The 288,358-nt window shown below is 39.2% G+C and overlaps 10 protein-coding genes, 1 non-coding gene and 1 pseudogene across 30 annotated transcripts; 4 read left to right on the forward strand and 8 right to left on the reverse strand.

Annotated features, from left to right (window-relative positions):
- Positions 1–299: 299 nt before the first annotated feature.
- Positions 300–27,813, reverse strand: MARVELD2 (MARVEL domain containing 2). 3 transcript variants are annotated; one of them, XM_086699549.1, is made up of 7 exons: positions 27,669–27,813; positions 20,742–21,905; positions 17,882–17,917; positions 8,293–8,441; positions 7,697–7,868; positions 2,920–2,970; positions 300–2,107 (listed from the first exon to the last, which is right to left on the reverse strand). In XM_086699549.1, the coding sequence occupies exons 2-7, from the start codon at positions 21,888–21,890 to the stop codon at positions 1,985–1,987; spliced, it is 1,680 nt and encodes a 559-aa protein (XP_086555675.1). In that variant the 5' UTR covers positions 21,891–21,905; positions 27,669–27,813; the 3' UTR covers positions 300–1,984. The 3 variants fall into 3 exon arrangements, with proteins under 3 accessions (XP_086555675.1, XP_025780444.1, XP_086555683.1); XM_025924659.2 differs by lacking the exon at positions 27,669–27,813 and adding an exon at positions 27,483–27,655; XM_086699557.1 differs by lacking the exon at positions 27,669–27,813 and adding an exon at positions 22,355–22,484.
- A 222-nt stretch (positions 27,814–28,035) lies between these two features.
- On the reverse strand, positions 28,036–68,094 carry RAD17 (RAD17 checkpoint clamp loader component). Of its 5 annotated transcripts, none has more exons than XM_086699502.1 (18): positions 67,948–68,078; positions 67,584–67,632; positions 66,599–66,702; positions 63,158–63,412; positions 62,544–62,627; positions 57,971–58,127; positions 56,909–57,045; positions 56,002–56,054; positions 55,796–55,921; positions 55,634–55,703; positions 45,388–45,499; positions 41,300–41,482; positions 39,323–39,408; positions 39,057–39,203; positions 37,410–37,559; positions 35,255–35,375; positions 30,898–30,955; positions 28,036–28,809 (listed from the first exon to the last, which is right to left on the reverse strand). In XM_086699502.1, the coding sequence occupies exons 3-18, from the start codon at positions 66,638–66,640 to the stop codon at positions 28,545–28,547; spliced, it is 2,046 nt and encodes a 681-aa protein (XP_086555628.1). In that variant the 5' UTR covers positions 66,641–66,702; positions 67,584–67,632; positions 67,948–68,078; the 3' UTR covers positions 28,036–28,544. The 5 variants fall into 5 exon arrangements, with proteins under 5 accessions (XP_086555628.1, XP_086555636.1, XP_086555618.1 ...); XM_086699510.1 differs by having other exon boundaries at positions 67,486–67,632; XM_086699492.1 differs by lacking the exon at positions 67,584–67,632 and having other exon boundaries at positions 67,948–68,094.
- Positions 68,095–68,245: 151 nt separating this feature from the next.
- Positions 68,246–85,108, forward strand: AK6 (adenylate kinase 6). Of its 3 annotated transcripts, XM_086699702.1 has the most exons (6): positions 68,246–68,395; positions 70,353–70,445; positions 80,551–80,609; positions 80,710–80,855; positions 83,894–83,945; positions 84,651–84,784. In XM_086699702.1, the coding sequence occupies exons 1-5, from the start codon at positions 68,269–68,271 to the stop codon at positions 83,925–83,927; spliced, it is 459 nt and encodes a 152-aa protein (XP_086555828.1). In that variant the 5' UTR covers positions 68,246–68,268; the 3' UTR covers positions 83,928–83,945; positions 84,651–84,784. The 3 variants fall into 3 exon arrangements, with proteins under 3 accessions (XP_086555828.1, XP_086555811.1, XP_025780406.1); XM_086699685.1 differs by lacking the exon at positions 83,894–83,945 and having other exon boundaries at positions 84,651–85,108; XM_025924621.2 differs by lacking the exon at positions 83,894–83,945 and having other exon boundaries at positions 68,287–68,432; positions 84,651–85,108.
- TAF9 (TATA-box binding protein associated factor 9) lies at positions 70,353–72,214 on the forward strand. Its single transcript, XM_025924619.2, has 2 exons — positions 70,353–70,445; positions 71,260–72,214. Exon 2 carries the CDS (start codon positions 71,277–71,279, stop codon positions 72,072–72,074), a length of 798 nt encoding a protein of 265 aa, XP_025780404.1. The 5' UTR covers positions 70,353–70,445; positions 71,260–71,276; the 3' UTR covers positions 72,075–72,214.
- CDK7 (cyclin dependent kinase 7) lies at positions 77,662–166,241 on the reverse strand. Of its 9 annotated transcripts, none has more exons than XM_086699593.1 (12): positions 165,806–166,227; positions 165,411–165,470; positions 157,497–157,557; positions 156,526–156,593; positions 155,498–155,566; positions 152,497–152,607; positions 151,124–151,242; positions 148,626–148,725; positions 138,524–138,610; positions 134,245–134,394; positions 130,966–131,113; positions 77,662–77,747 (listed from the first exon to the last, which is right to left on the reverse strand). In XM_086699593.1, exons 1-12 carry the CDS (start codon positions 165,869–165,871, stop codon positions 77,677–77,679), a joined length of 1,110 nt encoding a protein of 369 aa, XP_086555719.1. In that variant the 5' UTR covers positions 165,872–166,227; the 3' UTR covers positions 77,662–77,676. The 9 variants fall into 9 exon arrangements, with proteins under 9 accessions (XP_086555719.1, XP_086555727.1, XP_086555776.1 ...); XM_086699601.1 differs by having other exon boundaries at positions 157,497–157,530; positions 165,806–166,222; XM_086699638.1 differs by lacking the exon at positions 77,662–77,747 and adding an exon at positions 104,143–106,235 and having other exon boundaries at positions 165,806–166,224.
- Positions 91,458–91,564, forward strand: LOC112861803 (U6 spliceosomal RNA). Its single transcript, XR_003223697.2, has one exon. It is a non-coding gene; the product is annotated as a U6 spliceosomal RNA (small nuclear RNA).
- CCDC125 (coiled-coil domain containing 125) lies at positions 96,058–127,612 on the forward strand. 3 transcript variants are annotated; one of them, XM_086699565.1, is made up of 13 exons: positions 96,058–96,462; positions 102,178–102,344; positions 103,699–104,048; positions 106,602–106,660; positions 108,118–108,204; positions 108,988–109,065; positions 109,768–109,853; positions 116,879–116,961; positions 118,540–118,655; positions 119,398–119,505; positions 120,674–120,848; positions 125,130–125,266; positions 126,126–127,612. In XM_086699565.1, the coding sequence occupies exons 3-13, from the start codon at positions 103,739–103,741 to the stop codon at positions 126,432–126,434; spliced, it is 1,548 nt and encodes a 515-aa protein (XP_086555691.1). In that variant the 5' UTR covers positions 96,058–96,462; positions 102,178–102,344; positions 103,699–103,738; the 3' UTR covers positions 126,435–127,612. The 3 variants fall into 3 exon arrangements, with proteins under 3 accessions (XP_086555691.1, XP_086555701.1, XP_086555708.1); XM_086699575.1 differs by lacking the exon at positions 102,178–102,344; XM_086699582.1 differs by lacking the exons at positions 96,058–96,462; positions 102,178–102,344; positions 103,699–104,048 and adding an exon at positions 105,589–105,718.
- On the reverse strand, positions 134,403–137,433 carry LOC147584345 (ATP synthase F(0) complex subunit g, mitochondrial pseudogene; annotated as a pseudogene).
- Positions 166,242–169,634: 3,393 nt separating the features above from the next.
- On the reverse strand, positions 169,635–182,101 carry KGD4 (alpha-ketoglutarate dehydrogenase subunit 4). The gene is made up of 4 exons (XM_025924824.2): positions 181,949–182,101; positions 173,414–173,477; positions 171,362–171,549; positions 169,635–170,848 (listed from the first exon to the last, which is right to left on the reverse strand). Exons 1-4 carry the CDS (start codon positions 181,988–181,990, stop codon positions 170,831–170,833), a joined length of 312 nt encoding a protein of 103 aa, XP_025780609.1. The 5' UTR covers positions 181,991–182,101; the 3' UTR covers positions 169,635–170,830.
- Positions 182,102–187,853: 5,752 nt separating this feature from the next.
- On the reverse strand, positions 187,854–214,536 carry CENPH (centromere protein H). Of its 2 annotated transcripts, none has more exons than XM_025924676.2 (9): positions 214,304–214,536; positions 203,375–203,430; positions 198,257–198,305; positions 197,568–197,642; positions 195,678–195,734; positions 193,139–193,202; positions 192,742–192,793; positions 190,783–190,946; positions 187,854–189,018 (listed from the first exon to the last, which is right to left on the reverse strand). In XM_025924676.2, the coding sequence occupies exons 1-9, from the start codon at positions 214,429–214,431 to the stop codon at positions 188,923–188,925; spliced, it is 741 nt and encodes a 246-aa protein (XP_025780461.1). In that variant the 5' UTR covers positions 214,432–214,536; the 3' UTR covers positions 187,854–188,922. The 2 variants fall into 2 exon arrangements, with proteins under 2 accessions (XP_025780461.1, XP_086555872.1); XM_086699746.1 differs by lacking the exon at positions 214,304–214,536 and adding an exon at positions 208,023–208,225.
- Positions 214,537–221,507: 6,971 nt separating this feature from the next.
- Positions 221,508–229,770, reverse strand: CCNB1 (cyclin B1). Its single transcript, XM_025924394.2, has 9 exons — positions 229,597–229,770; positions 228,811–228,981; positions 228,561–228,713; positions 225,590–225,772; positions 223,973–224,131; positions 223,518–223,754; positions 222,878–223,018; positions 222,149–222,259; positions 221,508–221,747 (listed from the first exon to the last, which is right to left on the reverse strand). Exons 1-9 carry the CDS (start codon positions 229,615–229,617, stop codon positions 221,640–221,642), a joined length of 1,284 nt encoding a protein of 427 aa, XP_025780179.1. The 5' UTR covers positions 229,618–229,770; the 3' UTR covers positions 221,508–221,639.
- Positions 229,771–243,615: 13,845 nt separating this feature from the next.
- Positions 243,616–279,114, reverse strand: SLC30A5 (solute carrier family 30 member 5). Its single transcript, XM_025924316.2, has 16 exons — positions 278,745–279,114; positions 269,175–269,297; positions 267,940–268,006; positions 265,968–266,053; positions 262,189–262,276; positions 258,447–258,534; positions 257,190–257,266; positions 256,781–256,951; positions 255,266–255,554; positions 254,881–255,089; positions 254,184–254,341; positions 252,761–252,890; positions 249,926–250,127; positions 249,038–249,264; positions 245,293–245,421; positions 243,616–244,456 (listed from the first exon to the last, which is right to left on the reverse strand). The coding sequence occupies exons 1-16, from the start codon at positions 278,825–278,827 to the stop codon at positions 244,286–244,288; spliced, it is 2,298 nt and encodes a 765-aa protein (XP_025780101.1). The 5' UTR covers positions 278,828–279,114; the 3' UTR covers positions 243,616–244,285.
- Between the last annotated feature and the right edge of the window lie 9,244 nt (positions 279,115–288,358).

Consider the following 288,358-nt stretch of genomic DNA (forward strand, 5'->3'; position numbering starts at 1 on the left):
AATGGAAAACATTTTCAAGAACATGCCCAGTCAACACAGGAATGCTAGAAAAGCAAACAATAAAGCGCATGCATGGGGCACCTGGGTGGCTCAATCAGTTAAGTGTCCGACTTTGGCTCAGGTCATGATCTCAAAGTTTTTGAGTTTGAGCCCCGTGTTGGGATCTCTTGCTATCGGTACAGAACCCGCTTTGGATCCTGTGTCCCCCTCTCTCTCTGCCCCTCTCCTGTTTGTGCTCTCTTTCTCACTCAAAAATAAATAAACATTTAAAAATAAGTAAATAAATGGTACACACAAAAAACAAGTAATTGAAATTTTAATATGCCCAGGTATTGACATAAAAAATTTAAAAAGTCAGTGTTACAGCATTGGTTTTTCAAAGGTTAACATTTATAATTAGAGTTAAATTAAATTTCACAAAGTTAAATCTAACACTTCATTTCAATACGAATCTAGCTCTTTATAATCTATCAAAATGGTATTATTTCATGTTAGTTTTCCTCTTCTTAAAGCACTGGTATGCATCTTAAGTGAAATGTTAACATGGAGCCCCAATATGTAAAACAGAAGGTGAAGCTGTTGCAGTTGAGGGGACTTTATAGGGGCCTCACTCTTCCCTAGGTGTCACCTGCTAAGTTGCTTAGGGCCTAAAGCATAGTCCGAGAGCCATGGAATTAAAATATTAACAATAAATGATAAGATTTCAATGATAAAGAAAAACTAGGAAGTCCATTTAGTATGCAACACTTTTTAAGCCTCTTGCTTTTCCACATGCTTTTCTTTGGTTTCATCACTTTAGTAAATTCTTTGAACATCACTTGTTTGAATGGCAGCTACGTTAAGCAGAAATTGTACTTCTGCACCTAGGAAACTATCTCCAAGATAGATGCTGTGGAATAGGATCCAATAATAACAGTGATTTTTTAAAAACATTTTTTTAGGTAGTCCACTGTTCATACTGATAAAACATTTTTCATGAATAAAGCCCCAAAGCCAAGATAATGCTTAGGACGACGAAACATCACAGTAAGTCTAAAGGAGGTCCCAAGTAAAAGTAAGATCATGGGGCCTTAGAGGGACACCTAAACAGGTCAGAAAACGCAACAATGGTCACACAATCCTCACACTGAATGTATACAGGAATGGCTGGGCTGTGGGGATGTGGACATATGTCCCCAGTGACACTGATGAACGAGAGGAAAGATGTGGTGGACCCCAATGGACACAGATCCACAAGGAAGCATCCACTTAAGGCTACGTGTGGTTAAGAGTTATTAACAGCAAAGAAAGAAATTCATGAGACACGTGGGACTTGTGGTTAGCTGGCTGAACTTGCCCATTAAAAACCTTTCCTCGCTAGTTTGTTCGTGTCACAATCACTGCTACAGATTTCATACACTCTAAGGTAATGCGTATAATGTGCCAGGGTCTATTCTAAGTGCTTTACAAATATTAACTTATCTAATCCTCATAACAACCCTACAAGGGAGGCACTATTATTAGCTCCATTTTTACAGACGAGAAAATAGGCACAGAGAGATTAAGCAACTTGCCCAAGCTCATAAGACTTAAAAATGTGGATCTCAGATTCAAATCCCTTTCAAGAGAAGAAATCACACTTGGGCTGGAAGAGAAATGTGTCCTAGAGAAATCCCAGGCGTGGCCTGAGTGAAAAAGGAAAATGCGGCACCAGAATTGATACTCTATGTGTCCATCACACTGCAAGGGTATGATCTCTAAGCTACTTTTAACAAGATAAATATAAAATGTACACAGATGAACATACCACTTCTTACCCTTGGTAAATCCGAATCTGTTTTGAAATGTGTCAAGTGGAATCATACTATCATAACATGGCTGACTGGCTACACCAATTAAAAGCCGATGCCGGAAGCACATGCTTTTCTCTATCGTAGACTAGCATGAAAAAGACAGTAAATAAATAGTAAGTTTAATATTAAAAAAAAGTGGTTTCAAACAAGGGTTAAGAATAACCTTGTACATTCCAATTCATTACTTTATCATATTCTTGAATTCTTTGCTTTATGTGAGAAAGTTTATTCTTTAGATAATCACAGCGCTCTTTTTTTTCCAGAAATGTAGGATCCTGAAAAAGAAACACAGCCATTATTTTAGCCTCCAGTTTCCTCAGTGAAGAACACAGAAACAGACATTATCATCCAGAAAATGACCCTTCATGGGAGAGTTTCTGCAACAGATTTCAAAATCTTCCTGATAAGAAGAGCATGTCTCTACATTTTTAAAATAGATTTTACTTTTTACAATAGTGTTAGTTGCACAGCAAAATTGAGTGGGAAATACAGAGAGCTGAGACAACTTTAACTTTGGTAGTTTAAATTATATCAAGGAGCAAATAATAAGTGCAGAAAAAGATTAATAAAAGCTCTATCCAGGCTCTACTTCTCTGTGCAATTAAGTTAAGGATGGAGTGACAAACATAAAATAACTTAATCTTTTTGAAGGAAACGTCAGTGAAAAGTTCTATATCGGGTGTTCATTTCCCTAGGTTGCTAAACCAGGATGTAACAGAAGACAAAGAGAAGAAAAGGTATTCAGGAGCTACTCATGTTCTCTAGTAAGTAACATCTTAACAAATACTAAAAAAGAGGAGCGCCTGGGTAGCTCAGTTGGTTGAGCGTCTGACTCTTGATTTTGGTTCAGGTCATGTTCCCAGGCTCGTGGGATCAACCCCAGGGTCAGACTCTGCACTGACAGCACAGAGCATGCTTGGGATCCTCTCTCCTTCTCTCTCTCTCTCAAAATAAACAAACAGTAAAAAAAAAAAAAAAAAAGAAATATTAAAAAAGAACTACTTTAGCTGAGAGAATCTAAGGTCTGTCAGCTCACCACGGCACCTGGATAAGAAAATACTTTGAAGAAGAAAATGGTTTTACTCACATTCTTTTTTTTCTTAAACTCTTCATGGATTCTTGAAATTCTTTCATGTTCCTAAAAATAATATATTGTATACTTGAATTAAAACACCAGGATTTACTCAAATCATATCTCAAGAATGTCTCAGAAGTACACTGGGAATTAGAACAAAAAATAATTTTTATCTAAGACTATAATGAAAATATTCACACACTAAAATTCAATTCAATGGATACAGATTAGAGGGCTTACCACTCATCACACACTGGGATCTAGGGGTGAAGAGAGACAAAGGCCCCCGCCTGTGTGAAACCAGAACTGAGTCTCAGGGCCACTGCTTGCCAGGTGTCTGACCCTGAGCAAGCTACTTATCCTGAGGCTCACTTTCCTTACTGGGAACATGGAAATAATAACCACAAGGACCTCATAAGGTTGTGAGAAGCTGTACTTATTTGAAATGATACTTATAAAGTGCTTGGTATGTAATAACTACATTATACACCGGGACTAAGAGGTTGAGACTATTCAATTTTCAAAAATAACTAATAGAAGGTTCCTTCTAACTTTAAGTTTTATAGTAAATATGAAGTTACTCAATGGATTGAACCAAAGGGAACAGATTACTAGAACAATGCCCTCATTTATCTGTGTAAACCAGTGCTTTAGAGTTGTCAAACACTGTAAACCTAATACATAAAAGAGAAAATATAATAATTTATAGTTCTAAAAGCCTCCCGAGAACATTTTTTCATCACCCACCCATATCCTTTTTGCAATACATTTTGATTCTTCAGTGTCTTTTGTATGAGTTTCAATTGTGTTTTCATCCTTTGCCAGCATCGAGATGACCTTGGTAATTCAACTGTCACCTGTATGAATGGGTCCTGGCCTGGAAGTAAACTAGCTGCCTGGGGCCAGCGGTGCTGTGCTGGAGACACAGCACAGATAAGAGCTGCAAAACCTCTCCTAGAGTCTGTCACAGAAACTGAATTTCAGACAGTGAGGACAGAGAGATTATTTTGAGCATTATTTCTATTTTGTGGGCTTAGAAAAGTTATGTGATTAATTTTTCAAGGGCACACAACCAGGTTTGTGAGAGAACGTGTGCCTGCAAATGGGCCCCCTGTGCTTGGAAACACCCCTCCCTGGGGACCTCGTGGGAAATGAACGGGCCTGGCAGGCCCCCACCCATGGCAAAGCTCAGCCTGTGGCCGAGAAGATGTTAAATTTTGTGATACAACTAATATTTCTATTTTATTATTATTTGTAAAATTTTTTAATGTTTATTTATTTTATTTTTTTTTTTTAATTTTTTTTTTTTCAACGTTTATTTATTTTTGGGACAGAGAGAGACAGAGCATGAACGGGGGAGGAGCAGAGAGAGAGGGAGACACAGAATCGGAAACAGGCTCCAGGCTCCGAGCCATCAGCCCAGAGCCTGATGCGGGGCTCGAACTCACGGACCGCGAGATCGTGACCTGGCTGAAGTCGGACGCTTAACCGACTGCGCCACCCAGGCGCCCCAATGTTTATTTATTTTTGAGAGAGAGAGAGAGAGAGAGAGAGAGAGAGACAGAGTGAGAGTGGAGGAGGGGCAGGGAGAGAGGGAAACAGAATCCGAAGCAGGCTCCATGCTCTGAGCTGTCAGCACAGAGCCCCACACAGGGCTTGAACTCACGAAATGCAAGATCATGACCTGAGCTGAAGTTGAACGCTCAACCGACTGAGCCACCCCAGTGCCCCTAATATTTCTACTTTAGACAAGAACTAGAGGAGACACTGAGACTATGGCCTTTTCATCTGGTTAGTTACTTGCCATGCTGTGTACAAACCAGAGGAAATGACTATTGTTGATACTGTACAGAAATGTCATGGGAAGGCCGAGTCTCAGCCCCTACCAGAATTAGGACTTTATACCCCTCAGTTGCAGACCCACATGCCTGAGCCCTTGCCCATCACACAAAGCCCATACACTGGAGTCCACTGGGTCTAGATTCAAAGACTCCACTGCACAACTGGATTGCTCAGCATCTTATCTGTCAACCAGCTTGCTCTTCCCAGCCTGAGCCAATCCAGTTTCCTGGGGCCTGCTCATTCCTTCCTGCACTCCTTTAAGGGCCTATAAATTTGGGCGTCCTTCTTGGACCTATGGACCTTGCTTGTTTTTCAAGTGGTACTAACTGACCCTTGACCTACAGTATTTGCCGGATTTCTCCTGCTTCCTGGTGCCAGAATGTCACAGATAACACCATTCCATTGCTCCAGGATTGGGAAAATGTTACTACTCTGGTTATTTTGGCTTAGAGAGCTCGTAATTACAAATGATTTAAATGTACACTTAAAAGTTTATTGTTGGGGCGCCTGAGTGGCTCAGTCGGTTGAGTGTCTGACTTCGGCTCAGGTCTTGATCTGACGTCTCTTCAGTTTGAGCCCCATATAGGGCTCTGCGCTAACAGCCTGGAGCATGCTTTGGATTCTAGGTCTTCCTCTCTCTCTGCTGCTCCCCTGCTGGCGCTCTATGTCTCTCTTTCTCTCTCTCAAAAATAAAAACATTAAAAAATAAATTTTTAAAAAAGTTTGTGGTCGGGGTGCCTGGGTGGCTTGGTTGGTTAAACGCCCGACTTTGGCTCAGGTCATGATCTCACGGTCTGTGAGTTCGAGCCCCGCGTCGGGCTCTGTGCTGACAGCTCAGAGCCTGGAGCCTGTTTCAGATTCTGTGTCTCCCTTTCTCTCTGCCCCTCCTCTGTTCATGCCCTGTCTCTCTCTGTCTCAAAAATAAATAAACGTTAAAAAAAATTAAAAAAAAAAAAAAGTTTGTGGTCAAAACAAAGATGCTCAGTCAATATGGATTTCAGGGGCACTATATATACATATATATATGAGTTACATACATACATTGAGTTGTTTGACATTTGTTAAAAACGCTGTGTGAGTTTTAAAAATTTGAATTACAAGGATCCCTGGGTGGTAAAGCCGACTATCTGACTCTTGATTTTGGCTCAGGTCATCATTTCACAGTTTGTGGAGCCTGCTTAAGATTGTTTCTCTTTCTCTTTCCTACTGCCCCTCTCCCTTGCTCATGCTCTCTCTCTCTTTTTGAAATAAAAAAAATTAAAATTAAAAATTTGAATTATATGAATAATAGATTAACACATTGTCTTTTATTTTTTTTTCAACGTTTATTTATTTTTGGGATAGAGAGAGACAGAGCATGAACGGGGGAGGGGCAGAGAGAGAGGGAGACACAGAATTGGAAACAGGCTCCAGGCTCTGAGCCATCAGCCCAGAGCCTGACGCAGGGCTCGAACTCACGGACCGCGAGATCGTGACCTGGCTGAAGTCGGACGCTTAACCGACTGCGCCACCCAGGCGCCCCAACACATTGTCTTTTAAAAGGATAGAATATTACACACAAAAGTTCATAGCATTATTCATAACAGCCAAAAACTAGAAACAACCAAAGCGTCCATCAGCTGATAAATGGATAAATGAAATGCGGTATATAGATACAATGGAATAAATACCATAAAAAGGAATGAAATCCCGAATATTCCTACAATATAAATGAACCTTAAAAACATTATGAAAAGAAGCCAGACACAAAAGGCCACATATTAAATCATCCCATTTATATGAAGAGTTTGAAATAAATCCATACAGACAAAAAGTACATTAACAATGATCAGTGATTGGAGAGGGGAGGGAATGGGGAGTGTGTGCTGATGAGTATGGCGTTTCTCTGGAGTGATGAAAACGTTCTGGAATTAGGGGGTGGTAATGGTTATACAACTTTGTGAATGAACTAAAATTCACTGAATTGTTCATTTTAAAAGGGTGAATTTTCTTTTTTTCTTTTTTTTTTTTTTTTCAACGTTTATTTATTTTTGGGACAGAGAGAGACAGAGCATGAACAGGCGAGGGGCAGAGAGAGAGGGAGACACAGAATCAGAAACAGGCTCCAGGCTCTGAGCCATCAGCCCAGAGCCTGACGCGGGGCTCGAACTCACGGACCGTGAGATCGTGACCTGGTTGAAGTCGGACACTTAACCGACTGCGCCACCCAGGCGCCCCTAAAAGGGTGAATTTTCTATGTGAATTTTGCCTCAATAAAAAATGTGCATCTGAGAAAAAAAAGTGCCACTGATTATCAGGGCATCCTGACTTCAGAAATATTAACATGCAAACCGCCCCCCCACAAACTCCAGAGCATTACAGAAAATGCTTGAGTCCCTGGTGACTGGCGTCTCCTCCCTGGTTCCCTCTGTCACAATCATGGTTATCAGTCTGATGGGATGAGCTAACAGCTCAGATCAACTCTCTGTCCTTACCATTGTGTTCTTTGGACCTGGGGTGGTAACCGCTTGGCTGTTACTTATCCCCGGAGAACGCACGACCCCTGGTAGCTCCCCTACACCCACCCCTGTGTGAATAAATCTTTTTCAAATTAGTTGGAGTGTGCCATCCGTCTCCTTTGGGACCCTGACGGATTCAGTACGGACCTGAGGAACAATGACATTTTACTTACATAAAAAAATAAAATGACTGTTTTATAACGGTGTATAATTATTTAGTAATTGAGGGCAAAAGACACAAAATTATATAATGTGAATTGTAATCCTGACTAGTCCCTTCGAAGATCTCAAATGACTTTCCCAGACACAGACAGCAAATGTACCCAGTTATTATGGCTTCCCCACATCGACCTGAAGAAAGCTCAGATTTTTCGCTTCCTCTCTCACTGCTCCTCCTAGATTTTACGCTTCCTCTTTCAGTGCTCCTCCCAGGCACTGTGGGTACTGACCTGTTGGTTTTCCGAACAACGTGGCAATCTGCTCATCACTGCATCCAGCTCATCAAACTTCCTCAAGACGGCTTGGACTTCTGCAGAAAGCTCTTTGTACTCTGAAAACTGGTCTTGGAACACAGCTTTATAGCGTTCTCGTTCATCATCTGTCTGAATCACAGGGTATTTTCTGCGGGAAAAAATTGGCCAGTGATGTAACTTTTTCACTGAAACGGACTGAATGGGAAATCAGCTTAGCTCTTTCCTCACTGACCATACCGTAACTTCAATTCAATGTACTACCTCTCAGGGAACAAACAGCTGAGAGAGAGGGAGAGAGGGAGAGAGGGAGAGAGGGAGAGAGGGAGAGACAGACTCCGAAGCAGGCTCCAGGCTCTGAGCTGTCAGCACAGAGCCTGACACGGGGCTCGAACTCACAAACCGTGAGATCATGACCTGAGCCGAAGTCAGACGCTTGGCTGACTGAGCCACCCAGGTGCCCCTGGATACAAATGATCTTAAGCAGAGAGCATTAGCTTGGAGACAAACAGGAAAATGAAACGCCCAAATGGAATCTCTCCATTTCTACCTCGAAGAAGGACTTAGACACTCACGCCACATAGTCGGGCATCACGATAGGTTTAGGAATGTGGCCTGGGGGAATGTGCCCACTTAGTAGCTCAGGCTTCATTTTTGTTGGTCTCAATTCTTTGAAATTAGCTTCTTGGTCTCTCTGTCTGTCAACACCAGTGGCCATTTCACACTGCAGTTAGGGAGGAAAAGAGGATTTATTTGTAAACAGATGCGGAAGAAGAAGAACAAAACCACGACTTTATTTCTTAGAAGAAAATGGTGGGGAGAAGGAGTACGAAGTAGAAGCAGAAATTAATACTTCGCTTTAGAATTACAGGTTTTATAGTCACAAAGTTGTTCTGAATGCTTTTGTAATGGCTAAAGGGAACCACACTGCAATACAGGAGTACATAACAGTACAAAACAATCGTGTGGATGTCAAATGTGGAGGATGAAATGTTAAATGTAGGGTCTTAACTAGTTTATTTAGGATTTATACCTCAATTAGCTATAAAAGAATACAAAATGTAGTTCAAAATAAGAAGTTCATGGGCGCCAGGTGGCTCAGTCAGTTAAGCATCTGACCCTTGATTTCAGCTCAGGTCATGATCTCACGGTTCATGAGATTGATCCCGCATTGGGCTCTGCACTGACAGAGTCTGCTTGAGATTCTCTCCCTCCCCCTCTCTCTGCCCCTCCTTGGCTCACATGCACTCTCTCTCTCTCTCAAAATAAATAAGTAAACTTGAAAAAAAAAAATTCAGAGATGAAAATGGAACAAGGCTACTTAAACAGCAAGAGAAAAAATGACAGGGGAACTTGAGATGAATGAACTACCAGTAGCCACTGAGTAGGTCAGAAAGGGAAACAAGTTACATTGTCTTCATTACCTGAAATGGAAAACAAGCAAACGCAAGGGAAAGGCAGTGAAGGTCTTTCAGTTGTCCAAGAGTTCTGAACCTGTGATTCCCTGGTTTAAGTCATTCTGGTTTCTAGACTGGAGAGTTCATAGAGGCCTTTTTAGTAAAAGAATGGTACATTTCAAAAGAGGGGAAACAGCACAAAATGAAGTGGCCCAGAGAGGAAGTATCAGGACAGGCTTTCAAGCACTAAAATACCGACATATGGGAAGCAGGGATGCAAAGGCCCAGGGGAACCCATTCTAGAATGAGCAGGCTAACATGGGTATGTAGCTTTGGGGAGAGACTGTTCAGGAACCCCACTGGGCAGTGCCCAGAATACCAACCATGCTGGGGAGGGCTGTGGATGCCAGGAGAGGGGTTTCTATTTTACACAGAAAGAAGCAAGGTTCAGAGAAGTTAGGTATATTTTCTAGAGCCTCACAGCTGGGAAGTGGAAAAGCCACAATTAAAACCCAGAATTTTGGGGTCACCTGGGTGGCTCAGTCGGTTAAGCATCTGACTCTTGATTTCGGTTCAGGTCACGATCTCCTGGTAATGAGATGGAGCCCAGTGTTGGGCTCTGCACTGAGAGTGGAACTTGCTTAAGATTTTCTCTGTCTGGGGGCACCTGAGTGGCTCAGTTGGTTAAGTGTCTGACTTCGGCTCAAGCCATGATCTCATAGCTCCTGGGTTTGAGCCCCACATTATGCTCAGAGACTGGAGACTGCTTCGGATTCTCTGTTCCTTCCTCTCTGCCCCTCTACCATTCATGCCCCCTGTCTCGCTCTCAAAAATAAACATTAAAAAAAAATTATTTTTAAAGATTCTGTCTCTCTCCGCCCCTCTCCCCTGCTTAGGCTCTCCCTGCCCGCCCCCAAAAACAACAACAACAAAAAAACCCAGAACTTTTTGGGGTTTTAAGGAATAACACAAGGAAGGTTTACGTAAATGCATACTGTTCAAGCCTCAATTCTGACAGCATGCTAGAAACGGTTGATTTCTCATTAGAGCAGTAAGCCCCCCTCCATTGACCCCTCTTTGGGACTTCAGCAGACACTTGCTGAATTAAACTTGCTGAACTAAACTGAGAGCAGCTTGGGCGGGGGGCAACTTGGCTGAAAACAAACTGCAACGCAGGATTTTAAAACTTTGCTCTTTACCTTACCAGGCAGCTTTAAAATCCTTTTGTTTCCTGATTTCCCTATCTCTGAGGCTGCCTCTGAGGTTTGGTTTAAGATTAGCTCACACATTAGATGGTGAGGCTGCTAAACCAGCATTGGGGGAGGGTTGGAGAGGAGAAGCTGGGCCCAAGGCACCCAGGGTGACAGCTGGAAGGGGAACCAGATCATCTTGGTGCAGAAGGCATGCCTGGCCACTGGGCCCCAAACAGCAAGAATTCAAGTGCAGAGCAGGAAACCCCAAGGAAAGGAGATTAAACAAGAGTATTTCAGGGAACAGCTCCTGAGGTTAGTATTTATTCTCCTTTGTTCTCCACTGCTTGGGATGCCATTTCTTCATCCTACTGAATTCTTAATGTGTTTGATCTTGATAGTGAATCATGGTATTAAATTAGGGGCACCTTTTTTGGCTTAAATAAATGGATCTCTATTTCATGGCATCCCTTTTTAGCTTTTACGTATTTAACAACCCATTTCCCACACAGCTCATTGAAGGAGCTATGGAGCATGGTGACTCTCTAGAGCTTAGCGGCAGCCGCAGTTACCAAACTCGGGTTTCCAGGTCAAAATCATAATTTCTGCCCAGGCAGTCACAGTCGGCAGGAGAGTCCATAGGAGGGCGGTTGTTGTTTGTTTGTGTCTAGGTCAAGTTTTTCAAGCAGGAACTATTCATTTTCCTTACTTGCCTATACCTAGTTGTAAGATTCACTTTTTAATTTGAAAAGGGAGCTTTAAGGGGCGCCTGGGTGGCTCAGTTGGCTAAGCATCTGACTTCGGCCCAGGTTATGATCGCATGGTCAGTGAGTTTGAGCTGAGCTTCGGGCTCTGTGCTGACAGCTCACAGCCTGGAGCCTGCTTTGGATTCTGTACCTCCCTCTCTCTCTGCCCCTTTCCCGCTCATGTTCTGTCTCTCTCTCAAAGATAAATACATAAACATGAAAAAAAAAAAAACTTAAAAAAATAAATAAAAAGGGAGTTTTAAAGAAGTCAGAGTAGTTTCACAGTAGTTTCCGTGCTGTCATCTGCTTTAAATTTTTTTGTTTTTATGCTCTTAACTTGTTTTTGGGTGAATGTCACTGACCCTAAGTTTCAGAAAACCTTATTGAGAAAAAAAAAATCTGAAAGCACACATAAGACAAAGAATCAAAACCTCATCAGGCTTTTAATTTTTTAAATGTTTATTTATTTTTGAGACAGAGAGACAGAGCATGAACGGGGGAGGGGCAGAGAGAGAGGGAGACACAGAATCCGAAACAGGCTCCAGGCTCTGAGCTGTCAGCACAGAGCCCGACGCGGGGCTCGAACTCACAGACTGTGAGATTGTGACCTGAGCTGAAGTCGGATGCTTAACCGACTGAGCCACCCAGGCGCCCCTCATTAGGCTTTTATCGGATGGATGTGTTGGGCTCCACAGCCCTGGAACACATCACTCTCAAACCGTATCCGTGACTACAAACACATGGCCCGAGATTTCAGATGACCTTTCTTTGCTTCTAGCAAAAATGAATGTCGTCAGCAAATATCAAAAAAGCTTTATCATGAGGCAAGAGAAAGTAATTAAGCAACGGGGTAAGTAATGCTATGGTTATAATTACTAAGCTTTTCAAATTAAAAAATGTATTGGGCAGGGGGGGAAAGATGGGTGAAGAGGAGAGGGAGGTGCAGGCTTCCAGTTATGGAACGAGTAAGTCACGGGGATGAAAGGCACAGCATAAGGAATAGAGTCAATGACACTGGAATAGTGTTGTATGGTGAGAGATGGCAGTTACACTTGTGAGCAGAGCATAACGTAGAGAGATGCTGAATCGCTATGTTGTATGCCTGAAAGTAATTAACAGTGTGTGTCGACTTCAATAAAAAAATGCTTTAAATAAAAACGGGCTGAATATGCTACCAAGTTAGAAATAGTGTACATTTGTCCAAATGCTGAGTCTCTCTCCCTCTGAGCATAGAATACAATGGTGCAGAGGCCCCAGTCCCAAACGCACACCATCACCTTCAATGCTCAGATTAGATTCTCACTTTTCTGGCTTGGAAAAAAACCTGTTCTGCACTTAGGGAGTTATTAGAATTTTTTTCTGCCTCTGTTTGATCTTACTTTATGTCTGTATATTTCTTTTTAAAAATGATCTTATTTAATTTTCAAAAAGTGTATTTATTAAAATACAAAATAAAAAGTTACAGTCTAGGAAATAGCTCCAAACAAGGGACAGGAAACAAGGGACAGCTCAGAGAGGGTGCATAATTTCCTCAGAATCATGGAGTTACTAGTAATAAAACTCAGATTTGCCTGATTCCAAAGTTTATTTTGTTCATCATACTACTGCCTCTCCTGTGGTAGGCTGCCAATTCTTACTAAGAACTGGGAAGGAAGCTGGTGGAAATCAAACCCAGTGAGAAGCTGGAGATCCAACCTTTTCTAAAAGGTTTCTAGCAGGTAAGTCCAATAGAGATTCCTCAATTAAGTCAATGAGATTCCCTCTCACAGAAGTTTGCCTCTAGAACACACCTAATTGTAGATCCATAATGATTCATTTCCCAGGAAAAGAGCCCCATGAAAGGACATCTTTTGCATTCAGCAACCATATCTTGAAAGAGTATAAATTAACTGGATTGGTATGATTTTTCTTTTTCTTTTTTTTTTAATTTATTTTGAGAGAGAGAGAGAGAGAGAGAGCATGTATGAGAGGGGAAGTGGGGAGAGAGAGAGGGAGAGAGAGAGAATCCCAAGCAGGCTCCGTGCTGTCAGCACAGAGTGTGACATGGGGCTCAAACCCATGAACCACGAACTGTGAAATCATGACCTGAGCTGAAATCAAGAGTCTGATGCTTAACTGACTGAGCCACCCAGGCGCCTCTGGATTGGTATGATTTTCAAAGGAGTTCTAGGAATGGGGGTTCCAACTCCACTAAGGTTATTTCTGACTATTCCAGGACCCCTCGGGAGCTGGGACCCTGCAACACACCCTGGACGTGATGCGTACCAGCCTTCTAAGGCAGCCTGGAAGAGGTACTTTGGAACTTGCTTGCAGATTTCCCTAACCCTGTCCTACCTGTGGAATCTGCTTTAGCCACATTCTCACCAAACCAGGATGCTGACCACCCTAGCATCTGGGGCAACTCTCCCCCAATTCAGCCAAACCTTTCAGGTGGACTCTACTCTGCACTTAACTCCACTGGTAAATCCCTTGACCTCAAAGGGACTGACGAGGAAGCCCATAAATTCCACCATGGCAAACAATGACCACCATTGCCACATCGCTGTCACACTACAGCCCCATTAAACAGCCCTGTCCAGCTTGTTGCTTAACAATCAACATCTGCAAAGTGCACACCACCTTCAACCCCCACAAAGCAAACAGATTAAGTCCCTGAGGATGATCTGAAACATACTTTTTTTAAGTTTATTTATTTATTTTGAGAGGGGTGCAGAGAGCGGGAAAGAGAGAATCCCAAGCGGGCTCTGCACTGTCAGCGTGAAGCCCGAAGCAGGGCTTGAACTCACAAACCACAAGATCATGACCTGAGCCGAAACCAAGAGTCTGACCCTCAAAACAACTGAGCCACCCAGGCGCCACCCCCATGAAATATACTTCTTAATGCTAGCACTCTAACTTGCTAACTCTGGTATCACGTTACACTATCACCTGTTAACAAGTTAAGTTTGTAGACCCCTTTTCGTTATAAATAGCCTTTGTAATCCTGATTCATCTTCTAAACCAAAGTCCTTTTAAACTTGATTATTCTCCGTGCGGTGAGCACTATGTTAGGACTCTCATTGGGCTGAGAGGCAGCAATGATGGTCATTCCTGGCCAGGGTGGGATTCAAGAGTTTCGGAGTCAGTCCCTCTGAGGGAGTAGAACTTCCCAAAGGGTTAAGGTGGTACTAGAAACCTGGAATGAGAGTACCGGCAACGGTCTGCCCAAGACGCTCTGATGAGGACTCTCCACGGGGAAGACTGCTCTCTTCATTTGGTCAAACTTATTTACGTCTCAGTACTAACACTGGAAGGCAGCCCATAGGTAAGTTAGGGAAGCTGCACCTAAATCTCAAAGGGCCAGTGTTATTTTTTATTTTTTTTAAATTTTTTTTTTTTTTCAACATTTATTTATTTTTGGGACAGAGAGAGACAGAGCATGAACGGGGGAGGGGCAGAGAGAGAGGGAGACACAGAATCGGAAATAGGCTCCAGGCTCTGAGCCATCAGCCCAGAGCCCGACGCGGGGCTCGAACTCACGGACTGCGAGATCGTGACCTGGCTGAAGTTGGACGCTCAACCGACTGCGCCACCCAGGCGCCCCAAAGGGCCAGTGTTATTAATTAAATCAACATCAGCTTTACATTGCTCATCTCAATTTTATGTATGTATGTATGCAGGCTCCATGCCTAGCGCAAAGCCCAGAGCTCAAACTCACAACCCTGAAGTCAAGACCTGAGTCAATATCAAGAGTTGGACATTTAACCAACTGAGCCACCCAGGCACCCCTGATCTGAAGTATTCGTTAGTTTAATTCGTTAAAAGCTTTTAAAATTTTGAAGGGGGACCTGGGTGGTTCAGTGTCCAACTCTTGATTTCAGCTCAGGTCATGATCTCACTATTTGTGGGATCTCCACGGAGAGCACAAAGCATGCCTGGCATTCTCCTTCTCTCTGCCCCTCCCTACTTGCCCTTGTGTATGCATGTGTTCTTTTTCTCTCAGAATAAACATTAAAAATAGATAGATAGATAGATTAGATAGATAGATAAATAAATAAATCCCTTACTTCACTGTGAATAAAACATTTTCATCCAGTATTTGTGTTATAATATAGAGAATAAAGTTAAAAAGAACCTATAGGGGTGGCTGGGTGGCTCTGTTGGTTAAACGTCCAACTCTTGATATAGACTCAGGTCATGATCTCATGGTTGTGGGATCAAGCCCTATATTCGGCTCCATGTTGAGCACGGAGCCTGCTTGGGATTCTCTCTCCCTCTCCCCGTGACCCTCCCCTGCTCATGCTCTCTCTCTCTTAAAATAAATAAATAAATAAACTTTAAAAGCAAAAAAGATCCTGGGCACCTGAGTGGCTCAGTCAGTTACTTAACTGACTCAGTTTTGGCTCAGGTCATGATCTCACAATTTTGTGAGCTGGAGCCCCACATCGGGCTCTGTGCTGACAGTGGAGGACCTGCTTGTGATTTGCTTTCTCTCCCTCTGTCTCTACCCCTGCCCCGCTCACACTGTATCTGTCTCTCTCAAAATGAATAAACTTCAAAAAAACCCCAAAAAACCTATAAAAGGTATTTTTAAAATGCATTCACTTAAAGGACTTGTATAAATTAGCAACTTAGTAAAAAAGTGGACAGGATACAGTTTAACAGGGAAGGGAAAGCAAACATAATGCATTAAAAATGCTCAATCTCACTCCTTATAAGAGAAATGTAAATTACAACTATATTAGATATCATTTTTCACCTATCAGGTAGACAAATGTCAACAAATTTCCTAACACAGTGTGTTGGTCAAGGTGTGAGGTAGCCCGTGGTGCTGCTGGGAGTACAAATTGGCAAAACTTCTATCGGGCAACCTGGTAGTCAAAATAAACACGTGCATTTCTTCTAATCCAGAAATTTCCTTCTCAGAATTTATCTGTCAGGTGCACTTATGCATATCTGGAAGGAAGTATGTACAAGCATATACTTGTATGTATAAAGTTATTCACTGCAGCACTGTTTTTATTTTTATTTAATTTTTTTTTTTAATTTTTTTTTTTAACGTTTATTTATTTTTGAGACAGAGAGAGACAGAGCATGAACAGGGGAGGGGCAGAGAGAGAGGGAGACACAGAACCTGAAACAGGCTCCAGGCTCTGAGCTGTCAGCACAGAGCCCGACGCGGGGCTCGAACTCACGGATTGTGAGATCATGACCTGAGCCGAAGTCGGATGCTCAACCGACCAAGCCACCCAGGCGCCCCTGCAGCACTGTTTTTAATAGAGAAAGATTGGAAACAACTTAAATGGTCATTAAAAAAATTTTTTTAATGTTTATTTATTTTTGACAGAGAGAGCAAGCAAGCAAACAAGCGGGCGAGGGGTATAGAGAGAGGGAGACAGAGAATCCAAAGCAGGCTCCAGGATCCGAGCTGTCAGCACAGAGCCCAACATGGGGCTTGAACCCAGGAACTGTGAGATCACGACCTGACCTGAAGTTGGACGCTTAACCGACTGAACCACCCAGGCGTTCCATAAATGGTCATTTATGGTTAGGTAAATTATGTAACATCCATATAATGCAATACTATATATATAGCTATAAAAAGAGAATGCAGAACTTCTTTATGTATTAATAAGGAAACATCTCAAGAAACATATTGTTAAGTGAAAAAAAAGGGACGTATGTAACTGTGTATGGGATGGCAGTGTGAAAGGGGGAGTTAAGCAAATATATATATATTTTACATATGCGTATATATGTAATGTGTATGTATAATATAAACAGATATCTGAAAGGAAACACAAGGCACTGATAAAACTGGTTCCTTCCAAGTGGGAGAGGTGGGAAGCTGAGACAGAGGAGTGAGAGAAGACTTTGTATTAAAGACCCCTTTGAATTTTTTTTGTTTGTTTTTGAGAGAGAGAGAGAGAGAGAGAGAGAGAGAGAGAGAGGGAGGGAAGGAGGGGTTGCAGAGAGAGGTGGGTACAGAGGATCTGAAGCAGGCTCCACACTGACAGAAGAGAGCCTGATGTGGGACTCTCACTCATGAACCATGAGATCCTGATCTAAGCCGAAGTCTGAGGCTCAACCAACCTAGCCACCCAGGCGCCCTTGAGAGCTTTTTGAATTTTGAACCAAGTAAATATACTCCCTTTTCAGAGAAACAAACAAACCCAAAGTCTGGACTCTCAACCTCTTGCTTAGAAATAATACCTAATATTTTTAAAAAAGGACTTTTCAATGAGGTAAAATTATGATAATATATTAGTTTTTTACATATGTGTATATAAGCATAATAACAGCATCTCATTTAATTCTCTCAGCAAACATGTGATGTAGAAATTATTATTATTATTCCAATTTTACAGACGAAATTAAGGCATGCAAAGTTAAATACCTTGCCTATTGTCACACTATTAGCAAATTCCGGAATAGGAATTTTCTTCCTGACACAACAAAATTTAGCATCTGAAAACAAGATGAGAAGGTCAGAAAAGAATGTCAAAGAACTTTAAAGAGACTAAAAAAAGTTTGAGAGAATCTCCTTTACTTAAAAAAATTAAGTTTTAAACATATAAGGAGAATCAACTGTTCACGGGTTCAACTAACAAAATGAAAGGACACTATCAAAACTATAAAAGCCATAATTTTGCCCAGTAAACACCATGTGCATGTCTAATTTGATCCTCTCATTATGAGAAAAAAGTTGAAAGTTAAACTCCATGTTCAGTTAGGAACTCAATGTAATAGATACACTTTCACAGACAGATGATCTACTCTGCAGGTAAACAGATAAGAGAGAAGTATTTAACAAATCTAGACATAAAATAATAATGTGAACTTTATTCTTACCATTTTCCTTTTTGATGGCAATGATGGCTCACTTATCTGGAACAAAAAAGAGTTAAAATGACTTTTCAAAGGTGTGTGAGGCTACTGTGTTAATATTTTCATCCATTTGCATTTATAGCCCAATCTCAACTTCACAGAGGTCAGTTCTCTGCTTGACAGATGCTCCTCCCCCTCACCTGGGTGACTTTCCATTGGCTGGAGAAGAGCCAGAGGAGGGATAACGATAACCTCTAGTCAGTCAGGAACAGACAGCAGGGTTGGAGTACAGACATGATACAGACTATCAGGTAAAGTGCTTTGAATTACCTAGAGATTTTATTTATTCTTGGCTCCCAATACCTTGTGCAATTAAAGAGCTGGAAACAGAGACCGTTATAAAATTAACAGAAAAAACCCATAGGCCAGAATAGCTTCTAACTATTAAGAAGTCACAGCAACACCCAAACTGGGACCACCTCCTATAGCAGGGGTAATTCAAGTCTCATCAACCATTGGAAAAAGTCTGATGGGAACAAGTTTTGAGAAAGGAAAAATAAATGAATATATCATGTCGATAATTATAATCCTATTCATGAAGAATTTTGAAACAACATTAAGAACTCTGTTGTTATTAAACTTACATAAAATTATGAGGAAATGTGGGTGTTTCACTATCTGGATTTCATACTGATTGAATCTGAAATTCTCTATTTTGTATACACAGATGTAAAATTAAGAAATATGCTTAATGTGCTAAGATAAATCTTTAGAAATAACTTGAATCTAGGGGCACCTGGGTGGCTCAGTCGGTTGGGCGTCCGGCTTCAGCTCAGGTCATGATCTCACGGTTTGTGGGTTCGGGCCCCGCATCATCTCTCTGCTGACAGCTCTGAGCCTGGAGCCTACTTCGGATTCTGTGTCTCCCTTTCTCTCTGCCCCTCCCCTACTCACACTCTGTCTCTCTCTCTCTCAAAAATAAATAATAAATATTAAAAAAAAAAAAAAAAAAAAAGAAACAACCTGACTCTATGTGGAGTTCCAGTAAGATTAATATATTGTGATGAGAGAGTATGGATCACATTGCACCATGTTGAGGTTCATCGTGCAAACACAAGGTACTTGTTATAAAATTAGTCCAGTTTTATGTGTAAGATTCATGCAAAAGAGTAAACACAAAGTACACAGATCAGTGAGTAAATAAATAGGTTACTGAGTACTTTTTTTTTTTTAATGTTTATTTATTTTTGAGACAGAGAGAGACAGAGCATGAAATGGGGACGGGTCAGGTCAGAGAGAGAGGGAGACACAGAATCTGAAGCAGGCTCCAGGCTCCAAGCTGTCAGCACAGAGCCTGATGCGGGGCTCGAACTCACAGACTGTGAGATCATGACCTGAGCCGAAGTAGGATGCTTAACTAACTGAGCCACCCAGATGCTCCTGTTCAAAAAATTTTAAATATGGCTTCTATATAATCTTATCCCTCAGGCATTGTTATTATATTATTATTATTATTATTATTATTTTTTTTTAAAATTTTTTTTTCAACGTTTATTTATTTTTGGGATAGAGAGAGACAGAGCATGAACGGGGGAGGGGCAGAGAGAGAGGGAGACACAGAATCGGAAGCAGGCTCCAGGCTCCGGGCCATCAGCCCAGAGCCCGACGCGGGGCTCGAACTCACGGACCGCGAGATCGTGACCTGGCTGAAGTCAGACGCTTAACCGACTGCGCCACCCAGGCGCCCCTATATTATTATTATTAATTCTCCTCCTTCTTATATTTAATTAGTTAAATCCTACAAATAAAAACAAGTGCCAGATTCCCATTCTAATTTTGGGAACACTCTTTTCCCCAAAGTAAGAATGAAACATCAAAATGCCCAGGCAAGTGTTCAGAGTATGTTCATGACCATTCAGCCTCTTGATACTTGAAAAAAATCAAATATGGTTCACTGTATTCTTTTTTTTTTTTTTAATGTTTATTTTTGAGACAGAGAGAGACAGAGCATGAACAGGGGAGGGTCAGAGAGAGAGGGAGACACAGAATCGGAAGCAGGCTCCAGGCTCTGAGCTGTCAGCACAGAGCCCTACGTGGGGCTCAAACTCACGGACCGTGAGATCATGACCTGAGCCGACGTCGGACACTTAACCGACTGAGCCACCCAGGTGCCCCCGGTTCACTGTATTCTTACTTCACTTTATTTAAGTCACCGGAAGAAAGTGTCACTCATCATAACATGTAAATAAGCACTTTCTCCTTATAATTGAAAAGTTATTTTTTTTTAGTTAAGCTTTACCATATTAAAGAATCAACACTGTTCTTAAACTTATTTTAACGGGGAGACATTTATTGTACTGAATATGGTCTTATTCTTAGTTGTAAGAATCAGTAGCTGTGTTTTCCCCTTAAGCATCACAGACATAATGTAATCGACAAACTATATACTGTATTTACACATCTGGTACCTACCTGCAATGTTCTAGAACAGTGACAGAGTGGGTGATCCCACCCAAAGCAGGTCAGTCAATGAGGTAGGATTCTTGAACTTCAGATCATTAAAACAAAAAGGTTGGGGGGGGGGCACCTGGGTGGCTCGGTCAGTTAAATGCCTGACTCCTCATTTCAGCTCAGGTCATGATCCCATGGTTCATGAGATCAAGCCCTGTGTCAGGTTTTGCACTGACAGCAGGGAGACTGCTTGGGATTCTCTCTCTCACCCTCTGCCCCTACCCCACTCACATGCTCTCTCTCTCAAAATAAACAACATAAACTTAAAAAAGCCTTTTATAAAATTTTTGTTTTAAGAACTATGTATATTTAACAAGGGGATAAATAACAGGAAAAAAATTAAAAATGAATGAAGGATTATGAAGTTCCTTACCTCCTGCTGTTCCATGTATTCCCTATGTCTCCGAGCTGCCTCATGCCTCCATAACTTTAGGCAAACCAAAGCACTAACAAGATAAACAATCATGGTGACAAACAGGAAGATCATCGCTGCTATCTGTCCTCCTTCTACCCGGCAGAACAATGCATTCATCGGTGTATTGAATAATGGATAGTAGCAGAGTCCCCCTCGGTTGGTATCATTCACATAGACTATGGCTGCAGCCATATACAAAATAAACAAGGCAACGTTAATTCCAAATTCGGTCAGAGGCCACCAGTTAGAATCCAAAAGAATGGTCCGATAATACATGGACATGCCAAGAACCAGAATAATAACGGTGGCGATCCAAGCTAATCCAGCAACCACGAGTACAAAAGGGGTTTTGGGGCCACTGTAGTAATAGCCCCCGTACGTACTGCCCAGGCCACCGAGGCCTCCCATGCCATAGGGCTGTGAATATCCGAACAAGTTATACCACTCGCTGTCCTTGTAAATGTAAGCCGTGACACAGGCAAAGACACCAGCTCCCAAGAGCAGCTCCACCACACCCAGAATTCGCAGCAGGCCTGCCCACGACTTCATGTAGGAATACCTCAGGTTATACTCCTCCACCTTCTCACTGTACGTTCGGGCTGTCTGTGTGTGGCGGCCTAGTGAACCGTACGGGTCGTGGGGAAACATTGCCTCAGCCTCTTTTGGGGAACTGAAGGTTCCTTCTGACCCTCCGTAAGGATCTTTGTCGGAGTTGGGGGGTGAACGGTGGTTTGGTCTTGCTGGAGAGGACGGAGGTGAACACTCCACTCCATCGGAGATGTATCTGATGTCAGACACCGGCTTATCCCATCCCAGGTCCTTTTTCTTCCCTCTGAAGAAGTTCTTCCAGGACTCAGGGACAAAGCGCCTTACGGGTTTGAGATCTGGCGCTATGGCCGGTTCCTCTGTGTCACTTGAGTAGAAGTCTGGGCCGAATGGTGGCTGTAATGGGAGAGGGGGTGGTGGCAAGGGATCAGCGCTCACGGCCAGCTCACTGTCATGAAGAGTCTGGAGGGTTCCTATGGTGCCATCTTCATAGGGTGAGTCCCTTGGGACCTCATCATAGTGCCTGTCCCGAATCTTGCATCTTCCATCACTGGACGACATTTGTGATTTTTATACCTGTGGCCAAGATAAAAGTTATCACTTATGCCTAGTTATTTATTCTTTCAACGATGCTGATTTTATCCACTTAATGGCAGATGATCATATTTAGGAAACCAATATGATCATGTCCAACGATCATGATATGTAAAAATGATACCATAAACAGGTATATTTTAAACATATGTAACATACTAGCCAGGGATATCATCATCGTTCTACATGATTTTAAGGGGAATCAAAATTTAAAATCTTAGGTCTGAATTAAAACATTTATAAGTCTAACTTACCTTACGAGCCCTATGAACAACGGACTGTAAACACCATAACGGACACCAAATTTTAACAATACAGGATACTGACACATCCCAAATAGAATCCTTTCTTCAAACATCTAAATCAAAATATTTAATTGTTTGGGCATACCAAAGTTTGACAGGTCAGCAAATTCTCTTCATTTTCATTACCTCAAATCTGCTTTGGAAAGGCCTGGGAGAAGCAGTCTGATAAACACAGGGAGTGAAGAGCACCTTTCTTTCTTAAATCAGGGAAGTCAGTGTAGGGGCCTTGCTTCTTCCACTCTAAAATATTAACACTTCATATTAGATTTTGAAATTTTTTTTTTAATGTTTATTTACTTTTGAGACAATGCGAGAGACAGAGTGCAAGCAGAGAGGGGTAGACAGAGGGAGAAACAGAATCTGAAGCGGGCTCCAGGCTCCGAGCTGCCAACCCAGAGCCGGATGTGGGGCTCGAACTTACAAACCGTGAGATCATGACCTGAGCCGAAGTCGGACACTTAACCGACTGACCCACTCAGGCACCCCTTAGATTTTGAAATTTGAAAACTCAGAGGAAAAAAAAAGCCACCAAAGCTTAAGATTCCCCAAAAGTACAACACAGAACAGCCATGTATATCATGTATGTCACTCTTTCCAGTGCAGCCACCTCAAGGTGATCTGCTGTTGCCATAATGACACTCAGAAAGTATCTCAGAGGGGGTTTGAGCCACCTAAAAAATAAGGCACAGAAAAAGCACTTTCACTAAACCTGTTTGATTTCTTTCACACAATCAATGACCTGGACACGTATAAAAAAAGGAGGACACTTTCTGCTAATGTAACTACTAGGTTTAAGGCACAATGAATTTCTCCCTCATATTGCTCATGAAGCAAGTATTTACTAAAGCAAGTATCTCCCTCATAAAGCAAGTATTTGCTAAAGACTCACCGGCCATATAGCATTGTACTTGGTACCATGAAGGTCTCAAATTTTAAATGAAGAATCCTGCCTTTACGGGGTTGAACCATTTAGAAATTCCTAAGGCTTTTTTTCCCCCTAGTGTTTATTTTTAAGAGAGAGAGAGAGAGAGAGAGAGAGAGAGAGAGACAGAGCGTGAGCAGAGAGAGAGAGGGAGACACAGAATCTGAAGCAGGTTCCAGGCTGCTCACAGATCCCAACGTGGGGTCTGAATTCATGAACCGCAACATCATCACCTGAGCCAAAGTCAGATGCTTAACCAACTGAGCCACCCAGGTGCCCCAGCTTCTTTTTTTTTTTTTTTAAAGTTTCTTTATTTATTTTGAGAGAGAGAGAGAGAAGCAATGAGCAGGGGAGTGACAGAGAGAGAGAGGGAGAGAGAGAGAATTTCAGCAGGCTCCACACTGTCAGCTTGGGAGCCTGATGTGGGGCTTGATTTCACAAACCATGAGATAGTGACCTGAGCCGAAATCAAGAGTCAGACGTTTAACTAACTGAGCCACCCAGGCACCCCCTAAGGCTTTGTTTTGTTTTGTTTTGTTTTTTTAAGTTTATTTTTTAAATTTATTTTGAGAGAGAGAGAGAGAAAGCGATAGCCAGGAAGGGACTGAGAGAGAGAGGGAGAGAGAATCCCAAGCAGGCTCTTCGCTGACTCAGGGATTGAACCCACAAATCGTGAGATCATGACCTGAGCTGAAACCAAGAGCAGGACACTTAACTGAGTGAGCCACCCAGGGTTCCACTAAGGCTTTGTTTTATTTTATTTTGTAAAATGGAGACCTATCATTCAACAAATATTTGCCAAACATCTACCATGTACCAGGCACACTGAAAGTGTATCAGTGAACAAAACCAACTGAAATCCCTGCCTTCATGGAAATTAAATCTCAATGAAGGGATAAAAGATGATAGATAAAGGAAGTGAAAGACATCTGATCAGACGCTAAGGAACTAAGAATGGTGAGAAGGTACTTTGTGGGCAGGATATTATAATTCTAAATAGAATGACACTGGAAGTCTCCATAGAGAATATGACATCTGAATACACAAATGAAGGATGTGAAGGAGGAAGCCAGACAGGTTATCAGGGGAAGAGGTCCAGGCTGCAGGAGGTCCAGCTGCTGCAAAAGCCTTGAGGTGGGAGTGCTCAGCAAGTTCAAGAACTATTAAGTCATGGAGGACAATGGGGCAGCAAGTAGTAACAGAGAGGAGAGGGTAAGTAGTAGAATTAAGTCCATTTGAATCACTAGGGTCTTGAAAACCATTGGAAAGAATTCTGGCTATTATTGGAAGTGAGATGAAAAGCCAATGGAGCATTTTGAGTAGAGAAGCGACAGGATCTGACTTATTTTATTTTTTTTTAATTTTTATTTTTGAGAGAGAAAGAGACACAGAGTGTGAGCAGGCGAGGGGCAGAGAGAGAGGGAGACACAGAATCTGAAGCAGGCTCCAGGCTCCAAGCTGTCAGCACAGAGCCCGACGCGGGGCTCGAACTCACAGACTGTGAGATCATGACCTGAGCCGAAGTCGGGCGCTCAACTCACTGAGCCACCCAGGTGCCCCAGGATCTGACTTGTTTTAATAGGATCACTCTGGGGGCGCCTGGGTGGCGCAGTCGGTTAAGCGTCCGACTTCAGCCAGGTCACGATCTCACGGTCCGGGAGCTCGAGCCCCGCGTCAGGCTCTGGGCTGATGGCTCAGAGCCTGGAGCCTGTTTCCGATTCTGTGTCTCCCTCTCTCTCTGCCCCTCCCCCGTTCATGCTCTGTCTCTCTCTGTCCCCAAAATAAATAAACGTTGAAAAAAAAAAAAATAGGATCACTCTGGATGCTATGTCAAGGGTACGCTCCAGGAGACAAGGGAGAAAACAGGGAGAATGGCTAAGAGGCAACAGATTTAGTCCAAAGGACCACGGTGATAACAATGGAGATAAAAAGAAGTCAGATTTTTAAATACAGGGAATTAATTTTTTTCCTAAAGAAACATTCAAACATAATAAAAAGTGGAAAGAATAGCATTATGAACCCTTATGTACCCATCAACCAGCTTCAATAATTATCAATTTATGACCAATCTTCTTTCCTCTATACCTCCTACTTTATTCCTTCTGCCAATAGATTGCTTTGAAGCAAATCTCAGACACGAGATCATTTCATACGCAACATTTCTCCACCCCTCCAGTTTAACGCTGGGTATAAGCAGTCTGAAGAGTCTGAAGATACCCATTAGAAATCCAGGTAGAGAGGGGCGCCTGGGTGACTCAGTCGGTTAAGCTTCTGACTTCAGCTCAGGTCATGATCTCAGGGTTTGTGGGTTCCAGTCCCTCTGTGCTATCAGCACAGAGCCTGCTTCAGATCCTCTGTCTTCCTCACTCTCTGCCTCTCCCCCTGCCCCTCTCTCTCTCTCAAAAATAAATAAAAACATTAAAAAAATGTAAAAAAAAAAAAAATCCAGGCAGATACATCCAGTAGGCAGTACACACACAGAAAGGTAAGTAATACCATAGATTAGATACAATCATCCAAGGAATAGGTGAAAATGGAGAGTTCTAAATTTCTGGGTCTTTTAGTGAGGCACTCCAATTAAACAAAATTTTTTTTAGGGGTGCCTGGGTGGCTCAGTCAGTTGAGCGTCCGATTTCAGCTCAGGTCATGATCTCACAGTTTGTAGTTCAAGCCCTGTGCTGACAGCTCGGAGCCTGGAGCCTGTTTCGACTCTTTGTCTCCTTCTCTCTCTGCCCCTCCCCCTCTCATGCAAGATCTCTGAAAAATGAATACAACCCTTAAAAAAAATTAAAAAAAAATTTTTTTTAATGTTTGTTTATTTTTGAGAGTGAGAGAGAGGGAGAGTGGGAGAGAGAGAGAGACAGGGCATGAGCAGGGGAGGGGCAGAGAGAGAGAGAAAGAGGCAGAAACAGAATCTGAAGCAGGCTCCAGGCTCTGAGCTGTCAGCACAGAACCTGAGGTGAAGCTTAACCCACCAACAGTGAGATTATGACCTGAGCGCAAGTCTGATGGTTAACCAACTGAGCCACCCAGACATCCCTGGGGTACTCCAATTTTAGAGAATTAACTCTGAAAGTCCCAGCATGGTGCCCAAAGTGGCAGCTCTATAAATGACATCAATTAAGGATTATTTTTTTCTCTGTCATTTAGTTCATCTGTGTCTAAAAACATAGAATAAAATTTTTTTTTCTTAACCTTGTTTACATTTTTAAATAGTTTTTAAAGTTTTATTTATGGCGAGAGAGAGAGAGAGAGAGCGAGCGCGCAAGCAGGGGAAGGGCAGAAAGAAACAATCTTAAGCAGGCTCCACAGTGAGCGTGGAGGCCTATACGGGGCTGGATCCCACCCTACAACCTGATCATGACCTGAGCGGAAATCAAGAGTCAGACGCTCAACCCACCAAGCCATCCATGGGCCCCTGATACATACCCATGTAAAGGATATCCTTGCTTAATTTAACACACAGGTTAAAAAAAAAGGGTGCTTCATTGTAATGGGTTTACCTTATCTTCATCAATGCAAAGTGGCTCATTTGAATTAGACTATCTTATTCACGTTTAAATAAAATACAAAAACAATAAATTTGAAGAATCATGCAATTAACATAACACGTGATTTTAGAAGGGAATGGTCAGCGGTATTTTATCACGTTAGTTATCTGGCTACCCCTCCTGTATGGTTCAGGGTGTCACTGAGAGCCCACTTGGATTCAGCATGCTGAGGCACAGTGGGTCTTTGTTTTGGTCAAGCCCCTGGACCCTGACTCCATTCTGTTGGAACTCACAGCTCTGAACGCCACGTCGGTGGGAGGAGAAATGGTTTCCCCCAGGAAAGTGACACGGCAACCGAACTCGGTAGCCTCTCCAAAAACAGAATCATCGCTTTAGCCAGCTTTAAAGTTTTGCTGGGCCCAAGAGATGTTTCTGCTCTTCCTAGGGGTTGGGAAAGCTCCCTGAGGGTTTTAACCCACGCGTGAGTGCAATGTGACACCCAGCATCTTCGCTGGGGTCTCCCTCGAGCCTGCCGTTTCGCGTCCGGTCCCAGAATCCCGTTCAGTCTTCGGCTCTGCCCACCCCAGGGAACTACCCCAGGGAGCGCTCCTGCTTCGCGTCCCAGGGAAAACCAATTCTCAGTCTTCCGAGATGCCGCCCCAAAGCGGCCGGAACTAACTTGGTGCCCCGGTCAGGATAGGAGGATCCCCGCGCCAGGGAAGGGCGGCGCCTTCGCGGCCGGCGGGGCGCGTCTCGCGGCGCACCTGTGTCCCTTGGATGAAAGCGCGCTAGTTGAGGGGCCCTCCCGACGCGCTGGCCCCGCTCTCCCCGTGGCCCTTACCTCTCTCCGCGCCGCCGTCTGGTCTCGGCCGAAGGTTTTGGCGGGGCTGAACGGTGAGCGCAGCAGGACCAGGAGCGCGCTGAGACCCCACGGCCTCGCCCTCCCGACCCGCTCACCTGCGGGGGCCGCCGGGCCCTCCCCGTCCACGGCCGGATCACGTAGGCCCCACCCCTCGCGCCCCCTCACCTGCGCGGCCGCCGGGAAGAGCGCGCTCGCCGCCCGCGGCGCCGAAACCAGGCTCAGCTCCCGGGGCGGAGCCGAGCCACTTTTGCCCCGCCCGGCTTTGTCGGGACCGGACTCTGGCTAGGAGCCGGGGAGGGTCGGGGACCGCCCCCGCACCTCAGAGCTGCTGTTACAAACCCGCGCCGCGCATGCGCATACATGGCTTGGAAAGGTAGTGAAGGTGAGATTCACCGACCTCCAGAGTTCTCTTTGCAAGGTTCTCTTACTTTTCTGAAAAGTGTTAACAATGGATAAAGGAGATTCATGTATTATGCCCAATGATACCTTGCCGACAATACATGTTAGGAAATACTAAAAGAGGAAACGAAAAGAAATTCAACATTTTAATTTTGATATAAATTACTTTCCATAAAGTATCTAAAATAGTCCAGTGTACAGCATATAAAAATGGTATTTGAGAAGTTAGAGACCATAGAGAAACTGTGGATAAGGCACAAAGTTTATTTACACTCATCATTGCATACTAAACTTTTATAATTTGTATTTACAGCCCCATCAAGTTTTAATATTCAGAATCATTCCTTCACATTGTTTGATATTTGGCATAATGTTCAAACACACTTCATACACACTGACCTACTCCCAGCACCACTCACAAGACTCAATAAATACTAGAGAAAACAAAATTAAGGTATTATTTGAAGCTTGATCTTCTGTTTACTTCAAAATGACAGAGGAGTCAGTTTCTTGTGCTGAAATACTACGAGGGTGAAGAACTGAACTGTCATTCACTTGAAAAGTATATTATCTCTGTTCAGGTACCACTGAATAAAAGGAAAATGAATCTGCCAAGTAGCAATATGATTGGCAGGCTGGTTTCTATGTCCCATCGCTCTCATAGTCTTCTATGATCATCTCTTCATCTTCCAGGTCTCCCTGCGCTGAAAAGGACTGAGGCTGGCTGGCAGGCAGTTCACTCCCACTATTCTGACTCAAAGGAAGACAGCATGTTTCAGTTTCAGTGGTTTGAGTGGGTTCACCCAGAGCTTCCTCTGCAGGCTGCCTTCCAGGAAGCGGGGCTTCATCTCCACTGTCAGGGTCTATCATTCCATGCTCCCTGTCCGTCAGGGCTTCCATTTTCAACCTGCCAGATTCATAATGCAGGCATCAATAATAACCAAATAAGGGGATGCCTTTAAATTACACCATGTGTGTGATGATTATGAAGCCATCTCTAGTTTTTCATCTACTTTCACTGTGCTCACTGTTTAGCCAGGCCCTTTATATTATTTAATGATATAAACAAAAATACAAAGGTAAATGACAAAATGTGAATAAATCATTACAACTTATAATACAAAAACTTGTAAAGAGTTCTTACAAATTAAAAAGAAAATACAGAATAGAAAAATGGGTATAAAACACGGACGACTTACATAAAAAAAGTACAAATGGTAAGTAAACAAATTGTTCAACCTAATCAATAATTTTAAAAAATGCAATTAAAATAATGAACTAGTACTATAATCTTTAAGATAGGCCAAGACTGACTATCTATCTATCTATCTATCTATCTATCTATCTATCTATCTATCTACCTACCTACCTACCTACCTACCTATCTTTTATTTATTTAAATAATCTTTACATCTAACATGGGGCTCAAACACACAATCTCATGATTAAGAGTTGCATGCTCTTCCAACTGAGCCAGCCAGGTGCCCCAAGTAAGTAATAAAAACCCAGAAGTGTCAAGAGTTAGGAGAAAAGAATATGCTTATACACTGTAAGGGGACATAAAATTAGCAAAATATTCTTAGGAGCAATCTGGCAATATAGAGCAAAGGCTTCAAAAAAGTGTATGACCATTGATCCAGCAACTTCATTTCTAGGAATACATCCTATGTAAATAACATTTGATGCCATTTCACATCCTTTAGGATGTCTGTTATAAAAAAATAGAAAAAAAAAAAAAAAAAGACTTGGCAAAGATATGTGGAAACTGAAACTCCTGAGCATTGCTAGTGGAAATGTAAAATGGTGTAACTACTGTGGAAAATGGTAAGGAAGCTCCTTAAAAGATCAAAAACAGAATTACTACATGACCTAGGAACAGCAATGATTTAAGCTACAAGAAAAGCTGTGATAAAGTTGGAAATTAGCTAAATGTACAAAAATAAGGTGTAGGTTGGATTACAGGAAACTAGAAAACTATTAAATATTAATATTAAATGTCAAGCTAAATATTCATATTTAATATTGTCAACATGAATCAATGATAAGGTTAAATATGGTCATAATGAATGAAAGATAAAGTACTAGTCACTGTAGTAAGTAGCACTGACAAATCCTGTCTCCCAAGATAGATCAAGTAGTTGAACCAAAAAGAGCAGTTAAAAAGCCCTTTTAAACCTTTAAAAAAATGCCTAAGTACAGAGGTGCCTGGATGGCTCAGTTGGTTGGGCATCTGACTCTTGATTTTGGCTCAGGTCATGATCCCAGGGTCGTGGGACTGAGCCCTGCATCAGGCTCTGAAGTTGAGAGTGGGGCCTGCTTAGGATTCTCTCTCTCTGCCCTCTTCCCCATCTGTGCTCTCTCTTTCTAAAGTAAGATAAAAAGTAAAATAAAACATTAATAAATAATTAAATGCCTGAATACATAATTTGATCTTACAGATAAGCTAAGAAGAAATGAAATATAGGTGTTGTGTTAATCACTGATATCAGCCCAGCAGTCATTTGCAATAAAATGAATAGCACAGATACAGATTTACCTCTCTACATCTAGGTTTTATTTGTCTGAATCTTTTAAAATAAGGAAGTTTAAAAAAGACAGTACTTTTGTGGTAGTTCCTAGTTCCTGCAGGCTTTAAACATCGGCTAATGAGCACTGGAGTGGCTCGGTCAGTTGCCCAACTTCGGCTCAGGTCATGATCTCGTTTGTGAATTCAAGCTCTGCATCAGGCTTGCTGCTGTCAGTGTAGAACCCACTTCGGATCCTCTGTCTCTCCCCGCCCCAACTCTCTCTCTCAAAAATAAATATTTTTAAAAAATATTAGGAAAAAAAATAAACTAAGAACATCTTGGGAGGAAAGGTTAAAAGAGGTTTCCAAATACGTAAGATTTGTTAACTGGAAGATTACAGATAAATTTTTATTGGTTGTATACTGAATAAGTAGATAACATTCAGTGGACATTTCAGTAACAGTTCTTTGAAAATTAAAACAGCTTACCTTCCAAAGTGTCGCTTCAGAGGAAGCTTTCCAATATCTTGGATAAAAGAAATTTGAGCTGAAACAGAGATTTTAAAAAAGCTTTAAACAGACATTTCTCTGAAGGAGATATGTAAATGGCCAACAAGCAATGGATACTTAGGGCACCTGGGTGGCTCAGTTGATTGAATGTCTAACTTTTGATTTCCATTCAGGTTATGATCTCAGGATTATGAGATAGAACCCTGCATTGGGCTCCATGCCAGGCTTGGAGCCTGCTTAAGATTCTCTTCCTCTCCCTCTACCCCTCCCCCTTGCGTGAAAGGAAGGGAGGGAGGGAGGGAGGGAGGGAGGAAGGAAGGAAGGAAGGAAGGAAGGAAGGAAGGAAGGAAGGAAGGAAGGAAAGAGAAAGCTCAAAATCACGAATCTTTTGGAAAATTCAAATCAAAACCATGGGATCCATTTCATATCTTTTAGGATGTCTGTTATAAAAAAATTAAAAAAAAAAAGGTTTGGTAAAGATGTATGGAAACTGAAACTCTTGGGCATTGTTGGTGGAAATGTAAAATGGTATAAATGCTGTGGAAAATGGGAAGGCAGCTCCTTAAAATTAAAAACAGAATTACTACATGATCTAGCAATTCCGCTTCTGGGTATACACCCAAAAGAACTGACAGCAGAGTCTTAAAGAGTAATTTGTATACCCATGTTAACAGCAGCATTGTTCACAATAGCTAAAAGGTGGAAGCAACTTAAGTGTCCATCAACAGATGAATGGATAAACAGAATGTGGTATATACAATGTGATATTCTTCAGCCTTAAAAAGGAAATGCTGATACATGCTATAATAAAAACTTTGATGACATGCTAGGTAAAACAAGTCAGTAACAAAAGGACAAATACTGCATGAGTCCACTTATGTGAGGTACCTAGAGTAGTCAAATTCAGACACAGGGGCGCCTGGGTGGCTCAGTGCGTTAAGCATCTGACTTTGGCTCAGGTCATGATCTCATGGTTCATGAAATCAAGCCCTGCATCGGGCTCTGTGCCAACAGCTCAGAGCCTGGAGCCTACTTCAGATTCTGTGTGTCCCTTTCTCTCTGCCTCTCCCCTGCTCATGCTCTGTCTCTCTCTCTCTCAAAAATAAATAAACATTAAAAAATTAAAAATAAAATTCAGAGAGAAAAGGTAGGTGGTGGACAGGGAGTAGGAGGTAGTTAGCATTTAATGTGTGTAGTTTCAATTCTGCAAAATGACAAAGTTCTAGAGATTGGTTGTACAAGGTGAATAAGCTTAACACTAGTAAACTATATACTTAAAAATGGTTTAAGATGATAAATTTTATGCTGTGAAGAAACATTTTTTTCAGGAATATCTAACAGCAAGAGTGTGGCATTTGAACCAGGACCCACCCCTTCACTTCCTCAGCTTTAGAGAGACTTCACTCCAGGTCAGGTACAGCTAAGAACTCATAGGACTTCCTCCCTCCTGTGGCCAGCCTAGAATTCGGGACTCCCTTTCTCCAACCCTTGGCATGGAAGCTCTATCCTAGTAGCACAGCAGGCCGAGAATACTGCCTCCTCCTCTAACTGCCACTGGTCCTCACCCAAGCTCATTCATAGGGCCAGGAGGGACCACACTAGGAGGGGCTCGGCCAAGATGATCAGAGACTACCCCCACTTGAGCGCTCACCCAGAACAGTGACTCACTACAGGGGTTCAATAGATTTGAACTGGCAAAACAATCAACTTGAACAGAGACTGATAAAGATTGCACAATCAGAGAAAATGGAGTGAAAACAAATGACCAAGGTTGGCAGAAGAAAGTGGGATATCTTTAAGCACACCAACAAACACTAATGGAGGAGCAGAATAAAAGACAGAGATAGGAGCAGAAAAAATATAAAGAAATAACTTCTAAAATGACACAGTAAATGGGGAAAAAGATGATAAAAACAAAAATCCAAAAAAAATTTCTTTTAACGTAGGCTCCATGTCCATCTTGGGGCTTGAACTCATGACCCCAAAATCAAGAGTTGCATACTCTACCACCTGAGCAGCCAAGAACCCCCAGAACGTCTTATTTCTGAATGAATTTTATACACACTTCAATGTTTGTAAATGCAACACTATGAGGGCTCATAAATATTTATTTATTTATTAATGTTTATTTATTTTTGAGAGAGCATGCGCACGCGAGCAGGGGAGGGGCAGAGAGAGAGGGAGAGATTCTGAAGCAGGCTCCAGGCTCAGCTGTCAGCACAGAGCCTGACATGGGGCTTGAACTCATGAACCGCAAGATCATGACCTGAGCCAAAGTTGGACATTCAACTGACTGAGCCACCCAGGCGCCCCAATATTTACCTTTTTAAAGATACACTCCAGAACAGAATCAGGATTTTTTAAAAAACAGCTTTTTCATATGGAAAAATGAATTGTGATCCTATAATCTGAATTTTTAACTAGTGGATAAATGATTTTCCAGATAATTTCAATGTAAGCTGTCTAAACCAGTATGAGTTACTGAATTGGGAAAAGTTAAAATAAACTCTGTAGTGTTAGGCTGAAAATGAATGTACTGGCGTGAACTCATGGTACACACATACATGCACAGAAAAACGTCAGGAAGAACTTACACACACACACACACACACACACACACACACACACACACACACACAAATACACACACAATCTCCTAGCTTTGTTCCATTGAAAAAGAATAGACACAATGATACTCCAATACCAATAATCATACCTAGTGCCAGATTCTAAATTTTTTTAAGTAGGCTCTACGCCCAGCATGGGATTCAACTCAAAACCCCTAGATCAAGAGTCACACGCTCTACCTACTGAGCCAGCCAGGTGCTCCCAGATCCTAAATTCTAAATACCATTTCCACTAAGAGGAACCAGGGCTCCTTGGAATTCCTGATTCTAGTACTAGGGCAGAGAAAGTATAAAATGATCCTGGATTTCTGACATTTACAAAAAGAACATCACAGAGACCTCTCTCTTGCTCTGCTCTTTGCCATGTGAGAATACGAGAAGATGACCATCTATAAGCTAGGGAGGAGGCCTTCACCATCTGCCTGTATCTTGATTTTGGACTTCCCAGTCTGAGGAGCTGACTGAATACTAATTTATAACATATGGAGTGCTATCCATGGTAAGTGATATATGCCAAAAAAGCATATGCCTAATATTTGCTATGCACAGAAAAACGTCAGGAAGAACTTACACCAATCTTTCAAAAGAAATTACCTGTGGTTATTAGTTTTTCTTTTTATTAACTTCTATTATTATTTGAATTCTTTCTTCCTTTCCAAATCTGAAACATGTTAATTTTGGATCAAAAAATAATGGAAAAAAAATTTAGTCTCACTAGATTGTAGCAATGAGTTGACTTTAAAAAGATAAGGTTAGGGGCGCCTGGGTGGCGCAGTCGGTTAAGCGTCCGACTTCAGCCAGGTCACGATCTCACGGTCCGTGAGTTCGAGCCCCGCGTCGGGCTCTGGGCTGATGGCTCAGAGCCTGGAGCCTGTTTCTGATTCTGTGTCTCCCTCTCTCTCTGCCCCTCCCCCGTTCATGCTCTGTCTCTCTCTGTCCCAAAAAAATAAATAAACGTTAAAAAAAAAAAAAAAAAAAAAAAGATAAGGTTATAAAACACTACTTTTGGGGGCGCCTGGGTGGCTCAGTTGGTTGAGTGTCCAACTTGATGTCGGCTCAGGTTATGATACCAGGGTCATGGGATCAAGTCCCATGTGGGGCTCCATACTGAGCATGGAGCCTGCTTAAGATTATCTCTCTTTAGGGGCGCCTGGGTGGCGCAGTCAGTTAAGCGTCCGACTTCAGCCAGGTCACGATCTCGCGGTCCGTGAGTTCGAGCCCCGCGTCAGGCTCTGGGCTGATGGCTCGGAGCCTGGAGCCTGTTTCCGATTCTGTGTCTCCCTCTCTCTCTGCCCCTCCCCCGTTCATGCTCTGTCTCTCTCTGTCCCAAAAATAAATAAATTAAAAAAAAAGATTATCTCTCTTTCGGGGCATGTGAGTGGCTCAGCCGGCTAGGCATCCAACTTTGGCTCAGGTCATGATCTCACGGTTCATGAGTTCGAGCCCCACGTCAGGCTCTGTGCTGACAGCTCAGAGGCTGGAGCCTGCTTCGGATTCTGTGTCTCCCTCTGTCTGCCCCTCCCCTGCTTACATTCTGTCTCTCGCATTGTCTCAAAAGTAAATAAACATTAAAAAAAAAAAAATTTAATATGTCTCTCTTTCTCCCCCTTTGCCCCACTCGCGCTTGCTCGCTTTCTCTCTCTCTCTCTCTCTCAAATTAACAAAACAAAACATTACTTCTTGGATTAAACAAAAACCCATGTTATTACCTGGATTTCTCATTGGAATGGTTAGCAAAGCAAGGTATGGCAACAGCTGAGTTTGGAGGCATAAAGCTGGTAAGCAGAAGTCAGAAAAAAGAGCTTTTGCTGCCAGGCAGTTTTCCCGAAACTGTATAGAAGTGGGGGGGGAACATGAAATGAAAAATAAAATTAAAAAAAATGGAGATGTATTCCTAGACAAATGAAGTTTACTGTATCACAAAGTGTGTTTATACATACCAGAAACATACTTTTAAGAGTTTACCTAATTAGGTTTTTATAATTGTTCTAGCCTTATCTAATTAAGCATTTTACCTATAGAACTATTTCATATTTGACATAACAGCAACAAGAATTTTTTAAAAAACTTAAGGTAGAAGGAAAATAAACCTTAAAAATCAAAGGAATTCTGTTTATGAGCATACATCACAAATTATGTGAGGATACTGTTCTCAATTAAAGAATTAATATTCTTTAGTTAACATGGTACAATGCTAGGCTGATAAGGAGACAAGTACAATCTGCCTTCAAAGAGCTTATGGTTTTACAAACAATTCATATGTAACTATACGGCAAAATTAATATAAGTGCTATAAATAGCAAAGCAAGTCAATAAGGGATACAAATTCATTACAAGTCATGAAATTCCCCAAGAAATCTTTGGAAAAAATGTCTTAGGTAATGAATTACAAGCTCCTATTTAGCCATATGATTTAAGAACTGGAAGATATGTGGGGCACCTGGGTGGCTCAGTCAGTTAAGCATCTGACTTCGGCTCAGGGCATGATCTCATGGTTCGTGGGTTCGAGCCGCGCATCGGGCTCTGTGCTGACAACTCAGAGCCTGGAGCCTGTTTCAGATTCTGTGTCTCCCTCTCTCTCTGCCCCTCCCCGACTCTCACTCAGTCTCCCTCTGTCTCAAAAATAAATAAACATTAAAAAAAATTTTTTTTTAAAAAGAACTGGAAGGGGCGCCTGGGTGGCGCAGTCGGTTAAGCGTCCGACTTCAGCCAGGTCACGATCTCGCGGTCCGTGAGTTCGAGCCCCGCGTCAGGCTCTGAGCTGATGGCTCGGAGCCTGGAGCCTGTTTCTGATTCTGTGTCTCCCTCTCTCTCTGCCCCTCCCCCGTTCATGCTCTGTCTCTCTCTGTCCCAAAAATAAATAAAAAAAACGTTGAAAAAAAAAAATTAAAAAAAAAAAAATAAATAAATAAAAAGAACTGGAAGATATCTTAGAGATGATGCAGTTCCGCGTCACAAATTCAGATGCTCTAGGAGACAGGCAGGTACATAAATCAGTGCAGTGAAGCATCTGGGGAAGGTACCCATCACTCCCATCTTCAAAGGGGAGATGCTATTTGGCTCGGCCAGATTCTTGCCATGTAAAAATATAGGCCAGTGCTGCCTTACTTTGCATTTATTTCAGGAGAGTCCAGACATTCTGAGCCAGAAATCCATATCTGAGTTTTAATTATTATACTCATTTTTAAAGACTGGAAATTCATGAAAAAAAAATCTCTGTGTGTAGTATTCAACTTGTGGGACCACCTATTTTTAACTTCTAATTCAATCCAATGCATTTAAAGCTGTGGAAATGAAGTATACATTAGGTAAAATAATCTGTCCAGATGGTTAGAAGCAATCCCAGGATTGCTTTCCTTTCTTTCTTTTCGTTTCTCTTTTTCTTCCTTCCTTCCTTCCTTCCTTCCTTCCTTCCTTCCTTCCTTCCTTCCTTCCTTCCTTCCTTCCTTCCTTTCATCTCTAGACTCAATGTGGGGCTTGAACTCACAATTCTGAGATGAAGAGTCTCATGCTCTTCAAAACGAGTCAGCCAGATGCCCCTATTTTCAATTAAAATTAAAAAATAATTATAATGATACTTTGAATTCACTACTAGTCAACTAATAAATAAAGTATAAGTTTTCAAAATTTGAGTGCTTTTTTTCCTTAAAAGTAATGACTGGGTATTCAAGAAGAGTGTCCTTTTTATGTCTTAATGTAATTTGAAGAAAATTGTGGGAATTAACAACTATTTTTTACTACTACTAAGACACTTTTTCAAAACTAAAAAAAAAAGTAACAGCTTCATTGGGATATAATTCACATGCCATAAAGTTTACCTACTAAAAGTACACAATTCTTTTTTTTTTTTTTTTTTTTTTTTACCTTTTTACTTATGAAAAACCACTGAGGCTTGTGCAAGGGTCGAAAACCTGATACTCCTCCTTGGCAATGAGCAAATCCTCGTGCTGTATTGGAATGCATCACACCCCTCGTAGCTATGGATGTAGTATATTGCCTGAGTAAGGAGCGTATCTAAAAAAAGGAGAGAAAATGTAAAATAATGAAAATGAGAGATTTATAAAGTAGTGCTATTCATCTTGCTGATGCCAAAAAAAACCACCAACCATATTTATTTAGTGTTCACTTTTTCCAACATTACCACAACCCTGAAAATAATAAGCTACAAAATTACCTAAATCAAATTCAACTGAGACATAACAATCAACCACTATGTGTGAACTATGGATCTTGGATATGGGTGTTGAAAATAACTTAAAATACATTTTGAGACAACGGGGGAAATCGAAATAATGACAATATGTTACTGAATTAATGTTAGTTTTCTTTTTTTTAATTTTTTTAAATATTTATTTATTTGGGGGAGACAGAGCATGAGCAGAGGTGGGGAGAGGGAGAGGGACATACAGAATCTGAAGCAGGCTCCAGACTCTGAACTGCTTGTGAGCACAGAGCCTGATGCGGGGCTCAAATTCACGAACTGTAAGAAGATGACCTGAGCTGAAGTCAGATGCTCAACCAACTGAGCCACCCAGGGACCCCAATGTTAGTTTTCTTAAGTGTGATAAATGCCATTATGGTTATAATAGGGCAAGGTCCTTACACATGGATCAGTATTAAGTGACATGATGTTTGCAATTACTTTCCAAATATTGGGCCAAAACAAGTGTATAAACACATAGAGATTAAGCAAATGTAGCAAAATGTGAAAAATTGGTGAACAAAAGCTAAGGGTATATAGGCATTCATCATACTATTCTTCCATTAGTCTATAGGTTAGAAAGTTTTAAAATAAAAAATATAAGAAAAATTAAGCAAACACAACTGCTGAATAATGAAACTCTAAATACAGAAACCATATCATACATGTTTTTCACTGTATCTTTTCCAATTTTAATTATTAATACTATTTCAAATTTATAACAGAAATATTAACATATTAAAACAATGTTGTCCAAAAGAACTTTCTGTAACAAAAACATTTTGTATCTAGCTGTTTAACACAGTGGTACTAGCCACATGCAGCTATGGAATGCTGGAAATGTGGCCAGTGTGACTGAGGAACTGAATTTTAAATTAAGTTAAATTTAACCTAATGTAAATAGCCATATGTGGCTAGTGGCTATTACATTGATCAGAGCTGTGTTAAAATGTCAAGAAAAAATATAAATTTTATAGTGAATAATTTGAAAGTTATGAAAAAAATTGTTTAAAAAAGTAAAAGAAAGTATAAAAAACACACTTCTTCCCTATCTACTTTTCAATGGTTGTCAAAATTTCTGAATATATTAGTTTTATAATCAGAAAATAACTTCAGAAAAAATTAGTGTTATATTATCACCAAAAAAATCAGATTAACCGGTGTCATTAGAAACACTGAGTTGGATTAAATAATTTTATCATTGTTATTAAGAAGTTACATAAGATGTCCAATAATGAGGAATAAAAGCAAGCTTTCTCCATTTGGAGGAAACATTCATAAACAAAAATGGTTAAGTCAAATGGTCTTACATTCCAGTCACCGCTGAGGATATCTGCAAAACTCAGAAATTCACTGGCTCTCATAACATCATCTACTTCCACGAAGAAATCTAAGTAGTTTTGGTGAAGATATAAATTAAATAATTCTCCTGGCATATGTGACATTTCTACTACTTCCTATAAAAAGAAGCATACACATATTATTTTGGTGAAAATTCTGTGGTTAAACGGACATTTCCATAAATGTAACTAATATATATCCTGGAAAAAGTAGTATATGTTATGAAAGACTTTACCTCAGGTTGAACAAGTAAGGTATCCCTTTCATACTCTGATAAATGTGAAGGCAACCGAGGGGAATCTAATTCTGTTAAAGATGCTCCTATAAAAAAAAAATTCTGGAATTATTAAAAATAACATCACCTTAAAGTTATATAGAACCACTCATTTGAAGATTTTTTTCCAATACTTTAGGCACATGATACCAAACATACTAAATAAGATATTAAAAATAAAAACAAAGCAACTGGAGACCTATGTAAGTTGCCTCACTACTACAGCGCCTTGCTACTATATGTATATAGTTGGTAGCCTCACTATCACTATTCTTAAGAACTCAAATTAGAATTCTGACGCCTGGATTATGGCTTTTCTAGTATTAAAATATTCCAGTTCTCAAAGCACTCTGCATTTCACCTTTTCAGTTCTGAGTTGCTTTCTTTTGATCCTCATTCTCAATATAAAGATCTTTACTGTTTTATTTACGATGTAGGATGAGGTTGCTTTCTGCACAAGAGAACACAGACCCTGTTCCCTGATGCAGAAAGCTGCAAATGAATGTTAAGAAGGAAAAGAAAGTGTAGAAGGGAAAGTATCAGTGGGAATAGCCACTGAGGTTCAGAGGTAAGAGGATCCAAGGACAGAGGGTGTCTTCATTTCCACCTAAGCGATGCCAGGTTCATCTTCAGGTGCATGAAATTTTCCATTTAGAAATCTCAAATTTTCAACCACCTGGAAAGAAGAAAGTGAGAGGTAATAGCCTAAAACAAGAAGGATGCCTGGAGTGAGGAGAGAATGAAGCAGAAATACAGAAAGACAACAGAAGAGAAAGAGGCAAGGAGGTAAGAAGATGGAAAACAGGTATAAGAGGCACTCAGTGTTATACAAAGATAAAAACAGTGGTTTAAAACAACTGGGCTTTTGGCAACCAGAAAAAAATCTCAGATAATAACAGGCATGATAAACACAAAGCTTAAATGAATGTCTGTTCACATACTACTTGTGACCCACTGAAGCAGTTAATTTACACGAGATTTGAACATCTGAGAGAAAATTGAAGCCATTGTACACAAAGGACTTTTTTCAATAGTCCATTATGATTATTTACTTTGTGGTATAACATATAAAACTATTATAAACTATGGCAGGGGCACCTGGGTGTCTCAGTCAGTTGAGGGTCCGACTTTGGCTCAGGTCATGATCTCATGGTTCATGAGTTCGAGCCCCGCGACGGGCTCTGGGCTGAAAGGTCAGAGCCTGGAGCCTGCTTCAGATTCTGTGTCTCCCTCTCTCTGCCCCGCCCCTGCTTGTACTCTATCTCTCTCTCAAAAATAAACATTAAAAAAAATTTATAAACTATGGCAACAGTTTCCCTCAAAATTTTGTATGAATTACTTTAATCTACATAAAAGCAGGTCAGATCCCACCCCCCCAGCCCCCAATCCTAATTCTCTTCCTTCAGGATCAGCTAAGAAGTGATATTTTCTACATAAGAAATAGAAGTTTGGGATTTTATTGAAAAGAGAGGCAATTTGGGAGCTGGGTGATGGGTGATGCAGATGGAGGGTCGGAGGGGAACCAGGCATCAAATACAGAAAAGGGCGATGGAACATCTCTGGTTGTGGAGAGAGCAGCTAGTGAAGAGAAATGTAAGGAGATCCAAAGAAGCCTGACGCTACCTGACAACTTGTCTAGGGTTCTGGTGTTGGGCTACCAACATGTGCCACTAAAATTCTAGAGGAACTGATACATAGTTTACCTTCAGCAAACTATAATTTTAAAGATTTACAGACAGTAGTTTTTACATTTAATCCCATCCACAGTCCAAAAATACTGTACCTAAATACATTTACCTACTGTGTCTTAGGCCTTGCCAAACAGTGTCAGACCTGGCCCTAACTGCCAAATACATGACATTTTCAAAAACTGGTATTTTATTTCTGTTGTAGGACGAATACCTAACAGATTTTTAATAAAATGTAAGATTTTCTTACTTTTACAATATAGTATTTTCCCCAAAGCTCTGAAGAGAAAGAGTGAAACATCTTTGCCACCAATAGCTTGGACCTCCTGGTTTTCAAAAACCCTATCTGTTTTTTTTCTTCGTTTTGATTTTGACAGCGCAGCATCTGATTTTAATGAAGATGTTCCTTTTTTCCTTGGCCAAAAACTGTTTTCTCCTAAATAATATACACCCAAGAAACAACATTGGAAATAAAATTAAAATATGAAAAACAAAACTGAGAACATTTTAGGTACAGTTACACTAAATATTCTAATTAAAATATACTTTTCTAATACACAATAATGTAAAATCTGTGAACTAAGTAACAGTCCTCTTTGGGTTACTCAACTATTAAAATGAAATAAAATGTCATCTAAAAGTATCTCATGACAAAAATTTCAAATTTTCACACATTGAAATGACACTAATACAGGCCTATCATCTTGATTTCTCACAGTACTGCCTGTGCAAGGTCCTATTCTTGGTTCATGATATGTACTAACCAATTTAATCCTCAAAACACTTGAGATTAGGAGAGAACTACTATTATACGCATTGAAGATAGGACATATAGGGGCGCCTGGGTGGCTCAGTCGGTTAAGCCTCCGACCTCAGCTCAGGTCATGATCTTGTGGTCCATGAGTTCTAGCCCCACGTCGGGCTCTGTGATGACAGCTCGGAGCTTGGAGCCTGCTTCGGATTCTGTGTCTCCCTCTCTCTGTCCCTCCCCTGCTCGTGCTCTGTCTTGCTCGGTCTCTCAAAAATAAATAAATGTTAAAAAAGAAAAAAAAAAGATAGGACATATAAAGAGTTTAAGTTACTAGCTTGAGGTCATCATCTGGTAAGTGATTTGAAACCAGGCAGTATGGTTCTGCAGTGGATGCTTAACATTGATTTGGGCAGTCTTCAATTTACGAATATGCCTGTGTTGAAATTTCATTGGTAAATCTGTTCAAAACTCAGAATGCATCACTTAAGAAACGTAGCCTGATAGACACTTCTCTAAAGAAGACATCCGGATGGCCAACAGGCACATGAAAAGATGTTCAGCGTCGCTCCTCATCAGGGAAATACAAATCAAAACCACACTCAGATATCACCTCACGCCAGTCAGAGTGGCCAAAATGAACAAATCAGGAGACTATAGATGCTGGAGAGGATGTGGAGAAACGGGAACCCTCTTGCACTGTTGGTGGGAATGCAAATTGGTGCAGCTGCTCTGGAAAGCAGTGTGGAGGTTCCTCAGAAAATTAAAAATAGACCTACCCTATGACCCAGCAGTAGCACTGCTAGGAATTTACCCAAGGGATACAGGAGTGCTGATGCAGAGGGGCACTTGTACCCCAATGTTCATAGCAGCACTCTCAACAATAGCCAAATTATGGAAAGAGCCTAAATGTCCATCAACTGATGAATGGATAAAGAAATTGTGGTTTATATACACAATGGAATACTACGTGGCAATGAGAAAAAATGAAATATGGCCTTTTGTAGCAATGTGGATGGAACTGGAGAGTGTGATGCTAAGTGAAATAAGCCATACAGAGAAAGACAGATACCATATGGTTTCACTCTTATGTGGATCCTGAGAAACTTAACAGAAACCCATGGGGGAGGGGAAGGGAAAAAAAAAAAAAAAAAGAGGTTAGAGGGGGAGATAGCCAAAGCATAAGAGACTGTTAAAAACTGAGAACAAACTGAGGGTTGATGGGGGGTGGGAGGGAGGGGAGGGTGGGTGATGGGTATTGAGGAGGGCACCTTTTGGGATGAGCACTGGGTGTTGTATGGAAACCAATTTGACAATAAATTTCATATATTAAAAAAATAAAATAAAATCTACTAAAAAAAAAAAAAAAGAAAGAAAGAAACGTAGCCTGAGGGGTGTGTAGGTGGCTCAGTTAGTTAAGCATCCAACTCTTGATATCAGCTCAAGTCAAGATTTCACAGTGGTGAGATTGAGCCTTGCATCAGCTCAGAGCCTGTCAGCACAGAGCCTGCTTGGATTCCCTCTCTCCCTCTCTCTCTGCCGCACCCCACAACCAGTGCACTCACTCTCAAAACAAATAAGTAAACTTAAAAAAGAAAAAAGTAGCCTGGAAGAGCAGAAAACACATAGGATCTAGAATTGATTTATTATTGTCTATCTCATTAGGCTGGTCAAAAATTAAATGTAAAAATATATGATTGCTCATACAGTTCCTGACCCATTCAAAAAATATTATTTTCTTCCCTTTAAAATTTCTGAGCTCAGAATAATAATGGTATAAATGGTAGTCAGGATCTCAAACTGGCCTACCTCAACCTTCCCAACCTGTAATTCCTAAGTGAACCTAAGTGAACCTAAGCACCATTTACATTTCTACAGGAATAAGCAGAATTCTACTTTCAGTTGTATTAGGCTGCCTATTTACTTTTCTCTATTGTTATTTTGAAAAACAAAGATGTAGGGGTGCCTGGGTGGCTCAGTTGTTTGAGTCGGTTGAGTGACATTGGCTCAGGTCATGATCTCAGTTTCTGAGTTCGAGCCCTGCATTAGGCTTGCCGCTGTCAGCAAAGAGCCTGCTTCAGATCTTCTGTTCCTCTCTCTCTCTGTCCCTCCCTTGCTCCAGCTCACACTCTCAAAAATAAATAAAACATTGAAAAAAGAAATTAAAAAGAAAAGAAAAACTGAGATGTAAACTAATGAACAGGCTACACTTGTAGGTAGATACTAGGATTTCAGGTGGATTGAGAGCTCCAAAGATGCCTTTTAAATTTTCAAGGTCAATTCCTCAATGTGGTGACTTATTAAATGTCTTCTGATGAAAGACCATGCACAATAAATCATGTACTATCTCTCTTTTTTTTTCTTTAGACTGAGCCGGGGAGGGGCAAAGAGAGAGAGAGGGAGAGAGAATCCAAAGCAGGCTCCGCACAGCCTGACAAAGGGCTCAAACTCACGAACCAAACCGTGAGATCGTGACCTAAGCAAAACTCAAGAGTCAGATGCTGAACTGAATGAGCCAACCAGGTGCCCCATGTGCTATCTCTTTTAATGTAGCATGACTATGCAACCTTTTTAAAATGAAGTAAATCAACTTATTAAATGTATCTTACATAAATTAAAAATCAAAAGTAAGGGCGTCTGGGTGGCTTGGTCAGTTAGGCGTCCAACTTTGGCTCAGGTCATGATTTCATGGTTTGTGGGTTCGAGCCCCACATAGGGCTCTGTGCTGACAGCTCAGAGCCTGAAGCCTAGTCCAGATTCTGTGTCTCCCTCTCTCAGCCCTCTCCTGCTTATGCGCACGCTCTTTCTCTCCTAAAAATAAACATTAAAAAAAAGTTTTAAGTAATTTAAAAATCAAAAGTAATTACTTTTGTGATCAGCACAATATTATTAAATTCATTAACAGATGACCATTTATTGATCCCTTAATATGTATCAAGCACTGGAATAAACACTCCACAAGTGCGACCTCACTTATTCTTCACACAACTCTGTAAGAGAGGTTCTCATATAAAAGGTAAGAATATGCAAGCACAAAATGATTGTCATTTGCAAGACTAAGTCACTGGTAAATGGCAGAACAAGGAAGTCTCATCCAAATTAACTTTAAAGGGGCGCCTGGGTGGCTCAGTCGGTTGAGCGTCCAACTTCAGCTCAGGTCATGATTTTGCAGTTTGTGAGTTCAAGCCCTGTGTCGGGCTCTGTGCTGACAGCTCAGAGCCTAGAGCCTGCTTTGGATTCTATGTCTCCCTCTCTCTCTGCCCCTCCCTGGCTCACACTGTCTTTCACTCTCAAAAATAAATATTAAAATTAAAGCAAAACAAAAAAAACAATTAAAAAGTAAAGTAGTAAACCACATAAATAAATCAGGTTTTGTCTCAGGTATATGGATACATACAATGACATATTCACAGGGGTGTGTTTATTGTATGCACATGTACATACATGATTTTATGAAACAATCTCAAAAAAAATAGATGGAGATAGATATGTATCAGTTATTAAAATATATTTAGTTTGATTTCATCTCATGAACAATTGAGAGTAAGTCACCTAATATAATACTGTAAGAATTTATCTTTCATAGTTACCTTTTGAAGAAGAAAACTGGAGGCTGTTTATTGCACTTCTGATATCACCAGAACATCCTTGGCAGAGCAACTCTAGGGAAGTTTTGTCAGGGACAGTAATATTTCTTCCATTCTAAAATGAAAAAATTACAGTTTAAAAAACTCTTTTCTAAAACAACCCCCCCCCCTGCCCTGCCGCCCATTCTCTAAACTAAATGAAAATAAATTAGAATCTTTCAAAGCTGGAGGCTAAAAAGCTTCCTTGTTAACCACCAGTCTGCTCAGGAAGGTCAATGACTTATCATAGATTAAGGTAAATTTTCAAGAGTATAAAATAATTTTACTTGTTTATTTGGGCTAGATTGTATTTTGAGATTCTCCCCAACTATATGTACATACATATATACAAATATCACTCCCTTGTCAGGCCAAGTATAAGACCAGAAAAATTTCTCTTTCCTTCTCACCTTAAGAAACCCTAATGGTTTACTGATAACAAGACTTAAGTCGAATTCATGTGACAGCTCATATATCACCCATTTCAGATTTTGTAAAAACTGATTAAAACACAAAAAATAGTACTTTCCTATTGTCTTTGAATATATTTTTATTAATCAAAGCTGTTTCAGAAGTCTTTATGAAAAATTTACTGTTCTAGGTTAGTCTCCCCATATCCTAAACTTTGTCACAATTGTTAATATTCTAGTGAGTATTTTTCCAGACTACTTTCTGTGTAAAAATATCTCTAAGTACATAGAGAACCTAAAAGTATGTATAGACATAGTTAACTTTTTAAAGTTTTTGTTTTTTTGACAGAGAGCGAGCAACGAGCTCATGCAGGGGAGGGGCAATGAGAGAGAGGGAGAGGGAGAATCCCAAGTAGGCTCCATGCAGTATGGCACCCAATGCGGGGCTCAATCCCATGAACCATGAGATCATGACCTGAGCCAAAATCAAAAGTTGTACGCTTTGTATGACTGAGCCACGCAGGTACCCCAACATAGTTAACTTTTAAATACAAGTAGGGTCATATTACATGTATTATTATTATTATTATTATTATCATTATCTTTGAGAGAGAGAGTGCCCAAGTGCAGGAGGGGGGCAGAAGGAGAGTGAGAATCTTAAGCAGGTTCCACGCCTGACAAAGGGCTCGATCCCACAACCCTGTGATCATGACCTGAGCCAAAATCACGAGTCAGATACTGAAATGACTGAATCACCCAGGTGCCCCTACATGTATTATTCTATAACATGACTTTTTACTTAATACCATTCTCTGCGATCTATAATAGCACCTTTAACTGTATTTCACTTTAAAAAAACATTATGAGTATATTATAATTTACCAGTTTCCCCAATGAAGGGACATTACATTGTTTCCCATTTTTCACCACAAATTTATCTTTGTCAGCAGCACAAATATTTCTGTAAAAGGAGAGTGCCTTTGGGGCACCTAGGTGGCTCAGTCGGTTAAGCATCGGACTTCAGCTTAGGTCATGATCTTGCACTCCGCGTCAGGCTCTGTGCTGACAGCTCAGAGCCTAGAGCCTGTTTCAGATTCTGTGTCAGTCCCTCTCTCTCTGATCCTCCCCCCGTTCATGCTCTGTCTTCTCTGTCTCAAAAATAAATACACGTTAAAAAAAAAAAAAAAAAAAGGACAGTGCCTTCCTTCGAAAGTCTAACAATTACCAATTTTATTTTTTCTACCAATGGTATACGAGAATGCCTATTTTCTCCTTCTTTGGCAATCCTTTTTGTTGATTTCTTAAATGTTTTGCAAACTGATACATGAAAAATGGTATCTGGTTTATTTTTATTTTTTTAATTTTTTTTTAACATTTATTTATTTTTGAGACAGAGAGAGACAGAGCATGAAGGGGGGGGGGGGGGGCAGAGAGAGAGGGAGACACAGAATCTGAAACAGGCTCCAGGCTCTGAGCTGTCAGCACAGAGCCCGACGCGGGGCTAGAACTCACAGACCTCGAGATCATGACCTGAGCCAAAGTCGGACGCTCAACCGACCGAGCCACCCAGGCGCCCTGGTATCTGGTTTAAATACGAATTTCTTTGGGGCACCTGGGTGGCTCGGTCGGTTAAGCATCCGACTCTTGATTTTGATTTTTAAAATTTTTTAAATGTTTTATTTTTTGAGAGAAAGCATAAGCGGGGGAGGGTCAGAAAGAGAGGGGAACAGAGGATCCAAAGTGGGCTCTATACTGATAGGCTAACAGCAGTGAGCCCAACGTGGGGCTCGAACCCACAAACCATGAGGTCATGACCTGACCTGAAGTCAGACACTCAGCTGACTGAGCCACCTAGGTGCTCCTTGATTTTGATTTTGGCTCAAGTCATGATCTCACAACTGTGGAATCAAATCCTGTGTCAGGCTCTGCGCAGAGTGTGGGGTCTGCTTGGGATTGTCTCTCTTCCTCTCTCTCTCTGCTCCTCCCACACTCATGCTTTCTCTCTCGAAACAAATTAATAAACATTAAAAAATATATTTAAATATTAATTTCTTTGATTACTAGTAGGGCTAAACACCTCTCATGTTTATTAGCTATTTGTAGTACTCTTGAGTATTGGCCTCTGTTCTTAACCTTTTTTTGGAGGCATTTATATATATATATAAATATATATATATATATATAATTTTATATATTCATACAATATATGTTGTATTACATGTATATATGTTACATATATAATACATACTATATTCAGGTGTTAATGCTTTATCTGTTACATAAATTGCAAATATTTTCTTCCATTCCCAGGCTTGTATTTTAACTTAGGTTATCATGCCTTCTGTCATCTCCTAAGTGCTTTTTTTTTTTTTTAATGTTTATTTTTGAGAGAGACAGAGCATGAGCAGGGGAGGCACAGAGAGAGAGACGGAGACACAGAATCTGAAGCAGGCTCCAGGCTCTGAGCTGTCAGAACAGAGCCCGACACGGGGCTCGAACTCACGGACCATGAGATCATGACCTGAGCCGAAGTCTGATGCTTAATCAACTGAGCCACTCTGGAGCCCCTCTCCTAAGCTTTTTGAAGTAAATCCAGTGTTTTTAGGACTTCTGTTTCTTGCTTAGGAATACTTTACTCCAAACCAAAGTCAGTATTTTTTCTTTTTCTTTTATTTTAGAGAGAGAGATGCAGGGGAGAGAGGCATGCACATGCAAGGGAGGGACAGAGGGAGAGAGAGAGGGAGAGAGGGAGAGAGGAAGAGAGAGAGAGGGAGAGAGGGAAAGAGGGAGAGAGAGGAGGAGAGGAGGAGAGGAGGAGAGGAGGAGAGAGGAAGGGAGAGGGAGGGGGAGGGAGAATCTGAAGTAGGCTCCACACTCAATCCAGAGCCCCATGTGGGGGGCTCCATCCCACAACTTTGGGATCATGACCTGAGCCAAAATCAAGAGTCAGGCACTCAACCAACTGAGCCACCCAGGCACCCCAGAACTTCAGTCTACCTAAAAATTATTTTTGTGCATAGTATAAAGATGCAACCTTATGTCTTTCTATATGGATATCCAATTGTGCAAATACTACTTAATTTTAATAGTCTCCTCTTTCTCCAGTAACGTAAAATACTACTTTCTTATACAGAAAATTGCCATTTACACATACTGATCTATTTCTGTGTTTCTTCTCATTTTATTCTTTTTTGTCTATTACTGTGCCAATATTATGCAGGTGTGATACGTATAATTTTATATTATGCTCCAATACCTACAGACCAAGTCTCTCTTCATTATTCCTTTATAAAATTTTCTTGCTCATGCCTGTGAATTTCTCTTCCAGATTAACTTCATTTTTATTGTGAATACGTTTATTTTATTTAAAATTATTTTAAGAGTATTTTTTTGAAAAATTCTAGTATGGATTAGTTGCCAAAAAGGAAATATAATTTAAAATCATGATCCTTGGTAGTTGAAGGAAATACCATGGATGTTAATTACTCTGCATATACAACTGTGGTTGAAATGTGTGATCACAATTTACATACTTAATAATACAGAAAAGACTAAAGACCCTTTTTCTTATAAAAACAGAGAAACATGTATTTAAACTCAAAAAAAACCAAACAAAAAACCTAAGATATTCAACATTCTTTCTTATAACTAGGGGCACCTGGGTGGCTCAGTCGGTTGAGCATCTGACTCTTGATTTCAGCTCAGGTCATGATCCCAGAGTTCTGGGATCAAGCCCTGCGTCAGGCTCGGCACTGGTCATGGAACCTGCTTGGGATTTGGGATTCTTTCTTTCTTTCCCTCTGGGTCTCTCCCCTGCTCGAGCTCTCTAAAATAAAAATAAAACATTATTTAATAAAAAAGATGTCAACACTCTTTCTTAATTTAATTAACTGAGGTGCAGAATTCCAGAGATTAAACTCTTAATCTTCCTATAACATCATTATCATCTTTGGAGACCCCAGACAGCATCCTAACAATTGATTTTATAAAAGTTTGAAGGATTTGAAGTGTGCTGGTTATTGCTCCTGTGATGTAACGTATCAACAATAAACTCAATGTATACTAGTTTTAGGTGCACCTGGTTGACTCAGTCAGTAGAGCATGAGACTCTTGATCTCGGGCTTGTAAGTTCGAGCCCCACAATGGGTGTAGAGACAACTTAAAAAATCTTGAGGCACCTAGGTGGCTCAGTCGGTCAAGCGTCCAACTCTTGACTTTGTCTCAGGTCATAATGTCACAGATTTGTGAGATTGTACCCTGAGCAGGGAGCCTGCTTGGGAGTATCTCTCTTCCTCTCTGCCTCTCCCCCACTCACTTGTGCTCACTCACTGTCTCAAAAATAAATGAGTAAACTTAAAAAAATAAAAACTGAATTAAAAAATCTTAAATACAATTAAATTTTTAAAAAAAATTTTATTTATATTTAAGAGGTAGAGACAGAACACGAGTGGGAGAAGGGCAGAGAGAGAAGGAAACACAGAATCTGAATAAGGCTCCAGGCTCTGAGCTGTTAGCACAGAACCTGATGTGGGGCTCAAATTCATGAGCTATGAGATCATGACATGAGCCAAAGTCAGACACTTAACCAACTGAGCCACCCAGGTGCCCCAAGTATACTAGTTCTAACATTCTTGCAGGTCAACTATTTAAAGTACAACATGTTAACTACACAACAAAAAAGTCATGTTATCTTTTTTTTTAAATTTTTTAACGTTTCTTCATTTTTGACAGACAGAGCATGAGCGGGGAAGGGGCAGAGAGAGGGAGACACAGAATCTGAAACGGGCTCCAGGCTCTGAGCTGTCAGCACAGAGCCTGACATGGGGCTCGAACTCACAAACTGCAAGATCCTGACCTGAGTCAAAGTCAGACACTAACCGACTGAGCCACCCAGGCGCCCCATCTCTCTCTTTTTTAAAAAGTTTATTTATTTTTGAGAGAGAGAATGAGTAAACGGGGGAGGAGTGGAGACAGAAGGAGAGACACGATCCCAAGCAGGCTCCACACTGTCAGCACAGAGCTCCATGCGAGGGCCAAATTCACAAACTGTGAGATCACGACCTGAGCCCAAACCAAGAGCTGGACGCTTAACCAACTGAGCCACCTAGGCACCCCCATGGTATATTTTTTACTATTCCAACACAACTTATTAAAGTGAATGCCATTTGCAATTTAATGATTTGGTCTTTTTTTTTTTTTTTTTAATGTTTATTTTTGAGAGAGAGAAAGTCAGAGTGCAAGCAGGGGAGGGGGAGAGAGAGAGAAAGAGAGAGAGAGGGAGAGACAGAATCCAAAAGCAGGCTCCAGGCTCTGAGGTGTCAGCACAGAGCCCGATGCGGGGCTCGAACTCACAAACCGTGAGATCATGATCTGAGCCAAAGTAGGATGCTTAACCAACTGAACTACCTACGTACCCCTGATGATTTAGTCTTAAAAAATTTTTTGAGTTAATGCGGTAAGGTGCTATATGTTGACTATTTTTATTAGTTCTTGATGTTTAGTAACTAAAGTATTTAAAAATAATAATTTGTAGTTATGCTCCTAGTAGAGAATGTAGATTTATTTTCAAAAAGACATAAAAAAACCACAAGTAATCCTACCATCCAGAACTAACCACACTCAGCATTTTTATGTCATTTTTTCTAGTATGTATGGGTGTAAGCATAACATGCATTCTGCTGTTATTGAAAATTATTTTGTTTTAGCACAGTGAACTGGAGTGAGAACAAAACTTCAAACCTATCTGATACTTAATAGTTGTGAGATATTATGCAAGTCATTTCCCCCCAAAAACTGTCTCTTCATCCATAAAATGGGGATTATGTACCAATTTTGTACAGTTGTGATGAGGTTTAATAAGATCAAGTATATAACAATACTTTGCTTAGTGCCTGATGCATATTAAGAGCTGAAGATGTAATTTTTTTTTTCATTTTTTTAAGATGTTTTATTTTATTTTTAAGACAGAGAGACAGCGCATGAGTGGTTAGGGGCAGAAAGAGAGGGAGACACAGAATCTGAAGCAGGCTCCAGGCTCTGAGCTGTCAGCACAGAGCCCGATGTGGGGCTCGAACTCATGGAGTGTGAGATCATGACCTGAGCCAAAGTTGGACGCTTAACCAACTGAGCCACCCAGGTGCCCCTAAATATATAATTTCTATTGTTAGCATTATAACTTTGTACCTTATTACTGTTATTATTATTTTAATGTTTACTTTTGAGAGAAACAGAGTATGAGCAGGGGAGGGGCAGAGAGAGAGAGACACACACAGAATCCAAAAGAGGCTACAGGCTGTGAGCTGTCAGCACAAACCCTGATGTGGGGCTCGAATCCATGAACCGTAAGATCATGACCTGAGCCAAAGTCAGACACTTAACTGACTGAGCCACCCAGGTGCCCCCTGCACCTTATTATTTTTAACTTGACATTAAGTTAAAATGCATTAATTTGTATTTTCCCATATCACTAAATATTCTCAAAACACTAATTAATGACATGACACCTCATCATAATAACTGCTCCCTCTATTATTGGAGTCTGCCTATAATTTTTCACTATTAATAGTTTTTACTTATTCAGTTAAGTGCTTTTCATACATACATTTTTTTGTTTGTTCCTCATAGCAACCTCTCTCTTGAAGATTTCCCTCAGTTTCTATGATCCAAGTGGTGCAAAAGAATTTATTATGTTTCATTTAAGATCTAATTGATTTGTAGTAGTAGGCTCCCTAGAACCATGCTGCTGGGAGAAGTTCCATCAATTTATTTTAACATAATGTTGATGTCAAAGATAGAAAAAAATGATGCATTAAAAATGACAACATGGGAATGCAAGCTGGTGCAGCCACTCTGGAAAACAGCATGGAGGTTTCTCAAAAAACTAAAAATAGAACTACCCTAAGACCCAGCAATTGCACTAGTAGGCATTTATCCAAGAGATACAGGTGTACTGTTTCGAAGGGACACATGCACCCCCATGTTTGTAGCAGCACTATCCACAATAGCCAAAGTATGGAAAGAGCCCAAATGTCCATCGACGGATAAATGGATAAAGAAGATGTGAAATATATACACAATGGAGTATTACTTGGCAATCAAAAAGAATGAAATCTTGCCATTTGCAACTATGTGGATGGAACTTAGGGTATTATGCTAAGCGAAATTAGTCAGAGAAAGACAAATATCATATGACTTCACTCATATGAGGACTTTTAGAGACAAAACAGATGAACATAAGGGAAGGGAAACAAAAATAATATAAAAACAGGGAGGGGGACAAAACTGAAGAGACTCATAAATATGGAGAACAAACTGAGGGTTACTGGAGGGGTTGTGGGAGGGGGGATGGGCTAAATGGGTAAGGGGCATTAAGGAATCTACTCCTGAAATCATTGTGGCACTATATGCTAACTACTTTGGATGTAAATTTAAAACAAAATAATAAATTAAAAAAATAAACATCACTTCCTTGACCAAAAAAAGAAAGAAAAGAAAAATTCCATAGACAAATAACTCAGAGTAATTTATGTCACAGATCAGGGGCTAAGCAAAGGTGAATTCCTCTTGCCTTACAGATGTACAAACCAGTTTAAGAAGCTTTTCTTATATGGAACCAATGATTTATTTGATTTTTTGTTCCCAAACTCATCAGAAAGTTAGTTTATTTTACAGAAAAAAAAGTCTACACCAATTTTTTTCTGGAGGTTTTTCTTTTTCCATTTATATTTATTTGCACACCAACAAAGCTCATTCTGCCAAATCAACAGTTTCAAATATTTTAGATTGTCCTTTTGGTCAATAACACTGGTTTTGGTTTAAAAGCCATAAAAACCACAGGGAAGAAATATAAATCTGTTTAAAATAGTTTGTATAGATACAAGCATGGTAATAAAGTTTGGGAATAGTTAATACATACTATTTTTATAATGGCAGTGATAGTAATGTTAACATTAAATAATACCTTAAAGTCTACTAATCATACCACTAAATTAACAGGTATTATATTATTAACATTTTACATTTTCTTCTTAATATAATAGCTCAAAAGAGCTGAATGTTCTGTACCCAAGGATTTCATAATATTTTAATCACTGGATTGTGCCAGAAATAGAGATTTTAAGACCACACAGAACTACAAATGTCAACTTCAAAGGTCAAAACATCAACTGATGATTAATTCATCAATAAGGTCAAAGGACAAATTTGAACTTTAGTTTTACACACTAGACCAATTGTTTGGCTGATGAAACTAATTTGACTGATTCGGTACCTTAAAGGAAAAAACAGGGGTGCCTGGGTGGCTCAGTCGGTTAAGTGTCCGACTTCGGCTCAGGTCATGATCTTGCAGTCCGTGAGTTCAAGCCCCGCGTCGGGCTCGGTGCTGACAACTCAGAGCCTGGAGCCTGTTTCAGATTCTGTGTCACCCTCTCTCTCTGACCCTCCCCCATTCATGCTCTGTCTCTCTCTGTCTCAAAAATAAATAAACGTTAAAAAAAAATTTTTTTTTTAAAAAGGAAAAAACAATTTACCATTTAAATAATAACTACCATGGTACTGGCTCCTATGAAACCCCATCTGTTTTTATTTGATAAGGTATACAAATAATATAAAACTATAATTACAGTTAAAACATCATTATGTGTCATTGAAAAACATTAAATCACAGAAATTCCTTGGTTCTGAAACTCTCACTTTTAACGAATTGAATAATTCAAGTTAACATTGCAATTGTATACACAATAAAAAAAATGTTGTTCGAGCCCCGCGTCGGGCTCTGGGCTGATGGCTCGGAGCCTGGAGCCTGTTTCCGATTCTGTGTCTCCCTCTCTCTCTGCCCCTCCCCCGTTCATGCTCTGTCTCTCTCTGTCCCAAATAAATAAATAAACGTTGAAAAAAAAAATTAAAAAAAAAAAAATGTAACTGTGACTCCACAAATAAAAACAGAATTGTAATTTAAAAAAAAAAATGACAACAGCCATTTCACCACAGCGTTAATATATCTAATACTACTGAACTGTACACTTAAAAATGGTTAAGACGGTATAGTTAATAACACCGTATTAAATATTTTAAAGGTATTAAGAGAGTAGATCTGAAATGTTCTCACCACAAAAAAGAAGTGGTAATGACACGACTTGGTGGTATTGTGTAATGCCACAGTGGTAAGCATTTTGCAATATGTTAAGTGTATCAAATCAGTGTGTTGTATACCTTAAACTTATGAATGTTATATGTCAAGTATATTCCATAATATCAGAAAATAAACGGTTAAGATGGTAAATTTTATGTTCTTACCACAATAAAAATGTTAGATTAAAAAAAAAAACCGACAACAGGACAAATGTAGAGTTGGACTGTTGATGACTAAGTATCTAAATGCCAGGAAACAGTCTCTTGATAATCGACACAATTTAGAATTCTAAGCTAAGGAAAGAACTATTTACTTCAATATGAAAGAGAAAGTGAGGTTTAATAGTAGAAAAAGGTTAAAGATTCTTTTTTTTAAGTAGGCTCCATAGGCTCCACGCCCACTGTGGAGCCCAACAAAGGGCTTGAACTCATGACCTTGAGACCAAGACCAGAGCCAACATCAAGAGTCAAACGCTTAACTGAATGAACCACCCAGGCACCCCCGGATTTCTAAAACTATTTCCTGCCTTTCCTAAAATGACAGGCCTTACAAATGTAATAAAATATTTTAATTCTAAAAACTGAAATAATATGTGTCTCTAACTCTGCAAGTTTCACTTTCTATAAATAAAATGTAAGATTCAGATTAATCAGTTCTTAAAGAGATTTACCTTATTAGCTTCCATGGTCACTATTCGATTAAGAAATTTCATCATAATTGTTGGTGCCACAGGGTTAAAACTGTCAAAAGTTTTATAAAGAAAGATAAGGGTTAGATGATTACCTAAAAATATAACTTGTGAATGTGAGCATAACAAGAATTTCATTCTTACCTAATGTTTGATATAGCACACTCTTCCTGAATTTCTTTGGGAAACAGTAACCTTTGATTATTATCTCCACCGAGACTGTCAGAGATTATAAATATTAGAGGACACCGACCAGTATGCACATATTTCCTAAAAGAAAGTATAGCAATGTTGAAATTTAAGCTATTTCCATTTAATTCAAAGTTTGAGAAAACTTCACTGAAACTCACCTGAGAATTTCATGTAAAGTATGAGAATCTCGATAAAACTGGTTAGGTAAATCCTATTGAAAAATGATAAATACCAGTTTAGTTTTATTCTTGTGTAAATTAATTTTCAGATTTATATTTACCAAATTAGGAAAAAATGTCACCTATTCAACGTACTGTAACTAGAACTTTTATAGAAATTAAGGAAAACATGAAAAACCTGATGTCCTATCCAGTAAAATGCATCAATGGGAAACCCGAGTTTCAGTTCAAATTCCTTAAGGTCACTACTAGTTACAGTATTTTCACTAAGACACCACTTTCTAAAATCCTTCCTTTTTTTTTAAGTTTATTTATTTTGCAAGAAAGAAAGTGAGAATGGGAGGGGTAGGGAGAGGGAGGGAGGGAGGGGAAGAGAGGGAGGGAGAGGGAAGGAGAGGGAGGGAGAGGGAGGGAGGGAGAGGGAGGGAGAGGGAGAGGGAGAGGGAGAGGGAGAGAGGGAGAGGGAGAGAGAGGGAGAGAGAGAGAGAGAGAGAGAGAGAGAGAGAGAGAGAGAGAGAATGAATCCCAAGCAGGCTTTTCACTGTCGGCGCAGACCGGATACCGAGCTCGAACTTACGAACTGCTAGATCATGACCTGAGCCGAAATCAAAGAGTCAGATGCTCAAATGACTGAGCCACCCAGGCACCCTTCAAATTATTTCTTTTGCTTTTTCCACACTTACATCATTAAAATTCTAAAGTTCATCAACTGATAGCTACTCTATTCAAGTTTACTGGAAAAGACCTGAGGTTTCTGCTATCACAGAGCCTTTACATTATATTTTACCACGATTAATACTATGCAGAGAGTTAACGCCACTATCAGTAAGATATATCTTGTAATTATTTACTCAATAGTTAGTAGGATCTCAAAATTTGTCCGTACTTCAACCAGAATTATCCTCTTATCAGTTCTCAGATCATCTCCAAGCATCTGTAGTTTGTTATATTTTGTTGCTCTTAGCAGAAACTCTTTAAAAACTGTTATCTGAGATTGATAGGGAAATGCTTGGAAGCTTGATTCTGAAAGAAAACACATTCAACATTTTTACTCTCAACAAATTATGCACACATCAGCATCACACGTATGTACTTAATATACATATATATGTTACTGAATACATTCACATATACCTGAAGGAGCTCACAAAATTGTAGATTTTTTTCTAATTAGGCAAAACTGTTCAAATTCAAAATAAGATATACATTTCAAAAGACAAGACTCATCATGGACCACAGTGAATTTTCTATACCAATGAATGTAATATGGAATTAAATAACTTCAGAATACAGCTGTCAGTATAATAGTCACCCAACTGGTAAAAACATTTATGTCTTTGCTGTAAAATGAAGACACTCCAAATGAGTGTGCTATGAATCAACTGATCAGACTTAATCCTCAAACAATCCCATTCTCCTCTACTGGAGGCAACTTTCCCCTCTTCTCTTGAAATTACTACTCTCTAAAACTGGGAAGTATCAAAGAAAATGCTCTCATATGGTTTCATTTGATTGCTATTCTTATTTTATGAAGTTATTAATAGTGGTCACATGTCAATCTAGCATACGAGTGACAACACATAATTTCTTCTAAAAACATATACCCAAAAATCTTGGGAATCTCAAGAATATAGATGGGGAGTTTCTTTCTTTTTTTTTTTTTAAATTTTTTTTAATGTTTATTTATTTATTTTGAGAGAAAGAGACAGAGCATGAGCAGGGGAGAAGCAGAGAGAGAGACACAGAATCCGAAACAGGCTCCAGGCTCTGAGCTGTCAGCACAGAGCCCGACGTGGGGCTCGAACTTACAAACTGTCAGATCATGACCTGTGCCGAAGTCGGACACTTAACCGACTGAGCCACCCAGGCACCCCAGATGGGGAGTTTCAAACCTCCTTTAAACATAGACTTTTCCCACTATTTCCACTACCTTCACAGCAAATCTTACCAGAATTAAAGATCTCCTTGAAATCATCTTTTTGGAAGTCTGGTAAAATTGGATTGATCCACTCTTGTACTTGAATACCATGCTCCTTTGATAGTATTTTTAGAGTTGTTGTTTTCCCACATCCAGGAGGACCTGTTATTAATAAAACAGATCCACCCTAAAACCAAATACAAACATTAATAAAAAATCAAAATCACCTGGAATGCTAGAGTTATTTTGTTTGTATTTTCTTTCTAAATATTAATTACTTCTATAAATATTTACTAAATTCCTGGTATAAAGTGACTAAATTTTACAATGATGCTATCTGGATTATACCAACTGTATAAAATAAATCATAAGTATTTTATGACTATAAAATAAGATAGTCTTTTTCCTAAAATTTAAGTATAGCTTCTGATAATTCTTCCATTCTTGCATTATGTCCCTACTAAGGTCTACTTAGCAGCTAAATTAAAACAACTAAATGTCAATTAGATGGAGCATGTAATGGCTGAAACAAATATTTTTAGAGGTTACCTGAATTCAAAAACCCAATCTTAATACAAACCTCTCTTTCAATTATACACTTTAGTATTAAATAAGTATAATATTCTTATGGGAAGATCTTCGTTTGGATATCAAATTTTTTAAGAAATGTGTATTGAGAAACATCTTTTCCAGAATTAGAACTCTAAAGACAGACTAGAGGTTGTAGGTCACAGTAATATCTCCTCATATTATCAATCTGATAAAAAAGTTAAATCTAAAAAAATATCAGGGGAAGATTTCCTAATCCCCTGGTGGACTGTAATCCTTACTCAACTGTTTACCTTTACTAACTAGTATAAAAAGGGCTCTTGTACTTGGCCCCAGAAGAGAACCAGTCCCATTTTTTATTTTATTTTTTAATTTTTTAATTTTTTTTAACATTTATTTATTTTTGAGACAGAGAGAGACAGAGCATGAACGGGGGAGGGGCAGAGAGAGGGGGAGACACAGAATCGGAAGCAGGCTCCAGGCTCTGAGCCATCAGCACAGAGCCCGACGTGGGGCTCGAACTCACGGACCGTGAGATCATGACCTGAGCTGAAGTCAGACGCTTAACCGACTGAGCCACCCAGGCGCCCCCAGTCCCATTTTTTAAAACAAATAAGTGCATTAATTATAGTGCTATCTATTGGCCATGATTTTAATGATTGAAAAATATGGGGCACCTAGGTGGCTCAGTCGGTTAAGCATCTGACTTCAGCTCAGGTCATGATCTCGTGGTTTTTGAGTTCAAGCCCTGCGTCAGGCTCTGTGCTGACAGCTCAGAGCCTGGAGTCTGCTTTGGATTCTTTGTCTTCCCCTCTCTCTGCCCCTCCCGTGCTGGAGCTCTATCTTTCTCTGTCTCTCAATAATGAATAAGCATTAAAAAAAAAAAAATGTAAATATATATATATATATATATATATATGTTAAATATGGTGTCTTTAAACCAAAACAAATACAAAACAAGGTTATATATTGATGACTTGATGTAAATATGGCCAGAGGAAGATTCTGCAGGAACCTAACTACTTATTTCTCTCAGGAACTATGGTTCAGTATTTGCTAACTGTTTCTAGTAACTTTACAGGACATGCCTAATGTAAGTAATGAGAACTGACTACCATCAAGCAGATTACTTTTTTTTTTTCAACGTTTATTTATTTTTGGGACAGAGAGACAGAGCATGAACGGGGGAGGGGCAGAGAGAAAGGGAGACACAGAATCGGAAACAGGCTCCAGGTTCTGAGCCATCAGCCCAGAGCCTAACGCGGGGCTCGAACTCACGGACCGCGAGATCGTGACCTGGCTGAAGTCGGACGCTCAACCGACTGCACCACCCAGGCGCCCCAAGCAGATTACTTTTAAAAAAAGAAGAGGAAGATCAACATGGGCACCCATGTATTTTTCTTATGTAATAAAGTTAAGTGTCTTGTTTTTTGACACAGTGAGCACAGCCACATAGCAAAAGCTTTGCTTCCAGTAAGAGAAGTGGGAGGTAGGTAGAACACTAAAGCATAAAGACTTGTGTGTTAATGTTCCCATCGCCTAAAATAGAGCTTTTTCTTATTTTATTGAAGTATAAATGACATAATCTATTAGTTTCAAGTGTACACATAATGATTTGATATTTTTATACACTATAAAATGACTAGAAGTCTACTTATCATTTCACCATACAAAGTTATTAATTATTGACTATATCCCCTATATACATTTTCATCACATTGTAATAGTTTTACCATATTTTGAAGGAAAGATGCTGCCCTGAAAAATTAAATTCAGCACATATTTGAAGTACTTACAATAAATTTAAGAAAAAATAATTTTAGCTTGCCCACAGAAAAATCTAGAAGTCACCAAATTTTTTCTTGAATAAAAATGTCTTGTAATTACTGACACCATTGGACTTTTGTATAATAAAGAGTGTATGATTGGTAACACTCTAACTTCTTAGAGGGAAGAAGCTTTTAAAATTGTAGAGGAAATATTTTCCAAAATACCAACATATGCACACACATACCTAAGTTCATTAGAGTATTAACAGTAACACAAGTAGGTTTAGCACATGATAATGTTTACATTATCAAAGTATTGGTAAGTGAGACAACATAGTGAACACTAAAAAGATATAAATATTAGCCCAGCTAAGAAAATGCCTGGATGTAAGAAGTGTGTCAGGGAAACTGCCCAAGAATCTGTACTCACAAAAGAGAGAGGGGAGATTTTTTGAGCCAGCAGAGGAATACCAATGCTGACACTGCAAATCCACCTTAAATACATTATCTCAACACTAAACCAAATGGTTAGATCCACAGACCAGACAGAAAAAACCTCAATTCAAAAGAGAAAGACCTGTTACCACTGGAGGCAACTAAAACACAAACCCCTTCATCTCAAAGTTGAAAATTAAAGGCAATCCATTAAAATCTATCCTGTGTTTCCAATTGGAATTGTATTTAAATGTAGTTACATAGCCCCAATTAACGTTGGCAAACTTCTGTATAGAAAACTGCCAGCTAACAATTATAGAAAAGTAGAATTTAAAAATCACCATTTTGCAATCTTAACAAAGTAAACTGATTCAGGCAGAGACTGCAAATGGATGCTAAAGCATTTTGGTGAAAGGCTGCTGGGGAACTGGACATATAACATTGTCAAATTTTCTCCCCATAGATTATATGGCAGTTGCAAGGGAAACTTTTCTCACAACGAAGATTTTTTACTATCATTTCCTTAATTTAGTGATCAAACTTAACATCAAAGACAGTAGGAAAACCAAACATATTTTCTCATATGGTACAACATAAAACATACACCATACAACACAGAATATTCTTACAAAAATGTTCAACTTGAGTCTAATCAAGCCCTTAATTCAAACTTCCAGATTACAGGAAATGCAGGATAGAAGAACAAGTTAGACATCATGAAGAGGAAACAATCTGACAAATTTAGAATGTGCGAGTTCTGCGTATCACCAGGCCTGGTCTCTTCACAGTGTCTTAGAGAAAAAGAGAGAGTGAAGTGTACTGTTCTAGATTTTAAAAGACCTAAGAGGTGTTAACAATCCAATGCAATGGGTGTTCCCTGATTAGATCCTCGTTGTAACAAATCAGCTGTAAATGACATTTTGGAGACAAATGGATAAATGTGCATATGAAATGAGCATTAGATAACATTAGGGAATTATAACTAATTTTGTTAGAGTAATGGTACATATAGTTAATTAAGAAAATGTTTATTTAAAAAAAAGAGGCATACTGATGTTTCTAAAAATCTGACTGAAATGTCACTTATCTATAATTTACTTTAAAATACTTGAGAGTGAAAATGACGGGTACTTTATGGCCTTATGAGTAGTCATTTATTATTCTACTTTCCTTTATATTTGAAAAAATCTCAAAAAAAGTAAGTTTAAAAAAAGAGAGAAAGAGGCACCTGGGTGGCTCAGTCGGTTGGCTCATGATCTCACGGTTTGTGAGTTCGAGCCCCACACCGGACTCTGTGCTGACAACTCAGAGCCTGGAGTCTGCTTCGGATTCTGTGTCTCCCTCTCTCTCTAACCCCTCCCCTCTTCACACTCTGTCTCTCTCATGAAATAAACAAACATTTAAAAAAAAAAAAAAAAGGAGAGAGAGAAAGAATATTCTAGCTTGGAAGCCAAGAGTAATTACAGAATTAGGAAGTGAAACAAAAAAATTAGCCTTAAAATGAATGACTGTTTCAGGCTATATTTAGTACAAAAACTAGTAAGTAATTTGCCTCTTGCTTCAGCATGAGATGATCAGATATGCTAAATATGCTAGCACCCTAACCGGTTTATTATGCTTTATGATGACTTACGAGGACATAAGTGGGAGAAAGAGGTATAAGTAAAGGAGAAAACTCAAAGTCTGAGTCTTTTAGTAAAACGTGAAGCAGTAAACCAAAGACTTTTAATGTATGTGATCTGTACTTAATGAACAATGTCATCCTCAAAGTTTAACTTCTTACAACCAACCATAAATTGGAGAAACATGTGATGTTAATATATTTTAAAACACATTTCTTATCAAATTACCTGTTTTGGTTGCCTTTCTAAGACTTTAGCTTTTAACCAGGTTTCAACTTCTTCAATTTTCTTTTTATGCACAGCAAGTTCATGCTAAAAATTTCAAGTTTAAAATAAACAATTTTAACCCAAGGATTTTTGGTACATTAGTACACATTAATCTAAATTAAGCATTTTTAATGAAAAAACTAGCAAACAAGTAACACATGAGGTAACTAAAAGCCTTTGTTATTACACTTAATTTTTTATATTGTTATGGAAAAATTCCGTTCTTACGCTGATAGCTTTTTATGAAAATTTGGAGCAGGTCTGGAATTTTATAATTTTGTTTAAATCCTCAAATACATTTTGTGAAGGGAATAAACAGAGGGAGGTGTTATACTTAAGAAAAAATAAACAGATCAATTCTATGTTGGTTTAAATTAAATCTAAGACAAATAAGCAATGGTTCAACTTCGGAAGAACTTGAGAAATGCTAAACCACGGAACATAAAAAAAACCTAGGAACTATTGTTTTTTTCTAATTCATTCATTCAGATTTTTATGAGTAATCATCTGAAAATGCACATTCCTCTCCTTCCTGAAATTAAATTACGTACACTTGTTTGTATCCTACTTAGTACCTGAGTTTCTGGTTTGTATTTATCCACCCATGGTTCGTTTTCAGATAAACAGTCTTTTGAATTTTCTGGAACATAAATCTGTTCTGAAGACAGTGGCTTTTCTCTTTTTCTAGCTGGAAATCTGCTACTTTCTAATCTGGAAGGCACATTTTTTCTTCTGTGACTTGCGTTATTCACATGTAACGATGTGGCAGTAATAGAGATGCCTGTATTCTCTGAAAAATCATCAAACGATGGGTCTACCCAATCTGTTACCTGAAAAAAAGAAATGTAAATATTATATTTTCTGCTTCTATTCCCTATGTAAGTAAGCTACAAAAAATATATTCATATACTTGCAATATCTCAAACAAAAATCTCACAACTTAATCTGGCTTTATATCTATTAGTTATTTTTTTACTTCATGCTAGGTACAAATGTATACTTGTCCACTTAACCAGGATAATGATGAATGCCATCTAAAGGAATATAGAATACAAACGTAATTCTTTTTACTAATTACAATATTCCCAGTATAGAATAGACTGATTATTCTTAAACTTATTGGTAGACTAAAACAAGAATATTAAAATTAAGTACCAAAAAAGAAGCAAAACTAAATAAGGAAATAGAATGTTAAAATCTATATATTTTAACCATAAGAAGAGTGATACTTCTGCCTTGACCAGATTAATACATTCACAAACTAAGAACCACTGCATACTGATCCAAATAATCCTTATCAGCTTTAACTTTTATGAAGGTACAGTCTAAGAATCCTGATGCTATGAATAATTTGTTCCTTTTTTAAGTTTATTTATTGTCAAAGAGAAAGAAAGCACCAGTGGGGGAGGTTCAGAGAGAGAGAGAGGTAAGAGAGAGAACCCCAAGCAGACGTAGCATTGCCGGCACAAAGCCCAATGTGGGGCTCCAACTCATGAGCCGTGAGATCAGGACCTGCGATGAAGGCGTATGCTCAACTGAATGAGCCACACAGGCACCCCGCTATGAATAATTTCTTTTTTTTTTTAATTTTTTTTTTTCAACGTTTATTTATTTTTGGGACAGAAAGAGACAGAGCATGAACGGGGGAGGGGCAGAGAGAGAGGGAGACACAGAATCGGAAACAGGCTCCAGGCTCTGAGCCATCAGCCTGACGCGGGGCTCGAACTCACGGACCGCGAGATCGTGACCTGGCTGAAGTCGGACACTTAACCGACTGCGCCACCCAGGCGCCCCAGAATAATTTCTAATTATGACTTGATTATATTTCTCTTTAGCCTGTAAAGCAAATACTATTTTCAATAAAGGGAGGCAGGCTTTCCAAGGAGGATGATCTGTTTCTTAGATTTGTCTAGGAAAACAGAATTGGGATAATACAACAGGAACATCAGTGAGTTCTATTTCATGTGCTTCTGGTCTCTAGAAACTGTTGGTCTCTCTACAGTTCCCTTTATCATTAACTTTTCTTTAGAATCCTTTGTAAGGATACACAGAGAAAAATGACGAATTAAGCAATTTAAACCTAAAAATATTTAGGGGTGTCTGGGTGGTTCAGTTGGTTAAGCATCCAACTCTTGATTTCGGCTCAGGTCATCATCTCACACTCGTGAGATCGAGCCCCACGAAGGGCTCTATGCTGACAACGCAGAGCCTGCTTCAGATCCTGTGTCCCTCTCTCTCCACCCTTCCCTGGCTTGTGTGCTCTTGCGCTCTCTCAAACATAAGCAAACATTAAAAAAAAAAACAAAACCTAAAAGTATTTGGGAGTATTAAAAAGTTCTTTTTAGTAACTAAAATTTAAAAAAAAAATTTTTTTTTTTTTAACGTTTATTTATTTTTGAGACAGAGAGAGACAGAGCATGAACGGGGGAGGGTCAGAGAGAGGGAGACACAGAATCAGAAACAGGCTCCAGGCTCTGAGCTGTCAGCACAGAGCCTGACGCGGGGCTCAAACTCATGGACTGCGAGATCATGACCTGAGCCGAAGTCAGCTGCTTAACCGACTGAGCCACCCAGGCACCCCAGTAACTAAAATTTTTAAGATGAATTTTCTTAACATTCCTACAGTGTAAATCTAGAAAAACCTAGCTTAGTACTGGCTTTTGAAATTCCGTGGCTGGCTAACAAGGGGAAACCTAGGGTACATTTTCATTGAATACTCAGCCATAGTTGTGTACCACATATTAGACAATGCTAAGGGAATGCAAGTTGAGATTTAGAAGTATTTTAGGAATGAAAGTCACACTTCACTCCCACTTTAAGGACAAAAAGTTAGGAATATTATCACCAGTGGGTAAAGGAATGAAGACCTGTGGGAAAAAAATTCAGTCATAGCCACCTAATTCATTTCCTCTTCTCCAAGACTGTTAGTGGCACTACAATTTTGGCTCTTTTCTTGTATTTTAAGAGTATGTAAAAATATCATTTGCTATAGTATACCTTTTGATAGCAAATCTGATCTCGCAATTCTTTTTTTTTTTTTTTTTTTAATGTTTATGTATTTTTGAGATCAGGGGAGAGGCAGAGAGAGAGGGAGACAAAGGATCCAAAATGGGCTCTGTGCTCACAGCAGACAGCCCAAATGCAGACTCGAACTCACAAACCACATGATATCACGATGTGAGCTGAAGTCAGGTGCTTAACTGACTGGGCCACCCAGGCGCCGTAATTCTATTTTCTTATATGTATATTTATTTTTGAGAGAGAGAGACAGAGACAGAGAGAGAAAGAACGACTGTGCGAGAGCACAGGAGGAAGGGAGGGGCAGAGAGAGGGGCAGAAAGAGAATCCCAAGCAGGCTCTACACTGCCACTGAGAACCTCACTCAAGGACCTGAACTCACAAATCATGAAATTATGACCTGAGCCGAAATCAAAATCAGAGCCTTAAAAAACTGAGCCACCCAGGCACCCCGATCTCATAGTTCTGATCTGCAGGTTACTTATACAATTTACAGTTTTATTTCTTATATAAATGTGGACTCCCATCTACTGGAAAAAAAAAAAAAAAAGACTGAGAAAGAGCAAAGTTTAGTCACTTATTTAAGATCAAAGAAAAATAAGACCCACCACTAGAAAATAGGTATCCTGCAAATGAGTATGATACAACCTGACCCCCATCCTACTCTGCCCACTAGCCTTAGCGAGAACTAAGGTTTCTAAGAGGCACCGCTTGTTGTTACACTTTAACACCAACTAAGACTCATATATTTCTTTTTCTTCTACTGACCTTTCATTTAAGAGTTTTCAGGCTTTTCTTTGCAACTGAGATTATATAATCACTTTTTTAAAATTGTGGTTTTAGTCACTTCACAACTTACTATCACAATTTTTAGATCATTAATTACATCACATACTGGGCATTGTTACTTTGATGGCAATAATAAGTCATTAAGAACATACACAAAATTTACCATTCTTTTTGGACAATTATTACATGGCCATTTTAGTGTGTCATACCTTTGTGGAAGATACCTTTGGTCTAAGAAAAGGTTTTGACATTATAAACTTTAATAGTTCCCATCCGTAGTATACAACCTGTAGTACATTAAAGTATACTTCACCTAGAGAAAAAAAAGAAAAAAATTTCAAAATAGGAAAAACTGTAAAATAGAGGTATGGTGACATATACCATTGTAATCAACAGTATAAGAGACGTTCAAAAACTAGTGAAAGACAACATAGCAAATATATATAACGAAGTCAAAATGCTACAACAAAGTGTACTTTCAATTACTACAACAATGTCAAATAAACTACTTGTGTTAAGCGTTGTCTTTCACATGTACTCAATAATATATTAGAGAAAACAGAAAAAAACACATACTTCACATTTTGTCAGTAAAAAAAAAAAATCAGACAATTCTATTTGTGTTCTTATGCTGAAAATTAAAATTTCCTTCATTTGAAATTACCACTGCAGGGTTTTTTTCCCCACAAAATTAAAAAAAAAAACAACTGACCATATAACAAATTCATACTTCCACTTATTTTGGAAAAAGAGTTTAAATCTAACTGTATAATAACTGTAACTGTTTTCCTTAATTGAACATACTAGGAAATTTGCGGGTAACACTGTATTTTCTGACTTTAATAATTCTTTAATGTTTATATAAACTAGTGAATTCACCAATTTTAAATTAGCTAGAAGCAAAGTTTAAGGTCTGCAAACTTATAAATTGGAAAGTGTATTGGGCTTTATGGTTTGGATGTACACAGTTTATATGTGTAAACGATACACGATAAAACAAACTGTACACCCCCCCTCCCCCAACACACACAAATTGTTCATAATTAGAGAGGTTTTTGCTTTGGAGTTTCAGAGATACATAGGTGGAAAAAAACACCTGTTGGATAAATATAGCTGGCAGGTCGAAATAAAAGATGCAGACTGTTTTTACGATCAGGACTCTGGTCGCTCTTTGGAAACAAGACTGACAATTACCTCCTTTAAAAAAGAAAAGTAACTGTCCCAGATGATGGATGCCAGTTTCCTGAAATGAGACGTCAGAAGTAGAAAAGACCTTCAAGAATATTTCTGGCCTACTCACCCTCCCACCCCCCGCCACACACACTGCGGGGAGATACTAAGACCAGACATTCGTCAAACGTCAAAGCTACTAATCAGCCGAGATGCGTTCGCTTGCCCCGACCCCAGGCCAGAGTTCTGCACCCCCACCCTCTCATCTCCAAATGGGATGGGCAGGTCGGGAGGAGGAGCGAAGAGAGCTCGGGGAGGCGTTAAGGCAGAGATGGGTTCGAGTCTCTAGAACATACATATACTACAGCCGCAGCCGCGGCGGCCTTACTTTCCGGGAGCTGCATCCCCCTCGTGGGCGGAGAGGAGCGGAGGAGCCCAAGCTCTCCACCAGCGGAAGGGCAACCACCTGGCCCTACCCGGGCTCAGCGCCGAGCCTCTCAGAGGTCCCGCCTCCCGGGGACCTTTTAGACCCGTCGGCGCTTCCGCGACACAGGCAGAAGGGCGGCCGCCAACGGCGCCTGTGACTTAGGCATCTACCGCATTGCCTGACCCGAAACGCGGACCTGACCTGTGCCCCAGCCTGGGACACTGCACTGAAAACGTGCTATAGAAGGCCAGGTAACCAATGTTCAGTGACTAGGCGGTAGAGATGGGCCGCGAGCGCCGCGCAGGGCCTCGAGAACCCCGAGGCCGCTGGCGCTTGCCGCAGCTCGCCCCTTTCAGCTCCTCCCTGTCGTGCGTAGAGTGCGTGAGCCAAGGCGCCCAGAGCCAGCGCGGTGAGGACCATGTTGCTTCCGAACATCCTGCTGACCGGTTAGGGGCGCGGCGGGGAGGCGCTGGGCTGCGGGCAGGCTACGGACCTGAGTGCTGTGGGGCGTCGGGCGCCAGAAAGGGTGCCGTGCCGTTCGGTGTTTCGAGGCTAGTGGAGGGCGGTGCGGCGTGGCTGTGGTCCCGGCCTCTAGACCTGGTCCTCCGACCGTTGCGGGAGGCGGGGTGGGGGCGGGGAACGTTATTCTTTTGGCCTGAGGTCACTCGGTGAGGTAGGGAGAGAGAGAGAGACCTGTCCTGGTCCCTTTTCTGGCAAGAAATCTGATTCTGCCGAATCTTTGGGAATCTGGTTTTTGTTTGTAAAATGGCTGTTGATTTTTTTCTTTGGTAGGGTTGTGTTTAGAGTTTTAAGCGAGATAATGTAAGGCAGTCATTTTGTATTTAGTGCTGGATGCCTCGTCCTTAGGCCTTTCTTGGCCATGTTTCATTTTCCTTGGTGTCTGATAATCACTTTTGGGTAAAAGGGTTCGGATATTTGTGACATAGTTTGGTTAACTTGCTGTGTACGTTGAGTTAGCGTCAGAAGCTCTTTTCTGTTTGTTTGTTTTTTCTTCCTTTCAAAAAGAAAAGGCACCTACTGAGCATCCCTGATCGTTTCTCTTGTTTAGATGCACTAAAGTTCCTGGGATGATAGATTCCTCCCTTCTCGGTCTTTGTACCCGTGTGCAGGGCGTTTGTTATACGGGAGGCCTACTGAACTTTCGCATTATGATTTTAAAGACTATTAGCTGTTTAAATGTTTATTAAATTGTAGTTAATAGCATCTTGGGGCATTCATGCAAAAGTCAAATGGGTGTAGATGGTGTTGGAACACAAAAATTGAGACGCTCTTCCTGGCAACAAAGCAGTAGAAGTTTATTATTTAACAAAACATAATCTTGTTGACAGCGCCCATGTCTTGTCAGTTTTTGAAAGCTACAGATAGTAATCTGTTTACCTATTATGATTCCTTAGGGGACGACACTACAACTTCTGAACTGTTGGGGTCAGCCAGGGTCCTGTTATTTTAGTATCCAGCCGTACTGTCAAAAACCTAAAGGTGAACATTTTATGGAAAACACAGTAGTCCAGGAAAAAACAAACACACACAGGATAGTCCAGGGTTCAAACTTGGTGTATTACACTGGACTTGTAAAAGTTCTTGTCCTGTAAACGGAGGCATGATTTGTCTCTGTTATCTTTAATTATTATAATGACCAAGTTTTATAACTTCACTGGCTCTAACCTGTTCGGAGCTGAAAATTACACATTTGATTATTTTGAAATAAAATAGATGTAAAAAAAGGAAAAGTGAAGAACAATGCCTAGTACTGCTATTTATCTGAAAGGCAATGAACGTATGGTGTGTTTATTATATAAAGATGCGTGTAATACATATGTAATATATATATATACATATGCACATATGTGTATATATATGGGTTGCCATATATATAAATACACATGTGTATACACAAACACATATGCGTTAGGATTTCTTGAGAAAGATAAAAGAAACTGCTTTTCAGTGTTTACCTCTAAGGAAGAGGTAGTGGAGCCAGTAGTGGAAATGAGATTTGTCCCTCATACTGGTTAAATTTTTTCCATGAATAATTTCTTTTTTAAAAATGAAAGCAAATAAATGATGGTAATTTGAGATCACTAGTGTTATTATTGGAGTATCTGTTATGGTGGCAGGCAGTCTGTGAATTGGTATCAGAATCACCCAAGCCTTACTTGGCAAGATTCTGCTATCCAGCAGGCTTTGAGTAACTTTGATTAGGTCATAGTGTATAGTAATTCACAGAGGATTGCTAATTAGGAAATTTTTCATTTCAGTTGTTAAGCACTTTAAGAAGGGTAGATAGGTGGCTGAAGTCTAACAAGTATTTTATGAACAGTATTCTTCTGTGGCTTGTCTTACAGGTACACCAGGGGTTGGAAAAACCACCCTAGGCAAAGAACTTGCATCAAGATCAGGACTGAAATACATTAATGTGGGTGATTTAGCTCGAGAAGGTAAGGGATACTTTGGTGCTAGTTTTTGTTTTTTTGGTTTTTTGGTTTTTTTAAAGAGAGTAGATAATGGAGTTACTACTATATTTGTGAGAGGTACAAAAAGCAGAGACAGTGCTTTTAAGGAATTGATGCTCTGTTGAGGACCCATAGAAAGAGAAAATAAGTGTATAATACTGTGTTCTGGTTGTTTTGACTGTTACATCCCATCCTCCCCTGCCCTCTTGGCCAATAGTTTTGTGTTGTTGTGTTTTGGGTTTTTTTTTTTTTTTTTTTTTTTTTTTTTTTTTGAGTGGTAATAATTGGGAATGTTTCCATGAAGAGATGGGATTTGGGGAGAATGTTTTTGAGATGGACAAACACATAAAAGTGTGGGTACTAAGCATATCTGTGGAGATAGTATATTGCTCTCACTGGAAGGACACATTATTGAACTCAGTCAGTAGGACATGACTGTTCTTTTTTTCCTTAGATTCATTTGATAGTTGCATGCCTGCACATAAGTGAACATTATTCTGAAGTGATAAATGTTTTTATTTATTTTACTGTTTCCCCCCAGCCTTTTATCACTCCCTTTTTTGTGTCTTCATTTTTGTATATCCTGTAATGATTTGGATAGGGTGGAAACTCCATAAATTTAAGTAAAGGGGACTTTTAAGTGTGCCTCATTAAAATTAAAAAGATTTAATATTTAAAATTTTTAAATATTTTCACAATTTTAACAGTATTTAAAATTTAGAAAGTTCCTGACAGTTGCTACTAAAGTAACTATTTCAGGTTTGATCTAATGTACATATTTTTTTCAAATGATCTAAAGTCTGATCAACGGATATCATGGATTCTGGCAAGATGGCTTCTCCCAAGAGCATGCCGAAAGATGCACAGATGATGGCACAAATCCTGAAGGATATGGGGATTACAGAATATGAGCCAAGAGTTATAAATCAGATGTTGGAGTTTGCCTTCCGATATGTGACCACAATTCTAGATGATGCAAAAATTTATTCAAGCCATGCTAAGAAAGCTACTGTTGATGCAGATGATGTGCGATTGGCAATCCAGTGTCGTGCTGATCAGTCTTTTACCTCTCCTCCCCCAAGAGATTTTTTATTAGATATTGCAAGGCAAAGAAATCAAACTCCTTTGCCCTTAATCAAGCCATATTCAGGCCCCAGGTTGCCACCTGATAGATATTGCTTGACTGCTCCAAACTATAGACTTAAGTCTTTACAAAAAAAGGCATCTACTTCTGCGGGAAGAATAACAGTTCCGCGGTTAAGTGTTGGTTCAGTTACTAGCAGACCAAGTACTCCCACGCTTGGCACGCCAACCCCACAAACCATGTCTGTGTCAACTAAAGTAGGGACTCCAATGTCCCTCACAGGGCAAAGGTTTACAGTACAGATGCCCACTTCACAGTCCCCAACTGTAAAAGCATCAATTCCTGCAACATCTGCAGTTCAGAATGTTCTAATTAATCCATCATTAATTGGGTCCAAGAACATTCTTATAACCACTAACATGGTGTCATCACAAAATACTGCCAATGAATCAGCAAATGCATTGAAAAGAAAACGAGAAGATGATGATGATGATGATGACGATGATGATGATGACTATGATAATTTGTAATCTAGCTTTGATGCTTGTAACATGTGTACTTGGTCTTGAATCCATTGTACTGAGATTAAACATGCATGCTGGGTGTTTTCATGTTGTGTTGTAGAACATGTAAATTGTATTTAATGAGTAAATATAGTTACCCTCTCTGAGTTGTTGGATTTTCTTTAATAGGATTAGTAATGGTTTTTCATCAGCCTTCAAGTATAAAAAATAAAGTTGTTCATCACTTTGTTGGTACTTTGGCAATTATGTTTTTAGAAGCAGTTTTCTTTGTGTCACCAACAGGAATAACCCTTAAAACAACTTGAAGTTGTTGTGGCCTATTCATTACCACTAGAGTGTTACTTCTGGTGTGTTCAGATGTTTAGACCACAGTATGATCCCTAGTGTATAAGTCACTCTCGTAGAACTATGTCTCTTTTGGAGAGACCACTTCATCTGTTTTGATGAATAATCTGTCAATTATTAACTTCTTCCTAGGTCCCATTTTTTTTTATCTCTTTGGTTGTATTTAAGGACCTTTGATGGGTCTCCCATTATCGTTCCACTTTAAAATTGCAAAAAAATTTTTTCCAGTAGGGCACCTGAGTGGCTCAGTCCTTAAGCATCTGACTTCGGCTCAGCTCATGATCTCATGGTTGGTGAGCTTGAGCCCCATGTCGCATGAGCCCTGCTTCAGGTGAGCCCCACGTTCTCCTTCTCTCTCTCTCTCCCCCTTCCTGCCCCCCCCCCCCCCCCCCCGCTCCTGCTGCTCCTGGGATTCTCTGCCCCTTGCTCACTTGCCTTCCCCGCAATATCTTTTTTTCCCCAGTATCCTTTTTTGCAGGTCAGTTTTGTACATCTTAGCTTTGTCATATTCTTGATGCTATAAGTATCATGCTCATATTTTTTTTCAGTGTTTTGAGAGAGTGCGTGCGTACACACTCAACTAAGGGAGAGGCAGAGAGAGAGAGGGAGAGAGAATCCCAAAGAGGCTCCACACTCAACCTGGAGCCTGATGTGGGGCTCCATCCCATGACCATGAGATCATGACCTGAGCCTAAACCAAGAATCAGATGCTTAACTGCTGAGCCATCCAGATGTCACTCATGGTGATATTTTAATCCAGGTCTGGTATTTATAGTTCATAAAATTTAGATATTTATTTGCTGTTGTACAAGGCTAGTCAGTCTCCCCATTTTATACCTATATAAAATCTGGTTTTCTTCCTTTGCCTGTTGAATTTGACAAGTGATTTCACAGTCCCATACAGTTGTCAGTTTCAGTCTTCCAGTTTCTCTTACCCACTGACTTTAACATTTCTAAATGTAATGAAGTTGCTATATAATTTATCACGAATAGTATGAGAGGAATAATAACACTAGACAATTGGTTCCTGGTGTACTTGTACTCAACACTTTTAGCCAGTGTATGTACAGCTAATGGAGTATATAGTCCCAAATGTCCTCTGTATTTTATTGATGAGATTGTTTCATAAGATAGAATCTAAGCCTTGGGTTCCCCCACTTCTCCCATAACGCCGGATAAAGGATTTCTGGTCTCTCTTAACATGGTGTTAGATAAAGTACTCTATAGGGTTTTTCATAATGTACCAGATTGTTCTTTTCTACAGATGCTATTTGAATATATCTGAAAATCTTAACTAGAAAATATACTGAGACCCCTACCTGTTCATTTTTCTCAAATAGTGATATATTTTAAGAGAAACCATGTAATCATCTGTAAAGGAGTGGTTCCCAACTAGGTGTGATTTTTGCCTTTCAGGGGACTTTTGGCAATTTCTGAATACTTTCAGTAGTCAGGACTGGAGTGGAAGCCAGGGATTCTGTTGAACATCCCACAATTCACAGAATAACCCTCCGTTCCCATAAAGGAATTATCAAGCTCAAAACGTCAGTATTTGAGATTGAGAACCCTGCTATAAAGCAATAAGACCAAAAACAACCCACTTGTTTTAAATAAATCTGTCTAAATAGAATTTATTGCCATTCTAGTAACCTGTTGAGTTGCTATATCATTTGTAAGAGACTTATGCCATGTGGAACCAAGGTAGGAAAAATTAGGTAAGGAATTAAGCTTAATAAAATGGGGAGTCCTAAATATGGTATGGCTAAGAATGCTTTTTTACCCTGTTACTCCAGTCTCAGATTCTTACTTTCCCTTATGCAATCACTTAATTACTTAACAGCGTCCTTAATTTTCCTGCCACAAGTTTATCAGTCTTCAGCCTCTGGTCATAAACCCCAGGATCCCCATATGTCTAGACAAAGTGATATAATTCTATTAATGTTGGGTCCATTTGGAACATTGTTATGCATAGCTGAGCCCTCAGTACTTAAAATCTTGATCTCTTTCTAATCCAGGAGTTGACAAACTGCTGTTTTTTATAGAAACCACATTAGCTGAAGACTAGCGCACGAAGCATGAAGTGTTTGCTATCTGGCCTTTTACAGAAAACGCTTGCTATCCCCGCTCTAACCTCTTTATCCCATTTTTTTTCCTCCACTGGAAGCTACCCCTGGAAGGCTCTGAAGCTAACCTCCCTGGTGGCCCCTCCAACACTGCTCTCTCCCAGTCTGCATGTGATCCTCCTACATACACATCTTCCCCCATAATTTCACTGCAGCTGTATTGTAGTTTTGCCCCTCCCTTTAGTAATCTCATTCACTCTGGACTAGTTACTCCCTTTTATTTATTTATTTATTTATTTATTTATTTATTTATTTATTTATTTATTTATTTATTTTTTCAACGTTTATTTATTTTCGGGACAGACAGAGACAGAGCATGAACGGGGGAGGGGCAGAGAGAGAGGGAGACACAGAATCGGAAACAGGCTCCAGGCTCTGAGCCATCAGCCCAGAGCCTGACGCGGGGCTCGAACTCACGGACCGCGAGATCGTGACCTGGCTGAAGTCGGACGCTTAACCGACTGCGCCACCCAGGCGCCCCTAGTTACTCCCTTTTAAAAGAGCCCAGTTTCGGGGCACCTGGATGGCTCAGTCGGTTAAGTGTCCAACTTCGACTCCAGTCATGATCTCACAGTCCGTGAGTTTGAGCCCCGTGTCGGGCTCTGCTGACAGCTCAGAGCCTGGAGCCTGCTTCGGATTCTGTGTCTCCTCTTCTCTCTCTGCCCTTCCCATGCTCATGCTCTGTCTCTGTCTCTCAATAATAAACATTAAAAAAAATTTTTTTTCAAGATTCCAGTTTCTAGATACCTACTAAAGGTAATCACCTTCTTGACAGTTGCCAGACCTTTTCACAAACTAAAACATTTAAGAAGCACATGCTCTGAAATCCTGACTACTTGCTTATGCTTGATTCTTGTTCCCCTCGCATAGAAACACAAACATGCTAACACAGATCCACTTGCCCCATAAATCTTGGTGGTTTGCCTGAAAAATCCCTATGGTATCCCTATCCTATTTTCAAGCTCATTTCTCCTAAATCTCCTACTCTTTAGTATCTTTTCCTCTTCTATGCCATTATTATGTCCTTTATAAAGAAGAGGGAGAGGGAATAAACAAGACTTGAACTTTTTCTGATAAAGTCCATCATCTGTAATGTATGGATTATGAACTGGTTTGAGTTTACCTTTAGCCTTACCTGCAGCCACTCCCCTAGGTTCCCTTCATTCTGCGCACAGTGCGCTTGTTCCTCACTGGGAATTGACCTCCAGGTCTTTACAAGTGCTGTTCCCTTTACCTGGAGATGCCCTTATCTGCCTTTTTTTTTTTTTTTTTTATCTTCCTTTTATTTTTTTTCAACGTTTTTTTTTTTTTTTTTTTTTTATTTATGGGACAGACAGAGACAGAGCATGAACGGGGGAGGGGCAGAGAGAGAGGGAGACACAGAATCGGAAACAGGCTCCAGGCTCCGAGCCATCAGCCCAGAGCCCGACGCGGGGCTCGAACTCACGGACCGCGAGATCGTGACCTGGCTGAAGTCGGACGCTTAACCGACTGCGCCACCCAGGCGCCCCCTTTATCTTCCTTTTAAACAACTCTTTAAAAGACCCAACTCAAGGGGGGCGCCAGGGTGACTCAGTTGAGTGGCTGACTCTTGATTTCTTCTCAGGTCATGATCCCAGGGTTGTGGGATGGAGTCCTGCGCCAGGCTGTGCACTAAGCGTGGATCGTGCTTGAGATTCTTAAAAAAAGAGAGAAAGACCCAACTCAAATGTCACATCTTTGGTGCTCACTAACCTCTAAGTAGGATTTATTGTGCTTTTCTCTACATAAAAGGTCAGGTATCAAAGCACTATATCTTTCTAAACCAATTAGCTTCTTGTACTAATTGCATTACAGTTATAAGCTTCTTGTTGGATTGAGGTAAATGTAAATTTTTCAAAGTAAGAAATCGGGGTTGGGGAGGGGGTGCCTGGCTGGCTGAGTCTGTAGAGCATGGGACTCAAGATCACAGGGTTGTGAGTTCAACCCCTACACTGGGCATGGAGCTTACTTAAAAAAAAAAAAAAAAGGACAAAGTAAGAAATCTGAAAATGTTTTAAATATTGGCAATAGCAACGAAATAGTTAGCATCCAACATCATTAAAGAACAGCTTTCATGTGAGTATAAACTCTAGGAGGGCAGTTAAAATGTAATGATTTTATTGCTTGACTAACAACAGGTAGGAATATCTTTTGAGGTAAGAACTTAAGCCATTTAACTTTGGCCCCACAATTTGTTTTCTGCAACTAACTTTAAATCATAAAACTTTGTTGAGAAAATTGAATTTTCTAAGCTTTTGGTAGGTTAATCAATTCAAGCCTTTTTATCGTTTCTAGATTAGGATCCTGTACTTAGCTCTAAATTTGACTTCCAACTGAAACTTTGTAAAGTGGCATACATAAAAAAATAATAAAGTAGCATACGTTTTTCCGTTTTTTTCAGAAATTTGAAATGAACTTTTTTTAAATGTTTTTTTAAACTTTTTTTTTTTTTAACATTTATTTATTGTTGAGAGACAGAGACAGAGCATGAGCAGGGGAGGGGCTAGAGAGAGAGAGAGAGACAAAGGAAGCAGGCTCCAGACTCTCAGCTGTCAGCACAGAGCATGACACGGGGCCCGAACCCACGAATCGTGAGATCATAACTGGAGCCAAAGTCGGATACTCAACTGACTGAGCCACCCAGGCACCCTTTAATGTTTATTTTTAAGAGCTAGAGGGCACAAGTAGGGGAGAAGCAGAGAGCGGGGACAGAGGATGCCAAGTGGGCTCTGCACCGACAGCAGAGAGCCTGACGCGGTACTCGAACTCCCGAACTCAGAGACCATGATCTGATCCAAAGTTGGACGCTCAACCGACTGAGTCACCAGGGACCCCATGAAATTTGAAATGAACTTTAAAGGGTTTTTGTTTTGTTTTGTTTTTTTGAGAGCAAGCACAAGCCGGGGAGGGGCAGAGAGAGAGGGAAAGAGAGAATCCCAAATAGGCTTTGCTCTGCCCGTGCAGAGTCCAATGCAGGACTTGATCTCACAAACCATGAGATCATGACCTGAGGTGAAATCAAGAGCTGTACACTTACCTGACTGAGCCACCCAGCCGCCCCTAAAATGAACTTTAGAATCCATTTCTCCATTCCCTATGGTACAGGTTATAATTATCACTCAGCTAAAATTCTGCAGTAGCCTTGATCTGGTATCCCTGTTTCTGGATTTGCTTCCTTCTAACTTATTCTCTATGGAGAAACCAAAATAATTTTTAAAAATTTGTAATTGATCCTGTCATTTCAGGCTTAAAATGTTTTAATGATTTTACTTTGCCTTAGGTTACATCTAACTCTGCAACCCTTTTTGATCTGGCCTCAATTTACCTGACCCTTTATCACCTATTTTATACATAGTCTAAGAAACTTTCCCTCCCTTGAGTCTTGCCCTCTTAATTCTCTCTGCCTTTGAATATTGTTTTTCTCTGTTGAAAATAGTCATCCCTCCCTTTTTTCCCTAGGTACCTGCTTCAAGTCTCCACTTAAAAGTCACTTTCTCCAGGAAGCCTTCCCTAATGTTCCACTTTTAAAGTATTATCCTATTATAATTTCCAGGTTACTTTGTCCTCTCTAATTTTATTGTAAACTCTTTAAGGGAAAGACTACGTTTGCCTTCTTGGTCATTGTGCTCATTATTAAATCCTTATTATCCCTACAGGCACTTGTACATGGTAGGTATTTGATAGGTGTTTTTTGAAATGAATGTTTTAAAGGTTGGATTACACTATTCAACTACATTAACATGATTTAAGAAATCCTGCATTTCAGCATTGCGGTATAAAGACTTTAATTCTGACTCAATATTGCAGTGGTTGTCTCTATTTTAGATAGCATATTTTTTAACGATTTCACTAGTCTTGAGAGTTAAGGATTTAAAATATGAAGGAACCTCAGTATTTATCTACTGCAGATTCCTACATAGTATGGCATCAACAGTAGGTATTAGATTTTGTGGCATTGTAAAAATAATACACCAAAAAAGTACTCCAAATCCTAATTTATTTCCATCTTTTGTATTTCTGATCTTTGGCCCTATTACAACTTTGAATTCTGCTTTTTATGTTTTACCCTTTGTGTCATAAGCATTTATCATGTGTGACCTAGTCCATACTACATAATACTACCTAATATTTATTTTCTTAACTTTAATTACATAATATTTCATCAAACTAGTAAACCAAGATTTAAGTTTTTCCTATTGTTGAATATTTTATCACTTAAAATTTTTTCTGGCTAGAAATTAAATGGTAGAGGAAATCTATGAATGGGTATGACATTTTTATTTTTAAAATTATTTTTTAAATGTCTTCTTTATTTTTAAGAGAGTGTGAGTGGGGAGGTACAGAGGGAGGGGGAGACAGAGGATCTGAAGCCGGCTCCATGATGACAGCATAGAGCAGGATGCACTGCTCAAACCCATGAACTGATGATCAGATCATGACCTGAGCCGAAGTTGGACACTCAACTGAGTCACCCAGACACCCCTAAAATTATTTTTGAAATACATTTCCAATTTATTATATACATATATGATTAATGCAACAGGCATAAAAAGGGTAATTTTAATTTATCTCTTTAATAGCTGGGAAAGTCCAACATTTTTTCATCGTATGTTTATTAATTATTTTCATTGTGTGTGAATTCTTTTTGGTTAAGGTACGTATTTTTAATCTTGATTTTGAAGGTCACTATGTAATCTACATTTCAGGCCTTTGTCCTACTACAAAAATTTCTCCCAGTAGTTGTTTTTATTGCTACATTATTTTTCACTGAACAGAGATTTAGCATTTTATGTGTTTTAAAATGAACAAACTCAAATGAATCATTCCTTTACAGATTAAATTTTCCACTAATTGTCTTTGAATTAAACAATTGGCTCTTTAATCCAATTTATAGTATACAGGATTTAGATTATTTGTAAATCATTATCCAATTTTCCCAATACCAAGACAGTTTAATTTTTTTAGCTACAGTATCTGGTAATTGCGCAGTAATCCAGGGAAGCAGATGACACAGGGAGGTGCTTGAGAGGTGCTCACATGGCCAGAATGAGTCCATACACTGTCCTGGCAGGACAAAAAGTTGCAACTGTCTCTGTGCCTCCCATTGACCCTCAGAACTACCCTTTTATTACTTCAGAACTCATGCTCATTTTAAACTAATTTCAACCTGGGCCAAAATATTGGAGGGAAAGATGTGGGAGGACTATAGCATGCTCTTACAGATGGCTCAAAGGATGGTCTAAGCCTTATTACATATTTCTTAGAGATTTAGGTGAGCATAGGATTATGTCTCACCTTCTAAAGCAAGACTTCCTTTGAAAGCCAGCTTTGATTTGTTGGAAAATTCTTACATGAGATTTAAATCTGCCTTCTTTATAACTGCCCATCATTCTTGTTTTGCCTCCTGAAATGTTTATTCGACCCATGGGTTTTGAGGATCCTGGAAATCTAGAAGTAAAAATACTGTTCAGGAGCACTTGGGTCAAACTGACTCTCCTTTCCTAGACCCCACGAAGATGGGACCTGTGTGACTGAGGGCTCATTTTTAGAATTGAGAAATTGTTGTTGCTTCTACTAACTTCCATCTCCTTAGCCTAAAATATTTGATAATCTATTGTTAATGTGTGCGAGTGTCTGTATCCCTGTGTCCCCTCTTCCCACCAAATAGCTTAACAAAAATAATGCAGTCCTTTTCTATTAGTCCCACAAATTCTGAAATCATTCATTTTTTTTAGTTGGTTTCAATTTTGATAGCTAAAATTGTATCAGATATATTGCTATCCAAGTTTCCCTCTAGGTAAAATTCTGATTTAATCAGCATTGCTCTTTACATTTGGTGTCTGTGTGACATCTGCTGTGTGTTAGTGCCCTCTCTAGTCTCTCAAAGAGTAATAGATGGTATATTTCCTTTCCTAAAGTCTAAAATTAATTGAAAGTTACTGACAGTTACTTATAAAATACTAGTTTAATAAGCCAGTGTAAATCTCTTTTAGGGCAGTTATATGATGGCTATGATGAAGAGTATGATTGCCCCATTTTAGATGAAGATAGAGTAAGTACAAGTTTTTTATAAAGTATACTCCTAAAAATTTAATAGGAAAGTTGACCTCATTTTTTTTAAAAGGAGCATTCTTTTTGTCCCTTTCTTACAGGTAGTTGATGAATTAGAAAACCAAATGAGTGAAGGTGGAGTTATTGTTGATTACCATGGTTGTGATTTCTTCCCTGAACGCTGGTTTCACATAGTTTTTGTGCTGCGAGCAGATAACAGTGTATTGTACAAAAGACTTGAAACAAGGTAAGAAAGGAAAAACACTGAATTCTTAAAGTATGATATAACCCTTTATTCAGATTCCTGAAATTAGCCAGTACAACCATGATAAAGGATTCCTTTCGAATATGTGACTATTGGTCTCTCATTATAAACCAAGTCTGTATGGTACCAATGCTCTGAATCTAAGAGAAAAAGATGCATTTGTACAACACAGGTAATAGTTTATAACTGAGTAAATGAATACTGCAACTGACAGTTTCATTAAATAAAATATACTGTCACAGCAACTCTATTTAGTCATGATGTTTCCTTAATGTAAAACCTTCCTGGGAAAACAACCAAGCCAATAACATACTCTGACTCCTGAATGTACATTACCCACTCAAAGTATCCGCACAACATGAATGGGAAAGTTTATGAAAAACTGACAAGATAAATCAACATTTCCAACCTTTAAAATATATTTTGAGTTGGTCCCTCCAAGAGAGCATCAGACTTAATCCAGAATAAACAAAAAAGAGGAATTTTTATGGGAAACATTTTTCCACTGTCTTTTGAGTCAAGCTGTAGGAAAATGGAGGTTCTATAGGATCTATGGGGCAATCTCAGAAGGAACGCTTCAAAAGTTTCCCTGAGTTCAGGTTTAGAATTCGTAGTTCTCAATGACAGTAGTCAGCTCTGACTAACCATCACTGCATAGGATACTTGTAAAATCCTTACACCAAGGAGTACAGTAGCAAATATATGGGGAAAGTTGGAGCTAGACCTAAAACCGTAATCGTCTTTTTTAGGCAGAGAAAAGACATTAACAGTGTTTTAACAGAGAAGTAATGGAGACCATATGGTACACATTCCTTTCTGCAAACCAAACAATTTAAATTTTTTATTAAAAATTATTGTTTTGGGGCACCTGGCTGGCTCAGTTGGTAGACCATGCAACTCTTGATTTCAGGGTTTTAAGTTCAAGCCCCATATTGGGTGTTGAGATTACTTAAAATCTGTAAAAGAAGAAATTTACTGTTTTGGAGCACCTGGCCGGCTCAGTCAGTGGAGCATTCTGCGCTCGATCTTGGGGTTGTAAGTTCAAGCCCCACCTTTGGTATAGAGATTACTTAAAAATAAAATCTTAAAAAAAAAGATTTCTGTTTTATATAAATAGCCAAACACTAAGATATGAAAAAATTTGAGAGAGCTTGTCTTGTTTTTAGCCATTGAAAAAGTTACAAAGTAATCAATCACCTTAAAAAAAATAACAGCTTTACTGAGCTAAATTCACATACATACAATTCACCCATTAGAGGTATACACATTTGTTTTTAGTATATTCACAGAACTATGCATCCGTTACTACAGCCAATTTTAGAAAATGTTCATTGTCTCCCTCCTCCCCAAAAACCTGTGCCCATTAGCAGTCACTCCCCATATTTCCTCTCAGTCCCCTGGCCCTAGGCAACCAGTAATTGACCTTCTGTCTCTTTGGATTTGTCTATTCTGGACATTTTATGTAAAAGAAATCTTACAGTACATGATCTTCTGTGTCTGGCTTCTTTTATTTAACATAATGTTTTCAGAGTTCATCTATGTTGCAGCATGTATCAATACTTCGTTTTTATCTACTTACCAGAATATAGACATTTGGGTCTTTTCCATTTTTTGGCTGTTGTAAATAATACTGCTGTGAATATTTGTGCCTGTGATTTTATGTGGACATTGTGTTCAATTATCTTGGATATGAAGTTTAAGAATGGGATTGCTGGGTAATAAAATAAACTCCATGTTTAACCTTTTGAGGAACCGTTAGACTGTTAGCCAAAGTGGCTGTACCAATTTGCCTTCCTAAGAGCAGTGTTTGAAGGCTCTAGTATTTCCACATCCTCGTGGACACTTGTTATGTCTTTCCCATTGTAGCCATCCCATTGGGTATGAAGTAGTATCTCATTGTGGTTTTGATTTGCATTTCCTTGATCGCTAATGATATTGAGCATCTTTTCATGTACTTATTGCCCATTTGTCTGTCTTCTTGGGAGAAATAGCTCTTCAGATCCTTTGCCCAGTTTTTTATTGGGTTATGCTTCCTTCTTAATTAAGTTATGAGTTCTTTGTGTATTTTAGATGCAAATCCCTTATCAGATATATGATTTGCAAAAATTTTCTCTCATTCTGTTGGTTATGTTTTCATACAGTTAATCATCCTTCAGTAGTTCGATTTACTTTTTTATTTTAATGTTTATTTTTGAGAGAGAGACAGACAGAGTGTGAGTGGGGGAGGGACAGAGAGAGAGGGAGACACAAAACTTGAAGCAGGCTTCAGGCTCCATGCTGTCAGCACAGGACCAGATGCAGGGCTCAAACCTACGAACCGGGAGATCATGACCCGACCCGAGCTGAAGTCAGATGCTTAACTGACTGAGCCATCTAGGCACCCCATAAGTAATTCAATTTACTCTTGATTGTTACAAGGTTGAACTAATATGAATTTTTAAAAATCTTTTTCATTAGCTAATTAATTAGTTGGCTAATTTACATATCTGCCTAAAGATAATGTAAGTTAATTGTTTTTACATCTTTGGAATTGGTAAAGCACAGATACATCTATCTGTATGATCAAGTACCCAATTAGTATATAGTGTTCCTATCATAAGTATTTAATTTTTTAAATATTTTTTATTTTTTGTAAAGTTTATTTATTTTGAGAGAGACAGGGCAAGTGTGAGCTGGGAAAGGGCAGAAAGAAAGGGAGACAGAATCCCAAGCAGGCTCTGCACTGTTGGCACACAGCCAAACGTGGGGCTTGATCTCATGAATTGTGAGACCATGATCTGAGCTGAAACGATGAGTCAGACACTTAACTGACTGAGCCACCCATGCACCCCTAAGATTTTATTTTTTAACTAATCTCTACACCCAACACTGGGCTGGAACTTACAACCCCAAGATCAAGAGTTGCATGCTCCACCCACTGGAGCCAGCCAGGGGCCCCCCATAAGTATTTCATTTTTATACACTACCTCGTTGTTTTATCTGTCTATATCTTAATTCCTCTAATTTCTTTTGAAATCTAGGACCAAAGCTCTACACTTCTTATTTATCTCATAGCTCAATATCTGGCTTGAGGTAGGTAGATATGTTTGCTAAAGGAATGGATGACAAATTTTGGGGGCCGAAATTAAGACAAACCTAAACATTGGATATTAGTTTTAACTTCTTGTCAAAAAAGCCTCTCAGGGCACCTGGGTGGCTCAGTTGGTTAAGCATAGGACTTGGGCTCAGGTCATGAGCTTACAGTTCATGGGATCAAGCCCTGCATTTGGGCTCTTTGCTGACAGTGCAGAGCCTGTTTAGGATTTTCTCTCTCTCCCTCTCTCTCTGCCTCTCCCCTGCTCATGATCTCTCTCTCTGTCTCTCAATAAACCATATATATTTAAAAAAGTCTCATATTGGGGCACCTGGGTGGCTCAGTCGACTTTGGCTCAGGTCATGATCTCATGGTTCATGGGTTCGAGCCCCATGTCAGGCTCTCTGCTGACAGCTCAGAGCCTGGAGTCTGCTTCAGATTCTTTGTCTCCCTCTCTCTCTTCCCCTCCCCTGCTCACTCTCTGTCTCTTGCTCAAAAATAAATAAACATCAAAAAAATAAATAACTAAAAAAAAGTCTCATATTTACAGGTGCCAGTCTATTTTATTTAAATAAATAGACTACAAGAAGTATTTTTGCATGATATTTCATGTATTTAAAAGTGTCCGGTTTCTCTTGTGTTCCTAAAACTCCAGTTAATGCCATTCATTTTGCTGTTTTTTTTATCTTCTCATTGCCTTCCAGGGGTTATAATGAGAAGAAACTAAAAGATAATATTCAGTGTGAAATTTTTCAAGTTCTTTATGAAGAAGCATTAGCATCCTACAAGGAAGAAATAGTACATCAGCTGCCCAGCAATAAACCAGAAGATCTAGAGGATAACATCAATCAGATATTGAAGTGGATTGAGCAGTGGATTAAGGATCATAGCTCCTAATTTACAAGACTACTAGCCACTTTACAACCACTCTTGTTATATCTCTGCCATATTGAATAAATTGTCCAATTGTCGGTAAAGCTTTTTTATTAAAATTGAGCTGCAAGACTAGTAGATGGATGGCCTAAAGGTTTATGTGTGGGCTTTCTTTCTCCATGAGAAAGCAAAAGTCTCAAGTATAGTATATATATAATATCATTAAGGATAGTAAAAACTGTTCATTTTAAATGCTTCAACAGGTAACGAATAAATAAAACTGACCACATGGGTGGCTATCTTTTTTTTTTTTTTTTCAACGTTTATTTATTTTTGGGACAGAGAGAGACAGAGCATGAACGGGGGAGGGGCAGAGAGAGAGGGAGACACAGAATCGGAAGCAGGCTCCAGGCTCTGAGCCATCAGCCCAGAGCCTGACGCGGGGCTCGAACTCACGGACTGTGAGATCGTGACCTGAGCCGAAGTCGGACGCTCAACCGACTAAGCCACCCAGGCGCCCCGGGTGGCTATCTTTTAAGTTCATTGCAGAATAAAGTAAAAGTGATCCCTTAAAGTAAAAGTTAAGACTGAAGATAAAACATCAGTTTTTCATTTTTATTTCTTTGCTTAAAAAACAAACACACAGGGGCTCCTGGGCGGCTCAGTCAGTTGAACTTCTGACTCTTGATTTCAGCTCAGGTCATGATCACAGGGTCATGGGATTGAGCCCCGTGTAGGGCTCCATGCTGAGTGTGCAGTCTGCTGAAGATTCTCTCCCTCTCTCTCTCTCTCTCTCTCTCTCTTTCTCTGCCCCTCTCCCCCGCTCACCCCTCCCCCATCTCAAATAAACACACACACACACACACACACACAAAGAAATGGTAATACTTATACTCTACAAAAACTGGAAAGGTACAAAAGGGTATCCTGGAAAGGTAGGTTTCCCTTCCAGGCCACCCCTTATTCTTCAGCCACCCCAGATCCCCTCCCTTTAAGAAGTAATGTTTCTGGTTTCCTAAGTCTCTTTTGGAGAGATTTTATGCCTGCAAAGTATGTATGTTTGTGTACTTTATTTGCTTTAAGCATGTGGTAGCATATTATATACACTCTTCTGTATCTTCTTATTTTCATTTAATATATTTTGGAGAGTATATCATCTCATACAGACCTCCCTATTCTTTCAAATTAAGATAAAATTTTACTTTATGTGTTTTTTAAAATTTTTATTTATTTACTTGTTTGTTTATTTATTAAGAGAGAGAGCGTGGGGGCCCTGGGTGGCTCAGTCGGTTAAGTGTCCGACTTTGGCTCAGGTCATGGTCTCGTGGTTTGTGAGTTCAAGTCCCGCGTTGGGTTCTGTGCTCACAGCTCAGAGCCTAGAGCCTGCTTTGGATTCTGTGTCTCCCACTCTCTGCCCCTGCCCCCCTAAAGAAATAAATAAATAAACCTTTAAAACAAAAAAAAAATAAGAGAGCACAGGGGAGGGGCAGAGAGGGAGAGGAAGAATCTCAAGCAGGATCTACACCCAGTGCAGAGCCCAGCATGGGGTGGGGCTCCATCTCATGCCAATGAGATCATGACCTGAGCCGAAATCAAGGGTTGGACGCTTAACTGAGCCACCCAGGTGCCCCCCAATTTGTCATTTTAAAGTGCATAAGTGGGTGCGTGGGTGGCTCAGTTAAGTGTCTAACTCTAGGTTTCAGCTCAGGTCACAATCTCACATTTTGTGGGTTCAAACCCCACATTGGGCTCCATGCTAAATGGCACAGAGCCTATTTGGGATTCTTCCTCTTCCTCTCTCTCTGCCCCTCCCCTGCTCACTTGCACTCTCTCTCAAAAAATAAACTTAAAAAAAAAAGTGCACAACTAGCTGGCTTTTATTATACTCACAAGATTATGTAATCATCATACTTCAACCATCACTATCTAATTCCATATGTAACGTTTTTATTACCCCACCCAGAAAAAGTCCAGTACTGTTAGCAGTCACTTTCCATTTTTCCCTTCTAGTCCCTTGGAATCACTAGTTTACTTTGTCTGTATGGTTTTGCATATTCTGGGCATTTCATATAAATGAATCATACAATATGTAGCCTTTTATGTCTGGCTTCTTTGACTTAGCGTATTGTTTCCAAGGTCATCCATATTGCAGCCTCTACCAGTAGGTACCTCATTCCTTTTTATCAAGTAATATTCACTGTATGTACCACCTCTTGTTTATCCATTCCATCATTTGCACAATTGGGTTGTATCCTTTCTGGGTCTTATGAATTATGTTATGAACATTTGTATACAGGTTTTTGTGTAGATGTAGGTTTTCAATTCTTGGGTATAGAGGGAAATTTCTGGGTCCTTTTGCAACTGAGTTTAACTTTTTGCGAAAATACCAAACTGTTTTGCAAAATGGTTGCATTACTTTACATTCCCCTCCCCCTGTCTACGTAGTAGGGATCTAATTTCTCCACATCCATGCCAGTACCTGCTAGATGAACACTTGTTCATCTAATAGCCATCCTGTGCATGTATAGTAATATTTCGTATTAGTCTTGATTTACATTTCCCTGATGACTACTGATGTACCTAGTAGTCATTCATACATCTTTGGATCCCTAATTTTTTTTAAGTTTTATTTAAGTAATCTTTACATCCAATGTGGGCTTGAGCTCACGATCCTGAGATTAAGTCACATGCTCTTCCAACTGAGCCAGCCAGGCACCCCTGGATCCCTAATCTTTTTAAAGTTTGCACATAAGTCCATATAGGAGTGCTATGATTGGTTTAATCTGTCCCCTACTGATAGACTTTTAGGTTGTTTCCAGCTTTTTACTATTAAAATGTTGCCAAGAATGGTAAGAAAGAAGGGTACCTGAGAGGCTCAGTTGGTTAAGCCTCTGACTCTTGATCTCAGCTCAGGTCATGATCTCATGGTTCATCGGATCAAGCCCCATGTCAGGCTCTGCACTGACAGCAAGGAGCCTTCTTGGGATTCTCTTTCTCTCCCTCTCTGCCCTTCTCCTGCTCACACGTTCTCTCTCAAAATAAATAAACTTTAAAAAAAAAGGGTAAGAAAGAATAACATGTATATTACATGTATATATTACATGTATCTTACATGCCAAGCACTCTTAAATACATTTCAAAAGTGAACTCTATTAATCCACATGATACCATCTGAGGTAGGTATTATTATTTCCATTACAGGTGATGGAAACAGGGCACAGAATGAAGTGACACAGTCAAGATCACAGCTAGGAAGTATCAGAGTCAGGAGTCTATCTTAGCAGGCTCTTACCCATTAAGTTATACTGCTTAATGTACATGGAACTTGGCACATGAGTAAGTTTATCTGTGCAGTAAATTCCTGAGTAAATTGTAAGCAAAGATAACATTTAGTAGATTCATTTTAATAATCATATATTGCCTATTATATACATGCAAGACTCCAACCAAATAACTGGTGGGGAAAGCCTCAAGTTCTTGACCTTCAGATGATCATAACCTAGTATACAAGGAAGATATACATACAAATGGACCCTTTAGACAAATCAGGTAGACTGTGGCAAATGCCCTACTGGAGATTCTAACATAGAGAATAAAAGAGATAACTGTTTCCTACTATGAATATCAGAAAAGGATAAATGCTATAGGATGCAGGGCTTTGAAGATGAGTCTAGAGGTAGAGAAGAGAATTACTCAGACTAAGATAATAGCACATAGGTGCTATCCAGTCAAATCACATATAAAATGAGGATAATTACATCATAGGGCTATTGTAAGGATTAAATAAACAGTGTTTGGCACATACTGTTATTATTTTTAGTAATATTAATGGCTGTTTTGAGAAGACAATGTTCTTTTCATTACTAGAATTCACTAAATTATCAAGTGGTTGCTAATTATCTTAACAGTAAAACTGACTCAAAGATTTTCCTTCAACAGAAGGGAGATTATTATCTAAAAGGGAATCTAATACAGAGCTATACACCTTTTGGGAATTTTAATTAAATATTAATTAAATATGAATATAATTAAATAAATATACTCATTTCAGCTCTAGGTTTTTATTTGAAACTAGTGATAGTACTTTAACATGTTGTTACAATTATTTGAAGGTTGTAGAAATAACCCCATTTACTGTTTGTCTTTGGTTTTATTCAACCTACTTGTTTGGTTTTTAACTTAAGTAGATTGGTTTAAAATAGACCTAAGGAGGGGCGCCTGGGTGGCTCAGTTGGTTAAATGTCCGACTTCAGCTCAGGTCATGATCTCACGGTTCATGAGTTCAAGCCCCATGTCAGGCTCTGTGCTGACAGCTCAGAGCCTGGAGCCTGCTTCAGATTCTATGTCTCCCTCTCTCTGCCCCTCCCCTGCTCATGCTCTGTCTCAAAAATAAATAAAACATTAAAAAATATATAATAAAACAAACCTAAGGAGATAAAAAGTGTTCTAAATTTTAAATCATTTTATGTTTCTGTAAATAAGACTTCTTAATAAGATATATTTTGTTCCTCGTGAGTACCTTAACAAGCTTTGAAGTATGTATAACCGCTGATTGTTTTCCTTATGCCCACTCTTGTTGGTATATTTTTTATTTTTGTGGGCGTTTAAAAGGGGTTTAGCCTCACTTCATCTGTATTTCTTTTGAATGTTCTACCACCAATCTCTACCAACATTTAAATTTGTTAGTTTCTAACAAAAAGTCATAGGGGTCAGGGGTCCCTGGGTGGCTCAGTCAGTTAAGTGTCTGACTTTAGCTGAGGTCATGATCTCGGGGTTCATGAATTTGAGCCCTACATCAGCTCTCTGCTGTCAGCACGGAGCCTGTTTCTGATCCTCTGTCTCCCTCTTTCTCTGCCACTTCCCTGCTTGCTCTTTATCTCTCTCAAAAATAAACATTTTTTAAAAAATCTTAAGAAAAAAAAGTCATAGGGGTAAAAACTGCTAAGAAGCATTTATCCTTTCCTATGGAGGGGGGAGAGTCCAAGGTAAAAAAAGAATCACGGTTCTTAGTAGCTTTTTTTTCAAATGTTTATTTATTTTGAGAGAAAGAGAGAGACAGAGGACAAGCAGGGGAGGGGCAGTGAGAGAGAGAGACAGAGAATCCCAAGCAGACTCCACGCTGTCAGCTGAGAGCCCAACGCAAGGCTCAAACTCATAAACTGTGAGAGCATGATCTGCACCAAAATCAAGAGTCGGATGCTTAACTGACTCTGTCACCCAGGCATCCCAGTTCTTAGTAGTGAAAAACAACATCCTGAAAATCATTTATATATACCTATTTATATGTATAAATCGGCTTTTATTTAAAATTTAGTTCCTTAACACTTTTGATGACATAAATCCCTTTGACAGTCTGATATAAGCTACGAACCCACTTCCTCTAAGTAATACAGATATACATATTAATGTAAAATACTGTTTATGTTTTTCAAAGACTCAAAGACTCTTGAAATCCATTCAGAGGTCTGTTGTCTAAGGAATTTATTATTATGGAAGGGAGGATTCAAAAAAATATAATTTGTTACACGAGGCTAGCGAATAAAAAGCCAAGTGATCATTTGCTCATCCTGGGGATCCATTCAGAGGTTTGTTGTCTAAGGAATTTATTATTATGGAAGGGAGGATTCAAAAAAATATAATTTGTGGGGCGCCTGGGTGGCGCAGTCAGTTAAGCGTCCGACTTCAGCCAGGTCACGATCTCGCGGTCCGGGAGTTCGAGCCCCGCGTCAGGCTCTGGGCTGATGGCTCAGAGCCTGGAGCCTGTTTCCGATTCTGTGTCTCCCTCTCTCTCTGCCCCTCCCCCGTTCATGCTCTGTCTCTCTCTGTCCCAAAAATAAATAAAAAACGTTGAAAAAAAATTTAAAAAATATATATAATTTGTTACACGAGGCTAGCGAATAAAAAGCCAAGTGATCATTTGCTCATCCTGGGGATCCTCACCAGTGCATTAAGCAGAAAATAAATAAAAGACATACAGAGCTGTAAGGAAAAAAATAAGGTATTCTCAGGTAACATGATAATCTATGTAGAAATTCCAAAGAGAATCCATACAAAAATTACTTGAACTAATAAGTGACGTTAACAAAGTCACAGGATATAAGACCAGTACACAAAAACTACTGCATTTCCATATAGCAGTGACAAACAATTGGAAATTAAGATTAGAACAATACCATTTACAATAGTACCAAAAACATGACCTACTTAGGTTAAATCTAACAAAATATTTGCAAGATCTGCATACTGAAAATTCAAATGAAAGAAATCAAAGATCCAAAAAAGATGTATAAACCATGTTCATGAAATCGAAGATTCAATATTATTAACATGACAATTTTCCCCAAATTGATCTATTAATCCAGCCCCAATCAAAATACCAGCATACTCTTCTAAAGTAAAAGTTGCTGGGCGCCTGGGTGGCTCAGTCGGCTAAGCATCCGACTTCAGCTCAGGTCACAATCTCACAGTCCGTGGGTTCGAGCCCCGCATCGGGCTCTGTGCTGACCGCTCAGAGCCTAGAGCCTGTTTCAGATTCTGTGTCTCCCTCTCTCTCTGACCCTCCCCCGTTCATGCTCTATCTCTCTCTGTCTCAAAAATAAATAAACATTAAAAAAAAAATTTAAAGTAAAAGTTGCTGAGTGCCCATTTTGGCAGCACATACACTAAAATTGGAACAATACAGTGAACTTTAGCATGGCCTCTGCACAAAGATGCCATGCAAATTTGTGAAGCATTCCATAATAAAAAGAAAAATTGCTGGAAACACATATGGAAACATGTAGGAGCTAGAGTAACCAAACAATGCTGAAACAAGAGAACAAAGTTAAAAACAACCCTGGTGTACGTGATTTCAGGATTTGCTATAAAGACTAAAGCAAGACAATGTGGCATACTACAATGATGGACACATAGATCTGATCTTGTAACAGAAAAGAGAGTCCAGAAAGAAATCCATGCCTATACAGGCGATTTTGGATGGAGGTGCAAAAGGAAAATCAATGGGGTAACTAACTTTTTGACAAATAATAGGTATACATATCAAAAAAGTGAACCTCGGGGCACCTGGCTAGCTCGGTTGGTAGAGCAGAAGACTCTTGATTTGGGGTTGCGAGTTCTAGTCCCCACATTGGAAGCAGAGATTACTTAAAAATAAAATTAAAAAAAAAGTGAACTTCAAACTTAACCACATACCGTATTAATTCAAAATGTCTCAGAGACCTATGTGTAAAACCTAAAATATATAAAACTTCTAGATGAAAACATACTAAGAAATTTTAGTGCTCTTTGATTAGGCAAAGATTTATCTGATAGAACACAAAAAACACAAACCGAAGAAAAAAGAATCAATAAATTTGACTTCAAAATTTAAAACTCTTCTTCTCAAAAGACACCTAATACTGGGGGGGCCTGACTAGCTCAGTCAGGAGAGCATGCAACTGGATCTCAGGGTCATGAGTTCTAGCCCCAGGTTGGCCATGGAGCCTGCTTAAAAAAAAAGACTTAAGAACAGCAGCAGCCACAGATTAGGAGAAATGTAAACACACATATGAAACAGATTTGTATATAAAATATACATGATACTCTTGGGGCACCTGGGTGGCTCAGTCGGTTAACTATCTGACTTGTTTTAGCTCCATTCATGATCTCACGGTTTGGTTTTTGAGATTGAGATTGAGCCCCGTGGTGGGCTCTGGGCTGACAGCACTTGCTTGGGATTCTCTCTCATTCTCTCTGTCTGCCGCTCCCCCACTTGTGCACATGTGTTTTTTCTCTCTCTCTCTCAAAATAAATAAACTTGAAAAGAATGAAATGTACTCAAATTGGTAGATAGAAGTTTTTTTTAAAGACATTCACCGTACATTTATTATGCAATAGTTTAGCAGCACTGCACATAAAGGGTGATGAAAGCCAACTTTAAACTCATGCATTTTTTCAGGGGCGCCTGGGTGGCTCAGTGGGTTGAGCGTCCAACTTCGGCTCAGGTCATGATCTCACACTCCGTGAGTTTGAGCCCCGCATCAGGCTCTGTGCTGACAGCTCGGAGCCTGGAGCTGGTTTCAGATTCTGTGTCTCCCTCTCTTTCCCTGCCTCTCCCCTGCTCATGCTCTGTCTCTCTCTGTCTCAAAAATAAATAAAAATATTAAAAAATAAATAAATAAACTCATGCATTTTTTAAATAAAATTTTAATATGCATGCATTCAAATCTATGCTTTCTGGAGAAGTCTGATAAAGAAAACAGAGTTAAAATATTTTTAGTGGGAAAGTTCTGAGATATTTTTAAGGTTAAAGAAGTCTATTTTAAATCGGTCAAAGTTTTAAGTGAAGAAAAACTATTTTTGGTTTGCAAAGCTATTGAATATGCTAGAATAGTAGGCAAATTGACTTTAAAATTATAAATATATTAATCTCTACTGGCACAAGAACAGACACTCAGATCAATGGAACAGAACAGAGAACCCAGAAATGGACCCACAAACATATGGCCAACTAATCTTTGACAAAGCAGGAAAGAATATTCAGTGGAATAAAGACAGTCTCTTCAGCAAGTGGTACTGGGAAAACTGGACAGCGACATGCAGAAGAATGAACCTGGACCACTTTCTTACACCATACACAAAAATAAAATGGATGAAAGACCTTAATGTAAGACAGGAAGCCATCAAAATCCTCGAGCAGAAAGCAGGCAAAAACCTCTCTGATATTGGCTGCAGCAACTTCTTACTCAATATGTCTCTGGAGGCAAGGGAAACAAAAGCAAACATGAACCACTGGGACCTCCTCAAAATAAAAAGCTTCTGCACAGCGAAGGAAACAATCAGCAAAACTAAACAGCAACCGACAGAATGGGAGAAGATATTTGCAAATGACATACCACATAAAAGGTTAGTATCCAAAATCTATAAAGAACTTCTCAAACTCAACGCCCAAAAAACAAATCATGCAGTGAAGAAACGGGCAAAAGACATGAATAGACACTTCTCCAAAGAGGACATCCAGATGGCCAACCAACACATGAAAAAATGCTCAATATCATTCATCATCAGGGAAATACAAATCAACACCACAATGAGATACAACCTCACCTGTCAGAATGGCCAACATTAACAACTTAGGCAACAACAGATGTTGGCAATGATGCAGAGAAAAGATCTCTTTTGCACTGCTGATGGGAATGCAAACTGATGCAGCCACTCTGGAAAATAGTATGGAGGGTCCTCAAAAAATTAAAAACAGAACTACCCTACGACCCAGCAATTACACTACTAGGTATCTATCCAAGGGATACAGGTATGCTGTTTCAAAGGGGCACATGCACCCCAATGTTTATAGCAGTTCTATCAACAATAGCCAAAGTATGGAAAGAGCTCAAATGTCCATCAATGGATGGATAAAAAGATGCGGTGTATATATACATCACCCACATATATATATACATATATATATATATGCATATACACACACACACACACACACACACACACACACACACACACACACACTGGAGTATTACTCAGCAATCAAAAAGAATGATATCTTACCATTTGCAACTACATGGATGGAACTAGAGTGTATTATGCTAAGCAAAATTAGAGAAAGATAAATATCATATGAATTCACTCTTATGAGGACTTTAAGATACAAAACAGATGACAATAAGGGAAGGGAAATAAAAATAATATAAAAACAGGGAGGGGGACAAAACATAACAGACTCTTAAATATGGAGAACAAACAGGGTTGTTGGAGGGGTTGTGGGAGGGGGGATCGGCTAAATGGGTAAGGGACATTAAGGAATCTACTCCTGAAATCAATGTTGTACTATATGCTAACTTGGATGTAAATTAAAAAGATAAATAAAAATTAAAAGTAAAATAAATACATTAAATCTCTTAAGATAATCTTAAATCTCTGAGCATCTAATATCCACAGAGCACTGATCTTGTTCTATAACTGATCTTGTTCTAAGTCTGGTTTTCCATATAAGTAGGGTATGTTTACTTGGGGGAAGTGGGTGGTTAAGGGAAGTATGGGCTGAATCTGGAGAAGAGGAAGAATAAAAGAAGTCTACTAAGGCAAAGAGGGGTTCACTTGTTTGTTTCTAATCCAGAATAATCTTTAAATCTAGCCAAAGTTATTTCAACTATGTTGATATTAGGAAATACTATAAAAATCATTTCACCTAGGCACTGAAACTATTTGATGGGGTTTCAAGTGATGGCGGGGTTTGGAGGTGACAGCCAAGAAAGAATTCTTGAAGATGTTTTTGGTGCAAAAAATGTGATTTTATTAAATCACGGGGACAGTACCAGTGGGCAGAAAGAGCTGCACTGGGGTTTTGAGGAGTGACTGATTATATACCTTCAGGTTGGGATGGGGTTAGGGACAGTGTTTTGGAAGCAAGGTTTCCAGGACCTTGAGGGGCTAGCTGTTGTTAGAAAAACATTTATTACTGTTAAGTAAAACCTCAGACATGAGACCCTTCAAATATGTATAAGGAGCCATATGCTTGGAGTATAATTGCCAACATATACTTGGGGGGGGGGGGAAGGGGGTAAAGATAAAAGAGGTTTGCAAAGGAATTTCTATGTGTTTAAGAAGACTTACAGGATCCTAGGGACAGGGGGCAGGATAATGTTAAGCAAGATTCCCTTTTATCCCCAGCAAAGTACCATCATTGAGGCAGCTGAGCTCCTAAAAGGAGGTCACTCTGCCCACTTCAAGGACTTGTCAGTGGGCCGTAAGCAATACGGGAATTTTTCATTTGCCTTTGTTTCCCACATCACCATGGCAAGCACTTGAAACCCCTTTCCTCTTGATGAGGGTGATATTAAGGCTCCACGAAACCGAGTCTATAGGTTTCTGGAGATTAGACTATGGATAAGATTGTGTTTTCCTTGCAGTTTACCAAGTTATATGTAAAATGAAGGAGGCTCCTGTCCTGCATAACTGTGATCTCTATCAGTCAGTCAACCATTTGCTTTCCTTTCCTTTGGTCTTGGGTAGCCATGGGCATCTGAGGAGTATCACACATATCCCACCTTGGAGGGTGTGTGAGGGTATGTGTGTGCGCGCTGTTATAGCCCTCGGCTTGCCACACGCTCCCTCATCACTACGGACTCTGAACGTTCTGGAGGGTGGGGGATGGCCCCCCTCTAGAAATCCACGGAATCAGTTCCCAGTGGCAGCTCTTTCCGCCCCCCTCTTGTTCCTTCCCACAGCCACGCCTCTGCCCCAGAAGTTCCTCTCGCCCTTAAATCCTTCCTCGCTTCTTAGTACTGAAAGCCTACTTTTGCGGTCCACCTGCGCCGCTGAACTGATTCAGCTCGGATCCCTCTGTCCCTTACCCCCTACACACTTCATGCTTGCACCATCTCATTTTCACCTTTACTGAGCGCCCGCGGTCTTGTGTCTCTCGGTCTCCGCGCTAACATTTCTAATTCGGTGGCTCGTAGGGGGCAAACCCCGGGCTCTGCAGCCGGACAGAGCCAACATCTCCCGCGCCAACCGACCAGCTCACGCAGGCAGCTGACCAGACCAGCGGGGCCGGCTCCGGGCGGCCTCGCCCCTCCTTCCGGTCCGGCGGCGCGCGTGGTCACGTGGCTGGAGGGCGGCGACGCGCGCGGCGGGGAGGCTCGGCGCCAGGTGAGCGCGCCAGGTGGGGTGCGAGGGCGGTGGGGGTCCTGGGCGCCCGGCGGGATTCCCTGGTTCCGTCCCCTGGTCCGGTCCCCGCGACGGGCATTGCGGGGGCGCGTGGTCAGGCAGGGCTGGTGGGAACGGCGGGTGGGGAGGACCCGGGACCCGGGCTGCGCAGATTCGTGCAAACCCGGCAGGTTTTGTATAAGTTGGCCCACTGGCTGCTTTTTTTCCCCTAAACGCTAGTTTAATGGTCTCGTCTCGTTAAAAAAAAAAAAAAAAAAAAAAAAAGTAATAGGTTTGAAAGAATCTGTTTCTGCCTTTTCCCTCTCCTCCTTTATTATTTTTTCCTATTAGTATTGAGCCTTAAAAATACGTGTCCTGCACCAGAAAAAGGACATCAGTAGAAATGACTGCGGAAATCCCAATAAAGTCTGTGGTTTAGTTAATTCCATGTGTCAATATTAACTTATTAATTTTGGTGAATGTTAACATTAGAGGAGTGTGAGCAAAGGGTATACAGGAGCTCTGCACTCTCTTTGCAACTTACTGTAAATCTAAAATTATTTTCATAAAAAGTTTAAAAACATAATGCTGCAGTGTTGTGTAGCAGGCCATTGTTCACCAGGGAGGGCTCAAGTTAGTTCCTCTTTGCCAAGCCTGACAGGAATTGGGTGTCTGTTTGACCATTGTGTTTGCTAGGGCAAGTGTCAGGCTAGTGGGTGTGGATGCTTCTAGTCCAAGATTTCTGGGCAGGAGTCTGTTTCTTCATTTCGGTCTGTCACCGTTCTTTGGACAGGTCAGTGAGTTAAGGATACATCGAGCTACTGTAGGGGCGTGTGCAATACACATGTCAGGAAAAAGGACTATTAAAAAGGTACAGGGATGCCTGCCTGGGTCTTCTGTGAGAGCGGTCATGAGTTCAAGCCCCGTGTTGTGTGTGTAGTTACTTAAATAAATAAAAACTTAATTAAAAGCTACAACACAGAGCTAGGAAAGCTCGGAGATCACGTCTGGCTCAGGGGTGTCAGGAAGGCTGCTGGGGGGAGTGGCTGTCATGAGCTGTGGGGGACTACAGAGGAGTCAGCGTTCCTGGCGTGGAGATGAGCACCAGCAGACTTGAAGGTGACTGATTGCCCTGAGGAGGCCTGGGCACAGGTGCAGTCCTTTTTTTTTAATGTTTACTTGTTTTTGAGAGAGACAGAGACAGAGTGCAAGCTGGGAAGGGGCAGAGAGAGAAGGAGACACAGAATCTGAAGCAGGCTCCAGGTTCTAAGCTGTCAACACAGAGCCCAATGTGGGGCCCAAACCCACAAACAGAGAGATCATGACCCAAGCTGAAGTCGGACGCTTGACTAACTGAGCCACCCAGGCACCCCGGTGCAGTCCTTCTTAATGGAAGCACAGAACATGTCCAGGAAGCAGTGACAGCTGACATGTGAAGTAAAAATGAGTCTCGTAGATAACAGGGTGACACTTTATGGAATGGGAGCCATGGAATGTTTTAGGGCAAGAGGGGGGCATCTCTGGATCTGTGCTTGGAGCAGCAGTGTATAGGATGGCTTGGGGACTATTGGTTTCACCTGGAAGAGTTAATAAGAAATCCAGCCAGGGCTGTGAAGTTAATATCCAAAGGATATGGTTTCAGGAGATTTTGTGCGCCTAGACATCTTGGCATCTGAAGGGATCAAGGAAAAGAGAAATCCCAAAGTTTTGGACCTGGGTGTTTTGGAGCATGGTTGAAACGTTTGCAGAAATAGAGGACTCAGGATGAGATAGATCTAGGGTGGGAGTGGGAGGGCAGTGAGTTTGTTTTTGAACAGCTGTGTTTTGTTGGTTTTTTTTAATTTTTTTTTAACGTTTATTTATTTTTGAGACAGAGAGAGACAGACCATGAATGGGGGAGGGTCAGAGAGAGAGGGAGACACAGAATCTGAAACAGGCTCCAGGCTCAGAGCTGTCAGCACAGAGCCCGACACGGGGCTCGAACTCACGGAATGTGAGATCATGACCTGAGCTGAAGTCAGACGCTTAATCGACTGAGCCACCCAGGCACCCCTGAACAGCTGTGTTTGAATTGCTGGCAGGATATCCAGCTGGAAATGTGTGTGTTTAATACTGGAAGCCAAACATACAGAGCAGGACAGAAAGAGGAAAAGGAGCCTGAGCAGGCAGACATGGGGTGGTTCCTCATTCCTGTAGGGTTTGAGGGGCTAAGGTCAACCAGGGGCCTGGGCGTGGCAGATCAGTAGTGCCACAGCTTCTGCACAGGTGGAGGAGACCCAGGAGCAAGACTAGATCTTGGATTTAGCAATTAGGAAGTCAGTGGTCCCTTTTCAGAGAGTTGTTTTAGTGCAGAAGTAGGAAGATTGCTCACTGTCTGTAATTGGTTCATCCTGTGGCCTTTCCCAAGCGACCAGAACACTGGGCCAGGAGCCAGAGATATGGCTTCTAGTTCTGGCTCTTCCACTACCTGTGTAATTTTGGGCCAGTCATGCATAGCTTTTACTAGCATAGAAAAATAAAACCAGAAGGACCCTTTTATTCCTAGCAACACTTAATAGTCCAAAGAACTAGTGTCCCATGGGGCACACACTGGGAAAAGATGATCCAGAACCATAATTTTAGAGTCCTAAAGAACCAAAACATCTTGTCCAATCCTCCCACTTAACAATGGGACTAATACTCCCAAACTCTAAGTCAATAAACATTGACTTGAAATATATCATATCAATGGTTCCCAAAATAACCCTATAAAGTAGTAATGCTTAAACTCATTTTGGAGATTGGAAAACACGCTCTGAGAAGTTAAATGACTTGCCCGAGATCACAGAGCAGCACGTGGTGGAGTGAAATTTGAACTCAGACCTCCTGAGTCAGAGCCTTCTCTGTCACACATCCTGCTGGGCCTCCCTGGTTGTCAACATTGAATATATTTAAAACTGGCTGAGTGGAACATTAGTAACTTCTAACATTTTCCCTTTCTTAGAAGAAATGTGTTCTGAAAGTCGTTTGGTTTATTAATGTTAAGTATATAAAAAAGGGGAGAGTATACAGCCACCAGTTCCCAAAGTTACATTTTTTAAAACAGTAAGAGTATTGGATCATGGGAAAGCTCATTATGTTAACTGTGAATAGCAGAAAGGCTAGAAAGATCAGACCATGATACCTGAATTTATGTGGCACATTAAAAAATATTCTTAGCCACACAGCCCAGCCACCAGAGCCTGCTGCTACCCAAGGCCCAGGTGATGCCTGCAACACATGCTGCCGGGCAGGGACAGCCATGGGGGCTGTGACCCCAGGCAAGTAGATGAGACAGGCCTGCACTGGAGAATGAGCTGGAGTGAGTGCCATGCTCTCATCCACGGCTGCTCCAACAGACAACCTGTAGAATCTTCCAGGCCAGGCCCCACTCAGCAGGCTGGGCCCCTATGTAGGCCAGGATCTGGGCTCCAGAGGATTGGGGGCTCTCCTATCCCAAGAGCCCACCCTGTCCCACCTCCTAGGAGCCCAGGGTCCCAGGACCGAGCCCCACCTGGGCTTTGTGGACAAGAATTCTGGTCACCCCACCCCTCCCTACTCCCAAAGCATGCTAACCCAGCACTGGATTGGGAGCTGGGCAGGGCTGGGGCATTTGGGTTTGGGGTTGGGGCTGGCCCCAAGACCACCATCCCCAGGAATGCTAAGACGCAGGCTCCAGGACGGACCATTGATGTACAATAAAGCTCAGATGACCTTTCCAAAAAATTACATACATATTCTTAGCTAATCCTGTGATTGCTTACTCTTTCCTCTTACTACTTTTTTCCTTTGTGTTGACCAATTCCATTTTCTCCACTGCTGGCTGCCTAGCCCTGAGCATACCCTCCTTAACAAAGGTGTGAGAGTGCATTTATAAGCAGGAGTTTGCATTAGAGGTAAAACATAGCTCCTTAGGGATTATTTCCTGTCTATCTTGATGAATAAAAATAGAAAAACTTACTTATTTAGGAAATAAACTTGTAAAGGAACAAAGATGATTTTATAAAAATTTGGGGGAAGAAAGATTTTTACTTTTAGTACTGTTTGATGTCATAAATGGTAGAAACGTGGTTTATTCTGATGTAACGCTCATTCAGATTCTTCCAGTAACAGAAAGCAGTAGCTAAGAGTATCACAGTGTCTCTGACATTAGGAGTCAGGATTCAGAATCTGGTTCAACCTCTCGTTAGCTAATCGTCTATATTTAATAACACTATTGTCTTGAAAGGTGAAGATTAAATGGAATAATCTAAGAAAAACATTAAAATAGTGCCTAGCACACAGAAAAGAAGCAACAAGTGCTATTATTATATCATTGAAAAAGAAATTCTTGCTGATTTAGAGCATCCAGTTTAATAATTTGCTTATCTAGGAGGATACAATTGATCAACACAGTTCTCATCTTGTCCCCTAATGCAGTTAAAGGTCCCTTATTTTTTGTGTTTAAACACAAAAAAAAAACCAAGTCAAAACCAAGACTTTTCTACCACCTCCCAAAAGTTCCTTCCTGCACTCTGCAGTCAGCCTTCCACCCTAGGCAACCACTGATCCGTTGTCCGTTATACATTAGTTTCGCCAGGATTTCACAGAGGATGGGCTTCCTGTGTTAGCATAATGTCTCTCAGACTCATCCACGTTGTTACATGTATTAGAAATTCATTATTGCTGAATATATTCTGTTGTATGGACTTAACAATTTGTTTTTCTGTTGTACATCTGGGTTGTTTCCAGTTTGGAGCCCATTTGAGTAATGCTGTGAACAGTCATCCATACATCTTTGTGTGAACATATGTTTTCATTTCCCTGGATCACTTGTTTAAAAGAAACTACCAAAATTTTCCACAGTGGCTGCACCATTTTATACTCCTGCCTACTATGTATGTCTATATCCGCAGCAATACTTAGAATTGACACTGGTATGTAACAGACTGTCATTGTAGTTTAAATCTACAATCCCCTGACAGCTACTGATGTTGAATGTCTTTCTATCCATTTACCTTCTTTTATGATGTTATGTCTTCGAATCTTTAAGGGCCTTGGCTTTCAAATACTGAAAGAATATGGTACTTTAAACCCTAAAAACAACAGAAACCTCTTCAACTATGTGTGTGTAGGGGGAGGGGGGTGGTTAAGTTTGTTTATTTGTTTGTTTGTTTTGAGAGAGAGCTCATGAGAGCACATGGAAGGGGCAGAGAGAGAGGGAGAAAGAATCCCAAGCAGGCTCCACACTGTCAGCACAGAGCCTGATGCAGGGCTCAATCTCACAAACCGTGAGGCAGAATCAAGAGTTGGAGGCTTAGACGACTGAGCCACCAAGGTGCCCCATTTGTGTGGTTTTAATAGTGGAAGAATAAGAGAAACATCTCACTAAAAAATGCAAGTTTAAGATTTAATTATTTTTTTAAAGTCCTGGTAAGCAATTATTTAAATAGCAGGATATATTTAGAAGAGATGTCAGATGTATGTATGTATGTATTTATGTATTTATTATTTTTTTTTTTAATGAATCTTGGGGCACCTGGGTGGCTGAGTCTGTTAAGTGTCTGACTTCGGCTCAGGTCATGATCTCACAATTCGTGAGTTCGAGCCCTGTGTCAGGGCTCTGTGCTGACAGCTCAGAACCTGGAGCCTGCTTCAGATTCTTTGTCTCCCTCCCTCTCTGTCCCTTCCCAACTCATGCTCTGTCTCTCAAAAATAAAGATGAAAAAAAAAAAACAATAAAAAATGAATCTTGAGAAAGGGATGAGATATTTCTAAACAACTACAGCAAAACAGCTATTCTGAAATGCCTGGTGGTGAAAGTTCTTCCTGTACTACTGTGTACAAGAGAACAAGGCTGAGCATTTAAGGTGCTCTGCAGCCAACAGGTAGGTGCCTACAGTGGTCCTTCGTCTCCACATGGGGAGGGCTCAGTGGTGGTAATTTCTCTGTAAGGCATTTTTATCTGGAATGTTTTCCTCTGGGAAGAAGGGCAGGCAGTTAGCTTCCCAGTATTCAGGTTGGAGTCTTGCCGAGGTGACTATTTTTCTGGCCTACAGGAAGGGAATTTGTTTATTCCTTCATTCACCTTATTTAAAAAGTATTTATTGAGCTCTGATTACGTCTCACATACTGTTTTCAGCATTGGGAATGCAGTGATGATCCCAGTGATGGACCTTACTTTCCACTTTGGGCCATCTTAAGCAGGTTTGGGCTCTGGCAGAGGAAAAGTTTTAGGTCGCTCGGCCTTTTGAGAGGCATCATAGGCAGGGCAGAATCACCTTTGGCTTTGCTAGGCTCCCACTTTTGTACTACCTCCTGCCTTTCATGGTGTGACTTGAAAAATGAGTAAAATATGGAGGGGTATGTTAGAAGGCCCTAAGTGCTAGGGGAAAAATAAATCAGGGGAGGAGGAGGAGGAGGAGGAGTTTGCGATTTTAGATCTGGTATCAGTCACTGAGGTGTCACTGAAGGAAAGACCCATAGGAGGTGAGGAACCAGTTGAGCAACTGTCTGGGGAAGAGTGTTCCAGCCAGAGGGAACCCCAGCTCTGTGCCAGGAACGCTGGGGAAGCCAGCCAGGGTGGCCAGCCTAGGAGGGCATGCAGTCAGAGGCAAGCCATCGAAAGGACTTTGACTTCTATGCTGTGTTGTGAAAACAGTGGAGGGCCTTGAACACACAGTCTGATAAAGAAAGAGAGGGGGAACTTCCTTCCCACCTATCATCGTCTCAGGTACAAAAACCCTGCTGTGTCTGCAGAAAAACAGAAGATGTTCCCATAGTACAGAGGGCTATAGGACAGGCTATAAGAGCCATGAGCACCTGAAGTGCACGCAAGGCCATGAAGGGACAGGGGCAGGGTGCTCTATGTACTCCCTGCAAGTTCCGTTTTGCAGGGATTCCCTGAATTTCACGTAGCTCCTAGGCTGGTGAAAACCAAACCCTTTCTCTTTCCTTGGCAAAGTCTGATTTGCTTTATCCTGATCAGTAGATTACTGGATTCAGTAAAAGGTTTTCCTGCTTCCTTACAATTCACTGCAGTCTTTGAAATAAGAGGCTGATCATTTCCTACCTAAAAAGTCCTTAAATGTTAAACATCTTGAACCGGATTGCAAGAGATGTTTGTGTGCTGATGCATCACTGGGATAGTCGTGCCTGTATAATAGAGAAAGAAACTTTTCTCCCCTCGAAACCCCAACTTTATTATACTGATGGTTTTTAAATTGTTTCTCTTAACCACAGATACCCTGTTTTTCCTTATGTTAAATACGGCATCTGGCTGATGAGCAGGGTGGTGAGGCCGCCGAGTGAGGCAGAGGTGCCGACCTGGGAAACCGAGGACGATGACATGGCAGAAGGCGACTTAGGGTATGGCCTCGGGAGAAGGCCCAGCAGTATTTATGAAGTGCAAGTTTCACATCTGTCTACATCTAGAAAAAGATCGGATGGAAAGAACTTTAGCCCTCCCCCCTTTCCAGGAACGAGGGAAGAAAGAAGTGGTGCCATTTTTCAGTATTCCAGGCATAAGAGCTCCCAAGATACACACCCTGAAGAGTCCAGCACTTCCCACCACAGACGACAAAGTAGCACTGGTAAAAATGCCTCGATCCCTCTCCTTCCTTCTTCTCCCCTGTGGATTTCATCAGTGCCTTCACCCTTGCAACACATGACAATAGGTCACTGTAGTGGATTTTGAGAATTCATCTTTATTCACCTCTTGGGATTGGTGATAGTACAAAAGTAACTCATGTTTTCATTTCCAAGTATTGCACAAATTGTGAACTACAGTAGTTATTCTGCATTAATACAGATATGTTAGTGATATCAGTGATTACCTACCTTGCTTTTGTGGGTGTGTGATTTAGTGGTGTGCGTTATCTTTTTTTTTTTTTTCTTATTCAAGTATTTTTTTTCTTATTCAAGTATTTATTTGGCACCTGTTAGGTGCCAGGGGCAGTTCTAGGCTCTGGGAACAACATTAGTGAACAAAATAGTCTCCATGTGACCGTTCACATTCTAGTAGAGGAGAGAAAAAATAAATCTCCCAGTAGTTAAATGCAGGCATAGTGAGTATCTGGAGGGGTCGGGGCATGCTATTTCAGGCAAGGATCAGGCCAGGGTCACCTCTCTAAGGAGGTGGCTTTTGAACACTGGAGTGAACTGATGCCCAAGCCTGGTACTTATCTGGGGAAGGAGTATTCCAGGCAGAACATGTATGCTTCTGGTTATTTTAGGAATGTCATGAAATCCTCCCTCTAAAAATTAATCTTTTTTAAAAGTAACTTTTATACCCAATGTGGGGCTTGAACTCCTAACCCTGAAGTCAAGCGTTGCATACTCCATTGACTGAGCCAGTCAGGTGCCCCTCAAAAAATGAATCATAATTTATCATAACCCAAAATCAATTATGCCATTTATTAAGGAAAGAACAAAATTCAGAATCACATTGTGATAGAATATTACAACTCCAAAATGGCTGGGAGTCCAGGGGTGACTCCATGCCTACATGGTGGCACAGCTTTTATCTGGCTGAATCTTTTGTAATCCATGTAGTAAAACTTCCCCCACTAGAGTGGAACAGATACAAATTAGAACAACATGAAAATAATGTAAGAAACATGGTTTTAGATTTGCCAAAAGCATGTAGCAGATGGGGATTTTATCACCATCTTTCAGAATCCTTCTTGAAATTAGCATGGGATTATTTATATATTATTCTTTTAATTCCTCATCATGTATAGAGGATGGGTTCTGCTTTGCAAGCAAGATGTTGAAAACAGTACATGATGCTAAAATACCTTTATAAAAATATGAGGAAACCACTGGGATATAAATATGTAACAGTAAAAGTATGAGCTCCTGTGTTGTTGGGTTACAGACTTTTATCTCAAATTAGCCCGGTCCTAGGTAACAATATTGTATTGGTTTCTTATTGCTAATAGGTCATTTCCAAGTCACCACAAATTTAATGCCTTAAAAATTTTAACACAAATTTATTATCTTACAGTTCTATAGGTCAGAAGTCCAAAATGGGTTTTACTGGGCTAAAACCAAGTTGTTGGCAAGGCTGCATTCCTTCTGGAGACTCTAGGGGAGAATCCATTCCTGTGCCTTTTCCAGCTTCTAGAGCTCGCCTGCATTCCTTGGCCCATGGCCGCCATCCTCCATCTTCAAAGGCAGCATTGGCTGTTCAAGTCTTTCTCATACTGCTTCACCCTGACACTGACTCTCCTGCCTCCCTGTTTCACTTATAAGGACCCTTGTGAGTACAGTGGGGTCACCTGGATAATCCAGGTAATTAATTTAATCCAGTCCTTAATTTAATTACACCGAAAAGTCCCTTTTGCCATGTCTGTCCAGGTTCTGGGGATTAAGATGTGGGCATCTTTAGGGCCCTTGCTCTGCCTACCACAAGGATTACTACAACGCAACATGTCATTGCCAAACCAGTGTCACTTGTCCCTCCTTGGAGCCCGTCATCAGAGTAAAACCAAGATTTAGGTTTTGCGTTGGAAACCGCCATAGTGAAAGTTCAGAACAGCAAAGAAAAAAATTGTTTCGAGAAGTTTTTAATGTCCCTCAAAATACTCTTTCTAAAAAATCTTTTCTTCCTTTTACTTCTTCTTAATCTTCTTGCTTGCAATTTACCACTTTAATGTTTTTCTATTGCCAGTGAGACCACAATGAAAATGAAGCTCCTGGGAAGCTCAGTTTAATGTGTCAATTGATCACATTAAGGAGAGAATAATTGAAGTTACAGGAGACTTCTAGTCATTCTCCTTGGAAAGAAATTAAATTCAGGTTACTTCTTAGATATTCATATCACTGTATTGATCAAACTTAAGCCAAACACCAAAATTTATTTCACTCACCAACATTCATGTTTTTAAGTACTGTTTTGCATGTAATAATTAACCAATTCGTTAACAACAGTTTAGTAGAGACTCCTTTTTTAAAAGTCTTTTTATTCAAAAGTATGTGTCTTTTCATTTGTGAAATGTTTTAAGCTACCTATTTTTACCATTATTTGGTTTGTTACAGTTCTTTCCTCTTGGCACAAAGCTGCATTTGATATTTTATAAACAGATGTGCTGTATTCAACTAGTTAAAGAATGTATTGAAGTGTTTTTTTTCCCCCTTAATAGATTCTAATTCAGAATTGTCAAATGTCGAATTAAAGCAACGTCTTCATGATACTTTAGAGGTAAGTCCTGTGGCTTCTATAAAAACTCTCATGAGGCACTTGGGTGGCTCAGTCAGTTAAGTGTCTGACTTCGGCTCAGGTAATCATCTCACAGTTCATGAGTTCAAGCCCTGCGTCAGGCTCTGTGCTGACAGCTCAGAGCCTGGAGCTTGTGTTGGATTCTGTGTCTCCTTCTCTCTCTGCCCCTCTCACACATTCTCTCAAAACTAAATAAACATTAAAAAAAAATTCTCATGAGAATATAGCCCACTGATGGATATTTTAAGTAATGCTAAAATTGTATGGAAGGCAATGTTGGCTTTCCACATATTCTGCATGAGCCACAATGTAAAGCTCATAACTTTCAACTGGCCTCCTGTTTCTTATCCTCATCTCTCAAGAAAGCTTTTTACGTAAACATGCCCTCCAATTCACCTCTCACCCCTAATCTTTCATGACTTCTCTAATCTGCTCCTGGAGAGAACAGTTATAAACTTCCTTCCATCTGTCTTCCCTGTGCGTGAGGCTTGAAATAAGCTGACTTATTTTAACCTCTTTGAAATCAGAAGACCAGAAAGTATTCTTGGTGCTCTGAGGCCCTGCTGGCAGTAGGAATTTCTATGCGGGGTGCCTGTCTTTTGGGAAGGAGGAAGCCCATCTTAGTGTGTGTGTGTGTGTGTGTGTGTGTGTGTGTGTGTGAGTGACTTCTGGTGAAAGCTACCATTTTCGTTTTCTAGGGCTGCTGTAACAAAGCACCACAAATAGGTGGCTAAAACAACAGAGATTTGTTCTCAGTTCTAGAGGCTAGCAATCTGAAATCAAGATGCCAGCTGGCCATGTTCCCTCTGGAAGGTCTAGAGGAGAATCCTTCTTTGCCTCTTCCTAGCTTCTGGAGGTTGCCCCTGACAATCTTGGCATTCCATGGCTCATAGTCACTTCACTCCAGTCTCTGCCTCTACTGTCACGTGGCCTTCTCCCCTTTGTGTCTGTGCCCACATTTCCCTCGTCTTAGGACACCAGTCATTGGATTGAGGCCTATATAATCCAGTATGACCTCATCTTAATCTGATTATATCTGCAAAAACCCTGTCTCCAAATAAGGTCACATTCATAGTACCAGGAGTTAGGATTTGGGCATATCTTTACTTGGTGGGGAGGACAGTTCAACCGATAATAGCTACTATAGCTTTGTGGATGTTCATGTGCTTATTTTTGTGCTCTAAAGATTTTTTTCAGATTATTAGCTGTGTGGTCTAGAAGGATAAAAGCAAAAGATTTGGACTTTTAGTTACAACTGGATAGTAAGAGTCTCAGTGTAAAGCCTGCCTGGGCAACTTATGAACAGTGGAGGAATTTCAAACCTCTTTTATAAGGTCAAAGTGCTCAGAGTCAGTGCACACTGAGCTTACATGTAAACTATCCACATTTGGGGTTGCACATCTTGCAGATGGGTAGACTAATCTTACTTCTCTCCTTAGGAGGTAGAAATTTTAAAAACTGAACTTGAGGCGTCTCAGAGACAACTTGAGGGTAAAGAAGAAGCACTGAAAATTCTTCAAAGCATGGTAAGAAGTTATTTTTAAATTTTTAGGTAGTATGGTTTTATCTTTTAAAACAAAAGCGCCTGTGCTTAAAATAGCTTTTTTGAAGGCGTAGATTTTTTTAAAACTTTTACTGAGGTAAAATTTATATACCATAAATTTTCACTTGTTTTCAGCATACAATTTATCCTTACTGGAGTTGGATAACCATCTCTAATTAGACTAACCAGTCTAATTCTAGAACATTTCCCCAGTATTCCCCAGAAGGAACCTCTAATCCATTAGCAGTCCCTCCCCATTCCCATCCCCAACCTTAGACAACCAGTCATCTTACTGTCTTTTGGATTTGTCTTTTCTATTTCATATGAATGGAATGATACGACATGTGTCTGGATTCTTTTAGTTAACATGTTTTTGAGGCTCCTGCATGGTGTAGCACGTGTCAGTACTTTCTTCCTTTTTATTGCCTACTAATATTCCACTGTGTAGATATACCATATTTTGTGTATCCATTCACCAGTTAATGGGCACTTACATTGTTTCCTCTTTGGGGCTGTTATGAGTAACACTGCTCTATTTGTTCATGTACCAGTCTTTGTGTGGAAAGTTCATTCATTCATTCACTCTATTCATCAGGAGAGCCAAGCGAAGATCTGCTGACTTTTGAACTATCAAATTCTCCATAAAAGGTGGTCTCTGTGGAAATTCTCTGGTTTTCTAGTCTTAGAATAAAAATGTGAACCTTACTGTGCATAAAGGAGTGATGAGAAATTTAATGTATACTGGTATGATTTTTATTTTTCTTAGGCAATATTTGGCAAAGCCACAAGTCATACTCAAGTGATGCTTCAAAAAACTATGGAACAAAAGAGATCCTTGGAGAAGGTATTTGCCACTTTTAGTGTAGACTTGTTCAAACTACCAAGCTTTCAAATAGCATTTCCTTTAAAAACCACAAGACTAATGGATGTCTGTTTGTTGTGCTTTTTTATATAGTCCCGTCCCTTTTGGAACTTATAATCCAAAACATATTATTACATGGGCAAACAATTAAGATTTCTTTTATTTCCTCATTTTAAGGTAGTAGGAAGCTTGACACTTACTATAAATTTTCTTTTCTTTTGCTCCTTCTCTGCTTGCTTGGCAGAGCCTGCCTCTTTCTGACCACCTCATTGTCATGAAAATAGTAGTAAGGAGTCACCTTGGAAGGTCTTGTTCTGTTCCTCCTGAACCCTCCCTCGATGGGACTGTCCTGGGCTCACACTCCCAGGAATGGATTTTGCTTCTGGGTCTGTATAGGTTGGGGGTAGGGGTGATGAGGAATCTAGGTTCTGAGAAGCAAATTTTGAAGCTAAACAATGTGAAATTTTTCTCATAGTAAGTAAGCTTTGGCAAAGCTCTTCTTGAGTGCTAAAGAGGCATGTTGTACGTGTTTTTAAACGTCATAAACTCTTTTTGAACAATAATTAGTTTCTCTTTAACCTATTTCTGTTAAATGATTAAATGATTTATTTCAGCTATTTACAATGTCCTGAAATGATTTATTTGTAGTAATTTTCCATGAAAAGTCCTATTTTCTTTCTATAGGAAATAAATGCCTTGCAATGGGAAATAGAATTTGATCAGAATAGATTTAAAAATATAGAAGAATCATGGACCCAAAAATATGACAGGTTTGTATACTTTTTTTCTGTACTTTTTCTTTGGAAATCTCTAAAGTGTGTATAATTTATTTACTTACATTTTTATTTTTTTAATATTTAAATAATCTCTACTCCCAATGTGGAGCTTGAACTCATGAGCACAAGATCAAGAGTTACATGCTCTTTCGACGGAGCCAGCCAGGCACCCCATAAAGTGTGTATAATTTAAATGTAGCTTAGGCTTTCTTTTCTCCTTCTGTGAGCTAACTATGAATATTATAAAATTCTTACTGCTTATCCACTTCACTGTTCCATATTTTTCTGTTAGTATTATCTTTTTATGTAATATAAATAAACTATATTTTATTGGGCTTAATGCTCACCGTAGGGTTTGAACTCACAACCCTGAGGTCAAGAGTTGCATGCACTCACTACCAACTGAGCCAGCCAGCCGGGTTCCCCTATAAACTGTATTTTAAAAAGCAATATAAGGGGCACCTCGGTGGCTCAGTCTGTTAAGCGTCCAACCCTTGATTGTGGCTCAGGTCATGATCTCACTGTTTGGGAGTTCAAGCCCCACATCAGGCCCTACACTGTGAGACTGGAGATCCCGCTGCTTGGAATTCCTCCCCTCCCCGCCCCCCACATCCACCCCTGCTCTGCTATTCTGCTCAAGCTTGCACGCGCTCTCTCTCACAAAATAAACTTAAAGAAAAAAAAAAAACTTTAGGGGCGCCTGGGTGGCTCAGTCAGTTAAGCATCTGACTTCGACTCAGGTCACGATCTCATACTTCATGAGTTCAAGCCCCGCACTGGGCTTTCTACTGTCAGCCCAGAGTCCACTTTGGATCCTTTGTCCGCCTCTCTCTCTACCCCTCTTCTGCTTGCACGGGCGTGCTCTCCCTCTCAAAATTAAATAAACATTAAAAATATAAAGGGGCACCTGGGTGGCTCAGTCAGTTAGGTGCACAACTTCTGCTCAGGTCATGATCTTGCAGTTTGTGGGTTCAAGCCCCACATCAGGCTCTATGCTGACAGCTCAGGGCCTGGAGCCTGGTTTGGATTCTGTGTCTCCCTCTCTCTCTGTTCCTCCCCCACTCATACTCTGTCTCTCTGTCTCTCTCTCTCAAAAATAAACGTTAAAAAAAAAAATTTCCATTTGCAACTACGTGGATGGAACTGGAGGGTATTATGCTAAGTGAAATTAGTCAAAGACAAATATCATATGACTTCACTCATATGAGGACTTTTAGAGACAAAACAGATGAACCTAAGGGAAGGGAAACAAAAATAATATAAAAACAGGGAGGGGGACAAAACAGAAGAGACTCATAAATATAGAGAACAAACAGAGGGTTACTGGAGGGGATGGGCTAAATGGGTAAGGGGCATTAAGGAATCTACTCCTGAAATCATATGCTAACTAATTTGGGTATAAATTAAAAAAAAAAAATTAAAAAAAATGCTAGGCAATAAAATAAAAAATAAAATAAAACAAAAAATAAAATAAAATATAAAAAAAACTTGGGGTTCCTGGGTGGTTCAGTTGGTTAAGTGACCAACTTCAGCTCAGCTCATGATCTCATGGTTTGTGAATTTGAGCCCCATGTTGGGCTCTGTGCCTGGAGCCTGCTTCAGATTCTGTCTCCCCCTCTCTCTATCCCTCTACTGCTCACATTCTGTCTCTGTCTCTCAAAAAAAATGAATAAATGTTAAAAAAAAAATTAAAAATAAATTAAAAAATAAAAAAACTCTAGGGCACCTGGATGGCTCGGTTGTTAAGCATCTGACTTTGGCTCAGGTCATGATCTCCTGGTTGGTGGGTTTGAGTCCCACATTAGGTGAGTTCTACCTCTCTGTCTCTGTCTTTCCTTGTGCCCCTCACTTATTTGCTCCCTCTCTCTCTCTCCCTCTCAAAAAAAACAAAAACAACAACAACAAAAAATTTTAGGGGGTGCCTGGGTGGCTCAGTTGGTTAAGCATCTGACTCTTGGATTTGGCTAAGGTCATAATCTCACGGTTCATGGGTTCGAGCCCTGCCTGTGTCAGGCCCTCTCCTGATAGCATGGAGCCTGCTTGGGATCTCTCTCTCCCTTTATATCTGCCCCTCCCCAGCTTGCTCTCTCTTTCTCTCTCAAAAAATAAACATAAAAAAATAAAAAGCAATGTAAGAGCCATGTTTTCCAAGTTATTTTATCATTGGCATTTGTTTTTCATATATCTTTTAAGCAATTTTTATTAGTATGAATTTATTTAGTAACTTTATTTTTTAATTTTTTAAAATCTTTATTTTTGAGAGAGAGAGCGACAGAGCATGAGCAGGGGAGGAATAGAGAGAGAAGGAGACACAGAATCATAAATAGGCCCCAGGCTCTGAGCTGTCAACACAGAGCCCGACGCAGGGCTCGAACCCACGAGCTGCAAGATCACAACCCTAGCCGAAGTCAGACGCTTAACTGACTGAGCCACAGGCGCCTCTATTTAGTAACTTTAAATTATAACATACACATATTATAAAGTCAGTCACTGATAAACTGATTTGGTATCTGGGATTATAGATGGCTTTAATACCTAATTTTTAATTTATTATTAACTTTTAGTCTGAGATAACTGAACATGTATAGAAAAGTTGCAAGAATAGTACAAAGAAATCCTGCATATCTTCAAGATTCTCCAAAGTAGAACTCTTTACCACATTTGCTTTAACATTCTGTTTTCTTCTCTATAGTTACATATGTGGATACAGATAGATATCTGAGCCATTTAAGAGTAAGTTGCATATAAGGCCTCATTATTCTAAATACTTCAGTTTGTGTTTTTTAAAAAGGGACATACTCGGGCGCTTGGGTAGCTCAGTCGTTTAAGCGTCTGACTCTTGATCTCAGGTGGGGTCATGACCTCCCAGTTTGTGAGTTTGAGTCCTTTGTCGGGCTCTGTGCTGATTGCTGGGAGCCTCCTTGAGATCCTCTCTCTCCATCTCTCTCTGCCCTTTCCCTGCCCATGTTCTCTCTCTCAAAATAACTTAAAGAAATAAATAAAAATTAAAAGGGACATAACTCTGTCATAACCATAGTAAAATGATCAAAATTAAGACATTAACCTAATACTCTATTTTTTTTAAGTTTATTTGAGAGAGACAGAGAGAGTGAGGGAGGGGAAGAGAGAGAGAGAGAGAGAGAGAGAGAGAGAATCCCAAGTAGGCTCTGTGCTGCCAGCACAGAGCCTGATGGAGGGGTCTGAATCCATGAAGCCCTGAGATCATGACCTGAGCTGAAACCAAGAGTTGGATGTTCAACTGACTGAGCCACTCAGGTGCCTCCTAATATTCTTGTTTAACCTACAGCCCTTATTTAGATTTGCTAATTATCCTAGTAATAATACCCTTATATCAAAAGAAAAAAAATTCCTGTGTTCTAGGATCCAGTCCAGAATCACGCATTGCATTTGGTTGTCATATCTAAACTTTCGTCCCCTTTAATCTGAAACAGCTATGAGGAGTAAGGGAGGGCGAAGGAAGGGGAAAACATCTGGAACATTTATCAGTGCTTCTTTGTCCTTGACATTTTTTTTTTTTCAACGTTTATTTATTTTTGGGACAGAGAGAGACAGAGCATGAACGGGCGAGGGGCAGAGAGAGAGGGAGACACAGAATCGGAAACAGGCTCCAGGCTCTGAGCCATCAGCCCAGAGCCCGACGCGGGGCTCGAACTCACGGACCGTGAGATCGTGACCTGGTTGAAGTCGGACGCTTAACCGACTGCGCCACCCAGGCGCCCCTGTCCTTGACATTTTTTGAGGAGGACAGGGTGGTTATATACTATACTACATTGGAAATGTCTGGTGTTTCTGAATTCGATTCAGGTTATGCATTTGGGGCACTATTACTACTGAAACAATGTTGTGTTATTAGTGCATCATATCAGGGAGCCTGCAATGTGGATTTGTCCCGTTCCTCGCATATGAATGTTGACTATTTGGTTAAGGGGTGGTATCTGCCCTCATTTTCCACTATAAAGCCATCCTTTTCCCCCTTGTGATTAGTAAGCATCTTGTGGGGAGATGCTGTGAGATTATGTGATTTATCGGATTTTCACCCACTAGTTTTACATCCACTGCTTATTCTGCCTGAAGCAGTCATTACTATGATGGTTGCCAAATGGTAATTTTCTAATTCTGTTATTCCTTCTATATTTATTTGCTGGCATTTTAAGAGCTTTTTTCCTCCCCCATTTGTTTATACCAAAATGGATTCATGAATTCTTGCATTATTCAATGGGTTACTATCATAATTTCTTTTTTGCATACAGTTTTCCAACTTCAGTCAGTGGGAGCCCCTTCAAGCTGGCTCCTGTGGCTTTCTGACACCTCCCTGTTATTGTTGGAGCACTTTCTTGCTTTCTGGTACAAGAGGTAATAGGCCACTATGCTTACAATATTGGCATCTTTCCAAGGATTCCTGGTTCCTTTTAGTGGGGAATGGTGTTTAGAAATCAAGATCTTAGTGCTAGGTGTGCTTATGGCTACTGGAAGTCATTGCTAAGAGGTCCTCTGAGAGGACGACTGGAAATGCACACGCACACACTGACATATACATCTACCTCTTCATCGCTCTCTGTTCAGAACCCTTGAGTTCACACCCATATCTTCAACTGCAACCCACCACCACAGGGTGCATTTGAGCCTTGCCCATTTCCATATTTGTAACTTCCAGTGAGAAACCTGGCTCTTTTCACCCAATGTTTACTTATTTGTTGTCATAGAATATGCAGAAAGTAGCTTTAGAATTGCTCATACACACCATTGCAAAATCAAACCTACTAACTAGAGTTCAATATTTGTTTGCAGTTTTGTTTCTCGCCTGAGGGGATCCAGTCAAAACAAGTGTTCAAAACTGACTTTAGTTTTTTTTCTCTTTCTGTGGTTATACAATTCATTTAAGTCCATTTGTTTTTATCTATATTCTGTTTTAGAGTTGTTTCGTCATCCTTGTTGATTTATTTATTCGTCTGATCTATTTTTGATCTTATAAAACACTGACATGCTTCCAAAAGTCAGAACTATTCTGAGGTATACTCAGAAATGTCATTCTCCCCCCAGGGCCCCTACCCCATTCCCAACCTGCCATCTTTCCTTCCCCTCACTATCTATATAGATAACCAGTTACTGTTTTCTGATTTATCATTCCTCTGTTTCTGTTTGCACAAATTGGCAGATATGTTTGTTTTCTTATTTCTCCTTCCTTCTTACAACAAAGAACAGCTGACTGTACATATTCTTTTGCACTGTTTTTCCTTTTTAACAATATATCCAGGAAACCACTCCATTGTGTGGATGTGCCATAGTATACTCAACTATTCTCCCATATATAGGCACTTAGATTGTTTCCAGTATCTTGCGGTTGTAAACAGTGCTGCAGTAAACAGCTTTGACATATATATTTTTGTGTTGTTGGGAGATGTACTTCTGGTGTAAATTCTTAGAATTGCTGGATCAAAAGGTCAATTCATATGTAGATTTATTAGATGTTATCAAATTCTTGTCTGTAAGGCTTGTACCACTTTGCATTCCTACTAGCAATGCATAAAAGTGCCTCCTCAAGAGAATGTCACAAATCTTAATTTATGCCAATTTAATAGTGTTGTCTTGGTTTTTGTATTTTGTTTTTCTTGCACAGAATCCAGAAAATTCTGATTCAAACACCCAGATTTGCATCTGTCAGTAGACTGCCTTTTAGGATATTCTTCAATTAAGCAGAACTAGCAAAAGAGGTTTTATTATGAAGCCTGCACAAAAAGAGAGTGAACCAGACAGCAAAGCATGAGCAGGAGAGGGGCAGACAGAAAGGGAGAGAATCCCATGCAGGCTCAGCACTGCCTGTGCAGAACCTGATGCAGGGCCCAATCTCAAGAACTGTGAGATCATGGGGGCGCCTGGGTGGCTCAGTCGGTTAAGCGTCCAACTTCAGCTCAGGTCACGATCTCACAGTCTGTGAGTTCGAGCCCCGCGTCGGGCTCTGGGCTGATGGCTCAGAGCCTGGAGCCTGCTTCCGATTCTTTGTCTCCTTCTCTCTCTGCCCCTCCCCCCGTTCATGCTCTGTCTCTCTCTGTCTCAAAAATAAATAAACGTTAAAAAAAAAAAAATTAAAAAAAAAAAAAAAAGAACTGTGAGATCATGACCTGAGCCGAAATCACGAGTCAGACACTCAGCTGAACCACCTAGGCGCCCCTAAATTTTTATTTTAAGTAGGTTCCACACCCAATGTGAGGCTTGAACTCATGACCCTGAGATCAAGAGTCGCATGCTCTACTGAGCCAGCAGCCCCCCTCCTTATTATTTTTTATGTTTTAATTTGAGATACTTCTGGGGCACCTGGGTGGCTCAGTCGGTTGGGTGGCCAACTTCGGCTCAGGTCATGATCTCGCGGTCCGTGAGTTCGAGCCCCGCGTCGGGCTCTGTGCTGACAGCTCGGCGCCTGGAGCCTGTTTCAGATTCTGTGTCTCCCTCTCTCTGACCCTCCCCCGTTCATGCTCTGTCTCTCTCTGTCTCAAAAATAAATAAAGGTTAAAAAAAAATTAAAAAAAAAAAGTTTGAGATACTTCTGATTGTTTCTCAGATGAGTATACAGAAGGGTTAAGAGTATGTCCAGAATCTTACCACACTCTAAATTGTTTTCGTTTTGTGACACATATGAGTTCTAGCTTGTTTTGAAGTAGGAAAAATTTTATCTGGGTTTTTGTTTTCTGATTATGGGATACAAATATTCTCATTCAACAATGAAATGTTAGGGGTGCCTGGGTGGCTCAGTCGGTTGAGCGTCCGACTTCAGCTCAGGTCATGATCTCAGTCCATGAGTTCAAGCCCCGCGTCGGGCTCTGTGCTGACAGCTCAGAGCCTGGAGCCTGCTTCAGATTCTGTGTCTCCCTCTCTCTCTGCCCCTCCCCTGCTCATGCTGTCTCTCCCTGTCTCAAAAATAAATAAAAACATCAAAAAAATTAAAAAAACATAAACAATGAAATGTTAATGTTTTAGTTATTTGGAGGGTACTTTTTTTCCAGGCTAAACTGTGAAAATGCAGTCCTCAAGGAAACTCTGAATGTGAAAACAGAAGAAATTAAAATGCTGAAGTCGGAAAATGCACGTAAGTGAAGAGCATTATTTTGATGATTGCTTAAGAATATTATGTTAAAATATCAGTTTTAGTGTCCTATGTTAAGAACATACGTATCAATAGACAAAGTGCTATTATTTAGAAGTAACATACTTCCAAGAAATGCATCATTAGGGTTTTTTTAATGAAAAAATTTTAAGATGAAATTCACATATCAAAATTAACCATTCAAAAGTAAATAATTCATAACACTCACAATGTTGCACAATTATCTAGTTCCAAAAGATTTTCATCACTCCAAAGTAAAACCCTGTATCCAGTAAGCATTTCTCCCCATTCTCCTGTTATCCTTTTGTTTTTCTACTCAGTGTAAAACAAAATGGTAGAGCACCTCATATTTGAGAAACCTAAGTACATGTTTTTTGGGGGGACATTAGTAGGAATGTATTCTAATAGTATTAAGGCTAATACTAGCACTCTTGCTTTTTCAAGATATTGACTGACTACAGACTTGAAAGTTTTTACCTATATGTGTGTACACACACACCCCTTATGTAATAAGTCACCTTATGACAAAAGTTAATAAAAGAATATTAAGATGTCTTAAGAATATATTTCTTAAGTTTATTAATTTATTTTGAGAGAGAGAGAGAGAGAGAGAGACAGACAGACAGAGAGAGTGAATCCCAGGCAGGCTCTGCAATGTCAGTGCACACCCCAAGGTGGGACTTGATCCCACGAACCATGAGATCATGACCTGAGCTGAAGTCGTACGCTTAACCGAGTGAGCCACCCAGGCGCCTCCAAGATGTTTTAAGAATATTAAGATGGCATCAACTTTTTATATAATTTTAAGAGATGTGTTGTTTTTTCCTTCTTAGCAGAAACTGTTTTAAAGTAGTGGCTTGAAGGAGACAAAGTTCTAAATCAGGTCCTGGGCCTGAGAGGGACACTTTCTGTAGTCTAGTAAGTGAATAGTGGCAGAGCTCCTGGGTGAGAACTGCACAGAGAAAATGGTGCTTCTCCATACCTGTGATTAGAGCAGATGGGAGATTTCACCTGTGTTAGGTTAGTTCAGGAAAGCAGCAGCCTATAACCACATCCACTCCCTCTCTACCACCTCACTCTGCAACAAGTCGGGGAGAAGTCATGATTTTCTGTTCCAGGATATAGTAGGACCGCTCTTGTTATAAATGGTTGAGAACTTGTGAAAACTCATAATAGAAGTCTAATAGAGTTTGGATAGCTGGTCTGTTTGACATTAATGCATGAGATCTCACCATCTGGTGGTCTCAAGATCTAGCAAGTGCAAATAATTTGCATTTGTATGTTCTTTGAAAATCCTACAAATTTTCTTTGAGCAAATGAAGACCAGACTTTGGACACTTCCACATTAAATACAGTAACATTTCATCTAATGTTAAGTATCTGTTATCTCGTTTGATACCCACTATTTTATCAGATTTTCTGGCTGTGCAGTTCTGGTAGGCAATGTCTACATATGCACTGCTTGTAAGAAGTGAGTGTATGATGTTGGTGTAACCAGTAGCTTAGGTGAGGCCGGAGTCAGACTGTGTAACTAACACTCTCTTCTTTGGCCCTTCCTAGTTTTAAATCGACAGTATTTGGAGGCCCTCGCCATGCTGGAGATCAAACAGCAGATGGCAGCTCAGGAACACAAGTGCCGTGATAAATGTGGTTTTACAGAGGTTTCAGGTCTTGAGGTAGGTAGGCAGGTATGAAAGATGAACAAGAGGGAGATTTTCTACTTTCCTTTTCCCCGTCACCGTCTGCGACATGTTCTAGAATAGCACTATACTTAGCAATTTGAGACTGAGGGAAGAGAGGCCCATTGGTTTCCCCAGGACAGTGCCTCAACCTTACTGGTACCATGCATTACATTCTGGTACAGTAGGACATGTGCTGGCCACTTCCTGCCCCATTTCTTATTTTTATAGTTTTAGCATAAGCTGTGTTAGCTGTGTCTCACATGACACAATCACAAGTATTTTTTTAGAAATGGAGGGATGATTATTTTCCTGACATATTAAAATTCATTCATCATTTTTAAGCATGCACCTCTCCCTGGTGGGAGCTGGCAGGAGTAAATGCTGGGCAGCCAGGCTAAGCTCATTCACAAATCGACAAGGTAGATTTTAATATTACTTCAAGTTCCTGGCAGGGATTCAGACCATAGAAACTGGTGCCAATTTAGAAGTTTTGGAAAAAGAAAAGAAGCAAGGTAGAATTCCTTTATGGATTTGTTCCAAGTAGTAACATTCTTTCCTCATTTGTGGTTGGATCCTGAAATCCGCCTGTCAGTTTTCTTCTATTTTTGTTTCTCTTTCCAATTTCTTTGAATTGCATGCTCGAATATAAATGTGCATGTGTGTAAGTGCCCTTGCGTTTGTGTGCAGCTAGGTAGTGCGACCCTCAGTAATGGGAATAATGTTTTCGGGTTTGAAGCTTGCTGTCCTTGGAGCCTGCCTTTGCCATGGTCCCGGAGGGAGTCCCTGTGCTTGTGCCAAAATGGCGGCATCGGCTCGGAAAATGCTTCTTAAGCTCAAACAGGAGGTAAGTACCATATTATCAAAACACTAAAAGCTTTTTTTTTCTCTATTAATAGAAGGGAAGTATCTGCAATAATTAGCTTCCTTTTAGTAGTCACTGGCTGTGGAACTTTTATGTGATAGAATTACTTAGGCTTACTTTTATGTGATAGAATTAACATACAAACTGGATTTTATTTACATGGTTCCAAAATACAAATAGTACTTGGCATGACACTATGGCAACATAAAGTTGTTTGCCTAAGTTTATAGTTAACATTTCCTAAGTTTATGTTTCTTTTCTCTATAAATGGTCCCCAAATTACTCTATTTATAATTAGAGGAAAAAGCTCATGCTTAAAATCACTAGGACCCACAACACTGATAAATGGGGAGATTAACATGAAGCTAAGCAGAAAAACAGCAAGGTATACTGAAGGGACCTTTGTACCAGCCAGACCTAGGTTTGAGTCATAGCTCTAGTATTTTCTATGTGTGTCGGTTTGGACACATATGTTACAACAGAGAATAATAACTAGTTATTGGGCTGTTTTGCGGAAATAGAAGAGGCAGACATTTAATGTTTAGCACTGCACCATGCAGGTGCTGGCACTTAAATGACAGCTGCCATTATAGTTAATTATAATAACATACAAACATGGACCATAATTTTAAAAATATTTTACCTTTATTGAAGGTATGGAATTTCAAGTCTTCAGACATAGGAAAAATAACAGCTAAAAATTAGCAGTTCATTAAGACAAGCATAAGATTACAAAGATCAGTCAGGGTTAGTTATGGCACGTATCTAAAAGGTGACATTCATAATTATTTTCAGTGATACTGTCTAGACTGGCCCAAGGCAGAATGGAAATGCAGCCTTTGGCATCCTCCCTTCTTACTTGTTGGGCAGGACACACACAAGGCCTTTCTGTGGTAATGAGGTAAGGTCCAAGAAGTGGATTAACAAGGAATGATCGGGCACCAGGAAGGAAATTTCTGGTAATCTAGTTCAGAGTGGGCACCTACTGTAGAGGGGAATCAGCAAGTACTAATTAGTTTAAGCACATGAAATAGATCAGACTGAAAGATACATGCTAGGCAGGAGACTACATTTGCTAATGTTACTCAGCATTCAGGCAAGAATTGTTCTAGTTTTGCATGACACCTGTCAAACTTTCTTTCAAAACTAGTTGGGACTTTTGCAGAAGAGTAAAGAAGAAGCTTACATAATGGCAGATGCATTCAGAATTGCATTTGAGCAACAATTAATGAGGAAAAATGACCAGGCACTAAGATTGACACAAATGGATAAAATGTGTAAAAAAGCAACAAAATGGATAAATTGGAAGCACCTTAAGGAGGATGGTAAATATGAATTATAATGGCAATAATCAGGTACAATTTTAGTTGTTTTTGATTATAATCAAAGTTGATTATGCACCGTTAAATGAAAGGAGAATATAATTAAAGTATATGGGAAGAAAGGGGGTCACTGGACGTTACATATGCAGAAGAAATATTGGGATCACCAAAACCATAAAACAGTAGAATCTTTTCTACTACTCAACTATCTCATTTAAGCTACTTAAAAAAAAAGTGTTCACTTATTTTGAGAGTGTGTGTGCACACTAGTTAGGGAGGGAGACAGAGAGAAAGAGGGAGAGGGATAATCCCCAGCAGGCTCCAAGCTGTCAGCACACAGCCGGACACAAGGCTCAATCTCAAGAATAGTGAGATCATGACCTGAGCTGAAATCATGAGTCAGATGCCATGGGTTGCCTGGGTGGTTCAGTCTGTTAAGTGCTGACTTTGGTCATGACCTCACTGTTCATGGGTTCGAGCCCTGTGTTGGGTTCTGTGCTGACAGCTCGAAGGCTGGAGCCTGCCTCAGATTCTGTGTCTCCCTCTCTCTCAGCCCCTCCCCTGCTCGTGTTCTCTCTCTCAAAGATAATTAAAAAAAAAAAAAAAAAAAAAAAGACCTTTAACTGAGCCACCCAGGTGCCCCTCAACTATCTCATTTAAATAAGAACATGTTTAGTGGGGAAAGTTTATGAGTGCTAAGTGATTAAAGGGAAACTGCCTAGACGTCATAATGAAAATAGTGAAACTCGGGTGTCTGGGTAGCTCAGTCAGTTAAGCGTCTAACTTCGGCTCAGGTCATGAGCTCACAGCTTGTGAGTTTGAGACCGGCATCTAGCTCTGTGCTGACAGTTTGGAGCCTGGAGCCTGCTTCGGATTCTGTGTCTCCCTCCCTCCCTGCGCCTCCCCTGCTCATGCTCCATCTGTCTCTCAAAATATAAACATTAAAAAAATTTTTTAAAAAATAGTGAAACCCAAACATTAAGTATGTCTAATTAAACTTTGCTGAAATGTATGATTCTAAAAGGAGATGGAGGAGTAGAGGAAAAATCTTAAGTTGGAAATATTAATAAAATACTTTTATAAAAATGAAACAAGGGTTAGGTTTTTTTCACAAACCTATCAAAAGTTAATGGCCATTTTTCAGTATTGTACTGGTGTGAACAAAATATATAAAAATGGAATAACAGAATAAAAATGACAGTTGGAAGTAGATCATCCAATAAAATCAAAGTAGCTGTTATTTTTTAGAAATTTTAGTTTCTCTAAATGTTCAGTATCAGTTTTCAGTGCAACTCACATTGCTTCAATTTAAAATTCCAACTTGTAATCTTTTATTAGTCAAGAAAGATTATATAATTTGTAGGTTTAGATGTTTTAATATTGAAATTCTGAGATGACTATATTTCTAAATATTTTCTAATATGTCAAAACCAATAATCCTAATTCCAATCTTTCTTGTGTTCAGATGAACTTTGGAAATATGAGTCTTAGAATATTAAAAATGAAACTTTTAATAAGATACCTATTTTTAATTTTTTCTCAAGTAGTACATATTCCTAATAATATACAGGTCAAGTGATGTGAAAATAAAATATAGGGAAAATATAAATAGAGGGAAAATAAAATATAGGGAAATAAAAAAGGAAGTGATAAACAAGAACTATGAAAGTAGATAGAAGCAGATCATAAGACTTCTGTATTTAGACTGTTTATCAGGTGGAAGTCAGGGCAACACAGGAAATCCTAACTCTCAACACTGACTCTTAAGGAGGCATTCCACACTATCCTGAAATTAACTTCTAAAATGGTTTTCTGACATGAGACTTACAACAAAAATCCCTGAGCTGGCTAATGTAATGTCTAAATCCCCAACAGTCATTTATGATAAATATAAAATCAGCATTTATATGGCTGTTACCTATAATAATCCCTTGATAAAGGCCAAAGGTATAACCTTAGTGTCCAACTCAATGTAGGTGATTCTGCCAGGCAAATATGCAAACATAGTCCATATACTTAGTCTTTTAGGAATTGATGGAAAATGTTAATATCTAGTTCTTTCAAGGACCACAAATGTGTAGGTCCTAAGCTAAGCCCTTGATAGGAGCTGGACTGCCGAATTTTCAAAGGTGTTCTCTTTAAGCACAACCTTGGTGTTCTGTGATGTGAACTGAAGGCAAATCCCTTTGGAAATGTAATTTAATTGCTTGTTTGTTTTGATGAAAGATGAGGAGAAGAGTTATGGGAGAAAGAAAACGAAGGGGAAGGCATGGTTAGAACAATCTTATGAAAGCCTGCCACATTCTGTCATCTGCACAGAAGACCACCCACTGTGTGCATGGAAGTTGGCCAAAAAGTAGTGCTAGACAGACAAAATGGGTTTTTCCTAAGAGGTAGATTAATATTCATTTCAGCACTTGAATACATACTCATTTTATATTCTAGAACGACTGCCTTTCTTAGCTAATGACAAACTTGAAAAACTTTTCCATTAAAAATATGATTTGATAGATATAGCTCCTGCTTTGTTTTCCATTAAGGCCCTGAAGAGACTGGAAGCAGAATTTAAAATAACTGATTCATCTCCGAAAGGCCTTTACAAGTCCATACAAGTGTCAGTAGCTCTTTGTCAGTTTCTTTTTTTTAATGTTTATTTATTTCTGAGACAGAGACAGAGCATGAGTGGGGGAGGGGCAGAGAGAGAGAAAGGGAGACACAGAATCTGAAGCAGGCTCCAGGCTCTGAGCTGTCAGTGCAGAACCCGACGCAGGGCTTGAACTCACAGACTGTGAGATCAGGACCTGAGCTGAAGTTGGAAGCTCAACCGACTGAGCCACTCAGGTGCCCCTACTCTTTGTCAGTTTCTTAGTGACAAGACTGATTCATTTTATTCACGGATTTCAGTAATCTGAAGAGGGACAGGATGTTGCCATAGGTCAGTTTCTTGTATGTGGTTAACATCTTAGAAGACATTAACTTTTCTTGTTGATATGGCAGCTTAGACTAGTTCTGAGAGATTGGTTATAGCATATTTCTTTTTCTTAAGACTACAAATAGAGATGCAGATTCATTCACTCATCAAAGCTAATGAGCACATCAACTTGTCTGGCTTTTCTCCTTTTGTCGAAGTTGCTTGAGGAAGAGGTCAGTGAGTGAGCCCCGGTAGCTGTGGTTTATCAGGATTGGGTGGAAAGGGAATTGTCTTTTATCTGTTCTCAGTTTTCCATTAGACCATTTGCAGAGCATTCCAAAGGCATTCTTGATGTTTTCTTTGTATAAATCCACAATTTTGGTACCTTCTGCTATAAAACTGCATCCTTTCTATAAAGAACATCATCAGTGTACACATTTCAAGATGTGGACTTTTAAACATTAGGTCAGTACCTGGGCTACATTTTTTTTTTTAATTGTGTTAAAATATACATAAATTTACCATTTTAACCATTTTTAACTTTAAGTAGACTTCATGCCCAGCATAGGACTTGAACTCATGGCTATGAGATCAAGACCTGAGCTGAGACCAAGGCACCCAGGCATCCCCCATTTTAACCATATTTAAATAACATTAACTTCATTCACATTGTTGTGTACCCATCAAGACCATCCATCTTCAGAACTTTTTCATCTTTCCAAACAGAAACTACCCATTAAACACTAACTGTCCACTCCCTTCCCCCAGCCCCTATGCTCTATTATTTAATGACACAGCAATCCTGAAGCACGGAGGCTATTATTCTCATTCAAGAAAAAAAGCACAGAGACCTTGTCCAAGGTCACTGAGTACGGGGCTAAATGAGGATTCAAGTCCAGGTCTTTCTCCTCTAACGCAGGATTTGCATGGTTTAGAGACCACTTGTGGCCTGCAGACATGTTTTGTTGGGTCTACATAGTGTCAAATAATGTTGGTAAGTGGCTGACATTTAACACTGGAAGACTTCACACACACATCTGGATTGCTGCTTCCTCTGGAAGACTGAGATGATCTGGTAATGTGGGCTGCATGCTCTCTCGAGGGAAGCTATCGCTGGGAGCCAAGGAGTAGAGCGGCAGGCAGGGCATTGCTCTGGGTCCTTACGCTGTGACCCACTCAACCTCCGTTTGCCATCCTGCCTCTCAAGTCTGTGTTCTCTTCCCACTACACTGATGCCTGACTCACCAGACTTCTCCAGAAGAGAACCACCTCTTGACTGATTTACAAATGAATTATCCTTGGTTCAGACTTACCTCTTTTCCTGGAAGTATATGAGTGAGGGTTTTTATGTTTCAGTTGATTTGCATGTTCAGTTTTAGGATTACCATCACAAGGAAGTAAGAAGACCTTAGGGCAGAAACTGTTGGGTATGCTCCCTTCAGAAAACAGTTCTAAGAAGACTGAAGACCAGGATAATCCTCAGGAAGTCTTTAAGATGCTAACAGAGTTGGTCAGTGTTTTTGCTTTCTCTTGTTAGAAGTTGTGGTTAAGCTAATCTTTTTGTTTCCTATTAATTCAACTCTTTTTTTAAAAATTCCGTTCTTCAGTACTCTGTACTTGCCTTTTATGCCCTTTTCTCAGCTGAGGTACCATCCTCCAGTTTTGATCTTCATCTCCTTAAATTCCCTGCATGCTCTTCCCACTTCTCCCATCCATGTTCTTCCTGTACAAGTTTAAAGCTTCACCTCTGAAAAGAGGGGGCTCCCTGTAATTAACTGCAGGTACCTCTGTCATCTGCATTTACACATACAGTCCATGACAAGACCTTTTACTTAATTCAGGAATTTTTAAAATGTACAAGGCAACTTTCTCACACATTATATCTTGAATCATTATCCCTATTTCATATGACTAAAACTAAAAGACTCATGCTATATGAACATACTTATCTATACAAGAGGGTTAAAATCATTTATTCACATATAAATATATTTAAAAAATTTCACAAATAAAGAACTTCAGCCTTCTCTTGCAGGGGTAATTACATGTTGATGTTACACACACACACACACACACACACACACACACACACACACCCCATGTGTATGTTTTTCCTCTCTCTTCAGATGACCTACAAAAGTTTCAGCAGAAGGAAACTTCTGTTCCTCCTTAAAAAAAAAAAAAAAAAAGTCCTCAGTAATGTGTAGCGTAATACTTGGGTATCGCTAGATTAACTTATTTAATTAATGTATTTACATTGACTGACTTAACAGATTGAAGACAGAACATTCTGAGAAAAAGTCTGATTATAGTTCTATATGCTGTGATTTATTGACTAATTGGCATATTTTTATTTTTTGTCCAAGTAGTTGAATGACAAAGAAGAAGCTTTGGCTCATCAAAGAAAAGTTAGTTACATGCTTGCTCGGGCATTAGAAGAGAAAGACACCACCTCAAATGACAATAAGGAAAAGAATCTTGTGAAAGACAATTTTCCATTAAAAAATGCATGGGGGAAAGTTTCAGAATTCCCTGTACTGCATGATCCTGTGTTTTCAAGTGTTCACATTTTAAGTTCTGCGGGCTGTCTTTGTTCAATCCAGCACCCTCACAGAGATCAGCACTACACAAGAACTCTCAAAAGATCCTGTTCTTTGCCATCAAATATCATGTTTTGAAGATAAATCAGTTGAAATCAGACCTGAGAGCTGTTTATATTATGATACTTTAAAAAAGGACTGTACAAATGTTGCTACATCTTCAGAAGTTGTAAGTTTTATGGGTATTTCTAAGTTTTAGAAGGTAGCTTAAATACTCAAATGTTTTCTACAAGAAATTTATTAATATTCTGTGCTGATGGATTTTATAAATTACATTAGTATGCTTTATTAAATTTTCAGTATTTGCCAACATCTTAAAAACAAGAAAGTGATTTCTGAGAAAAAAAAGTTATTAAACTATTTTGATTGACTAAAGGGATCTTTGGCTTAAGCAACAATATAAATTAATGCTCTAAGAAATAACAATGCCTAGGAGTGGCTGCATGATAATTTCTGAAATACATGTATCTTGTTTTATTGCTATTTTTCAGGATTTTCATTTGCCAGAGAAAGGTTACAACTAGTAATTTCCTTAAGTTAACTTCAATAAAAAAGTTATCATGGTGGGACTGGCAGAAGTATATTCAAAGCATTGCTAGTTACCTTTATAGCTTCTTTTTTTGTTGGTGTGATGACACTTTGGAGCCAGAACTGTGCAGAATTCTAGCACTTACACCATTCTTTGGTTTTGATGCTGAATTTTAAGGTATTGCATAAAATCTTTAATACCTTCTGGGAATGTTGCTATATTAGTAATATCACAATTATGCCAAAGGAAATGCATTACATTGTCAGAAGTTTTAGAAGTTTTATAAAACTTTAGTTATGATCTCTAGTAAAAAAAAAAACAAAAGATATATGGCTACATTGAATACTACTTATAGATGAGGTAACAACAGGCAAAATGAAGTAACAATATAAAATAGAAACCATTTATAGTTGTGTTAAAGCAAGAACATTTAGTTGCCTTTAATAAATAATAAAAGATGAACTTTGGCAAATAAATTTTGAAAAAAGGAGTAATGATGAGGAACTACTGTTACTAGACATTAAATTGCATTGTCCTGGTAGTAATATAAAGCTACATTATTTAAAATAGTGTGGTACCAACAGGTCAATGGAATATGATAAAGAGTATACACAGAACTAATACATGTAATAACAATATGAAATAAAAGGTAAGGAAAGCAAAGATTTGGGCATGTTCAATAATATCTAAGTGTAAAAAACAATAAAAGCTAGAAATGTTCTTTTTTTTTTTTTTTTTTAATTTTTTTTTTCAACGTTTATTTATTTTTTGGGACAGAGAGAGACAGAGCATGAATGGGGGAGGGGCAGAGAGAGAGGGAGACACAGAATCAGAAACAGGCTCCAGGCTCTGAGCGGTCAGCCCAGAGCCCGACGCGGGGCTCGAACTCACAGACCGCCAAGATCGTGACCTGGCTGAAGTCGGACGCTTAACCGACTGCGCCACCCAGGCGCCCCAGAAATGTTCTTTTTTAATGTGTGTATATGTGTATTATATAAAATGCAGATGCTTAAACTGCTAACATTTGGAATACTCCCCAAATGACAAAGAATCTAAATCAACAGTTCACAAAGAGGGATTATATATGGTGTGCAAATGTGAGGAACTATTCAACAACAGTAGACTTTTAAAAAAAGTAAATGATAATGAGATACCAAATTAGGAAAAATCACAAAGATTCTGTGAGTGCTAGAGATGATGAGGGGAAACAAATACATTCATACAGTGTTGATGACCGTGTATATTTGAGAACCTGCATTCAATTTTGGGGGCATATAACTCAGAAGTGAAATTGCTAGATCATATGAAAATGCCTTTAAAATTTTTTTAAGCAAAGACTACAGTTTGTCATAGCAGCTACACCACTTTACATTCCAACCAGTAGTACACAAGGGTCCTAATTTCTCCACATCCTCACCAACACTTATTACTATGATTTTTTTTTTTTTATATATAGTAGTGATCCTAACGTGTATGAAGGGGTATGTCACCGTGGTTTTGACTTGCATTTCCCTAATGATTAGTGATGTTGAGCATCTTTTACATGCTTATTGGCCATTTCTAGATCATCTTTGGTGAAATGTCTATTCAAGTCCTTTGCCCATTTTTTAAAATATTTTATTGTTGAGCTATCTTTTATCAGATATATGATTTGCAAATATATTCTTCTGTTCTTTTCACTGTCTTGCTTAACACTCCTGTGATACATACAAGTTTTAAATGCTGACGTAGTCCAGTGTCTTTTTTTTTTTCTTTTTTCAGAGAGAGAGAGCACGTGAGCAAGGGGCAGGGAGACAGGGACGGGGAGAGAGAATTTCAAGCAGGCTCCACACACAGTGCAGAACCCAACACAGAGCTCCATCTCATGACCCATCATGACCTGAGCCAAAATCAAGAGACAGACACTTAAGCCACTAAGCCACTCAGATGCCCTATGTCTTTTTTCCCCCCACTTTTCTTGCCGGTGTTTTGGGGTCCTATCCAGGAAGTCCTTGCCAAATCTAATGTCATGAAGCTTTTCCTCTATATTTTCTTCTAAGAGTTGTTACAGTTTTAGGTCTTCAGTTTAGGTCTTTGATCCAATTTGAGTTAGTTTTTATATATGGAGTAAGATAAGGGGAAGTATACTTCGTACCCAGCAAGGAGCCCAGTGTAGGGCTTGAATTCACCACTTTGAGATCAAAAGCTGAAATCAAGAGTCAGATGCTTAACTGACTGATCCACCCAGGCACCTGGGATGGGGTGGGGTGGGGTGTGGAGAGTTCTTCATTTTTAAGAACTAAATAGCTATTGGGAACACAGTGGAAATATGGCAATATCAACATTATTGAAAATGCATACTTTACGATTCCCATCCTGATTATTTAAGTACTAATCTAGGTACTGCTATAAAGAGATTAAAATCCCAAGTAAATTGACCTTAATATATGGATAATCCAATCAGGTGACCTTTTTTTTTTTTTTTTTTTTTTTTTTTTTTTGAGACAGCAGACTTCCCCTTTTGGTAGCAGACAAGAAAACCAAAAAGATTCTAAGCACAGCTGCTGGCTTACAGATGGAGAATGCCATGTGACAAGGCATGTGGACTGTCTTAGGAAGCTGGGAAAAGCCTTGGCTGACAGCTAACAAGGACAGGAAGCATGTGCATTAAAATCACACAAACTGAATAAGCATAGAAGCAGATTCTCCTCTAGAAACTCAGATAAGAGTCCAGTTCAACTGACACCTTGATTTTGACCTATGTGAAAACCACTGTTGAGCCAGGTCAGATATCAAATTTAGCCAGTAAATTTGTGTTACTTTATGCTGATACACTTACGGTAATTTTTATACAGGAAAGAAAAGTAACAGTCCATAAATAAAGCATAAGAATGTAGTGTTGTATACGTAAGATAGATTATTTTTATATATTAGATGGCTGTTAAATAAATTAGATATATATGTATTAACATGGAAGAAATAAAAAAGCTTTGAGTAAAAATAAATTATAGTATGAGATAGCCTATCATTCATATAAAACTTGGAGACTCAAAACAATACTGTATATTACTACATGCATTTTTATAAAATAGCAGTATAAAATCATGGAAAGACACTCATTTCCTGAGAGTCGCTTCCCTTTTGGGAAGCCAAAAAGGAAAAGAATGGAATGGCATATTAAAGGGACCTCAATTTCATTTGTAGTTTTATCTTTTTTTTCCTATTTAGTATATTAACATTTGTTAACTCTAGGTCGTAGGTATATGCTACATTACTACTACTGCTTCCATTTTTAAATACTACCTCTACCCCTACTACCCCATTTTTAAATACTACTATAAATCTGTGAAGCTAGATGGGCCAGGTCATCAAAATAACTGATGATTATTTTTATTAAGGTTTCCTTAATGAATTTTCAATTCTACATTTCAGAGAATTGAATTTAATCTTACTTTTGCACTCTCATCAGAAAAATCAGAATTAAGTTTGTTTTAAAATACATTTAATAAAAATAATCCAGTTTTACATATTTTACATGTGTAGAATATTTACAAATTCCTTCTACAGCATTCACTTAACGTTTACTATTTTTCCATTAATTGCCTTTTGGACTATTTCCTTCAGTAGTAAAATACTGTCCAGTGATCTTTGTAACTAAAAAATTAGCTTCTTGGGTAATCCTCCTAGGTGAAAAAAAAATGAGGTTGTTCACATTTAATCTTATGGCAATTCTAACCAGTCATTGCATCCAACTACATCCAATATATTTTACTTGCTTTGATTTGCTAATAGCACTTGTTAAACATTAAGCATGTAGTATACCGATAAAAATTTATAAAGAAAATAAGGCACACATTGATAGTTTGTGCAACGCTGAGGTATACTCAGAAGTGCCCACATCCTTTTAAAATGTTTGGTTTAATTAAATTATTTTCAATGGAAACAAATATGGCTAAAATACCACATTCTCTACCATACACTTAGAAAAAAGCAAACAGCTCACAATCTACATTTCTTAGCTGCCCCTCAGTCACTAGCTATACATTACTTACTTGGAGTTTTCTGAATTCATTTCATTTCTTATGAAAATGAAAGTTTTACCTTGTTCCAAGGCCTGTGTTCGCTTCCGTTTTGTTGCTACAGCTGGATTTGACTGTTCCTTTAAAGTTTCCAGTGGACAGTTTGGTCTTGGCAGCTGACATCCAGGTGTTGGCCCTGGCCGATTACTGAAATACTTAGTTTTCAATGCCTTTAAAGAAAAGATACCAAAGAAAGTAGGGTTTTAAGTGAGTATCTGAACTGTTTATGAAAATCAAAACACCAGAATTATTGAGAACATTAAAAACACTATGTGAATGCCCCACTTCCAACATGAAATTAATCTCAAGAATTTGGATGAGCAAATTACTACAAAGAAACATATAACGGTATTGGTTGAAAATTTCATTACCTTAAGAAAAAGAGACTACCTTGTAATTTTTCTACAGGTGAATAGCCTATATTAAATATGAAATATCCCTAGTTAAGACATGTATAATTCAGCTCTCTATACATAAGGGGCTCTATAGTTCAACATGTAAAGACAGAAACTTGCTTAAAAAGAACTTCAAAGTCTGTCACAACATGTATGTGTATTCTAATTCCAAAGCCTGTAAATACAGATTTTTTAAAAGTTTTTTAAAAGACGCAACAGGCTGGTAACAATGTATTAAAATCCAACAATTTACCACAATTAAAAATTTTACTGGGAATGAAATGAGCAAGGTTATTTCTACATAATACCTGTTCAATGTTCTATGACATGATACTTTCTTTACTTTGGTCCTGAATTCCAATAAAAATAGTTTTATTCTAAATAACAATTTTGTCAAGTTCATACATTATTTGCATAGTACAGTTCAATAGGCACAAAAATTCCTTTTCAATAATCCTTTCAGGAATATAAAGAAATTCATACAAACTTTTCAAGCATTTCCTCTCACAACATTATTTCACATTATTTGCAGTGACAATTTAGAGATTCCTTACTTCAAGAGAGTTGCATTTCTAAAGTATGCTTCCAAATCAGCAGTTCCCTAAGTAAATTAAGCTAATCCTGAGCTATCAGAGATTTAAGAAAGGGAGACTATCTCATTGCAACTTTAAGACAGATATTCATGAGTCAAACCCATTTTAAAAAATTCATTATGGGGCACCTGGGTGGCTCAGTCAGTTAAGCATCCGACTTCAGCTCAAGTCATGATCTCACAGTTTGTGGGTTTGAGCCCACCATTGGGCTCTATGCTAACAGCTCAGAGCCTGAAGCCTGCTTCAGGTTCTCTCTCCCACTTGCGTGCACTTTCTCTCTCAAAAACAAATATTTAAAAAATTTAAAAATAAACATTTTTTAAGTAAAAAATTCTATCAAAATATAACCCAAATAAGTTGTACAACTAGTATTTTTCTATACATTTTTATTTACATGTTTTATATTTTGATTTTTACTATTAATGAAAACAACTTTCTAGATAATCTGACCTTATCTCAAATTTCTTATGATGAAGGTAGTGTGTGTGTGTGTGTGTGTGTGTGTGTGTGTGTGCGCGCGCGTGTGTGTGTGTATGGAAAGGTTAACGATAAGGTACTTATTTGAAATGAGAAGAGTGCTTCTAATCGTAAAATATCTAGCATGTATGTATGAAGGTAACATGTACTGCCAAAAAGAGAAGGCCTATAGAAGTAAATGCATTAAACAATGATCTGGTACTCTGTAATAAACTTAAGTGAAAAAATATCTATGTTATATTCTTGGTATATTGTGCATAGATATGAAGACTTATGACATTTCATTTTAATCAGGGTCTTACTTTAATGAAGCCAAATCATTGTACTGTGTTGCATTTCTACACTTCCCTGACACAATTTAAAAAAAAAAATTTTTTTTAGTGTTTAATTATTTTTGAGAAAGAGACAGAGCCCAAGCAGGGGAGGAGCACAGAAAGGAGACACAGAATCCGAAGCAGGCTCCAGGCTCTGAGCTGTCAGCACAGAGCCCAACTCGGGGCTCAAACCCATGAACTGTGAGATCATGACCTGAGCTGAAATCAGATGCTCAACCCACTGAGCCACCCAGGCACCCCTCCCTGCCCCAATTTTAAGTGTTTGGGACACTAACCTTTTTTTGTTTTGTGCTTGTTTTTAAAACAAAGACAATGGATTTTTTTCTTTCAAATCTAATGTTCTTTTGTTTTTGTGTTGGACAGTATTTCTTCCTTCTTTTGGAAAAGCAGATATTCTTGGTCTTCTAATTTTTTTGAGTTTGATTCTTATTTCCCTTAAGTTAGGGTCAGTATCGATGTCTGTTCTATTCAGATTATCTTTCTGTCTCTTGTAAGCATACAGTTTTTTCTATTTTCAGGGCACCTGGCTCGCTCAGTCAGAAGAGCATGTGACTCTTGGATCTCAGGATTTTTAGTTCAAGCCCACACTGGGTGCAGAGATTACTTAAAATCTTTAGGGGTGACTGGGTGGCTCAGTCAGTTAAGCGTCCAACTCAGGATCTCACAGTTTGCGGGATCAAGCCCCTCATTGGGCTCCGCACCGGCAGCACCAAGCCTGCTTAGGATTCTCTCTCTCTGTCCCTCCCCCGATTCTGATTGCTCCCTCTCTAAAATAAAGCAACTTGAAAATAAAATAAAATCTGGGGTGCCTGGGTGGCTCAGTTGGTTAAGCATCTAACTTGGCTCAGGTCATAATCTCACAGTCTGTGAGTTCAAGGCCCACACTGGGCTCTGTGCTGAAAGCTTGGAGCCTGGAACCTGCTTTGGATTCTCTATGTCCCTCTCTCTACCCTTCCCCTGCTCGAGCTCTGTCTCTCAAAAATAAATAAATAAACACTGAAATAAATAAATAAAATTAAATAAAATCTTTAAGAAAGAAAAAGAAGGAACTATACCATTTTCTCCCCATTATCACTTTCTGACTATGACAACGATCAGCATGCATACCAAGACTGCATTTCATGGGGGAAAAAAACCAGAACACTTTTGGCATTAGGCTTGGCATTAATTGAAATATCATTAATTTAACAAGTACAAAACCATTCTTATTTTTTTCTTCTCTAGGTAAGCTACTTGAAAGCCAATTAATTATGAAATAAATACATATTTATACGTTCCTAAGCAAAAGTAAACTCTCTTGTTGCGTATGCATGATGTAGTTTAACACCAGTCTGAATGGGGCTTGTAGCTTAGGTACAAGATAAAACTTATAACTCCTTAAAACAAAAACACATCTTTACTGTATTTAAAGAATGTTAGAAAATCTTATGATACTCTATTTTATCAGTGTCAGAGTTAAGATTATCATATTTCCTAATATAAGAAAGATATGCTAAAATACCTGTGTGGCTGTAATTCGAGTACATGGGTTAAATAAAAATAAGCCTTGTATGAGATCTAACAAGTCGTCTCCTGCTGCAATGAAGATGTGTTGTAACGGGATTCCAGGAAAACTCTTAAATGTCACGAAATCTGGAAGACTACACATGTCCTGTAAAAATATTTATAATTCAAACTTAAGGACTGAAAGTCATATACATCTCAAATGAAGAACTAAAACTGTCAAATGATCTATCTAGAAAATTCCAAGAAATCTACTTAAAAACTCCTAAAATTACTGAGTAAAGCAAGGTTAGAGGATACAGGATAAAGACACAAAAATTGATTGTGGTTCTATATACTGGTAACAAATGTGGATAATGAAATTTAAAATGCCATTTAGAATAATTCAAAAAGAATAATCAAATACATGAAAATCTAACAAAACACACAGGACACTTATACTAAAAGCTACATAACTGAAGGTGCCTGCCTGGTTTAGTTGGTGGAGTGCTCAACTCATTGATCTTACAACAGATTGTAAGTTCGAGATGCAAGTTGGGTGTAGAAACTAATTAAAAATAAAATCTTAAAAAAAAAAAAATGATGAGGCCTGTCCTATTCATGGATTTGGAGATTCAATTTTGTAAGGATGAGAATTCTCCTCAAAATGATATATGGAGTTGAAGGGAATACTTACCAAAATTCTGACAAAATCACTTTAGATTATTCTAAAATGTATGTGGGAAGGCAAAAGAACTGTAATAGCCATAACAAGTTTGAAAAACAACAGAAGTGGAGGAATCAATCTACCTGATTTCAACACTTAATGCATAGCTACTTTAAGACTGTGGCATTAAGCAGAAGGACAGGTATAGATCAAAGGAACATAAGACAGAACCCAGAAACAGATCCCCACAAATATGCCCAACTCATTGTTTTGATATATTGTCTTATTTTATTCAAATAATAAACCAAATATAAACAGATGTTAAAGACTGGTCTTTAAACATTCTAGTCAACAATGCCATGCTTGCCTATGATCTCAAAGACATAAAACTATATCCACACATCAGTGGTCACCAAAACATTCAGCAGAGCGTCCGTAACTGTGAGGCTGTTTGAGAACTCTTTTGACTATTTTTTCCAAGCTCTGAGTAACTCCAGGAATCTAAGCAGGGAGAAGAGGAACCAGCTCAATCTTGGCATACTGCCAAAATGTGGCCAATCAAGCTTTAAGTGTCCACCAGCACCTGGGCATTCTCCAGGTTACCAACAAATTAGGCCATGGTTCCAGGATGGAGAGTCCAGTGCCCCAGACAGCTGCTGAGTCTACCCAACTGACTTTTTTTTTTTTTAATGTTTATTTTTGAGAGAGAAACAATGTAAGCAGGGGAGGGACAGAGAGAGAGAGGGAGACACAGAATCCGAAGCAGGCTCCAGGCTCTGAGCGGTCAGCACAGAGCCCGACTTGAACCCATGAAGTGGGAGATCATGACCTGAGCCAAAGTCAGACTATGAACCAACTGAGCTATCCAGACGCCAACTGATTTTTGACAACAATGCAAAGCAATTCGATGGAAAGATAGGCTTTTCAACAAATGGTGCTAAAGCAACTGGACCATATGCAAGCCAAAAAAAAAAAAAGACCTTTGATCAAAGTCTCACACCTCATACAAAAATTAACTCAAAAAGGATCACATACTGAAATGACAAATGGAAAACTATAAAACTATTTACAGTTTTAACTTTTTTTATAGTTTTGTCGAAAAATCTTTGAGATAGGCAAAGAGTTCCTTAACTTGACATCAAAACAAGGATTTGTAAAAGGACAAACTAGATAAAATAGACTTCATCAGAATTAAAAACCAAACAATCCAATCACAAAATGGGGACCTGGCTGGCTCAGTGGGTAGAGCATGTGACTCTTGATTTCAGGATGGTGAGTTCGAGCCCCATGTTAGGTACAAAGATTACTTAGAAAAATCATAAAATACAATTCATTGAAAAAATGGGAAAAAAAACATGAAGAGACATTTAACTAAAGATATACAGATGGCCAATAAGCACATGAAAACATATCCAACACCATCAGTTATTAGCGAAATAATTAAAATCACAATGAACTGTCACTACACAACCATCAGAACACTTGAAATAAAAAAGTGACAACACCAAATGCTGGAGAGGATGCAGAGAAAATGGGTAACTCATTTATGGCTGGTAAGAATATAAAATGGTACAGCCAGTCTGCAAAACAAATTAGCAGTTTTTAAATTAACTACACAGCTACCACAGAGGTCAGCAACTGCTCTCCTGAGCATTTAGTCTAGAGAAATAAAGGCTTATTTTTATACAAAAAAACCCACAAAAAACAAAAAACAAAAACAAACAAAACCCTACACATAACGTTTATAGGAGCTTTATTTTTAACAGCCCCAACTGGAAACAACGAAGGAGTGAATGGTTAAACACACTGTGGTACATACATACCATTCAGCAATAAAAATGAACAAATTACTGATATATACAACCTGGATGAATCTCCAAAGAATTATGCTGAATGTGAAAAAAGGCAAACCTAAAAAGTTACATAGTATGCGATTCTAGTTCTATTCTGGAAATGACAAAGTTACAGAAGGGAGAACAGATTAGTGATTGCCAGGGATTAAAGAGGGAGTGGGAATGGAAGCAAAGTAGGTATGGCTAAAAAAGGGCAACATAAAGGATCTTTGTAGTGACGCCCCTGTATGTTAATCCTATCAACGTCAGCATGCTGGTCATGATATTGTACTAAGTTTGTACGAACCTGGGTAAAGAGTTCAAGGAATATCTCAATTATCTCTTACAACTAAAATCTACAATCATCTCAAAATAAGTATAATTTTCAAAAATCTAAGGAAAATATCAGGAAAGCAGTTACTGTTTAGCAAATCATGTCTGGGGCGCATGGGTGGCTCAGGTGTTAACCACTTCAGGTGAGGTCTTGATCTCACAGCTCATGAGTTCGAGCCCCACGATGGGCTCTGTGCTATCAGCTCAGAGCCTGGAGCCTGCTTCTGCGTCTTCCTCTCTGTCCCTCCCCTACTTGCATTCTGTCTCTGTCTTGCTCTCAAAAATAAATAAACATTAAAACAATTAAAAAAAATAAAGACAAAAAATCATGTCTAAGAGGGGAAAAAAGAAAACATGTCTAAGAGAAAAGTACTGTACAGAGTAACATGAACATGGCTCTGGAGTCAGACAGATCTACATTGCACTCCTAGCTCTGACACTGTGTGGTCTTGGGTAAGTAAGTTATTTATCCTCAGTAAACCTCACTTGTCTCAAATAAACTGGGACTAACAGTACCTACTTCATAGGATTGTTGGGAAAATGACATATAATTTATGAAAAGCCTGTCATGATGGCATATAATGTGTTTAATAAATGATAGCTATTAAAGCATGTTTTACAATGAGTACATATAGCAAACTTTCAATTAGAAAGTTGAGGAAGTAACAGCACAAAAAAAACTCCTTACACTAAATTTCAGCCTCAGATAATTTTATCAGTTTTAACCAGAAGGCAGAGTCTGATTAAAATTTATCTTTTGTAGTAGTTATTTATTCCCCAGGAGATGGGGCTATCACAGGAAGGAAAATCTAAACGTTTACAGTTTTAATTTAAGAATAGTCAAGGGAGATTATCTTACTAAACTATGATATATATACAATTTAGCAACTTAAATTGGTGTAAATTTTACTCACGACTTAAGATTTCTTTTTTGTAGACAACATAATGGATTAAAAATATGCACAATACTGAGACATCTTAACTGTTAGTGAAAATTCTACAAATACACCCTAAATCCACCAAGATGTTGATGAACAAACATGAATACCCATTAAAATAAAATATGCAGCTATTAAAAACAAAAACGTCAAAATAAAAAAGAAAAAGGTCAGTTATAAACGTTAAGTAAAAAGATCAAGTTGGTGGCAAAAAGTTTATATGGCATGATCCTATTTTTATTAAAGAAAAGATAAAATGTGTAATTGTGTAAGTATATGTTTATGTATGTATCTTCACAGCAAGACGTTCCACCAAACTGACAGTGATTAACCCTGGGATGGAGGAAGGGCAAAATGTACGTGGGAGGCTGGATACCATACCACAATTTTAACTTTCTACTTGGTATAAATTTTGCAGAGTATATATTACTAGTAAATTAAGACGTGAATACATTTCTTTAAGAAATACCTACATGACAACAACATATAGAATCCTAACTACATTAAAGAACATGTATGAAGGCTTACAGGCCACTGTTCCTCAGTTGGTGTGCCCAAAGTTTCAAATATTCTTGTTAGTTGATCAAGATCTGAATCTCCTGGCAAAAAAGGAACCTGAAAGAGAGCAAGACACAGGTATTTCAAGGTGTTTTGTAATAGTTACACAAGTAATACTGTAAACTTAATAAGAAAAACTAAACTGTAACAAAAATCAAAATGTAGTTTGAGGTGTACTGGATTATGGCATTATGTCCTACACTGCCAACCAAGTAAACAGTACCATCCTGCTCATTTTATTCACTCTTTAATAATCACCATGTACATGATCTCACAGTTCATGGGACCGAGCCCCACTTCGAGCTCTGCGCTGGCAGCTCAGAGCCTGCTTGGGATTCTCTCTTTTTGCTACTCCCTCGCTCATGTGCACTCTCCCTATCTCTGTCCCTCTCTCAATAAATAAATAAACATTAAAAAAAAAAAAAAACACCATGTAATAGGCACTGTGCTAATTAACTAAGCCCTAGGTATTTAAAGAAGGGAACAAGACAGTCCTTACTCTCCTATGGGGTAGATGTGGGGAATGCTGGTAATATAAATAAGGGGGTCTTTACAAGATGATGTTTTCAGTGAGAGTACAGATTCTAGCCCACACAGAATAGCACCTAACCCACTTTAGCTATGTCAAGGAAGGCATCCTAGAGGAAGCAGCAGTGAAAGCTGAAAGATGAAAAAGAGTCAGAGGAAAAGTCTAAAATAGAGGAAAACTATTCTAGCTAAAGTGAAGGAGAGCAAAGGCTGGCAGGCAGGCAGAACATATTTACATTACAATCTAATTTATATAATATCTTGGCATGCTAGTTCTCTGAAGAGGTATAATGATGAACTTTAAAAGGTAAGTGATTACAAGTTAAAAATTAGAAGCTAATAAATAATTAAAATCCTTGCTATATATAGACACTACTTTCCAATTCATTCTCAAACATCTGTGTAAATATACAGAAAAGTAAAAAAGAATTTACTGTGAATAACAGGCCTTTCACAGTTAAACGCCTTCAAAAGTTTATAAACTCACTGAAAAGACCAGATTAAGTACCAGGTCTCCAACACTTCTACTACTGTGGACCACTACCAATTGCCCCCAACACTGCCAAAAAAGCATTTAACTCTGCCAGTTATCAATTTACTCGAGCTCACCCTTTTTGCCTTCTCTGAGAAAATAGATGTAGGTCTTTAACTATTGTCCTTTTGGGGGCTCCTGGGTGGCTCGGTCAGTTAAGCATCTGACTCTGGCTCAGGTCCTGATTCACAGTTCATGAGCTCAAGCCCCGCTTCAAGGGAGCCCTGCTTCTTTCTCTCCCTCCTTTTCTCTGACCCTCATGGGATTCTCTCTCTCTCTCCCTCTCTCTGCCCCTCACCCATTTGTGCCCTCTCTCTCTCAAAAAAAAAACCACAAAAAACAAAAACGTATTTTGCCAGCTGAAGCTCTGACAATGGAGGCTGCTGGAGGAATATTATAGGAAGAAGACTTTTGCTTCCCAGTTCCAGCTCGCTGGACCAGCACACCCCCTGCAGTACTCTGAGCTTCTCTAGCAACAGGTTCCTGCCACTGTGGGCAGTTTCTTCATTGCCCAATGCACAGAGCAGCTTCCCTCTAGAGAGGGTTGAGTAGCAGAGTGCCTCCAGAAAACCTCCCCTGAACAGCTTTCCTCCACATGCAAAAGAAAAGATTTCCAACAAGTTCTGCCAACACAGCTCCATGGCAACTTCTATGTCATCCAGCGAGACACAGTGTGTGCCCTTTTCATTTTTTTTTTTTTTAATGTTTTATTTTTGAAGGAGAGAGGGAGACAGAGCATGAGCGGGGGAGGAGCAGAGAGAGAGGGAGACAGAATTTGAAGCAGGCTCCAGGCTCTAAGCTGTCAGCACAGAGCCCGATGCAGGGCTCGAACCCACAAACTGTGAGATCATGACCTGAGCTGAAGCCGGATGCTCAACCGACTGAGCCACCCAGGCGCCCCTAGTGTGTGCCCTTTTCAACAAGGTCTAGATCTCAGTCCTTGGGTCCTCTTCCTTGGGTGCTCTATCTCAGTGCTAGGGTGGTTGCTCCTTCTGTGTGCTATTCCTACATTCTTCAGAATTCACAGTAACTTTCTATTAGTCAACCTTCATTATTCCAATTTCTTATAACTAATTCTTTATATTAAACTCCCCTCTTTAAATTAATGTGTGGTTTCTTTTTTCTGACTGGATCCAGATTTAATACAACTCCTATGTATAACATTACACTATTATATACATGAAATGTGTACCCAGAAAAAGAAACTTGAACTTATATTAAATAACGTTTTGCAAGTATTTTTAGGCATGCTATTTCTTCTCATACCTCAAAATATTATCTCCTACTTTGCAGACTAATGATGTAAAAACTGTACTCAAGGGACACTCGTCATGATAGCCTTAGTTTCATGGGCAAGCTGGCACTTTAATTATGTTTTTAAGAATGAGTGTTTAGGTATGATGTAAAGTATTTTTTTTAAGTTTATTTTTGAGAGATATAGAGTGCATGGGCATGTATGTGCATGTGCAAAAGACAGCAGGGGAAGAGCAGGGAAAGAGGGAGAGAGGGAGAGAGGGAGAGAGGGCTTAACTGAATGAGCCACCTAGGTGCCCTTAAATTTTTTTTAAGTATTTATTTAAAGTAATCTCAGGGCGCCTGGGGGGCTCAGTCGGTTAAGCAACCAACTTCAGCTCAGGTCATGATCTCGCAGTTTGTGAGTTGGAGCCCTGAGTCAGGCTCTGCGCTGACAGCTCAGAGCCTGGAGCCCATTTCTGATTCTGTGTCTCCCTCTCTCTCTCTGCCCCTCCCCCACTCACGCTCTCCTTTTCCTTCAAAAATAAAGTTAAAAAAAAAATTTTTTTAAACGTAATCTCTACACCCAATGTGGGGCTCAAACTCATGACCTTGAGATCAAGAGTCGTCGGAAGCTCCTCCAATAGGTCCAGCCAGATACCCCATGATGTGAAAATTTTAAATCATAATGGGCTACCTAATGTGTGAACTTTGGATGTCTATTTGAATAAACCATAAAAGACATTTATGATAAAAAGTGGGAAATCTGAACACAGGGTACTAATTTATCCTTTTTTTCTCCCAGATTTCTGGGATTTGTGGCATAAAAAGTATGGTGTGAGAGAATAATAAAATAAAGCTGGTCATGTGTTCAAAGCTGGTGAAGCTGGCTGGTGGGTACACTGACGCTCATTTTACTATGTTCTCTGATTTTGCATGTTTAAAAATATAAATACTATAAAGGCATTTTTCTCCTAAAGGAAGAGTTGCTTTGGAACTAGAACTGGAAACATTTTCTTTTGTATTATTAATACATACACTGTGTTCAAATATTAATAGACTCAGAATAAAAATTGTGAGTCTTTGACCCATCACCCCAATTTATTACTATATAACTTTTGTTCAGTGCCAACTTTGTATTAAATTTCCCTTCTTGTACAATAATTTGGTTTCCCTAGGGGCGCCTGGCTGGCTCAGTGGGTTAGGCAACCGACTGGATTTTTTAGCTCAGTTCATAATTTCACAGTCATGGGATCAAGCCCCGAGTCAAGCTTCTCACTGAGTATGGAGCCTGCTTGGGATTCTCTCTCTCCCCCCCCCCCCCGACCCTTCCCTGCTTGTGCGCACACATGCTCTCTCTGAAAATAACTAAGCTTGAAAAAAATAGTAACTTGGCTTTTCTAGAGGTAAGAATTTCTTATCCCTCCTCACTTCAACTTTTCCCACTGTTTTCCTATGGCAACTTAGTTTGTACCGAAGGGTAAGATTCCAGTTATTCAATAAAATTTCTATATGATCAAATCTATCAAAATCCATTAGTTCCATTTTTTTCCCCAGGGACTGCCCTGCTGAATCTCTCATCCCACCTGCTACAATCTGGACTAGTTGCTCACTGGGCCTGATACACATCTGTTTCCTCAGAACTTCTTTTCACTATTAAATGGGGAATTCTATTCATCCCTTTTCTGTTCAACCTCATGCTCCCTGGATGCCACTTCTTTTTCTTGATTTACTCATGTAACAGTAGAGCATATCTACCAATAAATTCCCAAGAAAGGAAGTAGATATAAAATTTTTAGTGTAATAAATTGTATTTATTCTCAGAGCAAACTCAAAATACAAACGGTAACAGAATTCTATGCTGAAAATCATTTTCCAGAATGCATGAGTAGTTCAGTCAGTTAAGTGTCCGACTTTTGATTTCAGTTCAGGTCATGATCTCACACTTAGTGTCGAGCCCCTTGTTAGGCTCTGGGCTGAGCCTGCTTAGCATTCTCTCTCTCTCCCACCCCACCCACACCCTCCACCCTGCTCGCACTCCCTCTCAAAATAAACACACACAAAAAAAGAAAATCATTTTCTTTCACAATGTGTTCTATAGTCTTCCAGATTTCAACGTTGCTGTTGAGAAATCGGACACTCTTTTCTGTCACTCTCTTCCCTAATCCTTCATTATGGTTTCTGTGTAACCTTTGTTTTCCCTCTCTATGGAAATAAAATCTTTGTCTTCTACTCTGGCACTCATAAATTTCATAATGTGCCTTGGCATGGGTCTTAAATACTGTTTTTTGTTTTGTTTTGTTTTCTGAGAGAGGTAACAAGTGAGTGAAGGTACAAAGAGAGGGAGAGAAAGAGAATCCTACGAGGGGCAGAGAGAGAGACAGAGAGAGACAGAGAGAGAGACAAGTGGGATCGAGCTCCCCCAAAGTGTGACCTGAATTCAGGAACCTCGAGATCATGACCTGAGCCGAAGTCAGATGCTTAACCGACTGAGCCAGCCAGGCAACCGAGTCTTTTTTCACTTTGAGTCAATTCACACCTATCAATGCTGGATTGTTTTCTTGTGAATTTCCTATCCTACATTTACTTTGTTCTTTTTTGCTATATTCTAGGATCAATCCTGGATCACTCTGCTAATTTTCTCTTTTGGTTTTACATGATGAAAGAATTCTTGAGCTTACTTTTCCAGTCTTTCCACTGTTATTGTTTGCTTTTATCTTATTTGAAAAGGTTCAAGTATCCCTTATTCTTACATTGTTCCCTTAGGAAGAGTATCATGTTCTTGTTTTACAGATATAGTACTATTCTCTTAGTTCTCTGATGATGTGGGGGTGGAGGGTTAATTTTCTTCTGCTACCTTTTTCCCAAGTTTCTTTTTGGTTAGTCTGTCTTTCTAGCTGGATGTTTTCATCAAATATCTGGAAATCCTTGGTAACTATGTGGTAGTCATTGGCTAACCATTCATATTTAAAGGTAAGGTAATAAAAACTCCTGGGCTTTCTCTAAAAAGAATGGGTGGGATGTTTAATGCCAGTTATCTGTGGGTCTATCCTCTGGGACCATTCGGTTCTTCCACTAAAGGATCTTCTGATCTTTTGCCTGGGTTAAAGAGTTACTACAGGTTATTACAAAAGCTATGAGGGTTCTGGGAGCTAAGCATGGGACTAAATTGAAGGTTTTACTGTTCAGTATATGACTTTCATGTAATTTGTATGTTTTCACCCTAGCAACTCACCCACATCCTCCACTATGTCTAAGGACAGCTACGTGTGGAGACTTGTGTTTAAATTTCTTTAGACAAACCTATCTCTAGTGGAGGGATAAGTTAGGTGTAAGTCTGGATGGAGGAAGGGAAGTGACCTGGCTGTGTTGGAGACCTTGGTATTAATTGTTCCATATGTAAGTTTCTCAACCAACCCCAGTTTTTAGTCTAACACTTCATTATTGCCATCAATGATCACAAGTGCTTCTCACTAACTAAGCCACTTCAAGATTCTGTGTGTTAAGCGCATACTGCCTCCAGCTGGCATCTTTTTCTGATAATTTCTAGCCTTTCTTCATTTCTGTTTTCACATCTTCTGGCATAGTGTTATGGGCATCTATCTCCTAGTTTCAAACATGGCATTTAAATATATTTTGAGAGATTATTTATAAGCGGGGGTGTTGCCCTGCCATCTCAAAAATCTTTAAGATATAATTACTACTTTATTTTGAAAATGTCTTCCCTATATTAAACATCAAAGCAATTTGACTAAGAAATGCACCGTCATGGAGCACCTGGGTGGCTCAGTTGGTTAAGTGTCCAACTTCGGCTCAGGTCATGATCTCACGGTTGTGGGTTCAAGTCCCATGTTGGGCTCTGTGCTGACAGCTTAGAACCTAGAATCTGCTTCGGATTCTGTGTTTCCCTCTCTCTACCTCCCCCACTTGCACTCTGTCTCTCTCAAAAATAAACAGGGGCGCCTGGGTGGCTCAGTCAGATGAGTGCCTGACTGCAACTCGGGTCATGATCTCACGGTTTGTGAGTTCAAGCCCTGAGTCGTGCTCTGTGCTTATGGCTCAAAGCCTGGAACCTGCTTCTGATTCTGTCTTCCTCTCTCTCTGCCTCTTTCTCTTCTGCTTACACTTTGGCTTGCTCGCTCTCAAAAATAAAAATAAAAAAAGAAAACATTAAAAAAATAAACATGTTAAAAAAAAAAAAAAAAGAAATGCACTGTCATGTCTGAGCAGGTAGTGGGTCCAGTATGTAACCCACGACAAATCAATGTGTTTTTTTTTTCTAGTCATGAATAACTACTTCTGGTTTTCATTTAGTAATTTCAATGGCTATATTTAATACTATGTATAATACATATAAGTCCATATCAGGGCTCTTTTCCAATCTCGTTCTTAATAGCTAATAGTCTTAACAAATTTTCATTTGCTAAATATGGAATTTGGGCTAGTGAGTCATCCATATTTAGTTAACACAACTGTATAATGTTCAGATAATATATCTACATATTACAAACACAAACATTAAGCCTGTGCTTATTGTTTTTTCCTGTTCTAAAACACCTTCTTAGAGGATACCAAAATTTCACCAACACACAATTGTGACTAAGCATGTGAATGAAATCTTTTTAGTTTTAGGAAAAAGAATCAAATTAATCCTAAAAGGAAGAGAGATGCTGACTCCAAGAGTACTACGATTAAGGAAACCAAGAGGGACATCCCTCTGGTTCTTTTCAATTTGATGCCATTCATGAAATCTTTTATTCATTTTATTTTTTCAAATGTTTATTTTTGAGAGAGAGAGAGAGAGAGAGAGAGAGAAAGAGAGTGAGTGGGAGAGCAACAGAGAGAGTGGGAGACACAGAATCTGAAGTAGGCTCCAGGCTCTGAGCTGTCAGCCCAGAGCCTGATGTGGGGCTCTAACCCACAAACCATGAGATCATGACCTGAGCCAAAGTTGGATGCTTAACCAACTGAGCCACCCAGGCGCCCCATGAAATCTCTTCTTAAACTGAGTTCATATTCATAAAAAAAAAAAAAATTATAATGGAGAAATTTATTTTTTCTTTCTCATGTCTTTATAGGGAGGCAGGGTTCATAAACCAAATATTAGAAGACTGGCAATGTTTTAATGCAATAGGCATAATCAACAATATAGTTCTTGAATAACTAGCACACTTTAGCCTCCAGCACCTTGTATACCAATGAGTCTATGCAAAACCAACTGATGAAAACTGTGGTCTGAGCTAATACAGGTCAAATGAAGTATTAGAATGACAGAGTGAAGCCAACAGGTCTGGATCCTGATCATTTAAATGAAACGAAAGAAGAGCAGGCAGTAATTGGTCGATCAACCTTTGTATCACCATATTATCCCTAGAGAAGGCTTTAACACAGGCCTGAAAGATGCTCAGTGTCCTCATGTAAGGCATAAAATGTTCTTCCCAAACTACAGACTTCTTTATAAACTAAAATGATATCCTTGAAACTATCTAGATCAGATATAAGACAGTTGCTCACTAGTTAATATCCCAGCTTAGATTTTCTATTAATCATTGTCTCAAAATATGATTATGAAAAAAAACATAAGAAGATCATAAATTAAATGTGTTCTTTTTCATTTAATAATCACAGAGGATGTTAAGACCGCAGATCAATTTGCTTCTAAAATGATTTAAACAGGAGTGCCTGGGTGGCTCAGCCGGTTAAGTCTGACTTGGGCTCAGGTCATGATCTCATGGTTTTTGAGTTCGAGCCCCACACTGGGCCCTGTGCTGACAGCTCAGAGCCTGGAGCCTGCTTTGGATTCTATGTCGCCCTCTCTCTCTGCCCTTCCCCCACATGCACTCTTTCTCTCTCAAAAATACAGTTAAAAACAATAAATAAAATGATTTAAACAATATTGACTACTTTGGTTGGACATAAGCTTATTTATTGTTTATAAATTATAACATAAAGAAAACAACACTTTAAAAAAGGCTGAATGCTGATAACAGCAAATCTTTCGAACTAAACTGCATTCAATTGTTTGGATGGCAGGATCTCACCACAGATTCAGAACTGTGTGGACAGCAATTCCATGAATATATTTTTTTAATTTTTTTAATGTTTACTTATTTTTGAGAGAGAAAGAGCGTAAGTGGGGGAGGGGCAAAGAGAGAGGGAGACACAGAATCCGAAGCAGGCTCCAGGCTCTGAGCTATCAGCACAGAGCCCGATGCGGGGATCAAACTCACAAACTGTGAGACCATGACCTGAGCCAAAGTAGGATGCTTAACCGACTGAGCCACCCACGCACCCCAATTCCATGAATATTTTTAAATGAGCACAGAAGAATTTAAAATAGAAAACATTTGAAAAATAGCAAAATAGGAAACATTTTTCTTCAATTGTGCAGGACTAAAGTATGGCAAAATGGTACAGTTCTTCACCAAATGGAACCATTAATTTCTTCATAACCTTCAAGCAACAAGGCCAATGACTAATAAGACTCCAACTGTGATTCCAACCAGGTCCACAATTTCTAATCTATTTATTTATTTAAACTATTTTTGTATTTATTTTTTTAGTATTTATTTATTTTGAGAGAGAGAGAAAGAGACAGAGACAGAGAGCACAAGAGGGGTAGAGAGAGAGAGAGAGAGGGAGCTAGAGAACCCAAGCAGGCTCAGCACTGTTAGTCCCCAATAGTCCTTTGCCGTCATCATTCAGAAAGGCTAAACCCGGGGCGCCTGGGTGGCGCAGTCGGTTAAGCGTCCGGCTTCAGCCAGGTCATGATCTCGCGGTCCGTGAGTTCGAGCCCCGCGTCAGGCTCTGGGCTGATGGCTCGGAGCCTGGAGCCTGTTTCCGATTCTGTGTCTCCCTCTCTCTCTGCCCCTCCCCCGTTCATGCTCTGTCTCTCTCTGTCCCAAAAATAAATAAAAAAACGTTGAAAAAAAAAAAATTAAAAAGAAAGGCTAAACCCAACTTTATAGCTAAAGAAAAGTTTCTCATGCACCATCTTTGTCGCTACCAGGGTAGGAGATGATGTCTTATTTTAAGATGGTCTCGGTTGAGAGGAATGCTATAGGACCAACATGTCTGCTTTGTTTGAAGAGAACTAAAATAATCTTCTCACACAAGGTTTAGTTATATAGTGCAGCTGCAGTGGCTGGTTTTACACATCTCTTAAAGTGTAATTTTAGGGGCGCCTGGGTGGCGCAGTCGGTTAAGCGTCCGACTTCAGCCAGGTCACGATCTCGCGGTCCGTGAGTTCGAGCCCCGCGTCGGGCTCTGGGCTGATGGCTCAGAGCCTGGAGCCTGTTTCCGATTCTGTGTCTCCCTCTCTCTCTGCCCCTCCCCCATTCATGCTCTGTCTCTCTCCCAAAAAATAAATAAACGTTGAAAAAAAAAAAAAAATTAAAAAAAAAAAAGTGTAATTTTAAACAGCCCCAAACTAAAAATGTCCCAAGACTACAAAAGTTCATCCTAACACATTTAGTTACTGCAGAGATATTACCATATTATGGCCTAACGAAGAATTTATTATAGTTGTATTTCAGAACATAGAAATGACCTATAATAAAACCTTCATTGTCCTAAATGAGAGATTTTCTCATCTCACATCAACATTAACAAAAGGTACATTGGGGAAGATGGCTTTTTTTTTTTAACTGGTCGGCTTGTAGGCTTTTTATTATAAGAATGGTGCTCCTCTTCGAGAATTATCGATGGGAAGATAATCTTACCCAAGTTATAAGAATACTGATTACAAAACTGTAGTGTATACATCAATCCTAGACTTACCCTTAGAAGCAACTCTGCCAATATACAGCCGACAGCCCACATGTCCACACCTACACCATACATTCTAGCTCCAAATAGTAACTCGGGGGCCCGATACCACCTGAAGAACAAAAAGAAATATTGTAAGTTTTGTTTGTTTATTTATTTATGAATGAGACAGAGAGCATGAACAGGGGAGGGACAGAGACAGAGGAAGACACAGAATCTAAAGCAGGCTCTAGGCCCTGAGCTGTCAGCACAGAGCCTGACACAGGGCTTAAACCCACAGAGCACGAGATCATGACCTGAGCCAAGTCAGACATTTAACCAACTGAACCGCCCAGGTACCCCAAAAATATTTTAATTTTAAAATGAATTTTAAAATAATTTAAAATGAAATTATTAAAGTATTTCTTGGAGAAAAGTCCTCAGCAAAACATCATCCCACTGATGAAATTCATGTTTATAGATATAACTCAAGAAAAACTGGCTGTAAAACCAATCAGTTCCATACTGGAAATTAAACACATCCTTGGTCCATTCACTCTTCCACTCTTAGATGACTGACACCTTCTTTCTCCTGAAACTTTCAATACCATCTTTCCCCTAAGCCTATAATCCTATTTCCAACTTCACTGAAAAAAATTCAAGTAATGGGAAAAAAAAGAATTATTTTTTCAGAAGAAAAAAAATTTTCTACAGATTCACCTACAGTCATTTGTATTCACACAACCTGCCTTTCCATCTGTAACTAGAGCTAAATCATCCCGGACCGGTTTTTTTTTTGTTTTGTTTTGAAATGTTTATTTATTCTTTTTTTTTTTAATGTTTATTTTATTTCTGAGAGAGAGAGAGAGAGAGAGAGAGAGAGAGAGAGAGAGAGAGAGGCAGAGCACGATCAGGGGAGGGGCAGAGAGAGGGAGGGAGACACAGAATCTGAAGCAGGCTCCAGGATCTGAGCTGTCAGCAGAGCCCGACGAGAGGCTTGAACTCAAGAGCTGTGAGATCATGACCTGAGCCAAAACTGGACGCTCAACCGAATGAACCACCCAGACGCCCCTATTCTGGACTATTTTAAAGCCAGTATCTCAACTGTGGGTACTAGAGACCTTGCTCTCTTATTTTTTTTTCTTCTTTTTTTTAACATTTATTTATTTTTGAGAGAGAGAGAACATGAGTGCGGAGGGGCAGAGAGAGAGGGAGACACAGAATCTGAAGCAGGCTCCAGGCTCCAAGCTGTCAGCACAGAGCCCGACGCAGGGCTCGAACTCACAAACCGTGAGATCATGACCTGAGCCGAAGTCAGCCGCTCAGCTGACTGAGCCACCCAGGCGCCCCTCTCTTGCTTATTTTAAAGAATACTGAAATTCTCCCCATTTTCTCCCACATCAACGTTTTCTTCTTCACTAGACTTTTACCAATAATGTACAAACAACGTTATTTCTTCAGCCTGAAGAAATAAACTAAAAAACAAAGTAACAACAAAAAATTCTCTGGGCCCTACCTCCTCCAATAGCTGTCTCCACATTCTCTAGTTATTCTGAAAAGCTGTCTGTTCTTATGGTCTCCAATTCCTACTCTCTTATCCTTTCTTTTTTTTTTTTTAATGTTTTATTTATTTTTAAGAGAGAGAGTACAAGAGGGGGAGAGGCAGAGAGAGAGAGAGACACAGAATCCACAAAGCAGGCTCCAGGCTCCAAGCTGTCAGCACAGAGCCCAACGTGGGGCTCAAATCCACAATGAGATCATGACCTGAGCCGAAGCCGGACACTTAACCAACTGAGCCACTCACACCCAGGCTGCCCCATATTTTCTTATCATTTTAAACCCTTTCACGGAGGAAATTTCAGATCCTTAAAATAGACTCGGAAATTAACAAATGACATCCTGACTAGAATTATAAAATCTGTCCCTATCTATTTCATTTGATTTTTTTTAGTTTTTATACATAAAAAGTATAAAACATGAGTACTAAAAACATGAAAACTCCAGTTATCAATGTACTGCTTTAGAGAATTTTTATTCATACTGAATGATTTAAAACATGAAATCACTTAATGACCTATAAAATAAACACAACCCCCCCCCCCCCCAATCAGGTAAATATGTAAAAAAATAGCCACTACAGTTCCAGCCAACCTAACTAAATGTAGAAGTGGTATAAATTAGTCCCAAAACTTGTTAGGTAAATGTCTGAAAATGGACTTAATCAAACTCCATTTGAAAAAATGGCTGTATTTTTTTCATTGTGGTTAAACGTAAAGAGGTCCATGTTTTTAGCAAAACACCAACAATAATTCCTGAACTCTGCCGAGATATTTCAAAGAACCCAAATGATGCTCATTTGTGATTAATATCCTACACAACAAGGGGCACCTGCCTGGCTCAGTCGGTAGAGATAGGACTCTCAATCTCGGGGACATGAGTTCAAGCCCACGTTAGGCCCACGGAGAACTTGTTTAAAAAAAAAAAAAAAATCCCACACAACGTAAGTTTTCAGTGTTTTAAAAAATTCTTACCTGGTTACAACCTGATGTGTATATGCTCTATTGGGGCTCCCAAATGATTTGGCCAGGCCAAAATCTGCCAGTTTTAGAACTCCATTTTCATCCAGCAACAAGTTATTTGGTTTTAGATCCTGTACATGGAGGTTTTAAATAAATACATAAGCAGGGCACAAGAGAATATTATAACAATACACTTAGTTGGCTTAACTTTAAACTTTGCAATAACAGGGTAAACCCCAAATTTAAATAATAATCAATATTTTTCTCACTGATATAAAATCCTACCAAAGAGTAATTAACATTGGTTATATTACTTTGGTGAGACCTTGGATCACTGAGCTTCAATTTACCTACAAGGTTGCTGTGAACAGCCTAGTGTAATGACTATGAACTCAACAAAGAGTTGCTGCCATCTGAACTTCGGTAAATAAAAACATTATGCATTTAGAGAGGATGAGGAATATATCCTTCAAAATCTATACTATAAGGATATTAGCAATAACCTCAAAGGGATCCCAAGTTTAGGATATGAGGATTACTGACTACAAATTATATATTCTCAGCTATTTATCTAAACAGAATATCTGGGCGCCTGGGTGGCGCAGTCGGTTAAGCGTCCGACTTCAGCCAGGTCACGATCTCGCGGTCCGTGAGTTCGAGCCCCGCGTCAGGCTCTGGGCTGATGGCTCAGAGCCTGGAGCCTGTTTCCGATTCTGCGTCTCCCTCTCTCTCTGCCCCTCCCCCGTTCATGCTCTGTCTCTCTCTGTCCCAAAAATAAATAAACGTTGGAAAAAAAAAAAATTAAAAAAAAAAAAAACAAAACAGAACATCTAAGAACATCTACCTATTAGATTATCAGTCTTGTTTCAATACCTGGATATTTCTAACAATGACTCAACTATTTCAGAAATTTTATTACTTCATAGATTTTTAGAGTTCTTAGAAATTTTGTTTTTCTAAAAAAATTTTAGGATTGTATACTTTAATCCAGATTCTCACTGTATTTTTTTTTCTGTCACAACAATACAGCACAAAGAACACTGGAGTTAACCCAAACATCTAGATTCTAATACTCTGCCAGTTACCAGCTACTGACCTTGAAAAAATACATATAACCTTGGTCAGGTGACTTAGCAACTTAGCTCTTCATCTATGAAAAAAATGAACTGGGCCTCTTCCATTTTTAAATTTCACATAGTATTTTAGAATCCTCATAGCACCACCTCCTGGAACAACTGAAGGGAACACAGAGGAAGAAGGTGGGATACAATGGGGTCCAGCTATATTTTTAACAATTTACATATTCAGACCATTTATGTAATAATTGGCTACATAAACCTTGACTAAAATATAAAGAATCGATCATACTTGGTTAAAAACCTTACCCTATGTAGAATCCAATGTTGATGTAAATATTCTAACCCTTGAAGAGTCATTAACATGTAGGCTTTGATGTGTGATGGTGTCAGCACTAGACTATTATCCTTTATTATCACCTGCAAAGCCGGTATATAATATACAATTATTCCAAATAAATTATATCACATAAAATCATTTACAGACATAAAATCAATTTATCCATTCTACAGAACAATCTCAAGAAAGACTACCTAACTCTCCTTAGGAAGCACTGTCAGAATTTCAAGTTACATGGTTAGGAAAAATATCTCTTCTGGTGCTTTCTCTCCTCCCGTTCTGTTTAAAAGGCACTAATAGTGAACATCTGTCGTTTTGCTTGCCCCAGGATGTACAGCCCCTTCTGATAACAGCATTCATCATTTGTTTGAATGTAAAACAGGACTGACTACTACCTGTGGCCTCTAGAACTAGATACAAGACCCAGGCACAGGCAACCACCAAACTGAAGCCTGTTATCCAGGACACTGGTTTAGGGATGGACATGTGATCCTAGCCAAGCTAATTAAAGAGGCCAAGTACTTCTGCTAGAATGAAAAAGGACAAAGTACCTTCTCTTTCTTTAGAGATTAATAAACTCTAAGGATCTGAGCCTGAAGTGCCTGAGTCACTATATTGAGAAATTAGGCACTATATTGAGAAGGAAGGCAACAAAGTAGAAAATAGAGCTAAGTTAAAGTCCAAGACTGAGTTCTGATGGCATTATTTGTGAACTGTACTTAAAGACAGTTTATTCCTAGATTTTTAAGTTATACTAGCTAAAAATTCCCATTTTATTTTTTTAGAAATCAGATTTGGATAAAAGGTATCCAAACTAGCAAGAAGAAATAACTTTGTTTGCAGATGACATACTACTATATATAGAAAACCCTAAAGATTCATAGTATTTAAAGAACCACTAGAGAGCCTAAATGTCCATCAACTGATGAATGGATAAAGAAATTGTGGTTCATATACACAATGGAGTACTACACGGCAATGAGAAAGAACGAAATATGGCCCTTTGTAGCAACGTGGATGGAACTGGAGAGTGTGATGCTAAGTGAAATAAGCCATACAGAGAAAGACAGATACCATATGTTTTCACTCTTATGTGGATCCTGAGAAACTTAACAGAAACCCATGGGGGAGGGGAAGGGAAAAAAAAAAAAAGAGGTTAGAGTGGGAGAGAGCCAAAGCATAAGAGACTCTTAAAAACTGAGAACAAACTGAGGGTTGATGGGGGGTGGGAGGGAGGGGCGGGTGGGTGATGGGTACTGAGGAGGGCACCTTTTGGGATGAGCACTGGGTGTTGTATGGAAATCAATTTGACAATAAATTTCATATATTGAAAAAAAATAAAAATAAAGAACTACTAGAACTGATAAGTGAATTCGGGAAAGTGGCAGGATACAAAATCAATATAGAGAAATCTGTTGCATATCTAAACACTAATATGGAAGTAGCAGAAAGAAAAATTAAGAGAACAATCCCATTTGCAAAAACAAAAAAAGAAATCAGATTCAGGTAAAATATGCCCTTTGTGGTGCATAGTTCCATGAGTTTTAACAAACATATCCAGTTGTGTAATCACTACCATAATCAAGGTAAGAGTTCTATAACCCTCACTCCCACCCCCAATCGCCTCAGGCCCCACTGTACCCAGTACTTCCCTCCACTCCAATCGTGGCCACAACTGATCCAATTTCTATTCCTTTAGTTTTGCCTTTGCCATAATATCACATAAATAGAATCATATAATACATAGCCTTTCGAACCTGGGTTCTTTCATTTAGTACAATGCATTTGAGATTTCTCTATACTGTTGCTTAATTGAGTAGTTAATTTCTTTTTATTCCCGAACAGTATTCCATTATATAGATATACCACAGTTTGTTTATATATTCACTATACAAAAGTGAGTACTGGATTGTTTCCAATTTGGGCAATAATGAATAAAGCTAAACATCTGTGTACCAACTGATTTCTGTGTAGACAGGTTTTTGTTTCTCTTGAATGCCTAGCAGTGGTATTGCGAGATCGTACTTTATGTGTGTATTTAACTGTTTAGGAAACTGCCAAACTATTTTCCAAACTGGCTGTACCATTTTGCATTCTCACCAGCAGCATATGAGACTTTCAGTTGTTCAACATCCCTGGATTGTCAATTTTTGAGATTCAATTAATATTAAGAAAAACCGTAACATTTTAATTTCTCAAAAACAAAAATTTGGCTTTCAAAAAGATGATATTCTGTAATAATATGGAAATTCTGAAAGACCTGATATTCATTTATCTAAAAATAATGTCAATAAAGTATAGGGAACTTGGTCAACAAAAATGCTTTGAAATCCAAATCTCTGTATCTAACACTGGGAATATGGCTAAATGACTCAAAAGATCTTTCACTTAAGAATACTGGGGCACCCGGGTGGCTTAGCCAATTAAGCGTCCAACTTCGGCTCAGGTCATGATCTCGAGGTCTGTGAGTGTGAGCCCTGTGTCGGATTGTGCACTGACAGTGTAGAGCCTGGAGCCTGCTTTGGATTCTGTGTATCCTTCTCTCTGCCCCTCCCCCACTCACGCTCTGCCTGTGTCTCAAAAATAAACAAACATTAAAAGAAAAAAAAAAAGAGTACATTCACATTTAGGGGTGCCTGGGTGGCTTAGTCAATTAAGCGTCTGATTTCTGATTGTGACTTAGGTCATGATCTCACAGTTGTGAGACTGAGCCCCAAGTAGAGCTTTCAGCTGGCTCTGGAGCCCACTTGAGATTCTCTATCTCACTCTCCATCTGACTCTACCCTGTGTGCTCAAACACAAATGCTCTCTTTCTCTCTGTCATTCTGGTGGGGGCGGGGGAGTACATTCACATTTCAACAAAATTAAGCATTCCTTTGACTAACAGTATCTTTAAACATAGAAAATAAACATTTAGGTTCTCTTTTGATTTAGAGAGAAAAAAAATTTCTCTACGAATCTTAATCTTACCTCCAGATCAGTTTCCATAAAATCAAAGACAAGGCTAATATTAGATTTATGTCCAAACGCATCAAGGAGCTGCAAAGCAGTATTAAAAAAAAAAGATCAAAATCTGATTCTCTATTAAATACTTGAAAATTATACCAACCCAAGTAATTTCAAAAAATTTAAACTAGCATTGGACTGCTGATATTTCCCTGTTAAATTTGAATTATTTTATTAAATTTGACATCTATCCTTTTTCCCCCCTAGGAATTAGTACTTTGAAGCACAAAAATACTAAACTTTAATATTTTTAAAAAGTCACTAGGAGTCCCTGCGTGGCTCAGTTGGTTAAGTGTCTGATTCTTGATTTCAGCTCAGATCATGATTTCAGGGTCATGAGATCCAGCCTCGCATCAGGTTCTGTGCTGAGCATGGAGCCTGCTTGAAAATGTCTATCTACCCCTCTCCTGCTCACGTGCTCTCTCTCTCTCTCTCAAATAAATAAACAAACATTTTTTAAAAAGTCACTAACTACTTAAATTCTCCTCCAAAATTTTCAGTTATAATTAAGAAATCATTAATGAAAATCTCACCTCAGTCTCTAATTCAGAAAAATTACCATGCTCAGTATTTAAGAAAATCCTATAAATAGCAGTGGCAGCTATCATTCATTATATGCCATCTCTATGCCAGGCACTATTTTCCAGGTACTTTGCACACATTCAATAAATTAACTAGTCTCGCAACAACCCTATGAGGTAGAAATTATGGCACAGAGTCGTAGGGAGCTTACTCAAGCTTATGCATGTTAGAGCTCTCTAGGCTTCAAAATAATTTTTGACAAAATTAAATTTATTTCATCAGTTATACGGTTTTAAAGACACTGCCTCCAGTCCAATTAGAACAAAAAATACATTTTGGCATGATAAACTTTTAAGCTTTTTTACAAGGCTCACCTAAAACAACTCATCTTGCTGAGCCTTCAATCAACAACTACCACATTCAGAAATGGCAGGGTCCCATATCCCAGAAACAATGTAGATCATACTCACACCAATTATATTTGGATGACTTAGCTCCTGTAATAATTTTATCTCTCTTAAGGCTGTTCTATTTATACCTATATAAAAAAGCAGAGCAAAATGTGAAAAGCAATTCTGAAGTCTCATATCTTCTTACAAACATTTTTTGGGGAAAGGTTAGTCTTTTGGGGAATAGATATGCATATTCTACAGAAAAATAAGGGCTACTTTGCCAATTTTTATGACATCTGGTTTTCTTTTATACTGTTTTATTTTGAAATTAGCTTCACACAGACTATGATAAATGATGACAAAAAGTATTCACTTTGCAGCATATCACTTTAGAAGACTGCTGGAATAACAGGTGTCAGCTTGTAACATGAAGACAATATGTCAAGAGCTTCCTCCTTCTTACATTATGAATATTAGCAACAGATTCTTGATGGTAACAGCAAAACAATGGTAAGACAGTATCTTTCCCAAAACAAAAGATAGAATTCCTAATTTAAAATAAGATCTGGTACTAGCTGTTAAATAGATGATGGATCCTTTTTATAAAGACTAGTTCTTGATGACTAAATCAGACTTAACACTATAGCACACAAGGGTGTGGAAGGGATAAAGATATTTTCCTCCATACATTTATTCCAGAGTGAGTTTTCTGTACTTCTATGAAGCTATATCCTGAATTTTTAAAGTAATTAAAAGCTAAGATAAAAAATAAACTGCTTACAACAACACGTTAAACAGTAATGACCACTGCAAGACAAGCCACTGATAAATAACTTTGCTATGTTCCATTTACTCAGATGACTTGAGTGACTTACATGACTCTTAACAACCAAATGGTGGATATCACCGATATCCTGTCTCTATCCTGAGTCTACTCTTCTAGCACCCTGCAAAAACTCTACCCAGAGCCACTTAGAACGCTAATACTTGAACTTCCTCAGTGAGAAGAAAAACTTACCCTGTTTGGTCAGATTACATTAAATACTCACCATCTTTAGCTTCTGATCTATGTCCAAGTTTAATCTGGTAGAGGGGGAAAAAAAACAAACACTAAAAATGTGTTAAATTATTTTACACTTCATGAGTAAAATACAAACACTTCAAATACATAGCCACAGTAAAAACAGGCAGCAACTTACATGTAGCTAGTAAGCAAGAAGAGAGTCGAAATCACTAATTTCAAAAGCAAAATTAACAATATAAGAAAAGATCAAGTACCTACCATTCCTCACTCTTTAAGTTTTTAAGTTATACATTCAAATAATGGACTTAAGAAAATAAATGTCTCCTGTATCTTTGCAAGATTAAATGTGGAAAAGTAACTGAGGGCATCCTGATTAACAAACAAAAATATCACTTCAAGGTAGCCTATTTGGGAGGAAATACATAACATATAAACATAAAATAACATGTTTTAAAAAAATGTTTATGTATTTTTTTTGAGACAGAGGGCGCACGCAAGTGGGGGAGGGGCAGAGAGAGGAAGACAAAGGATTCAAAGGCTGCTACGTGCTGACAGCAGTGAGCCCAATATAGGGCGCAAACTCAAGATGCAAGAGACCATGACCTGCGCCGAAGTCGGATGCACAACCAACCAAATAAGCAACCCTGGAGCCTCTAAAGTAACATGTTTATTAATATGCCCAATAATATGCTCTTAGGGCAACAGTTTCTAAAAAGCAAAATTACAAATTAGGAATACAAAAAATGGTTCAACTGTTGTTACCATTAATAAGTGTAACAATAAAAAAATAAGTATAACAAATTGCATTAATAGGTTCAGGCTTACACCAGTCTCTTACTCACTGCTTTATACAATGACTAAATGCAATCAAGAATACTAAAAAACAAAACAAAACAAAATAAAAAAGAACAACTACTTCTGAAAAAGCTATTGTACCTAAAAAACTAAATACAAACTGATTGCGGCCACTGTGGAAAACAGTACAGAAGTTCCTCAAAAAATTAAAAATACAATTACCACAGGATCCAGTAATTTCACTACTGGGTATTTACCTACCTAAAGAATATGAAAACACTAATTCAAAAAGATATATGCACCCCTGTGTTAACTGCAACATTATTTACAAAAGCCCAACTACAGAAGCAACTCAAGTGCCCAAGTGTCCATCTATAGATGAATAATAAAGATGTGGTACATATATTCACAATAGACTATTACTCGGCCACAAAAAAGAAAAGAATGAAATCCTGCCATTTACAACAACATGGATGGATCTAGAGGCTATAACACTAAGTGAAATAAGTAAGAGAAAGACAAATACCGTATGATTCCTCTCATACATGGAATTTAAGAAGCAAAACAAACTCAAATAAAAAAGGAGACAAAAACCAAGAAACAGACTCTTAACTACAGAGAACAAAGAGAGAAGGTAGGGAGACTGGGTGAAATAGGTTAAGGGGATTAAGAGTACACTTATGATAAACCGTGAGTTACGTATAGAATTGTTGAGTCACTATATTGTACATCAGAAACTAATGCAACAGTGTATGTTAGCTATACTGGAATTAAAAAAATAAGATTCTTGACAACGATAAAAAATATAGATTAACAGACATAGAAAGACATCTCCCTATAATACTACAGACACAACTTTTTACGTAAAGATAGACTAGTATAGCATCAAAAAATCTAAGGCACTTTAGGAATAAATCTAACAACAGATGTGCTAAGCCTTCCAAAACTAAATTATAAAAGAATATTAAAACATGCTTAAAAATGAGACCAAAATAAACAAATGGCACATTCATGGACAGCAAAACTCAGTACTATCATAAATATACCAAATACATAAATTTTCTTTAAGTTCAATGCAACCAAATCCAAATCTCAACAGCATTTTTTAAAGAACAGTGACAGGGGCACCTGGGTGTCTCAGGTCATGAACTCACAGCTCATGAGTTCAAGCCCCACATCGGGCTCTGTGCTGACACCTCAGAGCCTGGAGCCTGCTTCGGATTCTGTCTCCCTCTCTCTCTGTTCCACCTCCGCTGGAGCTCTGCTTCTCTCTCTCTCTCTCTCTCTCCCAAAAATAAAGATTACAAAAATTTTAGAAAGAAAGAAAGAAAGAAAGAAAGAAAGAAAGAAAGAAAGAAAGAAAGATGACAGATCGATTCTAAATTCTACATGGAATATTAAAGAGCTAAGAACAATTTTAAAAATTATTAATTTTCTGAATTAAAAAAAATTTTTTTTAATTTATTTTTGAGAGAAAGAGACAGAGCAAGCAAGGGAGGGACAGAGAGAGAGGGAGACACAGAATCTGAAACAGGCTCCAGGCTCTGAGGTGTCAGCACAGAGGTGGACGTGGGGCTTGAACTCATGAACCACGAGATCACAACCTGAGCCGAAGTCGGACACTTAACCGACTGAGCCAGGAAGGTGCCCCTAAAATTATTACATTTTCCAACCACAGTAAAAATATATTAGTTTCATGAAGTCATCTACTTCATCACCCAGATTAAACAATTATCAGGATTTTGCCACGCTTATTTCATTATTATAGTTTTTAAAATGTTTACTTACTTTTTTTAATGTTTGAGGGAGAGACAAAGCGCGAGTGGTAGAGGGGCACAGATAGAGGGAGAAAGAATCCGAAGCAGGCTCCAGGCTCCGAGCATTCAGCACAGAGCCCAATGCCAGGCTCAAACTCAAGAACCTCAACATCACCACTTGAAGCCAAAGTCAGAGACTTAACCAACTGAGCCACCCAGGTGCCTCAATGTTTATTTGTGAGAGAGAGAGAGAGTATGCTAGCGCATGCAGGTGGTGGAAGGGCAGAGAGAGGGAAAAGAGGAATCCAAGCAGGCTCCATGCTGACAGCAGAGAGCCCAACATGGGGCTCGAACTCGCCAACCATGAGATCATGATCTCAACCAAGTTGAATGCTCAACCTACTGAGCCACTCAGGTGACCCTCACTTACTACATCATTAATCTCTGTCCCCCTTTCTGTTGGCTAAAATGTTTTATAACAAACCTCACATTTCATGTCATTTCATCCCCATGTACTTAAGTAGGCACCTCTAAAATACGGACATTTTCTTACATATGCAAAATGCTATTTCATACCTACAAAATTATTAATAATGCCTCAGCACCATGTAATATCTAATTCATATGAAATTCTGATTGTCAGAAATTTCCCAAGGGGCAGATAAAGTAGACAAGGTAATTTTGAAGAAAAACAGGTATGTGCAACTTACCAGATTTCAAGCCTTTTTATAAGGCAGTAATAATTAAAGACACTATAGTACTTGAGCAAGGATGGAAAAAAACCAATCAATGGAAAAAAAGTACGGTGCCCAGAAACAGATCCAAGTGTATAATGGAACATGGCATTACAACTAAATGCAGAACTTCGTGTTACAACTCACCAGGAAAAGGACAGACTATCAATTATGCTGGGTCAGCAAGGAAAAAAAACTGGATCCTCATATTACACAAAATAGAAAAATTAACTCCAGATGGAACAAAGACCTAAGTGTGAAAAGCAGTATTTTAAAATATTTAGTAAATAGAATCCTTTACAAACTGGAGGTTGGCAAGCATACAAAATGGAAACCCATGAAGGAAAAAAATGGACAAATTCAACCAGAACAGAATTCTAAATTTCTGTGCTTCAGAAGATACCATATATAAACTAAAAGTCTAGTTGAAGACTGGGAGATGATATCTGTAGTTTGTATTTCTGACAAAGGGTCAATGCCCAGAATATATAAAGAATTCCACCAAATCAACAGGAAGGAAAAAATGTAAGCAAGCTAACAGAAAAACTCATAGGAGAAAGTCTAAAAAGTTAATAAATGTAAGAAAGAATGATCAATCTAAATGGTAATCAGAGAAATTGAAACAATTATTTTAAACAATTAATTTAAACAATCATATACTATTTCTGATGCAGGTAATTGACAAATGTTGTAAAATCTGACAATACAAATATGATAAGAATGTGGGGAGGAGGTCAAACTAGTCCAACCACTTTGAAGAGCAATCTAACAATATGTGGTGAGGCTGATGCTATATATTCCCTAAAAGAATAATAATTCATAGTTGGCTTCAAATAAGGATATATTCTCTAAAGAAACTCACATGAATAGGAATGTCTATAGAGCTATTTTAAGGGAAATCATAAAGACAACAAAACAGCCTAAATGTTTATCAACAAGAATTTGGATGGGCAAATTTTACTGTAGTCATATGATGAAATCTAATCACCAATGATCATAAATAAACCAGATCTACAGTATCCATGTAGAAGATTTCAGAAATAATGCTGAATCAGAAAAACAAACTGCAAAAGAAAATTTATATATGGGGGTTAGGCAGGCAGGCAGGCAGCCAGCAAGTAAACAAAATACTCCAAAAGGCCACTAATACAGGATTGGTTAAATAAATTGGGAAACATAAATTCAGTATGATCTGTTTAAAAAGATGAGGTAGAGACCAATGCTATTTTATAAATTTCAGTAGAAATTAAATATTCCACTTACCTCTATGACATCTTAAAAGTCCAAGATACAATAGGTGAAAGAATACAGAATATTCATTTTTTGTAAAATTAGGCACACATGTTAGTAAATGAATGAGTAAAAATTTTGAGTGTTGGGAGGGGAAGGTCCAAAAACATCAAATCTATAGCAGAAAGAATGCCTAAAACGAGGTTGGGGTGGGGGGGGTCTCAAGAAATAACGATGTAAGCAAATTATTTAATGAAACAGAAATAAGTAAATACCAGAAAGGGGTGCCTGGATGGCTCAATAGGTGGAACATGTGACTCTTGATCTCAGGGTTGTGAGTTCAAGCCCCAAGTTGGGTATAGAGATTGCTTAAAAAGAAGCGAATTTTGGGGCCCCCAGGTGGCTTGGTTGGTTAAGCATCCAACTTTGGCTCAGGTCATGATCTCGTGGTTTGTGGGTTTGAGCCCCACGTCAGGCTCTGGGCTGACAGCTCAGAGCCTGGAGCCTGATTCGGATTCTGTGTCTCACTCTCTCTCTGCCCCTCCCCTACTTGCACTCTGTCTCTCTCACTCTCTTTTATCAAAAATAAATAAACATTTAAAAAAAAAAAAAGTAAATACCAGAGGCAAATTATAGGAGTTGAAAGTGATTGCTCCAAGGAGTGAAAAACAGGGTTAGAAGAGTCAAGCACCTTAAAAAGCCTTGGCCTTTTATTTTAAAACCACAAAGATGTATTACTGGAAATAAAAATTAAATGTAAAGGAGCACCTGGCTGGTTCAGTAGGAAAAGCATGTAACTCCTGATCCTGGGATGGTGAGTCAAGCCTTATACTTACTGGGTGGCAGAAATTACTTAAACATAATATTAAAAAAATAAATGTACGGGCACCTGGGTGGCCCAGTCGGTTGAGCATCTGACTCTTGATTTTGGCTCAGGTCTTTATCCCGATGTAGTGGAATCGAGTCCTGCATCGGGCTCCACACTGAGAGTAGAGCCTGCATAAGACATTTTCTCTCTCTCTCTCCCACTGCCCCTCTCCCTTGCTCTCTCTCTCTCTCTCTCAAAATTAAAGAAATAATAATAAATAAATAAAAGAAGATTCCACTGTGAGTCACCGTCAAGGGGTAAAAGTCTATCAAATAGAAACAGGATGGATTTTAAATCCTAACTTATGTTAAAAACAAGCAAAAAAAAACCCCAAACAAAACAAACCCCACTAGGATTTTCAGACAACTACAGAACTCAATATACTAACACTGAAGGAATTATATCAATGTGGTTAATCATTTTTATTTTTTATTTATAGTTTTTAATGTCTTATTTTATTTTTTTTTTTTAATTTTTTTTTCAACGTTTATTTATTTTTGGGACAGAGAGAGACAGAGCATGAACGGGGGAGGGGCAGAGAGAGAGGGAGACACAGAATTGGAAACAGGCTCCAGGCTCTGAGCCATCAGCCCAGAGCCTGACGTGGGGCTCGAACTCCCGGACCGCGAGATCGTGACCTGACTGAAGTCGGACGCTTAACCGACTGTGCCACCCAGGCGCCCCGATTATTTTATTTTTGAGAGAGAGCATGTATGCGTGAGCACGGGAGCATTAGAGAGAGAGAGAGAGAGAGAGAGAGAGGCGATCCAAAGCAGGCTCTGCACTGACAGCACAGAGCCCAATGCCAGGCTCAAACTCACAAACTGCAAGATCATGACCTGAGCTAAGTTGGACGCTTAACTGACTGAGCCACCCAGGCACCCCAGGTTAATACATTTTTAATAAATGTCTACAAAACTACTGGCCACAGACCAAAGTATTATTTGAGTGGAAGTAGACACACAATAAGTTGATAGATAAGAGGACTTCAGATTTTGATAAATGTTATGAAGATAACGGAGAAATATGGCAAAGAAGACAAGGGTGACCAGTGAAGGCCTCTATGTGGAACAGACATGTGAGTGAGTTTTCAAGATTAGGAATCAGTCATGCCAAGTTTTAGAGGAAAAATATGCTAACCAGAAGGCAGCATATGATGCTGCAATGATCCTAGGAACGAACTGAATTTAATGTGTTCAAGGGACAGAAAGGTCAGTGGGGCTAGAATATAGTGAACCACGGGTAGAAATAAAAACATCACTTTAGAAAGGGTCAGAATAGATTAGGCTTTTACACAGGAGTAGCTACAGTGCTGGATTACAGAACATAAATTGGGAAATGAAGCGGAGAGAAGCCAGAAAAAGTGAAAAGACAAAAATAGCAAAAATAACTGTGCAAAGGGAGATAGGAAGTCAGGTATTAAATGAATCAGGGGGATATGCTTCAAAGGAGTTAGGAATTTTGAAGGAGAAACAGATTCAAACAGCAACAGGAACAATAAGAAGGTGGAGATCACCTCCCCCAACAGGACCTGAAATGTGACAACAGCCTCTCTTTCAGAGGGTTACTGATTTCAGTAGCACAGGAAAGAACATGCAACCTGGCATCAAAACACCTGGACTGAAATTCTAGTTTTATCAGTTAGGATCTGTGTCAGCTTGACGAGTTACTTAATCTTTCTTAGCTCAGGTATCTCAGGTATTATATAGGGATACTTTATTTCACATGGCTATTTTGAAGACTAAAAGAAAAAACGTAAGTGAAAGTGCCTGACATGTAGAAAATAAGCTAAATATGACTGAAGTTTCTTGAATGAATCCAAGTCAAAAAGCTACAAAAATAATTTTTTAAAATGATAATGATAATGCTCGTAAAAGCCTTACATGGAAAATCTGTACACAGAAAATACAAATGAGGGGCGCCTGGCGGGGGGGGGGGGCGGGGGGTGGGGTCCGGTTCAGACCATTAAGCTGTAGAACTTGATTGTGGCTCAGGTCATGATCACACGCTTTGTGAGTTCGAATCTGCTGACAGTACAGAGTCTACTTGAGATTCTTTTTCTCCCTCTCTCTGCCCCTCCTCCCCCTCTCAAAATAAACTTAATAAAAGAAAGAAAGAAAGAAAGAAAGAAAGAAAGAAAGAAAGAAAGAAAGAAAGAAAGAAAGAAAGAAAGAAAGAAAGAAAGAAAATACAGACGATGCACAAAATGGATGCAGGTGTGGCAGAAACGGTGACCTGGGAAGATAAGGATATTAAAATAGTTCTAAGGACCCAACAGATGAGTCCTTGTCCCCCTTGCCCACGTCTGAGTTTAAAAAGCACACGTAACATACAGCTTTCTCTTTATTTCAACTAATGGAACAACAACAAAAAACTAGTTCAACCCGAGTTCCATCTCGGAACACAAAATACTAATAAATTCTACCTTCCCCGAAAATGACATAAATAACTCCTCATGAGCAGAGTACGGTCAAGAGTAGTAAAAAGCCCATGCAAGAGCTCACACACACAGATATGCTCGGAGACTCCAGGAAAAATAACAGACGGTAACTCACTTTCTTAATGGCGACAATTTGGTTGGTGTTCTTGTCTCTGGCCTTGTAAACCGTGGCAAACTAGAGAGAAAAGCAGAAACAATCTAAGTTCGTGGGAGCTCTTTTGTGTTTGCCTTTTCACTTTTTCAGATCCGGAGAAGCAAACACCCCACGGCTGTTGAAGATGCGCGGCTGCTTGAAACGTGGCGAGGCGATAAACTGCCCGTTCCAGTCTATTCTTCAGAAAGGGAGGACCACTCGGGAGCTCTCCTCTAGGGTACACACACGGGCAGACTCGCCCAAAAAGAAGGAGAAGCCAGGCCAATCCTCTGACTTCCACCAGAAAACGTGCGAGTGTGTCAGGCGGCTCCGCGCTCTCGGCTCAGGCCCCCCCGAATCCCGCCCGGGAACCTCACCTGTCCCTCCCCGAGGAAGTCCAGTTTTTCATAACGCTTTGCTCGCGACTTCACGTCCACCGCCATCCGTCGCACGAAACACGACTCCAACTGTAAAAGGCGAGCTCCCGAGACAGCAGGAATTTAAAGCTACCTTAGAGCCTCCAACAGCCACTTCCGTTGACGGAGAGCCGACGCTTTACTAGCTCCGCCCCTACTTCCGGTTTGAGCTGGATGCTGCTAAGTCCAGCCAGAGCTTCCTCTACGGAAGCGGCGCGAGTCAGCCCTGTTGGCGTTTCTGCGTGGTCCGCGCCGCGTCTCGCTATAGCCTGCTGGTCCCGGAAGCGGAATGTTTTAGGTGGTGACTGTAACCCTGTAACCCTGTACGATTTTAAGTTAGCTATTTCCTTCACTACCGGAGACAGGTCAGCGTTCTGCTACGATGTTTGAGTTCGGGGCTTAATGTATGAGTGTGGAAGGCTTGACCTCTTTATTCCGAATCTCGCTTTCTGGTAACTGCGCAAGGGCGTCAGGGCGCCACGGTTGCTATGGACGCCTATCGTCGCAATCTCAGGTTACTTAGAAGAGAACCCAGTTCCTTAGGGCTGGCCAAGTGGCGTTCTTAGTTCAGTCCTTTGTAAAGAAGCACTACCGGGAGAAAAAATTCCAAGTCAGCTGAAGAATTTTGTACTGTGGAACAGACATCTGATCATCGGTTTTCTACTTTGTAGAATGGAAATAGGCTACATCATAAGTGGTTTTGAAGAGTAAATCAGATATCCAGAAAGTTTAGACATAGTAGGTACTTGTTAACTGTGAGCAGTACTCAACCTTGATTCGCATAAGTTTTCAACACATTAATTCACTATTCAGCGAATGTATATTGAGTGCTGACTATGTGCCAGGCTCTGAGAAATCAGGAGGGAAAAAGACAAGGAACCATGCTTTCCAATGGAAGGGGATAAAATACGGTACTCAGAATTCAGCGCTATAGAGATAATAAAGCAGGAAAAGGGATATAGTAGGGCTTGCAGTTTTAAATAGGTGTTAAAAGGGGAGCCTGGGTGGCTCAGTCGGTTAAGCGTGCGACTTCGGCTCAGGTCGTCATCTCTCAGTCCGTGAGTTTGAGCCCCACGTCGGGCTCTGGGCTGATGGCTCAGAGCCTGGAGCTTGCTTCCAATTCTGTGTCTCCCGCTCTCTCTGCCCCTCCCCCGTTCATGCTCTGTCTCTCTCTGTCTCAAAAATAAATTAAATAAATAAATAAATAAATAAAAGACATCACTGAAAAGACACTGCCAAAAAAAAAAAAAAAAAAGCCACTGTAGAGTTTTCAGCAAAGTAATGTGATCTGATTGCTTTAAAGTTCACTATGGCCCTTTACATTGACAGCAGTATAGACTTAAAGGGGCAAGAAAAAAATCAAGGCCTGTGAAAGAATTATTGCAGTAAGCTATGTAAGGTGGTATCATTTTGGCTTCTAGCCAATAAGATTTACTGACAGACTGGATATGGGTTGTGGGGGGAGGGAAAACAAAACAGGAATTCCAAGGTTTTGAGCTGGAGCATTTGTTGTTTCTAAGAGTTGCGAATATTCAGAGTTGAAAAAGGCAGCAGAATACCAACACTCATAATTTAGTCAAGGTAATGTAAAGGTTGAGTTCTTGCTCTGGATCTAGACTGCCTGCATTTGAGTACTGGCCCCACAAATATTCAATCACTAGATTTATTACTTGGGCAAAGTATTTACCTTTTGGTTCCTAGTTTCCAACTATTCATTGGGTTGCTGCAAGTCTTAAGTGACTTCACATTTCCAAAACCCTTAGAATAGGGTCTGACAGTGCTGTTTGTCATTGCGTAACTATTACTGGTCTCCTTCCAGCTCTTTGTCACTTGGGTTTTTATTGAGCTCTGATATGTTCATAGGCAAACTTCTCATACATTACACAAACACACCATCTTTACCATTGTCTCTTAATTGTGTCAAGTCATACCTAATAATATATGGGAATCACAGAATTTAAAGTTCCCTCGGGGCGCCTGGGTGGCGCAGTCGGTTAAGCGTCCGACTTCAGCCAGGTCACGATCCCGCGGTCCGTGAGTTCGAGCCCCGCGTCAGGCTCTGGGCTGATGGCTCGGAGCCTGGAGCCTGTTTCCGATTCTGTGTCTCCCTCTCTCTCTGCCCCTCCCCCGTTCATGCTCTGTCTCTCTCTGTCCCAAAAATAAATAAAAAACGTTGAAAAAAAAAAAATTAAAAAAAAAAAATAAAGTTCCCTCAAAGTTCCCTCACTTTAATAGTAATTTAACCTCACTTGTAGTAGCAATAAGCTAAGTAGTGAGCTAAATGTGATGATACACCTGTGAGGCTAGAGGCTCCGAAGTATATCATGGCATATGAATTGATGATCACATTATACTATGCTGTTGACAAGTTAATTCCTATCTGGGGACATTTTAAGTAGGGTAAAAAGGCAGTTGTTTAGGTCATATTCTGGGTTCATTAGGTCACTGTATGCATAAAATACCTTTTGTCATCTGTATAGCATTATACGGTTTAGAAAGCACTTGTACCCATTAGCAATAGCCAGCTTTCATGGTGGCCCCAATCAATCTTCCATTCTGTATCAATGCGCTTGTGCAGTCTCCTCTGACAGTGAAACAGGCTGTTCTGTGTGACCTGTAGAATATGACAGAAGTGAGTGTTGTAACTTTTCAGTCTGGATCATAAAAGGCATTGCTCTGCCTGCCTTGCAAGCATAGATCATTTGCTCTGGGGTAAGTCAGCCACCGTATCATGAATTCAATCAGGTAGCCCTGTGAAGAGGCCTATGTGGGGAAGAACTGGGGCCTCCCACCAACAGCCAGCATCAACTTGCCAGCCACGTGAATGAGCCACTGGAGGTAGATAATCTAGCTCCAGTCAAGCTTCCAGATAACCGCAGTCCTCGCTGGCATCTGATTGCAGCCTCGTGAGAGACACTGAGCACAACTGCCAAACCAAACGGTCCAGAATTCCAGACCCAGAGGAACCATGAGCTATTAGGTGATTATTGTTGTTTTTAGCCACTACATTTTGGGTGTTTAGTCATTAAGTTTTCAATTGCTACAAAGTAATACATAATACACTACTGTGATCCCGCCTATCACACTGTATAGTATTGGAGAGGAAAACTGAAAAACTTGAACAAATTCAGCAATTTGCTGATGGTTACACATTTTAAGTGCTTCACTCTGAAATGAAAATACAGGCTATTTAAAGCTAAGCCAGAATTCTTTCTATACTATCCTTGTTGGGAACTCATCCTGTGACACCAACTCCCACTGAATATGCCTTTTTGTCATACTTGTGTTCACAGATTCTATAAAAGTGATCTATTTTTTCACTGCAACTTTCATGGTAGGATCTGTAGTAAGGTGAACTTCAGACAGTTATAGTATGGGGTTCCTGACTGCTGGCCCACAGCAGTACACAAATCACTCTTCATTACTTGAACCCACTGTTTCTGAAAGCAAAAAAAAAAATTGTCCTTGGCTTCCTTTTACTGAAATGAAAAAATTACAGAGAGAAAAAAGAGAATGGTGATATTTTTTAACAAAACTTTCCAAACAGGTTTAAAAAAAAAAATCATGAATCATGTTATGAATCACCAGAATAGCTTATTGTTACCACCAAATACCAGTCTCATATTTAGGCCACAACCCTGGAATAGTAAAAAGAAAAAAAAAAGAAAAAGAAAAAGTAAAGCTTAATTGGCAGGCAACTGAGCGATACTCAACAATTTGACTCGGTCTATTGCCCACTAGCTACCCTTACTATTAAGGATGACTTCTTTAAAGCATATTCTAGAAATCATTCAAGGTATGGAAGAAAATTTATTTAGCTTTGTGAGGCTTTAGTTTCACAATAATACATACCCTTGGCATTGTAAGACCTTATTAAAGTTTCATAAATTGCCTTAATAAGGTAAATAGGTCGATTTTAAGAGGCTTTCAGACATTAAGTTTGAGAAAGTTAGTGGTTATCAGAATTTGCACACATGATGACAATCAAAACAGTAAAATAAATCAAAGAATAAGACTTTCTTAACACCCCTAATAACATAGTAAGTTGCAGTTTCTACTCAATGTTATATGTTTCTATGTTATATTCATTTTCTTCTGAATGTAGGTTACAAATAATCTTTTGTATTAACTCCCAGTTTTACTACCACAAAGTCACCTGTTTTACCTTGGCTGTATTTTTATTATTTAGTGTAGGGTATGGTTTTTAAACTAGTTATACTCCAGTAATTTTGTGAATGGAAAAATATAAAGAAAATTAAGAACAAATAATGGAGTCATTCTTTCACTGATCCTCATCCAACTTCAGGAAAATCACTTCCCAAAAGCAACAATTCTGATAAATCTTTCCATGTCTTAAAAAGAAACTGAGGGGCGCCTGGGTGGCTCAGTAGGGTAAACTCCTGACTCTTGATTTCGGCTCAGGTCATGATTTCATGGTCATGAGACTGAGCCCCACATCAGGCTCCACACTGAGCTTGGAGCCTGCTGAAGATTCTCTCCCTCTGCCACTCCCCCAGTTACGTATGTGCTGGGGAGGGAAGGGGAGGGGAGGGGAGGGGAGGGGAGGGAGGGAGGGAGGGAGGGAGGGAGGGAGGAAGGAAGGAAGGAAGGAAGGAAGGAAGGAAGGAAGGAAGGAAGGAAACTGAAACAAAAGTGAAATTATGGGAAACCTATGACAGTTTACTAGATATTGTGTGCTTTTAATAGCTCAACATTGATAATACTTGATAATCAAGAGTAAATTAATAGGCTACATTTAAAAATGTATACTTTAATAAGTATATAAACAATTAGGTAAGCTTGTGGAGAAGCTGACCAACATACATATATTAGGAGATACAAGTGTCCATCTAAATTTTCTATTTCATTTTTTTTAACAGAATATTTATTCAAGTTGTTTAATGTAGCTTCTCATGTGCCACTTTGGAAGTCCTTTATTGTAAAGACTATTCCTTTGATGGCAAACAGCAGCCACACTGTCAGTGACTATTCCGGACCTCCACGCTGAAAAGGAAAAAATAAAGCAAAAAGATTAGGTTTAAATTTACAGAAGAAATCTTTTCATGGACATTATATAAATTTACACCATTTTAAGCAAATGATCATCAGGTGTTCAATAACAATTTCGGTTTTTCATTGCTCTTAGGCACTTGTATCAATGTTGTAAACAATTTCTGATCAGGAAGGAACTCAAGGTTGACCTTGATTGGTGATGCTCAAATTTCTTGGCCTCATAAGCCCTTCACATTGAAAAATTACCAAGGACTCTACTGAGCTTTTTTTCATGTGGTTATAGCTATTGCTACTTAACATATTATACTTCTACATATATATTCCTTCAGGTACTTTTACTGAGGGCTTGTACATGGTTTATTTCTCATAACCCTGTGCTACCTATCTTGGTCTTAGCTATGGACCCACTGTGACAAGGAATGGAAAGAACAAGCATATGAAATTCCAAAAGCCAAAAATGTTCAGGTGTTTTGCACAGTACTATGATAAAGAGCGATGACCTACTTGGATAAATTCCATTTCTTCTTGAGACACAAGCTTCCTTCTGTATTTCTGAGGTAATGTTTTTATTATTTCTGCAGTGTCTGGAGGACCCTGATGCATCAGCAAATCTGGTGATTTACTTCCCTTAGAATGCTGTGAAATTGAAGAAGAGTGAGATGGTAGTCCTGCTGATCTCAAAACTTCTGATACTGAAAAAAAAATGTAATTAGAGAAATAAATTGCTCAGGTGTCTTAAAATACTATTTTGAATGATCTATTATTGAGTAATCAAGTCATTCTTCAAATGCTGGGTATAATCCTAAAATGTATTATTGAGTAGCTATAAATTGGGTAGCTATAAATAATTTCAAAAAGTTCTTTTTAAAACAAATAAGGAAGAAGCTTTAAGTTAATGAATTACTAAACTGAACAAGTTTATAAAATATTAAATTTCTAGGTAGTAAAGTATAACCCATATGAATAATCTACACACTTAAGTTTTGTCATATGGTGGTGTTTACAGGTAATATAATAGGGAATAAGAAAGTTGGTATATGAAGAGAAGTTTTCTCAATACCTTTATACTTCTTTATTCACCTATATATTTTTTAATGTTTATATATTTGGGGGGGGGGTGTGCATGAGGAGGGGAGGGGCAGAGAGAGAGGGGACAGAGGATCTGAAGTGGGGTCTGAGCTGATAGCAGAGAGCCCGATGTGGGGCTCGAGATCATGAACTGTGAGATCATGACCTGAGCTGAAGTCAGACACTTAACTGACTGAGCCACTCAGGTGCCCCCTTTATCACCTATATCTTAATTCTTTAAGAGTTACAATAAATTAGGGGCATCTGGGTGGCTCAGTCAGTTAAACCTACAAAATCGGCTCAGGTCATGATCCTACGGTTCATGGGTTTGAGCCCTGCGTTGAGCTCTGTGCTGACAGACAGGAGCCTGGAGCCTACTTTGATTCTTTGTCTCCTTCTCACTCTGCCCCTCCCCCATTCACACTGTCTCTCTCTCTCTCTCTCTCAAAAATGAATAAACATTAAAAAAAAAGTGACAATAAGTTAAATTAAAAATATCCCTATAAAACTTCTTCCACTCCTCCCTGAATTAAAGATTAAATATCTTATAATAAAAACAGGGACAATCATAATGATCAATGAGTAATGTATAGAATTGTTGAATATATTGTACATTGTAACTTAACTATACTGGAATTAATTAAAAACAACAGAGACAAAGGATTTGCTAAAAGTGAGGGATAAGGGGAAAACAGGACTTGTTCAGAATCTTCAATTACTTTATAATCAATGATTACTCAGGTCTAAGGCAGTCTGTATCTACTGACTGAATGAATATATCAGTCAATGAAAGAAAAGGTTAGCTGGGAGAAAAATATAAGAATGGCTACTGTGCCTCACAACCTCTCCAATGTAAGCATGAGAGAATCTTTTAAATAAAGGGCAGAAGAAAACAAAGAACAAAAATTTCCCTGTATAATCACAATATCATTAAAAATTCAGAGACAGGGGCGCCTGGGTGGCTCCGTGGGTTAAGCATCCGACTTTGGCGCAGGTCATGATCTCACGGTCTGTGAGTTCGAGCCCCGCATCGGGATTTGTGCTGACAGCTCAGAGCCTGGAGCCCGCTTTGGATTCTGTGTCTCCCTCTCTCTCTGCCCCTCCCCTGTTCATGATCTGTCTCTCTCTGTCTCAAAAATAAATAAACATTAAAAAAAAAAAAAAATTCAGAGACAGGGGTGCCTGGCTGGTTCAGTTGGTGTAGCACGCGACTCTTGATCTCAGGGTTGTGAATTCAAGCCCCACAGTGGGTGTAGAGATTACTTCAAAATAAACTCTTAAAAAAAGTTCAAACACATGTTCTGTGGAGTCACTACCTTTTTAAATGGAGGTAATAAGTTAATTTCTGCATGTGCAACTTAATAAACTGTTTTGATCTAAGCTATAATGGTCTCCCTGATTTTAAAATGTGAAATAATGCCTATAATAGAATATTCACGTATAAATATATCTGTACCTAATTTTTAAAAAGTCTAAAACACAACTTACCATTGGGTTTAGGATTGTCTCTTCTGTCAGGGAACCTTATTAATGGAGTATGTGGCTTGACTACCTAAAGGAAAAATAAAATATATGGAAAAAAAAAAAAAGATGAAGCACTAAACTCATTAACTCTATAAAAAAACAATGTACTGAACTTCATAGATACCTTTATTAAAACAAAATAACTTAATATTTGACAGCAACTTGAATATTACTATTATACTCTTCCCCAACTAGGAAAGCTGGTCTATGAACTTTTAATTTATCTTATCTACTCTTCATAATACCTTTGGACTTTACACATTAGAAGACATTTTACTATACTACCAACTGACCTCAAAACAACCCTATGAAAAAAGATGACACAGATTTTATGTTGTATGACATATATTACCCTGCTGCTGGGTAAGAATTAGAAGTGTCCTGACTTGTATTGAATGTTGTTTTCCTACCACGGCCAATTATCTAGCAGTGCAGAACAGGATAAAAAGCATATTGAAAATTAGCTAATTTAGGGTGACTAGGTGGCTCAGTCAGTTGAGTGTCCGACTCTTGATTTTGGCTCAGGTCACGATCTCACAGTTCATGGGATCGTGTGCAGACAGCCTGGAGCTTGCTTGGGATTCCCTCTCTCCCTCTCTCTCTACCCCTCCCCTGCTCATCAGCTAAGTAAATAAATAAACTTAAAAAAAAGAAAGAAAGAAAGAAAATTAGGTAATTAAAAAAAAGCTTTTTCCGACTATAAAGTAACACATGCTCTGTGTAAAAACTTTGGAAGAAATGGTGAAAAGCCACAAATAAGAAAACACAGTCTATAATCCCCAAACCCACAAAGACCAGATTAAACATTTGTTGGCCCTTTTAGTCTTTTTTCTAAACCCATAGAAACATGTATTTGCGAATATTATTTTTATTTATTCATTCATTTATTGTAATTTATTTTAATGTTTATTTTTTTTTGAGAGAGAGAGAGAGAGACACATAGAGTGTGAGTGGGGGAGGGGCAGAGAGAGAGGGAGACAGAATATGAAGCAGGCTCCACCCACTGAGCTGTCAGCACAGAGCTCTACGTGGGGCTAGAACTCACAAACTGCAAGATCATGACCCGAGACAAAGTCACACTGAGCCACCCAGGCACCCCTTGATTTTAAAACAGATATTTGCACGGACTTCAAGCTGTATTACAAAGCTGTAATCATCAAGACAGTATGGTACTGGCACAAAAACAGACACTCAGATCACTGGAACAGAATAAAGAACCCAGAAATAGACCCACAAACGTATGGGCAACTAATCTTTGACAAAGCAGGAAAGAATATCCAATGGAATAAAAACAGTCTCTTCAGCAAGTGGTGCTGGGAAAACTGGACAGAGACATGCATAAGAATGAACCTGGACCACTTTCTTACACCATACACAAAAATAAATTCAAAATGGGTGAAAGACCTCAATGTAAGACAGGAAGCCATCAAAATCCTCAAGGAGAAAGCAGGCAAAAACCTCTTTGATCTTGGCCTCAGCAACTTCTTACTCACCATGTCACCGGAGGCAAGGGAAACAAAAGCAAAAATGAACTACTGGGACCTCATCAAAATAAAAAGCTTCTGCACAGAGAAGGAAACAATCAGCAAAACTAAAAGGCAAATGACAGAATGGAAGAAGATATTTGCAAATGATATATCAGATAAAGGGTTAGTATCCAAAATCTATAAAGAACTTATCAAACTCAACACCCAAAAAACAAATCATCCAGTGAAGAAATGCGCAAAAGACATGAACAGACACTTCACTAGAGAAGACACCCAGATGGCCAACTGACACATGAAAAAATGCTCAACATCACTCATCATCAGGGAAATATAAATCAAAACAACGAGATACCACCTCACACCCATCAGAAGGGCTAACGTTAACAACTCAGGCAACAACAGATGTTGGCGAGGATGTGGAGAGAGGATCTCTTTTGCACTGCTGGTGGGAATGCAAACTGGTGCAGCCACTCTGGAAAACAGTTGGGAGATTCCTTGGGGCTCCTGGGTGGCTCAGTCAGTTGAGCGTCCGACTTCGACTCAGGTCATGATCTCTCGGTCTGTGAGTTTGAACCCCGTGTCGGGCTGTGTGCTGACAGCTCAGAGCCTGGAGTCTGCTTCGGATTCTGTGTCTCCCTCCCTCTCTGCCCCTTCCCCACTCATGCTGTCTCTCTCTCTCTGTCAAAAATAAATAAGCATTAAAAAAAATTTTTTAAAGAAAATCCCATCAAAAAAAAAGAAAAAACAGTATGGAAGTTCCTCAAAAAATTAAAAATAGAACTACCCTATGATCCAGCAACTGCACTAGTAAGCATTTATCCAAGGGATACAGGTATGCTGTTTCAAAGGGGCACATGTACCCCAATGTTTGTAGCGGCACTATCAACAATAGCCAAAGTATGGAAAGAGCCCAAATGTCCATCGATGAATGGGTAAAGAAGATGTGGTACATATATATACAACAGACTATTACTCGGCAATCAAAAAGAATGAGATCTTGCCATTTGCAACTACACGGATGAAACCAGAGGGCATTATGGTAAGCGAAATTAGAGAAAGACAAGTATCATATGACTTCATTAATATGAGGAATTTATGATACAAAACAGATGAACACAAGGGAAGGGAAGCAAAAATAATAAAAACAGGGAGGGGAACGAAACATAAGATACTCTTAAATATGGAGAACAAACAGAGGGTTACTGGAAGGGTTGTGGGAGGGGGGATGGGCTAAATGGGTAAGGAGCATTAAAGAATCTACCCCTGAAATCATTGTTGCACTATATGCTAACTAACTTGGGTGTAAATTTAAAAAATTAAATTAAATTAAATTAAATTAAATTAAATTAAATTAAATTAATAAAAAACCCCAGATATTTGCAGGGTATTGCTGTTTTACCCCTAGAATTCTAGATAATGCTGTAGAGGACCTTTCTGTTTTAAGTTTGTTTATTTTGAGAAAGAGAGAGTGCACGAGCATGGGAGGGACAGAGAGACTCCCAAGCAGGCCCTCCTGTGCTATCAGTGCACAGCCCAACGTGGGGCTCAATCTCACAAACCAAGAGATCATGATCTGAGCCGAAATCAAAGTCAGATGCTTAACTGAGCCACCTAGGCACCCCTGCTAGAGAGAAACTTAAATGGACCTTTCAGCATGAAATTTTCTGAATATACAATGCTAAGACTCTAATGAACAGTACTATTTTCAACTAAAGTAATCTAGAAGTTGCTCTGTAACTAGTGATATTGAGCTGTATGTTTATCTCCAAAATATTTGTATATATGTACTATATAATACATTTAAAAAAATTTTTTTAATGTTTATTTTTGAGAGAGAGACAGAGTGAGAGCAGGGGAGGGGCAGAGAGAGAGGGAGACAAAAAAGCTGAAGCAGGCTTGAGGCTCTGAGCTGTCAGCACAGAGCCTGACGCGGGGGTTGAACTCACGAACTGTGAGATCATGACCTGAGCCAAAGTAGGACACCCAACCAACTGAGCCACCCAGGCACCCCACTACATAATATACATTTCATATGAATACGGAAATAAATAGGCTTGTTGGAACTGGCCTGAAAACCCCACTATAATTGTGCTCCTGTGAGAAAATGCTAGAATAGAGTTGTCTCCCTCAGCATAAGTTCACAGTCAAGTCTAATGGTAAAAAACAAAACACTAATGTCACACTGTGTGTCAATCAGTGAGACTGAGCCCCATGTCTGGCTCCATGCTGGGCAAGAAGACTGCTTAGGATTCTCCCTCTCTCTCTTCTCTGTTCATACACATTCTCTCTCTCAAAACAAAACAAAAATGAAACCCAATTCTCCCTCTAGTAACGATTTCTTCCTTTTCATAGCCAATCTTCTTCAAAGAATGTTCTATCCATACGCTATCAACACCCCATTTAAAAGCTTTAAAAATGTTCAACAGCTTTCAGGATAAACTTCAAGCTCATATTTGGCATTCACTAGGCCCATCCTGATCTGCCTCTCCCTCCCTCTCCAGCCTCACTTCTCACCTCTGTCTTCTGCATCTTTTACTCCAGGTATTCTGAAGTACTTTTCTGTTCCTAGATCAATAAGCCAATGATTAGAGGACAGCTAATCTCCTGCAAAAGGCAGAGTCAGAGAACTAGCACTTCTGCAGTACTGCCAGGTATGCAGTAAATGTTGAGGAAACATTTGCCAAGTGTGAACAGAGACCATTTGTAAGACAGGACTAACTGTATAGGTATGTGAGTATGTATACACACACTTAAACAATGATACGTACACAAGAGAGAAAAATCCATTTCAACAATGCTTACGCACACTTAAAAATATGACATCATATGCCCTTAGAGATTAAATTGCCAGACTGGTGTCCTCTTTGTTTTTTTTTTAAGTTTATTTATTAATTTTGAGACAGAGCACATGCGTATGAGAAAGCAGGGGAGCAGCAGAGAGAGGGAGAGAGAGAATCCCAAGCAATCTACTCAATGTGGACACAGAGCCAGACTTGGGGCTCAAACCCATGAACTGCAAGATCACAACCTGAACTGAAATCAAGAACTGGATGCTTAACTGACTGAGCTGCTAGGTGCCCCTGGTGTCCCCCCCCTTTTTTTTTTAATTTTTTTTTCAACGTTTATTTATTTTGGGGACAGAGAGAGACCGAGCATGAACGGGGGAGGGGCAGAGAGAGAAGGAGACACAGAATCGGAAAGAGGCTCCAGGCTCTGAGCCATCAGCCCAGAGCCTGACGCGGGGCTCGAACTCACGGACCGCGAGATCGTGCCCTGGCTGAAGTCGGGTGTCCCCTTTTTTAAAAGGCATTTTCCTAAATATATGAGTAGAGCCAGTACTGTAATAAACAAAAAAATGAAATAAACCCTGATAAACACATTACACAATTTCAACAGCAACAGAGACAATCTTAATTCATCACCCCTTCCTCCATTAAACAAATCCCAACCCTCTCCTCTAACCTGTTAATACCTTCCATATGTATCACTAACATAAAAAGACTTTTGTCAAACCATAATATCTACACATTTTACCACAATAAATTAAAAATAGTTCTTTACTATCATCTAATACTTAACTTATACTCAAATTTTCCTCTCAGAATCTGCTTTTTATTTATTTTAAATTAAAAAAAATTTTTTTTTTAAGTAGGCTTCATGCTCAGTGCAGAGCCTGAACCCACGACCCTGAGATCAACACTTGAGGTGAGATCAAGAACTGGACGTTTAACTGACTGAGCCACCCAGACACCTCAATATTTACTTTAAAAAATTTTTTTTGGGGGGCGCCTGGGTGGCTCAGTCGGTTGAGCGTCCGACTTCAGCTCAGGTCATGCTCTCATGGTTCGTGAGTTCGAGCCCCGCATCGGGCTCTGGGCTGATGGCTCAGAACCTGGAGCCTGCTTCCGATTCTGTGTCTCCTTCTCTCTCTGCCCCTCCCCCATTCATGCTCTGTCTCTCTCTGTCTCAAAAATAAATAAAAATGTTAAAAAAAAATTAAAAAAAAAATTTTTTTTTTAAATGTTTATTCATTTGTGAAAGAGAGAGAGACAGAGACAGAGCATGAATTGGAGAGGGAGAGAGGGAGACACAGAATCTGAAGCAGGCTCCAGGCTCAGCTGTCAGCACAGAGACGTGGTTCAAACTCATGAACCATGACATCATGACCTGAGCCAAATCTGGACACTCAAATGACTGAGCCATGGAGGCGCCCCAAAATTTGCTTTTGAACTCTAAATGTAGGGGCATGTGGATGGCTCAATTGGTTAAGAGTCTGACTTTGGCTCCAGTCATGATCTCATGCTTTGAGAGTTCGAGCCCCACATCAGGCTCTCTGCTGTCAGCACAGAACCACTTCAGATCCTGTCTCCCTCTCTCTGCCCCTGCCCTACTCACTTTTCCTCTCTCTCTCAAAAATAAACAAACATTAAAAAAAATGTTTAGACTCTAAATGTAAACACAAAGAAGCAATTCCTTTTTTTTAAATGTTTATTTTGAGGGAGAGAGAGAGTGTGTGCAGGTGCTTGCACAGGTGTGCGTGCAGAAGACAGGCAGAGAGAGAGGGAGATAGAGGATCCAAAGCAGGTTCTACACTGTCAGTGAGTCTGATGTGAGGCTCAGACTTACGAACCTTGAGACCACGACCTGAGCCAAAGTCGGCACTTAACCAACTGGGCCACCCAGGCACCCCCAAAGAAGCAATTCTACCTGTGTATCAGTTGGGTAACATAACTAAGGGGGGAAAAAAGGAACTAATCCAAATAACTTTCACAGTACTTATACTCTGTACTTTCATGTAAAGGCAATGATAATAATAAATACAGTACTAAGAAAACTTGAACTTTTTACTTAATATGTTGGTGTTGGTAGCTGTATAAATATAGCAATTTTGAAACCATTTTGAATCTATTGTAGGACTCACCAAATGAGTACATATATTTACAGTGATATTTGGAGGAACCAGGGATTTGCCTGTGAGAGAAAGTTTGACTGAGCCACCCAGGCGCCCCTATAACTTATTCTACTAAAATTATCTCTGAATACCTTACAGTCGAGCCAAATTTCTCTACTTAATATTGACACCATGCCTTATGAATTCCCATCAGTTTGTGCCAGTTTGTTGAAATACTACCCTTTCTTTAAGGTATGAATTAAGAGCCAAATTCTAAGTTCTATGGAGGCACCATGTCTGGCTTGTTGGTGCTATAGTCTCAGCACTGAGTACAGACCTGACACAGAAGTGCTCAATAAATTTTGCTAAGGTTATATGTAATTATTGCATAATGTTAGCAAAAACCACTTTGTATTATGAATATGAGTACAAGTCTTTGCAGCTCTTTTAGAGGAAGACAGACCATTCCTTACTGTGCATCTCACAGTATCTTTTTTTCTTCCTTCCTTATCAGTAGTTAGGAGTTCATTACTGTGTACTATTCCATTTTAATAAATCTACCACAATCTGTTTATCCTCCTAATGGACATTTGGATTTTTTCTGGTTTGGGGGTCATTATGGCATAAAGTGGCTACAGACATTTTTATCTAAGTCTCTTTGTAGGTATACGCACTCATTTCTCTTGGGTATAAACCTATAAGTAAAACTGCATCATAGGGAAGCTATATTTAATTACTGGAGACTAACAAAAGTTTTCCAGAGTGGCTATTCCATTTATACCCCTAACAACAATGGATGAGGGTTTCAGATGCTTCACACTGTCATCAGTACTTTTGGTACTGACAGTTTTTAAACTCTGAATAATTTTGGTAGATGTAGTAGTACCTCCTGGTTTTAATTTGTATTTTCCTGGTAAGCAATGAAGTTCAACATCTTTTCACAGACTTGTGTATCTTCTTTTGTGCCATTTCAACTTTTTAACCCATTTTAAAATTGAGCTATGTATTATGAACATGTATGGTTATACATTACGGATACCAACCAGTCCTTTGTCCAATGTTCTCCTAATCCTCATACTATCTTTAATTAGTTAATGCTTAATATCTACCTACTGAATGAGTAACAGAATCCTTATGCAATGGGACCAAAGGCTAGGATCTAAGATTATCTTTCTGACTGAAACAACTTTAAGAAAAGGTCTTTTTAAGACATGTATTTGTACAAAGGGAAATGCACTTCTTATACCAAAGTTAAAAACCATACAGTACACTTCCAGAATTTAAAAGAGATTGTGTAAAACAGCCACAAAAGTGGAGGTTGTGTCCCTTTATATACCAACTTTACCTGTCCTATTTAAGTTAGCGATCACAACTGAAGAAGCAAATACAAAAGCTACCAGGAGTTAATTATTGATGTGTGGATTAACAAAGTTCCTCTAGCTACCAATACAAACTCAGGGCAAAAAAAAAAAAAACAAAAAAAAAAAAAAAAAAACTTGGGTAACAACAAAACATGTATTACAAACAAACTTAAATAATATATATTTCCCCCCCTCCAATTGTCCCCATCCAGCCTGTAACCAGACGCTCGGATTGGTGAGGGAGAATACGCCTGGGGTGAGGACTCCGCCCGCGGGGCCAGTTCTCTGGCCATTCCCAAGACCTTGAAGGGACACCGGGTCAGATGCACGGTTCGCTTCCTTCCACGCGCCGTTACTGCCTTCCTTCCGATTGGTTGATGCGGGACACCGCAGACAATACTAGACGCCGATTGGCCGAGACTATTGCCTGGGCAGCCTAGCCCGCAGACTCCTCTAAGAGGGCTACTGAGGTCCTGGCAGGATACAGTCCAGGGACCGCGCAGCAGCTCTTTGCCTACGTGCTCATACACAGCACTCCCGCGGCCTGGCTCGAACCCTCGGCTTTGGTCTCCGGCTCACTGCCCGACTCATTGGGTTCTAGGTCCAATTTTCACACATATAGTCGGGCGGTGCCGCTGGCCCTACCCAGGGCCGCGGTCACCGCGCAGCCTCCGCCACCGCCTTTTCTTCCCAGCGCCTTTGCTATAATCAGCACCATCCCTACCGCCCACGGTGCGGAAAAGTGACCAAATTTCCTTACCTGAACGACCCTGCTGGCAGACGCCATCTTGCTGCCCATCATGACCCCGAGATGGGGCAGCTTCCGGGGCGCTTGCTAGCCGCAGAGATAACAGGAGACCTGGGCAGCTGGGGGGCGGGGCCTGCCTGTGGCGTCATGGAGGAGGGGCGAGCGTGCGCTCGCGCCGGATCCTCCTCCACTGCGTAGGCAGCCCACGCTGGGCGCCGACCCGCCCCGCCTCAATTCACGCCTAGGAACTGCCCCACGTGCTTTCCATTGTTTTGTTTTGCCCGCGAAGGTTTGTGATGTTGGGTTTGTTTTGCTCATCAGCTTATGAGTAAACTAGGGCCATTTCCTTTCCAGATAGCCAGTTTGTATTTTAAGTAGAATCCAAAATTTAGTCTAAAACCAAATAGGTAATACAAAGTCATGTGGCGTCCTAAAACTAACAAGTTCGTTAAACTTGGGAGTTAGTGGCAAGCTCAGAAAGAGTAGGCATTTCGAGGTCTATACAAGGCTACCTCTTACTCTCTGCCTTACTGGCGTTACTTGATACGGTTTTGTTTTCTCTGCCATTAGTCCTGATATTAAACTGCTGCCTGATTCCAGTATGAGAACTCAAAAGTTCATTTTTCTTTTTTAATTTTTTTTTAATTTTTCAGAGAGAGAGAGAGAGACAGAGTGTGAGCAGAGGAGGGGCAGAGAGAGACTCCAAAGCAGCTCCAGGTTCTGAGCTGCCAGCACAGATCCCCACCAGCCGTGGAGGGGTGGGCTTGAACCCACCAGCATTGATACCATGACCTGAGCTAGCTTGGCAGCTTCTGAATCTGGGAAGAGTTTTAAAAATACTTTACCAAGCGCCAAAATGGGCCCTTCTAATGAAATTTAAACTATGCTGAAACACTATTTTCACCCATCTAAAGTCAACATACCTAATTTGGGTAACACATTCTGGGGCGGCTGTAGGGAAAGAGGCACTCACACACATCATTGGTGGGAGCAAAAGATGGTATTTGAAAACTTACATACTGAATGACTCCAACTATATGACATTTTGGAAAAGGCAAAATTATGGAGACAGTAACAGGATAATTGATTGCCAGGGACAAATAGGCAGAGCACAATGGCTAGAAGAAATGGTGTTAGTGGGTAAGGCTGTGAATGTGTAGTAGGAGCAGTAAGTATATAGGAACTCTACTTTCTCTCAATTTTGCAGTGAACCTAAATCCAATAAAAATAAAAATAAAGCCTAGGCCAAAAAAAATGTGTTTGGGGGCACCTGGGTGGCTCAGTTGGTTACGCATCCATGTCTTGACTTTGGCTCAGGTCATGATCTCGTGGTTTGTGAGATGGAGCCCTACATCAGGGTCTGCACTGACAGTGCGGAGCCTGCTTGGGATTCTCTCCCTCTCTCTCAAAACAAATAAACTTTATTTTAAAAAATTGTTTTAAGTCACCACTGATGAAACCAGATAATGTGTTCTTAAAGCTCAAAAGTGGTGACTATAGTAGGTAATACTGTATTGTGTAACTGAAATTTGCTAAGTAGAACTTCAAATGTTCTCACCAAAAAAAAAAAAAAAAAAAAAAAAAAGAAGGTAAATATGTGGGATAATGTGTTAACCCAACTGTGGGAATCTCTTCACGATGTATATCAATTCATGTTGTACACTTTAACTATCTTACAACTTTGTCAATGACCTCAATACAGGTAGAAAGCTCAAAAGCAGCAGAAGCTTAGATTTCTAGTACAGAGAGAAAAAGCAAGTTTCTATGTACATATCTACATCAGATTCTCATTCCGAAGTCATTTAAAAGACACAGACTTTCTGGGTTACTTTTATAAATAAACATTTTTCATTTTCCTTTATGACTGTGTTTAAGAAATGAATATGGACAAAGAAGTGCCATGATTTAGAGCCTTTATTAAAAAAAAAACTTTCCAGGGGCACCTGGGTGGCTCTGTCAATTAAGCGTCGACTTCAGCTCAGGTCATTATCTCATGGTTTGTGGGTCCGAACCCCGCAATGGGCTCTGTGCTGACAGTTTGGGGCCTGGAGTCTGCTTCGGATTGTGTCTCCCTCTCTGCCCCTCCCTGCTCATGCTCTCTAAATGAATAAATAAGTAAATAAATAAATATAAACATTAAAAATTTTTATTTTAAAAAAAGTTTTAAAAATAAACTTTCCAGGGCACCTGGGTGGCTCAGTTGGTTGGGCATCCAACTTTGGCCGAGGTCGTGATCTCACGGCTCAGGGGTTCAAGCCCTGCGTCAGGCTCTGCACTAACAGCTCCGAGTCTGGAGTCTCCTTTGGATTCTATGTCTCCCTCCCTCTCTACTCCTCCAGGACTTGTGCTCTCTCTCAGAAATAAACATTAAAAAAATAAACTTTCCAACTCCTCACATACACAACAGTTTCCTGGGAATACTTGGTGACAAATTCAGAAAATGTCAAATGCAGTGCAAATTAATGGTCACATTGGTATGGATTTTGTTTGGGGGAGTCAGGAAAATAATGACTTTTCTTTAACGTGGGCTCATTTATTTATTTTTATTATTTTTTTAATGTTTATTTATTTTTGAGAGAGAGACAGAGTGCAAGCGGGGGAGGGGCAGAGAGAGAGAGACATAGAATTCAAAGCAGGAGGTGGGGCTCGAACCCCAGGAAACATGAGATCCTGACTTGAGCTGAACACTTAACTGAGCCACCCAGGCGCCCCCTACTGTGGATTCATTTCTAAGTGTTGACATTCATACTCCTTCACAGAATTCTCATCCAGCTCACTTCTGGATTAATTCTAGGATGAAGATGATAAAAGTAGTTAAAGTGACGGCAGCAAATTGCCTTAACCCCCAAATCCTGTCTTCTCTTCCTACTGCCGCTCGGTTTCTATCAGCCACCATCAGATCTGTAATCAAATCATTTGATTACTTACCCCATTCAGACTCTCTGATTTTTGTCTACACCCTCAATTCTATTATTTGACTATTTTCATGGACCTGGAGCACACCAGCTGACTCTACTTCTTGTATTATGTATTCTTCTTCCTTTTTTTTTTTTTTTTTATGTTTATTTATTTTGAGAGAGAGAGAGAGAGAGAGTGTGTGTGTGTGAGCAGGGGAGGAGCACAGACAGAGAGGGAGACAGAGAATCCCAAGCAGGCCCCATGGCCTGCACGTGGAGCCAACACAGGGCTCAACCTCATGACTGCAAGATCACTACCTCAGCTGATATCAAGAGTTAGATGCTCAACTGACTGAACCATCCAGGTCTCCCTTGTATTATGTATGTTCTTAACGTTACTATCTCTGGGCCTTTGACTCCTTTCTTGTACGGTATACCCTGTTCCTGATATTGGCTGTAGATCTCTTAGGCAAAACCATGAATAACAGCCTTCTGATGTAATGCAATATGAAGTACCCAGTCACAACTGTAATTTTTCTTGATAAAAAAGTTTGAGAGACGCCTGGGTGGCTCAGTTGGTTAAGCATCCAACTTCAGCTCAGGTCATGATCTCATGGTCTGTGAGTTTGAGCCCCGCGTTGGGCTCTGTGCTGACAGCTCAGAGCCTGGAGCCTGCTTCAGATTCTGTGTCTCCCTCTCTCTCTGCCCCTCCCCTGCTCATGCTCTGTCTCTCTCTGTCTCAAAAAGAAATAAAAACATTAAAATTTTTTTTAAAGAAGTTTGAAACTACAAAAAAAATTGAAACTACATTTAGTAAAGCAGATCTAAGTTTTAGTTTAAAGGAATACAGAGGTCAAACAAGCTACATAAACTACTCGGAAGCAATCAGACAAATCATAATAGAAAATGGTCTACAGGTCAACAGGTTTCTTTAAGTCAGTCGACTGTAAGAAAAATAGGGTGCCAGACATATAATCTCTTGCAGCTACTCAGTTCAATTCAATTATTAAGCCAGTGTAGAGAGAAAACAACCAGAGATAATATGTAAATCTATGGGCATAGCTTTGTTCCCATAAAACTTTATTTACAAAAACAGGCAGCTGGTAAGCCACAGTTTGCTGATCTTTAACACGGATCAACCAACCAACCAAAACAACTATGACCACCACCAACCACATTTAAAATCTACATTAACAAAAGCACTGGGTACCTGGGTGGCTCAGTCAGTTAAGAGTCTGACTTCAGTTCAGGTCGTGATCTAACACTTTGTGAGTACGAGCCCCCATTGGGCTCTGCTCAGACAGTGCAGAGCCTCCTTGGGACTCTCTGTCTCTCCCTCTCTCTGCTCCTACCCAACTTGCTCTCTCTCTCAAAATAAACAAACTTAAAAAACAAAACAAAACAAAAAAAACACTGGTCCAAATTTAAAGACTGACAGATGTAAAAGTAAAATATTTGAATCCCCAACTGAGAAAGCTGTTCAGGACACTCTCTAATGCCCTCTTCAGATATGGCCAATGTTAGTAACGCAAAGGGAGAACATAGCAAAGGGCAGAGTCAAGAAAGGAACTTCTTCCAGTGAGCAGCACAAAAGCCTAATCAAAACATGTTCCCTCTCCTTAGGAAGGAGCACCTCCTATCATTTGCCAAGCAGGATTTCAGAATTGCCAACCTTGTCCACTATTGTTTGCTGACTGTGCAAAACAAAAGAATTTGTCTTTTCAGTTTATAGATCTCCAGATCATGAAAAGTCACATCTGGACCCGATGGGAAAGACTATCAAGAGACCCTGAACTTGGAAACTGTTATGACTGGATGACACTATTAACTTTATTTCCTTGGGCAATGTTGTGCCTTTTACATGCACAAGGAAAGTTAATATTTCAGACCAAGATGGCAGACTGTGGTGGACTGTACTCTTTCCAGCAGATACCCATTTTCTACCCCCAGCTCTGAAACCTAGCACTCCCTTGCTGTGGGAGTATACTTTCCTGTCCCAGTGATGTCTGGCATGGTGAAGAGAGCCTTGGTGGAAATACCGTACGCTTCTAAGTAGAAACTTTAAATGTGCTTCTGCAATTTTGCTTGGTCACATAAACCATGGAATGTTTCATATAGTGAATGCTCCTCATGTCATCTAGCTATCAAACTATGGACCTAAGAGCGTTATCAATGTTTGTTACAATTCAGCACTTCAGGAAAAACTGACTAGAGTTTTCAAAAAATGGAATGGGGGTCACCTGGGTAGCTCAGTGGCTTGAGAGTCTGATTCTTGATTTCAGCCCGGGCCATGATCTTGTGGTTTGTGAGTTCCAGCCCTGCATCAGGCTCCATGCTGACATTGCAGAGCCTGCTTGGATTCTCTTTCTCTCTGCCCACTCTTTAAAAAAAAACAAAAGGAATGAGATGCTAATGCAAGAGGCCAAGTTCTATTTTTTAGAAGTTTATTTACATGTTTTTTAGTAATCTTTACAACTAATGTGGGGCTTTAACTCATGACCCCAAGACCAAGAGCTGCATGCTCTACTAAGAGCCAGCCAGGTGCCCCAGCAAGTTTTATTTTTTAATAATACAAAGTAACATTTGCTCTTTTTATTATTTAACTTATAAAAGTAATGCATGATATAGAAATACAAAATTTAAAAAGTCACAATTGGGGGATGCCTGGGTGGCTCTGTCGGTTGAGCATTCAACTTCCCACTCATTCTCTCTCTCTCTCTCATAAATAAACATTAAAACAAAACAAAACAAAACAAAGAGTCACACTTGGGGCTCCCAGGTGGCTCAGTAGTTTGAGCATCTGATTTTGGCTCACGTCATGATCTCACCATTTGTAGAATCAAGTCCCATGTTAGGCTCCATGCTGATACCGAGGAGCCTGCTTAGGATTCTCTCTCTCCCTCTCTTTCTCTGCCCCTCCCCTGCTTGCTTCTCTCTCAAAATAAATAAAAGAACGGTTTTTTGTTTTGTTTTGTTTTGTTTTATAAAAAGTCACAATTACTCTACAACAACCACAACAGTTACACTCTGGATATTTTTTTGTTTTATTTTTCAAGGTTGAGGTGCTTTATTTGCAGCTCTATTTAAAGATGTTGATGGGGTGTCGGGGACTTGGGGAGATGTTGGTCACAGGGCACAAACATGCAGTTAGAAGATGGGTAAGTTTTTGGAAATGTGACGCACAGCATTAGTGGGTGGTTATAGTGGTTACAATTAACAATACTCTATTATATACTTCAAAGTTGCTAAGAGACTAGATCTTAAATGTTCTCACCACAGAAAAAAGAAATAATTATGTAACACGATGAAGATGTTAGCTAATGCCATGGTGGTCAAATCAGCCCCCTGTACACCTTCAACTTACACAATGTTTTGTCAATTTTATCTGTGTATTAAAAAAAAGAGAGAGAGAAAAAAGAATCTGTGGGGAGATAAATATAAAATGAGATTTATCTGAATAAAATACAACTTAGAGTTGGAAAAAAACCCAAGAAGTGGATATCATTTTCTAATATTTCTAATATTTTAGTTGACTGACAGATGCACAGAAGTATTCCAAATGATGGTGGTTGGGAGGATGGGCTAAATGGGTGATGAGTATTAAAGTAGACACTTGTGATGAACATTGGATGTTGTATGTAAATGATAAATCACTAAATTTTATTCCTGAAATTAATATTACACTGTGTGTTAACAAACTAGAATTTAAATAAAAACTTGAAACTACAGAAAGAAAGAAAGAAAGAAAGAAAGAAAGAAAGAAAGAAAGAAAGAAAGAAAGAAAGATTGATTCCAAATGACAGTTGGGATTGCCAGGAATGTTGTAAAAAAATGTCTACATTCAGTGGAAAGCTAGATTAGATGTCTTTTGGGAGGGAACTATGCAAGACTAAAATCTTCAGATTCTTTTGGAGTATGCCAGTCACTTTAATTATCATATTTAAAACAATAGATTCCATATTATAGTGTTAAGTTACAAAAAATTTGCAGTATTAGAATAGTTCCAAAAACACTAAAAAAAATTACTTGAAATATGCTATTTAAATGATATATGAAAGATGGAAACAAAAAATAATAAAACAGAAATTCTTATTTGATCATGGTGAGATTCTTCTCAAGCTGTAGAACAATTTCCTTAAAGGCAGAATCCTCTGCCCAGTTGGCTTTACTTCCTAAAATGAGGTTCTGTAATTAAAAAAAAAAGAAGAAGAAAATTTTTACATTACATTTTTAAGTACTTTTGAAAATTTAACAAGCTTTTTAAAAATCTGCTTTCAACGATGTTTTGAAATATTTACCAAACTAGGTGTCAGCATTTACTCTATGAAAAAAATACATTCTTGTATATTAATTTCCACTTTAAGTAAGACTTCGGCCTTGATCCCCATAATGCTAAGGAATATTTACAATGTTTATAACAAACTTTTCTGCTTCATCAGTTTTGTGGATAGTTTTTACCTGCTAAGGAGTTTTACAATGGTATTCTAGATTAAAGGAAAAAGACTGCAGCTCCGATTCAGAGTCATTTTGCACTTCTACAGTGAAAAATTGCTTAAGCATAAACTGTTATGCCCTATTTATTATTTTAAAACTATGGCTCAGTGATAGCAAGTTACTAATTGAAATCCTGTTAAAACAGATTTTAGAATATAAATGTGATATTGTTTTGTACAAAATTATAAAACTTGGTCTATCTATAGTATTTTCTTGCTCTTGGGCTAGTGTTTATAAATCCAATTAAATTACAAAGGCAAGTGGAAGTAAGCATTCAAATAGAAGTAAACCCATTAGGGGCAGGAGCTCTTAAGGTAGCCACAACTATGTTCTGCTTAACAAAGCAATGATTTCATTAAATAAGACTTAATTAAGAGTATATGAATAAAACTTAAGAAAAGCAAAATAACAGAAGACTCAATGTAGTAGGAAGGAACATGTACCCCAAAAAATTAAAATAATCCTGTCCTTATAATGCAATCCTCCACTTGAGGATAGCCTAGGGGACTTCCTTAACTCCTAATCAAGTAACCCACTGTTACTAAAACGTAGGTTTAAGACCGGAGGACAAATTTCTTATGCTCAGATACAAGAACTCATATTCTACAAGGATATGCTTTAAACATAATAAGCATTTGCTTTCACACATAATAGGCAGTTAATAAAGGAACACATAGGGGCGCCTGGGTGGCGCAGTCGGTTAAGCGTCCGACTTCAGCCAGGTCACGATCTCGCGGTCCGGGAGTTCGAGCCCCGCGTCAGGCTCTGGGCTGATGGCTCAGAGCCTGGAGCCTGTTTCCGATTCTGTGTCTCCCTCTCTCTCTGCCCCTCCCCCGTTCATGCTCTGTCTCTCTCTGTCCCAAAAATAAATAAACGTTGAAAAAAAAAATAAAAAATAAAGGAACACATAAAATTTAAGAGGTGAAAAAAGTTTTTAATAGGTGACATGATAATAACTACCAACACTTATTGAGAATTTAGTTTGGCCAGACATTATACTAAACAGATTAACATGAATTATCATCTTCAGTTTTCACAACCTCTCTTTCTAAACAGGGAAACTGATGTTTAAAAAACCTTAAATTATTTGTTCAAGGTCCAGAACTATTAAGCTGCAGTCAATATCGTAATTCTAGATTCCCATCACCCCCATCCATGTTTTCCCCATTCTCCCTAGTTCAAGTCTAATGGTCTCCACCATTATACCATTCTGCCTTCACGGAGCTGCTAAAATCATTCCACTTGTAAGTGCCTAAGATTAAACATAATAAAAAAATCAAAGCCTTAAGTATTAAATACACATAAATTCCAAATATATGTAAGCAGACTAGTATATAGTATTAAATTCATGATTTTTTCAGGGTCAAAGACTAACTGAAAGCAAATCTGAAAATAAGAGAAACAATCATTTTTAAAAAGTTCTTTACCTCCTTTCCTAATTTATATAAATGTTACCTGGAACACATGTTGAATCACTGTAGTAACTTGTATCTCCGTCTGTAGGTTTTGTTGTACGGTCTTTATCTTGTCTGAATTTTCCATAATGGCCAAATCATCTTTCTGTTTGTTCTTTTCAGTCTGTATTTCTAAAAGCTTACTTTCTGAAGCTTGTTTTAATTCTATTAGGTTAAAAATAAAAACAAAAAAACACTACATATTAACAACTACAAACAAGAATCCTGAAAAACTGTGAAGCAGAACAGTTCCTGTCTATTTCAGTCAAGAGAAAATATGTAATAAGCATCATTTTAGGGTGCAGTTCCATTTTGATCTGAAAATGACTTTTGTGCTACAAAATACCAATATTTTAATTTTACACTTAGCAATGTCCTCCATGAAATGTTCACAGTATGTATGTATGACAACGATGGCTGTCTACATATATTTGAAGGGGCATCAAGTTAAGTGGACTTCTACTGGGCTGCCAAAAGAATAGACAGAGATATACATGAGGAAATATTTTTGCCTCCTTTATTTACATAAATGACATAGCAACAAGATAAATTTTCACCGAAAAGATTCTCTTCTCCAGAGATAAAAATATCAGCAAACTTTTAGTGTAGTTCCTGAAATGTTCTAAGAATTAAACGATTTGAAAACATAAATGGGTGTGTCCCAGGAGCTTGGTTCCTTGACTTTTAATGGATCAAAAGTAGGTTGGGATCAATGGAAAAAACATTAAACATCCAAAGGATGATTAGAACAGATGACCAAGACTACTTCTGACCCTGAGATAACTTACAAACAGGCAAATTTGTGTGATGTTTAAAAATAAATTATGCCTATACTATTAAATGAAAAAGGCAGTTTACAACATAGAATAAAATGAGGCCTACTTTGATAAGAAATAAGCACTGAAGATGATTATCTCTTGATAGTTTACTTTTCCTAAGTATACTTTTCTGTTTCTAAATTCTGAAAATGTGTATTACTTTTGAAATAAACATTTCAATAACTTTAATACAAAAAGCCATCTCATTCATGTTCATTAAGTTAAAAAGCTGTAGAATCATATGTATCAACCGATCATTTAAAATAATGTATATGTATATTAAAAAATTATGTACATATTAATATGTTTATATGAGCAGGGAAAAATGCTGGAATGATATATGCTCAACTGTGGTCACCTAGGAAGGAGGTTATGAATTTCACACTATACTTTTCTGTATCATTTTTTTTTCCCTGAGAATGTATTAATTTTGTGATTTAATGGTCTAAAACAAAAAAAAAAAAAAATCAAGCTAAATACACTTTAATACTACTTTTATTTATTTATTTTTTAAGTTTATTTCAATGTATTTATTTTGAGAGATACGGTGTGAAGTAGGTGGGGGGGGGGGGGAGAGAGAGAGAGAGAGAGAGAGAGAGAGAGAGAGAGAGAGAGAGAGAATCCCAAGAAGGCTCTGTACTGTCAGTACAGAGCCCGAGACAGGGCTTGAACTCATGAAACTGTGAGATCATGACCTGAGATCATGAGCAAGAGTCAGATGCTTAACCAACTGAGCCACCCAGATGCCCCTGACTAGTACTTTTAAAAATGCCATGTGTAGGGGCACCTGAGTGGCTCAATTGGTTGAGCATCCAACTTCAGGGCAGGTCATGGTCTCAAGGTTCCTGAGTTCGAGCCCCATGTCGAGTTCCACATGGACAGATCAGAGCCTGGAGCCTGCTTTGGATTCTCTGACTCCATCTCTTTTCTGCCCCTCTCTCCTGGACTTGCATGCGCTCTCTCTTTCTCAAAAGTAAACTAAAATTTTTTTTTAAAAATGCCATGTGTAAAATTATGAGAAAATTTGAAAGCTAAGAAATTTCTCAATGGCTGAGATAACTGGCCTTATCAATCTCCATAGTAAGTGAAAATGTTTTCTACAAGAAAACAAAACGAAAGCCAAAACAAACTGTTCTACATACGTAATCTCTTCTTTCTAACATCAAGCAGTTTTTCCTCCAAATCCCAAGATTCCTGTTGTTAGAAATAAAGATTAAGGCACATTACCTAAGAACAAACCTGTAACACTTACATCATTGAATTTTATCTATTAGTTCTCCTTTTCCAAACCTCTGTCTAGCTCTCGATCCCTTTATTTCCATACAGAAAAGAGACAAAGGACAGTAGCTTAAATTACAAGTAGATAATTAGCCACAATGTCAGAAATAACTGAGTTATGAAAAAGAGGAAACTTAAGGACTGTGAATTCCAATCATACCAGTAACCTCTGGGAAATCCTATATAACAATACGAAATACAGTTGCCAGCATCAAGTTACTGAAATCATGAGAATGTGTAAAGAGCCCAAAGTGCAGTTACCTGCTGTGACTTCATGATTAATTTGTTTAGCTTTAATATGTGTTTCATGTTATCCATGAGCACACTGAAAAGGAATAAAAAATATGACTTGTTAACCTTAATTAAAAATAAAAAAATCTCATTAATGAACACACATCAATTACTATCTATTTCCTTTCATGAAATTTACTGTATACTTTAATAGAAAGTCATCATTTAACAAAATAAACCTGGAAAAGTTTGATGTAAACTAAATTTGTATTTAAAATTAAAGATGCAGGGGCGCCTGGGTGGCTCAGTTGGGTCAGGTGTCCAACTCTTGATTTTGGCTCAGGTCATGATCCCGTAGTTCATGGGTTTGAGCCCCATGTCGGGTTCCATGCTGGGTTTGGAGCCTGCTTGGGATCTTCTCCCTCCCTCCCTCTCCCTCTCTCTCTCTACCCCTCTGTCCCTCCTCCTCCCAGGGCCTCCCTAGCCGTCCCCGCCCCCCTCCCCCCCCCCCCCCCGCAGCAACCCCCAACTACTCACTCTCTCAAAATAAACTAAAAAAAATTACAGATGCAAAAAAAATAATAAAAACAATAAAATTAGAGATGCATTTCCCTAGAAAAATCTGTAATCACAGACAAAAAAATATTAAATTTAAGCATGTATGAATGTTTCTAAAAATCTATTTTGGAGAAAAAGCCCTAATAACTTGCTAATAAGCTGCTTTAAAATAAATACATTTTATTTTTTAGAGCAGTTTTAGGCTGACAACAAAACTGAAGGAAGGGACCCATTTGCCCCTGCAATGACACAAGCACAGCCTCCTTGACGATCAACATCCCCCAGGATAAAGAAAGATCTGTTCATCACAAATGAATCTACATTTAACACATCATTATCATCCAAAGCACAGTTTACATTATGGTTCACTCTTGGTACTATACATTCTATGGATTTGACAAATGTACAAAGACATGTATCTATCATTATAGCATCAACAAGAATAATTTCACTAAATAAGCTGTGTTTTTACCCTCATGCCTTCAACAAAAACCTGTGTTAGGCACCAGGAATGTAAAGCAGAATAAAACACAGAGAGGAAAAAAATCTGTTGAAAGAGATAAATCAATCCACAACTATAGCACAGTGCCATTACAACCAGCAATAAATATGAACTGCTGAGAGTTAAGCACAGAGTACAACAAGGGAAACCCTGGAATCTTAAAGGACATGAAATAATTACCTAGATCAACTAGTTTGGTATGGCTGGAGCCAAAGGGTGTAATGTAAGACTGGGTAAGAATAATGGTTCTTATACTTCAAAGTGCCACAGTCCTTTGTGGATCACCAGATCACCCCACCACCCTCATTTATCTTCAGAGACTGAGTCAAAAGGTTTGGAATGGGACCAGGAATGTGATCTCTGTGATAATACTAATTGTTCTGATAAACAGCCAGGCATTTGAGAACACTGCAGAAGGAGTTTGTTAAGGAGGCTGAAAATGGGAATCTTTGCAGAGACCTGGGAAAGCTAAGCTCATTTTCTACTAATTATAGCTATACTGATTTGTAAACTTCAAAACATGCTAAAGGCACTATCACAGCCTACTTGGTCTTTCTGTCCTCTTTGGGTGTCAATATGTCCTGTACCTCTTTAACTCAAGAATGTTTAAAGCTCTCCTTTCAAGGAGGGCCTAAATTCAGATTTTAGGATTTATGGAATCCTGGAGTTAAAGGGAATATGGGAGAATGCATTACCAGTCTGAACTAAGACACCCAAAAAGGGGAAGTGCTCAAATACATCCAGCACTTTTATGGTGCTAATGGTAGGGGATCTTTTATCACAAGATTTTTAGAACAGGTAAGGCCTCTAAGACCAGACACATAGGACAAGATCATAGAGAACCTTGACCGCCAGAGTTTTTATTTTATATTCCTTCGCAAATAGTTTAACACATACAAACTCATTTCTGCCAATGAAAAATGAGGCATATAATTCCTATCTCCATTGGGTTACTGGATTAAATGACATTAACCCTGTTCCTGTTTTATAGTAAACACTGAACAAAAATAAACTTTCAAAACCTTCCTTCAAATTTTCATATTTTCTGGCTAAAAATCTCCATTGCTTCTTAGGGCTGCAATACAAACAAAATATTGGCAGGACTATAAAAAGTATAATGCTGAAGAGGGTGCACAAAACTTCCATCACTTTTCTTATTCCTCAGATATAGGTGGTTGGCATTGATGGTAAATTAAAAAAATGTCCACAAAACTGGGGTGCCTAGGTGGCTCAGTCAGTTAAGCAACCAACTTCAGCTCAGGTCATCGTTTGTGAGTTCGAGCCCCACATTGGGCTGGCTGTCTGCTGTCAGCACACAGCCCGAGTTGGATCCTCTGCCTCCCTCTCTCTCTGCACCATGCCCCTCCTGCTCATGCTGTCGCTCTCTTTCTCTCCTTCAAAAATAAATAAAATCATTAAAAAAATTTTTTTCCACAAAAATAAAGTCATTATGCCAATGTCCCTTCTTATTCTCATCCTTAACAAATCCAGAAGAAAAAACAAACGTACCTAGTCTGGGGGTTAATTTTCTCCAGGTTTTTTTTAAGTGCAGCCGAAAGTTGCATCCTATAATGCAAGGGAAAAAAGCTTGCATTATAAAACATGGATAACATTTGTGGTACATTGAAAAGAAAAAAATTAAATATTACAAGTTAAAGACTGATTTCCTTTAAATGTAACCTAAACCAAAGTAGTTTTTAAAACACTACTGTAAGGGAAATACTTTGACAAATAAGTTACAGAAATGAAAATGACAAGATGGCTCGGGCTGTGCACTACTATGCTGAGGGGCTGATGACACTTGAAATCAGCCTGAGGTTTGCTCTCCCAGCCATTCACCTTGGTGAAGGGCCAGCAGGAAGCATTAAGCATTAACACACTACAGAGATTAGCACAGGCCTGAAATGGAGAAAGGGAATATAAAGCCATATTTGAACGTAAACTTTAAAATACACCTATATACAAACAAACTCCATAAATTATTTTTAAATTCAAACAGTTAATAAATAAATAATAATGAAAATGCAATCAACTTAGCAATATTTAGGTCATTTCCTCACGTATGTCACACAAAAAAATTTGACTCATTAAAATAAGATCTCTTACTAGTTCTGAAGTCATCTTGAAGAATATGATCTAGGGCACATGGCTGGCTCAGTGGGCAGAGTATGCACTCTTGAATTGGGGTCATGAATACAAGTCCCATGGAGGGCATAGAGCTTACTTAAAATTAACTAATTAATTAAAAAAAAAAAAATATATATATATATATATTATCTATACAATGAGCCAGCTTGAGAAGAGGGAAAAATGTTCACTGCTGTAAATGATTAAGAGGACTTTAACTACTTTTCAATTAAATGTATAAGAAATTCATCTGGGAAGGCCACAAATCTAAGGAAACAATTTAAAGTCATTCATTTAAGTGGAATTATTAATTCAGATCACAAATCTATAAGAAAGCTTATTTACCTTATTCATAGCTGTATACCAACACCTACTATAAAGCTTAAGACATAGTAAGCACTCAAATATTTGTTGAATGAATTTTAAAACATGAATGAATGAATGAATGAATGAATGAATGAATTTTCATATAGGCAAACCTATATGAAAAATATACTTAGGAGCGCCTGGGTGGCTTGGGTAAGCATCCAACTCTTGATTTTGGGCTCAGGTCATGATCTCACAGTTTGTGAATTTGAGCCCCACTTCAGGCTCTGTGCTGTCAGAGGCGCTGCTTGGGATTCTCAGTCTATTTTCTGCCCTACCCCACTCATGTTCTTTCTCTCAAAAAAATAAACATTAAGGGGCGCCTGGGTGGCGCAGTCGGTTGAGCGTCCGACTTCAGCCAGGTCACGATCTCGCAGTCCGGGAGTTCGAGCCCCGCGTCAGGCTCTGGGCTGATGGCTCAGAGCCTGGAGCCTGTTTCCGATTCTGTGTCTCCCTCTCTCTCTGCCCCTCCCCCGTTCATGCTCTGTCACTCTCTGTCCCAAAAATAAATAAACGTTGAAAAAAAAATTTTTTTTAAATAAACATTAAAAAAAAATTATATATATTTATTTATTTAAACTTGATGACAATTCTTTTACTTGACTAACAGTTAACCGCAGTAATGGAATCTAATAATCCTTTGAAACATTGAATGGGATTTAAGCTCACCCTTCTACTTCCTTGTCTGATATTTCCTTATTAACTGAATCTTATATAAATACTTCTAATGAAGGTATTAATGAATGATGTTAACTTTTCTCTCAGGGCTCAAAATTTGTGTGACCATTATCTGATGATCATTTCACTTGATTAATCATTTAGACTAGTTAAAATATTAACTCTACCTCAAATCATACCGATTTTGCATTCAGTTCACGATGTTTATACCAAAAATTTAATAATTACCTGTGTAATGCAAGCCTTTTTATTTCAAAAGCAGTTTTCACCTCTTCAATTTCATTTTCCAGGTCTTCAATTTTACTATCAAAGAGGCATGAACAAAAGAATTTCAGCAATATAAAAAAAAATTCCCCATTAGAATAAATATATAAAGCAAGCCTTTTAAAAAGTAAAATGACTCTCTCTTGATAAAAATATTCTACAGACCCCCACATTGATGCATTTATAGATTTGATAAACAGATACCTCTGAGATACTTTACTAATTATGTTGTAAAGGGGGAATGCCAAAAGTGCTAATGGGATCACTAATGTAACGTAAGAACATACCGTATATCAACAACTTCTCAGTATATGCATGAAAAATTACTTGGAAAAATAAAGAAAAGGAAAAAGAAGACAATGGTGTAAGATGGGTAATAGTATCAAATCTTAGTAAAAAACAAAATTGAGGGGCACCTGGGTAGCTCCGTCGTTTAAGCCTCCAACTCTTGGTTTCAGCTCAGGTCCTGATCTCACAGGTTGCAGGATCCAGTCCCACATCAGGCTCCATGCTGAAAGCATGGAGCCTGAGTGGAATTCTCTCTCTCTCCCTTTCACTCTCTCTGCCCCTCCCCTGCTTGCACTCTCCCTCTCTCTCAAAATAAATAAATAAAAATTAAAAAAACACACACACAATTTAAAAATATGACATACGCTTCAATTTGCTTATCTTGCATGATTTGTTCTGGAGTTTTTTCTTCACCTACAAATAAATAATTTTTTGAAGTTAGTAACAGTTTAGAAGAGTGCTGTCCAGGGACATCTGGTGGTTCAGTTGGTTAAGCATCTGACTCTTGATTTAGGCTCAATTCATGATCCCAGGGTCTGGGATCAAACCCTGCATTGAGCTCCATCCACCTTGAGCATGGAGGCTGCTTGGGATTTTCTCTCTCTCTGCCCAACTCCTCTGCTTGCATTCTCTCTAAACAAAGGAACAAACAAAAAGATTCTCTCTCTCTCTCTCCCTCTGCCCCTCTCCCTTCTTCTTCTTCAAAAAAAGTGCTGTCCAACAGAAATATAATGGAAGCCAGAGACTCGAACCAAACATTTAATTTTTTTTTAAAAGTAGGCTCCATGCTAAAATAGAACTACCATACAACTCACAGGTATTTATCCAAGGGATACAGGTATGCTGTTTCGAAGGGGCACATGCACCCTAATGTTTATAGCAGAGCTATCAACAATAGCCAAAGTATGGAAAGAGCCCAATGTCCATCAATGGATGAATGGATAAAGAAGATGTGGCATACATATATACATGTATATATACACATACATACAATGGAGTATTACTTGGCGATCAAAAAGAATGAAATCTTGACATTCTCAAGTAGGTGGATGGAACTAGAGGGTATTATACTGAAGAAATTAGTCAAAGAAAGAAAGAAAAATATCGTATGACTTCACTCATATAAGGATTTTAAGATACAAAACAGATGACCATAAGGGAAGGGAATCAAAAATAATAAAAAACAGGGAGGGGGACACAAACATACGAGACTCTTAAATATGGAGAACAGAGGATTACTGGAGGGGTTGTGGGAAGGGGGGATGGCTTAAATAGGTAAGGAGCATTAAAGAATCTACTCCTGAAATCATTGTTGCACTATAGGCTAACTTGGATGTAAATTTAAAAAATAAATAAAAATTAAAAAAAAAGAAAGTAGGCTCCACGCTGGGCATGGACTTGAACTCATGAACATGAAGCTTGAACTCATGACCCTGAGATCAGGACCTAATTTCAGATCAAGAGTCAGATGCTTAACTCACTGAGCCACCCAGGTGCCCCCCAAAAACTTATTCTTTTACCACCCTCCCAATTTCCCTAAATTTAATTTTAAATTTCTCATTTCCATGTTATAAATCAAGTAAAAATATTTCAGTATAACTTATTTAAACCCAATAGGTCTAAAATATTAGCATTTCAACATGTAATTAATTTAAAATTACTAATGAAATATTTTACAATTTTTTTTCTGTATTTTACATTTATAGCTTCTCCCAAGGACTAATCACATTTCAAGTGCTCAATAGTCACATGGACTAGCGGTTACCATATGGAAGAGGCCGGTTTTAGAATAATGGACAAAAAAAAGGAGTAAAATATTAACATGAACAATGCAATATCAAAAAAATCATCTCTATGTCTATCTGTTAGCAACAAACAACTAGAAATTAAAAGATAAAATTACGTTGCAAAATTTTTTTCAAAAACATGAAATATTTAAGGATAAATTTAACAAAATATGTACATGAGCTCTACAATGAACACTTTAAAGTAATGAAAAGATACATTATTTATAGGTATTAGAAGAATCAATACGGCTAATACAATTTCCCCAATATGATCTATAGAGCCCAATCAAATCCCAAACAAAATTCTAATACTTTTTTTTTTTTCTGTAGAAATTGTTAAGCTGGGGATGCCTGGGTGGTTCGGTTGGTTAAGCATCTGACTCTTGGTTTTGGCTTGGTTCAGGAAGCATCAGGCTCTGCACTAACAGTATGGAGTCTGCTTGGGCTTCTCTCTCTATCCCTGTCTCTGCCCCTCCCCAGCTCACAATCTCTCTTTTTCTCGCAAAACAAATAAACTTTAATAAAAACAAAGAAAGAAAACAACAAGCTGATTTTAAAATGCATATAGAGGGGCGCCTGGGTGGCGCAGTCGGTTAAGCGTCCGACTTCAGCCAGGTCACGATCTCGCGGTCCGTGAGTTCGAGCCCCGCGTCAGGCTCTGGGCTGATGGCTCAGAGCCTGGAGCCTGCTTCCGATTCTGTGTCTCCCTCTCTCTCTCTCTGCCCCTCCCCCGTTCATGCTCTGTCTCTCTCTGTCCCAAAAATAAATAAACGTCAAAAAAAATTTTTTTTTAAAATAAATAAATAAAATAAAATGCATATAGAGGGGCGCCTGGGTGGCTCTGTCGGTTGAGCCTCCAACTTCAGCTCAGGTCATGATCTCATGGTTTGTGAGTTCAAGCCCCACGTCGGGCTCTGTGCTGACAGCTTGGAGCCTGGGGCCTGGAGCCTACTTCGGATTCTGTGTCTACCTCTCTCTCTGCTCCTCCCCTGCTTGCACTCTGTCTCTCTCTCAAAAATAAATAAAAACAATTTAAAAAAAAAATTTTTTTTTAATGTTTATTTATTTCTGAGGCAGAGAGAGACAGAGCATGAGTGGGGGAGGGTCAGAGAGAGAGGGAGACACAGAATCAGAAGCAGGCTCCAGGCTCTGAGCTGGCAGCACAGAGCCCGATGCGGGGCCCGAACTCACAAACCGTGAGATCATGACCTGAGCCGAAGTCGGTCGCTTAACCGACAGAGCTACCCAGGCGCCCCAAAAACAATTTTTTTAAATGCATAGAAAAACACAAAGACCTAGAATAGTCAAACCAATATTGATAAAGAAGAACAACACTAGAAGTCTTACAGTAGTGATATCAAGATTTACTATATAAAGCCACAGTAATGAAGATACTGTGGCATTATTGTAAGCATAGACAAATACCTCAAGGGAACAGAGAAAAGAAACCCAAAATAAACCTACACATAAATAATGGAGAAAGGAAAGAATTTGAACAAACGGGGCTAGAAAAACTAGATTTCTGTAGGGGAAAAAAACAAAATGAATCTTGATTCTTAGCTCATACCATACAAAAAAAATTAACTCAAAAAGGACCACAGAACTGAATGTTAAATCTAAAACCCAAAGCCTCATAGAACAAAACAAAGGAGAAAATCTTTATGACCTTGGAGTGGTCACAGATTCTTAGGACTTAAAATCATACACCACAAAAGACCAAATAACTTGATAAAAAGCACTGCATCAAATTAATGCCTTTGGTTCCTCAAAAGATAGTCAAAAAACAAGGCAAGCAACAAACTGGGAGAAAATACTTGCTAGTTATATACATAGATACAGTGATTCCTACATATAAATCTATATGTATAGGTAGATACATGAAAAGAAAACCTGCATTTATAAACAAAGAATGCAAATCCAATAACACTAATAATACAATTAAAGGGGGTGCCAGAGTGGCTCAGTCAGTTAAGTGTCTGACTCTGGCTCAGGTCATGACCTCGTGGTTCATAAGATGGAGCCTCATGTCCAGGCTCTGCGCTGACAATGCACAGCCTGGTTGGGATTCACTCTCCCTCTCTGCCCCTCCCCTGCTCGCACTCTCTCTCTCTCAAAATAAATAAACAAAAAATATATTTTTAGAAAGCCTGGAATATCAGACAGACAATACACGAGAACTACCTTCAGATCTATGGACCTATAAAACAAATTGAGCAGAGTCTGAAAAGTTCCTAAGTTCAATCATGTATTCAGGTGAAGTAAGATATCTATGTGGTCCCTCAGGTTTTCCACATTCTTTTTTTTTTCTTAAAATTTTTCAAAAGTTTATTTATTAGAGAGAGACAGAGAGAGCATGAGTGGCATAGAGAGAAAGCGGCAGAGAGAGAGGGGCAGAAAGAGAAACATAGAGAGATAAAGAGGGAGAATCCCAAATGGGCTCCGTGCTGATATCCCAATGCAGGGCTGGAACTCACAAAACTGTGAGATCATGATCTGAGCCGAAATCAAGAGTCAGCAGCTTAAATGACTGAGCCATCCAGGTGCCCCTTCAAAACTCTTGATTCAGGCCCTCTGGGTGTCTCAGCTGGTTAACCATCTGAACTTGGCTCAGGTCACGATCTTGTGGTTCGTGGGTTCGGGCCCCACATCAGGCTCAGTGCTGACAGCTCAGAGCCTGGAGCCTACTTCGGATTCTGTCTCCCTGTCTTTTGGCCCATCCCCCTGCCTTCTCCAGCTCATGCTCTCTCTCTTTCAAAAATAAACAAACATTAAAAAAAAAAAACAAAAAAACAAAACTCTTGATTCAACCTAAAGTATCAATTGGTTTTATTCCTTAAGCCCATTTCACAGAGAAAGAAAGATTTACCAAAACCTATCTTTGTAAGCCAAGGGCTTACAAATCAGGTGGCAAGAATGGTTAGTACTTCAGGAGAGCTAAACTATTATTTTAGTAATCTCTTGCTCCCTAAGACTTCTGGATTAATGGTTTTAAAGATAACTTTAAATTTGTTCAATGTTGGGGCGCCTGGGTGGCTCAGTTGGTTAAGCGGCCGACTTCAGCTCAGGTCATGATCTCGCGGTCCGTGAGTTCGAGCCCTGCGTCGGGCTCTGTGCTGACAGACAGCTCAGAGCCTGGAGCCTGTTTCAGATTCTGTGTCTCCCTCTCTTTGACCCTCCCCCATTCATGCTCTCTGTCTCAAAAATAAATAAACGTTAAAAAATAAAATTAAAAAAAAAATAAATAAATTTGTTCAATGTTTAGAATTGAAAATTTGTCATTCATGTCTTTAAGCTGATCTCCCTTCTGCCTCTCATCTCTATATTCCAGTGTTTCTCAAAGTATAGATCTTAAATCACTTGCTTAACAATCATCTCATCTGCTAATTTAATCTCCAAGTTGTTGATGGTAGCAAGTTCTAGGACTCCTTCCCACAGGAATTTCCCAATTCTCTGATCAACAGAATTTAATTGTCCAGCATTGTTATTTACTTTTTAAAATCGATTTCCTGAACCCCTAACAAGTTCCCGAGGGCTGGGGCAAGCTTGTTTTTTGCCTTCTTATATAGTATACCACTATATTATGCTGCCACTCCTGTTCCTATAATAAATGACTTTTTGTAAAGTTGATATTCTTTTCTCTAGAATACTATTCATCATCAAGCTCACAAAATCTTATTTGAAAATGAAAATACTTACTCGCATCAAGCATTGACTTATATTCCAAGAGTTGCTGTTTAGTTTGTGCTTTCAGCCTAAAAACAGATAAAGAGAAGAGAAAGTAATATATGTGTGTGTGTATTTTTTTTTTAATTAAGTAAACTTTACTCCCAATATGGAGTTTGAACTCATGACCACTAGATCAAGAGTCACATGCTCTATTGACTGAGCTAGCCAGGTGCCCCAGATGGTCATATATTTACTGAGGTTTTATTCATTAATATAGGATAAACCAACTCATTTTTTTCCAGAAGTTTATGCATTTAATGAATGTAAATAAACTCAGCAATAAGTCTTCTAGTTTTGCCTGATTTATTTAAAGTGGGCCTGAAGAGGGGCACCTGGATGGCTCAGTCAGTTAAGTGTCCAACTCTTGATCTCGGGGTCATGAGTTCAAACCCCATGTTGGGTTCCATGCTGGGCACGAAGCTTACTTAAGTAAAAAATAGGGGCACCTGGGTGGCTCAGTCAGTTAAACCTCAACTTGGGCTCAGGTCATGATCTCATAGCTCATGGGTTCGAGCCCTGCATTAGGCTCTATGCTGACAGCTCAAAGCCTGGAGCATGTTTCAGATTCTGTGTCTCCTTCTCTCTCTGCCCATCCCCTGCTCACACTCTGTCTCTCTTTCTCTCTTTCAAAAATAAATAAATATTTAAAAAGTTTGTTAAAAATTAAAAAAAAAAGAAAAAGAAAAATATAATAAAGTGGGCACAAAGAGTTCTGGTTCAAGATGACAACATAGAAAAACTGAACTCAACTCCTCCACAGAACACACCAAATTACATCTATTTTTAAAAAAAAATTTTTAATATTTATTTTTGAGAGAGAGACAGACAGACAGAGCATAAATGGGGGAGGGGCAGAGAAAGGGAGACACGGAATATGAAGCAGGCTCCAGGCTCTGAGCTGTCAGCACAGAGCCCGACACGGGGCTCAAACTCACGAACTGTGAGATCATGACCTGAGCCGAAGTTGGACACTTAACTGACTGAGCCACCCAGGTGCCGAATCAAGTTACATCCATTAAATGCCCTATTCCTCTTGAAGAACTAAGGGCTGAGTGAACAGCTACTGAATAAACCAACAATAAAGAGAACAAAAAGACAGCAGGAAGAGAGATGGACACGTGCTACGATTTGGAAGAGAAACTAGCATACATAGCTCCAGCTCCAGCCGGCAAAAGTCACCAACCACACAGTCTGCACTGGGGACACCATACACAAGTGCACTCCTTCAAGTTTAGAAGTAGCTTATTTGCCTAATCCATAGAAACAAACACAAAAAGTCAAGCAAAATGGGGAAACAGAGGAATATGCTCCAAAAGGAAAAAGAACTCAATAAAACAAATAAACAATATGCCTGAAAAATAATTTAAAGTAATGATCATAAAGATACTCACCAGGCTGGAGAAAAGAGTGGAAGAACCCAGTGAGATTTTCAATAAAGACACAGAAAATACTAAAAGGAACCAATCAGAGTTGAAAAATGTAATAACTTAAATAAAAAGCACATTAGAGGCCATCAACAGATTAAAGGATGCAGAAGAATGTATCAGTGATCTGGAAGACACAGTGATGGAAAGCATGCAAACAGAACAGCTAAAAGAGAAAAGAAATTTAGATGCACAGAGAATTCCAAACCAGATGAACCCAGGGAGGTCCAGACCATGACACATATTAATTAAAATATCAAAGGTTAAAGATAAAGAGAGGATGCCTGGGTGGCTCAGTCAGTTAAGTGTCCAACTCTTGATTTCAGCTCAAATCATGATCTCACAGCTCATGAGTTTGAGCCCCATGTCAGGTTCCGTGCTGACAGCGCAGAGCCTGCTTAAGATTCTCTTTCTCCCTCTCACTCTGCCCCTCCCCGTTCATGCTTTCTTTCTTTCTCTCTCTCTCTCTCAAAATAAATAAACATTTTTTAACAAGATACAGAGAGAATTAAAAGCAGCAAGAGAAAAACAAAAAGTACCTATAAAGGAAAACCTATGAAGCTATCAGCTGATTTTTCAGCAAAAACTTTGCAGGCCAGAAACAAGTGGCATGACAAATTCAAAGTACTGAAAAGAAAAAACTAACCTAAACTTGCAGGGTTATCACTAAGATTTGAAGGAGAGATAGGGTTTCCCAAAAAAAGAAAAAAGAAAGAAGTTATCACCACTAAACCAGTGTTACAAGAAATGTTACAGGGGCTTCCTTAAGTAGAAAAGAAATGGCCAAATAAGATATAAGAAAACGATACATGAAAAGATGTAAAATATGACAAGATATATATAAAATGTGGAAAACACAGTAAAAAGGGTAGAGAAGGGGAAAATATTTTTTCTTCCACAGTTTCCTGGTTTTTGTTTTTTTTATAGAATATGTTTGAACTTAAATGAACATCAAATTAATATGGACTGCTATTTATTTGGATGTTATATAGGAACCTCATGGTAGCCACAAACCCAAAATCTATGATAGATACACAAAAAATAAAGAGAAAGAAACCAAACACTACACTCACCGATTACAAAGAAAGAGAGCAAGAAAGGTCTTTTGCAGAAAAATTACAACCACACCAGAAAACACATTTTACAAATGGCAATAAGTAGGGACGCCTGGGTGGCTCAGTCTGTTGAGCGCCCGACTGCGGCTCAGGTCATGATCTCGCGGTTCGTGGATTCATGCCCCGCCTCGGGCTCTGTACTGACAGCTTGGAGCCTGGAGCCTTCTTCGGATTCTGTGTCTCCTTCTCTCTCTGCCCCTCCCCTGCTTGCACTCTGCCCCCCTCCCTCTCTCTCCCTCAAAATAAACAAAAAAAAAATTTTTTTTAATGGCAATAAGTACACACTTATCAACAACTACTCTCAATGCAAATGGCTTAAATGTTTCAATCAAAAGACAGAGAATGGCAGAATGGATTAAAAAGAAAACAAGATCTATCTATGTCCTGCCTTAAAAGAGACTCACCTCAGACCTAAAGATGTATATAGACTGAGAGTGAAGGGATGGCAAAACATTCACCATGAAAATGGAAGCCTCCCCTCACCCCAAAAGAACCTAGGTAGCAATACTTATATCAGACAAAATTGACTTGTTTTTTCTTCTTCAAAAAAGACTTTAAAGCAAAGACTTGGGGCACCTGGGTGGCTCAGTTGTTTGAATGCTCCATCTCTTGGCTTCAGCTCAGGTCATGACCTCACTGTTTGGTGGGTTTGAGCCCCACGTCAGGCTCTATGCTGATAGTGCAGAGCCTGCTTGAGATTATTTCTCTCTCCCTCTCTCTGCCCCTTCCCTACTCACACTATCTTTCTCTTTTCTCTCAAATAAAAATAAACTTAAATACATTAAAGCAAAGACTGTAACAAGAGACAAAGAAGGGCATTACATAATCAGAAAGGAATCAATCCAACAAGAGGATGTAACATTTTTAAGTATCTACAAACCCAACAATGGAGCACCTAAATACATAAAGAAATATTAACAGACACAACAAGAGAAATTGATGGTGATACAATAATGGTAGGAGGACTTTAACACTACACTTACATCAATGGATACATTATCCAAACAGAAAATCAATTAGGAGACAATGCCTTTGAATGACACGTTGGACCAGAGGGACAAAACAACATATATAGAACATGCCATTCAAAAACAATAGAATACATATTCTTTTCAAGTGCACAAGGAGTATACTCCAGAAGAGATCATAGATAAGGTCAAAAAACAAATCTCAATAAATTGAAGATTCAAATCATATTGTGCATCTTTTTTGACTACAATGGTATGAAACTAGAAATAAATCACAATACAAAAAAACTGGAAAAAATACAGACACGAAGACACTAAACAACATGATACTAAACAACCAGTAGGTCAGTGAAGCAATAAAAGAAAAAATAAAAAAAATATATGGAGACAAATGAAAATGAAAACACAATGGTCCAAATTCTTTGTGACACAGCAAAAACATTTCTAAGAGGGGAGTATACAGCAATACAGGCCAACCTCAAGAAACAAGAAAAGACTCAAATAAACAATCTAACCTTACACCTAAAAGGGACTACAAAAAGAACAAACAAAACCCAAGGTAAGTAGAAGAAAGGAAATACTACAGATCAGACCATAAATAAATGACATAGAGACTAAAGAAAAACTGAACAAAACAGAAAAGAGAAAATCATGAGACCAAGATCTTGTTCTTTGAAAAGATAAGCAAAATTGAACAACTCTTAGCCAGACTCATCAATAAAAAAAGAGAAAGACCCAAATAAATAATATCAGAATCAAGAAAAGTAACAACTGACACCATAGAAATACAAAGGATTATAAAAGTATACCATGAAAAATTATATGCCAACGAACTGGACAATCTAAGAAACGACTAATGCCTAGAAACACACCATTTTCCAAAACTGAACAAGGAAGAACTTAAATAGTTTTAACAGACTAATTACAATAACAAAATTGAATTGCTAATCAAAAAACCACCAGACAGTAAAAGTCTAGGACTAGAATGAGATTCAAAGGTGAATTCTACCATACACTTAAAGAAGAGTTAATACCTATTCTCCTCAAACTATTCTAAGAAGATAGAAGTGATAGGAAAACTCTGAAATACATTCTACAAGGTCAGCATTACCCTGATACCAAAACAAGACAAAGACACCACACACACAGGGCGCCTGGGTGGCTGAGCTGGTTGGGCATCTAACTTCGTCTCAGGTCATGATCTCGCGGTTCATGGGTTCGAGCCCCACAAGGGGCGCTGTGCAGATGGCTTGGAGCCTGGAGCCTGCTTCGGATTCTGCATCTCCCTCTCTCTCTGTCTCTCTGCCCCTCCACCGATTATGCTCTGTCTCTATTTCTCTCTCTCAAAAAAAAAAAAAAAAAAAAAAATTTTAAAAAAGGACACCACACAAAAGAATTACAGGCTAATATATCCCTGATAAACACAGATGCAAAGATCCTCAACAAAATATTAGCAAACCACATACAACGATACATTAAAAATATCACTGGAGCGCCTGGGTGGCTCAGTCAGTTAAGCCTCTGACTTCAGCTCAGGTCATGATTTCATGGTCTGTGAGTTCGAGCCCCCCATTGGGCCCTGTGCTGACAGCTCAGAGCCTGGATCCTGTTCCAGATTCTGTGTCTCCCTCTCTTTGACCCTCCCCCATTCATGCTCTCTGTCTCAAAAATAAATGTTAAAAAAAAAATTTTTTTTTTAAAAATATCATTCATGGGGGCACGTGGGTAGCTCAGTCAGTTAAGTTCATGGGTTCAAGCCCGGTGTTCAAGGCTGTGAGCACAGAGCCTACTTGGGAATCTGTCTCCCTCTCTCTTTGTTCCTCCCACATCCCTCCCTCTCTCTCTCTCTTTCTCTCAAAAATAAATTAAAAAAAAAAAATCATTCACTGGGGCACCTGGGTGGCTCAGTTGATTAAGTGTCTGACTATTGGTTTTGGCTCAGGTCATATTTCATCGTCAGTGAATTCGAGCCCCACTTGGGATTCTGTCTCTCTCCCTCTCTCCCTCTCTCTCTCTCTCTCTCTCTCTCTCCCCCCCTCCTCCACTGACACACACACACTCTTTCTCTCTTAAAATAAATAAACATTTTTAAAAAATCATTCACCATGATCAGGTGGGATTTATTCTAGGGATGCAAGGGTAGTTCAATATTTGCCAATCAATAAATGTCATACACATCTACAATACAAAGGATAAAAATCATATGATCATCTCAATAGAAGCAGGAAAATCATTTGACACAATTAAACATTCATTCATTATAAAAACTCCCAACAAATTAGAGTTAGAGGGAACATACCTCAACATAATAAAAGTCTTCCATGAAAAACCCACAGCTAATATCATACTCTATGGTGAAAAACGGAGAGCTTTCCTCTAAGGTAACAAGATGAGGATGTCCACTTTGACCCATCTTTATTCAACATAGTACTGGAAGTCCTCTCCATAGCAATCAGACAAGAAAAAGAAATGAGGCATCCATATCGGTAAGTATGTTAAACTGTCAGTATTAGCAGACAACAGGATACTATACATAGAAAACCCTGAAGATTCAACCAAAACACCTACTGGAAGTAATAAATGAATTCAGTAAAGAGGCAGTATTTAAAATTAATACCCAGAAATCAGTAGCATTTCTATATACTAACAATGTCACAGAAAGAGATATTTTTAAAAAACAACACCATTTACAACTGCACCAAAAGGAATAAAATAACTAGGAATAAACTTGACCAAAGAGGTGAAAGACCTGTACTCTGAAAATTATAAAACACTGATGAAAGAAACTTGATGATGGCACAAACAAAGGTAAAGATAGTCCATGTTCATCTATTAAAAGAATATTGCCAAGGGGCGCCTCGATGGCACAGTCAGTTAAGCACCTGACTTCGACTCAGGTCATGATCTCAAGGTTCATGAGTTTGAGCCCTGTATGGGGCAGTCTGCTGTCAGCACAGAGCAGATCCTCTGTCCCACTCTCTCTTCCTGGCCCTCCCCCGGTGACATTATCTCTTTCTCAAAAATAAACATTAAAAAAACGTTTTAAAATATTGCCAAAATGTCCATACCACTCAAAGCAATCTACAGATTCAATGCAATCCCTACCAAAATACCAACAGCATTTTTCATTAAACTAGAACAATTAATACTAAAATTTGTAGGGAACCACAGAAGACCTCAAATAGCCAAAACAAACCTGAGAAAGAAGAATGAACCTGGAGCTTTCACAATTCCAGATATCATGATATACGACAAAACTATAGAGATCAAAGCAGTATGGTGCTATCACAAAAATAGAGAAATAGATCAATGGAACAGAAGAGAGACCCCAGAAATAAACCCACATGTATATAGATAATTAATCTGTGACAAAGGAAGCAAGAATATACAATGGGGAAAAGACAGTCTTTTCAATAAATGGTGCTGGGAAAACCGGACAGCTACATGCAAAATAAACTAGACTTCTTCCTAACACCATACATAAAAATAAACTTGGGGCGCGTGGGTGGCTCAGTCAACTGAGTGTTGGATTCTTGACTTTGGCTCAGGTCATGATCTCAACAGTTCATGAGACTGAGCCCCACATTGGGCTCTGTGCTGACAGTGAGGAGCCTACTTGTGATTCTCTCTCTTCCCTTCTCTCTACCCCTCCTGCACGTGTGCAAGCAAGCATGCACTCTCTTTTTTCAAAATAAATAAATAAACATTTTTAAAAAATAAACTATTGGGATTACATCAAAATACAAAGTTTTGCATAGCAAAGGAAACCATCAAAAAAAAGAACAACCTACTTGAATGGAAAAAGATATTTGCAAATGATATATCTGATAAGGGGTTAATATCAAAAATATACAAAAAAGTTGCACAACTCAATACCAAAAACACGAACAATCTGATTAAGAAATGAGCAGGCGACCTGAATAGACATTTTTCCAAAGAAGACATACAGATGGCTAACAGACATGTGAAAAGATGCTCAAAATGACTAATCATCAGGGAAACAAATCATAACCACAATGAGATCACTCACATCTGTTAGAATGGCTAAAATAAAAGACAAGAAACAAGTGTTGGCGAGGACCCTCGTGTGCTGTTGGTGGGAATGTAAATTAGTACAGCCACTGTGGAAAACAGTATGGAAGTTCCCGGAAAAATTAAAAAATAGAAATACCACATGATGAGGGGGGCCTGGTGGCTCAATCTGTTAAGCATCTACCTCTTGATTTCAGCTCAGGTCATGATCTCATGGTCATGATTTCAAGTCCCACATCAGGCTCTGTGCTGAGCATAGAGCCTGCTTAAGATTCTCTCCCTCCTCTCTCTCTGCCCCTCCCCTGCTCACACTCCCTCTCTCTCATAAATAAATAAATAAATAAATAAATAAATAAATAAATAAATAAATAACAAATGATCCAATAATTCCATTTGGTATTTAACCAAGGAACACAAAAACACTAACTCCAAAAGATATATGCAGTCCTCTGTTTACTGCAGCATTATTTACAATAACCAAGACATGGAATCAACCTAAATGTCCATCAGTAGATGAACAGATAAGGAAAATGTGTGTATGTATATATATACCTACACACACACAGTATTGAGTATTACACAGCCATAAAGTATGAGATCGTACCATTTGAGACCAAAAAGGTATTATATTAAATGAAATAAGTCAGACTGAGAAAGATAAATACCATATAACTCCACACATAAATGCAATCTAAGGGAAAAAATGAATAAACAAAAATCAGAATCAACACTATAAATACAGAGAACTAATGGTTGCCAGAGAAGAGGAAGGTGGGTGGGGGTTGGGCAAAATGGGTGAAGGGGAGAGGGAGATACAGGCCTCCAGTTACAGAATGAGTATGTCCCGGGAATAAAAAGCAGAGCATGAGGAATACAGTCAATGATATCGTAATAGTGATATCATGGGACAGATGGTAGCTATACTCCTGGTGAACACAGCATAATGTACAAACTTCAAATCAGTGAGTTGTACAACTGAAACTAATGCAACACTGTGTCAACTACACCGAAATCTTATGGGGTGCCTGGCTGGCTCAGGTGGTGGAGCATGGGACTCTTGATCTTGGGGTGGTGAGTTCAAGCCCCATGTTGGGTGTAGAGATTGTTTAAAACTAAAATCTTAAAAAATAAAAAAGTCCTCAGAATAAGACACAAAACACAAAATGGAATCCAGTGGGGAAACAGCATCTAAGAATAAAAGTTAGAAGTTTGACTTTTAAATTTATTCTTAATACGCCACACTCAAGAAATAAATATGGGCCACACAAACAAACAGATCAAAATGGTGAAAACTGCAAACACTGTAATGAGTTTAAAAACAGACTGTAACATTTTTAGGAGACAGAGAAAAATAACAAAGATACTACTCCTTGGATAGATAATTCATATAGTTTCTCAGTTGTCCTATGATTGTAGTTAATTCAAGATCATACATAAAATAAGTAGAAAAGCTATGGGTAAGATGCTAACTAGTTATTAAGTTATACTTAACAACATGTTTTACATTTACATGGTAGTTTCATAATTCTGAAACTGCTCTGTGACTTTGAGACCTACATAAGTAGCTAAGTAACATTAGACAGACTTCTAAATCTCCATGGTATAAGTTCCTTAGATTTAAAGTTCCAAATGAAAAGAACGATTTCTCATAGGTTAAGAAGGTAGGCTAGCATTTTAAGACACTGTAGGAACAGTTTCCTTTTACCTGAGATACAAAAGGTGATCTCTTCTTTGTTGTTGTTTTTTTTTTAATTTCCTAATGTTTATTTATTTTTGAGAGAAGAGAGAGACAGAGCATGAGCGGGGGAGGGGCGGAGAGAGAGGGAGACACAGAATCCAAAGCAGGCTCCAGGCCCCGAGCTGTCAGCACAGAGCCCCACGCAGGGCTAGAACTCAGGAACTGGGAGATCATGACCTGAACTGAAGTGGGACGCTTAATGGACTAAGCCACCCAGGTGCCCCTGATCTCTTCTTTTTTTAAGTTGATCAATTTTTGAGACAGAGCGAGAGAGAGCAAGTAGGGAAGGGGCAGAGAGAGAGAATCCCAAGCAGAATCCGGATTCAGGATTCGAACTCAGAACCATGAGATCATAACCCGAGGTGAAACCCCAAGAGTTAACCGACTGAGCCACCCAAGCGCCCCAAAAGGCGATCTTTTATGTTTAATATTTTAGCATTTTATATTGTAGGTATGAAGGAATTTTTAAAGCGAGGTTGTGAGGCTTAGTAGCCAAGACCTTTCAAAGCAGTGGTAAATCTAAAATAGTTACAATGCTTTGGGGAGTTAAAGCAAAACAAAACAAAACAAAAAACTCTTGTTAGGGTTTAGAACAAATTTTTTTCTGTAGAGGCCAAACAACAAACATTTTAGTCTTTGTGATTCATAAGGTCTCTGCTGGAGCTACTCAACTCATACCCTGTAGCAGGAAAAGTTGTTCCAATAAACCCTTTCTTAAGGGCACTGAAATTAGAATTTCAAATAATTTTCACGTGTTTTTAAATTTTCCTCCAGGAAATTTTTTTGTCCCACCTACTTAAAGACATAAACATTCTTCTTTTTTTTTTTTAATGTTTATTTTTGAGACAGAGCATGAACGGGGGAAGGGCAGAGAGAGAGGGAGACACAGAATCGGAAGCAGGCTCCAGGATCTGAGCTGTCAGCACAGAGCCCGATGCGGGGCTCCAACTCACGAACCGTGAGAGCATGACCTGAGCCGAAGTCGGACGCTTAACCGACTGAGCCACCCAGGCGCCCCAACATAAACATTATTCCTAGCTTGAGAAGCCACACCAGAACAGGCAGTAGAGTAGACTTGGCCCTGTGCCATTGTTTGCCCACCGGATTGATATCCTTTCTCATCACATCTTCCCGTAGCAACTCTTGGTGGAAACGTATAAACATCAATCATCCTCTTGGTAGAGAAATATAATAAATGAGGCTTCTAGACTGAAAAGGGTCATAACCATAAAAACAAAGAGGAAAGACAACGTTTATTCAAGTAGCTGAGGCCTTAGATGCATCTCACTACGCGCTGGAAAATCGGGAGCCCAGGACGTGAGTGCACGAGAAAAGGAGAGGAAATTACACCTCCGAAGGCCTTAAGGGCCCTGGTCTCTGTGCTAAACACTTGCCTCTGAGTAGCTCATTTAACCCCCACTGCATCTCTACTAGGAAGGTGTAATCTCCCTCTGTTTCTAAGATTAAGAACGGTGCTTAAGGCGTTTAAATGAATGACTCGAGGACACTGCCACGAAGCGACCGAGTCAGAATTCGCAGCCTTAGGGGCTCTGAGAGCTAAGGATGGAGCTCTCCCCCACGACGCCCACTTGGATGCGGCCGAGCGAGCCAGAGGGAACAACCTGAGCAGCAGGGTTAGGCGGTCCTCGGGACGTGCCTCCTGGGCGCCGGCGACCTGTGGTGGCCTGCCTTCCCCGCCTCCGGAGTCCGGGGACTCGGTGGCCGCTTGTTCCCTGGGTTGCATCTCCATTCTAACTGGCGCTGGGAGGTACGGCCTGGGACGGTAAGATGCAGCCTCAGAGGCTTATCTTCCCGCCACTAAATTCTCTCCCGGAAAGGGCCGGAGGACCGTCGCTTCCCGTCCGGCCCCTTCCGCCCCACGGCTCCACCCCTTCCGTCCCGTCCCCTGGTTGCCGTGGTTACTTCTGTTTCTCTAGTCCTGGCTAGTATTTGCAACCATTACAGATCACTAATAAGAAAAGTTGAACTTTAAGCATCAGCTCTGTCGAGTGCTGGGCTAAGAGTTGGGCTACAGCCCTTTGGGACACACCCCGGCGCCCAGGAACAGGCTGGAAAACTCCGACATAAATGGTCTTTGATCCTTGGCTCTGGGACAGGAGATCTTCGAGACAGTTTTGTGGGGTTTTTTTGTGTGTGTATGTTTTTTGGTTTTTTTGGTTTTTTTTTTTAACCCATCTTGGTACTCCCTTAACATTCGCGGGCTTGGAAAGGGAAACACCGGAAGGTTGTTTAAGTAGACTTTCCATCTGAGCTCATAGTGTCCAGACTCCCTCATTTGGCGGAGAACAGTGGCTAGAGTTCAGAGATAACTTAAAGCCCGCTATGAGTCAGTGCATATCCTTGAACCCCAGACTTGCAGCGTGAAATTTCACTATCCGTAAGACTCATTCTTATAACAGTCCTGTGCCCCCAAGTGCCACCTTGTCGATTTATCAGCTTGCAATCAAGCTTTTTTAGCTGGGCAGCTAAATGAGCGGCTAATGGATACAATGTGGGACGTAAAACGCCCCATTGATTGGTAGTTTTCATTAGGGTCGGTCGTGTAAGGGACACTCTAGCCTTGTAGCACAAGCACAGCAACTCAGACCTCTTTGAACAAGGGAGCCGAGCATTCCCCTCGTATAACTAGTTTCCGCTCAGTTACACTTGATCACACAGTGCTCTCTACTTTCTTCCTCTTCATTATCAAAGTAACAGCTACCAGCATTGAGTGCAAAGACAGGAATGTAAATACGACGTTAGGTTCGCCACTCCTACCCACAAACTCCTGGAAAAACATGGTTTCCTTTATTTTTTTCCTTTTTTATGTTTACTTATTTAGAGATAGAGGCAGAGAGAGACGAAAGGGCAGAGAGAGGGGGAGACAGGATCTGAAGCCCTCCGTGCTGACAGCAAGAGAGCCGGATGCCAGGCTGGAAACCATGAACCATAAGATCATGTCCTGACCCGAAATTAAGAGTAAGTCGCTTAACAGACTGAGCCAACCAGGCCCCCCCACCCCCCATTATTTGTTTTATACAAAAACAATCTTGTGCTTTGGCTTTACCCTGGACGTCTTCCAGTATCTCACATGAATCTCATCCTTTTAAACCTATCAGGTGTCCAAGGCCAAATTTGGGACAAAGACAATGCAGTAGTTCTCCATCTGAGCAGGAATGAGAATCATGGGGAGGACTGGTTTAAAACAGACTACTAGGTGGATGGGGAGATGGGTGAAATAGGTGAAGGGGATTAAAAGCACAGTTACTGTGCAGAACACTGAGTAATGTGGAGAATTGTTGAATCGCTACATTGTACACCTGAAACTAACGTAACACTATTATACTGGAATTTCAAAAATTAAAAAAAAAAAAGATTGCTTGGTGTCTCTCCCAAGTTTTGATTATGATTTATGTTTCTAACAAATACCCAGGTGATGTTCATGCTGCTGGTTCGGGATGACACTTTGAGAAGCACTATGGTAATGGTTTATAACAAAGGTTTTTTGTTTGTTTTTTTTTTTAATCCATAGTAAAACAAAAAGGGACAGATGTGAGTGTGGAGCTATTCTTTAGAGAATCTCTAATAATATAGAAGGGATAATGCAATTAGGTAATACATCATATCATTCTAGTGAGGTGTAGGTTTCAAAGTTAATATTAATGAATAATAAAACTAAAGAGAACAGCGCCTTTACAGCAAAGCTGTATCAGGTGGTTACCACCTTAACCGGATGATCAAACACAATATCTTCAGTAGTGTAACAACTAATATTTAACTCCAATATGCATACGTTGTACAAATCACCTATATTCTTGGGGAATGCAAAACCTGAATTTAACTATCAAAAAACAATCAGACAAAAAAAAAAAAAACTAATCAGACAAGAAATCTAAAATGAGGGACATTCTATAACACAAATGGACTAGACAGTTCATGTCTATGTCTTGAAAAACAAAAAGCATGTATATGGAAACAAATTTAGTTGGAACCTAAATTGGAAAAAAAAGGTTTGTAAAACATTTTGGGACAATGGAGAAAATTTGAATACACACTGCATATTACACATAGAAATTGTTAATTGTCTTAGCATGATAAAGATTGTGGTTATTTAGGAAAATGACTGAATTCTTAGGAGATGCATGACCTAGTATTTTAAGGTGATCTTATCTTGACATCTAAAATTTACTTTGAGGGGCACCTGGATGGCTCAGTTGGTTAAGTGTCCTACTTCGGCTCAGGTCATGATCTCATGGTTTGTGGGTTCAAGCCCCACGTTGGGCTCTGTGCCAACAGCTCAGAGCCTGGAGCTTCATTCCGATTCTGTCTCCCTCTCTTGCTGCCCCTCCCACACTCATGCTCTGTCTCTCAAAGAGGAATAAATGTTAAAAAAATTTTTTTCTTTATATTTACTTTGAAGTGGCTCTGAGAAAGAAAAATATATGCAAACATGTATATATCCCCCCATCACACACACATACTTTTCTTTCTTTACACCTGTAGTTTAATATTTGCCTACATAAGTACCTACAACTTTGCCCCCTATCAGAAAACAATTCTTTCTTGTATCCTTGGAATATTTACGGAAGTCTTTCAAGTACTTACCCACAGAGAAAACGTGGCTTCAGAGTCTTTTTAAAAACCTCCATTTCCAATGAAATTAAAAATCACCACACAAACAATTCCAAAGTATTCCAAAAGAAAACTACTTAGAGAAACCAATTTGACAATAAATTTCATATATTTAAAAAAAAAAATAAAAAAAAAGAAAACTACTTAGAAGTTGAGCAGTTAAGGGGTGCCTGGGTGGCTCAGTCAGTAGAGCAACCAGCTCTTGATTTCGTCCCAAGTCATCATCCCAGGGTTGTGGGATCTAACCCTACGCCCAGCTCTGTGCTCAATGTGAAGCCTGCTTAAGATTCTCTCCCTCCCTCCCTCCCCCCTTTTCCCCTGCTCACTCTATCTAAAAGAAAAGAAAAAAAGAAAAAAAATTAAAAGGAAAATGAGCAGTTAAATAATCTCCAGATCAAGGAAGGACTGCAAAAGAAATTTTAATGACCAGAAAAAGATGAAAAGGAGGGCTTCAGAAACAAGCTGTCTCAAAGGAGAATGCATCAAGGATTTTACCACTAAAATACATGGAGTATTTAACTGAAACTAGAAAAAGAAAAGAAAAAGAAAAACAGATGGTGAGAATTGGTGTAAAAGCTAAAATTACAGTGACCTTTGGCTCTTGGTTTTGGCTCAGGTCATGGAGCTCATGGTTTGGTTCTTGGGTTCAAGCCTCGTGTGTGGGTATGCGGTAACAGTGCGGAGCCTGCTTCAAATTCTCTCTCTCTCAAAGAAACTTAAAAAGTTAAAAAAATAAAAAACTAAAACTACAAAACAAAGGTAGCAGAAATGGTAACACCAAACCTGGCTCTTTTTTTTTTTTTTTTTTATAAAATTTTTTTTTTTTTCAACGTTTATTTATTTTTGGGACAGAGAGAGACAGAGCATGAACGGGGGAGGGGCAGAGAGAGAGGGAGACACAGAATCGGAAACAGGCTCCAGGCTCTGAGCTATCAGCCCAGAGCCCGACGCGGGGCTCGAACTCACGGACCGCGAGATCGTGACCTGGCTGAAGTCGGACGCTTAACCGACTGCGCCACCCAGGCGCCCCAAACCTGGCTCTTTTAGTAAATGTGCTGCCGAAGCAAGCACAAAACCCCTTCTCTCAAAACACCAATAAAAACCCTCCAGTCAAGCCCAGTTAGAAAACAAAAGTATCAAGGATGAGACACAAACTATATATACGACTATAATTTTAAGAATCTAGAATAGTTATTTCCTATTAATAGAGGGAAGGTAATTCCTAAAAAACACTGGCAATGTAAAACATACCATTCTAAGCAGATCCAGGCCAAAGGACTTTACAGGTTACATTTATTTATTTTTGAGACAGAGAGAGACACAGCACATGTTGGGGTGGGGCAGAGAGAGAGGAAGACACAGAATCTGAAGCAGCCTCCAGGCTCCAGGTTCTGAGCTGTCAGCACAGAGCCTGACGCAGGGCTCAAACTCACAAACTGTGAGATCATGACCTGAGCCTAAGTTGGACGCTTAACTGACTGAGCCACCCCAGTGCCCCAGGACTTTACAGTTTAATTAAAAAATTTTTCGGGGTGCCTGGGTGGCTCAGTCGGTTGAGCGTCCGACTTCGGCTCAGGTCATGATCTCATAGTCTGTGGGTTTGGGCCCCGCGTCGGGCTCTGTGCTGACAGTTCGGAGCCTGCTTCAGATTCTGTATCTTCTTCTCTCTGCCCCTCCCCTGCTCATGCTCTGTCTCTGTCTCAAAAATAAAAACATAAAAAAAATTTTTTTCAATGAACGAGTAATTTTCAATTACGAGATGTAAAAATGTAAATGTCTTTGATCCAACTTCAAGGTAGTAAGAGAAAAACTAGAAAACCATAACAAGACTGAACCAGTTTACCAAATAAGATACAAAATCTTCTCAAAGAAACTGATTAAACCCATGTATCATGAGCAAGAATTCATTCCACTTTAGGAAAACTCTAATGTGGAATACTAAAGCTGAGAAAGCAAATGAATTTCCACAGCCTTGCCACTTAACTCTAAACAGAAATAAAAGAAAAAAATCTAAAACATAAAGAGTACTTAAAGCCTAACAGCAAAAAGAGTAAATAAAAATACTTAGATGTCTAATCCAGGAACAAAATAGAGGGCTGGGATCTGTTTATTATGATTATTTTGGAGACTCTAATACAATAAATACCATAAACACTGAAAAAAACCAAAATCTATGGATTTAAGGCCTAGAGAACTCCATTAAAACAAATTGAGTAAAAAATCAAACCAAAAAACACAAATTGAATAAAAAAACTGATGTCAGTTGGGTAAGCAAACTACAACTAGCAATAAAATTAGTGGGAAATAGATTGTATTCACAGTAGTGACAAAACCCCCACAAAACCAGCAATAAACTTGACAATACAAGTACAGTAATTCTAGAACTAAAATTCTAACATTCCATTGGAGGGCATGCAACAGATCTTGGAGAAAAATGCTTCTGGATGGGAAGACATGATGTATACTCAAAACCTCAAAGGAGATTCTCGGTAATGGGACATAACTTTGTTATGTTTGAAACTGCCCCCAAATATCTGAGAAATAGTGCTTGCTTCACCTTACCAGATAATATAATAGTTTTACACTTATCACAGGAAAAAAGATTAGGAAATAGATGGGAATTGTTTCAATTCAGCTGGACAAGGATAATCTTGATCATGTGACACTGGCATAAGTGGGCACCCATCTGGAAGAGTCTTACTTTATGCCATATACAGAAAGTTTATTGAGGGATTATAGATATAAATGGGGAAAACTCTAAATTCTACATGTTTACTGTTTTGAGATGGAGTAGATCTTAAGACTGAAAATCCAAAAGCAACTGTAGAAAACAAGATTTGAGGGGCGCCTGGGTGGCACAGTCAGTTAGGCGTCTGACTTCAGCCAGGTCAAGATCTCGCCGTCCGTGAGTTCGAGCCCCGCGTCGGCCTCTGGGCTGATGGCTCGGAGCCTGGAGCCTGTTTCCGATTCTGTGTCTCCCTCTCTCTCTGCCCCTCCCCCGTTCATGCTCTGTCTCTCTCTGTCCCAAAAAATAAATAAACGTTGAAAAAAAAAATTAAAAAAAAATACAAGATTTGACAATATAAAAACTTCAGTGTCTCCATGGCAAAAGAGCATAAACAATCAAAAGACAAATGACAAAATGGAAAAACCTTACATATCGATAAGTAATCAACAAAAATTTATTCAACCTAGCCATCAGAATTAAAAAATTAGGACAGCAAACAACTTAGATTATTTCTTGCCAAATTCACAGAAATTGGAGAATCATTATCTTCGGTTCTGGCAAGGAAGCAGAGAAATCCAGCACTTTTGTACATTGCTGATGACACTTGAGAGTCATCTGGCAGCACCTGCCAAAACTTAGAATGCACATACCTAGAGAACCCAGAGTACAAAAAGGAAAGCATGGTATTTAATGATCAACAGGTTTATCTGTAGGAGCAAAGAGGAAAAGCAATCTGAAGATCAACAGAATGGATAACCTATAGTTTATCCATATTATGGAATGGAAATGCCCACACACAGGTAAGGCCTATACATGTTAAAAGGAATTGCTTATATATAGAATGATTCCATTTCTTAGAAATCCCCCTAACAACTTATTTATAAGCATATTTGTATTTATAGAAGCAAAGAAGGATACACCCCAAACTGTTGTTGGTGCCTTCAGATGGATGGGATTGAGCTATAAGAGTAGGGGGTGGGGAGTAAATTAACTTTTTTTTAGATACTTTTATTTGTTTTGAGGATCTGCTTTTATTTGATCAATCAAGAAAGTGAAAAAGTGTAGAATATAAAGTTCTTATTTTTGCAAATAAAAAAGTTGATAGTTTAAGAAATAGTGGTAGAAGTAAAAACTACTTAGAATTATGGCAGCAACCACCACAAGAAACAGAAAACAGGAGGACTAGGGGTAAGGTGGCAGATCTTTGACAGAATAAGGCAGCATATTTTCCAAGATAATTGGGCTTACATGCAGTATGCCCTAGAGAACGGCTTTAAATGCCTTCATGACCATAGTAATTCATACAAGAATGCAAAGCCAGGTACATAAAACAAACACCACACAAGTAACAATTATATATATGTGCTGGGTCCCAATAAACTGAAAGCACTTTTTATATTCCCCATCGTATCTTTAACACACCTTTTTGGTTACCCTTGAGTAGGAAGTAGCCACATTCAAATGAGTTAAGGTGGAAGAAATAAAAAGGACCACAAACTTTATTAAAAGTAAGTAAACGTAACATATAATATGTACAGATGGCACATGGTGCCAATTTTATTTGTAGTTATTATAGTACTCCAACTCAAGTTTACAAGTTACACCTTTGCCACAGCCTTGGCTAAATCTTGAACTAGTGCAGAATTTAGTTGTGCTAGAGTGCTGATCTTAGCATGCTTAGATGTGGCATACTTGTTCTTGATAGTCTGGAAGACAAAAGCATAATAATTAATGAAGGGAAAAAGGAAAACATTGTGAGACCCAATAGTACAGAGAGTCACTTAAAATAATTCCAAGGGCACTTGGGTGGCTCAGTTGGTTAAGCGCCTCAGTTTTGGCTCAGGTCACGGATCTCAGAATTTGTGGGACAGAGCCCTATGTTGGGCTCCACACCGTTGCCAGCGTGGAGTCTGCTTGTTGTTCTCTTTCTCCCTCCCCCTCATTCTCTTGGTGTTCTCTCTCTCTCAAGTATTAATACACTTAAAACAATAACATTATATATATATATAAAAAATCAACTCCTTGAAAATAAACTATTCATTTACAGACTTGAAGTCTTAAGTATTTTCACTTGTCCTCCCAACATCTTACAATGCCCCTGACTTACCATGTGCTTTGTAAGCCCACGATTCACCATGACTATATTCTTAGCCAGGTGTTGCATAACATTTAGAAGGGATTCTTCAGTGTATGACAGGTAATGCTGTAAAGTTGGTGTCTACGGCAACAAAAGTTAATGTTAGAAATGCTCATGAAGAATGGTTCTCAGAAAATTTCTGTAAGTTAGTCAAGTGTAGGGGGTAGGAAGAGGGATTCTGTAGGACTGATTATAAGTACAATTTAAGATAAATTTAAGATGCCTTCTTCCCCAAATACTCTTCTTTCATGCTTCTTCAGGACCCTGTACTTATTAAACCTATTATACAATAATGTGCTCAAACCTCATTAAACTTCTTTAATTGCTGACTAGTGTACCCTCCAAAGCTGGGCTCCAAATTGTTTGACACCAACATTCGCATGCCTAATTCACAGGCCTAGGGTAGCACATGGCACATAGGAGAAATATGTGTAGAATCAGGGAGTATGAATGGACTTCTAGCATGTCATTTGACCTGCCTGAGAGTCTTCATCTGTGTAAGGTGAAATTAGGTAACGAAGTGGGAATATCTTATGAACACATAGTAAACAAGATAAGATTTTTAATCATTCTCTCAGTCGATGGTCTATTTTTAGAAATCATTTGAACTGTCCTTTAATGAAAACGGTCCAGTATTAGCGCAAACATCACTTAATATTTAAAAGCTTCGGGTAATGTAAGTCTGCGGGAAGAGCTTACCCATTCACCATTGTCGAGAATTTTTAGTGCTAGGCAAAAAGCTCCTGCTGCAATCTGAGAAGGAGGAAAGTGCACCATATCGTAATCCAGCATAGTTAGCTCCATCAGGTATTTGGCCAAAGTATGTTGCTCAACATCAACCTGAAACAAAACCCACAGGTCTCTGAGCTTTCGTCAGAATTCTGTTATGGCAATAACCAGTATACCCTTAACTATAATTACAAGTATTTGTCTATAAACTCTCAAATGCTGGGGTGCCTGGAAGGCTCGGTCGGTTGAGCATCTGACTTCGGGTCAGTTCATGATCTCGCAGTTTGTGAGATCACGCCCTACGTCGGGCTCTGTGCTGACAGTTGGGAGCTTGGAGCCTGCTTCCGATTGTGTCTCCCTCTCTCTCTCTGCCCCTCCCCCACTCATGCTACATCTCTCTCAAAAATAAACATTAAAAAAATTTTTTTAAACTGTCAAATTCAACTACCCATGGAAAGCCTCAATGAAAACATTAATACATAGCCTGCCTGGAAATAAAGAACATCTTGATGTCTTCCTCATGTAGAGTTATAAGTCAGGTGAATCAGATCTTTGTGATTAGCAATATTTCATAATGTCCCATACTAAAGATTATCCAAGAAATCTGTACCTCTCCAATCTTAGATGCTCTCCGAAGGAAATGCAGGGGTAGAGGGCGGCCCAGACCAAAATTTAAAGATCTTAGAATCTTCATTTCCATCTGTCTGATTTGGTGCTTGGTGTAAGTGTTGTCAGTCACAAAGGCAAAGTCACCAATTTCTGGAGGGTACATTTCTTCGTATTTACTTGCAATAAACATGGCAGTGACACCAACCAGCTGCAGCATCTTCTTGGGTACACAATTATTCTGCAATGGGAATTCCAACCTGATGAACAACTAATATGTACTTGAAAAAAAAGAGACAACATAGCTATGAAGGGAACATGGGAAAAAACATTCTAATAGCAAAATCTCAATTAATGACACTCTACCCCACAAGACAGATGTTAGCCGGAGAAGTTTGTTTCTTAGGACTCAGCTAGAACCCTGGAATGGAGAACCCTCAGGTACTGAATTATGCTCACCTGCATGAACCGATCAATAATGGAAACAGTCATGTACATGGTCTCCTGCAGTAACCTGAATTTCATTTGAACCTGTACTAGCCAGTCAATTAGGATGGCTCTCATGTTTCCAGTGACTTCACGACCCAGGAGGTATTTTGGTCTTACTGCTTGCTCTTCCTGCAAAAGAATGCTGATTATCCTTTAGAAGCAAGACTCCCTGTGACATTTCTGGTCAGAAATATTAGTCATCACAGAACAGTAATGGAGCATTTAGAATCTCTAACAGGTGTCAACTTAATTCTTCATACTGTCACTACAATCAGCTCTATCACTGAGCAAGAAAGCAAACATTAAATAGGGCAGTTTGACAGGTTTTTCATATTGGCAGATCTCACTAAGTTCAACTTACCATCACTGTTACCTGCCCACACTCTGTAACCACTTCAACCCCAAGATATCTCGCCATCATCTCAGATCTTTTCACTTAAGACTATAAACCCAGAACCTGAGCTTTATGAAGTAGAGAAAAATAGCACCAGCTATTTTCCAGATCAGCTGGAACCTATATGCTACCACTCTCCTGCTGTAGGATTTAAACCCTCAACACACCATAGGTAAAAAGAATGAACCATCAAGGACCAACGCATACATCTGCTAAACCCACCCCACCAAAGTTAGAAAACTTTAAAAGGGAGATGAAACCCAAAGTGGAAGCCTTGTCCTGGCAAGGAAGTCTTCTTACAGAACAATTGTATACAAAATCTTTTGGATGCCCAGAAGAACCAGACAAGAGAGAAAAGATGTTAAATGGTGCTGAAAGAAGAGAATGCCTTATAAACACACAACTGGGCAAATGTGCTTGTTTGCTTTTTTGTTAGCATACAGAATGCTTCCTTGTTTTGGCGGGCAGGAGGAGCAGAGGGCATATGCCACTAATAATATGAAGTTTCAGAAGTGATATGAAGTGGAAGAAAACCAAAAACTTTTTTATTGTACTCTCAGACACAAAAATTTCCCTGGTGTTACATGCACATCAGCCACAAGGACCCAAAGTGCCTTGCGTTGCTGGTGGTTATAGTTTTCATTACGGCCTACCCCCTGCCTCTAATCCTCAAACACAGAGCCTGGGAATTGCCCATCCTTAACCTATGGGCATTCATTAGGGTTCTGGGGGCACCTGGGTGGCTGAGTTGGTTAAGCATCTGACTTTGGCTCAGGTCATGATCTCGTGGTTCCTTGAGTTTGAGGCCTGCATCAGGCTCTAGGCTGACAGCTCAGAGCCTGGAGCCTGCTACAGATTCTATGTCTCCCTCTCTCTCTGCCCCTCCCCAACTTGTACTCTTTCTTAAAAATAAACATTAAAAATTTTTTTTGAAAAAGAGAGAAAAAAAAAAAAAGCATTCGGGCAGTACCCAGTGTCACTTTGAATTTTCTCTGTCCAAAATGGCAAACAAAAGATATCCTTGGCTTGTCTGGGGACTTGATTTTTGGTACCCCACGAAGAAGAATTTCCAAGTGGCATCTGTTAAGAAACGCTACTTACATCCTGCTTGAGTTCTTGTAAACAAAGTAAAATATCTTTAATAAAGCTAAGCACCATTTAGAAAAAACAAATATTCTGGAAGTAATACAGACCTCAAGTTGTCTCAAATAAGCATAAATATCTTTCACATATTCACTACAAAGGTTTGGATCAGCTCCATCTTCTGCATCCACATCGTTCACTGCAAGAATTACATCAGAGAAAGCCTGACACAGATATTCTTCTGCAGGGGCACATCCAGACGTTTCCATTGGGCTTGGAGACGGAGTATCAACCTTGAAATAGAGAAACCTTTTGAAATAATAGCAAAGAGAAGCATACCATCCGGGAATGAAGGCCCAATTATTGGTACCAATTCAACAGACCAACTGCTAAAGAGACATATAATTCACAGTTCATTTCCTTAAAGGAAAATTAGTTTCTTTTCAGATTTATTCAGTTTCTCTTTAGGACATGATTAATACAAAAGTGAAATGCCCAAACAGAATGAGCCACTTTGAAATCAGTAGAACCTCGACACGAATGGGTAAAACAGAGAAAAAGCAAACAAAATCACATGTTAGACTTTCTTCTAAAGGAAATGAGTAAATAACAAATCTGTTTATCAGTGTCATGTGAAGTCAATCCAAATGAATGAGTCTTTTGTCTTCATTTCAAAACACGGACTGCTTCTCACTGCCCAGGAAAACACAATGTCTGTCCTGCCTACCAAGGACTAACAGAGTTCATTCGTTATCATTAACCATTTCCTTCAAGCTCCAGTTTCCCCTTTGTTCAAACATTCATTGATCATGTTCTTCTAGTCAAGCCCTGTGCAAGACATGGTCTTTACAGTCTCCTCAAAGGGATTTGAATCTATCGATCTATTTTTTAATTTACTTTTTAATGTTTATTTCTGAGACAGAGAGAGACAGAGCATGAGTGGGGGAGGGGAAGAGAGAGAGGGAGACACAGAATCCCAAGCAGGCTCCAGGCTCAGAGCTGTCAGCACAGAGCCCGACATGGGGCTTGAACTCACAAACAGTGAGATCAGGACCTGAGCCGAAGTCGATCACTCAAGTGGCTGAGCCACGCAGGCACCCCAAAGGGATTTGAATTTAGAAGACAGAAGTAAATAAAATGAGGAGATAAGAGTCTAAGAACAGGGGTGGGGAAAGTTAGGGAAAATTTCAGGAGTTGACGTTTGAGCTGTTTTGAAAGATGAAAAGATTACTAGCTAAAAGAGTGTGAGGGTAGGAAAGGCCTTTTTTAAATAAGTGGGACAGCAAAGACCATCAGTATGGGACTTTCAAGGAAACCACACATAGTTGGTATGACTGTACATGCTATAGGTTTCTTGTGTCATGTCCAGAATGTTAATACTAAAGCAACAGCCTCAGATCTCCCACCCTTAGATATAAGAGGCTAGGCTGAATGACTTTTACAGATCATTTTCTCAACTGGTTTTAACTACTTTGTTTTGTTTGTATGTATGTATGTATGTATGTATGTATGTATGTATGTATGTTTGTATGCATGCAATTTTTTATTTAGGAGTGGAGCCTGTGCTTGGTCCCACCACCCTGGCAGATCCTAGGACCTGAGCAGAAATCAAGAGTGGGATGCTCAATTGACTGAACCACCCAGGGGCACCTACTTTTTGTTTTTTAATTTAAAGATGCCTTTGTAGGGGCACCTGGGTGGCTCAGTCTGTTAAGCGTCCGACTTTGGCTCAGGTCATCTCCAGTTTATGGTCGAGCCCCACATCGAGCCCTGCACTCTCAGTGCAGAGCCTGCTTGGGATTCACTGTCTCTCCCTCTCTCTCTGCCCCTACCCTGCTCTCTCTCATGTGCTGTCTCAAAATAAACACTGAAAAAAAAAAGGTATTCTTATAAAATTAGAGCTTCATTAAATGCAGTTCATTGTAAATTCAGCAAAGCCCCTTTTAGGTGCCCTGTTTCTCCTTCAAAGGAGTGGATATATTTACATGACTGATGTTTAGTTAAGTTCTTAATTTTAGTTTTTGAGGCCAAATGTTAATAACTCATTTTATCTACTCTGAAAATCTACATTTTTTTCTGCTTTACACTTTTATATATTCCAGTGTTACAGGCTTATTAATTATTCAGTGGCCACATTAGGGAATAAAAGGATTCAAGATCATCTGTTTCAGTCAATAAATTCTGGTCAGATGGCTTGTACCAAAGACAGTAAAATCTTTGATCCATGCACATATGATAAATCAATACCATTAATAAAGAGCGGGAGGGGCTCCTGGGTGTCTCAGTCTCTTAAGCTTCCAACGACTCTTGATTTTGGCTCAGGTCATGATCTCATGGTTCGAGGGTTTGACCCCGCAGTGGGCTCCACATTGAAAGCATGGAGACTGCTTGGGATTCTCTCTCCCTCTCTCTGCCCCTTTGAGAGAACTTTCTCTTTCAAATAAACTTAAAATAAATAAATAAATAAATAAATAAATAAATAAATAAATAAATAAATAAAAGAGGGGGGAGACAGTATAACAAAACGATTTAGAGCCTAGGTTCTGAAGCCAGATGGCCTGGGTTTAAGTCCATATGTGTGATCAGATGTGTGACTCTAGAAAATTTACCCAATACTTCTCTAAGCCATTATCTAAAAAGTAGAGGTAGTAATACAAGTAAGAGAGTCCATACAAAGATTGGGTGAGTTATGGGGCGCCTGGGTGGCTCAGTTGGTTAAGCGTCTGACTTTGGTTCAGGTCATGATCTCTGGGTTTGTGGGTTTGAGCCCCGCATCAGGCTTTGTACAATGATGCGGGGGTTTGAGCCCCGCATCAGCTCAGAGCCCAGAGCCTGCTTCGGATTCTGTGTCTCCCCCTCTCTCTGCCTCTCCCTCGCTCACACACACACTCTCTCTCTCAAAAATAAATAAACATTAAAAAAAAAAAATTAAAGATTGGGGGAGTTAAATGTATTTGAAGTGCAGAGGCTACCTCCTGCTAAGCACTCTATAAATGTTACTATTATTACTATTTGTTCAAACACTGATTCCACGTTATTATTAATTGAGGGAAAGAAACAACCAAACCAAAGTAAGTTTACCAAAATAGGCTCCGGAGAAAGCTTTTCTTCTTTAACAGGCTCATGTTCTGGCCCTGGTTCTGGCACAGGTACAGACACAGGCTCGGGTGCTTTGTCCAGAGGTTTTGGTATTTTTTTAGCAATAACTTTTCCAGGAGCCAAAGTTTTTGCTTCCTGTGGATGAAAGAAGAAAATGAACTGTTTCTGCATCAAGGGTCACAGCTGTAAGGTGGACTCTTACAGAGAAGTTAGATCTGGAAGAGATAGTTACCTTTTTCAGAGGCAATTTGGCTTGTGGCTGTTCGCTGACTTTGTTACCAATGTCTCCGAGGGCTGTTCTTGGCCTCAGTCCCGGCTTGGAGGCTGCAACAGTGGCCAGAGGCACGCGCTTTGCGCCTGCCATACTGATCTTTGCCTTATTTTCAATATTAACTTTCGTGTTCTGAAAGAAACAAGACCACTTTCAGAGCTGGCCCAATCAGAGCGGACTAAGTCAAGGGTCAATTAAGGTGGGGCAAGAGAGAGGCTCTCAGGACAAAAGTTGGCTGTAAAAAAAGGGTTCCCAAGGAAAACCGGGGTTCAGGATCTACCCTTCGGTTGTGACATGTCAATTTCTTACCAGAACCTCTTCACTCATCTATTCAGGGGTGGTCGGTTTAGTCCCGGCCGACCCTAAAATTCCACGAATTTACATTTGAAAGGAAATAGAAAAGCCTGCAATTGCAGGCATTTTCTCTCCGGGAAGGGGGTTATGAGGTTCTTGGGTGTCGGCTCTGGGGCCCTCTATCACATTTTAAAAGAGGTTTCCTGTGGACCCTCCATCGCCCTCCCCACTCGCGGCAAGCATTTATCCAAGGCTGATCCAGTTCTCTTCCTCTCTCCGTCGGTCCACCTAACTCCCCCACCAAGCCAGGGGCCCACCGATCCCCCCCGCTCCCGTCCTCCTCCCCAAATCGCTGCCCTGGTCCGCTCGAGAGCCTCCGGCAGGCCACAGAGGATGCGAGGACACGCAGCAAGCCAGGAAGGCCGCGTTTGTTCATCGTCCGCAGCAGCTCACCCTGGTGACCCGGAGCGCCATGGCTTCCTCTTCACCAGGCAGCAGCTCAACGGGGAGAAGCAGAGCACGGGAGCCACCGAAGAGCCGGGGACCTGAACGCACCGCAGACCAACAGTCGTTCCACCGCAGCACGCCGGGAGGAGCAGTACCCAGCCTCAGGTTTAAACCCCGCACTGCTCCCTCCTCATTGGTCTGTTCGTGGCACTCGCTCCCTTCCCATTGGCGGCTGCCTGTTCCTCCGAGAATGCGTTTCCTGGGCGATCCCGCGGAGACGTTCGAGAGGGGGCGGGGCCAGGCCTCGGCTCTCTGGCAGCTGTGCTGCCACCTGGAGAGGCAAGCAGGCAGTGTGCCGGCGGCCTGGAGAGGAGACCTTGAGCGCAGCGGGAGCTCGCCCAGGGAGTGGCTGGTGGCCTCTGAAAAGTGCCAGTGGGGCAGCAAGAGTTGGAGAAACTGAGAAGCAGTTATGGCTCTAATCTTGCTTATTGTTACACACTTTCCTCTTCTGCAGTGGACTGTAGCAGGAAAGGCTTTAAAATACATTCTTTCATTTGATTTGAGTATCTTTCATTTGTTTTCATTCCTGGGGTGGAGAAACTGAAGCTCAGAGAGGGTTTGGGTGACTTTCCCAGGATGACAAAATGAATTACGTGGGAACGAAACTTTGGCTATTTTTTGGATCCCTGAAGTTTCCACAGCACAAATTGTATGTTAAGAATATTGTCACCTTCGGGGCGCCTGGGTGACTCAGTCGGTTTATCGTCCCACTTCGGCTCAGGTCAGGATCCCACGGTTCGTGGGTTCGAACCCCTGCTCCCCGTAAGGCTCTGTGCTGGCCGCTCGGAGCCTGGCCCCTGCTTTGGAGTCTGTGTCTCCCTCTCGCTCTGCTCCTCCCCCATTCACTCACTCACTCTCTCTCTCTCAAAAATAAGTAAACATTAAGAACAATATTGTCAGCCTTTTAACCCGCCAGATTACTTTAATCCAATTGCTTCCCAAAGCCAATCTTTTATTTTAGCTCTTTATTTGAAAATGATTTCAAATTTAGGAAAGTTGCAAACAAAATTATTACAAAGAACATACATATACCTTTTGCCCAGATTCAAGTACCCTTAACATATTACTTCATTTGCTTTATCATTTATTTTTCTCTCTTTCTATATATATCTCTGTCTCACTGTATATAAAAATTTTCTTCCTGGGGCACCTGGGTGGGTGGCTCAGCTGGTTAAGCCTCTGACTCTTGATTTCGGCTCAGGTCATGATCTCGGGATTTGCAAAATTGACCTTGCTGTCAGCACAGAGCCTTCTTGGGATTCTCTCTTCCTCTCTCTACCCCTCTCCTGCCTGCAGTCTCTCTCTCTCTCTCTCTCTGTCTCAAAATTAATAAACTCTATGAAAAATTTGTTTCTTCCTGAAACATTGGATGGTAAGTTATACATACTTACGGCCCTTTATCCCTTAATTCTTTGGTGCGCATTTCCTAAGAAAAAAGGATATTCTCATATATTACCACAATACAGTTATCAATTTCATAAGTATACTGTTTTTAATGTTTATTTTTAGAGAAAGAGCGCACATGTGCATGCACATGAGCAGGTGAAGAGCACAGAGAGAGGGAGAGAGAGAATCCCAAGCAGGCTCAGAGCTATCAGCACAAAGCCTATCTCAAGGCTCAATCTCATGAACCTGAGATCATGAACTGAGCCAAAATCAAGTGTCAGCAGCTTAATCAACTGAGGTGCCCCATAAGTTTACTTTATTACAATATTAAATGCAACCTAGTTTATATTCCAGATTTGTCAGTTGATCTAATAATGTCACTTACAGCATCTTCCCTCCTCCAGTAGAGGATGCAGTCTAGAGCCAGATGTTGCATTTAGCTTCCTTTAATCTGGAACAGTTCCCACAGCTTTTCCTACAATGCATAGAACAGCTCCCACCCTCCCAAACACATACACAAATAATTATTCAGCCCAAAATGTCAATAGTCTGGTAGAGCCAGAGTTGAGAAATCTTGCCAACTATGTACATACCTATAGACTCATTCAATATGCTAGTTTTGGGTTTTGTTTTGTTTTGTTTTGTTTTGCTTAATTAGCATTAAGTACCATGGATCACCTCCTTTCTTTACAATATTTAAAAATGTGTATGTCTTCCTCCTAAGTGAGCTAACTATACAGTGTGAAGTCAATGAGCTCAATGTTCTCTCCTCTGGCCAAGTTAATAGGGCTGACTACATACCAGGCCCTGTTCTAAGTGCTAGGAATATATCTCTGAACAAAACAGAGAAGTTCCTCATTCTCACAAACCTTATATTCCAGTAAGAGGGAGATAGAAAGAGAAAGACAGAGAGAGAGAGAGAGAGAGAGAGAGAGAACAGGTAAATAAACAAAGTGAAAAAAAGAAAAGTCAGATACTACCAAGTGCTAGGCAGAGAATGAAAAGAAAGTGATATAAATAGAGTAACTTGGTAGCTACCTTGGACTTGGTAGTCAGGGATGGTCTGAGAAGGTGACATAATTCCTAGGTTAAGGTGAGGTTTAAATTTTTTTTTTTTCAACGTTTATTTATTTTTGGGACAGAGAGAGACAGAGCATGAACGGGGGAGGGGCAGAGAGAGAGGGAGACACAGAATCGGAAACAGGCTCCAGGCTCCGAGCCATCAGCCCAGAGCCTGACGCGGGGCTCGAACTCACGGACCGCGAGATCGTGACCTGGCTGAAGTCGGACGCTTAACCGACTGCGCCACCCAGGCGCCCCAAGGTGAGGTTTAAATGACAAGAAGGAGAACATTCCAGATAGAGGAAATAGCCTTTTAAATACCCAGGGATAGCAATGAATTTGTCATATTCTGAAAAGTGTGTAGCTAGAGTATGGAGGATAGAGTGAAAATGAGATTGAAGAAATTAGAAAGAATAAAATTACACAAGTCTTTAGCAAGGTAAAGAGTCTGGGCTATGTAAATGCAGTGGAAGCTTTTGGAGGGTTTCAAGCCAAACTGTGGCATAATCCATCTTTCAAAAAGATTACCTTAGTTACTGTGGAGATAATGTATGTAGGTGGGGAGGAGGAGGGAAGCAGGAGGAAGGAAAAGAACAGCCAGAGGAGCCATTAAGAAACTATTGTTAGGGGCGCCTGGGTGGCGCAGTCGGTTAAGCGTCCGACTTCAGCCAGGTCACGATCTCGCAGTCCGTGAGTTCCAGCCCCGCGTCAGGCTCTGGGCTGATGGCTCAGAGCCTGGAGCCTGTTTCCGATTCTGTGTCTCCCTCTCTCTCTGCCCCTCCCCCGTTCATGCTCTGTCTCTCTCTCTCTCTGTCCCAAAAATAAACGTTGAAAAAAAAAAAAAAAAAAAAAGAAACTATTGTAGGAGGGGCGCTTGGGTGGCTCAGTCAGATAAACATGCAACTCTTGATCTCAGGGTCGTGAGTTCAAGCCCAGTATTGGGCTCTGGGCTGGCAGCTCAGAGCCTGGAGCCTGCTTTGGATTCTGTGTCTCCCTCTCTTTCTGACCCTCCCCCACTTGCACTCTGTCTCCCTCTCAAAAATAAAAATAAAACATTAAAAAAATCTATTAAAAAAAAAAAAGACTATTGCTGGGTCTTGATGATTTACATACTTGGGAGTGAGAGAAAATGGAGTCAAGGGTAATTCCCAGGGGCGCCTGGCTGGCTCAGTCAGATAAGCATGCGACTCTTGATCTCAGGGTCTTGAGTTCAAGCCCCACGTTGGTTGTAGAGATTACTTAATGAATAAAACTTTAAATAATAATAAGTAAAGTGTAACTCCCAGGTTTTGACCTGAGTAACTGAAACAGAAAGACTAAGAGAGGAGCAGCTTTTAATGGGTGGCAGGTTGTGACTAGGAGATCAAGAATTCTGCTACATTTGGAATGCTTAAAGGTATGGGGGAGGAGAGGTCCACTAGGCAGAGCCCAGGGAGGGAGCTTAAGTCTTCTTTGGCTGTAAACGGTATTTAAATCCTAACACAGAGGAGGTCATCCAGAGAAGGAATGTAAAGAAGCCTAGATGCCAAGAGCAAGCCCTGGGGCACTCCATATTTAAAATTGAACCAAATGGGAGAAGTCCGTTAAGAAAATTGGGCAATAAGATCAGAGAGGTTGGAGATCAGTGTTGTCTCAGAGGCGTCTCAGAAAACAGAAGGCGATGGTTCACTGAGGGAATAGTGGTTTAACATGACAGACTGAATATACATAGTCTCTGTTTCTCCCTGAAGACAGTAAAACACGTAACTCTCGAGGATAGGTGAGGAGACAATAATGCCATCATTTTGGAAGCAGGAAAGCAAATCAAAAAGTGGTAATGGAAGTACCAGAGAGCCCGAGAAAGTTGAAATCTAAGCTAGTGGTGGGAAACCAAGAAGCAAACTGAATCTTGCTATAGGCTCCGGCAGGTTTCAGGAATGGGGAGTACCAGGAGCCTATGAAAGTGGTGGTGTAGGTGGAGCTGAAACGGAATTAGTTGATTCCCTCCTACACATTTGAGTGCAGTGACAGCACAGCGTCTTTCTGGTTCCAGCTGACTGGAAGTTTATGTTTGGAGAGGCTGAACTAAAGGAACTCTGGATTCAGGTGCTGGGCAAGTTGAGAGAGGATGAAGTAAAATTCTCCACGCCAGATGGCGAGACCTCCAGTTCCTTTCTTCCACTCAGTCCCCTAAATGCAGGTAGCTGAACTTATATCCTCCAAAATGAGATAAGGCCTTGCCTCTCTGGGGAGTGGACCTGCCCAAGAGAAAAGAAAAATCTCAAAAATACTGATGGGTAGACTACCCAAAGAAATGGCTGGGTCACCCTGAAAGTGATGCTCATTACTTGACATGCTGGCATGCTGACACAGAGCTTCTAGTCAATTTTAGTGTTTTACTCTTAATCATTAATATACAGGGGCGCCTGAATGGCTCAGTTGCTTAAGCATCCAACTTTGGCTCAGGTCATTATCTCATGGTTTGTGAGTTCGAGCCCTGCATCAGGCTGTCTGCTGTAAGTACACAGCCTGCTACAGATCCTCTGTCCTCCTCTCTCTCTGTCCCTCCCCCACTCACACACATGTGCCGGTGTGCTCTCCCTCAAAAATAAATAAACATTTAAAGAACAAACAAACTGAACTGGCTCAGTTCAGTTAAATGTTCGACTTCAGCTCAGGTCATGATCTCACAGCTTGTGGGTTCGAGCCCCACACTGGGCTCTGTGCTGAGAGCGTGGAGCCTGCTTTGAATGCTCTCTCTTTCCCTCTCTCTCTGCCCCTCCTCTGTGGTCTCTCTCTCTCTGAAAAATAAATAAGTATAAAAAAATAAAATAAGAGACAAATAAACAAACAAAAACTATTAATAGCCAGCCATTGAGCACCAGACATTTGAGGACATGCTCCAACTTGAAAGAAAGAGACCAAAACAAACAAAAAGAAACTTCAAATGAACAAGCAATTCAAGTAGAAAGCTAAAAAATAAAAAAAAAGTTACCACCCATATCATCAGAAAAATAAAAATAATGCATCCACAAGTAAGTTTATAAGACAGCACTGCAAGCTTAAAAATATGACAGCAAAAATTAAAAATGCAATAGGTTTGAAAGAGAAAGTCACAGAAATTTCCCGGGAAAAAAAGGATAAAAAGACAAAGAGATGGACTATAGAAAAGAAAAGAAAATTAGAGGATCATTCTACAAGGTCTAATATACAACTAATAGTTCCAGAAAAATAAACCAGAGAAAATTCACGGAGGATACTGTTAAATAAACAATACAAGAAAACTTCCCAGGACCAGAGAACGTAGTTTCATGAATTCACATCTGATCACTCTGCAAAATAAATGAACAAAACACTGATCCCATAACACGCTGTGCTGGCATATAACATTAAGAATAAAGGGAAGAGGGGTGCTGGGTGGCTCAGTCGGTTAAGTGTCCGACTCGACGTCAGCTCAGGTCAGGAATCACGGTCTGTGAGTTCGAGCCCTGTGTCAGGCTCTGTGCTGACAGCTCAGAGCCTGGAGCCTGAGCAGCTCAGAGGCTGCTTTGGATTCTGTGTCTCCCTCTTTCTCTGCCCCTCCGCTGCTCGGGCTCTGTCGCTCTCTCTCTCAAGAATAAACAAACATTAAAAAAAATTTTAAGTTTATGTTTTTTTTTTTTAAGTAATTTCTATGCCCGACATGGGGCTCAAATCCATGACCCTGAGATCAGGAGTCACATGTTCCTCCGATGAGTCAGGTGCCTCCGAGGCCTAATTTCAGTCCTTGTAATAACTTTAGTTACTGTGCTGAGTTAAGGGATGCCAAGAAGGCTGAGGCAGTTAAAAGGGAATGAAGAAAAGGAAGGGCCAAAGAGGCGTGAGGGAGAATGAGAGAAGGCCTGTGCTAGTCCTGGAAACTGAAGTCAGGCTTCTCTTCTGCAGTCCACTACCGATGTGATCTGACTTGCTCTGCACAGTAGTCAGTCTTTGTGGAGTGACTAGTCTAGTAAAGCTGTGTAGCCTGAGGCTCTGAGACTGTGGCTAAGTAACCTGGGGGCTGGTCCAGAGCAGAAGCTTTACAGCACAAGTTACGTCTTGCAATGTGCCCAGCTGAACTCTACAATCAGCTGTTGGGTAGAGTCAGAGGTGGGGAGTAGATGAAAGGTGCCACTGATCCTGCAAAAACTCTGTGATGCTCCTGAGGAAGCTGAAGCTCAGAGTTTAAGCCGCTTTGTCATGTGGCCAGGATGAGGACAAGTCTAGTTCAAAATCATCGTGAATTTCACTGATTTTTCCTATTAACAATGTATGCCTTCTTCTCCATAAAGGTTTTTCTAATCTCCCAGGAGAGTTTTCTTTCTCTTCTGAACTCAGAGCGATATTTCCTTCGTCTTTTTCCCAGTATCAATCTCTTCTTTCTCATATATATGCATATATATGCATATATATTGTGTATATATATGTATATATACATTATATATACATATATATGCATATATATGTATATATAATGTATATATACATGTATATACATATACATACATGTATATATACATATATATACAATATATATACATATATATGTATATATTATATATATACATATATATACAATATATATACATATATAATATGTATATATATATAATAGAGAACATCAAGCAGGAGCTGCACTGTCAGCGCAGACCTGACTTGGGGCTTGAACTCACGAGCGCAGAAATCATGACTTGAGCCGAAACCAAGAGTCAATGCTTAATCGACTGAGTCACCCAGACACCCCTCATTCACTTATTTTTATATGCTCAGTAACTATTGCTTTACTGTAAGGACAGAGGCCCTATCAGACCTCTTTGCGTCATCCACTCTGCTTTATACATATTAGGCCATTAATGCATCTTTTATCTAAATAGGTAGGTGCCTTTAACAAAAAAGTTCCCGTACATTAATTTAGAACAATTGCCTTGGGGCACCTGAGTGGCTCAGTTGGTTAAGTGACAGACTTTGGCTCAGGTCATGATGGCTCTTGAGTGCGAGCCCTGCATTGGGTTCTGTGCTGACAGCTCAGAGTCTGGAGTCTGGGAGTTCCGATTCTGGGTCTCTGCCTCTCTCTGCTCCCTTCCCCCCCTCCTCTTCCCCACTCCCCGATCCTGCCCCCATCTGCTCACGATCAAGCTTCTCTCTCTCTCAAAAATATACATTAAAAAAATTATATAAAAAAATAGAACTATTGTCCTCGGGCGCCCGGGTGTCTCAGTAGGTTAAGCATTCAACTCTTGATTTGGGCTCAGGTCATGATCTCAGGGTTTGAATTTGAGCCCCAGGACAGGCTCTGTGCTGGCAGTGTGCCTTAATTTCATAGGAATGAAAGGGATAATCTTATGTTCACTGGATCCAAACCCCATCATTTTACATCTGAGAACAAGTGACCAGCCCTTAGATCACGGCTGTGGTGATTCCTAGGCCAGTGTCCAGCCCACTGTATCAACTTGCAGCCTTTCAGATTAGGCATTCCTATCTTGCTTCTATGGAAAATCAAAGCAAACCCAAATGGGACACTCCACTTGAAAAGTATGTATCATTTAGCTAACGTTTTTCACAGGGCTAGACAATAACACCCCCATAGGATTACCTAGAGGTCTATGGTTAACTTGTACTCTGGTATTCAAGTACCCTCAGCGCCCTCCTCTTAAACCTTCTAATCACAGGCCTAAGAATTTCATATGCGAAAGCCATGATTATGCAAAACTGAAATACTAATGGGTTTATGCAGTTCACTCTGATGGAATTCAGCCCCTTGCTGTCTTATTTCCACCAGTTCTTTAGATTTGTCAAATGCCACCTCCTTCAGCTAAAAGTGACCTCTCCATACTGAATTTTACCACTCCCTTATGGCACCAAATCTCTCCAAATCTTGAATTATAGTTATTTTCATATTATCTTCTCTGCTGTAACGAGTGTGTTGAAGAAAGGGTTTGTGTCTGATTTTTTTTTTTTTTTTTTTACTTTAATGGCAAACTTACAAATATGAGGCAATGAACATGTCACATAGTTCAAATCACCATCCTCTCTCACTGGGGCTTGGGCAAAAGCCTTCTAACTCTCCTCAAGGTTGCACTGTCACTCTCCCACGCTGATCCTCTTGAAACCTATCAGCTCAGTAAGTCCCTTCCTCCAAGCCCTCTACAGGCTTTCCATGTCCTGACCACACCACCTGCCTGATTTGCTTTCACACTGGTTTTCCTGCTCTTCTTCTAGCATGTTAAGCACCTCCTGCCCCAGATGCCTTGCATTTGATGCTCAGTCTAGAACACTGGGTATGGGTAGAACAGTCTAGAATTCTAGATATTGTTTGCCTCCTTACTTAAATCAGGTTCTCAGGTTTTCTTCCATGGAGATCCTCTTTGGCCATTCTCCAGCACCATGTTACTCTCTATCCTTGTGTTGTGCTCCAGTGGAGTGTTAGTCCTGAAACCGGAGTGCCTGGTTTGAAAAGTTGACTTTACCACTTACTAGGTGTATGACTTGGGGCAAGCTAAATTAACCTTTTCCTGCCTTAGTTTCCTCATCAAGAAAGTGGGGGTAATTCTGTATTTGTTGCTTGGAACATTGCCCATCTGATACACGATAAGAGGCCAATAAGTTATTGCTTTTCTCAACTATCACAAACTATTTTTCACATATTGGTCTGTCTCCTCGATTAGAAAGTCAGCTCCATTAGAGCAGGACTTTGTTTCACTTATGACTTTATCCCTATAGCTGTGTCTCGGTAAGAAGGATTCCCACAAATTCTTGTTGAGTATGAATGAATTTACTGAATGTCTAAAAAGCCATAAACCATTGAATTTATTATTTTCTTTTGTTTCCTGTAACTAGGTGAGTATTAACATTGATAGATGTGTGTACTATACTTTGTTGCAGGGGGAAATCTCCTTGGTCTTTAAATTTAAGTGGAAAATGGCAATAAAGTGGAACAAAATGTACCTGAAAAAATCTTCTCCACCAGGCTGCATTATTGAACTAGATCAGTTAAAGCAAACTTAGTATATGATAACACCAGAGTATGAGGAGAAAAAAAATGCAGAGATGATTATGTAAACTGTTTAGACAGTGCCTAGCATATAGTAGCTTCTAAATGAATACTCACTACCAAATTATAGGTACACTTACAAAAGTGCAATAATATAGAAGTTATAATTAAAGGATTTTGCCACTTATATACACCTATGTTAGATCTAGATATAGAACATTCCCATTACTTCAAAAAGATGCCCCATTGCCCCTTTTTCAATAAATTCTGTCTCCCCAAGCCAACCATGTGGTAGGCAGAATGAGCCACTCCCCTTTAAGATGTCCTTGCTGGGACACCTGAGTGACTCAGTTGGTTAAGTGTCTGACTCTTGGTTTCAGCTCAGGTCAGGATCTCATGGTTGTGAGATCCAGCCTGGCGTTGGGCTCTGTGCTGGGCATGGAGCCTGCTTAAGATTCTCTCTCTCCCTTTTCCTCTGCCCCTCCTTTGCTCATGCTCCCTTGCTCTCTCTCTCTCAAAAAAAAAAAAAAAAAAAAAAAATAAATAAATAAATAAATAAATAAATAAAAAATTAAAGAAACTTCCTTGCCCTAATGCCTACAACCTGAGAATATGAACATACCTTTGAATATGTTTCATGGATGGGCCTGGTGTAACCACATGAGTCCTTAGAAGTAGAAGAGAAAGGCAGAAAAATAGGTCCGAGAAAGATACAACAGTAGGAGAGGAAACGAGAGATTTGAGGTGAGGAGCATATGACCCATGGTACTGGGTTTGAAGGTGGAGGAAGCCAAGGAATGCAGGTGGCCTCTAGAAGCTGGGATACCAACAAAGAAACAGGGACCTCAGTCCTACAACTACAAGCACTGAATTCAGTCAACAATCTGAATGAGCAAGGAAATAGATTCTCCCAGATGCTCTTGGATTTCATATACAGGTAATCATAAAGTAAGAACTCTTTTGAATCTGGCTTCTTTCACTTGACATAATGTTTTTGAGATTTACCTACATTTTTAGAACAGTAATTTTTTTTTAACTGCTCAGTACTGTTCTACTATGAATATACCTCAGTTTATTTATCCATCTTCTTGTTGACGGCTATTTGGGTTGTTTCTGGTATTTGGATATCATGACTAGGTACATTCTTATACAAGTCTTTTTGTGGACACACCTTTCCATTTCTCGGGTAAATTGGGTAAATACCCACGAACAGAACTGCTGGGTCACAGGGGAGATATATGTTTAACTTTAAAAGAAATTGGCAAACAGTTCTCCAAAGCGGCTGCATGTTTCATGTTCCCTCCCACTTGCCTCGAGTGAGCTCACTGGACTGAGCACTTAAAATCTGTGTATTTCATTGTGTACCTAAGTGTACCTCAACAAATATATCAGAAAAGAAAAACGTGCAACAGAACACTGTATTTGTATATGCAGACAATATAATATCATCTGTCTCAGAAACGGTACTGTGGATATAAGGAACAAGTAAGTCATAGAATAAATTTGATTAAAAAAATACAACTTTACCATTTTAATTTTATTATACATTATTTACTAGAAAATTTTCCTTCTGAAAGGTCACTCTGAAAAATGAACACTAGTGGTTTTATAATCGAATTCAGTTTAGCATCTATATATAATCTCTGCATATTTAACTTGCACATGAATTAGGGCTATAAGAAATGTTTGCCCCCAAATTCTTAAATTTTTAAGAATTTTGTCTTAAAATTCTTTTTTTTAACTGTTAGAATTCTTATTAGGTGAGATTTATTTATTTATTTGTTTGTTTACTTATAATATCTATGCCCAACATGGGGCTCAAATTCACCACCCTGAGATCAAGAGTCACATGCCCTACAAACTGAGCCAGCCAGGGACCCCTGGTCTTAAAATATTTTAAGACCTCTAACATTGCTGATGGAAGGGTAAGCTGTTACAATCTCTATGGAGTACAATTTAGTAATATTTTTCACATTTATACAAGCTCTAAACCCTTTGACCTTGAACTCCTGCATGTTGGAATACATTCTACATATTTACTTGCTCATATGCACAACATTCATGCAAAGCTACTCATATCAGCAGTCTGTAATAGCAAAACATTTGAACCAATCTAAAAAAATGCAGGGTTGCTAAATCACAGGGTTGCTACACAGCTGAGGAAAAAAGTGGGGATGCTACTTAATGTTTCAAGTATGGAATAATTTCTAAGGGAAAAATAATACATATATTTGCACATTCATAAGGTATTTGGAAGGATATACTAGAAACTGAAAAGTGGTAATTTCTTTTTTTTTTTTTTTTAATATTTATTTATTTTTGAGAGAGCAAGAGAGCAAGCCAGCCGGGGAGGGGAAGAGAAGGAGGGAGACAGAATCCTAAGCAGGCTCTGCATCTCTGGGCTGTCAGCACAGATCCCAGCGCGGGGCTTGAACTCATGAACTGTGAGATCCCGACCTGAGCCAAAACCAAGAGTCACTTAACCAACTGTGTCACCCAGGTGCCCCAAGTGTGGTAATTTCTAGAGAGGAGGGAGAGCTGTGTATCTGAGTGACAGGTGTGAAGCTTTTTGCCATTCACTCTTTAATTTTGAACAATGTGACCATTAACTAGTAAAAACAAACGTCTCTGCATTAAAATTTTAGGGGAGAATGATAATCTAAATTTAAAGCAAAACGAATCCTATGTTACAGATATTTAATTATATATACAGCTTCATTATTCTATTATGATTAGAAAAATGTAAAGTTTGTTAATTTTTTAAATTATTTTTTTAAATGTTTTATTTTTATTTTTAAGAAACAGAGAGTGAGCAGGGAGATAAGGAGACAGAGAATCTCAAGTGGGCTCTGTGCTTAAAGCAGAGAGCCTGATGCAGGGCTTGAACTCTCATACGACGAGACCATGACCCGAGCTGAGGTCGGATGCCACCCAGGCGCCCCCAAAAGTTTTATCAATTATTATGTAAAAGGAACAATAAATCTATACTATAACAGATGTAAAGTTAATTCTAAGTGGAAATCATGAGCTCCCAAGTTGGTAATAAGGGAAAAACAATGCTTGGAATAAAGGGAAGGGGAAAAAAATTAGTAGGTGTGGTAAACAACCATAACCATTCTTCTTGGTGCAAATGAACTGTTACAGGCTACTGTTTGGGGTATTATTTTGAACTTATTCATACATTTAACATGTAGTTAATCTCTTGGGATGCTGATTTTAATAGAAAAAAACAGACAAATTGAAAGCTACCTTTAAAGGCAGATTTAAAATAGTAAGAAAACCTCAACTTTATTTAGCCCTTTTCAACTTTCAATTCATTAAGAAAATTTTTTCCTTACATTATTTGTTCATACATTATTCCTTTTGCTCCTCATAACCCTACGATTTTGAAATTTTATTCTGACTTTACGTATAAGGAAAAAAAAGATACTGAGAGAAGCTAATTTACCTCAAATCACATGGTTTTGTATGAGCTAGACCTAGTACCCTGGTGTTCTTAACACTGGTGCTACTTTCCATCTGCAATCCCTTAACCTTAAGCCCCTGCCCTCTCTCTCACCTTATCTCTCATCACAGTAATTTAACTTTCCTGCTGTTTATATGCCTCCAAAGGGAAATGACAATTTTGATAATGGTGCAATATTTATTGTACCTATCTATTTAAATTTTTTTTTAACAAACCAAAATTGCATTAAAACATCGATATGCGATTATTTTCCCACCACTCAAAAATTTTAATATGTATTGAAGATTCTGGACCAGAAAATGTGTAAAGATAAGACAAAGAATATCAAAATAACTTATAACAAATTTCTAAAACCTCTCACATATTAAAATTGGTAAGATAAAAATATGATTTACAATACATGTTTGGCATTATGGTATAGATAAGAAAATAGTAACCATACTAAAATTAATTCATCCTACTTATCAAAATTCCTATTATAAGAATGAAAATATTCACCTGTTTATAAATAGGTATTCAAAAGTGTCTTTTGAACAACATTCTTTGGTGTTCATAAAACGGCATATATTATAATATATTTATCATACAGTCTTTTCAGACTATAAATTCATTTTAAACTGGAAATGAAAAAATATAAATTAGATACTGCTATAGAAAATAGTTACAGGGTAAGTATTTTGATGTCATGGTGCCCAAATACTTATGGACAAGATTTACCTACTAAACTTTAAAATAACTACCTTTTCTTTGATATTTCTTATAGATCTACATGTTCCAGAACTTAAAAAAAAAATTACGTTAGTCTAAAGGCAGAAAATTCAAACATGAATTGACAATTATCTATGATTCTCTCAACTGGCTATTCCACAAAATATGGAGCTAACTGAATAGATGAAAACCCTAGCACTGCGTGGATACCAGCTTGATAAGCAACTTGGAATGGCAGATGCATTACAAGAAATGGAACATTCTACTACAGAGGAAGAAGACAAGTGATCGAATAATATGCACACAACTTGGTAAAATTCTTTACCCTAATAAAGTAATTATTCATTTGCAAATATTACCAAAAGTAAAAAAAATTTATTTTACAGAGTGGTTGGTTTTCAATACATCAATAATGTTTTAATTCCCTATTCTCATTTCAGCTTGTCTCATTTCAGTGGTTGGTTTCTCCTAAATAATTTAGTTTACATTTAAAGTGGCAATACAGCTTTTACGTAATGGATTTAAGTTATAATTAGAAACCAGTTTTATATACAGAAAATCCATAAATATAGAACTTTTATTCCTATTTTATCCTAGGGCTATGCAAAAAATTGACTAAAAATTTTTCATTTGGGTCTTTGTAATAAACATGTAAATACATTATTTACAATGGAGATATTTTATGACAGAAAGTAAACACACAGAAGTAATTTTGGTCTTCACCAGAATCCATCATTATATGTTCATTTTCGAAGATGATGTGACACATGTTCAAATTTTAAAATTCTCATTATACACGTAATTCAAGTAATTATTTTACTTGTACAATTAATGCTTCATTCTGTATTTAAATTTCCTTTATGAAAGATTCCTTGATCCAATAGTAGGGAACTTTAGAATTTGTCTCAAATACAGCAAAATGTTTCTGTACAATTATGTGCAATTTTCTTCCTTCTGGCAATATTATAAATACCGAGCAATTTCATCTTCATTGTCCATACCCCAGAGGTAATCCTTGAGTTATCTCACATGATGTAAGTACCATCTTTGTAGTATTTCATGGACTCCATTTGTTTGGTCATAGCTAGAACATCATGAAATCCAGTACTTAGGCCAGACATATGTTGAAAGTATGCCTCTTTTTCCACTTGAATGGTTAAATTGTTTACTCCAGCATCTTTAAGTATTCCTGTAACCTGTTATAAAAACCCATACATTTTAAAGCATTTAGATTAGTGCATTTAGTACATATGTCTCAAATATCTGATAGGACATTTTTTTCATAGCCACAGATAGTCAAAGATAATCCCCGGGGCGCCTGGGTGGCTCAGTCAGTTTATCTGATTTCGGCTCAGGCCATGATCTCACAGCTCGTGAGTTTGAGCCCTACATCAGGCTCTGTGATGACAGCTCAGAGTCTGGAGCCTGCTTCATTATTCTGTCTCTGTCTCTCTCTCTGCCCCTCCCCTGCCCATGCTCTCTCTCAAATATAAATAAACATAAAAAAAAAAAAAAAAGATAATCCTCAAAGTAATGTTTATCATTTACTTGGTAAAATGTTAAATATAATCTTTTAGAAGACCTGTAAATTACTGACCTGACATTCCAATTTGAAAAGAAAAACAGCTTTTGTTTCCAATTTGGTATGTTTAGAAAAGGGATATTAAAACTATTTTGATTCTTACTTCCAACCATAGCATATACCTTGCCAACTTTATTGTGATTATTATTAATCTAGAGCTATATTTATAATAATTAATTTCTAGATAACCTATTGGGAACCAAGGTGGATCACAAGTGATATTTTAACATTACCTTAAGCTTGTGCTCTAAATACTAAAACTTAATTTTTACCATTTTTGGGCAGAAAACAAATCTAGATGTAAAAAATAAGGTATATTATCTTTAGACAGCCAAAAGATTGATGTTTTTGAACAGTCAAATGATTACTGAACTGTGTAATTTATGATGTGTGCAAATTTATGCATGACTTAACTCAACTGAAATTACTTTAAAAAGAAAAGCTGATCACCTGCTGTACTATTCTTTGCTCCAGCACATCGGATGCCACCTGTATATGAACTGTTCCTGCCACAACACTGGCTGAATGACGCCAAAAATGAGGGTCTCGGTATGATATTAATCCTTCAATTTTCTGTATCTGTAAGATAAAAAAAGAGGTGATATAAATGGACATAAAGCCTAATTTACTTAACACAAAGCAATCTTTTTGGTCCAGGAACCAGATGATTAAGTGTCTGACTCTCGATTTCGGCTCACGTCATGATCTCAAGGTTCGTGGGATCGATCCCCACATCAGGCTCCGTGCTGACAAGTGTGGAGCCTGCTTGGGATCCTCTCTCTCCCTCTCTTAAGAAGAAAAAAAAAGATAAAAAGGAGAGCAAGGAAGTGAGAAAGGAAAGGGACAACTCGCTTGAAGTAAAATATTTCCAACAGAGTGAGGCCGAGGAAGACAGCTCTGAATGGGAAGTGAGTAATAGTCGCACACCCATTTTCCCTTCTTGAAGAGGTACTTTACCGATGCTAAACTTTGGGATACATTCAATGGACTAAATGGTTTCCTCATGTTGATACATACATTCACATATTATTTAGTATAGAAACATGTTCAAAAGATATCCTTTATGCTTAGTAATGGAGAACTGGTTAAAAACAGACAACACATATAACGTAATAGGACACTGTCATCAAAAATGTATTAAAGGCATTTATTAATATGACATAATTAAATGGGGAAAAATTTACAAAGTAGCACAAAATAGTTTTTTGCCATGTTCAAAATACCTAAAATATAGAGAAACAATTTTTAAAAGTGCTTCTTTCCAGGGGCACCTGGCTGGCTCAGTTGGTAGAGCATGCAACTCTTTTCTTTTTTCTTTTTAAATGTTTTTTTATTTTATTTTTAGAGAGAGTGAGAGACAGAGCGTGAACAGGGGAGGGACAGAGAGAGAAGGAGACACACAATCAGAAGCAGGCTCCAGGCTCCGACCTGTCAGCACAGAGCCTGACGTGGGGCTCGAACTCACAACCCGTGAGATCATGATCTGAGCCGAAGTTGGACACTTAACCACCTGAGCCACCCAGGTGCCCCTCTTTTTTTTTTTTAAATATATTTTTTTAATTTACTTAGAGAGAGACAGAGACAGCACAAATGGGGAGGGGCAGAGAGAGAGAGAGAGAGAGAGAGAGAGAGAGAGAGAGAACCCAAGCAGGCTCTGTGCTGTCAGCTGTGGGGCTCGAACTCCTGAAACGTGAGATCATGACCTGAGCTGAAACCAAGAGTTGGACGTTTAACCAACTGTGCCACCCAGGCACCCCTAGAGCATGCAACTCTTGATCATGAGTTTGAGCTCCACATTGGTGGCAGAGATTACTAAAATAAAATAAAAATAAAATAAAATAAAATAAAATAAAATAAAATAAAATAAAATAAAATAAAATAAAATAAAATAAAATATAAAGAGGTTTCTTTCTAGGTGGTAGAATTATATGTGATTTTGTGTGTGTGTGCTTTTCTGTATTTTGAAGTTTTCCTTTTCCCATAATGGACATACATTATTTTGAAATAAAACTTTTTTTCACTTTTAGAATAATGTAGTATTCACTAATAACAAGAAGGTGAGGGAACTACTAATTTTATTTATGAAAACAGTGGGTTAAGATGCTATTCCTTTAATATTCAAGATGCCAACTTTTCATCAGCAGATCCTGATTTAATGTGATATGGCAAGGGTGCCTGGTTGGCTCAGTTGGTAGAGCATGTGACTCTTATCTTGAGTGAGTTTGAGCCCCACAATGGGTAAGGCCTCCTTTAAAAGAAAATATGACATGGCAAACCACAAGCTGAAAAAAATTTCTTTTGTATTTGTTTTTTCTGTGAATTGCTGATTTATATTCTAGTCCATTTTCTTACAAGACTTTCTTTTTTAAACAAATTTGTTTTATAAAAATATTTTTTTTATTTTTAACAGAGAGAGAGAGAGAGAATGAGAATGAGAGGGGTAAGGGCAGAGAGAGGGAGATACAGAATCTGAAGCAGGCTCTAGGCTCTGAGCTGTCAGCACAGAGCCTGATATGGAGCTCAAACTCACGAACTGTGAGATCATGACCTGAGCTGAAGCTGGAGCTCAACCCACTGAGCCACCCAGGCGCCTCAAGACTCTCTTGATTTTTTTTTTTTAATTTTTAATTTTTTAGTGTTTGTTTATTTTTTGAGAGAGACAGAATGTGAGTAGGGGAGGGGCGGAGAGAGAGGGAGTCATAGAATCTGAAGCAGGCTCCAGGCTCCAAGCTGAATGTAGGACTTGAACCCATAAGCTGTGAGATCATGACCTGAGCTGAAGTCAGCTGCCCAACCAACTGAGGCACTCAGGCGCCCCAAGACTCTCTTAATTTAAAAAATTATGCACAGTAAGTCTCTGGTTGCTTATATGTGCTGCAAATATTTTTCTCTTGTCTGCCTTCTGTATTTCTTATTTGTTAATGGAGTCTTTTGCCAATCAACAATTTTTAACTGCTCCAATCTATAGATTTTTTTCTGTCCTTTTTTGGCTTCTGGTTTTAATTCGAACTTATTAAAAAGGCTTTCTCTACCTCTGTAGCCCTGAAAGTATTCTTCTATTTTATTTTAGTACCTTCATTATTTTTTATCTTTTACATATCCAGTACATTGGAAATACATTTTGATATTTGGTGGTGAAGAGATACAGCTTTTTATATTCCACTAAGTAGAAATATTAATTAGGTCCACCCTTTCTCCCCACTGATCTAAAATGCCAAGCTTTGCTACGTACTGAATTCCATAAATTCCTGGGTCTGTTTCTGGACCACCAATTTAAAAAAAATTGATTTATGTGTTTACTGTTGTGCAAAAACAAAACTATTATTTGTGTTGGATAATTCCGTAACTTTATAATCACCAAACAGCATCCTATTAGTTAATTCTGTAATTTATGGGTTTTTTTTGTTATTCTCAAGCATTAACTCTTCCAAATAAGCTTCCAAGTAATACTGGATAACAAAATAAAACAAACAAACAAAAGGAAAAAAACCCAAAAATCCCAAGGAAAGGCAACTGCACTGAGATTTAAATAAAAGAAATGCAACATCTTTACAATACTGTTTCCCATCCAAGAAAAATGTCTCCATTTATTCAGTACTTATTTTTATGTCCTTTAAATAAGACTGTATTGGGGCGCCTGGGTGGCGCAGTCGGTTGGGCGTCCGACTTCAGCCAGGTCACGATCTCGCGGTCCGTGAGTTCGAGCCCCGCGTCGGGCTCTGGGCTGATGGCTCGGAGCCTGGAGCCTGTTTCCGATTCTGTGTCTTCCTCTCTCTCTGCCCCTCCCCCGTTCATGCTCTGTCTCTCTCTGTCCCAAAAATAAATAAACGTTGAAAAAAAAAAAAAAATTTAAAAAAAAAAAAAGACTGTATTTTCTTCATTCATATTTTTCACATTCCTAGTTGGGTCAACTTACTCAATTTCAAATGCTATTTTAAAAGGAAAAAATAGGGGCACCAGGGTGGCTCAGTCGGTGTTCATTTTCAGCTCAGGTCATGATCTCACCATTTGTGAGTTTGAGCCCCGCATTGGGCTCTCTGCTGTCAGGGCAGACCCCACTTCGAATCCTCTCTTTCCCTCTCTCTGCCCCTCCACCCGTTTGCATGCGTGCACATGCTCTCTCTCAAAAATAAAACAAAACATTAAAAAATAACAATAAAAGGAAAAAATATAGTAAAGAAATTACACACGGTACCTTTTCTAAAGCAACATGTAGTTCTTTTTCACATTCTGGTGGCAATCTCAAAAGTAGAACCTGACAGGCATCTTTAATCAGTGGAACAACACTGAGAAATATTAATACGGCAATAAAAAGAGAACAGAGGGGATCAGCAATGAACCATCCAAACTGCTCTATAAGAACTGTGGATACGATCACACCAATACTGCCAAGCGTGTCTGCCAAAACATGTAGAAATACACCTGCAAGTAAAACACATGAAAACATTAAAAATTAAAGCACATCTAATTTAGTTCTTTTATCCATTTTATAAACAATACTGGGTATCTACTATGCACCAGAAATTCTGCTAGGGGATGGTACTTAAAAAAAAAAACCAACAAAAAACAAGGTCACTACTCTCAAACAATTCACAGACCAGTGGTAAAGGGAAAATGTAGGCAACGGTAACAGAGAGTGTTAAGTTTTATGATGGTGTGGTTTTCCTAGAAATCACACATGAGCCAAGTTTTGACATTACGCAAATTACTTCTATTAAACCATCAGAATATATAATTTAACACAGTAAGTGATAAAAATTCTCCCATGTATATTTATAATACAATAAAAATTTCCTGGTTCTTTTGTAGTGAAAGTTCATAATGACACACTCAGTGTTCCCGTTCCAAATAATATTTATGCAAATGTCACAGGAAAAGGACTCTATAATAATCTGTTTAAAAATTGACATTTATGAACCAATGTGAGCATTTTCTACAACAGATGACTTTATTTATTTATTTTTTAACCACAGATTGTTTTACAAAAATAAAGCTGTACCAGAAGCCTAATACTTAATACAAGTAAGACAGTGTCAATTCAGAACACAACTGAAAGGTAGGACAATATTTGGCAAGGACTCACCCCTCATGTTAGCATTCATGCCTCTGCCTGCAGATCCGTGGCTGTGACCATGTCCGTGGTCACTGTGTCCATGCATATGGTGGGAATGGCTGTGATCAGATGAATGACAGCTTCCCTGAGAAGCTCCATGGTTATGGTTATGGGCATGGCTAAAGGCACAGATACCAATAAGGTTTACTATCAGCCCTCCAACTGAGACTGGCTAGTAAAAGGAGAAAAGAAAACCTTCAATTTGTAGTTAAAAAAATAAATTTGTTACTTAAAAGTTACTACAGATCTAAATGTTTTTCTGTTTATGGTTTTAAAAGTATTTATGGTAAAACCTCACAAAGTTCAATAAGGAAATTCAGAAATTTTATTTACTTATTAATGTAGTTTTGTTTGGAAATCCAAAATTTTTAAAAATCGGATTTTTGAGTATTTTAGAAGAAACATTTTTAACTTCCAAAAACCAAAGTTTTGGCAAGTAGAAGGATTTGGACTTGCTTTAAGCAAGTGATTAAGAATAATAAGCACTTGGGGCGCCTGGGTGGCGCAGTCGGTTAAGCGTCCGACTTCAGCCAGGTCACGATCTCGCGGTCCGTGAGTTCGAGCCCCGCGTCAGGCTCTGGGCTGATGGCTCGGAGCCTGGAGCCTGTTTCCGATTCTGTGTCTCCCTCTCTCTCTGCCCCTCCCCCGTTCATGCTCTGTCTCTCTCTGTCCCAAAAATAAATAAATTAAAAAAAAAAAAAAAAAACGTTGGAAAAAGAATAATATGCACCTGGTTCATGGTTTATGAATAAATAATTATGCTAAAGTTTTGTTTTGTTTATTTAAATAGAGTTTGAAAGTACTGCTTAAGTATACACTGTAGTTGAAATCTCATTTATATTACTAGGTAAATTTCAGTTTGTAAGGCAATGATTATAATTTACTAACTAGTAGATTCCAAATACATACAGTCTTATTGTGTCTTAAATACAGTAAAATTTGCCAAAGTAAAAAAAAAAGTATAATGGAAAAGCAAAGATATAAATGGCATTGTCTGGATTTAATAATGCCACAACAACATCCTAAAGGATACATAAAGTTACTTATCCTTGATTATCCTTACAAAATGATTTTGGGTAATAGTTAAGGGTGTTATTTAATTTATGTACGTCTACAATTTCTCCTTCAGAGAAATTCATTTGATTTATAAAAAGAATATATAAAAATAACGGGTACAGATAATTCTAATCAATTTCCAAAGGATGTAAGAGAAGAGATTTACTTTAGTAATCATATATGGAAACTATGTATTTCTTATTGTGGCTCATTTGTTTGTCAGACTTTAAAATTTTAGTTAGCTTTATGAGCTTGAAGATGGTTACTGAACTTTGAATTAAATCAAATACTGCATAAAGAGATCCCCATCATCTCAACTACTTGTCCTCTAATGATAAATACTTCATTTGTATAGATTTCACCAGAAAAAAAAAACAACATAGAAAGTATAATCCCCCATATAATTCTAACCCTGAGTTAGTCACTAAGAGAATAGTGTACACTCTATGCATGTACTAAAATACATACATCAATCCCCTTTTAAACCAATAATAGCATCATGTTATAATACTGCTTTGGAAAATTTTGTTTAACTTAGTACAGCTTACAAATATTTTTCATGCCTGTATATACAGACGTGCCTCATTCTTCTTACTGGGCACCTAGTTTTCTATAAACAACATCTTTATTTAATTAGTCTTTTTATTGATTTTTTTCGCCATAATGAACAATGGCACAATGAATCATGCACCTTTACACACCTGTGCAAGTATTTCTGTAATAAATATTAAAGGTTAAAGGATGTGAGCATTTAAAATTCAAAATATATTTCCAAACTGTAATCCAAACCATTTTACTAACATATACTTCCACCAACCAGATTCATAACTACAAGCCAGGTGCTAGAATTTAACACTTAATAATAAACCATTCAGGTCCCCAAGATACTTCACTTACATCTTTAATTGTGGAAGAATGACAAAGGAGTTAACTCAATGTTGCTTAAAAAAAAAAAAAAAAAAAGCAAGATACAATGCGAATAGTGAGAAAGGGAAAAATCTAAGAAACTGAGGAAGGAAGACAGGAGTTAAGGGAAAATCTCTCACTTGAGACAACAAGCAAAGTCTTGAGGAAGGTGGAAAGGCAGATGTGAGGGAAGGGCATGCCAGCTTCAAGAAACAGCACATATAAAGGTAAGGCAATACAGGGAGAACATTAAAAATTTCTAACAGTAAATAATCTGTAAGATAAAGCCTTTAAAATGATAGTATTTTTCTGATTCGCTAACATTTTGCAAATTTCCTCAGGTATTTAAAAGCACATCTTGGGGCACCTGGGTGACTCGCAAGTGTGGAACTTTTGATTTTGGCTCAGGTCATATGTCGCGGTTTGTGAGATCAAGCCGCACGTCGGGCTCTGCTCTGACAGCCAGAGCCTGCTTGCAATTTTCTCTCTTCCTCTCTCTCTGCCCCTCCCCCATCCATGCTTTCTCCCTTTCAAAATAAATAAACATTAAAAAAAAAAATAAAAGCACATCTTCATACAAAAACACTGGATAAGTCAGAAAGATATCTGTTATGTATTAGAATGTCATCTAATATTCTGACTGCTAAAATATGAGAGAAAAGGATTAATTTCTAGGAGTCAGCAGTGTAAATGTAAATACAGGGTCAAGAGCTTATGTTAATTTAAATTATAAAAATAAAGTAAAACCTTCCTACATCAATAATTACAGGTAGTTAAACTTTAGCATGGAGAAAGCTAAAGGGGTTATGAGTAGAAAATCAAACAGGAAAAAAAGAGACTTACTGTTAACATGTGTGTGTCTAATTCCGGAGGATCAATTAATCTAGCCACTGACTCCATAAACACAAAAAAAGCTATTACCATTAGAAAAAGTCCATTAATAAATCCAGAGAGAATTTCTATTCGGCCATACCTAGAAATGTAAAAAATATTTTTAGAAAGGAAAATGACAAATATTTTTATTTTATTTTTATTTATTTATTTAAATTTTTAATGTTTATTTATGAGAGAGACAGGGTGCGAGCAGGGGAGGGGCTGAGAGAGAGGGAGACACAGAATCCAAAGCAGGCTCCAGGTTCCGAGCCATCAGCACAGGGCCTGATGTGGGGCTCGAACTCACAAATGGTGAGATCATGACCTCAGCCAAAGTAGGCCGCTCAACCCACCCAGACGCCCCTACAAATATTTTTAAAGCATAAACATTATTATGTTACAAAAGAGGATATATAAGTCTAGATCTTCAATTATGTACATAATTAGTAAGACTAGAAAATTATCAAGATTTTAAACACCACACCAATGCTGAAAGAGTCTTTCTGTATATGTTTGTTAAAATTTTAAATATTTATCAAAGTCCTTCTTCAATGTTCTCTCTTATACAAGGCCTTGCCTAATTTATTAGCAAGAAGTTACTTCTCTCTCCTTTAAGCCTTTGATGGGCTCTGTACCTCTGTCACAACACACAGATTCTGCTTTGTACCAAAATTATTTGTATCTTTGGCCCCTCTGTCTTTCAGAATATAAACAGTTGAAAATAGCTGAATTTATCAATCTATTTAGGGTCTTATCAAAATTCATCATATAAATCAGGGATTTTAGTATTTGTTGAAATGAATTCAGTTGAAATGAATTCAGTTAATGAAAGGGCATTTCATGCATAGCCACTTCAAAGTTTGAATACTGTTTATAACAGCAAAGATGTGAATGACCATGCACATTCCATTGTCTCAAAGAAACTGTTAGGCAAAGAGCTCAAAATCTAACTAATTTTTGCTACCTCCATGTAAGATGGATTTGGCAGAGAGTATAATCTTGAGCTCACTGCCATTCAGTATCATGCTTGGTTTATTTCCTCTTACTTAATTCAAATTAAAGAAAAAAAAAGCTCTGAAAAATTATTTGTATTAAAAGTAATACAATTGTATTTTCTGGGGTGCCTGGGTGGCTCAGTGCATGGGGGGCCAACTCTTGATTTCAGCTCAGGTAATGATCTCATCAGGCTCTGTGCTAACAGCATGGAGCCTGCTTGGGATTCTCTCTCTCCCCCTCTCTCTGCCCCTCCTCCACTCACGCATGCATGCATATTCTCTCTCCCTTTCAAAATAAATTAAAAAAAATTTTTTTTTTAAATTTTATTTCCTAAGATGGAATTTGCCCTGAGAATTTTTTCATTTTGTTACATCACCTTGATGGTCAAGGTACCTACCCATAGGAGAAAATCCGAGTAGCTTTCCATCTACTCATCAGGGCTGCAAAAAGTCCCATGACCAAAGCAGAGCAGTCAAAGAGCATGTGAAATCCATCTGAGATCAGACCCAGACTATTGGTCAACACTCCATAGAATAATTCCACAAAGGTAAAAAGCTAAAATATGTTTAAAGACAAATAGGGGAGGAATGTGTTGGGAAATACTGTTTCAATACATTTATCAGAATGCAATCATGACAATTTTAACCGTTTATTACACAAACCTTACTTGATGATATAACTGCTATTTTATTTCATTTCATATAAACTGTTAAGATACTAAATCAGATAGGTTCATCTTACACATCATTTAAAAGGAGACAGTTTCATTTATATGACTGTAGAACTCAATAAACTAGGCTACAAAAATGTTAGCACTGTGGTCTGTAGTGAGATCCTGTAAGAAGTAGATAAAAATCTTTACAGGATACTATATTTACTGATTTGAAATAGTACACTAAACTGATGCAACTAAAATGCCTCAAAAGTTGCATAAGTAGTCTGAATATGATCCTGTAATCTTCCTATTACTTACAGAAAATATAGTTTTAGCCCCTGATGATCAAAATTTTGGTAATTACTAAAATTCTACCAGAAATATCAAAATTAAAAGATTAAACTTTTTAAGGTATGTCATTAATATTTAAAAATCTTACCAGATTCAAGCACAAGAAGTAAAAGATCTGCCTAGAGTCATTTTCCTCAAGAATTTGTTTTAGTGATTCCTTAATAAACCTAGGGATCGATTGGGAGCTATGCTGAAAAGCATCACCCATGAAGTTATAAAGAGGTGTTCCTTCAGGAGAATATCCAATTAGAGTGCCTTTCTGTCCTCTCTTAGAAGGAGATGATAAGATGTTGGCAGCTAAAAAAAGGAAAAAAAACCCATGAACATTATAAAAGCTTTAAAAGCTTAAGCTACCAAACCAACACCGTACCTGTCAGCACTAAATGCAAGCACTGAACAAATTCCCAAATTAAGTAAATGACTTCCACACCAGAATCCATAAGATGAAATTTCCTAAGGGGAAAAGTGCTCACACAAAATGAAGAATATAGCGCTCACTACCACTCCTCCGGACAGGACGTGTTCAGTGCTTTCCTGGTGTGCTGCTCTGTTCATAGCTCGAAGCTGGTCTGTTATTGGATGTGTCCAAAAGTTTCCAAAGAGTAAAGCACTAATGAAAATGGGAAAGGATCCATAGCGGGCACATTTGGAAACTTCCATTTTGACTGAACAAACAGAATCGACATAGAAATCCAGGATCATGACAAAAAAGATAACTGTTGTGAAAGGCATAATGAGAGAAAACCAAGACTCGACTTTACTCTAGGAATTAAACAGAGAAGAAAAAAAGAAATTGTCAGTACTGCACAGGTATAAAGTTCATATCTTATGTTTTAGTTAATCTCTTTATATATAAACAAATACTGTGATTAAATATGATTCATAAAATGCCAAAATATAAGAGATATAAAATATTACTGCATTTTCCTAGTAGTCCCCAAAGTATTAACAAACAAAAGCATTATGGTTTAATAATTTTATAAATACTAAGTGATCCACAATCCTTGTGTATAAGTAACACATGGTTAAGTATTAAATTGTGTCTTTTTTTTAAAATAAATTTTTTTTTTTTTTGGAACCGCGACGCTTTCCAAGGCACGGGCCCCTCTCTCAGGGCGAACCCATTCCAGGGCGCCCTGCCCTTCACAAAGAAAAGAGAACTCTCCCCGGGGCTCCCGCCAGCTTCTCCGGGATCGGTTGCGTTACCGCACTTAAAATAAATTTTTTAAGTGTATTTATTTTGAGAGATACAGAGAGTGCTAGCTGGGGAAGAGCAGAGAGAGAGAGAGAGAGAGAAAGAGAGAGAGAGGGAAAGGGAGAAGGGGAGGGAGAGGGAGAAGGGGAGGGAGAGGGAGAAGGGGAGGGAGAGGGAGAGAACCAAGCAGGCTCCACAGGGTCAGTGCAGAGCCTAAACAGGGCTTGAACCCACAAAACCCCAAGATCATGACCTGAGCGAAAATCAAGAGTCAAACGCTCAACTGACCGAGCCACCCAGGCACCGTGTCTTTTTTTTTTTTTTTAATGTTTATTTATTTTATTTTGAGAGAGAGAGAGAGAGCAAGCACACATGTACATACATGTGGGTGGGAGACGGGCAGAAAGAGAAAGGGACAGAAAATCCCAAGCCGGCTTCCCTTTCAGCATGGAGCCCAACATGGGGCTTGATCTCACGACCCTGGGATCAGGACCTGAGCCGATATCCTGAGTCGGATGCTTAACTGAATCACTCAGGTACCTCCTAAATTATGTCTTTAACTGATTCCTTTGAGCTACAGGAATGGGAGGTATATATATATATGTGATAGTACTTGATTTATATTTTCTATAAGCAATAAAAATTCCAAAAATTTTTCAAAAATTATGAAAAAAAGCAAACTTACAACACTTGTAAGCTCGAAGTGAAATAAAATACAATGTACTGAAATGAACTAAAATTTATAAGTAACAGCAATTCATTTTACTTATGACCAATACATTCCTGCTCTTACCTCAGTTGTCACAGAAAGAACAATGACCCATGGACATAAGAGAAGCACAGAAACAAGATGGGATAAAGCTTGAAGACGCTTGGCTCCACCAACATCTATAGAGAGTTTTCTGGATGCTGTATGAAAACCAACTTTACAACACAAAGCCAGTACTAGCAATAATACTCCACCCTATAAATAAAATGACATAAGTTTGATTAGAAACACACGGTTCACTCAATCCTTCAATACATAGTATTGGAAGAAATGGAACTATTATGTTTTTTCCATATCCTAAATTACCGAACTACTTAAATGTCAGGCAGTACTGTAAATTACTGATAACTTACTTTAATGCACTTTTAAAGTTACAGTTGTGGTAATTTTTCAAAATCTCTTGATTATGTTAGGAACAAAGAAAAGAACATACCTTGTGATCTGCCACACCTAAGAAGGCAATGGCTGTGTAAAGCATGTGAGTTAGAGCGCTGTCATGATGTCCTTCAGCTAAGTGAGTTGCAGTAAAGGAAGAAAAACCCCAAATATTAACTCTTTGAATTCTGAAGTCCTCCTAAAATTTTAGCTACATTATTTTGGGTTGACTAGAGACTAGTTTGGGAACCCCAAACCTGACTACCTGCAACAATATATTGCCCTTAAAAACAAAACAATTAAATAGTTAATTTTGGGACATAATTTATAAATTGGAATGGCTTGTATTTTTGTTGTCTCCAAAACAATTATAATAGTGCTTGAGATACAGTTGTTAAATTTCAGGAGTTAACCTTCAAAAGTATATGCATGCATACTATGAGTAGGGCAAAGGGATAAGGCCAAGGAACATTTTGGACCATTCCTACCAAGGAATTAAGGTTGCTCTTTCAGAACAAGAGGTCGAATCAATCCTAAATCTATTTCTAAATCACTGACCACGTAAGCCTCAGTAAAGCAGCAAGTAGAAAGGGTTGGTGGGGCGGAGACATATCACAAGCAATGTGGAGTTTTGCAGTCATGCCACCCTCTTTCAGTCTAAGAAAGTAAATTGTTGTTTAAGTAACAGGCTCTAGAACAGTATCAGTAACCAGAAGAATTAAAACTGGTGTTCCAAGTTCTGCTAAGTGGAGCGGGCAAAGGGGTATGGACAGGCAGGAACAGGGCATGTCTGTTTGTAGAGGAAAAGGGGTATACTTGTTTGACTGCAAAGTTGGGGTTATAGAAGAGTAGAAGCTGAACTGGAAATAACAGTTTAGAGCAAGAGAGTGATTACCAGGTTAAGGAATTTCAACTTTTTCTTTTCGGCAAGAAGATGCCAAAGATTTTTCATTAAATTTCAAAAAAAAGTTTATATTTAATAATTGCAACTGACTTCTAAATCAAGTATTTGAATTGTTAAATTTGGTACAAGGGAGCCAACAGATTGATTTTGTTGACTGGCAAATCCTTTTTTTTTGTTTTGTTTTAAGCACCAGGACATTCTAAAATATTCTTTCACTGTCTCTGTAGAATATATTGATTAGGACGCCATAAAATATTTAATTTAGAATAAATTTACTCATTATTTGAATACCTACATTAACTCATGGAAGTTTCATTCATGACTGATCAGTTTAATTCAATCCTCCTTGTCCCATTCTGCCAGTTTCCTATTTTCAAGACTATATAATTCCAATCTATTGCAAAAGGATACGGTGTTCAGCCATTTTAGCCATGAGATCATCATTGTCGAAAAGCAATAGGCAGATCACAGCAATAATGAAAAAAGCAGCCCCTCTTGTCTGAAAATGAAGAAAATATTACTTAGGATGACTATTTTAAGAGTTGATTTTTAAGACCATGACTATACAAATACTAAAGAAAAATTGTTTTCAAATAAATATGTGAAGAAAAAATAACATCTGACATTAAAGCCCTTCTACTATATAACATAAATAAGCAGTATTAACAGATAAAAAAAGCAAAGAGCTACAACAAATTCTGCAGAATAGTTTAAGGGCATTTAAGGCACATAATAATGATGACTTCAACTGTCTCCTTGTTCATAGGACTAGGCATGTTACCATGCACAAACCATTTATGTTTGCAGAATTAATATCCCTAAATGTTATTTTGCTTCGGGTTGAAAAGCTCAAGAAGCTACAGAATTATTAGCATGAACTAACTTTATTCTACAACATGCAAGTGATAGACAGTTAATTTACAGTTAATTATTGATAATAATATCAATATTCTAGTTATGACTCTTCTATGGAAACAGAACTAAGAGGGCACATTAAGAAAATTGGCAGTCATTTCTCATATCCAGTAAAGGTGCAGAGCATTTAAAAGCTGATAAATTTTTAAATTTTATATTCTCATTCCAGGGAAAGGATTTTGATGAAAAAAAAAAATCATAGGAGGAACATACTGCCTAGTTTATGCAAATACTTCAGAATTTTGGGTATAAAAGCCATCCAAAAACATTATTATACATCCAAATGCATTATTATACATTCTGTATTTATAAATTTATAGGTGTACTACCATACACCTTCATTAAATAAAAGTTAAAATTTAAAGTGAGAGTCCTATTCATTAATGTGATCACCACTATACTTGATAAATTCTCTTAGAGTGGTGGATATTTTGACAAAAGTCAATACATATAAACCACACAATATCAACAATACCCAGCTATGGAGAATGTAATTTAATCTTTTGTCAAAGACAGCAAATTAAATTTTGTAGTGCTTCAGTCACAGCTAAGAAAAAAACCCTGCTGGTGGATAGATGCCCAGATTTGTAACACACTAATGAGAAAATATATATGATTTATACTCTCATTTCTGAGTCTAACTGCAACAAATTTTTTGTTTTTAAGTCATTTTTATTTCTTTCTTAAAAAACATTTAGTGTGTGTGTGTGTGTGTGTGTGTGTGTGTGAGAGAGAGAGAGAGAGAGAGAGAGAGAGAGAGTGAGAGAGAGAATCTCAAGCTGGCTCCATGTTGTCAGTGCAGAACCTGATGTGGGGCTCAACCTCACATCATGAGACTGAGATCATGATGGGAGCTGAAATCAATAGTCAGATGCTCAACTGACTGAGGCATCCAGGTGCCCCTAAAGTCAGTTGTATTTCTTTTGTGAGTTGTCTTTCCCCGCCCTTGGATCATTTTTACTGAGAATCTTAAGCATTTTTCTTAACTTACTTGAGTGATTTATATTTTAAAAGAAATGTAAAACTTTTACTTGTGGTAATTTTTGTTGTTATTGTTAGTTTGTTGTCTGCACAATGACTTCTGTTACATAGAAGGTTATAATCATAATGAAATCAAATTTACTGAGTTTTCCCATTGTGATTTTTTCCCACTGCTTTTATGCTCAGAAGGTTTTCTCCTCATAATTTATTTTATTTTACATATATTTATTTTATATATTATACATGTTTATATTATTCTGTATGTTATATATTTATATTATTTAATACATTTTACATATTTTAATTCTACATTTATTTTATTATATGTTTGTGTCCACAAAACTCTTCAATCCACTTGACATTTTTTTATTTTTAAATATTTATTTATTTAAAATAATGAGAGAGAGAGAGAGAGAGAGAAAACCCATGAGTGGGGGAGGGGCAGAGAGAGAATGGGAGACACAGAATCCAAAGCAGGCTCTAGGCTCTAAACTGTCAGCACAGAGCCCAACGTGGGGCTTGAACTCACAAAACTGTGAGATCATGACCTGAGCTGAAGTCGGACAATTAACCAACTGAGCCACTCAGGTGCTCCACTTGACATTTATTACGGCGTAGTATATGAATGGGATCAAAGAAAGAGTGGCATACAGGGTACGCCTGGGTGGATCAGTCAGTTAAGCAACTAACTCTTGATTTCAGCTCAGGTCATGATCTCATGGTTTGTGAATTCGAGCCCCTTGTTGGGCTCTGTACTGATGGCACAGAGCCTGCTTGGGATTCTCTCTCTGCCCCTCTATCTCTACCCCTCTCCTGCTCACACTCTCTTTCTCTCAAAATAAAATAAACATTGAAAGAAAAAAAATATTGGCATATGCTTTAATATTAATGATCCTATTTGAAATCTATGGGCTGGGTAGTCTCTCTGCTCTCCTTGGCATATTACTTTGTTCACTTAATTTTATTCATGTGCCTCCAATACTCGGCTTGAAACAGCTCCTTTTAGGACACGGACTCCTGTAACTGGGACAATGTACCATGCACAGAAAGCATTCAATTTGGTAAAACAGAAATACTGTAGTTTTAAGAATTTGGAATTGCAGATTTATGACTCATTTACCAAAGAAGGATAATTCTTAAGTTATTTAAGATAAAGAAGGCTTCTGGGGTACCTTCAGTAGGTTAAATGTCTGACTCTCGATTTAAGGGTTGTGAGACTGAGCCCTGAGTAGGTCTCTGCACTGAGTGTATAGCCTACTTAAGATTCTCTTCCAAGCCTTCTACCCTTCTCCCGCTCATGTGTGCACTCTCAAAAAAAAAAAAAAAAAAAAAAAAAAAAAAAAAAAAAAAAAAATAAATAAAGCTGCCTAGTTGGCAAAATGCTCATTAGACTTTGTAAGAAGTTCTTAGGTATTTTCCAAAAATGACGAATAAGGGTTAAAAATGAGGTGTGCGAGGGGTACCTGAGTGGCTCAGGTGGTTAAGCAGCTGACTCCTGATTTTGGCTCAGGTCATGATCTCATGGTTCGTGAGATCGAGCACCGGGTTGGGCTCTGCACTGACAGTTCAGTGCCTGCTTCTCGCTCCCTCTCTCTCTCTGCCCCTCCTTTGCTCTTTTTCTCTCAAAATTAATTAAAAAAAAAAAAAAAAAAGAAAGAAGAAAGAATAAGGTGGGTGACAGGCTTGGCTACAGCATGATGGAGATTTTTGTGGTGATCAAACAGTTCTGAATCTTGATAAGGTCTATGGATTATATCAATGTCAATTTCTTGGTTTCCATAGTGTGTTTGAGTTGGGTAAGAAGTTACCACTGAAACTGAGTGAAGGGTGCTCTTCGTGCTCTTTTTGCCAGTTTCTGGGAACATATGATGATTTTGGAATAAAAAGTAAAAAAAGTTTGTAAGAAAAAGTTAAAATTAGCAGAAAAAGCCCCTGAATTCTTTTATTTATTTATTTTTGAGAGAGAGAAAGTGTGTGGGCAAGCATGGGGGGAGGGGCGGAAAGAGAGGAAGAGAGAGAGAGAGACTCCCAAGCAGGCTTCCAGCTGTCAGTGAGGAGACCAATGTGGGGCTCGAACTTACGAACTGTGAGATCATGATCTGAGCGAAATCAAGAGTCAGTGCTTAACCCACTGAGTCAGCCAGGCGCCCCCACCCTTACATTCTTTTAAATGCTAAAAGATATTATTTAATTGCTTTAGTTAATACTTTACACGTATACTTTCAATTTTCAAGTAACTAATAAAAGAAAATTGTACCTTTGCTGGTCCTCCTCCAGAACTAGTGAACAAAACACTGAGTAGTGAGATGACAACAATATCACTGTGTTCAAATAGCAACAAAGTCCTAGAAAAATACAAAAACATGATCATTCACATAAAATATATCTGATCTTTACCAAGAAGTATGAATTCAACAAGAGTAAGAGAAAATAAGTATTTCTTCCTGATTTCATAAAACACTGAGAAAAATAAATAGGTACAAATGCTTTAGAATTAGCTACCTTTTGGCATTATCTACCCGGTAATACTACTTGCATGATTATATCACAACAATTTCTTGTGTACGTGTGCCAGGAAACACTTAGAAGGTTGCTCATACCAGCTTTGTTTGCAGTAGCCTCAACTTAATGCTACTGGTAAGAGAAAAATATAAATTAGAGTGTATCTATTCAATGGACTATTTTACAACAGTAAAAAATGAATTAAATTATATGAATATATTAAGAAATGGTGAATACTACACTTTAAATGTGTTATAGACTGCATGTTTGCATCCCCTCTAATTTTATATGCTGAACTCAATCCCCAGTGTGAACCCCCTCATGAATGGAATTAAAGCCCTCATATAAAAGACGATAGAGCGCTCCCTTTGCCCCTTCTGCCATGTGAGGTTACAGAGAAACCAGGAAGCAGTGCCTCACCAGACAGTGAATCTGCCTCACCTTGATCTGAGACTTGCCAGTTTCCAGAACTGTGAGAAGTAAATTTGTGCTGTTTAAAAGCTACCCAGTCTTTGGTATTTTTGTTATAGCAGCCCAAATGGACAAAGAAAAAAGGAATGAATCTTAAGGTATGTGAATCTTATATTTAAAAATTGCCATAAAAATGAACTATATATATATATAACATGCATCAAGATGGGCAAGTCTCAAACATAAATTTAAATGCAAAAAAGTACACTGTAGAACATACACACAAAATCATCTATGTACATAAAGTAAAAAACTTGTAAACATTAAAAAAAAACCACAATTAAACATTAAAAAAAAAAAAAAGACTTAGGTACATATGTGAAAAAACTATAAAGGAAATCAAGAAAATGAAAAACAAAACTTAAGATGCTGACTACACCCAAGGGTAAGGGGAGATGGGGATACAGTCAGGAGGGAAACACCAGCATTCAAAGGCATTGGTAAGATAGGTATTTTTTTTTTTTTTAAAGTTTATTTCAAGACAGAGAGAAAGCAGACAAGGGCAGAGAGAGGGGGAGACAGAAAATATCAAGCAGGCTTTGAACTATCAGCACAGAGCCTGATGTAGGGCTCGAACTTACAAACCATGAGATCATGACCTGAGCTGAAATCAAGGGTCAGACGCTTAACTGACTGAGCCACCCAGGATCCCCATATATATACATGTGTTATATACACATATACAGATATATATATACATTTTTTTTTTTTTTTTTTTTTTAGAGAGAGAGAATGCACAAGTGAGCATGCGGTATAGGGGAGGGGCAGCAGGAGGGAGAGAGAGAATCTTATGCAGGCTCAACACTGAGGAGCCCCATGTGGGGCTTGATCCCACAACTGTGAGATCATGACCTGAGTCAAAATCAAGAGTCACTACCCTTAACTGACTGAACCAACCAGGTGCCCCCAAGTATTGGTAAGATTTTATTTGGGGGACTGGATGTTGGATACGTAAATGTTCACTATTATTAAACATATTTCCTCTCTTATCTGTGTGAAATATTTTAAAAACTTGAAAAACTATCACCAGCAAAAACAGGGCTTATAGGATCTAAATAGTAAGATTTTCAGCTGCTCTTTTAACACATTTTCATTTTTTCTCTTTACTCAAAAATCTGTAATACAGAACACAGCAATACTAACTTTAATTCTATTAATGATTATGAGGTACAACTTAAGAAAATAAATATATCAAAAGAGTAATACCACCTGAAATGAGACAGGCTATGGAACACCAAAGAGGTCTTTTTTATTTGAGAGAGAGACAGTATGTGTGTGTGTACATGTGCATGAGGGAGAGCAGCAGAGGGAAAGAGAGAGAATCCTACGCTGGCTCCACAGGAAACATGGAGCCCACTGCAGGGCTTGATCCCATAATCCTGGGATCATGCCCTGAGCTGAAATCCTGAGTCAGAAGCTCAACCGAATGAGCCACCCAAGCACAACTCCACAAAGTCTTTCTAGTCAAGAAACTGCATGATAGTTTTTATTTTTTAAAACTTAAGTAGGCTCCATGCCCAACATGGGGCCTGAACTCACCACTTTGAGATAAAAGAGTTGCATGCTCTACCGACTGAGCCATCCAGGCACCCTGCACGATGGTTTTAATAAAAGAATGAGAGGGGCAGTGTTGGCACAGGAGCTGGCAGTGAGGGATTTTAAGGGTAGGAAGTAGAGGACTAAATAAGGAGTCAAGTAAGAATTTAACAATTTTCCCCTTCTTTCCCTACCCTAATATGTGGGGACAGTGATTTAATAACATACAGAACAAAACATAATTTCATGGAAAAGAAACTTAAAATATTAGAGATGATAATACTGTTAATCATATTCAAGCATAAAGTGAAAAAGCTCTCCCAAGCTGAGAAAATCCAGCTGCCTTACCTACCATTCCAGGATGCTGCTGCTGTCATGGACAAGGACATGACATCTGGAATTATGTATACCCTGCATCTGACGAAGTACACGGTAAACAAGCTAAAGGGACTCAAACCTGGAAGCTATTCTATTAGCCAAAAGAGGGGAAAGGATTTTCACAAAGCATTTTCCACCTATCATTTTTACTCTGTCTACCCCATTATTCTGAGTGAGATTCTTTAAAATATCCTTAATTTTATTCCTTTCCTCTCATCATCATACCCCCCTCCTCCCAACAATGGCCAGGTACTTTTTCTTATACTTTCAATCAATAAGTAAAACCCTTTAGCTACAGAGAAGCATTAAAAATGTTTATGCAGATATGTACGTTACAATTCCTATTAAGTGGCCCTTAAACACCACCCCCCACCCCCGGGAATTGGTCCATTACACAAAAAGATTGCTCTATATAGATCTAGGGGAATATGAGAGTTAACTCATCTTTAATCTGATGACTGACACACTGTTGTCAAGACATTTGTTTATGACCATATTTTTTAAGAATTTTCTGTTGGTAAGAGTATTTCAGAGTAGTGAAGAAAAAAGTGTTTAAATAAAGATTTTGCTCTTGTACTGGTTGATTTTATTTACCACTTCAGACCTTTTAGTTTCTAAAATCAGTTGCTAAAAGGGATCACCAAGGGATGATAAAAAGCCACCTATGCTAAAACTTTTCTGAAACTGGATTTAAAAAAAATTTTAATGTTTATTTCTGAGAGACAAAGGGCAAGCAGGGGAGGGACAGAGAGAGAGAGACACACAATCTGAAGCAGGCTCCTCTGAGCTGTCAGCACAGAGCCTGACAAAGAGCTCAAACTGACAAGCCATGAGAGCATGAACTGAGCCAGTCAGACGCCTAACTAAGCCACCCAGGCGCCCCTGAAACTAGATTCTTAACTATTAAAATATCATGACAGATCATGAACAATACATTAATGGTGTTCACCAAAAGCTAGACCACAAATTCAACAGGTTCTCTCCTTCCCTCCCTCTCTCCCCCACTCTATATGTTGAATTGTATCCAATGCTATACAAGTGATAGAAGCATTTGCACATAACATAAGCATTTGATATTATATATAATGGAAGAAAACTAATATTCAAAATTAAGAAACACAAACAAACATTCAAAATATGCACTTTTACCTTAGTGGTCCACAAAGAGTGAGGCCAAAAAACCACAAGAGTGAAATGATACACCCAGCAACTGCATGCTTAAATATTTTGATCCACTATAAATGGAAACAAAAAGTTAAAAATTTTACTCATGTATGTTTTGCTATTATCTCAAAGTCTTAAACAAAACACATAGGGAAAGAAAATAATGGTAGCACTTTAATATTTTAAAGGCTAAATAATTACGTATCTTGAAATTAAATAGAAAATGTTAAGATCCTTTGACTAAATCTAGATTTGTAAGACAGTAGTCTGTTTTCCATTTTCTATATTCTCATCTGTTGTTAGATTTTGAGATCTTTTTCTATAGAGTATAATTTTTTTTTTCCATTAGTTTCTCATTACTTTGCTAGGAACATGTATTGTTTTAGTCTTTAAATTCTTTTCTAGAGATATTCAGAGCTTTAATTACTTCAAAAGAGAAAAAAAGTTATGATGGGGTTTAAAATATTAATCCCATTTTTAAAACATGCATGGTCTCTAAGAGAGAGGTACCTACATTTGTCATTTTAATAAAAACTTGCAGTACAAGTTTCTAAGTTGTGGCATACAGCAAACACGTAGTAGGATATACCTCTACTGTCCAAAGAGGTGATAATATGAGGTGACTATGCAAAATGCAGGACATTTCTGCTATGTATCCTGAACTTCAGGGGTCTATAGAAAATAATAATGAAGATGAGAGTAACAGCTAATACTTACTGCATAGTCACTATATCCCAGGCACTACTTCAAGAACTTTATATGTATTAATTCATTTATTCCTCACAGCTTCATTACAATGGTATTATTAACTCCATTTCATAGGTGAAAATATTAAGGTAGAAATTAATTAACTTGTTCAAAGTAAAAGTTTGTAAGGACAGACAGAATATGCATCTGTCTGCCTCCAGAAGCCTCATTCTTAACCCCTATGCTTTATCTGCCTCCTCATGACACTTGTACTAGGCTCTTGGGTATGTCTCCATGTCTCATTCATAAATCTTTCAGAATAAGGATACTGCATTACAAAAAAAGTACTGTATACCTTAATGTTTTTCTACTTTCTTCTTCATATTTTTTTTTACCCTATGACCCAGCAATAGCACTGCTAGGAATTTACCCAAGGGATACAGGAGTACTGATGCATAGGGGCACTTGTACCCCAATGTTTATAGCAGCACTCTCAACAATAGCCAAATTATGGAAAGAGCCTAACTGTCCATCAACTGATGAATGGATAAAGAAATTGTGGTTCATATACACAATGGAGTACTACACGGCAATGAGAAAGAACGAAATATGGCCCTTTGTAGCAACGTGGATGGAACTGGAGAGTGTGATGCTAAGTGAAATAAGTCACACAGAGAAAGACAGATACCATATGGTTTCACTCTCATGTGGATCCTGAGAAACTTAACAGAAACCCATGGGGGAGGGGAAGCAAAAAAAAAAAGAGGTTAGAGTGGGAGACAGCCAAAGCATAAGAGACTCTTAAAAAATGAGAACAAACTGAGGGTTGATGGGCGTGGGAGGGAGGGGAGGGTGGGTGATGGGTATTGAGAAGGGCACCTTTTGGGATGAGCACTGGGTGTTGTATGGAAACCAATTTGACAATAAATTTCATATATTGAAAAAAAAAAAAGATTTTATTTTTAAGTAATCTCTACACCTAGCATGGGGCTCGAACCCAGAACCCGGAAATCAAGAGTCACACATTCTACGGACTGAGCCAGCCAGGTACTACCCTCTTCTGCATGTTTAAACATTCTGTAATCTTAACACTTTAGTTTACTCTTAAAGCCTCAATACTGAAAGACAAATCAAGACCAAGTTAACTCTGGAAATAATCTGCTGTGTACTGAAGTCATTTTTTAAGTAACCATGCTCAAAGAAAGGGCACTGTCTCTTGGCCCGCTAACTAGGAAGCTGCTAGGAAAAAAGAATTGTGCAAAAAACTCACCTGGTGTTTGGTAATACTTTTCCCAGAAGAAAATGGCTTTTGAAACAAAACCATAAAAAATGCAGTTCTGTGGATATTGAAACATTAATATATTAATATTTGTCTTATATACAAGGTGTAATCTTAAGATATTTATCTTAAACAAATACACTAGAACTTGAAAGGTATGTTACCCTCTAAAAATTATACTGGAGAACAATATTTATTCAAATAAAGCTTCCACTGCAACATTTTGGGGAATGCTTATTTTGTAATTATCTTCAGAACCAATTCACAAGCCACAAAAGGAGTCTCAGTGTTTTTTCATACTGGGAAATACCAAAAAAAAAAAAAAAAAAAATCTATCTTCTCCAAAATTTAATAACAAATCTTGAAATAAAAGAAATGAAGAAAGTACTTATTGTATGTCTTTAGGTTTCACATTCCCAAAATGATTATATAAAAATGCATACAACTGCTTAAAATTTCCTAGTAAAGAATCACTTTCCATAATTACTAAAATTAACTCCCAGGAGTCTTTAATAATAGACTGTTATTAACAGAAAGTGTCACTATCAATCTCAAGATCTAGAGAAACTTTATTTACAGAGAATTTCTTGCAATATGCAGAATAATGTAAATTTATATTATATGAGGACCCTGTAGTGTGAAGGGAACATATAATGAACAAAACCCAGCACAGATTAACTTAGAAAATAAGGAACATCTGTGCCAAGACAAGTCTCAGGTAACATTCTACCTGCTGGAATGCTGAACTACACCAGTGGTATGGTCTGGTGACTCTTTTAGGGAAACTGTAGCATCAAAACTACTTTTACAAAAATTCTAACAAATTATCTGCTCTTTTCACTTTTATGCTCTCAGGGGTATACAGTGGAGCTCTTCAGAGGTTAACTGATAAAAGAGATCCTGCAACAGACTGAATGCTGAAACAGATATGAGAACTTAGCAATCTTCTATTAAGCTGGACATTAAAAGAAATCTACAAAAACTTCATTAATGCAAAGTACAGTATAAGTCTAGTTTTGGCAAGCTATTACAGTACAATAATCATTTAAACAATTCTCTTTGTACCTCTAACCTTAGGTATTCTATTTTTTTATTAAATTATCATACATTAGTGAGGAGGGATAAATAGCACAATATATTCTATCTAAAATTTCTTAAAGATACTCAGTTAAAACAGGAGTTTCAAATAAATAAAACATAAGGAAAACGGAATCACACACACTCACCCAAGTTTTAATATAAAAATGAACTGAACAATATGAACTGCTTTTAGGAGATCGTATGATTCAAAAAGTCCCACAGCCTTCAAAAATTTAGTCAAACATAGTAACACAATATATTTTGTTAATCTGAAAAATAAAAGCAGAAACAAGTTTCAGTATCATTAAAATCACAAGGAACTCTGTCATCTGTTCTTTTCTTATTATACAAGTATTGGAATCATTATAAAAACCTCAGATATTCATTAAAAACATCAAACAAAAGCCCAAACAACTCACCATCTACATAACTACTATTAATATTTTGGTATATATACTTGCAGATTATGTTCTTTTTAATGTTTATTTATTTATTTTGATGGAGGAGGGAGGGGCACAGAAAGAGGGAGAGAATTCCAAGTGGGCTCTGTGTTCTCAGTGTGGAGCCTGACTCAGGGCTCGACCCCATGAACTGTGAGATCCTGACCTGTGCAGAAATCAAGAGATGGTCTCTTAACGAACTGAGCTGCTCAGGTGCCCCCAGATTCTTTTCAATGTATAGACCATGTGTCTATGTATATGTGTGTATGTGTGTGTATAGTCTGTTGAAAAACAGACACCAAACTCTACCTGCAATGAAACTAGAAGAGCACACTGTAGGAAGAAACAGAGGAATGGTAAATGCCTTAGATTTACCCCTCCTCTGCTTTGCTATGTGGCTGCAGTGAAAGTCATGGTTGAAAAGTCAAACAACCTGCCCTACAGAGTCTTGTAAAGGCTCAGGAATCTGAAGCACCTGAGAAAGGCCTGGGGAGTTAAAAAGAGAAGCATCAAGAAGTCTTCCAAGTAGTTAGATCCCCACATTTTCACCCAGCAGAGCCAGGCAACTACCTCTCCTCAATCATGACAGGACAGATGAGGCTTAGCTTCTGGAGACGTCTAGACAAAAGGCAAAGAGAGGAGGCATGAAGTGCTAGAATAAAACCATGGAAATTAAAGGAAGTTTCTTAACACCACCCCACCTCCCTTTCCTCTTCTACCTCCAATATTCTAACGGCTGGGCTGCAATCTCCCAGCAGAACCCTTCTAGGGATCCACTAGGGTTACGCCTCACACAGGTATTCATTCTAATTAGCTTTTTAGCCCTCACTCAAATATGAATAGCAAACATAGATAATCAATTTTTAAGATAAGCTTATGAAAGGCCAAACAAACAGAAACAACAAATTTAACAGATAAAGATATTACAGGTAATAGCAGAAAACAACAAAGAATAATAAATAATATTCTCTGAGATATAAGAAAGAATATTGCACGCATGAAAAAATTAGCTGCCATAAAAAAAAAGAAAAAAGGAGCTCTTGAAAAAGAAACTAAAATTAGGGAAGAAATTACTTCAGTTTTCTAGCCTAGTAGTTTTCTTAGAACAAAACCATTATTCTTTGAATGAAACCCATTATCTGTGTGTACATTGTAACCGTGTAATATTGAACCGTGAACACTGTAATAATGAACATTATAAAACATACACAAATTAGAAATAAAAAAGAAATAAAAAGTTGAGAAATTTAATATTTTTTCCTTCACCCTAATAGGAGATCTTGTGTAAGTAATACTCAGGAGACCACTTTTTAAGTTTACATCAAACAGGTGTTAGTACATTAAAAAGTAGGTGTAAGGGATGTCCAAGGCCAGCACACTGGCAGAGATGAGAAGTCTCTACCAATGGGAGAAAAAATTCAAAAAGCAAACAGAATTTTAAAAGAAACCTAAGTCACTCAGAGTTAAAATAATCTGACATCAATGGGGATATCAATGTATATAGGACAGTATAAAACTTGATGAATGTGAATAATCAAGTGCCATGGCAGTGAATTAACATGAAAGAGCTGAACTACACTAAACAAACAGTAATCTGATTAAGAAGGCATGAAAATATAGATTTTAGGAAGATTTTGATGCAATTATTAAAATAAATTTTAGTCCTTGAAAGAATGAATCTCAGCATCTTCACCAGCCAAGATGGCTCATTTTCTGTTTTAGTCCAGATAGTATCATACTAAATTTAAAAAAAGAAAAAAAGATTTGAAGCAAAGTGGTTTTTCTTATCATGAACATAATCTGGGGGGCCTTTTATAAGTGCAAACTGGGGATTTTAACTATGTGAAAATTAATCTCCCAAAAGCTAATAAAAATGTTATTGTCGAATCATGTAAGTCACATCCTAAAGCATTCTAAAGAAGTTCCCATTTAACCCATTTGTTGATCAGTATAAACTTTCTTAAAATTTCTGTTTAAAAGATCAATCAGGGGGCGATGGGTAGCTTAGTTGGTTCAGTGTCTGACTTCTGCTCAGGTCACAATGTCACAGTTTGTGAGTTTGAGCCCCACATAAGACTGTGCTGACAGCTCACAGCCTGGAGCCTGCTTCAGATTCTGTGTCCCCTCTCTCTGATCCGCCCCCACTCATGCTGTGTTTCTGTCTCTCTCAAAAATAAACATTAAAAAAAAAAGATAAATCAGATTTTCTGGGATAATAAAAAATGTCCTATAACTTGATTATGATGGAAGTTACATAAGTTTACACATTTGTGAAAAATGCAAACTTACACCTTTAAAATAAAGTGATTCATCTATCTATCTATTTATTTATTTATTTATGAGAGAGAGAGAGAGAGAGAGAGAAAGAGCGAGAGCATGGGAGAGCACATGCACACAAGCAGGGGAGAGGGACAGGAGAAAGAGAGAAGGAGAAAGAGAGAAAGAGAGAGAGAGAGAGAGAGAGGCAGGAAGGGAGGGAAAATCTTACTCAGGCTCCACTCAGAGTGTGGAGCCCCAGGTGGGGCTCGACCCCACGACCTTGGGATCATGACCTGAGCCGAAATTAAGAGTCGGAAGCTCAAATGACTGAGACACCCAGGCACCCCAAGTGTGTTTTGTTTTTGTACTGTCTGTAGACTGGCTAAAAACACACAGTATAACAAAAGAAATCTACCAAATGTCTAGCAATTGTACAAGTATGAAAGTAAACGTACATTGTGCTAGAAAAAACTGAACACTAACACCTTAGAAATTCTCTAGTTCAATTCCTCTCCTGTCACAGATTGGGGAATTAAAGCCCACAAAGTTAGCTAGGGTCAAGCCCCTGTCCCTTAAGTATGCTCGCTTTATTTATTTATTTATTTATTTATTTAATTTTTAAAAAATTTATTTTGAATGAGAGAGCGCACAAGTGAGGGAGGGGCAGAGAGAGAGGGAGAAAGAGAATTCCAAGCAGGCTTCATGATATCAGCTGAGAGACTGACAGGGGGCTCAATCCCATGAACCATGAGATCATGACCTGAGCCGAAATCAACAGTCTGTTACTTAACTGACTGAGCCACCCAGGTACCCCTTTATTTTTTAAGTAGGCTCCATGCCCAACGTGAGGCTTGAACTCACGATCCGGAGATCAACAGTCACATGCTCTACTGACTGAGCTGGCCAGGTGCCCAAGTATGCTCTTTATAATAAGTCACACACAAAATCAAAGTTCATCCAAAGGCTTTGAGGGTTCCCATCTCAATTACACATTACACATTCATAATAATTTATTACACATTGTAATTATTACACATTTATAGTGGCTCACACAAACAGTAAAATCATCTTTAAATTATACATTTGTAGTGGTCTACACGAATAGTAAAGTCACCTTTATTAAAAATATTTTTTTAAATTATTTTTTAGAGAGAGAAAGACAGAGTGTGAGTGGGGGAGGGGCAGAGAGAGAGGGAGACAGAATCCAAGCAGGCTCCAGGCTCTGAGCTGTCAGCATAGAGCCCTACACAAGGCTCGAACCCATGGACTGCAAGATCATGACCTGAGTCCAAGTCAGACGCTTAACCAACTGAGCCACCCAGGAGCCCCAAAATCATCTTTAAATATGAAAGACAAAATGCACATTAAAACCTAGGATTAATTTATATTTTGGCCCATTTAAGCTGGAGAAAAAAAGTCATATAGACTTTAGTACAGTGAACATATTAACTATATGAATGCTAAGTAAATATTCTGGTCAGGGTAGCAATTCAAAATTAACCAATGAAAATAAAAGTTGGGCTAGAAATCCACTGTTTATTAGTTCAAAACCCAGGGACCGTCATTATATGTGGTCAGCAAATGTTTGCCAAATGAAAGAATGCGAACTCTACAACTACACTTATGCGTTACAGTACCATCTCATACAGTAACATATAGAGTGCAAAAACAGAGTACCTTAAGTGGTAGTCCAAGCTTGTGGGAATCTGAACTATCAGCAACCCAGGCATGGACTCAGAATGAAAGAAAAGAATGAAATCAAGTAGAGAGGGACACTAGAAACCTCAAGGGCTTTACTCCTTAAGCTCTTAATTAGGTGTAATAATAAGGCAGTAGGATAGAAGCAAGGACACAAAGAACAACAATGTCAAGATAGGGAGAGGAAAAACAAAGACCAGGAAAACCAGACAGACATACATTAAAAATCACCAGTGTGGGAATTCTCAATGTCAGCAAAGAGCCTTGTACATTCTCCATGGGGCTAGTTAGCCATTCTTCAAATTTTGTTTGCACACGTACTATATGCCGGATGCCATATGTGGCCAATGAGATCTAAGGGAAGACTGACAGGGTGGCTTCAAGTATAGCCTTCCCTCTTCCTGATAAAAGGGCAAGATCCAGCTGGAAATGCTTCTGTCTTCTTTCTGCCTTCAAGGGAGGAGCTTTATCTAAAAAATGTTATCAGAATGTTAACACTATCTAAAAAGTGTTATCCATCTTCTAACAAGCCTGAATATGAAAGCTGATACACTTAGGATGGCAGAAAGCAGAGGCAAAGAATCTGGGTCCTAGATGGTATCACCGAGGTTCTGAACAAATACCTGCAATCGCTGGTTTCTTTTATGTGAGAAGAATATATCCCTATTTGTTTAAAGCTCTTAGTTTGGTTAGTTACAACTAAATATATTTCTAGGTGCTATCTGTGACTCTTTTTTTTTTTTTAATTTTTTTTAACGTTTATTTATTTTTGAGACAGAGACAGAGCATGAACGGGGGAGGGTCAGAGAGAGAGGGAGACACAGAATCGGAAGCAGGCTCCAGGCTCTGAGCCATCAGCCCAGAGCCCGACGCGGGGCTCGAACTCACGGACGGTGAGATCGTGACCTGAGCCGAAGTCGGACGCTCAACCGACTGAGCCACCCAGGAGCCCCTCTGTGACTCTTAATAGAGACAATGCTCTCAAGAAGTCTGAGGCCTAAGAAAGTGAGGCAAGCAAACAAGTATTTATGCGACCCAAATAAGTAATGGGACTTTTAAAATAGATGTAGAAGCAACTAACTCTAACTTTGGAAGCAAAGGTCTGTCTTCAGAGTTTGAGATGTGTAACTGTGTATTAAAGACTAAGTAGGAATTACAATGGAAGAAAAGGGAAAGGGTATTTCAAAGCAGACAGCAGCATTTGGAAAATACTAATACTAGGATTAAGCCTTCGAATAAATGTATTTAAGCTCAATTAACCAGATCATAATGACCAGAAGTTATTAAGGAAAAGGAAGTTATTATCTTTAATAAAATTGTTCTGCCAAGATGGGGCAATAGGAGAAATTATTTCTAAGTTATTTTTATTATTTTTCTAAATGTTTTTATTTTTTAGGGAGAAAGGGAGAGGGAGAGGGAGAGGGAGAGGGAGAGGGAGAGAGAGGGAGAGAGAGGGAGAGAGAGAGAGAGAGAGAGAGAGAGAGAGAGAGAGAGAAAGTGTGAGTGGGAGAAGGGCAGAGACAGAGGAGGAAAGAGGACCCTAATGCAGGAATTACTTTTATAATCTCTGTAGTTTAAAAATTATAAAAGGAATAAAGAAAATTAGTGTCATCATAATAGAGGGGCACCTGGGTAGGTTCAAACTCATAAACTCATAAACCATGAGGTCATGATGTGAGCCAAAGCTCAACCGACTGAGCCACCCAGGAGCCTCTAAGTTACTTTTGTTTAAAGTATTAATAAAACTTTAAAATAAATAAGTTGGGTACTTCAAACACAAGATTCAGTCAGAAGGAACATTAATTTAAGTAAAATAGTTCTTGATAACTTACTACTATTATGATTTTTTATTTTTTTATTTTATATTTTTTAATGTTTATGTATTTTTGAGAGAGGGTGCGAGCAGGAGAGGGGCAGAACTCACAGACTGCTAGATCATGACCTGAGCCTAAGTTCTACTCGTAACCGACTGAGTCACCCAGGTGCCCCATATTATAATCTTTTTTAAAAAAATTAATTTTTTTAAGGGGGGGAGAGGCAGAAAGGGGGCGGGAAGGAGAGAACTTTTTTTTTTTTCCCCAACGTTTTATTTTATTTTTGGGACAGAGAGAGACAGAGCATGAACGGGGGAGGGGCAGAGAGAGAGGGAGACACAGAATCGGAAACAGGCTCCAGGCTCTGAGCCATCAGCCCAGAGCCGACGCGGGACTGGAACTCCCGGACCGCGAGATCGTGACCTGGCTGAAGTCGGACGCTTAACCCACTGCGCCACCCAGGCGCCCCTGGGATGGAGAGAACCTTAAGCAGGTTCAAGCACCGGGCTTGATCTCACAACAGAGAGAGAGATAATGACCTGAGACAAAATCAAGAGTCAGATGCTTAACCAACTGAGCTACCCAGGTGCCCCTCTATTATGATGACACTAATTTTCTTCATTCCCTTTTTAATTTTTAAACTACAGAGACTATAAAGTAATTCCTGAGAAGCTGCCTGTTATTAAAATTTTAGGTAAAATGGTTCCTAACTTCCTCCTCATAGGTGACCAACTGGTCATCCTTCCAAGCCTTTTCCTTTGCACTTCCACGTAGACACATGCATATATTATATATTGACATATTTACAATTGTACACATATTTTGATATTGCTATGTGACTTTCTGTGTAACATGTTGAAGATTTTTGCTACTATTATTAAACTAGGAAAATTATTATTACATTTAGTTAAAAGTTGGACTCTGATTTTATTTTGAGAGAGAGCATTTCTTTGAGATAGAACACATGTGCAAGCACGGGGGAGGCGCAGAGAGAGGAGAGAGAGCAGGCTCTGCACTGTCAGCACAGAGTGCGATGCGGGGCTCGAACCCATGAACTGTAAGATCGTGACCTGAACAGAAATCAAGACTTGGATGCTCAAATGACTAAGCCACCCAGCTGCCCTGGACTCTGATTTTTAAAGTCTCAACGAAGTTTTCCTGCTGGCCTACAGATGAAACACCAGCTAAGGCGAAATAACCTTATACTAATAAGTAGGTATCTGTAGTTCATATTGTGCAGGGAAACACTGAAACAGCTTTATTTACTAAGGAAAGATGTGGGGGTGAGGAGAGGGAGGCTCTTCAACAGGGGCAGTGGTCTTTGAGCTACTTTCTGTGCAACTCTGGGAGACATACTTGACCTACTCAAGTTATAAATCATGATTTGCCATTAACTAGTTCCATCAAACATATCACTGGTCTTTTATATATAGGATTACAAAAATCTCTGGTTCTCTAAACCTGGAATTACTGAAATTTGGGTTTGGGTCTAAATGTGCTTCTTGGGCTTTGCCCAGCGCAGCAGCTCATGGTTCTCCAGTAAACAAAAACAAAATCAGTGCATGTAAGGCATGGGGTTTAGGATAACTGATTCCTAGTTCAGTTATTCTTTCTGTTAACTTCTGACAATAAACTTTTTTCTATATATCAGTTTCTTGATCTGTGAAACAAGGATACTATTAGGTAGTCTGTAGCACTGTATTAAGGATTAAATTAGATGCTATACTCAAAGTACATCGGACACAGGTGTCCAACAATGTTGATCGTCACCCTGTTTCCTGCAAAGAGTACTTACAGAAGCCGAAAAGAAGGATTTTAAACAATTGTTTTAAATTGTGAATTTGGGCATAAAAATACCCACAAGTAAAGGATTTGTGAACTAGTTTCTGCTGCAGATTATAACTAGTATTGGATTATTAGTCTAGACAAAGGAAAATGCTTGCAACTGGGAATCTATTAAAAATGCAATCACTCCTGAGTTGAATTTTTCTAATGAACTACAAGAGCAGTTCTGCTAAGCAAAAGACCGTTTACTACATCTACTTAACATAGTAATCTCCTGAATAAATAATAGCTTGAAACTATTTAATAAAAATAATTTCTAGTTTACAGAAAAGTGGCAAGAATCATATACCCTTTACCTGGATTCCCTCATTGTTAATTGTCCCATTTGCATTATCTCTCTCTCTCTCTCTTTAAATACATGCGTTTTTTTCCTCAACCACTTAAGAATAAGTTACTTACAACACATTTTTTACCCCTAAATTTGGATTTCCTAAGAACATGGACATTTTCTTATAAAATCAGGAAAGTTTTCAACTTCAGAAAATTTAACATTTTTATGCTACTTCATCACCCATGGTCTAATTTTGTCAACAGACCTATTACTGTTCTTTACAGCAATTTTTTCCCTCTACTACGAAAATCCAGACCAGAATAGCCTATTGCATTTCCCTGTCATGGTTCGGTCAATAATATGTGATGCTGTTATTTACAAGAGATTAGAAAATTAAACTTATACTACAAAAATGCAATTGATTAAAGTTCTGTTCCAGCATTTTATGTGTTCTTTCCTTTTCAGTAAAAAAAGGCGTGTTAGCAACGCTATTTCTACAGTTTCAAAGGATTTATCAAAACAATCTTTAAATCTCAAAAGGAGCAAGGAAAAAAGAGAACCTCATTAAAAAGGAAGACACTAAATACCAATTCCAACAAAACCGTTGGGCTGAATTCTATGCATCTTTGACACTACTTCAGAACTTAAGACAAATCAAGAAGGAGACACTCGCAAGTGGTTACTGTACTTACCCCTGGAGGTTAGTGGGAACATGGGGGGGGGGGGAGGAGGCTGGTAAAGTGGTATTTCCGCTTTTCATTCTAGAAATTTTTGTAGTGTTTGAGGTGGGTTATTTATTTTTTTTTTATTTACCATGAGCACACATTTCTCATTTAATAATAAAAAAATAAAATCAGAAAGATAAAGAAAACTAGATGCCGGGCTGCATTTTTGATGTACGGGGTTAACCTGAATATCGAAGTTCATCCGTTTGTACTTTGGTTTCTTCGCCTGAAGATGGTGACACCTTCTCCTAACTTACGCAGGGAGACGCCAGAAAGGTTAAGTAGTCACTAAACTACTGTTGCAGGGAGAAAGAGCCAACAGAAATGTTTGTCACGGACCAGAGAAACGTCTCCCGTGGGCCGGCTGGCAGAGCGAAGGTTAACGGTCTGCCTTGAACAGACCAGAAACTCCAGCAGAACGGCCCTGGGTTTTAGAGCGTTCATTCTGCAGCGGGCAACAGGGGAGCCAATGAAAGTCACAGGCACCCGAGGCAGAGGGAGAGGACGGACGGCTCCCGGCGCGCGCGAGCTGAGCTGAGGGCGCACCGGGCTGTCAGTGGGACAGGAGGGACGCCGGTGCCCGCGCGCCCGGGGGGCAGCTGCCGTCCGGGTCCGCGAGTGGGAGAGCCGCTCCGGAGGCGCGAGCCGGGTGGGTCACACCTACCGAGCGCTGGGCACGTCCACCGGCCCGAGGCCACCGCCGCCGCTGGGGCTGGCTAGCACGTCCCCGCCGTATTTCTCCTCCATCCCGGGGCTCAGGAGCCGCCGCCGCTGCCCCCGCCGCGGGGTTTCCTCATGTCTCACCGCTGCCGCGGAACAGCGGGCGCAGGCGCGTCACTCCCCCATGATAGCGGCCCCCTCGGGTACCCACAGGCCAGGCCGCCGCCGCCGCCGCCGTCCCCGGCTCCTGCTCACTAGCACACGCGCGTCGGGACTAGGCCGCGGGCAGTTCCGGCGGCGCCGGGCTCCCCCGAGGCGCACCGGAGCGGACGTTGCCAGGCCACGTCATCGGGCCCAGCAGCCCTCACTCCCGGGGGAGTGCCCAGCCCTGCGCCTGCGCATAACAGAACACTCGCTTTCTCTTGCCCTTCCTTAGGCACCGCCTACACGGGTGACGGGATCGGATCGTTTCTCGGGATCAGCTCCTCGTTTTGACGCTGCCATCGCGCTTACCTGTCCCTGCAGCGCCACCTCTGTGCCGTCAGGAATACAGCCGATTCTTGTAGCACCGCGGAAGAAGGCATAGAAAATGGACAATGTGTGATCGAATACAATACAGTATCTTTTAAAATTTGGCTGCTAGACTATGCTACTTAATCCTGGTACATCAGTAAATCTTGGGTAGGGAGGACCAGGCCTTATTAGGGTTGTTTTTTTTTTTTTTTTTTCTGTTGCTAAAAATTTAGGAACGTGAGCTCATGTGTCTGTCAGTTTCAATTGTAACCCTGACACTTAATAATTGGTCACTTGGCCTTTCTGTACCTCAATTTTCTTATTTGTAAAATAGGGATAGAAATATGTATGTCATAGGGTTGTTGGGAAGATTATATGTTATGTGAAAATGTCTAGAACATTTTGAAAGGTACACAGTAATCAGTGAATGTTAACTGTTATTATTACTCATAGGGGAATTTGTGGACTGGGTTGGGAGATGGAATGGAGTTTGGAGCGGTTTACAATACTGTGCTTAATTTGAATATACATAAAAAGTCTTAATAACCTATAAAAGATTGAGAAATCACTGTCTGTGCCTGCTCTGGCTTCATAATCTATTGTGGAAATATTTAGCAGTTTGCGAGCAAGGCCTGGTTCACCACAGTAAAGGTTAAAGGCACAAATGCTAAGATTTCCCAAATAAGGTGTGATATGATTATACCTAGAAAAGACTCACTGCTAGACAGAATTTGACCTGAAACTTGGATAAGATTTTAGATGTGGGAGGAAAGCACTGTGGGATGACACATCCCATGTATAGAACACACAAGAATGGATGACTTAAAAAAATTTTTTTTCAATGTTTATTTTTGAGAGAGATTGCACACACAGTGCCAGCAGGAGAGGGACAGAGAGAGGGAGATATAGAATCTGAAGCAGGCTCCAGGATCGGAGCTGTCAGCACAGAGCCCCATGCAGGCCTTGAACTCAAGAACCACAAGATCATCAACTGAGCTGAGGTTGGACAGTTAACCTACTGAACCACTTAGCCGCTCTGTGGAATGCATGACTTTAAAAGCTAAAGTGACTCCAGGGGTGCCTGGGTGGTCCAGTTGGTTAAGCATCTGACTTTGGTTTAGGTCATGATCTCATGGTTCTTGAGTTGAGCCCTGCATTGGGCTTCTGCTGTCAGCATAGAGCCCAAATCAGATCCTTTGTCTCCCTCTTTCTCTGCCCCTCCTGCAGATACATGCGCACGCTCTCTCTCTTTCTCTCTCTCTCTCTCTCAAAAATAACTAATAAACACACACACACACACACACACACACACAAAAGAAATTCATTAAAAAAGAAGCTAAAGTGACTCCAAGTGACTTTTCTCTAGCAATTTTTGTAGAATTTTTATTTTCCAATTAGCGTGGTAGTGTTAACAAGTAACTATTGTTTTTCTAGAGCAAGTTCCATTCTTTTGGAGCCCAGAAAACGAGGTAACATGACACTTGTGAGCTTGAATTCACTTGATATTTCTGATTTGGTTAGAATTATGGCACTTTTCTTTTAGGCCGATATAAGGACATTTCCTACAACTGTGGAAGTTGTAGTGGAAGGACAAGTGCCTCTATGCTATTTCCCTTTGGTCACTTCTCAATCCATTTCAACCTAGCTTCTCCATCCATCAGTACCCTGAAATAGCTCTCTCATGGATATTTTTGAGCCATATATTACCTCACCCCTCTAAAGCTGTCGACATAGATGACCTCTTTTCTTGAAACATTCATTTTTGTTGATTTTGTGAACTCCACAATGGTTGTCTCAAAGGAAGCTCAAGTTCTTTATGTTTCAAAGCCAGTGCGTGATCTTTCCCATAAACCTGATTCTCTTCTAGTGTTTTCTACCTCATTGAATGGCATCATTTATTTAGCTTAGCAAACCAACAACTTAGCTATCATCTTGAACACCTCCCCTTCCTTGTGATCTATATTGAATCCATCACCAATTCGTGTCATTTTTTACCTTCTCAATATTTCTTGAATCAATCTAAATTTTTCCATTTCCATTACCACCATCAAGTCTAGGCTACCATTAACTTTTGTTTCAGCCACATTAGTAACCCATTCCAATTTTTTTTAAGTAAAAAAAAATATTTATTTTTGAGAGACAGAGCGAGCAAGAGAGGGGCAGAGAGAGAGGGAGACACAGAAATCCGAATCCAAGGCAGGCTCCAGGCTCTGAACTGTCAGTGCAGAGCCTGACGACGTGGGAATCAAGCTCACCTGAGCTGAAGGCCAAAGCTTAACCAACTGAGCCACCCAGACACCACAGTAACCCCTTACTCATTTTCCAAGTTCAGTCTGTTACATTATCCAATCTGTTTTCCACATTTTGTCATAGTATGGTAATATTTTCCTAATGCAAATCTTATAATGAACTGCCTACCCCACTACATTTCACCCTGCAGTCTTTCAGTGGCCTTCTGTTACTCTTAAAGAAATTTTTTTTAATGTTTGTTTATTTTTGAGAGAGGAGAGAGAGAGAGCACAGGAGGGGCAGAGAGAGAGAGAGGGGACAGAGGGTCCAAAGCAGGCTATGTGCAGACAGCAGAGAGCCTGATGCAGGGCTTGAATTCATGAACTGTGAGATCATGATCTGAGCTGCAGTCAGACGCTTAACCAACTGAGCCACCCAGGCGCTCTTTCCATTACTCTTAAGGGCCTCCATTACAAACTTGAATCAATCAGGAATTCACACTGATACCTCCAATTACAATCCAACTGTAGATGTTTCATTCTAGACTTTCCCCTTGTATTCCTACCTCTCTTCCCTGAGAATGAGAAACATGGCTCCCGTTATCCTCAAAATATTGCCTTATTTTCTCAGTCTTCTTGTGTGTAACCAATCTCATGATCATGTAGGTCATCTCCTCTTTGGCACAGCCAACTCATGCTAGCCTGGGAGGGCTGAGACTTCTCCCTCCCAGCTTTTATTTTTTAATCTACATTTGACTCATTTGCACACAGTGACAAATATGGAGCTGAAACATTTTCTTTCACTTTCACTTTCCATCATCTGGAAGGAGCAAGAAAGGGAACTAAATTTTTGGAGTGGCTCTTCTAAGAACCAGGTAATCTCTTATTTAATTTTTCTTTATTAATATTTTTAAAGTTTATTTATTTATTTATTTTTGAGAGAGGGAGAGAGAGAGAGAGAGAGAGAGTGCCAGCATGGGCAGGGGAGGAGCAGAGAGAGAGAGAGAGAGAATCCCAAGCAGGCCCTACACTGTCAGTGCAGACCCCAATGTGGGGCTCAAACTCACAAACTATGAGATCATGACCTGAGCAGAAAACAAGAATCAGAGGCTTAACCGACTGAGCTGCCCAGATGCCCCTCATTTAATTTTGAGATCCTTTCAAGGTTGGCATTATTTTATGCTGCAGAGTTAAACTCAAAAAGGGTTAAGTAAATTGTCAGTTATTATATAACTAGGAAGGCAAGACTACCCCCTAGAATGGCAAAGTGCCCTTCAGTGTCAGCTGTTTTACTCCTTTCTTCCTGATCGCATGAGTGACAACTGACTCCAATGTAGTAAGAGAACCAGATGGGGAGCGCTTGTTTCATAAACCACTTGTGGGAATCTTGATTAAAGAATATGGTGGACGTTGTCATAAGGGGCAACTTAGCACCAGCTTCCTTCCTTCCACTGAATTTTGTTGAGGGCTTACCATATTCTAGGTCCACTTTCAGGTACTTGTTGCATTTCCCAGAAGCAAACTCTGAGGTAAGAATTTGAATAAAAGTGACTTACTGGTAAATATTCCCAGGAAAAGCAGGAGAGTGGGAAGGAGAATAGGAAAGAAAGACAAGTAAAGATGTGATATCACGAAAAGTCCCACTGGGGAGCTTGGATACCGTGAAGATCACATCTCAGAGGGTCCTGATGGGGGTGAGCTGTCTTAGTGCATCTGGGCTGCTATAACAAAAGTACCATAAACTGGGTGGTTTATAAACCACACACATTTATTTCTCCTAGGTTTGGAGGCTGAGAAATCCCAGATCAAGATGCTGGCAGTGGCAGTGTTAGTATCTAGTGAAGATCCACTTCCTGGTGTCACCTTTTTGCTGTGTCCTCACATGGTGGGAGAGGTGAGCTAGCTCTCTGTGTGTTTTTTATTTATTTGTTTGTTTTAATGTTTATTTTTTTATTTTTGAGAGAGAGTGTGAGTGGGGGAGGTGCAGAGAGATGGGGGGACAGAGGATCTGATATGGGCTCCATATTGACAGCAGAGAGCCCAATGTGGGGCTTGAACCCATGAACCATGAGATATGACCTGAGCCAAAGTCGGATGCTCAACTGACAGCCACCCAGGTGTCCCATCTATGTGTGTGTGTTTTTTTTTTAAATAAAGGCACTAATCTGAATCATGAGGGCAGAGCATAATAACCTAATAACCTCCCTAAGACCCAACTCTTAATATCATCACCTTGGGGGTTAGCATTTCAACATAGGAATCTTGGGGGAATACAAACATTCAGACCATAATGCAAGGGAATTGGGATATTTGGGGAGTTCTCTGACAATGAGAGGATGTTACTGGTTGTTAGGAGTGCTCCTTGCATGTGTAATAATGGGAAAGGGATCCAAGGGCATATAGGCAAAGGCCTTACTGACAGTATCCACTATAGGATTACACATATTTTGGTCATTTTCCACGTGCTGTGTTCTACCGTCCCAATGTTGAAACCAGAAAACTCATAGCCTAGACTTCCTTGAAGCAAGGGTTCTGGTATATGACCTGGGTCTCATCAGTCAGACATATTCAAGTGTGACTTAAGTTCAGCTGAGAAAGCAGCAAGTGGGGACACTTTTTTTCTTCTCTGGAGGAGGCATTTAGTACTTTGAAAGCATCAATGGCAGAACTTCTGGTGTCCATTCCTAGGGGTCACTGGTGCCAAGCGGCAGTGACCGTGGTGTTGTTGGCCGAGTGACCCCCCCTGGTGTGGTTGGACCTTGCTTCTGGTTGCCCAGTGGCAGAGCCTGGCTCTCTGGTCCTACAAAGGTTCCGTGAATTACCCAATATCCCTTGATACATTCCTGCATGAACTAGTCAGACTGGAGGTGGTGGTTTGCAATTAAGAACACTGAATGGTACGGCTGATATGGTACGGAACCCTGACTAACAATAAGCTGCACATAGATTTTATTAAGTGCTTTTTACTTTAGACCAAGAAACAGTACCATGCTTCTAAAAATCAACTCCTAATATGTTGCACCTTAGTGGAGAAAGCTTCCCCAAACCCACACAAGGACTTTATCTGATGCCAAACATATTTTTATCCTCTATTTGATATCAGAAAAGGAAAGTAAGACAATGTTCAGTAATTCCATATCTGTCCTGACCAGGGTAGGAAGCAGGTTGGGGTTGGAATTCTCAGAGGTATTGATATCGATATTCTCAGAGATAACGGACTCCACACTACCACTGCAAAGCTGTACAGGGAAGTAGTGTGTTGTTTTAAGGATTTGAGTTCTTAGCAGTTAGGGAGTCTGTGTAATGTTTTTAGCAGACATTAAATGTGGGCAGTTAAAAATGAAAAACACTATCTACAGGAGTGACGAGGAGGATGTAAATGAGGAGATGGAGAGATATAGTTCATATTTGCACATTTTCAACTAGCAGATCAGAATTTTATTGTGAATCTTGAAGTTTCATTCAAGAATTCATTCACTAATTATGCCCCATGTGTTTCAGGAATTTATCCTTCCATTTATCCATTCATCCACCCAGCTGTCAAAAAGGAAATATTTAATGAAGGCCTACTATGTGCCAGTACCACTTATATTCCAAAGTGGAGGAAAACACAGTATTATCTTTCTTCTCAAACTGATGAGAAACTCAGCTGATAGCAACACACTTTGGGGGAAAACAAACTGAAAAGAATCTTGCCGAAAGACAATTCTGTATAGGCCTTTTGTGTTTCTGCGTGTCTTTTCAGCAAAGGCATTGACAGCCTTTGTTAGAGACTATGTTTTCAAGGATGTTTGTATAGCAAACAGCCTTGGAAGGTAGAGGTAATAACTCCTTTTGGGGCAGAGGGAAGATTTATTGCTGATCAGGATAAAAAAGATAAAGGCTCACTCTAAGACAAGGGTTGGGGAGATTGGCTAGCAGACTCTTTAAAAAGGACTGGAATTTCCTAAACTTTCAGTTGCATGCTTAGCAACTACTTAGGGTGTGAGGCATCACCCTCATGGGATTTGAAGGTGCGGGAGGCAAGACGAAGCGGTGCAAACGTGAGGTTCATGTTACCTGTGTCGTTAACAAAGTCCTTTGTCTCTGATCCAGGAGTCTTGGTCAGACTTCTGCTGGCTTCAGGAAACTGTGGCAGGCTAATTGTGTTTGCAAGCACAGTAACATCTTAGTCCCTTCGTGGTTCTTGCCACATCTTCCCCCCACCCAAATTTTACTTATCATTTAATTAGAAAAATTCATAGTACACTATCATGAGGGGTGTGGGTATTCAGGGGTCTTGAGGTATTCAGACTGGAAAGAGAGAAGTAAAGGTGTTGGTATTTATAGATGACATGATCTTACATGCAGAAAATATGAGGAACCCACTAAAAAAATTGGTAGAAATAAACAAGTTGAGCAAGGCTACAGGATGCAAGATCAATAAACAAAAATAAATTTCATTTCTCTACATTTTTTAAAGTTTATTTATTTATTTTGAGAGAGAGAGAGAGAGAGAGAGAGAGAGAGAGAGAGAGAGAGAGAGAATGAGTTGAGGAGGGGCCGAGAAAGAAGGAGAGAGAGAATCCCAAGCAGGCTCTACACTGTCAGTGCAGAGTCCAACACAGTGCCCCATATCAAGAACAGTGAGATCCTGACCAGAAAAGAAATCAAGAGTTAGACACTTAACTGACTGAGCCACCCATGTGCCCATTTCTAAACGTTTGTAATGAACAATCCAAAAATGAAATTAGGAAAACAATCCAACAATTCCATTTATAATAGCATCAAAAGAATAAAATACTTAGGAATCAATTTAACCAAAGGAGGTATAAAATATATATTTTGAAACTGTGAATCATGTTGAAAACAATTAAAGAAAACCTAAGTTGGGATGCCTGGGTAGCTCAGTGGGTTAAGCAGCCAACTCTTTCTTTCTTTTTTTTTTTTTTAAGGTTTATTTTTATTTTTGAGAGAGAGAGAGAGAGAGAGAGAGAGAGAGAGAGAGAGAGAGAGAGAGAGGCAGAGCATGAGTGGGGGAGTGGCAGAGAGAGAGAGGGAGACACAGAATCTGAAGCAAGCTCCAGGCTCTGAGCTATGAGCACAGAGGCTGATGTGGGGCTCAAACTCATGAACTGTGAGATCATGACTTGAGCTGAAGTCGGATGCTTAACCCACTGAGCCATGCAGGCACCCCAGCAGCCAACTCTTGATTTCAGTTTAGGTCATGATCTCACAGTTCATGGGTTTGAGCCCCACATTGAGGTCTGTGCTCACAGTGCAGAGCCTGCTTTGGATCCTCTGTCTCCCTCTCTCTGCCCCTCCCCTACTTGTGCTCTCTCTGTTCTCTCTCTCAAAAATAAATGTTACAAAATTTTCTAAAGAGAACATAAAAAATGGAAAGGTGTCCATGTTCATGTTTAATATTATTGAAGTGGGCATATTCCCCAAATTGATTTACAGATTCAATACAATCCCTGTAAAAATTCTAGCTGGATTTTTGAAGAAATTGACAAGCTAATCTTAAAATTTATATGGAAATTCAAGGAACCTAAAATAGCCAAAATAATACAGACAAAGAACAAAGTTGGAGGACTCACACTTTCCAATTTCAAAACGTACTACAAAAATACAATAATCAAAATTGTGTGGCACTGGCATAAGAATAGATATATAAATCAAAGAAGTAGAATTGAGAGTCTAAGAAGAAACCCTCACACTTAACACTCAATTGATTTCAACAAGGGTGCCAAGAGAACTCATTGGAGGTTGAGTGATCTTCCCAACAAATGGTGTTGGGACAACTGGATATTCATAAGCAAAAAAATGAATCTGAATCCCTACCTCACACCTTGGACAAAAATTAATTTCAAATATTTAAAAATCTAAATTTGAGAGCTAAAACTATAAATCTGTTAGAATAAAATATAGATATAGATCTTTATGACCTTGGATTAGGTCATGGTTTCTTGGCTATAACAATTAAAAGCACAAGTAACCAAAGAAAAAGATAAAAAGATTAAAAAAAAAAAAAAGAAAAAGAAAAAGAAAAAGATAGAGGTGTCTGGCTGACTCAGTTGGCAGAGTATCTGACTCAATCTTGAGGTCATGAATTCAAGCCTCATGTGGAGCCTAATTAAAAAAAGATGCAAAAGGAAGATTAAGTTAGACTTCATTAAAATTAAAAATTTTGTGCTTCAAAAGGGCACTATCAAGAAAGTGAAAAGATAATTCATAGAATAGGAGAAAATATTTGCAACCATATGTCTGGTAAGAGTCTTATGTAGAGGCTACAACATGGATGAATCTTGAAAACATGTAAGTGAAAGAAATCAATCACAGAAGGGCACATATTGTATGATTCCATTTATATGTAATGTACACAATAAACAAATCTATATATAATGTAGGTTAATGATTGCCTAAGGCTAGGGAGTGATGGCTAAAGGGTAGTGTTTCTTTTGGGGGCAATAAAAAGGTTCTAATATTGATTGTGGTGATAGTTGTACAACTCTGTGAATATACTGAAAACCATTTAATTGTATGCTTTAAATAGGAGAATTGGATGGTAGATGAATTACATCTTTAAAAAATTAAAAAAAAATTTTTTTAGTGTTTATTTATTTTTGAGAGAGAGAGAATGTATGAGCCAGGGAGGGTCAGACAGAGAGGGAGACACAGAATCTGAAGCAGGCTCTGAGCTGTCAGCACAGAGCCCAATGCAGGGCTCAAACTCATGAACCATGAGATCATGACCTGAGCTGAAGTCAGATGCTCAACCAACTGAGCTACCCCAGCGCCCCTGAAAAAAATTTTTTATGTTTATTTATTTTAGAGAGAGAGAGAGAGAGAGAGAGTGAGAGTGGGTATGAGTGGGGGAGGGGCAGAGAGAGAAGGG

The sequence above is a fragment of the Puma concolor genome, chromosome A1 (assembly GCF_028749965.1).
Source record: "Puma concolor isolate L17-30 chromosome A1, mPumCon1.1.hap2, whole genome shotgun sequence".
Classification (NCBI taxonomy): domain Eukaryota; kingdom Metazoa; phylum Chordata; class Mammalia; order Carnivora; family Felidae; genus Puma; species Puma concolor.

Bases quoted from the DNA above. Each gene is read 5' to 3' on its own strand.
- MARVELD2 (XM_086699549.1), bottom strand. From the start codon at position 21,890: ATGTCGTCCAGTGATGGAAGATGCAAGATTCGGGACAGGCACTATGAT. The intron at 8,442-17,881 runs GTAAGAATAAAG...CCCTAACTGCAG, and splicing joins TGCCATCAAAAAGGAAAATG to TGTGAAATGGCCACTGGTGT. The intron at 7,869-8,292 runs GTGAGTGTCTAA...TTTTTCCCGCAG, and splicing joins GTGATGCCCGACTATGTGGC to AAAATACCCTGTGATTCAGA.
- RAD17 (XM_086699492.1), bottom strand. The intron at 55,922-56,001 runs GTGAGTTTCAGT...ACTTTCTTTTAG, and splicing joins ACTTTACATGAAATTCTCAG to GAAATATGTGCATACTGGTC. The intron at 28,810-30,897 runs GTAAGCTGTTTT...TGAATCTGGCAG, and splicing joins CTGAAGCGACACTTTGGAAG to GTTGAAAATGGAAGCCCTGA.
- AK6 (XM_086699685.1), top strand. From the start codon at position 68,269: ATGGGCCGCGAGCGCCGCGCAGGGCCTCGAGAACCCCGAGGCCGCTGG. The intron at 68,396-70,352 runs GTGAGGACCATG...CTTGTCTTACAG, and splicing joins AGGCGCCCAGAGCCAGCGCG to GTACACCAGGGGTTGGAAAA. The intron at 70,446-80,550 runs GTAAGGGATACT...AATCTCTTTTAG, and splicing joins GGGTGATTTAGCTCGAGAAG to GGCAGTTATATGATGGCTAT.
- TAF9 (XM_025924619.2), top strand. From the start codon at position 71,277: ATGGATTCTGGCAAGATGGCTTCTCCCAAGAGCATGCCGAAAGATGCA.
- CCDC125 (XM_086699565.1), top strand. From the start codon at position 103,739: ATGAGCAGGGTGGTGAGGCCGCCGAGTGAGGCAGAGGTGCCGACCTGG. The intron at 104,049-106,601 runs GTAAAAATGCCT...CCCCCTTAATAG, and splicing joins CAGACGACAAAGTAGCACTG to ATTCTAATTCAGAATTGTCA. The intron at 119,506-120,673 runs GTAAGTACCATA...TTTCAAAACTAG, and splicing joins TTCTTAAGCTCAAACAGGAG to TTGGGACTTTTGCAGAAGAG.
- CDK7 (XM_086699593.1), bottom strand. From the start codon at position 165,871: ATGGCGGTGGACGTGAAGTCGCGAGCAAAGCGTTATGAAAAACTGGAC. The intron at 157,558-165,410 runs GTGAGTTACCGT...ACACATTTTTAG, and splicing joins AAATTGTCGCCATTAAGAAA to TGTTTGTTTTTTTTCCCCCT. The intron at 134,395-138,523 runs GTAAGCCTTCAT...ATATTTTTACAG, and splicing joins CAACTGAGGAACAGTGGCCT to GACATGTGTAGTCTTCCAGA.
- KGD4 (XM_025924824.2), bottom strand. From the start codon at position 181,990: ATGATGGGCAGCAAGATGGCGTCTGCCAGCAGGGTCGTTCAG. The intron at 173,478-181,948 runs GTAAGGAAATTT...TTTTTCCTTTAG, and splicing joins CTGCCAGCAGGGTCGTTCAG to GTAGTCAAGCCACATACTCC. The intron at 171,550-173,413 runs GTAAGTTGTGTT...TTTTTTTTTCAG, and splicing joins AGACAATCCTAAACCCAATG to TATCAGAAGTTTTGAGATCA.
- CENPH (XM_025924676.2), bottom strand. From the start codon at position 214,431: ATGGAGATGCAACCCAGGGAACAAGCGGCCACCGAGTCCCCGGACTCC. The intron at 203,431-214,303 runs GTTGTTCCCTCT...ATCTGTTTTTAG, and splicing joins CGCCTAACCCTGCTGCTCAG to GCTGAAAGCACAAACTAAAC. The intron at 198,306-203,374 runs GTAAGTATTTTC...ATTTATTTGTAG, and splicing joins TAAGTCAATGCTTGATGCGA to GTGAAGAAAAAACTCCAGAA.
- CCNB1 (XM_025924394.2), bottom strand. From the start codon at position 229,617: ATGGCGCTCCGGGTCACCAGG. The intron at 228,714-228,810 runs GTAACTATCTCT...TTTCATCCACAG, and splicing joins CCAAATTGCCTCTGAAAAAG to GAAGCAAAAACTTTGGCTCC. The intron at 222,260-222,877 runs GTAAGCTCTTCC...TTGTTGCCGTAG, and splicing joins TTCTCGACAATGGTGAATGG to ACACCAACTTTACAGCATTA.
- SLC30A5 (XM_025924316.2), bottom strand. From the start codon at position 278,827: ATGGAGGAGAAATACGGCGGGGACGTGCTAGCCAGCCCCAGCGGCGGC. The intron at 250,128-252,760 runs GTAAGTCTCTTT...TCCTTTTACTAG, and splicing joins TAGACACACACATGTTAACA to CCAGTCTCAGTTGGAGGGCT. The intron at 245,422-249,037 runs GTACCGTGTGTA...TTTATCTTACAG, and splicing joins TACATGTTGCTTTAGAAAAG to ATACAGAAAATTGAAGGATT.